Source organism: Erithacus rubecula (genome assembly GCF_903797595.1).
Source record: "Erithacus rubecula genome assembly, chromosome: 1".
NCBI lineage: Eukaryota > Metazoa > Chordata > Aves > Passeriformes > Muscicapidae > Erithacus > Erithacus rubecula.
The window spans coordinates 98,843,881-99,132,238 of NC_136658.1; the positions used below are offsets into that span (position 1 = coordinate 98,843,881).

Below are 288,358 nucleotides of genomic sequence, written 5' to 3' on the forward strand. Positions count from 1 at the left end.
GTAAAGCATGGAAGACACAGGCACCTTTCAAGTCACCTGAAATCAGGCAGATGAATTTCCATATTTATCAACCTAGACAAGCAAAATTAGCTGCCAGCTCAGGAAGATGCTTGGACTGAGAATCAATTGTAGCATTTTGTATCTCGGGTTCTGTAACTGTTGATTGTTTTCTTCTCTGTACTTTTAGGGTGCCAGAACAGAGTTTAAATGCTGATAATGGTAATTCAGTCACATGCAAACACCTGTTAACATATATACATTTTAGCTTATCACTGGATATCTACCCTCTGTCAGATAACTTGGCAGAGTGAGAAAATCTATTACTAATGGAGTAGTAGGCTTCCAAAAAGCATTAACATGGGACCCTAGAAACAGTAAATGTGAAAAATGCCATCTGCATCTAAGAAAGCTTTTGGGGTGTTTTGTAAGAAACTTATTTGATGAAGGGATAAATATAAGGACACAATTATTGCAAATGTAAAATAATTTCCTCACCCACTTTAGGAATATTTTATTCCTCCCTACCCCCTACAAAAAAAGACCCTAAGCCTCTGGAGAGAGAAGCAGAAATGCTAACAACATTACTCTATAAGGCATGCACTCAGAGGGGATCTTTCTTCTCTCTTGCCACAGATAATAAATTATAGAAGTTTTTGGGAACCTAATTATGTCACTGAGCAAACACTAACATGACAATATGAATGTTTTCTTCAAGCTAACATGATTTTGTGAAACCATTATTTTATTTTAAAAGTACTGCAAAACTCAACTCTGGTCTATTTTTAAAATGATAGATTAAACAGAAAATTTGTAATTAAATACTATCCTGGTTGCTTTGCCACAAAAAGACAAAAGACCAAATGTCAATTTGAAATTAAACTCACATGGAAGCTGAGCAAACAGTAAGGGGATGTATCACTAAGCAAATTATAGCAGGGCAGATATATAGCAGATATCCTGATTATCTTTTTATTGTTGTTAAGCCACTAGACAAATGCAACTCCATCATACCATGGTTCATGGCAATACTTTTGGAGAACCTGAAGCAATAGAAGCATGTAAGTTTATGCTCACTATGTATTCATGAAGACTTAATGGCTGCTGATACAGATTTGAGCAGTTGCAAGAGAGGCCTGAGCACTGAGACTCAGCACTGCAAACCTCAACTGGCAGGAGTCAGTGATGCTGTGCCAAACCAGCCAAGGATGTGCTCCCTCCTGCTCAGAGCTCTCATGGCACCCACACCACCCCTTACCAAGCAGGGAGATTCTTAAACCAGGAGATGCTGCTGGAAATTGTGAGACTGATATTCAAACGTGGGCATCGTCCTGGGAAATGTCTCAAACCAGTGTGTGCAGACAGGCTCAGGATCACCACCACAACAGATGGACACACTCCTGTCTCCCAGGCACAGGTGCCTCTCACAGGTGGGACTGAAGGCCAGAAATTGCCTCCTTCATGCTTTCATGCTCTGTTTTCCTGGTCCTCTGCAGCCTAGCTTCCATCCTGAACTTTTTTTACCTGAGAAGGAAGGAGTAGAGTTTCTTTTTCACCACAGAAGCATATCTGTACCAGTATCAAATTAGATACTCCAAATGTAGGTTTCAATTCTTTTCAGAGCCAGGATAAATAAGAATTTGTATCACCTGGTTTCTAAGAAGGTGCATTTGCAGCAAACCTAGCATGAAGTCCATTGTCTGTGAGTCCCACTCTGAGTGAAGGAAGGCTGCCAGTGCTGCTGGCACATCATGGGAGTGCACCCAGTGAGCCAGGCTCTCCAGGAGCCCATGGTGGGGGCACCTGGCAAGTGTGTAGGTGGCCTTTTAGTCAAGTGCACTCTTAGCTAAGATGGTGACATTTTTCAGTGTGTGCAACAGTAAAGCTCCAGGTAAATGAGCTTGCTCTGGAAAACTAGGGGACTACCATTAGGTGCCTTAAGAAGAGTGAGCAGAGCTTTCCTGGACCTGCTGTTGGAGCAAGGTGTGTTAGCTCTAAGTCATGCTTGGTGTGACAATAGTGATTTTATGTCTCACCCTGAAAGTTTTGCTGTAGCAGGGAAAAGAACTGCACCAGAGAGAACCTGAAGATGCTGAGTCTTGAATCATATTCTAAACTGGGACAAAAACCCTTTGCAACTTCCTAGACCATTTTATTTCTAGGTGGTAAAACATACACTAAATATGTAGGGACATACACCTCTGTGTGGAGATTAGGAGAAATAATGGAAAAGACTTAAAGTTCATGTTGAAACTAAGTCTCGTACAGTTAAGGATTTTAATTTTGTCTCACTCTATTTTTAAAATTATGTTTTGTGGACAGTAAAAACCTTAAAATGGAGGTACAATTCTCTGGACAGTATATTTAAGTGTTCATGATATTTTCAATTCTCTTTGTTTCCTTCCAGAGAAATATTGTGCTCCCTCTCCCAGGACTCCAGAGAACACCAGTACCAATCCTTTCAAAGAGCTCCCTGTAGCCTTCCTCCTCAGTTTTTCCAGACTCTCTTAGCCAGAGGTACCTTTTTTTCCTGCATTCATGTTGTTTTTATGACAGATACATTCAGATACATTTTTCATTTTCTCTTACATACAGTTTGTGTTTGAGACCCTAAGGGCTTCCTAGCAAAATGCAAAAATAGCTTGAGAATGAAGCTTCCAGACAGTCTTTCTTCAATCTGAATATAAACAGCAAGACTTTTTGCTCATCAGACTACGTTTTCAAAGTCTCCTCTTTTTTGGAAATGTTTGTGAGACAGAATTTGGATTTTAAAATCAACTTTTCATTCACGTCTTTGAAAAAATCCTGCCCATCAGTGGATTCAAGTGTAAATAGTGGCCTCTATTTGAAGGGGTAGAAAACAAAAAGATTTTTCAAGTTTTGATGTAATTGATGCTTGTTCCCCTGCTTGCTGGTAGATCAGGGACCTGGACTCAGCCCAGCTTCTCTCAGGGTCTCAGCAACTCCCACCCTTTGCAGGCACAGCTGTGCCTCCCTCTCTCCTCATTCCTCTGCAGCTTCCCTGATCCCAGCCCAGGGCTCCCCTCTAACACCTCTCACACTGCATTGTTCAGATGAATCCTTATTTACTATTTTGTCTGGCATCTCTTTCACAAATCCTCCAAAAATCCCTAACTTCAGACTTTGTCTCCTGGGTCTCCTGTCCTTATCTGTGCTGAACACCTTCCCAGCACACCTTCCCAGCTTACAGAGACCTTTCAGGCCTGAATTAATCCTTTCCTCTGTCTGCCTTTGCACTTGCACACTCCTCACACTGAACCTTGGGAAGCTTTTCTGACTTCATTTAATGCAGAGAGATGCAATGTTTAGAAAGGAAGGAGGCCTGTATGAAAGTTTTTAAAGCATTTAATGAAGGTAAACTCTGGGAGACAGAAAGAACAGGAATCAGCAGTCAAACAAACTGAAAAAGCTAAATAAAGTCTTTATAAAGAAAGTATTTTATAAAGTCATACATTGCTGCCTTTCTCTTTAAGCCTTCCTTCTACATAGAACATATAGCCCAACCTCAAAAATAAACATCAGAAACAAAGAGAATTGCAGGAGCTGGGAAGAAAAATCCCTTTTTTTATGAGCTTATACAGAGCCAAGGGTCAGAGAAAGTGAGACAGAAGGAACTGTGGGGGCAGCACAGGCACCATGGTGACAAATGAGGTGGCACTTGCTGGATGCCAAGATGATTCCCCTTGTCAGGATGTTTGCCAGCCTCAGGAGCAGATGTGCCTCACACAGATGTTTCCTGGGGACAGAGAAGGAGACATTTATAAAACATTGGAAGTACCAGAACAAAGGTTTGTCTGGGGGGAATAAAGTCAAAGAGAATGTGCCTCTGTGCTGAATTCCCTTCAGCTGCAGCCCTGACAGATGCTGTGATAGCAGCATTCCCTCCACGTGCCTCCCCAGCACAGACACAGAGGGCAAGGGTTTCTGCTCTAAATTAAACACGGGGCAGCCAGGCTGCTTTTCATCCTTGCATACCACCATAGTGACTACTACCACCACTAAAATAATAATAATAATAAAACAGGTCCATCCCTGTCCGAGCATCATCAGATAATTTTAAACCAGGGAATAAAAACACTCAATAATGATGTGGGATAACTTCCCTGAATATCTGCTGCCAACAAAAATGCAAATGTGATTACTGCCTTGAATTCAAACCTGGAAAACTGCTAAAATGCCAGAAAGAAGTGGCTTTTGCCTAATGACTAAAAGTTTTAGTCCTTCCTCCAAGTAATGAGTTTGGCAGTATTAGTGTAATGTGCTTCATATCCTTTGAAAAATAAACATTTCTGGTTTAGATACAATCTAAATGAGCTTGGAATTAAAATAATTCTTCATTGGCTTCAAATTAGATGGATTGGCCATGTCTGAGAATTACTGCTGCTTAATTTAATATGACATATTGGCCTGGCATTTCCATTTTTAATGTGGGAAGCTGTGTTTATAAATAAGACCTTTCATCTCAGAAACAGCAGTTTAAAATTTTTGAAAAACTAGCAGAGATCTATTTAAATGGTGTCTTGCACACTGCTCAGGCTGGGTACCCTGAGAACATGTAAATTTGTCTTACTTATGATAAATGGACCCATGAATCACTTCAAGAATCTTCCATTTTTTGCCTCCTGCAGCTCTTTCTGCCATGAAGCACTCAAGATAAAGCATTTCTTGAATGCTTTGATAGCACTGAGGAAGGTGTGTATTTGACTGACATCTTTCAAAATATTTCTGGCCTGACATTTTCATTTCATGTCCTGTAAAGGAGGTATATTCCTGCCAACATGCAGGAATTCTTTCCTCCCCAGTTACAAAACCCAAAGTTGTCCTGAACAGTGCAGGAAATGTAGCCTGGAGATATTTCTAGCCCCATCTCTTCCAATTTTCTGATCATATCTCTGAAGCTGCTGCAGCTTTGGCCACCATGAGCTGAAGCAGAGCAGTGGATGGGTTCTATCTGCCTTCCTTGAGGGGTAGTTTGAAGCACATGATAGCATCAAGCCCAGCACAAATGGAGCAACCAGGACCATTTTCATGCCAAAATCCATCCTACACTTTACACACCAGCGTGGAAGTTAGAGCACTAAACTCAGAAAAAATGAACCTTGATTTCAAACCTTCCCCAAGATGAGAGTTCCCCAGAGGATGCTCCTCTGCACCAAGATACAGGCCAAGCTGTGGTGAGGACAGAAGAAATTTTTATTTGGTCAAATCATAGCTGAATCTGATGGAAAGAGACAATCCCAGGCACATGTGCTGCTGAACACGGGGACTTGCTGCAAGGGTGCAGCTGTGCAGGGTGTGACCCAGGAGCAGCAGGTGCCCAGAGCCTCACTGTGCTTCAGAATGGAAGGCAGGGAAGACTTTGCTCACAAAGCAAAAGTGAATTCACACATTTTGTGAGACTCACAATGACACTGACCCCAGCAGCCAATAGTCAGCACCAACATCAGAAGCAAATCGCTTGTTCTGCAGTTCTCAAAGAACACCATTGCATGAAACAGGTGCAGCTGTGGTTCACCAACAACCCAATAGTACACTCAAAGGACACCACTGAAATGTATATTCATTGGTGAGTAGAGTAGAAAGTAATCTTAGACAGGCAGAAAACAGCTATTGTTTTAATTTGATAAGGCCTGTTCTAGCTGCTGGTCAGCAGAGGCAAGCAGGAGTTGTATCCAAATCACAGTTGCAACAAAGCCATTCTGTACACTAAATATTTTCAGCACTTGCTGATGAGAGTTTTGCTTTTTGGGAATAAAATGAACCCCCCTCTAAAATGAAGCATCCCAATTATTCAGCATGGTGGAAATGCATCTGAGTGGGAGCACAGGGCATGGGAGAGCTGGGCTATGGAGCAGAAGATGACTGACCAGAGGATATAATTGTATCCTGTGTACTGGAACTCACAGCAAGTATGCCACATATTGGGACACTGGAGGGCTGCTCTAGATTTGGAGCAAGAACTTTCAAAATCTGAGAATTAGCAGGTAACTGTGACTGGGAAAAGCTGATTGGCAGCTTTGGGTTATATTGTCTTCCAAGGCTGAGGAAAATCTGTTGCAAAGAGGCTGTGTCCAGGTCACTCTTGTTTTGGTGAGGAGAGGAGCTCCCATTTTTCTTCTGCACTTTTATAACCCTCTTGCATGAAACTGTGGCTGCCCTGCAAAGTACTGCAAAGTTCCTAAGGGTTTTAGAGAGCCACTTTCAGCATCCTTCATAAGAGGACCAGAAAAAGCTCAGCTAAAGTCGAGCTGCCATGAAACATCCAATAAAAGCTTCTCCTTCTGCAATGTGCAGGCAACAGCAATGAGCTACTAGTCCAAGGGACCCTACACCAATCTACAGCTGTGCTGAGGAACAAAACTGCTGCTGCCAGTTATCTGCAATTACTGTGCAAGCACTGCCGGGGAAATACCAAATGCTTTTACAGTGCCCTAATGACCATGTGTCAAGGGCATTATTTATTATTAAATTATTTTAAACCCAGCTGAATGCAGCAGGGCAAAGCACTGCCACTGTCACCAGGCACCCCCTGCCTCCCTCTGCTGCCTGCCTGCCCCAAAGCAGAGCCCAGGGGATGAGGCTCCAAGCCTGTCAGCAGCACTGAGCTGCCCTGCTGAGCTCTGGTGCCTCTGCATTCTCAGCTACCAACCCCCTTTCTCTCCTTCCCTGGAGGCACCAAGAAGATGGATATAAAAAACTAGACCAAACACTTTTTAAATTGTTTTTAATTTCCACAAACAGGAACCTGATAAATTAGATTGTTAGATTTTGTTTGTAACAGATAAACAATCTCATAAATGGCTGGAGAGCTAATAAAATGTACTTCAGTCACTGAACTAGACTTGTATATGATTTAATTTTCCCATACATTCAAAATTTACATAATTACCAGGATTTCTCAAAATTTTGTTTTGCAAAAAACATTTTATTTTTCTATTCTCCACAATTATTTTTCCTTTCTAATAGGGTTAGATGTTTCCTTTGACCTTCTAAGTTTTAAATATTTTTGTCTATACATCATATTAATCTAATAATTTAGTTAGAACTTGTTTAATGTCTGCTGCCAATTCATTTATGATTTGTATTCACAGAGTACAGAAAGCAAGTATGCAGCAGATTATTTTAATTTGTTCAGTATACTGAAATGTGGAAGAAATATTAGAATTCACCACACTTGAGCCAGGGATAAGAGTTCCTTCAGGCTTGAAATTTCAGATTGGCTTCCTAATAAGTTATATTCATAATGTAGAGTTTAATTATACTCAATGAGATATTCAGAAGACTTTCTCTTTTATGCAGCTGCTAAAACTGTAGTTACAGTTAATTAATAGTAAAATAATCAACCAGTCTTTATGTCTGAGTCAGATTTCTCTTATATAAACATAGTCCTACAAAATCCTCATCTGAGCTCTGTGTAGTTAGGGATGTCCATCTCCCTGGCTAAGCAGGGAGCAGAGCTGGTTTAGCCCAGCTGCCTCCCTTTTGGGTGGCTGAAGTTAGGTAGGAAGGATTTAAGTCTCCATCTCTTGGGATTATTGCAGCTCTTTTATTTTTTTTTTTTTGGGGGGGTGGGGGGTGGGGAAGAGAATATTCTCTTTAATCTTTGGATCATAAAAATTTAATCAATTAGACTTCCAAGTAAACAATGCTGTTCTGATTTATGCTTCTTAAATTTCCTTGCCCCATCTTGTCTTTCCTGTGGAAGAAAACTTCAATATAGGAAGAAAGGATATCCTAGACTGATGCTACAACTTTTTTCAAAGTTTGTGTCCTGCAGTTAAAGTGTATTTGAAGAGATTTATAAATGATACATATTCCCAATATGTTTATGGTATACCATTGGTTTGAATCCTTATTTATCACTATTAGAAGTTGTATCTCAGTAATGCTACAATCTAAATTTTTCATCCTCAGATAATGATATCTTAAAAGTACCTATCACTTCTTGAAACTGGGTCCCTTGAGACCACAATATAGTGATATGTCCCAGTCTGGGGTTCCTCCTTTGCCCCGAGATCACCCCAGAGGGACACGAAGGTGGTTCAAACCCTGGTTTTCTCCCGAAGCCGCCGAAGAGAGACTGCCGGAGACAGTTTTCTCTTTTTCCAAGGATTGTTTATTATTTCTAATCTCTGGGACCTTTTGCCTGGCCAGCAGGGTCTGCTCAGCCTGGCATCCATGGTGGAATCTGCCTGGTGAAGGCAGGGCTTATCTTAGATAGTTAGTACTACGCATTACATGTTTACAAAATTTTACCAATACAATACAATTTTATTAAATGGTCCAGCCCTGACCCCATCCAATCCAAGAGTGCCAACGTGTCACCCAACATGGATGACATGGAGAAGAAGGAGGAAAAGGTGTCCACCCCTCAAATTCTCCATTTTGGCCACATGTCCCTTATCATAAACATTCAAGAAAACCTATTTATCTACGTTCTAACATTCTAATTTACACTCTACTCATCATTATTTTCTGTGTCTCTTCTCTCAATGTGGGCAGATTCTCCCAAGGAGCCAAATCCAGCCCCTGCAGCTCCTGGGCAGCACTCAGGGGTCTCTGAGGGGTCTGCCAGGGGGGTTTTTGCACCCCCAAAGGAGCCAGGGAAAAACCCTGGACTCCCACATCTTCCCCCTTTGCTTGCACTAAAAAGACTTTCTTTACGTTTTTGTTTAGAGCTTTTTTTATAGCTTTGTTTAAGGCGCTCTGAGTGTACGGGATGATGCATGGCAAAGCAATGAGAATAGTAATAAGCTTTACTAATATATAAAAACTTACTTTCAAAATTTTTTTTTACAAAGGTAAAAGATTAAAAAGGTTAAACAGACTATGTAGGCACAATAACTGTGCTAGAACTTGGAATGATGGTTTGTTTGAGACTACAATATAATTGCTATATACATTTTAATTTGGAGTAACATTTATTGTTTGGGGTTTTTTTACTCCTAAAACATTACATACAATTTTAAAATTTATTGTTGAACTAAAAATTTTTAATTTTTTTGGTTTGAAAACAGCTACAGGGAGAAATTGAACTTACACATGCCATTTATTTACAGGAGCTGTTACAACTTACATCACTCATGAAGGGATGCTTTCTGGAATGGGCTATTTTTTTACTGTTAATTTTACTAGACATGTTGAAAATGGCTTTTTTGCTTGGAATGCCTTAAATTGTTTTTAACTCTACTGTTTATGCTAAATTTTTTCAAACATTTTTTTTTTTGGCTGCATTACTGGTAAATTTTTTTTTTTTACCTAATACAGTTGACAAAAAATAAGATACAACAGCATATAAATAAATAAAAGGAGAGAAGGGGCCATCTGAGAAGGGGAAGATCTTTGGTCACAGGCTTGCTGATCCTGGGGAGAGGCTCAAGCTGGAGCTGCTGGGGAGAAGAAGCCATCCCAATCACACCAGCTTGGTACCAGGGCCAGCAAGAAATGCCCAGAGCCTGGAGAGGATTTACAGGCCAGCAGGAGAGCCCTTGAGGAGCAGCACTGGGGAATTGCAGCCACTCCAGGCAGTGAGTCAGCTTCACTGAGAATCACAGAAGCACACGGTCATTGCCATTGGAAAAGACCCCCAGTGCACTGGGCTCAACCTTTGGGCAAACACCACCTTATCAACTAAACCACAGCCCCAAGTGCTACATCCAGGCATCTCCTGAACGCTTCCAGGGGGTCAAGGTGCTTCCACCACTACCTTGGGCAGCCCACTCCAATGTTTAACCACCCTTTCAGGGAAGAAATTCTTCCTGATGTCCATCTGAACATCCCCTGCTGCAGCCTGTGGCCATTTCCTCTTGTCCTGTCTGGCTGCCTGGATGAACAGCCCCTACCTGGCTACAGCATCCTTTCAGGGGCCTTTACAGAGTGGTAAGGTTCCCCTTGAGCCTCCTTTTCTCCAGGTTTAACCCCCCCAGCTCCCTCAGCCATTCCTCACATGCTCACTCTACAGACCCTTCCCCAACCTTGCTGCCTAGTTGAGATTCCACCTTAAATCTCTATGCAAACACACAAAACACAGGGAATAAACAAGGAGCTGGAGTTGTGCACTCTTCTGCAAGGCTGTGATGCTGCTGGCACCAGAGATGTGTGGGATGGATCCTGGCATGGGATGCTCAAGTGGAAGGATGCAGGCATTTTAGGAAGCACAGGCAGGGAGCCCAGGAGGAGGGGTCTCCATTGTGTAAATGAGCAGCTGCAGGACAGGGAGCTCTGCCTGCAGATGGATGAGGAGCTGACTGAGAGCTCAGGGGTCAGGACCAAAGCGGGGCAGGAACAGGTGACATTATACTGGAGATCTGTCACAGGCTGCCCTAGCAGGAGCTCTCAACAGATTGAGCCCTCAGTCACCTTCTGTAGGTACATCAGTGGTAAAACTAGGGAATGTGAGCCCTCTCTGGAAGGAAACACTCCCGTGGGGAAAACTGAGGTACTTAATGAATTTTTACCTCTTTCCTCATCAGCAAGCTCTTCAGTCACCTCACTTGAGTTGCAGAAGGCAAAGGCAGGGGTTGTGAGAATGAAAAACCACCCAGCATAGGAGATCAGGTTTGAGAGCATCACAGGAAGCTGAAGGTGCATGAGTCCAGGGACCTGGTGAGGGTCCTGAGGAGGCTGGTGGATGAAGCTGCTAAGGCACTGTAAACACACTTGAGAAGTCAGAGCAGTTCAGAGAAGTTCCCAATGACTGGAAAAGGGGAAACAGAACCCCCATTTTTGAAAAGGGAAAAAGGAAAGATCTGGGTAACTACAGGCTGGTCAGTCTCACCTCTGTGCCTGGAATGATCTGTCTGGAAACTGTGCTAAGGCACATCAGAATTATGAAGGGAATTGATTGTGAGGTTAATGACCTCCAGTGCTCTAGGCACCAACTTCATCAGGTTATCTTAAATGAGCAGCAGCTAATAGTTGTTTAAAAGGTTATTTATTACAAAGCACATCTTATTACAAAGCACATCAGTCTCAAAAGCAAGCTGAAAAGCAATGGCAAAAGCAGTTGGCAAAAAGCAAATGGCAAAAGCCCTGGCAAAAGGCAAATGGCAAGATGGAAATAGCTGAAAGTAAATGGCTAAAAGTTTCCAATACATACTCTTACATTACTCATACTTTCTCAACAAGCTGAGACACAAACTCAGACCACCACTTCTTAATCTATTACAATTCTAGCTTCTTAGGACATTAGATTATGTATAAGCTACACATGACCTATCTTGTTCTATCTGAAAAATGTAAGTAATATTCTTACTACAGCTCTATTATGTCTAAGCACTGACTACAGCTACAGTCCTGGAGCCTCTACTGAAAACATCATCATGTTTTTAACCTTCACTAGAACTCACACTTCTACTCTGGCATCTAAACCTTTCACTTACTAAAAGCATTAGAGCACATACTAAAACTTACCAACTTACTTCTACTTAAACATCTACTTTATATGCAAGTGGCTTAATGTATTTCAACCCATCCAAAGACTTTAATTCAATCCCTGCACTCTGATTCCTCTCTGAAGGATTCAGAGAATCCCCCAACTCACTGAATCCAACAATTAGTGACAGCTAACATGGCCTCACTAAGGCATAATTAGGATATGTATCTAATTTCTGTGTAATAAAAAATGTTAGAAAATATTTTTTATTTCAAATAACCACCTTCTATGCAGCTGCAGATGTATCCTTCAGTTCCTAAATTCTGTTCTGTAGCAGAATCATTTTGCCTTATCTTTAAATAAAACTCTATTCAGGGGATATAGCCTGGAAAAACTATGCCTTATTCATGAAATTGTTTCTATAATCTAATCAATTAAGATCTTAATGTGTAGGCTTTTTAGCTAGTTTTGACTAAGAAAAAAACATTTAAAATTCAGATTGTGGTTTTAGTAACTGTAGCATCAACTGTGAAATGAAAATCAGGCTTTTTTTATTTTTATAATATTCAGAAATTCTTTTTTATGAATGAAAGGAATTGCAGTTCTAAAAAAGTCAAAGCATGTAATCAGAACTTGTAAAATATTCCATTCTGTTTTATGACATCTCAACTCCAATCAAATAAACAGAGCCAGAAAGAACTGGAGACTTGATTGACTGTTTAAAGGAAAAGCTGTCAGTTTGATTACAGGCAAGTGAACAGACACATTACTAAATGTAAACTGCTTTTAATTTTATTATGCAAGCAGCTTTAATAACGTCACAAATAAGTTATGCAAACTGAAACACTGGCTGCAACTGCATACAGATTTCTGATACTGAGTGGGGGCTGTGGATCACAGCTATTTTCAATTTAAGTGCTCTAGATTTTTTAGGGAACAAAAGGTAAATAAATATTAGAGGAAAAGAAACCCCACCCCATGTTGTTTCAAACCAAAGTGGCAGAGCTCTCAAATAGGTTTGCGTGAGTAGATTCTTGCAGTGCTGTGAAGAAATGCCCTTATGTTACTTCTATTCAAAAATTTGTAGCATTTTTCTACTCCCTTTTCCTCTTGTTTCATGACCCATGTGTAAATAATTTTGAAATTCAAAATGACTCATTAAGTGTGAAGGATGTTTGACACTCAGTTTGTGCAGGTTTTTTAGTCTACGCACAGGAGGAAGCAAGACATGAACCATTTTACAGAACTGTGGAATCATTCAGAACCAAAAATACCTCAAAGACCATCATGTGGGACTGGAAACAGAGCAGTGCCAAGTGCACCACTAATCCCTGTCCCTAAACACCACATCTGCATGTCTTTTAAATACCTCCAGGGATGGTGATTCCACCAGTTCCCTGGGCAGCCTGTTCCAGGGCTTGGAAACTCCTTTGGTAAAGAAATCTTTGCTGATATCCAATCTTTATCTCCCTTGGAGCAACTTGAGGCATTTTCTATCATCCTCTTTGGTTAGGAGAAGTTTTTCCTTATTTTGCTGCCCAGGGGAGGTGGCTCAACCCAGACTCAGCTGAGGACTTGTGAAAATGCTGGGATATGCAGCTGTTGTAAACCCCAAAGTGGACCTTGCAGCAGTGGCAATAGCTCTGTGCTGCTGTGTGCTGAGGAGAGATCAGATTTCAGTGTGTGCTCCCACAGCCCACGGGACCCTGGTTTGCCAAGCTGGAGAACCCATCCCTGCCTGCTTATTTCTGCCTCCTGACCCAGAGCAGCACAGAGCTACAGACCTGGAGCTGCTCTGGTGATGTAAGCTGAGAGAAATGTGCAATTGCAGCATCTGATGCACTGCAGACAGAACTCAGGAGGGAAACAGAGGGATTCCCAGTAGGAGAGCAGCACAGCTCCCTGTCTGAGCACTTCTTCCAATGCAAAGACAGGAGAAAAGTGTTGGGTTTGCAGGTTATTGTAGTAAAACACACTGTCCTGAAGCAGTAGATGGCAGATTCTCACAGCAACAACATGTCCAACAAAAAGTAATTCAGTATCAGGCTTTGTTGTGTTGGCTTAAAAAAATAAAAAAATCATCACTGAAGAGGAAGCTGGTAAAGCCTGGAGATAGCAATCACAATCTGATTACATTCAGCTTGGAAAAACAAAGAATAAGGGCTAGTTTTGTCAAGCTGAGGGAAATTATGAAAAGTGATTCTTTTCTGACTGGCATTCTCTTTTTTTTTTTTTTTTTTTTCTGGCTCCTCAGAGCACTCTCTAGAAACTTATACTAGATTATTAAAAGCCATGGATGTACAGTTGAAATGATGCAATGTTTTTCTAAAAGCTCCATTTAGTTCACTAGCAAAATGAAGGTGTTGAGTTACAAATACTGCAAAAAAAAAAAAAAAAATAGGAGGAATAGACAGCAGTCAGTGCAAACTCAGGGTAAATTTTGCAGAGAAATGGAACAGACATCAGAAGGTAAGAAGTCCAGAAAAGATACAATTGAGCATCAGTGTGAATGGCGATATAGAATTAAAACAGCTATATTAGGAGAAAAAGAATTCTTAGTATACTAAACATACCTGTCATGAAGAAGAATGATAGCACAGCTAGTGATGAAGGAAAATAACAGAGTTTTCAATTACTACTAATAAAAATGTTTCATTTGGAAGGAAACAGAGTAGCTCACATATTCATGAAGACACAAGATGTATTTATTATTCAAAAGACACTGAAAAATAAGATGATATTTCCAACTGCCAGCAATTTTTAAACTAGCTGAGTAAGAATCAGCATAAAAGGGCTAAGGCAAGGGGATGTGTGACTAAAGCACCTCCCTTCAGTAGTGTTAACTCAGAGTGTTTAACAAAATCCCACACAGTAAATGTCCTGACCTGACCAGCAGCCTGCTGTGGGCAGCTGACTTCACCCCCAAATATAAAAATTAATTCATAATGATCAGACCTATGAAAGTCACTCAACACAATTTGACCTCAACAAGACTTGGTAAAGAAACCTGATTCCATTCTTCAGTGAGTTTACTTCCTGTCTGATTGTTTCCCTATATGTACATAATAGATGTAATGGATGTATTTTTAGTTTTATCATCACACACATACACACACACACTCATCCCAGTTGAGGAAATGGCACTTTACAATATCAATAACCTTACACTAAACTGATTAAAGATCTCAAAAGGCAATCCATGAGAGCAGCTCAAGTGATTCTCACCAAAATTAGTGCCAAGTGATACTCTTCATCATTTCTATTTGTGTTCTAGATATAAATATAAAATCATTCCTAATACAATTTGGCTTAAGCCCATATACAGGAATTTATCTAATGATGTCTACAGCAATGAGGGCAGAGCACCAACAGACAATGCTCTCAATAAATCACAAGTTAAGTCCAGACAAGCTGAGCCCAAATTGTTATAACAGAGCTGAAAGAAATTCTGTATGTGTTGGAACATGGGGTGCAGGTCATGCAAAGAGACTAAGAACCTCTGTCCCAGAACAAAACACTTCTAGAAGGTTTAAGTATCTTAAATGAGAAGCTGGGCATTACTAGAGAAGGTAACAATTCTGCTACCTACATTTTAAAGCAAATTAAAACTATTTGGGATTATTGAAATAATTGAAAATTATTATGTGAAATTAAATTTATTTTAATTAAAAATTATTTAAATTTCCCACAGTGAAAAAACTAAGGAATCTGTTTATCCTGTCAAAGAAAGGACTGTGTAATTGCATCAGTTGATTGCCTTGCTGGTTGAAGATGCAAAAGGACTCAGTTTCAGCAAAGACCAGCACACAGAGAAGCCATGGGGGAATACCGAGGTCATCCACAGCCAGGTGAGAAAGAGCACACTTCAAAAAATGACAGGCCTTGACCACTGGAGCAGGACATTAGAGGAATAAATTTGATAACCACAAGCCAGGATTAAGTGGCTTTCTGGAAGATGTGCTTCAGTAGGAGCAACTGGTCTCTAGGAAGGACAATGGACCAATATTAAGACTTTTCATGCAGATCATCAGGCTGCTTGTGTAAAGGTTCCTCTCTAATCTTAAATACTAAAACCTGGCAAGACAGAAGATAAATGTCACAAGGAAAAATGCTGAAATTATTACAAGGCATTTAAAACATGTAAATTAAAGAGATGATATTGGGGATCACTCTGTCTTTGGTAAATACCAGTATAATTTTGATTCTGCAAAGATTTTAACCATGGTTATGATTTTATGTGGGTGGTTAAGTCCTCAATGTTTCAATAGAATTTAAGCATCTGTTTAGCTCAAAGTTTTGAATATTTGAATATCTATGATTACAACATTTCTTTTTGCAATATTTGAGTGCATCTTCTGCACAGTTCATCATATATCACCAATTATAACTGATTTCCACAGCCTTTAAGGAAAGGGGAAACAGAATCACATGTTTATAGTATTCTAAACCTGTCTCTGGGAAAAAAAAAATAAAAGAGAGGTTTATCTGAGAACCAAATAAGATTAACATAATGGTAAGAGATCACACTTGGAAAAGAGGGTTTGTGAATTTACTTGTACTTCTGTAGCATGAAAGAGCATGAGAAAACCTGAAAAAATTGTACTAAATTTCATGCTGTTTCAATGCCCCACACTATGTTCAATGTACATTTTTACAGAGCCACAAATACTGTCTTTGTGTCTGTATCAGGCACATTTGGTCTTTCATAAAATAATTCCTCCATCCTCATCTTTATCCTCAGTTTCTGCATATTGAAATTCATCTGTAATAAGATATTCTTATTAATGGCAGTGGAGAGCACTGGGTCTACTCTTTTTCTTCCAGAAACACATGATAAAAATTTCAAAAGTTTCTCATTTTGGCCTCCAGAGGTCATCAAGATCTTTACCTTGGAGTGCAGTGAGTGCCGAGTGAGGGTGGCCGGAAAAATCCCACTGATAACTTCAATGACTCATCAGTCTTGTTATGGACCAGAATAAAAAGTGAAAAAGTCTATTCCAAAAATATACTGTGTGGAAAATAAAGAGAAAAAGAAAAACATTAAAGAGGAGGGGGGGAAGAGGAGAAGGAGAAGGAGAAGGAGAAGGAGAAGGAGAAGGAGAAGGAGAAGGAGAAGGAGAAGGAGAAGGAGAAGGAGAAGGAGAAGGAGAAGGAGAAGGAGAAGGAGAAGGAGAAGGAGAAGGAGAAGGAGAAGGAGAAGGAGAAGGGGAAGGAGAAGGAGAAGGAGAAGGAGAAGGGAAGGAGAAGGAGCAGAAGAAGGGGAAGGAGAAGGAGAAGGGGAAGGAGAAGGAGAAGGAGAAGGAGAAGGAGAAGGAGAAGGAGAAGGAGAAGGAGAAGGAGAAGGAGAAGGAGAAGGAGAAGGAGAAGGAGAAGGAGAAGGAGAAGGAGAAGGAGAAGGAGAAGGAGAAGGAGAAGGAGAAGGAGAAGGAGAAGGAGAAGGAGAAGGAGAAGGAGAGAAAGAAGACAGGTGAGGGGAGAAAAAGAAAGGAAAAAAGAAAGCTAACCAATTAATGACAGTCTCTTCAATCTGTGTTAAATATTTGCTTGGTTATTTTATTTCCAAAATGTTCCCCAAATGTGTGTAGAGAATGTCATCTGTTGCCTGGCACAAACAGGGCAATCTTTGACCATGTGGGAATCAAACTGAGATTTCAAGCAGCCAGCCAGAAGAGTCCAGACACCTTGCAGACCAACATTTCTCTCATTTGGAGACAAAATGCCAGGCTGTGCAAGTGAGATAACTCCTCTGCCCCTGTAGTGACAGAGATGTGAGCACACCTGGACCTGCAGAACACAGGTACAGTTGTGCTCACATCTGCAGGTGGCCACATTGCTCCTGCCACCTCCTCCCTGATGAAGCTGACACAGGAAGCTGGGATGTGCTGGAGAGGCTGGGGGATGCCTCCCCTGCAGCAGGAAAGGCAGATTTTGGCAATAAGTTGTTAAGTCAAAGTCTGGAATCAGCAATTACTGGACTCAATTTCTTAGCAGTCCTGTTTGTGAAGTTAATATGTGTGTAAAGTACCAATTTGCCTCTGAGAATTGCTCAATCTCTTTGGAAATTTGGCAGAATAAACTCAGAAAATACATTACATTTATTCTTAATTAAGAAATTCCAAGAAAGCATTTAACCTGTGATCTCCAAACGAAATGTGAAGGTAGTTAGTGAGAATGGAAATCAAGTCTGAATCTGCAAAGAACTCAGAAAAGTTTTTTATGTAAAAGATCCAGTAGGATGTATCTATATCATATGGAAATCTTTGAGGGACTATGCCAAATTACATCCAGGCTATTAGATACTTATAAATGCAATACCTTTGCTTCAATGCTCCTCGCAATATCATTCCTGGTTTTGTTACTTAAATTCTTTCTACATAATCTCTAGGTATCACTCACAAACTGCCTCATACTTCAGCCCTACTAAAAAATCATTCCAAGGATGTCCCTAGTCCATGTTTCCTCTTCATGCAGACATATAGAGACATATAACAAAATGAGAGCTGAAAAAAGTCTCCAGATGTGTGAAAGGATAATGTATAGCAAGGATAACTGCTGGAACTTGAGAGACACAGTAAACTAGAGTGTCCTGGAGAAAGTACAACTTTCATTTTTGTGTAAGTTTCTGCACTTCTAACATCCTATGGTTTCTAGTGCTTCTTAATAAGATGTCTAAGATTTTTTATCAGGTTTTGCAAAACAATGGGCATGATTTCTAGAATAACAGTATCTATTAAACGGTTGAAGGATGTAAAATAGTGTGATATTACCTTGAGATGATTACATATCTCTTTCAACATGTTTGTCACCTTCAATTTTTTTATTCATTTCAAATTTCTGCCATTTAATTATCAAGGGAGACTCACAGAATGGAGAAAAGTCCAGGTTTATGCAAACCACTTAGCTCCTTATGTACCTGAGGAAAAAGTCAGGGCTGTTTAGATGGAAAGAAATCTCAATAACCAAGAGACAACAGTGTCTGATACTTCCATGATGGTGCATTTGTTCTTGTCAAATCTATGAGAACACATTAGCATACTTCAATTTAGATGACAGGTTTTCTTGGTTGCTTTTACGGACAATTTAGTCTGTTCTCAAACTCAAAAGTGCTTTTAATGTCTTGTGTTGAGGTCTTGTGATCCACATTTTTATGGTTTACTGGTAGACTGGGTAGTGCTAGGTTAGCAGTTGGACTTGATGGTCTTGAAAAACTTTTCCAACCTAAATGACTCTATGGTTCTATGATCAGCAATATAAATAAGGATATCCTGGGGAATTTTTCTTTTGTTTGTGCGATATCCAACAGCACAAAGAAAAGCAAGCATGAACACATGACACTATATTTTCTCTCTAAAGAATGGCAGCATAAGTTATGTTTTATCTTGTTCCTTTCCCTAGGTTTCAGTCTTTGGGATATTTTACTTGCTTTGTGTTTAAGAAAATTATGAAAGAAACTAATTCCAGATAAATGGCTCAGAGTACTATTCCTCTTAGGAAAAACATAGAACAGAGATGGGGAAAAGTGTAGAAAACTTAAAGTTGATCTTCAAGCTCAACTATCAACCTCAAGCATAGTAATGGCACTCAATCTGCATATCCAGGGCAATAGAACACAATGGCAGCCAGGGAAACCCACTGAAATATTTAAGAAGTAGAACTTGATTTCACACTATGTCAGTGATATGGTGGCATTCTCTCCTACAAATCAGTAACAAATCAAAATTAACTGCTCCAGGTATAGATGCAGCTATGATGCAATTTTTAAGCACTGTGCATATCCAGTATATGTTATCTGATATGAAACTGAAATTTCTCATTTGCATGCTGTTATGCTTTTGTAACATACTTGAGTGTTGGGTAGCCACAGAAGATGAAACCTATACCTCTCTGTAGAATTAATGCAAGTGGAATATATAATCACTCTAATAATTTAGGAAATGTTGAGACCTATGGTATGAATTTATCCTGAAAGGGGGAGTTCCACCAGAATTCAGATGAGTCACTTTCTTGGGGAAACACAAAGAAACTTTCTTTGTCTGAAGTTTTTTCTTCACATTCAATTTAACCTGTCATCAAGCAGAGAATGTGTAATAAGCTGCCTTTGGTGTTCTGCACCCCATTTTACTGTACTTGCTCATTGACTTTAGGAGATCTGCCATAGCAGCTATCAGAGTGCCTATCTTGTTATGTCATCCCTAAAATGCTCTTGTACAACACACTCTTGTTCCTGACAACTTCTGTAATGTTTGTTGTTTCAATTTATTCATTGAATATAATCTCCCAACAATTTAAGAAGATGACCTCCAAATAAAACTTTGTGTGGTTCTGTTGCTAAGTGTCTGGTCAATTTTTCTAAAATACTAAAATCAAATACAAAAATAGTTTACACTCCTAAAGGGAACACTATGCATAAATGACATCCCTCTGGAACTTATAGATAAGATTTAGAACATCCTGAGGAATTCTGCACTTCTTCTTTTAAAATCTTGGTATCTTTTCATGGCTATTGTACTGACAAGCACATTAGAATTGGGAAGGTGTATTTCATGAACAATAAACCCCATCAGCAAAACTTACTGCCATATCCTGGGCTGATAGTTTAAGAACCCAGTAAAATACTCTGACAGGTTAAATAAGTGGTAATGGCATCATTATAGCTGTGATGGTCCAAGAATGCAAGCAAGGAATGTGTGCAGGGAGCAGTGCAGGCATTACCACAGCCCTTGGAAAAAGCATTTTAATTTCTCAGCTCACAGGAACGTCCTCCCTGCAAGGAGATCCCTTTCCACCAGCAAGGGGGGGACACAAGTGCTGTGCAAGAGCTCCCAGCAGCACCCCAGGGCCTGGCTCTGCACCCCTGACTTTTGGAGACCTGCAGGTTTGTGGAGGTAGTTGTGTCAGCCCATGGAGTTGGTAATTGCTGTGTTATTGCTGCTCATTCTCATTGCAGGGTCTATAGGGATGACTGCTGGTGTAAGAGGGAAGAGTGGTGATTAATGGCTTGATGTGGAAGACAAAGAGTGAAATCAGACTTTCAGTCCTCACAGTTGTGAGGCCACCTGTATGCCCCAGGAATCCAGCAGTTACTAATTAATTGAACAACATAAGCTAAACTTAGAACAAATGTTCTCCACCCTATGTGGTTGAAAGATTTCTGCTTCGGATCAGACTGAAAGGAGATCATTTGTGCTGGAAAGCCTGACCAATATCACTCCTGTTTACAAAATTTTTAACCCATTTTACAGTTATGTTTAAATAGTTCTTTATTATATGTTGGTGAATTTGGCTTGTTTTTCTAGGAATTTGTTTCTTCCTGACAATTTCCACACTCACAGAATTACATACTCCAAAACACAGAGAAAATAACTAAGATAATGAAGAGTTTGTTTAAACTACCACATCAAAGAGGTATGTAGCTAAGACCTCTTAAGGCAAGACATTGATAAAATCCATTCAGCAAGTACAAAACAGTAACTCCATCACTGTGATCAAAGCTTTCCTGTGAAGCCCATAATCAAGTGAACATAACACTGGAAAATAAGAACCCATTTCTTGGAAATAAAGTCACTATTAAAAGGAGAAAATTCATTGTTTGTGTACTTGTAAATGAATGATGCCTTCTTAGGTGCTTACAGAGCCTTCATCTCTAGAAAGGGTAATGTAATTAAAGTTAACCTGTGACCAGAAGCTGAAAATGTACTTTTGGATAGAAAGATAAAACAGTCATCTGCAGTGTACAATATATTGAATTAGATAACAGCATTTGCTTCAAAGCTCAAGGACACCTCAGCATCTATAATTGGAAGGGCTCTCAAAGGGCACAGACAGTCTTTCAATCAAGGTGACACTCCTTTTAAAACAGCCCCACAACATGAAAGTCTGAGTTCCTTTTAACCTTTTAAGGCAAGTAAGTGAAAGACAAATACAGTCAGCTCTGCTTTTGACTTTACCATCTCAAAGCAGATATACCTCAGTAAAAAGTCAAATTGTGCAGTTAATAGATGTATTTGCCTTTTAAATTGTAATTCTGAAGTCTAGTGCTGACTGAAGGAGGTTTCCAACATTAACTTAGTAAGGTGTCTGAGCTTTTATAATCTTCCTGGAATTATGTTCTCTCCATTCTTGAATGCACCAATAAAGATTTATTCTTTCCCTCCTCCCCCCCAAAAAAACCCCTGAGATATAAGCCCCTCATGTCATAAAACAGGGACTATGGCAGAAGCAAATCCTGACCTTGGAAGAGGCATCTTAAAGAAGGAAACACCTATTTCCTTAGAGGAGCCCAAGAGAGGCTTTGCTTCCTTTCCAAACACTAAAGGGTGAGTGATAAACATGAAGTTTTGAAAGCTGTGCATAACAAGCAGTATTGGAATGTCATATATTTTTCTCCTTTCCTTAAGTATTCTGAGCTTCTCCTGCATTTGGATAATTGACATTCTCAAGGCAATATTTCTCTGTATGATTCAGATACTGGAAGTATCCATGAGTCTGTAATGGGAACTGCATCTTCACACAATACAGTGAGATAGCATTACTTCAAAAAGTTCATTATTTTGATTATTGAAGTATCATCCCCATATTATCTTCAGTACAGCTAATGTGGTAGAAGAAATAGATTTATTGGCTCTAAAAGGCATATTATGCTATCAGGTTAATCTGAACCAAATTGCTGCAAAACCACAGAATGTAACCCTACCTCAATTTCTGGAGGCAGACTGATTTTAAAGCAAAAAATAGATAAAGCTGTTTTAATATTAAATTGTTGCTATTATTTTACTAATTAAACTGATGCTATGACCTTAATATAATAATTTGTGTTGACTTTATATATTAGTCCTGTTTGAAGCTTGTACCTTGTGCTGCAGCAGGCTGATGGGACACAGGCAGCTTTGGCTGGCATCCAGGAGACTGCAGTCTTCAGAAAATGGTTTTCTTACAATCAATGTGAAGCAGATTTTGTCTATAATGATAGAAACTCTAAAGGGGCAGTGTTGTATTCCCCATGGTCTGAGTGTGTGTGCAAAGCAAGGCTTCTGGGCAAAGAGCAAACGCAGTTCTTGGGCAGAGCAGGCTTTTGGCACAACAGCCCTTCCTTTGGGAACACTGGCTCCTCTTCAAGTCTGGAACAGAAGCCACAACCCAGCTGCTATTTAAAGATTGAGAGCAATTTCTCTGAATTTAGTTTATTCCATCCATCAACTACACAAATCTGAAAGGAAATGCAATTGGTACCTGGGGAACAGAGCAGGATTTTATCAAGGAAGGAAGTGATAAGGTCGCTGTCTTCCCTGGGACAGAGAGAAAGAGAGAAAGACCACTGATTACCACCTCTGGAATATGCAGATACAGACTGAAATAAATTAAATTCTAGCAATTATCAGATCATGCTAATATTAAACTGTACCAAATAGAAATCACTTGAATCAGCATATGATTAGCAAACAAACTATTTGTTTAATAGATGCTAGTTCTATGATTTGGGGTGGGTGGCTAAATTTCTCCATTCTTTTCAACCAGTTGTGGACAGATGGATTTAGCCTTCATAATCAAAGATATTAGAATTTTTTTTTTTTTTCATCAATGCCCATGCTTTAGGGACAACATTTAATTATCCCCATCAGCTAGCAATCCATCTGGATTTTGGCTACATCAGTACAAATGTCTGCCCAGGTGCAGATGATGCAAAGAAGTGTTGGCTGGGGTTTGGTTTCTTGCTGCCAGGCAATGAGAAGGAATCCCTCAGTCTCAGTCAGATCCAGGGTATCTCATGGGGCAGTTTCTGCCATGCTCAAAGTTGCAAGTGATGGTCTGAGGTGAGATGCAGAAAGTGTGGCCCCTCTGCAGACTCTAAAATAAGGATAACAATCCCTGACAAGCCTTGGGACTCTCACAGAATGGATGTGTGTTGGTAACATACTATGCAGCTGGAGAAAAATTGGCCAGACTTCAGCTTTCTGAACACAGACCTCCAACATTAGGTTGAGATTCACCACAACAGCAATATAAAGGCTGGATGATTTTAAAAATCAGTTTGAAATTATGTTGTAGTAATGAAATAGGTAGGAAAAAAGGTAACAATGCAAAATGATGTTTTTGTCCCAAGACAGCAAAAGTAAAGTAACGATAAAATTACTGTTCAGTTTTGCACTGTTCAGTTGTCATTCACATTAAAGAAAATTCTTTAGAGCAGGAAATTATAAAAAGAAAATTAAAAACACACTAGGCCAGATTTAAAAGTCAATTTTAATTACACTAATATAATCTTTAATTGTAAAAGTAGCCTGAACTCTGAGGGCAGGTAGTATGATCTATCTTTTGCTCAAAGTAATTAGTTAAAATAAAAAAAAGAGGTGATTAAAGGCAGATGTGAATTAGTTCTTAGACTCTAAGAACATTCCTTGGATGTGCTGCCAAGGAACAAAACACTTTCATGGAAGTGAAATGACACCAGATCCCAAGATATCATGTGAAGAGAACTTTAATAGTTTGGATGACTCCTGGTTCAACAAGAAAATTGGCCAGGGTCATTACAGGTGGAGTGGACAAACTATTAAACAGGAGAAACAGATCATGCCTTGCTAGTGATTTACACACTATTTGTTAGCAGACTGAATTCATGGGGGTTTTTCCTTCATCCTGGAAAGGTTAGAAACAACTCCAGTGCAAATACAACCTTGACAAATTTATTCTGAAAGGCAGGAGGCTTAACAAGCTGGCTGTGGCATCAGGTCATATCCCTAACCATGTCAGAGTTGACTCTCTGCAGCATCTTCCATTGTCATCTGTCAGAAAAGTAGGAGCCCTCAGCTTCCTGAGAGATAGATAAAAACTCTCACTTTCATCAGCAGTAGCAATAAGTAGTGGAAGAACTTTCTCTGGATCCTCCCTGAGCTCTTCACTACCTTACTTTGCCTTAACACTGTGCTAAGAAAGAGCAGAGACACAGAGGAACATGCTTGTTTTAGGATGGTTAGGGAAACTGGACCTGAGGATGTTTTTCCAGAGAGTCACCATTAACCAGACGTTTTCCAGCACTGGTTATGTTAGAAGGTCAGAGAAGGGCTAACAATGCTCCCCCATCATCATCCTGGGACCCCATCCAAGGAATGCTCCAAGGGCAGAACAGGAGCCAGGGTGCTCTGGCCTCCAACCTCTGTGTCATCCAGGAAGGCTCTGTGCCAGGAGCAGAGGTCAGGCAAAAACAACCTTTTGCTGCTGAAGGGAGTCCTGCCAGGAATTCCAGCAGCAGCTCTCAAGAAGGATGCCAATGAGCAGGTCTGAATACCAATGAAACCCAGGGCCAGTGACTCACTCCAGATGATGGGCATCCTGCTGTGAAGAGCTGTGGCACCACCCAGGAGAGCAGCACCTGCCTGGGGCACTGCAGGCTGGGGCTGTGTTTATGCAGCAGCTGAAATCACTGTGCTGGGGATACCCACACCATTTATTCTGGTTGACTTGATAAAGTCATTTTCTGCTCTAAAAGCACTCCTGAGTGCTCATGGCAACCCAGTGCCACCATGTGGCACCTGGGCCAGGAAGCCACAGGGCTGGTGTTTTCCCTGGACACAGGGTGGGCAGATGCAGATCCCCACTGCTCTGTCACTGTGTATGGGGGAGGAAGGCAAGCTCTCCCTGGCCTCCCTCCTCTTCTCCTGCCAGCCCCTTTTATCCAAGTAAATCTGAATTTCCAGTGGCAGGTGGGTGCCCACCCTCTGTCGGCTGAGCTGCACCTCTATCCTCACCAGACCCTTCAGATCCTGATGTGCTCTCCAGAGACACAGATCAGTTTCTATGAGTTCTCCTGGCAGAGGGTAATGGATAATGTTTCCCAGCAGACAACACACCCTGAATTTTAGCCCTCTGCTTGTCTTTAGCACACTGCCCAAGAGAAGCAGAAACCACTTACATGTTACTTACTCTTCTTAAACTCAGTCTTGGAAACAGCTGAGGAATTGCAGTTTAAATATTTCAAAAAAACCCTACCCAAGGCAGAGGCAAGCGTGGCAAATTTCAGCTTGAGCAGTTCTGTGTAGTGATAAAGCAAAGAAAACAGAGCTAATGGCAAATACTAAGCAGCCTTAGCCACAGGCAGTATTAGTAGCTCCAGCAGGAATGTGTGGTGTTTTTCCCATAAATTCTGCATTGAAGTGCTGTATCTCTCACTCTGCTTCTGTTCAGCTAACAGCAAAACCCTAAGCAAACTTCTCTGTATGCACAACCCTAATTGAAAACTAAGTAAATTAAATGAATTCTAAGCAGTGCCAATAATAGCTACTAGTTATTTTGCAGTAAAAATACCAATATTTTATCAGTTTTTAATAACTGTGTTTTCCTGCTGCTTGCAATGACAAGAAATTTCTTCCAGTAACAACACAGTTCTTCCCATGAAATTATTCAGGAAGCCTCAAATGAGCAATATATTAGAAACATGCTAAACAAAATTACTGAAATGTAATTGTGCAGCAAAGAAACAGATATAAAGGAGGGTCTATTTCAATTTCCATTTGGTGACTTTGCCTTAATCTCATTTCCAGTGAAACGCTTTTGTAAGGGTTTCCATTCAATAACTTTCACCATCACTGACAAATGGAAAGAAAGATATAGTGCTGGGTAGCATTAAACAATTTCTAGGGAATATGCTATCACATTCATCTTCTTTTATACTTGTAATTTATAAAAATAATTTGTGAATTTTTTTAGCCTCTTCATTACCTGAAAAAAATATTTACAGCTTTTATACAATTATTATTATTGAATATTTCTATTCAAATATTTTTTTTAAAAGCTAATGTTCTACATAAAAAATGAAAGGTTGCTTCTTCAGCTGGCCTATATTCTCACTCCAGTGTCTGGATTTGTGGGACACTTCTCATGACCTTACATTTTATGAAATTTGTCAACCAAGCAAGAGTTAACAACATTTTCCTTATGCAGCTATCCAGTAACAAAACTCTTAGTTTTCATTTGCAATGAAGGCAGGAAAGCAGTGCTATTGTTGAGCCTGCACTGATGTGTTCCCACTGGGGCCATGGAGCCACTTGCTCAGGGCTGTCCCTTCACAGAGCACCAGGAGGGCTCACAGCACAGGACAGGCTTTCAGCACAGTCTGAGGGGGCAGGGAGTCTTCTTCAGTGATTCAGGAGTTTGTAAAATATTGGAATCACCATCCTAAAGGTTATTCAAATCTGTCTTTAACACTGTAGGGAAAAGTTTCTTTGGTTGATACTGAACAGAAAAACTGAGAAAAAACGATCAGGAGTGTTGAAAGGTTTGGTGGTGACAAAGAATTTCCAGAGATTTCAGAGAACTTTAAAGAAAGAATAAATTATTTCTGGTTTATTGAATATTCCTCAGATACTAGTTAAATGTCAATTCAGTCCCAAAATGTCTTTCCCCTTTATGGTACTCTGCCTTATTCAGAGGCCAAATAATCTTATTGCTGAGCCTGGTGAGCCCACATCACACTAGAGAATGGAGACTTATGCAAATCCCATGTGGTAACATGCTGATGGAGAAACAGCTTTTATGCCAAAATCATTCTTACAGAACCTGCCATCCAATTCTAATTAGAAGTTGGAAAATTTTAATGAAAGAAAACCATGAATATTTTACAGACAATAGCCTGCTGGTAAAGTATTTAAATTCAGCTCTTCTGCTTCTCTCTTTTTGCCTACATCCAGCCTTTGCCAGTGCCTCCCTTGGGGGACTCAGAGATGCACAAATTGTAGTCTCTCCTCCAAGCACTGTCTCTGATTTCCTCCCAGCCAGCTGTGGTCAAAAGACTTGCTGGGAGAAAAGCTCCTTCTTGCAGAACAGTATTTGTTAGGTCTTGCCAGAACAACCAGGCTTATCCCTACCACTCCACAGTCACTGGCATGGATTTCTAGTGACTCATTGCTGCCAAAATAATCTGATATGGTAGCTTACATCTAGAGCTATACAAAATATTTTCACTTCAGTGACAATGCCCTTAATTTTATTGGTCATTTCCATGGTAAACACTGTGCAGCATGGCTAGAGTTTGCAGTCATGATTAAACCTTGTTTCCATAGGTGATATGAATGTGCAAGGATGAAACTCTAAGAACATGTTGGACAGCTCAAGGCATAGGTAGCAGCTAGGGAGATTTATTAACTTGGCTCAATGTGGCAGGCACCTAACTTCCACACAAATTACAAAACTTAGGTACTTAGCCTGTTAGGCTGTTTTGATTTACACTCATCAATGCACACCTACACTGGCAGGTCTCTAAATACCTTTAAAACCTCCTCCATTAAATCATAAATCTCCTTACAACCATTTGAACTTTCTTTGTGCTAGGACTGAAGGATATGTAGGCACCTGTCTGACCCCTCACCCTTTGAAAGCCATGTGGAACCATACATATCTCATTCTGTATCCTTGAGAGCCTGGGATCTTACTCACAAATCACATCAGAAATTGGAGCCTCTTTATGAAACTGTATCTGGATTCTTTCAGTTAAAGAAAGCAGACTGAAAAAATTACTCTGCTGTTCTGACATGCTAGCAGAAAATTAGCTTGAATGCACAGAAGTAGATAGTTATACATAAAAGCCAAGAATGAGGATTGCATTAAATACCAAAGTGATCATGAGCAGTAACAGTGAGATTTTTTAGGCTCTTTTAACCACATTTTCCCATTCTAGTTTCCATTTGTTAATTTAAAACAAGTGTGTATTTTCCCCACTTGAGGGGTTTTTCGCTGTAATGGTCACCATGGTTATCACAAAGACAATTTAAATGCTAGGAATGCACAAAATTGACTTTTAGTGCTTCATTCTGGAAAATACTTAAAAGTCTTGAAGCCTGTGGATAAAAAATCTGGTTAAAGAAACCTCTCTGCTCATTTATTTCACAGGTTTGTTCATCTGGATGGTTAAGAGTGGGCACATTCCTGAGAGATAGAAATCTGCATCTGGCCCTTAAACTGGCTATGTTTTACACCAAAGAGTCATTGTGGGCTGCAAACAAGAGGAGCTGTAATCCTGCCAGTGGATCTGGGACTCTCTCCTCCTCAGTTAGCATCTGTACCAGGCAGTTCCTTGCAGAGGGGAGCATTTATTACTTCTGCCCCCTTCAGTTAAGCCTAATTTCCATTCAGTGTATTTTGAAGCTGAAAAAGGTGTTACACATATATCTGGGGAACCAGCCAGGATTTGTCTCCTCTGGCCTCCAAAAGGTGCCCAGCTGTTCCTCTATTTAAATTTGACAGCCTGAATGTTTCCTTTAGGAGAACTCCTTCACAGGACATTGCTTATTAAAGTTTCAAGATTTACTTGCACCTCTTGTAAGACTTACCCTCAGCTGTTGGTCCTAACCCTTGTGCAGACCCTGCTGGCAGTGCTTTCCTCTCCTCCTCCTCCCCTGCCTGCCTCCAGCTCTGCCCCATTGCATCCACACCTGTGTTCTCATGCAGCACAGGCAGCTGCAGGACTTCCAGAGGGGGAAACAAGCCAGCTCAAATCATCCCCACCGTGGGTATTCCCTGCTAGACTCCCTGCAGCTCTCCAAACTCATCCCTGATTGCTGTCTTTGCTTTTATTTTTTGTTAACAAAAACCATTAAGCTAGGAACACTGAAATCCCCACTGAGCCTTTTCCTTTTCCAGAACTGCCATATAGAGCCTGGCACAGATGTAATGGGAGTCTCAGAAACACAAAATCAAGCCAATGTAGTAAATTCCCACTGGAAATGATCATTGACATCTATAAAGTTTATCCTCTGCCTAATATAAAATCCCTTGGCAGAAATGATGCAAACTTGCCTTCACTGAATGTATTAGTGGAGGTGGGGGGATAACTCTTGCTAATAAATAGACTGTAAATATTCCATAGGCTTCCTACATCTGAAATGGACAAAGGAAATGGAAAATTAAAGGAAAAGGAAGAGGAAAAGAAAATGAAGAGAAAGAGGAAAGAACAAAGTGTTCTCCTGTTTTATTCAGGTTTCTAGTCTTTGGGTTGTTTTTTTACTCTCTCAAGACAGAGTAGGAACTGTACAATTACAAAATCTGTAATGAATTATGAACTCCAGCTTTTAGACTCAGCTGAGGATTTGTGCAGGCAAGACCTTTAAGTTATGTGGATTCAATGGCTGCTCTCTTGGCTTTCATGTAATCATGGCCAAGTCATTAAATTCTGGGTTTCAGCCTTGTTTTTGCTCTGGTAGTGATAACTAAAGCCAATTGATTTTTGCAACTCTGCTTATTCATAGCAAAATCTGAAGATTGCTCAAAAATGATTGTTTTTCTGTTTGCTTTTGGAAGCAATAGAGATAAGGCAGAATTTTGCACAAGGAAAAAATCCAACATACAGGCTCAGAGCAGATGACATTAACCAGTCTGCCAGTAGAGCTTTGACTCCATTGATGGGAGCAGACTGCCATGGGTGCTGTTTGGAGTGAACAGCTCTGCAGACACAGCCTGAGGAGCTGGGAATGCACAGCAGTGGCTGAGCACAGGCAGAGGCTCCAGGGAACTGAGGCTACAAAGGCATTCATGTGACCATTTTCATTGCAGGTGTAAAGATGAAATTTTCCAAATTCACGTAATTTTAGTGTCTTCAGAATTTGGCATGCTGATTAGATATTCATGCCCAAACAAAAAGGAACACAGAAACATTTAATTTCCAAAGAGAAGAGAATGATATTTTGCTTTTTCTCCTAATTTTCTCTTTTATAATTTATTTCTTCTTTCCTTGTCCTACACTTGCAACACTAGACTATCTATGGAATGTCCTAATCCTGCAATTTATAGCATAGCAATGTTTCCTCTTGGCTGGAGTTTAGAAAAGTGATGCCAAAAACATAAAAAAAAAAAAAAAAAAAAAAAAAAAAAAAAAAAAAAAAAAAAAAGAAATTACCCAAGTATTGAATTTATCTCAAAAGAGAGAACAAAAGACATTAAAATCGAGAAAATCCAGGTGTATGGAACAAGCATATACTGACTTAATTGAAACCCAGAAATCCTAATTGCTAGAAAATGCTAATAAGCAAAACTACTGGGTCCTTAAGCGAACATTTTACTAAATCACAGGCATTTAATTTCCTCTTGTTCATTTCAATAGAATGCATTGCCTGAAAATAAAGCACCAAAAGAAATGCGAAGATTCTGTTTACAAAAAAAATAATTGTTGTGACAATTAGAGTTTCTTCAAAATGATATTTTAAAATATTATCCATCAGCTAAGCTCAGAGAAAGTACATAATTTAGCACTAATTTGCCTCTAGCTTGAAACAGAGGGCATATTTCAGTGACGTGTCTTGAGTAACTTTAGCAAGGGATTTTAAAGGAGCTCTTCATTTGACTCAGGGGATGGAAAGGTCTGGCACTTTGGAAAGCCCAGTGATGCAATATCCTTATATTTCTAATGAGAGCAACTTCATTAGTGCATTTTTAAAAGAACTTTAAGTGATTAACTGATAATTAACCAGTGGAATTGATTTCAATTTCAGACCATCAGCCCACACATTGTTAGGGAAATTTAGGTACAGAAAACTTTTCTGCAATTTGGAAATGAGACTTGTGGAACAGAATTAAGAGATTTTGTTTAGAATTAATCTGCAAGGTTTATATTAGTTATCTATGTTTGATATGACCTCCATTTTATTCTTCTGACTGGACAATTGGAATATTCCTGGTCTTTCCACTAAAACACCAAGACTGGCCCTCAAGGTAAATTAAATTCCCAGTCAGCCTACGAATTTCTCAGGACAAATTATTCATGCAGAAGAACAGCCTCATTTCTTATCTTTGTTTCCTACTGAAAAAGCTGTGTTAGTAATCCTCTCCCATGCAGCCAGGTATCCCTGGGAGCTGTTGTGACACTGAGTGATCCAGCCCCATTCCATTAAAGCCAAGCATTCAGTATCCACCTGATGGTGTGAGGTTGAGACCTCTGGTGCTCTCGGCACCAACTTCGTCGGGCTATCTTAGATGAGCAAAGCAGCTAATAGTTCTAAAAAGGTTATTTATTGCAGAAGCACATCAGTCTCAAAAGGCAAGCAGAAAAGCGATGGCAAAAAGCAAATGGCAAGAAGCAAAAAAGGCAAATGGCAAAAAGCATCAACTCTAAACATGCTCCTATACAGACTCTTCCTAACAAGCCGAGACACAAACTCAGACCACCACTCCTTAATCTATTACAATTCTAGTTTCTTAGCACGCTAGGTTATGTATAAACTACACATGACCTATCTTGTTCTATCTGAAAAATGTAAGCAATATTCTTACTACAGCTCTTTTATGTCTAAGCACTGACTACAGCTGTGGGCCTGGAGCCTCTACTGAAAACATCATCATGTTTTTAACCTTCACTAGAACTCACACTGCTACTCTGGCATCTAAACCTCTCACTAAAAGCATCAGAGCACATACTAAAACTTACTGACTTACTTACTTATCCTAAAACTTAAACTTACACCTCTACCTTATGTGCGAGTGGCTTAATATACTTCAATCCATCCAAAGGTTTTAATTCAATCCCTGCACTCTGATTTCACTCTTAAGAATTCAGAGACCCCTGAGTCACAGATGGGGCTTTCCAATGAGCTCAGTGCAGCTGTGAGTTGGCATTCACTAAATTTGCTTAGCAGTCTTCCCTCTTCTCTGCCCAACAAACCATGATTGTGCTGGCCCAGCTTTATTAAGAAAATTGGGTTATTAAGGTATGGGGAAATGTATGCCCCAAGAATATTGGTACAGACTACATGGACACTGACAGCTAAAAGGGAAAAGCTTCTGAGGAATCAAGTCTGGTTTTGGGCTGGGACTGAAGGTCCACAGAAATGAATGGACCAATAACTTCAGAAAAAGCACATTTTTCATCTTAGTGGTCACATTTAGTGCTTCAATGTTTTTTTTTTTTAAATTCACTGAAGATACAGAAACTGTTACACATTATTCCCCAATAAATGGACGTTCAGCTCTGAATCTTTTTACAAACCTAATACCAGCAACAACTTTGGTAAAGCTACACCAATAACTGGAAAAAAAAAAACCCAAACAACAATAAAGACAGGTCCTTTGCTTTAACACAGAATGGGTGATAAATACAGCCTTGTGAACTGTGTAAAAGTTTTATTGTGCAGAAACCTGGTAAAAGTCTAGCAAAAGCAAAGGAAAAAATGTGAAACAGCACAGACATCTCAACTGTGCAAGGCTTATAGCACAGTTATATAACTTATATTTCAGCAACATAAAAATATATTTAATCAAATCTACCAAGAACTATTTTAGGAAGGAATTCTGTATTTCTTCTGTTACTCTTCAGCTGAGTATTTTGCTTCCATAAGGCACTTCCATACACAAGAAGCAATTGCTTTTTTACAACCTCCACTCAAAACCTTTTCCATCCATTATAATTATAAAACAAATTCACCTTCTTTCCTTTAGATTTACAGAAGGTTTTTCACATCTCCTGAGTAGGAATTGATCTCATCCACGGTCACAGGCTGCTTCAACGACACTGGCACATGTGACATCCACAGGGACTATGCCCATTTCCAAGGAAAGTTGGCATAATTTTCCTCTATCATACTCATTTTCACTTTACCATTTCCCCACACTTTTATAAAAATGTGGGTATCTCAAACATCTTGCTGAAAGACAAATCTTACAAATCTAGTTTTATCTTAATTTTCTGTAAACAGTCATTCCCACCTTCTCTGTCTGCTCTTCTGCTGGATGATGCCATATCATCTTCACAGGTGAGCCAAAGTGCTTCAGCTCCATTAGAAAAAGTTCAGTCATACACATAATATGAAATCTAAATTCTATTTCATCAGAATGAAATTCTGGCTGAAACCTCTCCTTCACAAAAATAAAAACAAAATAAAACAAAGCAAAACAAAACAACAACAAAAAAGTAAAACACACAAACCCACAAGGATAAAACACAGTGCCTGAGCATCTACTCACACAGCCCTGTCATCAGCTACTTTATGGCAGTGTCATTCACCTGAGATAACTCCAGATCTATTAGGCAAATTTGGCTGCCCAAACATTTCTCTGCATGTCTCTGAATATTTCATCCACATTATAAGTGAAACTCTTTCTTTTAATATTGACCTTTGTTATTTGACTTCTGTTCACTGTAAGTTCAAAACTGCTCCTTAGTTCAGGTAGGGAATTGCTTTTTCAAAGCAACACCTGAGGCACACCAGAGTAACAAGGAAATTCAGCTGGCACCATCCTCTCTGCACTCCCTGCTGCCAACAGGAGTCAACAAAGTGCTGTGCCAGGAGCCACCTGGGATGAGCCACCTCCAGCAGCAATGCCCAAATTTATGGTACTGCTGGTGCCTATGGGTTTCAAACCTTGTCTCTGTGTCCTGGAGCACCCAGAGCTCTGTCCCATCCCTGGCAGTGTCCCAGGACAGGCTGGATGCAGCTCTGAGCATCCTTGGGGAAAGCATCCCTGCCCTTGGCAGGGGGTTGGAAGTACTGGTCTTCAAGGTGCCATCCACCCCAAATTCCTCTGTGGCTCTGTCATTATCCATGGTGGCTGTAAGTCCATCTGACATTCTCCAAGCCTGGTGTTGCTCTCCTGTCCAACTCAGCAAGGAGCCCACACTTCCAAAGCATCAAGGTAGAAGGCTCTTGTACTTGGGAAAGAGGAATAATATTGCTCATCCATCCTGAGAGACAGTGCCAAGAACCTGCCTGAGAATCCTTTTATTATGCCTGGCCCAGAAAGATACAACAGGTGAGAATTTCCCTAAGATATTAATGTCACAAAAAGAATATATTCTTGCACCAAAAATTGATTAAAATTAAATCACAGAAGTTTTATTAATTCTCATTCTATCTACATAAAAGCCCTAAATCTAAACAGACAATAAAAACCACAGAAATCTTTTAGAAATAATTTAATAGATATAAAATATCATACTTGTGCTTAGCAAACACCCAAACACTGAGGAGCAGGTATATTTTACATACTGACCAGGAACCCTATCTCTGTTTAGGGTCCAGAGAGGATCTAACTTCACAGTACTGATGAAAGGGTGAAATAATCTGAGGATAAAATGAACATATATAAAGTAGGAAATGAGATTTATGTGTGAAAGTCAAAGTCAGAGTCTTGCCCTTTCAAGCAAATTGCGTTTGTGAAAAAAAAAAAAAAAATCTCAATATTTAGTTCACACAGAATTCAGTAGGTTTCTATACATACATATGTGGACCTGCTTACATAAAGCCCTGTGTAGAACATGAACACAGAATAATAAGAATACTGGATTTCTATTCTTAGTATTGAATCACTAATAATGAAGGAAATCAGTGCAGTGCAATTTCTTTTCCAAATAAAATTCAATGGTATCCATATACACCATTCCAAACTCATCATGATTTTTTCTGCCCATGGCTGTGTGGGGAGAGACAACATCTATTTTCCTTCCATGTACAGTTCTTAAAAACAACATTGTAATTGAATAATTCAGAAATACTGAGTCTTGGAGCATTTATATGCCAGTGCTCCAGATTAATGCTTCAAAATCCCAATAGAATGCCTCCATAAAAATGTAGAGGTTTCTTCTGAAAAACTACTTCTTCTGGTTCCCCATCCTCTGCTCAGTCTCCCAGCACCGTGCAAGCAGCCATTCCAGTTCCTTGCTGTTCCCCTGGCTCCTCCTGTCTGTCCTGTTAGGATGAGCCACAGGGATGTGCAGGTGCAGATCCTTGGCTTCCCCAGGGAGCTGCCCTCATCACCAGGCTCTCACAAACCCTCAAACTGCACCTCTTGGCAAAGCCCAGCTAGCCCTACAAAAGAGCCCAACAGACAACTTCTTCTGACAGCTTTTGAAGGTATCTGACTTTCTTACTGGCTTTTTTCCCTTCTGTCTTTATTAACTTCACCTTCTAATTAGGTCCCATGAAGATACATCTCCTCATTTATGTTAAAAGGTTCATTGACCCTCTGGCTTACTGCAATAACCCAGTAACCTGTGAGTACAGTAATTAGGACATTATAAAACACTGAGTTGATCTGCACACTTCACATTTAGAGGAAGAGACGTGTGCTGTGTTGCAAAGAGACCTGGCTGAAGCAATGGAAGCCCAAAGTGAAGGAAAAAATTAATAATTTAGGAAAGAAAGTTTGGGTTATTCACGGGAAGAAGAGATTGATTGGAGCAACAAACTTCAAGGAGAGTTGCTAAGGACAGCACTCAATTTGCTTCAAGAAAACTCCAGGAGTAGTAAAGAATAAAAAGAGGCAGGAGAGGGAAGGGCAGCAATCACTCATTGACTTTTGTAACACATTCCTACTGCAGCAGACTCACAGTAACAGAGCACATGATAAGAAACTAGCCAAGAGTCAGTTCAGGTCTCATGCTGCTCCTGGTGTGACCTGTGAGATGCAGATGGTCCCAAATTGTCCTCACTGCATTCATACAACAGTCATGCAGCTTCACAAGGATATTCATGCAAATTCAGGAGGCACAATTCAATCATTAAGGAAATCACAGCACCTTCCCTGAAGTGTTTTTCTTGTGAAGGCAACTGGCTCATTCTATTCTTATTTACTATTAAACTACTTTTCAGCCAATAAAAGTAGAATGTGTCAAAATGCCTGACAGCACCAAACACCAAGAGACAGATGAAACTGCAGCTAGGAGCCGGTGCTATGCATCACTGCGGGCACGATGTAGGATTTCAAGCACTTGTTTCAGACATCCCTGGAAGTAATGGTTTATGGACCACATCCTGAGCTTTTTAATCATCACAGATACACTGCCTTCAACAGGAGTGCACTGCTAAATATATGTGTACTGATGCACAACATGATACTCTAAAACAAGTGTATCGAGCTTAAATCTATGTCAAAATAAAAAACACATTAAGTGTGTACATGGAACTGTACTTGTACCAATGAAGAATGTAGCTCATTAAATTGCTAGATTTAATGACAAGATTGTTAACATTGCAGAGATATCTGCAAAATCCTTTGGATCATCCTGGATTATCTCTTCAGCTACTCCTCTTACATAATTTTTAATTTCCTTGGCAGTTAATCCTGTTATGGAGGAGGTTTTGAACAAACACTTTAATTTTTGCAAATTGATTTCCATGATATCCCTTTTCCATTGTGCCCCTTCACCGTTCAAGCTCTGCAATAATATTATGTAATGGAGCCCACACATCACCCTTCCCTCTTTTATAAAACACTCACATCACACCATGTACTTTTACAGGCACCTCAGAAAAATGATTTGCTGGTTACAAAACCCACACACAATTCTTTTTTTTTTTTTTTCCACAGAGATCCTGATTTGCTTCTTCAACATCAGCTATTTATCCCTGTAGCAACCTGAAAAAATAGGCAACGTTAGTCACTCCTGTAAATCCCGAATAAACGATGTCAACGATTACAGTTTACAAAACTGTTACTGCAGGAGACACCTCAAAGTTCATCAATGAAATAAAGTGTGTCTTAAAGTCTAGTGCTATTCCTATTAATCACAGCTCTCCAACTTTATAGAAGCAGGCACAGTTTGAGAGTATGTGTGTTTGGGGAGCTCAGTTTGCTGTAATTCCATAAGCATTTGTCTTCCCTGCAGAGTCATGAAGCCAAAGGGACTCAATCCAACGTGATCTAACTTGGAGTGAAAATGCAGGGGTGCAGCTCAGTGACTGAGAGACACCTCTTCCACCTGACCAGATGTGTGCCTGTGAAACTGGTCCCTCAAAGTCCTGCATTTCATGTTTGGCCAGGAGAAACAGGAAAGGCCATGGTGATGCACTCACAAGCTTCAATTCTTTCTCAAGAAACCCTGGTTTTGATTTTTTTTTTTTTCCAATTCTCCATTACGTTGGAAGATATAGCACCACTACACCTAAAGGTTTGAAAGGAAGGAGTTTCTGGAAGGAAGAGCTACCGTAGTGTCAAGGTTTGACTTGGGTTTGCCAATTTTAATATATTTAGTTTCTTTTAGAGATAGGATATAGGAGCAAAGACAAGGCAGGTGTAAAACTTAAAAGGGTATAAGAAGAAATTTATTAAGAACACAAAAAAAAAACTTCAGATAGGATTTCCAGATTATTCCCTCCTCCCCCTTCCTTCATCTTCCACATTTCTTAACAACAACATACAGAGAACACCTCAGTCAGTTATCTACTTAAATAATCATTTCAGTTCACTCTAGAGGGAAAAGTTCCTTTTTTGGTTTAGGCTTAGGGGGTGTCTCACTTTCACAATCTGCATCCACCCAGGAAATACTGCAGATTATGACTCTCCTCCCATCTCCACAGTCCTTCCAGAGCTGTACACTTGAGGTATTACTTTTAAAGGCAGGCTGCTGAAAAGCAAAATTCTTTTCATCTCTTTTTCTATTAAATGTCTCTGTCCATATTTCCAGTCCCAAAACAGAGAGAGCCCTATTTCCTCAAGGCAAAAGGTCCTCTTTTCAAGCATTTAAGCCTCCCCAAGTATATTTCACAGTTAAAAGGAATTTCAATGTAGTCACAGTCCACTTATAGCCCACAAAAAACAGTTTTCAGCTACTTATCAGTGGCATCTCTTCAATCTCTTCCCATCTGGAAACTTAATCTTCATTTCACTGACTCCAGTTTGACTTCTTGCTTTACTTTTTTCATTCCAGGGAGCTCACTAGAGTCTCATCCAGGCATTGGTTAAACTTGCATCCAGAGGGTGAAGGAGCTGGGCCAGGCCACGCTGGGAAAAACGTGGCCACAGGGGCCATGTGGGAAAGGCCGGACTTCTTTCTGCTGCGTGGTCAGCTGGGGCCTCTCCTCTCAGAACAGGGGGGAAGGGAGAGGGCTTGGGGGGCTCCCCCATCCCCTGCTCGGCCATGCTGCGTGGAGAGGGAAAACGGGCTGAGCCGAGCCCAGGGCTGAGCAGGGCCGAGCTGAGCCAAGCCTGGAGCTGAGCAGGACCGAGCCAAGCCTGGAGCTGAGCGGGGCCGAGCCGAGCTAAGCTCAGAGCTGAGCAGAGTTGAGCTGAGCCTGGAGCAGAGCTGAGCCTGGAGCTGAGCAGGGCTGGGCTGAGCCGAGCCCGGAGCTGAGCAGGGCCGAGCTAAGCCGAGCCCGGAGCTGACCAGGGCTGAGCTGAGCCCGGAGCTGAGCCGAGCTGAACCGAGCCGAGCCTGGCCACACGGGGCCAGGGCCACGCCAAGCCCAGGCCGCTCAGGGCTGAGGCCCCAGCTGGAGCCTCTTCACTTCCATGAGCCGAAAGTTAAAAGTGGCCAAACCAACGCCCACCAATGTGATTCATGAAAACGAAACAACTCTCTCCTTGGCCTCCTGGGATGCCAACCACCAGATCAGCCTCTGACTGGTCCCTGCATCCCCCAGGGGAAGCTCCCAGAGAGGGAACAGCCCTCCTGTTTCTGGGCGGCGTGCTCTTCCCTCAGGTGGCTCCCCCCCTCCATGTGAAACCAGAACACCGAGTTTTACTTGGTATCTGACCATACTCTTTCTCTCAAGTATCATCTTTATCAACCATGCTTTGTTTCCATATTAGAAGAAACTTTTCCCTTAGATGGTCAGCATGAGATCCAGGTAAGTGTGGGATGATAATTTTGGCATTTGATTGTTTAAAACAGACTTTATGACAATGATAAACAAACCTCAAAGGACACATTCCAGGCAAAGGCAATGTTTGTGTGGGTTTCAGGACTCCATCTCTCTTCAACAGGCTTCTACCCTGCCTTTCCACACTCAGAATAAGAATTCACAAATGCTCCCATTTCGTTTCCAGATTTTTCTTGTTGTGAACCAAAGAGGTTCATGGGAAGCTTTAGAAAAATCTTCCATAAGAGATTATGCAATGAAAGACATTTTCTCTGCTTCGAACACTATCAAAAATTTTGCAAATAATTGGAACTATATGAGCCAACTCTCATCTAAGCTGTCAGAAAAGATTGGGAAGCACTTGCAAAGGACTAAGGGCATTTGGAAGCATGTCAGAGGGATTAAATAAGGAAAAAGAATTGTGTGGGTCTTTGAAGGAGATGGCACAGAGAAGAAAAGAATGGAGAGGAGAAGACAGCATAAATAATATTTCAAAGCTGGAAGTGTCATAATCGGGTCAAAAGGGAAAAAAAAGATGGCTTTAGCAATCTGTGTGCTTATAGCTTGAAGGGAGATCAGAGAGTGTGTGTTATCACAGACAAGGAAGGATGTAAAAGCATCTTGAGAAGGAGATGTAAAATTGTTTCAGTCCAAGTTTTCTCACTGTAGAGCTCAAAACCTCCGTGTCCTAGCCTCACTTGAGAGCATCACTATCAAAATATAAGCATCATTCATAACCATTTCTGCTCCTCCTTTTATCCAATCCCCCATTTCACAGTGTACTAAGTCATCATGGTGGATGAAAAGCCTTTCTTTGGCCATATCTAAGCTGTTGGTCTATTTACACAGCAGGTGCAACAGAAGAACCTGCCCTTGAGTTTCCATGCTCCATTAGCCTTGCCAGCAAAGGAAATCCGTACCAGTTTAGGAAAACCTCATATTTTTTGTGGCTGTGGGAAGAGAAGAAGGAGATTAACAGGTAACAACAACCTTATCTCTCATTTTGGGGTTAATTCCAGCTGCATTGTTTATACTTAAGCTTTGTTTGTGGCATTTTTCCTTTAATCATATATCTCTACTAACTCACACATATTACGATAAGACAATAAGGTTAGCTGCACAAATTCAGCTATTCAACTCCAAAATTTAGGCTGTCTTCAAAAATCAGTATCATGGCAGGTAGAATTGAAGCAGCATCCTACAGAGCCACCTTGATATAAAATCTCCATGGCTAAAAAGTAACCATGTGTCTCTATCCTGTACAAACCAAAAATGTGTTTGCATCATGGCCTTTACAAGTGTTTTCTGGCAACAGAGAAACAAATGTATGTCCTGTCCTCTGGTCCTCTGGGTGGAGGGTGTTCAACATCCTCAGGTCTCAGCCATTCCCTCTCTCACCACTTTCCAGTGGTCTCCTATTTTCTCTTCTTCCTGACCAGGCATCTTACCCTTCTCTGCCCTGCTCCAATTCCCTTCCTTTTATTCTTGGAAACTGCTCTCCCTTTTCTGCTGAAACAGAGAAAAAGTCTTGAAAGGAAAAGGTTTCTTTTAGAGTCAGCCCAGCAGATCCAGTCCAGTCCCATGTTGTTCATAAAATTTTGATATTGTTTAAGTTAGATCAGCAGGGAAAAACATTAAAGGCAGCACACTAATTGAAATTCACCCAGAAAAATTTAGCTCTTTCAGAGCCCCTCTGGTCAAAATAAACTGCACTCATGGACTCTGACCACAGATGAATGTGATGATAGGTGATCCTTTTTTTTATTTTAAAAAATGGGACACATGAACTCTGTTTGTTCAGCATGTCTACAGTCCCACTTCTGGGAGCCAACATTGTCATACCAATATATCACTGTCACTGCTTGAAAAACAGCCCCAGATTTATGGCAGGCACAGGACCCTAAAATAAACATATAACAAACAGTTCTGGGAGCAGTAGAAGAAGCAAAGCCTGATTTATTAAAGATGAATTATAGCAGAATTTGCTATCAAACTAAGCTCTGGCTAATCCTTTTCCCTTGTCTGAAACAGCCAAAACACCTATTTCACAGGTGGCCTGCCTAGTGCAACTGAGGACATGCTCATACTAGTCTGTCCCTTACTGGACTGATGCCCCCTTTTTCTTTCCTAGTCAACTTTTCAACTTCAAACCTGTTAGAAAATAATGTATCTATGTCCTCTATCTCCATGTGAAATTCAGCAAAACAGCTTGAAAGTCATAGGAGAAATTATACATTTATGTGTATTCTCTTCATACAGACATTAGTAAAAACAATAAATCTTAGATCTGTGCAGAAAACTGGTGTTTTTTCTTAGTTATCCAAGCATTGATGCATTTTTTCCTTTATTAAACATGTCTATAATATCCATTGATTCTGTAGATGAAACAGGTCTGTAGGTCATTTTTAAGTCATAAAAATTTGAAATTCAAATTATAATATAAGTGACCTGCAATGACCTAGTAAGAAATAGCTGTTTATAGAGGAATGAGTCAGCCTTTGATGCCTCTGACTGCTGATCCATGTTTATGCAGCAAAGGCACACACACTGTGCTGTGGGGCACCCATGTCAGAAGCTTCTGGGTCAAGCCAATAAAGGTCTTTCAACTTGGCTAACTTTCTTTCTTAAATGCCTTAGTGAGAATATCCAATATAAAAATATCCTAGTTGATTTGATTTGATTTCTCCGTATTATAGGAGGAATGTCCAAAATGATGGTGCACTCCCATAAGTACAGTTTACACTACAGGGAACAAACGATTCCAAAAGTCAATGACAGTGAAGACAAAGACCTCCTAATGTGAAGTATCAGAGACAAAAATTAGTGGGGAAATAAGTAAGGGGAAAATTAAGGACAGATAAGACAGAGGGAATAACCCCAAAACTCTGAACAACCTACAGCAATTTACACATCCTTCAGAAATGCAAAGTTTTTTGAATTAATGCAGTTATATAGAATACATATTGCTCTTCCACCAGCCTTGTGAATACAGATTTCAGCCTTAGGAAGAGTCTGTTCTTTCAGGGCACTAACTGATACCTGTTTGAACAATTGTTCTGTTTATTCTATCCTACCCTTTTCCTGTCTTACCAAATCCTATTCTTACATCACACTTAGTGCATCTTGTCACAATCTTTCAGCTGAATGTTACATAATATTACTCAAAATTGTTACACACAGTATTAAAAAATTTTCAGTAATTGTTTTATTCCTGGGACAATCTTTTCCTAAAAGAAAAAAAACCCAAATAAACAAACAAAAAAATTCATATTACATTGACTAATTTATATATATATTTTTTTTTAATTTAGATAGTCTCACAAAATAAAAAGTAAACCTTGTGTTCCTGAAACTGAAAGGGGATTTAATTAGGCAGAAATTTTTGAAGTTATCCATTGGGCCTTATTGAAATGTCCTTTTTCTTCTTGATTTCAAGAAGATCTGGGTGTAAGCTGCACCTCTGAAATTCCTGGTCCTAAACTTTAGTAACTGTAGGTTAAATATTGAAATTGTTCGGCTTGTTTATGAAAGGTATCTGAAAATTGCTCCCTCAAGAATCAAAATGGCATTGAGTACTTTAAGTGACTTCTGGGGACAAATGCCATCCATTTAAACGTCAATATTTGCTGTTGGTTTTGAGTTTCACAGCTGTGTAGCTCCTGACCCAAGTGTATTTGACCTGCAAGTCCTAATGATCACAGCACAAAGTGGTGTGACCTTGTAGAGTAGAGACCTCAGGGTCCCAGCATTATAACAATGACGCAAAAAGATAGCTATGAAACTAAATAAAGTGCTCAAAGTTAAAATTTCTCTTTTAAGATCAATGGAAAGATTTTATTTGAAGAAGTTATGGCCCATTTCTGTTAATAATGAGGCTGCTGCCAGACAACCTAAGAGATATGTCCCCCCAGGCAATGGTACAGAACTAAAACCAAGTGAAAGAGAATACAGTATATTAATTAATCAGTGGACTTTCAGCTTCTCATTAACAGTCTCCACTGAAATTTCAGTAATTCCTAAGCAGTCCTTAATAAAATAGAACCGACTTCAGGGATTCAAGCAACAACAGATTAATTCAGCAAACTTCTGAACCTAGTGTGGGGATTGAGTTCTAATCCTAAATCTTAGGAGGATTAAGGAGGAAAATACCATGAATACAGAAAGGCCAAGACAAAACCAACCAGCCAACCAAAAAACAATGAGGCAAAGCAAGGCAGATTTTCTATTATAGGTTCTTGCAATAACTAGAGGAGTTGGATTGCCTGATGTTATTAGGAGTTTTTTTCAAAGGAATATGAATATTACCATCTACAAATAAAAGGTTTGGGATGCTTTGGTGTTTTTTTATATTTTGTTTGGGGGTTTTTTTGCTGGTTTTTTTTTTTTTTTTTTTTTTTTTTTTTGGTGGTGGTGGGTTATTTTTATTGTTGGTTGACTGGTTTGGGGTTTTTTTCCATTTTGATTTAATACAAATATAAAGGATTTAGTTAGTGAAGAACCAAAAGCTTTTCTTTTTTGCTGAGAAATTCTGAATACTCCATTTCTCTAGTCAGATATGAGGTTCAATTATTCCAATTATTCAATTATTTTGCATCTTGTGGTAGACAAAGATTTCTGTTGTGTCAAGGTTGAAGTGTAAACTTATTAGACTTGCTACCACTTTTTAGAGACAAGATCTACAAGTGGAGGAGTGGACAAGCGGAGGAGGATCTGACTAAGAACAAATCCTCTGATAAATGCTTTCTATGACACAGTGTTGCTTAGTCATGAGGAAGTGATGCAGGTCAAGGAGTCCTTTTTTGGAGCCACATAAATTCAGTTTTCTAAGAAATTTTACAGAACATTTAACTCCTGTAAATTTTCCTTAAGTGTCCTGTGTTCCTTGAGAGGAAAAAAACACAACAGAGTACCACCCTTCCTTTCCCAAGAGTTCCACTTCTCATGTTCAGCATGCTGTTACAAGTTCACAAGGATAAGAAGAGACAGCAAAAGCAGTAAGTCAGTCCAGCTGATTATAATAAGCAATGTTACTGTTGCAGTCACCATCTAGCTAAATGGTGCCCCACTTCAAATATTAGCATGATAAGTTCCCAAGGAAAAAGAAAGTAATTCTAGCATTTTATAATTTTTCTTTAAAAAAATAAAAAAGTCTACTCAATACAAGTAGGAATGCCATATCCTGGTAACTTTGAATTACATTTGCCATAATTTAGAGGGCTGCAGAAAAATGTATTTCAGGACAGACTGAGTTTCTGCTTAACAAAAGTTACAGCCTTTATTTTTTCTAAATTAAGTCAGAATAACTCTATAAGGGCTCTACATCAGTTACTCTACTGATAAAATGTCTATGCAAGGCAGTGAAGAGCTAAAGAAATCACAAAGCTCAAAGAAGCCTAAAGAAAAAACCCAGTGACTGTGTTAGAGCTGTCCTTTCCCCTCACAATTTAGGTTTGCACATTACTTTTCTGTATCTCAGTCTCAGACCAGGGACTTTTTCAATACATGGAAGTATAAAGATGAACAATGGCATTTTTAACCTTTACAGAAGTCACCTCCACAACTGCAGTGAGCAGATATTTTGCATGATGCAATGACAGCAAGGGAGGCTTGAATTTCAAGTTTAATTCTGCTGTGCAACAAAGAAGTAGCAAAACTTTCTATGGAAAGTGAGGAATTTCTCAGCATGGATGAAACAGGCTTATTTCAGTTTATAATTTTTATATATATTCTTATTTTTGACATATTTGAAAAGATTTTTTAATGATTCTGCTTCAAGTCTGAAAAGAAAATCATGCTAGGAACAGTACAGCAATATTTAAAAGATTATCTGGACTATCTATCTGAAATGGAGCATGATTGCATTATTGCACAGTATACTCTTCAAAGAGATGGTGTCTTAAGCAATAATCACTCTCTGAAGCTGTGGAGCAAAAGGAAGAGATTAGGCTTGATTAATATATGTTTTTGACTGAGTAATTCAACAGAACAAGACATGAAAAGGGAAAAGATCTTAGTATTGTGTTAACAAGTTCAGAAAAATGCAGGGAGGGTAACATCTGTGAGCCAGATAAAGTAGGAGGCAGAGAAATAACAAATGAGACAGATGCTGTCAGAGATGGAAAGACTCACCTGCAGGATAAATTATTCCATCTAACCATCTCCAGTTCAGGGATCTACAGCTTTCCCATGGGCCTTAAACTTTTTTAACTGGTTTAGAATTTTCCATTTCTTTCTGGGGTTGCAGCGCTGTGAATATACCATAACTCATTTATATTGAGGATAATTTGATTTGGGTTTTTTGTTAAATTTGTTTTGTGTCAAATGAAAACCCCAGGGATATTAGCTGCATTAATATACATAATTACTAGCACTTTTTTACCAGTTGAATGTCATTTTGTCAACTTGGTAAAGATCAGTAAGACTAGAATAAAAAGAAAGTATGATTTTCAGACACATCTCTTAACTCTGGGGACTCTCCCACCTTCCTCAATACAGATGATGAAGTACAGCAAATGGGGCTCATTGGTTTCTTCCTGGTAATCCCATTGCACAAAACTATTTTACATCACCTTTGAGATGAGACAATCAAATGCACAAGCAAATACTTCCATAAACTTGGCATTCCTATGGTGAGAAAAGTTTAGAAGTTCAAGATAATTTCCACATTGGAAACACAAAGAAGTATATGCAGTGAATTTTGGGCCATTGCATTCAGAATACTAATTTATGGGGATTTTGTATTAAAAGGAGGTAATCCACATTTTTTCAGTTTTCCTTTTATCAGTGAAATCTCTGTGAAAATCCAGAAGATTTCTCCCACAGTGACTTTGAACCACAAGTATGCTGACCTTTAAAAACCAACCCCACTTTGTGGTTCCATTCTTGTCTTTCCTCTTGGTGACAACCACAACAAAATTGTTGGTAGACTGTCAATATCTTAGACCACAGGCTTCCAGTGGGTCACCAACTTCTTGGCTACCTCATTGTTCACAGTCCAGTTTCCTCCTCAAGCCTCAAGGGACCACTGGTGTGGGAAGGGCAAGATGTTGGTTGTGATTCTGGGTCTGGCACCTTGATGGAAGGGCTGTCCTGCCTGGAGCCCTAAGGCAAGAGCAGCTCTATATCCAATTGCCATTGGGTTTAGAGGGGGTTTGGCATGAATTGCCTGTGCTGCTTTGGGGCCCCATACTCAGGAAGGCTTTTCACAGGACATTATTAAATTTGTTTCACCCAGAGAGGAACAGAAAAGAGAGGAACAGAAAACATTTTGTGGTGCAGTCCCCACGATGAGGCCACGTCCTTTCTCCAGCTGTGGCAGTGCTGCTGCAGGAAATCCACCAGGATGAGCAAAAGGAGCAGGAAAGGCAGAGACTGCAGTGGGAGCAGGGCTGCAGGACCCCAGCAATGAGCTGGGAGAATGGACAGGCTTGGCAGGCTGTGTCTGACAGGAGCAAGGGGGGAAATGTGACAATATGGGAATTTGGTTAGTGAAATGCATGTGGTCACATGTTGGTCAGAGAAAAGAGGTGACAGAAAGAGATATTTTTTTCCAGTATCAGCAAGAAGCTAGGTCTTGAGGCAATATAAATCAAAATATAAATGTAGCTGCTGACCATGACAACCTAATACAGATTCTCAACTCTCTTCTTAACCTCTCTTGACAGTATTATGTCCAACCTCTGTCCAGTCATGGCATGGTGTTACAATGAACTTCATAACTTTTTGGCTTCCTATGGATATCTAGTAATGGGGTTGTTGGTTTTTTTTTATTTCTTTTTTTCTCAATTATCAAACAAAGAACAGCAGTAGATACTTTTGTACAGCTGACTAAAAAGACTCCCCATGTTTTGGCTTTTGACATGAATAAGTGAATGTAACCAGTTATCACCATTGAGAGGAACTGCAGAGAGCATTCACTAGAAAAAATGAAGCAAAACTCTTGTTGAAAATCCACCCTGTGATTTTTGTATTGCATATTTGTTTCCTTATGGTATTTAAACTAAATTTCTTTTTGTGATATTTTATAGAGGCATTTTTATAATCACACATAATTAGCTGACTAAGAAAAGAAACAGACTTCCTAAAGAAATACAATAGATTTTTCAGATATTTGTTTCAAAGGTAAAAGGTGTCACACTTCAAAGTTTCTGACCCAAGTCCAACCACTGCAGCTCAGGACCTTGTAAAATCATCTGCTGAGATGAAAAAAGCAGACCCCTGCCTGTGTGACACTGCCTGAAATAGTAACCCCTGCTCACCATCACAGAGCTGCTTCCAGATGTGCTTGGGTTCCTGGTGCTTCCAGTCCCTCAGTCTTCTTTGTGCTTCTTTGTCTTCTCTGCCTGTAGTTCTCCTTCAGACTGAGAGATAAACACATGGATGGGGGCAGCTCTTCAGAGCAGTAGATCAAGAGTGCCTTTCTAATGGCTTCAGGTGGACTTTGGAGGGGGCCTTGGTGCTAGTGCCTATTATCTAAGCAGATAAAGCTTCATGGGTTTGGAACCTAGCCATATAAAAATCGTGAGACATCCTAGGAGCAGGCTACTATATTGATTCCACAGATTAGAAGGTCTATTCCTTTTTGTTTTTCAGAGGTAGGCATCAAAGCTCTGTGGCATATTAAGCATTGTCCATTAATTATGATATGACAGAAAACTACCACCTGATTCTACTTAAACCTCTAAAAAATGGGGATCTTAAGATCAGAAAAAGCCCTAAAATGCTGAAGCACATCACTGTGTTGAGGGTGCCCAACAACAATAAGGTGGAAGAGCCTAAAAATAGGGCCCACCTGTTTAAGACAGAGATGGCTGAAGACAGGTAGAGATGAGCAAAAGACTTTGTAATTAAACCCTTATGTAAGAAAAACTCATCCAGAGCCTTTAGAGAAACATGTTCCTGATTTACAATCAATTGCTGCTCTCCTTGAGGAAGCTGCTGATAAACCCTGACTGGACTTTTGACCACCCTGAGCTGTGTGACTCATGTGGTTGCCTCCACTCTGCCAGTTCCTCTTTAACAACCCCACACTGCTGATTCTAATTCCCATGATCTCCAGGGGACGTCTAAACTCAGTTTTGAGGGTGTTTCTTCTGTGGTGTGGACTGCCCTCACCCTCTGTGAAGTTCCAACACATCACAGCTCCAGAAAGGCTCTGCCTGGCTGTTTCACCAAAGGCAGGTGGTGACAGTAGGATCCCTACCCCAGAGCAATGAGAGAGAAAGAAGGGATAGAAAAGCTTCAACTTGAGTTAGTTGTGCTGCATGACATAACTGCAGTCACCTTCTTTCAAGATGACTAAGCACATTTTTTTTCTTTAAGTCTATCATCTAAGGGTCTTTTCCTTGTTCCTCTAGTAAATTTGAGATTATTAATGTTTCTATTAATTTTCTATTAAGACATCTTTCATCTTTGTTTTATGATCTCACACTGGCTTTCCCTTGATAAAACATCTCTTCTGTTAAGGCATTTCTCTGTGATATTTGGATACAACAGACTTTGAAACAAATTAGTCCTTGATTAGTCCCTGCCTGTTTCTCCTCTCACTCTTAAACTTGTCCCAAAATTTCAGTGAAAAAACACATTTCAAACTGAATTCTTGAGATGAAAATGTGCAGTGAGACTCTACTTTTTATCAGAAATTAGTTAGACAGCAGGTAGCACTTAGTGCATTCCCTTTTTCTCAAAATTGCTATCTGTATTTTTTTATGCTGTTGTTCTGTACCTTTGCCATATCTATATTGAAGAACACATTAGAAAAAGAGGAAAAGGAGGATAAAATGGATTTTTTGCCTCTCTGGTATCATTTTTTTCCCCCCACTGGTTTCTGTGAAACTATCAAAACCATCTACCAAGATAGCAAGAAAAGGTTTAAAATGTGTTTGTCCTCTAGTTTCCTGCTGCTCTGCCTGAGTCTCGTTTTCTCTTTGCCATTTACAGCATTGGTAGCTTCATTAGCAAGGGCTTACAACAACCAAACCTGCCCTGATTCTCCAGGGAGGGCCCCCCACCCCCTGTCTTCAATCACCTATTTAGCTACTGCTGTGCATTCAAACCAGCCCCTTTTCCAGCTAGTTTGACCTGGCCAAACAAACAAGAGTAGCCCTAACCTGGCAGTATATCCTGGCTGAAGGGATCCCTCCTGGGTGAACACATCCTCACCTGGCAGAGCCTCCCCAGCCATGTCTTTGCTCTTTGCTTATCCCACAGAGTTGCAGGGAGGTGAGTAAAGGCCAGGATCAGGGAGACAATTGCAGCTCCTAATGGCTTGGCCATTTATACCTGTTTCTAAGTCTCTTGGATCTAAGGGTCATGCACCTTAGCCAAAAGTGCTCTCCACATCAGTCAAATATAAGCAGAAGAAACAGTCCAGGTTTGAAAGTGTGTGCACCTTGCTCTTCACACCCTCCTCTTCCTTCTCACCTCCCAGGGACTGAAAGTTTTGTCGCTGCTGACAGGGTCAGACTATCACATCACATCACATCACTTCACACTTACCCAAGGAACTGAAAAATGTCTGTCTTTTCTGCATAGAAACAGGGATTCAGATGCTCTCCCAAAGCACTGAAGGGAAATCTGCAGAGGTAAGTCAGCTCAACAGAGAACCCATGAGAACAATCATTCTCAGCCAGTGAAGGAAGCTGGCAAACAATTCATCAGTGACCTTCAGAAGCTCAGATAATCGGTGGTAAAGTATTCTCTGCCACCACATCATGTAGCTCTCCAGGGGATTTTCATGGAACCAAGATGATGCTGAAAATAGAAGGAGCACTCAACACAGCTTGTTTAGCACCAAGGAGGTACCAGTTCCTTTGGGAATCTGAATAAGAAATACATAACTAGCTTATTGTATAAAGAATACAAGTAATGTAAAAGGTGGTATCATGTCTTCTGCAGGGAGCTTCTACACAGATCAAGTGAATCTGTGATGTAAAACTGATCTGGAGATCTCACAAGCACTGTCATTGCAAGGTCAGCAATTCAAGCCTGCAATGCCAAAAAGCCAGCTCATGATATCTTGAGGGCTGCTCCTGATAGTAAAAAATTAAGATGGATATTAAAAAAAAGCATCTTTAGAGTTAAACAGAAGCAAAATTTCTGCATCTATCATGAAAACAGTGGCCCCCAAAACACAGAGAGATTCAGGAAGTGTCCCACCTGAGAGGAAAACCCTTCAGTTTTCACTCATAGGTTTTTAGATACCAGAGAAATCAGAGAAGTACCAGAGACATGAAAAAATTCTGACAATTTTGTTCACATTTACAAATACAGTCACTGAGGAGACAATAATTCACAAATTCTAATATTTCTGATGAATATTCTGAACATGTTGGAATTTACCCAGCTCTAGCTTTCAAAACTGCCACCTTTTGACTTGGAGATGAAACTGTAAGGAATCCAAATACCAGATAGTACTGCACAAATGTGTGGAAGTATCTCAGTAAATCTTTTGGGAAAAGGGAACAGATACTGTTTGAATTCATTAGGAATAAGAATTGCAAAATATATTAGAGTCCTTTAGAAATTGCTGTCTGTGCTCCAGAGCCTGGTGTTCTAGCTGCTGTTTGTGGAGCCCAGGTGAAAGGAATGTTTATCCTGGGCTTGAGTCACAACCTTAAGTGGTTCCCTCCCTAAGAGAGGTGTCTTAAATGCTGCTTTTTTTCTTTTTGTGACAATTATGCTTTGTATGAAAAGGAACTTGTTTTATACAGGTATCTTATACCCAGAAGGAGAAAGCTCACTAGTTTTGTGATCATTTTCAGAAGCAGTGTCCCTGAAGGTGGCACATTTGGAAATGGCAGTATTTCCTACTGCTGCATAGCAGCAATTGGCACCCCAGCCTATAAAAGATATCACTCAAACAATATAGAATAGCCAACATCCACAAGGAGAAAGAGAGTTCTTTTCTATCCCAAAATATATCTCTGCAGAGTACCTGTTGTATTGCATTTAATCTAATTTACTAAAGGAGAGATGAATCCCCTTGCTGCAATCAAGCTATTTTTAAAAAGAGATTGGTGGTGATTCAGCTGAATGGTGACTAAACCACCGACAAATTTCCCCTGTCAGCTTGTGTGTATAAAAAGATGCTTTGCTGGAATGTATCATCTGCAGATACCTCTACCTTTTTGGACTGATTGGAGGTTTTCCAGTCAAACTATATTACTTTAATTATTATTTAAAATTATATGCACATGAAGTTTTTGGCACATTTCAGAGAGGCATCAGGTCATAGAATTGAGCTGTACTGGGTTTGGAGCCCTTTTTGGAGGGCTGTCTCCCAAAGAAGGGACCCTCATTAGAGCAGGGGGAGAGTGAAGGGCTGTTCCCCAAGGAGGGAGCTAGACAAGCTCTGACCACAGACTCCATTCCCCATCCCCTGACCACTGGATGAGAGGAAGGTAGAGAAATCAGGAGTGAAGGGGAAGGTGTTTCTAAGATTTGGATTTATTTCTCATTATCCTACTCTGATTTAATTGGTAATAAATTAAACTGCCCCAAGCTGAGTCTGTTTTGCCCATGACAGTAAATGGTGAATGATCTCTCTCCATCCTTATCTCGACCCACAAGCCTTTCACTGTATTTTCTCTCCCCTGTCCAGCTGGGAGGGGAGTGACAGAGTGGCTTCAGTGGCTACCTGGTGTCCAGCTATGGCAAACCCACCACACAAGCCACAACAGAGAGAATGTAAAACAGGTATTGCACAAGATCATTACTGGAAACTTGTTTAATTTACTTTATATGAACTGATTGTATCTTCTGAAAGGACAGAGACAGATTCCTGTGAACAGAAAAGCAGAGTCATTCCCCATTCTGAATGTTAGTCTACAACCCAAAAGATGCAGGTTGAGTTGCTTGCTGCCTACAAGCAGCTGCCTTTTGCAGGTATAGGATTACATCTGTGGGCTAGAGAAGACTCTGATGCCTCCTACAGCTGCTCCTGACTGCAAACTTTCAGTTAATACAACACAATAACAGGGCAAGAAGGTGAGTTCTTAATTTACATCAGCAGAGAGAAAGAAATTAAATCCATAAAGTAAACTAAACCAGAAATGGAGTTGAGAAACAGCTACTACAGTCCCTTGAGTAGGGCACTTAATTACTCTGCAGTTCCTTTGGAAAATGCCTTCTAGGAACTATAGCAGAAGCTCCTGCTCATGACATTTATCAGGGTGTAAGTTTGGAATATAATAATCCTGGCAGTTCACTAGTTGGGTTTGCTTGGTCCTGAAAAACTGATTTCCTAGGAAATTACTTTTTAAAATCTACCTGTAGTTCTGTCTGGTTTCTCTGATGATTTGCAAGACTAGATAACCTGTTTTCTTGCCATGGTGAGAGCAAGTCTTAGAGAGCACAGATGAATATTTGTCCTTCTCTTACCTTGAATTTAAAATCTCACCATTCATTTCAGCAAGAATTGCTACACATTTAATTAGCTATTTTGTTGATGCAGAGTTACAGACAGTTTAGTAGTCTGTCTATTATTTCTATCCTTATAAGTCAATAATGAAAATCATGTCACTCACAGGACAGAATATGCAAATAAATGTGCATATGACAGACTGAAAGCAGAATTTGCTGGTATGTAATAGGTGTTTAATTGCTTTGGAGTGTTACTAAAAAAAAGCAGTACTATTAGGATGTTTTTCTTGCAAATAGATTTTAGAAGCATACAGTCAGTGTTGTATAATTGCAGTGTTATAATTAAAACTAAATAGGTTAGAAATTATAAGGTAGAAGAAAATAAAAGCTCAGCAGCAAGTATATGTATGGCTAAACATGGATTAGTGTGTGCTGTGTGGTGCTCCAGCACTACACCTGCCAGGAATCACCATTATGGCTTAGGAGGAACCGTGGCTGTCTAAGGAGACCTGAGGGAAACAAATTCTTAGCTGGGGCTGACGTGAGTACAAATCAACCAATTAAGGCACCTGTATCAGTATAAGCATCCTGACTCATTGTTTAATGGGATAATTGGAATTCTGTGGAGGAAATAAAGTTGATTAGAGGGATCAAACAGAGCGAAAGCTTTCTAAGCATTTGTCTCTTGCTTGTGACAAGTTGTAGCTTATGAGGCTGCTGACATGGAACAAATAGCAGTATGAGGAGTAAAAGGTCAGGTCATTACTTTTTAGTGCTTACAATAAAATTGTGTGCATGCTAAGAAGAAATAGACAAAGCTCTGTGTGTTTAACAATAAACATGAGGTCTATACTAAACATGAAGTCATATTTTTGTATGTATCTGGATTCCCAGAATGTTCTGGTGTTACCTGATAAATTTTCTTGGTATAATGCAATTCAGCAGATTTCCCCAACATCTTACATGCATCTATAAATTAATTTACAATACAATCTACGCGTCCACTCCTTGGTTTTGATGGGTGGACTTTCCCATGAAAGCATATGATGAACAGATGGTGGAAGGGAAAACGTCAAAGAGATGAGGGGCTAGTTGGGTTTGTCAATCCAAAGAAATAAGATGTGGATGATTTACTCTCTATAAACAGAAGACAAACTGATCTCCAGAGAGAAGGGAAAATGGAAATAAATTCACTGTATTCTCAGGAAGCAATCTATCACAAAATATCAGCAGGCCTTTTTGTTTGAAGAGGAAAATGAAAAGGCAGCTGTGGCTTATTATGTCCAAATGTATTACTTCCTTTGAAGTATTCAAAATATTTTTGTCCAATGGAAACTGAGGCCTATGTGACTTTTCTTGCATGTTTCTGAAGAGTAGGCTGATTATTTGGGAGAAAAGAAAGGAAAATCAAGTGCAATGAAAGACCTAGCATTATCTTTTCTTCATGTGTCAGATGAAAGTTTTGGGTGTACAAGACTTGTCATATTTTATCTGGGATATCAACAGAGAAACAATAAAGAACACCTAATGCTTTATTTATTTATTCCCGTTCTCCCCCCTCTTTCTCCCCCTTTTTCATTCCTGCCATTACTCTTTGCAGGGCACAGATCTTTAAAGGACTTCAGCTGTAATGAACTGTATTTCTCAGGATGCAGATTTTCCATTGGTAGAGTAAGAGAATCTTATAGCTCAGTATTGGAACTGCAGGAGCAGCTGGGGACCATGAAATTAGGGCCAGTATTACAGGCTACAAAAATTTGCAAAGCAAAAGTCTTCCATTTAAGGAATTTAAAATAATTTCCTTTCAGTTGAAAATGTACAACCATGCTGTTCCAATTGAATGGAATTCTAGCATTTCAAAATTTTGCCTAATTTTACATCCAAATCCAAGATGAAAAAGGATAAAAATTCTCTATTCAATAACAGAAATTCTTTATTCAATAATGACTGACATTGCCTAGAACACACAGCACACCATAATGTTATTGAAATGAATAAAATAAATGAGTACTCTGTAAGCTCCAGAACACGTAATGAAATGAAAAATAATGAAACACATAATGAAACAGAGAAGTCCATTACATTTATTATTTTCTATAATGAGAGTCTACCCATCTTATCAAGCTTCTGTGATAAACTTTGCCCCTTCTGAGCCTGAAGAGTTTTGCAAATTATACAAATGAAACAATTCTTATCCAGCATTTCACAGACAGAAGAAAGGTGCACACTGACCAAAAACAAGGACATGAAGAAATTCTTTAAATGAAACCAAATTCAATGAGCCATTAGAATCCTAGTGTAGAAAAAAAAAAAAAAAAAAAAAAAAAGTAGAACAATCACATTAGGTCAAAAAGATGACCTAAAATATGCACTTTCTATAAGCTCATGATGGAGTTAGTGTCTCAGCAGATACCAGATTTTGGTTTGAAATCTTTTTGTTGATCTGCAACTTATGCAAGCAAGATGACTCAAAGGTAATTGACAAGAGAGAGAAAGAAGCAATATTGTTGTTGAATGTGCCCTGAGCTCTTTTCTCATCACAAAACTCTCCAGTACATGCATATCTTGTAATTAAATATTATATAAATTCCATATAGTATAAGGTAAAGTATACCCTTAGTTGTCACTTGCAGCAACAAAGCCAACAACTGCAGCATGTGATTAGGACTCTGAAATCTCTCCATCTGAGATTGCTTTCAGGAATCAAATTCAGGCAGAGAAAAAAGAAGAAACAAACAAGTTTACTGCAGCTCTGCAGTAGCAAATAATCAAGACAACTACTTGAGCAATATAAAGTGGAGCACCAGATTCTTCAAATAATATGATAATTGAAGCACAGGTGTTGAATATCCAGTTATGTGCAGATCTCTCTCCTCTCAGAGAATGGAAAGGGCACAGAAGGGTTAGCCTGAGATGAACAATGCAGAGGCAAAAAAAAGTCAGTCTGTGAAGTAGAGGATAAATCTATCTCAACTTAAAATTTGTCATTGGCTGTGTTGTACAGGCAGTCTGTTCAAACACATGACAAATGACACTGCTATTCATAGAACAGGCATAACACAGGTTTCCACAATCTCTTGTTACCAGTACTGTCCCATGCACTAGGAAATGTCATGTATTCAGCTGTAGAATACCACGGGCTGAAGGTGTGCTTAAGAGGAAATTACAGTCAATATAAAAATTATCTAATATGTAGTTATGTGCAACTAACCTTTGTGGTTTGTTAAAAAAAAAAAAAAAAAGAAAGAAAAAACCTAAAAGCTTTTAGCTTGAGGTTTCTAGCACTTCTTTTTGCAGTTGCACTGTATTTCAGGAAATGAGAAATATTTAATCTCTGGTTATAAGGAAGCAATATTTTCTTTTGACATCAGGTCGGGGAAGCAGATTCATCTAAATGTTCCACATCAGTCCTTAATTTGCACAGCTATGAAAAAAAAAGGTGCATCTTCAACTTACTAGTAGCCTCCTCCTGTCATTTTAAATATATTTCAAGAAGGGCACAGACTGTCTAGCCAATGAGTTATACAGCATGCATAAAAATATGTGGATAATAATGCTCTGGCTTCTTCATACAGCTTCATGGAGAATCTTGGCTTCAGGCCAAACAACAGCAAAAGCAAAGCTTTTTCCCCTCAGCATTTTAGCAAAGTGTACATAATACATCTTTAAGTAAATTAGTGTTATAACAGGTTTCCACTGATCCATCTTGAGGAGTCAAATGAGAACCAAAAATAGATCCTGTTTTCAATTTCCCCTGAGCAGCAAAATTATTTCAAATCCTTCTTTGCCACAGGAAACGAACAGATAAAAACCCCAAGTTTGGCAGTGATTCAGTAAATATATGTGCCTGTTCAGTATTTAAATCCAGGAGCCAAGGAAATCTTTATTAGAAAAGGACTTGCAACACATCCAATAAAGTTAGGAAGCAAGTGTGACTCTCCAAGAAAACCCCTTCCTCTGTAGTCAGATGCTTTGTGGCATTTGCAAAGGAAAAATCAGCTCAGAGTATGCAGCAGATGCCAAAGCCACCTCTGGAGAGAGGTGCAGAACATGCAAATAGCCACACACCATAAGCAGATCTATGCTTTGAGGGACTGGCAAAGTATAGGTGAAGATATGATCAGATACTAGTCATGGGAATAAACAATACAGGCTAAAAAATATTGCAACTTCATCTTGAATTATGAAAAGGGAAACCCCCCCCACTTGGAAAATTCTTGCAGAATGGCAAAGTCATTGAATCAGTAACAAATACAGCAAGAATTTTAAAGCAGAAGAGTCCTTGCCTTTAGGGCTGATGGGATTATATGCACTTTTTTGAATAACTACTCCTGGATTTGTCTGAGATAAGTGATTGTATTTTCAAAAATACAAGATGATCTCATTTAAAGGTCTTTAAATATTTATTTTTAAAAGCGGTCCCTGGCAAGGAGATTTGGATGTGTTGAAGAAGAGGACAAAAAGTAGAAAGAGTAGCTCAGCATTCAGCTCAATTTTAGCACACACCTTTTAAAAAAGGATAAAACCATAGTGTTTGATTTCATAGATATAGATCAAATCCCTGAAAGAAGATTTCAGTGAATGTACTTGACTGGCATAAACCAGACCATGCCTAATTTTGCTAAAAACACATGCATGTTAAGTTATTTTTCTTAATGCCTATTAATAGAATTGGCATCAAGTAACAAAAATTAATCATTTTTTGTATCATTGCTTCTAATGTGATGCTCTGTTTGTTTTCCAGCAAGGCAGATGTATAACACTCATCACTAGTGGCAGTGGCAGTGTAAGGAGGTAGCATGATTATCGTGACATCAAACTAATTAAGATTAGCCTGAAGACAGCAAAGGATGCCCTCTTCTCCAGCTCTGTAGAACAAAAGGAAGGGGGGGAACAAGGGAAAATATTAATAACAGTTTATATAAGAAGGGCTTGATTTTGTTCTGCTTATGTGGAATTGCAGCTGAATAAAGCGAAAGGAGAGAAAGAGAAAATATTTCTTGGTCCTAAGAAGAACAACAAATGGGTTGTTAATTGACAAGTGTTTAAAGGGCTGGTTCTAATCAGGGTAAATGGGTTTGTTTTTCCAACACTGGGTCTCACATCAAAACAACAAGAAACAATTGAAAAATCTTTGCTGAAGAAAGCAAGAGGAAGTGGGTTGTCACCAGCTGTTCAAAGACAAAATCTTTCAACAAAAGTGTAGCAGCAGATGCTGTGTGAAGCACAGGGAATGCAAATGCACATGAGTCATCCCACAAGCTTAGGGGGGACAAGCTGCTGGCCAGATCCTGGGGACAAAGATTTTTGTGACTTTAACCATCTCTCCACTTGCTTTGTACTTTGTTCAAACACTCAGTATATTTTTTGGGAAGAAGGTGCTTTTAATCCCCATTAGAGAGCCCTGAGCAGAGGGTATCTTACAGAAATATTATTCTTTGGGCCTATAGCATCAAAAGAGAAGATGGTCCAGCATCATTGTTCATCCAGCAGGGAGAAGAGTTTAAAGCATTTCCCCCTCTCCCCTCTTGTTTTACATTCATGATAATGATAAAAATTGTTAAAAGGATCATTTTTATTATTTCCAGCGTTTCACTGTTTGTTTTACACTTCAGTTTCATGAACTGGCACACTGGGAAAGGATAGAAAACTGGCATAAAGTCAAAAATAGAAGAACTGCTTCTGCTGTGTTTCACAGAGATAACCCCAAGGATCCCATCTCAGCCTGGTTGCCCCTGGGCAGAGGGATAAGACCTTCCAAAAGTTAAAGTACAATGGAACTTGAAATGAAAGTGACAGAAGGATGCTCTCCAGGACTTTTCAACAAAAAATCCTCCTTCTTCAGAAGAAATAGCAAGAAAGAGACAGAGGGAGGAGTCCCAGACTCAGCTCTTGCCTTGGCTGGCCCAGCTGTACAAATTTAGGTACTCTCATAGTCTAGTCATTATAAAAAACACACAGATCTGCACAATTCCATAATCTTATAAGAAAATAGCTCATTGGGGATTATCAAATTCTCATCCATTTAATTTCAAAATTAACTTCTTGGTTTCCCCCCAGCAGTACCAAGATCTCACGTGGAGAGGAAAAAAAAGGCTTTAGCAGAACACTTGGCAGGGAGGTGGATCTACATTTTGAATCCATTTTTATGTTTCATGCCACCATGTTTCACTGTGACAAATCCTGAGAATTCCCTCCTGCTAGTAGCCCTCAAGGCAGTCATCCCCATTTCGCCACTGAATTCATGCTGCTTTTGGAGAGGCTTTTTGTGCTTTAAAGAAGAAATCCAGAGCTGACTGGAAACAGTGATCTAATTTTGTGAAAGTATGATGGTATTTTGATATTAGAACATACTGATATGTGATCTTTCCTGGTTTAAAGAAAACAAAAAAACAACAAAAAGGAGAGAGAGGGAGTGAGTGAGAATGATGTGCCCTCAATAGCCAGTGGTGCAGACATCTGGAAATTCACCTGTGCCAGAAGGGACACTGTAGCAGGACCAAGCCAGTGGGGAAGCAATGACACTTTGAGCTGCACTAGGTGATGATTTTCAGCCTCCACCTGGGGGATGCCATGAACCTGGTGGAACCTGCCACATATACTGCAGCCTCTGGGGAGGTATGTAGGATTATCTTTGGGATATTTTCTCTGCAAAGCTACACTTTAAGCAACAAAAACCCCCAAACACGTTTGTACCTGATTTCAGGAAGGAGGCTTGAGGACTGGGCTTTGTCATGTCTCAGTGCAGAGCACAGGTGGGAGCCAAGCATCACCAAGTCCTTCTTCTGTACCTGGGCAAATTTAGCAAGAAAGGATTAAAGTGAGATGCTGCTGCCCTTTATCCCTTGTTTGCCAGGCATGTGGTTGAAAGAAACTTCATTATATGATGTGTTCACTTCTCCAATTGCATTTCCCACAGCCAGTAATGGGGGTCCCACCATGGGAAGGGATAGGACAGCACACAGGCTTGTTCCTCACACCTGGGAGGCAAACTGTGGCATGAATCTACAGCTCATGGTGGCTGGTTCTTCAGTGATGAGAGTGGATCACAGAGCACTTATTCTATTTCCAAGGGAGGGAAATCCAGCCTGACTTGGTTTTGTCATAAGTGATTAGATTTTATAGTGTGCTTATGTACTTCTCCTAATCAAATTAGCATGTTGGCTCAAAACCAGCCTAGCAGAAAACCTCTCATTTTCTTACCCATTCTGCTTCATTTATCACCTGGAATTACCAAAGTTTTGAGGTTTTCTTTTCTCACTGACTAGGCCCAGTTCTGCTTAGCTTATAAAATTTGAAACATTCATTGCCCAAGGTTGCAAGAGCAATGAATATTTATAATCCCATCTTCCCAGCACTCTCAGAGGTGTCTCACAGTGTGACTTCACATTAGAAATGTCCCACCTGTGGGGAGCACTCAGAAAAACACAGATTACAAGTCTGTACAACATAGAACAAGGTCAATACCCAAATTATTGGAATTATCACCTTAAAAAAGGTTGCATATCTGATGATGCACTGCCCCAACACTGATTTATAGGTGCTGTGCTAGTGACTCTCCCCTGTGAATACAGAATTTCAGCTATTAAGTTATGATATTATTCCCCAGTTCTTTTTCCAAGGCTTCTCATGAATCAGCTGCAAATTGTACAATGCATTCCTCTCACCATTTACAAAGGTAGCCCCTCCAACAGCAAGAAATGAAAAAAGGGTTTCTCACCTGGCTTCAGAGCCCAGGGAAATATTATAGTTTAAAGAACATAGTGACTAGTGACAAAACACAGTTAGGACTACGATGATGAAAACTGCTTAGAAAATACTGCAAATGAAATTTCCTGACCCTACAGTCACCTTCTGTTAATTCACTGCAAATATGGATCTTTTTCTAGGCTGAGGCCACACTCAAAAAATCCCAACCCCCATCCCATTCGTCTCCAAAAATGCAATTAAAGCTTAATGTTAATTCAGATTATTTTCCTATTCAAGATAGAGCTATGAGGATTACAGTCAGTTTTAACACTTGTCAGGGAAATATGGTTCCTTCCACTTTGCAGACAGGCAATTAACGTTCAGCAGCAGCAGCAGCACTGAAATTAGAAACTATCTAGAGGCCATTTTAGGCCAAGAAAATTTTGCCATTGATTTTAATGCATCAAGATATAACATATTCTCCAGTATCCTGCCCTTTCCTATTTTTCCCAAACTTTGGGTGAACCATTAAATTGAAGCCTGCCCTGTAAATCCCATAAGCTATTAATGTAGTTCCCTTAGCTGGAAGATAGATTAATGACCTGAGACTTCTGTAGAATATTTGCTACTTCAGTGCAAATTAATATCATATTTTATCCTCATTTTATACCCACATCCAGCACTTCCTTCTGCAAAGGATACCAGAAGGAGCTGATTATTTAAATGCCAAGATTCTAAATCTTATCTTCAAATTTTTAATCAAACTGTTAAACATGAGTCTTAAATTGCAGCATTTCCATTTTTTATACTTCTCTCACCTCATTTTTCACGATAAGAACAAAGAAAAAATTAAACACTCCGATGTGTTTGGGAGGGGTTTTTTAATACTAATGAAGTTTTTAAAATGCTTTTTGTTTTCCAGGACTCTGTTCCCCTCCATACCCTGGGCTAAATAAAAATGTCTCACTTCATCCAGGTCTAAGTTCTCAGTTTTAAAACAGGTAGTTCAAAATTTTCTAGGTATCATAGGCTATCCTGCCAATAATGATTTTGTCAACAATCCCCTATTTTTTTTTTTTTGTATTTTTAATTAAATTGTCAATTCTTCTTCCACTGCTTAAAATAACACTGTTTACTAAAAACATTTCTCTGATGCTGAATGCAATTTCTTGAGAAAGTAAAATCAGGAAAACATCAAAATTGCTTGAGACACATGTTTAGTTCTAGAAAACTCAGGCCAGGCCTCCTTTTTGTAGGAATTAAAATTCATGGTAAGGTCCCCAGTTCCTCAGGCAAGCACAGCAGGCAATTAGAAGAAATAAAAGAAGTGGCAGTGAGAGAAGAGATGAAATTTTCTCTTACTATTCTTTCCTGCCAGCACTTTAGAAAAGTTTGATTTTTATGAATAAACAGTGGAACTAGGTTGAAACTTCAAACTTACAACAAAACTTCTATACTTCAAACCCTCAATAATAATGCTAGCAAACAGCAGTTTGGAATGACATGATACATTTATTTTCTCTCAATATTTGCTATTATTAAAAAAAATCTATGAAGTAAACATAGTCACTTCACAAAGTTTTTGTTGTTGAATCCTCATGCTGTTTTTGTACCATTTGTATCAAATCATAGGCACATCACAAATTTAAAACAGACTTGCAAACACATTTGCTTACACTTGATCAAGTTGCCTTGTAAACTTCATTAGTTGGTATTGGGGATTGCTGTGGTCAAAAAACTTTTGGGGAGCACATTTCAGGCACTCATCCCTCTCTTGACTAGTAATATCCTTTATATCCAGTTTTAGCATATTTAGAACTCTCTGTAACATTTGGAGGAGACCTACAATGAACATCTCGTTCAACTGGCTGACCAAGAGTTAAAATATGTTGTTAAACATATCCTCTAAATGCCTCTTAAATGCTGACATGCTGGGGACATCCACCATCTCTCCAGGAAGCCTGTTCCAGTGTTTGACCACCCTCTAGGCAAAGTGCCTAGCATTAGGGAATGCTCAGTCCCAACTCCCAGGTGCATGTCACAGTCCCTCCTGAGTGCAGGAGCTCTGTCTGCCAGGTCAGTGTGCTTCCCTCCCCTCCTGCTGCCCCAGTGCCCAGTGGTGCTGATTATCCCTGCTCTTCAGAGCAGCTGCTGCCCTCCCCAGCCCCCCCAGCAGCTCAACTCTCCCTGGTCCCTGTGTGCCTCTGAGGACTGACCTTCCTGTGGACTGACTTCTCTGTGCCTCAGCCTGCCTCGTCCTCCTGTTCCACAAGGGTCTCTGGCTCTTCCTGGCTTCTCCTCTCTCTCACACAGTTTCCTCAGTGGCCATCTCAATGTCACCCTGTGTGACCATGCTGTGATCTTCCTTTCCAGCTGTGAAGGTACACTTGGCAAAAGGTAGGGATGTGCCCTGAGGTTCAGCTCAGTGAACCAACCTTGAGAAATTACTGGACAAGGCAGAAATCTTACTGGCCAAAGTGGGAGGTTTAGATTGGCTATTAGAAAATCTTTCTTTACTAAAAGAGTTACTTAGCATTGGAACAAGTGGCCCAGGGAAGGTATTACCCTGGAAATATTTAAAATATTTTAAAGTGTGCATGTGACGCTCAGGAACATGGTTTAGTAATAAACTTGGCAGTGTTAGGGTAAAGGTTGGACTTAATGGTAATTTCCAACCTAAATGATTCTATTGTGGAATCTCACATGTAACAGAAGGGAGAACAGAGACATTTTGAAGAGTAAACCCTTGCTTGTTCCCTAGGGACTGCTAAATGATTGGATAGGCAACCCTATCAGCAACATCAAGTTTGGATACAGACATAGCAGAAGAAACTTGTGAGGAAAAAGTAACCAGGGTACAAAATTATTTGTTAGCACACACAGAGAGAGAAAGGGAAGTGATCAAGATAAATGAGAGAACAGGCATGGGGAATGGAGAGGAGGGGAAAAAAAGGGAACAGCTGAGTTGCTGTTGCTTGAGGTCTGCACCTGACACCTGATCACCACAATCCATCCTATTTTCTGTGTGGGGTGTCTACCATGAGAATTCTTGCACGGACCCTTTGTTTGAGAAATAGCTTTGAAGTTAGAAAAGAGAGATACCAGGCTCCAGAAGCAAGAGAGGAAGCAATGTAGGGAACATGAAAAAAGTCAGAATGACAAAGTCTGCCTGTCTTGGTTTCAGCTGGGACACAGTTAATTTTCTCCCTAGTAGCTGGTACAGTGCTGTGTTTTAAATTAGTATGACAATAATGTTGGTAGCACACTGATGTTTTGGTTATTGCTAAGTAGTGTTTACCTTAAGTCAGGGACTTTTATATCTATGTTCTGACAGTGAGGAGCTGGACAAAATCTGGAACATAGCTATGACACCTGACCCAAATTGACCAAAGGGATATTCCACACCACAGAGCATCATATTCCCTGTATGAACTGGGGGAGTTACCCAGAAAGGGGCTGATTGCAGCTCAGGGATGGGCTGGGTACCAGTCAGTGGGTGATGAATAACTATGTATTATTTGCCTTTTAGGTTTTTTATCTCTCTCTCTCTCTCTCTTTCTTCTTTTTATTACTATTATTGTTATATATTAGCTAATTTCAATTATGAAATTGTCCTTATCTCAACACATAAGTTTTACTTTTTCCCTCCTGATTCTCTTTTCCATCCCATTTGAGGCAGGGTGGGGAGTAAATGAGCAGCTGTGTGGGACTAAGTGCCAGCTGGGGTTAAACCACAACACCCCCATAAAATCCTATGCAGACACTGTTGTCTATTATTGGTTCACTGGTGTCCAAATTGCTAAGCTTTTTGGCAGGGAAAATCAGAATGTACTTGACTTCACTCTGCTGTAGCCAGCATGCTCCCAGTGCCCAACATAATTATTTTAATGCCAGCTCGAGTATCACTGCACTGCAGCACTGCCATACTTTGGAAGGAGGAGAGCAAGCTAAACAACTACACCTCCACTCAAAGCTTCCTCTTCTTTTGTCCTAGAGGTAACACTACAAGCAGCACCAACAAAAAGAAATAAAATAAATAAATTGGCAATAGTATTGCCTCTGAGATCTTAGAAACTCTAATTGTAATAATCCAAATACATTAGATAATTGGAAGACTCAAAAGAAGCCTTCATAAAAAGACACTGAGACCCAAGCTGTCCTATCTACAATACTGCCAAGGGGAAGAAAAGGGAAACTCACTAAACCCAAATCCAGAGAAAAAAAATACAATCTCTAAGCTTCAACCTTGATTTAATAATAGAAACATCATGTTCCCTAACATTACACGTGACATGCTGTGGCATGACTTCTCTGATGTGCCAAACTCCCAGACAACTGCCTGCTTTAGATGTTATTAGTCTGCTGACACCCTGTCTATCTTAATTCTGCCATTTCCAAGTAGAGATAAAGTCACAGCTCTAAAGCATGGTGTGGATACCCACACATTGCACTTGTCATTCCAGTGGAGCCTTCCCAACAGATCAGCTTACAAAGACCAACCCCATTTGGCTGGAATCGTTCTCTTGAAATCTAAACTGTTTGAGAAGATAAATTATTGTTACTACATGCATAGCACCTGTCATGTTTTACCCACTGAAATGTGTATAAAATACATTTCCAGTGACTGCCAGGGAAGGAAGGATTGGTGTTGGCTGCCACTAGTGACAAGTCCCTTCCTCCAGCCTTTTGCCTGGGTTGTGCAAAGCCCCCATGGAGGCTTATCCACATCCTGCAGCAGACTGCAGGAAAACCTCGAGCTGGGCACAAATTCCTCCAACTTTAACCTGTGAAATAGATGCTGTCCTTTGACTGCTGGCAATTAGCTCTTGTGAGAGGATGACAAGGAGGAGACTCTGGGCTCTTGTTCAGCAATGATACTGCTGCTCTCAGTTTGTCAACCAGCCAGGGACAAACAGTTTGTTGTGCAAGTGTTATCATTTTACTGAGCAGATCCCCAGTGCCACACTACAGCTGGCAAACAGCAGAGGCAGAAGTAGCTCCATTAAAAGCTTGTGCTGCACTCCAGCCTTCTATGGGACACACTTCCCACATCTGTCACCTCTGCTCTGGCTTCCCCACATCACTCCCCCACATTCACTCTAGCTTTTCCACATCCCCACATTGGCCACCACAACCTTAAGGATGCCAAGTTTGAAGGTTTTCAGACTACTGAAGATAAAGCATGTTTAGCATTCACACAGTGAGAAAGCTGTCTTTTCCAAAATGTTACATTTAAGATTGATTCAGAATCATAATGGAATGAGACCTCAGCTGAGAAAAGGAGAAGATGAAGTTAATTAAAGTGCTGTCCAGCTGGAACTTGAAAATTCTTCAATCAAGGAAATATATCATACTCTGACTCTTCCCATGAACATTGAAAAATAGCAACTGCTGTGGATTTAATTAAAACTTAGACTTAGTTTTTTGTTAATACTCTTAACTTGATTCATTATTATTCAGTCAAGATGCAAAGTTATGACCCTCATCAGGAAAAGGAATATTTTCCTACTTTATGATAACCTATGTGATTTTTTGGTTAGTTTTGAATTTCTTATAATACCTGAGGAAAGCTGGAGAACAGAAAGGTTACTAGCTCAGCTGGTTTGACTTGGCCTTTCCATTTAGTTTAAAGGTGGAGGATTTCACTTACTCTTTTTTGGTCAATAAATTTTCATTGTTTCTCAACCAGAAATTTGAAGTTAAAATGTCATATTAAGAGACAGATACTCAAAGATTGAACAAAACTCCTCCTCCAACAAAGCCCATAATCCACTCATTCCTTCACTAGCAGGGAACTGTGCTGCAGCTAAATAAGCCCACCTTGAAGCAGCAAGGTACTTAATTTTAATCTCTCTGTGGTTTCCTCATCACCTACAGAATCCAAATCCCAGCTCACCAGATATACCTGTATATAATTTTAAGAAGATTCAAACACATTTCTTCTCCCAGCTACAAACACAACAACTCAGATGTCTTCTGGCATAAAGAGCAGTAATATTTATCCCAGCATCCCTCAGCTGCAGTGCCACATTATGAATACAGGATGAATTCAAAATCACTGAAAGGTGGATACCTCAACCTGCAGTTGCTCTGTCAGCAGGGCAGGCTGCTCTGAGCTGGTCCCATGCCCCAGTGGCATAGATCCAAGTCTGGTGGGCTTTGCAGATTTCATACAGTCTCACACTAACAAGGTTCTGCTGATTCCAGAGCCCTTTTGGAGAGTTGGGTAAGATGGGATGTTCGTGGCCCAGGCTAATGAGATGCTCCAGACACTTGCTGATCTCATCCTGTATCTGCACTGCCCTCTCAAGCATGGGCATGCTGAGGAGCCAAAAGCAAACCACATCAAACAGTTTTCACCATCTGAATATGCTCCCTTCCACTCTCTGTGCTGATAGAGTGGATTCACTTTGCAAACTGAAAATAAATCCTTATGGCCTAATTGGTAAATCAAATCTATGAGCTAAAGCCACTGCTAGACTGTCTGCCTCAGTGGCTGGGAAAATGCTAAAATAACCACATTACAGACCTCCAGCCTGCCTTCAGTGACCAGCACGCAGCAGCAGAGAATTTTAAACCCTTCTGACATAACTGCCCATCCAAACTCATACAGACATGCTGTGTTTCTTACTGTAGCCTCTGTTAGGGCACTGCAGAGCAGAAGCAGTCACTAAGCCTCCTGAATCAATATAAAAAAACAAGCACAGTCTTTAAAAATATGCACTAAGAAGACTGAACTTAAGATGAAAATGTCCACTTTCACCTGAAGACCCAAATAACATAACAAAATAGGTTTAAGGCTTGTAAGAGTGGATAGATGAAAGAAAACTTGTATCCAGGAGTTGTCTGAGTTCCCACTGGGTGGTTGTGTAAGTACCATTCTTCACAGGTGTAATCTGTAACTGGCAACCCAGTTCTTTTTAAAGGGGACAGAGCTGGAAAATAAGGTCTCCACTCCCCACAGGTTGAGATAACATCACTAAATAGCATAGACTTGGGCAGGGAAACACATCTGGTAGGAAGGAGTCAAGGATAGGCTGAGGAGGCTGCAGAAGGGTCAGGGTCAGGCAGGCGAGAAAAGGAAAATGCTCTCTGATGCCTACACACCTGAAACATGCACCCCTGCTCACTCACAGCATCTGTTTCATTTTAAATCCTTGGATGATTAACCTAAGGGTTTAATAAATTAAAAAGCAGTTATAAAAAGAGGAATAAGAATAAAATAGTCCTGAAAGAGGTTTCCCTCCATAAGTGTTAGGATAGAAATAGGGAAAGATAACAGACAGAGATGCTTCTGCTCTCTGTGACTTCCTGTCCCACTCCCCACTGGAGCAGTTACAATTTTGTCTCATCAAAGATTCACAGAATATGGATTTAGATGTGTGAAAATGCTACCTAGATTTTAGAGAGACTATATTCTTCATATTAACAGGTTTATGTATTTGTGCTTTTTCATTGTTTAATGTCCTTTGCAAAGGGAAAGGAGCAAACCTCGCAATACTTCCTTTAATAAAAACATTTTTGTGATGTTTTCTGTCCTGTAGACAAGCTCACATAATGAAAGAATTTGCAGCACAAATTAGCCCCTCAGTTTAACTTAAAACATGGTGGATAAATCCACAGGAAGACCTACAGAGTATTGATATGCTTCTATGCAACTTTTACAAATGTGTTTCCATGTGTCTAGGATAAAGCAGAAAAATAGATAAAAGACTCAGACACCCATTATTGTGAAAAAAGAGGAAAACTATAAAAATAAAAAAATTAAAAGAAAAAGAAAAAGAAAAAAAGAAAAAAAGGAAAGCAGAAAAAAGAACAACAACAAAATGTATTAAGTGTGGGAACTGAACTGAACAAATTAATATTCCTGGAATTAATTTTTATATTCACAGTAGTGCAGAAAAACTAAATTTAAGGCAATGTGATAGAGATATATCATTTACATACCTCCTTCTAGAGCAGAGAGTAGTGCTGACAAGTACAGATGACAAGGGAAAAGAAAATGTAACACTCATTCAGCAGGACCCCTGGAAGATCCACACAGAAAAATGCAGCTCTCTCTAAATTGTCTACTGCAGCCTTTGAATTTTCAGCACACTTATTTCATGTTAGCCTGTTTTAATCAACAAAAAACAGCTCAGTGCCTGTTGTAGAGACCCCAGAGGCACATTCTGTGGTGGTGAAGCCTCCCCACCAGGCTGCAGAAGCAGAGATCAGGCAGCCTCTGCACCCAGGGATGCACAGAGCAGTCAGGGCATCCACAACCACCGTGGTGTGGATTTCAAGTAGGAACCACCATGCAAACAGCAGCCTGAAAAATTTGTTCCATGACACACACACACTCACTGCTCACACTCAGATGAGACTGAATGTACACCAAAAACATTTGCCAAGTGTCTAGACAAGCACTTCTGGTGGTATTAGCTGAGTAAATTTGCAGTGAGTGAACATTAGTCTAGAGAAGGCCAGATAAGGTAACAGATTCATCACATGGAGTCAATTCCCATCTTTAGGGTAACTCAGGCACATCCACACAAGAAAATACTACAAAAAAAGAACAAGACACAAAAAGATGATAAGATGTCTGTACACAACACCATGCAAGCCAATACATTGGGACAGTAGCAAGCTCAAGTCCTACTTGCTTCAGTTTCCCACTCCTCATTGAATTAAGCTTGAAGGGATGCATGATACCATGTGGAAGAAATAGGCAAATTAAAAGGATAAAATGGGGAAAGTAAGAAGGTGAAGAGAGACAATTAAGAGAAGGGGGGACAATTTTTGCCTATTCACAGACCATAGTGTATTCATTTGTATTTTCAAAGATAATTTTCCCCTTTAGAAATACTCATCATTGACTACATGCCTAGATGAATCAAAAAGAAGACACATGGGCAGTCAACTAACAAGGAGATTTAACATATTGTCATGTTCTCTGGAATTTCAGATAATGAATATTCCAGAACAGAATTTTTTCCTTTGGACCAAATATTACAGAAAATATTTAGCTTAAACCAGCCTGCTAATGTATTCTCATAGCTCTGTATCATTGACAGTTACATTAGCAGCTAAAAATCCATGAAATAAACAATATAGGGAAAACTAGGCCATCAGTCATACTGTGGAATGAAAAATGCAATCAGAGCTACTTTTAATAAATGCTCACACAGCATTTCTGCACTTCTGTGTTTTTTTTACAGAAGATTTGACGTTGCTGAATATTCGATGTTGAATTTTTATTTCCAAAAGAAGTTATAAATTAAGCAGCCTATTGTGCTTAGAGTAAGGTTGTGATCACTGTACAATATGTCAAGTCATTCTTTCAGACTTTGTGCTAAAAATACAACGCTGTGAAAATCCCTGCTACTGCTAACAACCCCAGAAGTTCTTTGAAGTGCAGTGTGGCTGTCAAATATGTCAGTAGCTGAGGCAGCCTCTCCTGGTGCTGAAGAATGAAATATTTGATTTGTGAGTCAGGAGAAGTGGAATAGAGACGTGCTGACACAGAACTGAGCAGGTTCAATTGCCTGATCGCCTGTTCTTTGGCTGGGTACACAGATGTCAGGTGCAGAATAGATCAAAGTGCCCCGGGTGCTGTGAGCTCTGTGTGGCACATTTGGAGCCATTAGAGAGTCGGTCCCAGCACTGCCCTGCAGCCCATGGAACTCAGCACAGAACACAGGCCAAAATGCAGGAGGAGGCATCATGGCAGAAGCACAACGAGATAAGTGTTTGGGAAGATAATTTGAGCAAACCAAATCAGAGGGGCTTGTGACTTGAACCACCCTGCAAGGCCTGAGGTTGATTGCAGCATCTCTGGCTCACCCAGCCACACTTTGTAGTTCTTCTGTTTAGGGAGGATGTCTCACAGCCTATCCCCAGAGATGTGGTCTTTATAGGGTGAAAGGACATGGCCCCAAATGCTGGTTGTCAGGAACAGTTCCTACTGCTATGCACTATTTGCAGCATTTGAACCCTCCAGTTACAACCCTGTTATGTTAACTGCTGCCCAAAATACTGTAAAACTCTCACTCCAAATCCAAAAATACTATTATCACTCACGTATCTTTGATTGTGCTAAGCACTTTCTTAATATATTATAAAAAAAAAAAAAAAAAAAAAAAGAACATGAAGAAGACTTAGTCTTTTTCATTTTTAAATTATAACTAACCAGGGACTGCTAAATAGTCATGTCGTAGGACTTTGAGTTCACTTCTTCTTTTGCAACATGATACAACACATTTTTAGTTTATTCATCTTAAAGTCATAAAAGAAGCTGCTGTCACTCTGCTGACAAAAAAGATTTCTCTTCTTATTCCCACTCTCAAGATACTTCCAGGTTTTTTCAAGCTGATTCTGAGCTAGTTTAGAAATTGTTATTGTTTTAATGTAATGGTTTAGCTCTTACAAATCCAACATATTTATCTGAAGAAAATAGAACAGTTTTACTTCTCTTTCAAATATCTGAATATTAAAAGTATGTCTGTATGCTTTAGTTCTCCAAGGTTCAAATCTCACAGAAAGAGCTTCTCATATTTTTCATTTATTTTTTATATTTATATTTATATATAAATTTGAATCTCTCTAGCCAAATTCCTCCCAGCTTCTGATAGAAAGTAGCCATAAATTAAGACTGGCATGTGCTATTCTCCTCAAAGTCATTTTGCCATGTTATTCCACTGTCTTGGTTTGGAGGACAGGTATCTGCCAAGAAAGGCAGGAACTTCTCTTTGAAATGGAGAATGTAAACCCCCTCCCTTCAAATTATTATAATTTTGAAATGAAGGGGCTCTCAGGCAAAGATATGGGAAATAGGAATAATAGTTCTTTGCTAGGAAAATTAAAATTGAAATACAGTATTAGAAAGAACAATCCCAAAACACTGACAGAGTCAGAATACAGCCTGACAACCCATCAGTCAGTCAGGGTGTTGGTAGCAGTCCCATTCAATGGTGGCTGCATCCTCCTGCAGTGGCAGATGTGGTTCAGCTGGAGCAGTGCTCCTGTAGAAGGTGCAGTTTTCATCTGAAGGTCCAGGGATGATGTGGAAAGGTCTGGTGTTCCTCTGGAATCCAGTGGAAAGAAGGTACCTTGCTGTCCAAAAGCTCTGGTTTTATCTAGGTAGGAAAGGCTTGGCTCCTCCCCATGGCTGGAGCATCTCCCAGTGGGATGATGTAATTTTATCAGTCATGCAGTGGGACTCAGTGGCCCAGCAGCAGATGATATCTTCCTGGAGGGAGGATGGGTTATGGAAAAGATAAAGATGATTGCCCCAGCTGGTTTAAAGATGGCCCATTAACAGATGGTATGTGCCATGGAGATAAGGAATCACTGCCCCACCTGCAGGCTTCAAGAGATGGTGATAGAATACACATTTCTGGCCACATCCTGTATTGCAACCCAAGACATCCACGTACATGTGTTTGCTTCACTAGTTTTGGTATTGACACAGGCTGCTACCCTTGTGAGCAGCTCTGCAATTGAAGATTTAATGAGATTTGCTAAAGATGAAAGATGAAGCACTGAATTTCATGAAATTGTAAATCCTACCACAATTAATTTGGAGATGCACATTCCAAGCGTGTGCCAAGACACAAACCCATGTGATTAAAGGAGAAAGCATCAATCATCTTTTAACACTGCCTAGATTTTACATCACAGCCCCAATGCTGTTTAAATAAAATTTTAATATTTGACTATGGAAAGGGTGAGTTTGCTTTGTTTAAAATTAGATGTACACCCAAGGAAAGTTGAGGGAAATTACTAGCCTGTAGGGTTAGGCAGGAAGAGCATTGGTCACACCATCAGTAATGCCTGGATGTCTGTGAAACTCACAAGAAATACTCAGAGTTTTAGAAAGAAGAATCTCTGCACAGGTGTACAGATTAACTTTATAGTCTTGCAATGAGTTCCATTGATCGTTCAATTCATATGAACAGTAACTTCCAAAGAATATTAGAAATAATTAAGTTATGATGAAGTGCAAATAGGGAATGTATGCCAAACCTCAGCCTGACGTGGCCAGCAAGTCATAGAAATATTTTTATATGCTTAAACTAGTAGGAGAGTTGAATAATTGATTGGAAAATTACAGAGAAAAATAAACTGTCATTGGGAAATATAATTTTGTGCCCAGGGGGTTTCACTCAGAAAGTTCCTTTGGTGTTCAAGCACTCCACTCCAGACAATATGTCCAGGAGCAGGAGTACCACATCTGTGCCCTGTCCAAGCCAGAAGTCCTGTCAGCTCATTAGCTTGAGTTCTGCACCACATGAAAGCAGTCACTGGCCTTCTGATCTGAGCAGCCTTCCCAGCCCAGTGCTCCCAGTCCAGGTATGCTGCCCTCACACCAAGCTGCCTCCCCTTCTCTTGGATCTGCCTTGAGAAAACTGATGAGCCCTCACTGCTGAGTCTTTTAAAGGATTTTCACATTCCCATGTATTATAGATAGTGAGACACAACTTATTAGAGCTCATTTGGAGAATTTCCTCAAAGAGGAATCTTATTGTGCTTCAGTCCTGTTGCAATTCATGGATGTTGATTCGTTTAAACTGGTGCCCACTGTATTTATGTGTTAACTTTTTCCATATTTACAGAGGATGTAATGATCCACTGATAGTTCATTAAGTAGTTCATTTATCTTGTTACAAACCAAACTAGGAAATCTCTAGGAAGCATGGCCAGCAGTCCAAGGAAGATTATTCTCCCCCTCTTACTCCATTTCCATGAGACCCCCCTGGAGTACTGAATGCAGCCCCAATGTCAAGATGTGGACTTGTTAGAGAGAGTCCAGAGGAGGCTGTGAAGATGATCATAGGCTTGGAGAAGCTCTCCTATGCAGACAGGCTGAGAGGTGGGGTTGTTCATCCTGAAGAAGGCTCCAGCAGACCTTGCAGCAGCCTGCCAGGACCTACAGGAAAGGTGGAGAGGAACTTTTCACAAGGGCGTGCAGTGATGTGATATGATATGGGGAAATGATTTTAAGATGAAAGAGGTTTAAGTTAGATGTTAGGAAGAAATGCTTTACTGTGAAGGTGGTGAGGCACTGGAACAAGTTACCCAGAGCAGTGGTGAATCCCTAGAAGTGTTCAAGTCCAGGTTGAACCAGGCAACCTGGACTAAGGAAAGGTGTCCCTGCCCGTAGTGGACGTGTTGAAAGTAGATAATAAAGGTCTCCTCCAACCCAAACCATTCAATGATTCTATGATCTCGAAATTGTTTTACAAGACCTCATAGAGAGATATTTATTACCTGCAAATCAGTATGCAGGACCAGTGATGCCCAAATTCCTCCATTCCATATATTTCCAAGAGAAAATCCCATTTTCCCTCCTCTTATCACCCTCAGTTCGTGCCAGAACAGCCAGGGGTCAGTCCTCCTGAAGGAGGCTGAGAGATACTGCAACACAAACAAACACTGGCAGCAAAACTCTTGAAACCCTCTGGAAGGGGAGCACAGGAAGACTCTGCTCACACCATTGCCCATCTCTGTCCTATCACACAGTGAACCTAAGCTACTGTTCCTCACTTCTTCATCATCCTCCAGGTTTTCTGGGATCAATCTTCAGTTGGGTTGGGCCAGCAGCCCTGGACAAATTCTAACTGACCCCAATAGAATCAGCCACATTTTCCCAGCTTTTCCAGATATTGCAGACAAGATTATAGTAATAGATATATTTGGAACTTCAGAGTAATCATGTTCACATACTGATGAAGGTAATAAATATATTTAGTTTGACTAAAGAGGTCATAAGATTTTTCAGGGAAAAGCTGGAGATAATTAAAATGTTTTGAGATTAATTATTGCTTTTATTTTATGGGTTTTTAACTGGTTTGTAAAGTTGAATGTAATAAAGTAGCTTTAGAACACTAAATTGAGATAGGAAAAGAAAATACATTACTTTTTCAAGGCTCTCTCTTTTCCAGTAATTATTTGTTGAATTCAGCAGAAGTTAATTAGAAATTTCAGGACTTTTCTCTAGGGGGAAAAAAATACTTGTTTTAGGAAATAAAGAAATTTGCTCTAATTCCAAATTTGTTTAGAAATGAAATTTCATACCTCCATTTCTTACTGATTAGAGCATATATAACCAAGAGTAGCCACTCCTATATCAGCTATTAGGGGAAAAAGAATCAAAAATGTCCCACATGTATTAGTATTTGATCTTCTAAAATTCTTATTTCAGATATTTAAAACTGTATTCCACAGACATGTACATTTTACACCATGTAAAGCAGAAATTCTCACCTAGACCCAATTAAGAATTGGATCTGAGTGCACACAGTAATGTTCCCTCAATACCACATCCATCCCAGCTTGGGGATGGATGGAAAGCCCAGGGGATGGATGGTGCCTTTGCTGCTTTCTGCTCCCACCTGCTCAGAGATCAGTGACACTTTTCAGAGTCGACATTAACAAGATTTGGCATCAGAATTATTGATTTTTTCCTTCCTTTTTTGTCTCCAAAACGATTGTGCACTGTGGTACTGTACACACGAATATATGTCCTCATGGTGTGGAGTTTGTCTGTGGAGTCCAGGAAACATTCACTCTGTCTTAAAGAGGGAAAGAGGAGTAAAGAGCTCAGTTTTGTCATCCTCTGCCACACTGGTGTGTACTTTATTCTGCAAGTGCTTCAGCTGGGGCCAACAAATCTGCATGTACAGAGTAGAGCACTAATCAGGTTAAAGAAGATTAAATAAGGGTGGCAGATTCAGGTCATTGCCAAAGGTAAAAATATACATTATTTTCCAGAAACAAAAAAGTTGATACCATAAATTAGAAGAATACACATTTGACCAAATTTTGGAGGAAGAGACAAGCCTTGTAGACCACTAGGAGGTAGGAAGACTATTGGTGCCACAATTTCCACGATTGGAAGCTCTCCATCTCAGTGGGAGCACTGAGACAACCAAAACAACCTGCCACAAAGTCACTACCATCCTCAATGATTTCTCTGATTTAGAAATTATTCCTGTGCTCTAGTCAGCCAGATAATCACTTTACAAAGAGAATTATTAGGATCAGAACTTCTGCAGCTCTGAAATGTCCCTCAGCAAGCAAACAACTAACTCTTCCACCCACTCAGTACGCCCCCACTTGTGAATTGCAATTAGCATTGCAAATGTCTTTCCCTTTTCAGAACTATTGATTGTGCTATTAAAGAGAAGAGAGTTTAAATGCCTGGAAATCTGCTTTAGCTCCCATTCTTTGTTATCTATCTACCTACCAAACTATCTATCAATCATCTGTCTACCTATCTATCTATCTATCCATCAGAAAAAAAAATTCTATACAGGTACTACCATCACACAACCATTGCACAACCTTCTAGTTATGGGCAATATGTAATACTACAGTATTCCTACTCACCTTTCAAAAGCTTTATTTAACATGGTCTAAATTTCTTCTCACTATTTAGGGGAAGTACTCCTACTGTACATCCCCCCTGATCATACCCTAGACCAAAATTTTATGACTAGTTAAAAAAAATAGTATTAGGCCAGTTCATCTTCTTTGTGTGTCTTTGTTTTTTTCTGCTTAATACCTCATTTTATTTAAACCAGGATATACAAATATGTATGGATGTATTGGTTATGGAGGCAGAAAGATTCAATATTCAATATATATTCAATATATATTTGCTTTTTCAATTTTCAATATTCAATATATAGTTGCTTTTACATGCAAACATTGCTTTTAAGGGTGAACAGTATTATGACTGACAGAAGTTCAGAAAATTGCACTGGTGGGCAGTGAGCAAAACATCCCATTAATATGAGTATTCTTAATACGTGTTGTGCAACACTGATATAAACCCAGCAATTTACCACACGCTGCAAGATGATTGCAAACATCCTCTATAATCCTATGTAAGCCTAGTGGTGGAGCTGAGAGGTGAAGCAGAAAGACTAAGTAGTTTGAGGACTCTGAGGAAGAGATTGAACTGTAGCCTTAGTCTGCCACACCCATGCCCCACATCACAACCTCATCAATTAAGAAAAAGAAGGTAAAGTAGTAAATACCTGGAAAAAAACCCTGAAAAATATAGAAGGTGACTCACTTTTGAGAGGAATGGAGGGACCAGTATTCTGACTAGACCCAACCTGCTGCTCATTGTCATCTTTGCAAGGTCATGGGAATCAGGACAGGTGCCTGAGATCTGGAAGAAAGCAAAACTCACCCAAGTCTTCAAAAAGGGCAAGAAGGAGAACTCAGGGAGCTACCAACCAGTCAGGTCAGCCCCACCTCTGTCCCTGGAATGGTGATGGAGCAGAGAGAAAAGTGGTGGATATTGGTTATCTCAACTTCAATAGAGTTTTCAACAGTGTCTCTCTCAATATCTTGATAGACAAACTCAGGAAGTGTGGACTGGATGAGGGAACAGTGATGTGGATTGGGACCTGGCTGAATGACAGATCCCAGAGGATCATGAGGATCATGATCAATGGCACAGGCTCTGGTTGGAGGTCAGTCACTGGTGGTGCCCCCCAAGGTTCAATACTGGGCCCAGGATTGTTTAACTTGTCCATCAGTGCCTTGGAGGAAGGGGCAGGGGCTCCTCAGTGAGTTCAGTGATGGCAGAGCTGGAGGGGAGGCTGAAACCCCCAGAGCTCTGCAGCCCTTCAGAAGGGCCTGGACAGGCTGGAGAGAGGCAGAGGAATGGTCTGGAATGCAGCAAAGGCAAATGCAGGGCCTGCCCTGGGGAAGGACAGCCCCAGGCACAGCACAGGCTGGGGCTGCCCTGCTGGGAAGCAGCTCTGCAGAGAAGGGCCTGGGGGTCCCGGGGGACAAGGAGCTGTCCCTGAGCCAGCAGTGCCCTGGGGCCAGGAGGGCCCCTGGGATCCTGGGGTGAGCAGGGAGAGCACTGCCAGAGGGCAGGGAGGGGATCCTGCCCCTCCACTCTGCCCACTGAGGGGAGCCTGCAGTGCTGGGCCCAGCTCTGGGCTCCTCAGCACAGGACAGACATGGAGACCCTGGAGGGGACCAGCAGAGAGCAACAAATACAATTAGGGGACTGGAGCACCTCTCTTACAAGGAAAGGCTGAGGGAACTGTGCCTGTTCAGCCCCAGGCAGAGACAACTGAGAGGAGACATCATCAGAGCCTACAAGTATTTGAAGGAGGGTATCAAGAGGAGTCAGGCTCTTCCCAGGATTGCCAAACTTAGGACAAGTGGCAACAGGCAGAGACTGATGTACAGCAGGTTCCACCTGAACATGAGGAAGAATCTCTTCCCTGTGCAGTGACTGAGCACTGGCACAGATTGCCCAGAGAAGGTGTGGAGTCTCCCTCACTGGAGATGTTCAAGAACCATCTGGACACAATCCTGTGCCTTGGGCTCTGGGATGGCCCTGCTTGAGCAGGGAGGTGGGACCAGATGACCTTCCAGCCTTACCCATTCATCCACAATTCTGTGAGATTGCTTTTTTGTGCCACCACAATAAGATCACAAGCTCTGTGTCCAGAAAGGGAGGAGACAGCAAACTGCAATTCTAACAACTTCTGACACCAGAGAATGAGCAGGGTATGGAAAATCAACACATCAGAAGGGCTTTGTTTATCTCAGTCACAGGCAAACTCAAACAAGGCTTCATTTGCATTTGCACAAACAGCAAAGTGTGCTACAATAAGCTTTTCTAAATTGATTAGCTGGAGGAGGGGAAAGCAGAGTTCCCAGCAAGCTGCTTTGAAGATTCATTTGCAAGCAGGGGAGGCATGCAATGAGTGATGTATGAAGGGATCCAGAGGATTCACATCCGTGTTGCTCCAGAGGACTCCGCCTCGGGAGAGCCCACAGAGATAATCCTCAGCTGCAGCCACCAAGGCAGTTTGTCAAGAAGTGCTTGGGGAACAGATTAGTTTTTGACACAAGTTTACCATGCTAAATTTGATGCTTTCATAGAAGCAGCTCCATCTCTGTAATCAAGGGCTTTTCTCTTTTCTTTCCTGTTTTGATTTTAAGCTTGTCTAGCTGCAGTATTTTGACAAATTCAGAGTATATCAGTGTTAGGGATGTAATACACTCAAGTGGTGTTGCAGACAAGCTATATGCAAACTGAAACAAATCTGGGAAACCATGGGGTCATGGTGAAGTGCTAGGAACAAAGAGAAAAACTTCATGGGGAGGAACTATTCACTAGTTTCTAACAGAGTTTCAAACTGAGAGATTAAGCTGCTTTGAAAAAGTCTCACATCATCACAGGTGTCTCTTCTGATAAAAACTTCAGGTAACCCTGTGTTCCAGATGTAAAGTGCTCAGCTTGCTTATTGACTGCACAGTGGTACATTCTTCATTAAAGCTGTTTTCTAGCTGTATCTCAGAAACTGAATGTTCATTTAAGTGAAAAGTGACCCAAAACCATTGCTACTGAGCAATATAATTTTATGTGGGAAAATCTGTGCAAGTCATCAGACAGATTGCAATGACGTGTCTGAGAGGTGAAAAATAAAAGCCCAACTACAGGTGGCTTGGCAAAAAGTGTTGTCACAGGAACATATTGCTATGTGAACACTGCCATTCATAGAAACAGACCAGCTTTAGGCATGGTTTCCAAGATTCAGGGGAGTCTGGGGACCAGAAAAACATCCCTTCTTGAAAATAAGAATTTAAATTGTTTGCTGAACTGAGATCAACCTAGGCCAGAAGAATGTAATCCCCCAAGAAAACTGTCCTGCACAGAGCTGGTCTTCATGACAAGAAGGGGAGCTTGAACATGTGCCTCCTGCATGCCAACAAACTTTTGTAAGTAATTAGCTCAAGACCATTAGTTTCTTAATTGGTTAGCTATTCCTTCCTTCTTATAACTGCAAATGAGAGGGTAAATTTTCCTGTGATAGGAAGCTGAGCTATAATGTTATATCCTAAGGAGTGTTTATTTTTCTCTTGAGACCTGATGAGACAGAATCTAATTGGTTTTATCTCTATGAGTTCAGGAACACAATGACCTTTTTGTACATGTATATGAAAGTAAGGCACCAGGCAGGCAGTCCCAAACACATCTCTAAACTACAACTTTTTACTGGACCTATACTTCACTGCTCTAGTTCCAGAACCTCTAGGTGAGCCTCATGCTTCAACCAAGGTAATTTCCAGCTAGTGATAATTTTTATTCCCCTGATTCATTGCTTATAGAAATTTTGATGAAAGATTACGGAAAAAAATGTTAGTGTTAAATTGTTTGGGTTTTTTATAGCAATCTGGTTACATTAAGCAGTAAAGGTAAAGATATTAAACTGCCACTCTGACATTGAACAGCAAGCTGAATTGGATTTGCTTTTTGAAACCAGAATCAACAGAAATTAATTTATATTTCCTTAAATGTTGTATATGTGCAAATATTCTTAGTGTTCGGTGAGCAGAACATTCAGTAAACCTACAGCACAATATAAAACCTCAGCAGCATCTGAATGGGGAAATCACAGAAAAAGGAGTTATGGATGCAAAATATGCTTGGACAGAATTCACCATTTCCCTGTACAATTACGTAGTTTATTACAGCTGATTTTTCATGCAATTAGTAAATTAGATCAGGATGTTCTAAGTTTCTTTTTTCAGCAATCTTCAAAATATTAAAAGCAATAAAACAACAAATTCAGACATTTATACTGAAGTGCCTATGGGGCAAGTTGCCATATTTCAGGCTTACTAAGGACTTTATTGCCAAATCCCAAATTATAGGACTCTGACATAAAATGAATCCTTTTAGTGCAGCTGTGTTTATTTTAATACAGTGTATGCCTACATTTGTGCTTTAGTTCAGATCATGAACACGCTTTTGAAGGCAGATTGTGCAGTTGCTGCCACTTAGTATGCTTTGACTCATATGATGGAAAGGCCTCAGAGGATACTTTTACAATTAACAAGATTCTTTTCAAATTAAATCAAACTTGAGGATTGGGTTGAAGAACACATTTGCTGTCCTCCAGCTGCTATGACCATTTTGTCCTTTGCACCAGAACATAGCTAGTTTGAAGTCAAACTCTCGTGAAATGGGGAAAAAAATTTGTCCTCAATGCATTCTCAGCAGCAGCTGGATCTCTTCCTATGGCACTGCACATGTAGATACAGCCTCCAGAGACCTACAGCAAGCACTGAACCTTCCTTTCTATTCTTCACAAGGAAAAAAATCTCAGCCTCGGTGCACTGTGGGTTTCCCAGGCAAGTACTTTTGAGCCTCTGATGTACAAGTGAGATCATAAATTGCCTAACTACTAAACCACAGAGAAGTTTAATGTGATCTTCCCCAAATAGCAATTAACCTAATATTATCCTACAAAAACACCAATGACATTTCAAACCAGGCTGGTGAATGTCATTAAAACATTGCTCATGTCACATCATGTTCACTGGCTTACATGTAAAACCCCAGAAACAAATATCTCTCTTTTGTCTTTATTTTAGACTGTAAGGGCTTAGGGATCACAGCACTTTGCTATGAGAGTGGAAATCCCCATTCTGTTCATGACTGGTACTTGCTGCTGTTTATCAATTCAGCAACATCACCTCCCTGTGTATGCTCTCCACAACAGCTAAGTGTATTCATCCACACACTTGGCAATTAGGGATTTCCATCTTCAGTTAAGTTATGCACTCTTGCTGAAGTGCCTCACAAGGACAATCTCAGTCATACAAAACTTCCTACAACAGATAATGGCATTACTTCAATATCAAGTACCTTGACTTGTTAAAATATTTTAAATTTAAATTTGAAATCAAACCATAAAAGTTGTAATAGATATTTTAAGTCAAGCAGAAGCTCTGCTTCTATGACCTTAGGTTTACCTATATCATTATTTTATTTATTTGCTTGAGGATAATAAATAACAGGAGTTACAGCAAGTTTCCATGCAGCCAGATAATGATTAGTTATTCCAAGAACAGAGTTCAAGTGAATGTCATCCCTTAACCCTGTATCCAGTTGTTAACAGTCTCAAACAAGTGCAAAGTAGTATGGAGCACATACAAATTGCATAGTTATGTAATTATGCAAATAACACTTGCATGAGATATGTCACCCATAAGAGAAAAAATGCCACTAAGCCTTGTGGAAAAGAGTTTTCTTCCCTTAGAGGAACTAAATTTAGATGCCTAATCTAAACACCACAGCAGCCATTACCTGATTCTGTTTATGATCTAAGCAGAGAATAATTGCACCTGCCTCTGCCGAGGAACAACATAATTTTCATAGTGGGTGGAAGCCAGTGATACACTGGGAGAGATTGGGAAACTCATGAGCTGGATGGCAATCTTTGATTCTGAATGGAAACAGAAGCACATCAGGGTCAGGAGTTTCCTACCAGCCAGGACTTTGGGGACATGCTGTATAGACCATATAATGACCATATAGATCCACTTTTATACCTTGCCAACAGATGTATTTCACAGACTTTTCTGGATTTGATACAGGGTTACAACCAGTCTTGACTTTCCTGAGTTCCCATTGGTGACATTTTTATAAAGCTGAGACCTGTTACTCAATTTTGCCATTGCAAATGTGCAGTTCACCTTGGTTTTGTATGTGTTTGGCATAGCAAGCTTTAAGAGGATGACACCAGAGTGCTCTAGCAAAGCCCACCACACCAATACAATCTTTTATGGTATCTGCAAAGCAGCAGAGTGCATTCCACTTTAATGCTAGGATCAGCTGGCAATACAAGAACCTCTGTGTAAGAGGCATCTCTCACCAGGCAGCAGCACAGGACTGACCCCAGGAAGCTGTAGGAAAGTGAGAAGCAAATGTTAAAATGGAATGTCTGAACACAGAAGGTCCTCCCAGGAGTTCTTAAGAATAACAAAGCTGAGGTAGGACTTCTGTCTGCCTGTCATTTAACTTAAATCATAGCTATTCCCTGACAACACAAGATCAATTTACAATGCTTTGGAGATTCAGTGTGTATTTGCTTTCTTGCTTTCTCTTTATTTGGAGAATATAAATGAGGATAGGAAAAAAGACAGAATTTTCAGAGGAAACCTTGTTCTCAAAGCAGAGACCAAGCAACTGGAATAAAAAAATACTTTTCTTGATAAAGGATAGGTTGATATTACAGAGCCATGAACAAAGCAGCTCTATGTAAATCTAACTTAACAGAGCCTGATGGGCCAGCCAGGTATACAAACATGTAGACATCAGAAATCTGCTTCACAGAAACAGAAGTGATGGCATTGAAAAACTTTTCAGAGAATTCATTATTGCTGAAGGGCAGGTACAGAGTTTAATCCAGACTGGGAAAACTGCCTTCACTTTTGGTTTTCCAATGTAGGAACCTGATGGAAAAGCAGGAGTTATTTCAAGCCTGGACATGCAGATGCAGGGAACAGAAGAAGTTACTTATGGAGGCAGGTGAAATTGCCAAAAGACTGGTTGGGAGTTAAGGCTGAAATAAGTAGCTGTGGGGCAACTGAATGATCATATCTCATGAGGAGAATTGGTCATGCTCATCTTACAGAGAAAACTCATATACTGAGGAATGACTTATCTTTTTTTTGAAAGTGCAAATTTTTCACATGAACAGAAGTTCCCAAGGTTTACATTATCTGCAGCAAGAGAAGACAACTTAGACCTCTTTATCACTACACTACAAGAGAACTTGATATATTCTGTGTAGAGAAACCTCATGATGAATACTTAACATCTTTGACACATGCAGTGTCAAAAACTAGAACTTCAAGTAAAAAAAAAAGGGGGGGGGGGAAGAGAGTTTGTGGAAATGTCTGCAAAACTTTCTAGTTCTGCTAAGTGGATAAAATGTAAGCAGAGCCTTATTTATATGGAGCAACCATAACAGGTGCAAAGCCAGCTTTCAGTAGTAGGGGAGAAAAAATACATGTCAGTGAGGGACCAGAAAAAAAGGCAAGAGGAAATTATTTAGGACTTATCCACAGAGCACAAGAAGAAACTAAATTATGAAGACCTGTGCTGCTAAGTTCCAAAACTCAACAACTTTTGCAATTCTGAAGCTGAAACTAGAACAACAGGTGCTGCAAATCCTGTCAATCTTTGTAGTGGTTTTATGAGGTGGGCAGATGGGCCCATTATAAAATCATCAGCTTGTACACAGCATTTCTGTAGAGCTCAGTTATGACCAGTGTGACTATTCCCGTGTTTCAATTCCCACTTATTTCCTTTGTAGTGAATGGAGCACAAATGCAGAGACACAGCAATTAAATTGTCATTCACAGAGGCTGGAATGGAAGTACATCTTTCCAACAGGGGCATCTATGCCTGCATTCACATTATTTCTAGATCCTTCACTGTTTCCTTTTCAGTGGTTTTACAGTTGCCTAATAATTAGATATTCCGTTAACTGCTCAAAAAACTCCTGGAAACATGATGTGAAAACAAAAAAATAACTGAGAAAGTGATACATCTGTCTGAGGAAATGCAGAGAAAGCCAAACTCCATCTGTCTGCAGTCACCTGCCTGGACATTGGATGTGGATTGTCTGAAAGCCACACACTTGCAGAGTAGGCAGAGCTGCAGAACAATTTGCACACCAGAGCAGAGCACACCAGTTTCAAGAAAATCCGCAGTTCCAGCCTTTTGGACAGCCCTACCTCATGTCCCATTAGCCCTGGTCATGGGAGTCTTGCTGTTCCCAGATGAAATTTATTCCTGAAATCTACCCCAGTAAACCACCAAAAATTATTATCTTAGTTCCTTAAGCTATAATTAGATGTTTCATTCCCCTTCCACTGACCTTCTGCTTTTGAGCAAATTCTGTCTTTGTTGCTAGATAGGAATAGTTTTTCCATATGTAACAGGCTTTCATTAATCATTTTTATTGGTATCCTTTCAAAATTACAGGGCCCAGCATATCTCCAATTAACACCTGGTGACAGTCACTTTAAAATCTGTTTCTACCTGCAAGAATTGACTGGCCAAAGACAACAAAGATACCGGCACTGCCATACAAATAAAGGTGGCAGGTCAGGTCCAGAGTGAAAAACAGCATCCTTCAGGATAGGAAGGGAAGGACAGGGAACACAGGCACAGTGAAATTGAGGGGCAGATAGGGAATAACTGATAGGAACACACGGAGAAAGGACAGATGATCCTGAGGTTCATAATCCCATCTGTATTTCTCAAGGTTTAGCAGCATTCAGACAGAAGCAGGAGCTCATTTTATTTTAAAAGTTGCTATCTTGGCATTACAGAAATTGACTGATCTCTGACTGGCATTACATTAATCACCCTCATTATCATTGCTGTAACAAAACTCATCTCTGTAGCTACATATGGTATGGTTACAGATATGCAGAATATGGCTCCACCAGAGCATGGTTGGGGAGTACTGCAGCAGCTGATTTTCTAACAGCAGTAGAACCATGTAGTAGAACCATATTTATCCACCCTGCTGAGCTCTGTGCCCTGCTCCTCAGAAAAGCAACATTTGCCATATCCCAACAGGACAGATCTATCAAAAGATCTGCTTCTTGGTGCCAGTGCTGCACATAATACCAGGTGCAGAAAAAGAGATTATATCAAGGAGATGCTTAGTTACCTTTGTTTGCTCAAAGTGTGTAAAGTAACAATGAGGAAGCTAATTAATTACAGGCAATTAGTACAGGCATCTGAACAAGGAAGAAAATTTTACAAAATGAAACAGACTGACTTTGGATGTGGTTGTATCTTTTTCTACCTTGTCATGATAATTCATATTGAGTTACACATTTGACATCATAGGAAGAATTCAGTTTGATGTGAAGATATTTGCATGTAGGCATTCACAGACAAATGCTTAAACTCTATTTTTAGTAAGCAAATGCTAAAAAGCTCCTTAGGAAGAGTTCATTTGGATACCTGCCTGGGATTCAGATGCCTAAACACAGACAATTTTTGTGTTCTGTGGAGATCCCTGGACCAGCCCCTAACACATGCTCCTGGACCCCTCTGGTAATGGGCAGACATCTGGGGACCAAGGGGCCCCCAGAACCTCAGGCAACTGAGAACTGCCCATAATGGCCTTGCTGAAATTATTTTGACTGTCTTGTGTTCAAGAAATAACTGGATATAGCACTCAGTGCCACAGTCTAGTTGAGCTTTGTCAAGGGTTGAACTTGATGATACCAGAGGCTTGTTCAACCTAATTGATTCTGTGACCTAAAATAATTTTCTGTATCTGTTTCTATGAATATGTAGCAAGGTTTTATGCTTAAATGTGCATACAAATAATGCTTTTCAAAGGAGATGGTCTCTGTCAGCTGAAGTTCTAGTTGTGTAAATAAGGTAATTGCTTGTATCTTTATTAAATCCATGAATTTTGCTTTGTTAAAAAAAAAAAAAAAAAAAAAAAAAAAGCAGCAAACAAAACCAAACAAAATACCAAAGAAATCTGTCTTTGCACACAATTTATTTGTATTTCTGAGTTTTATAAATGAGCTCTCCCCATGAGTCTCCATGAAGTTTTTAGTTCTGGTCAGGAATGCATTTCCAAAGCCAAATCTCTCAGTTTTTCCCAATTACCATGCCTGGCTTTTCCTCTTGGTCTACACTCTCACTGTATGATTCAGAATCACTAGACTGAAATTTTAGACATGATGAGGGATTAAAAATTCAGTAACTGGAGAAACATTTAACTACTGTTTTTCAAAAGCTATGGTGTAACAAGGAACTAAGAAAGTAGTAAGCAGAGAGACTTTCCAAAGTAGAAAGAATTTTCAGAACAAAATATGAGTTTACCTAATGGTTACTGTAAAGGAAATCACTGGCAAGCACAGCAGGGAATCAAGCAAGTAAACATCCAGATTAATATATTGCATGAATCATGAAATATTAATGAATAATAATGCAATGCACCTTTGTAGCTTTTTTTGGCACAACTGTGAAATACATGGTCAATGGAACAGGATATAAATACAAAACATTGATTTTAATAAGGCATTTGAAACATTTTGAAATATTCTTGCTTTCATTGGTTTGGACATACTGAGGGTACCATGCTTTATCTACCTATAATATCACACTAGATACCTGACATGGTATTTCCACTATCTTCATGTTTGGGAAAATGAAGGGAGCATGTGTTAATTTTACAAAGAATAACAATGTTTTCCCTTGAGGATGGGACAGCAATCTCTTATTTTAAAAACTGACCTAAGAGATCTCCACAATTTATAGTCTCATGTTCAAGGCTGCAGAACCCACTTTTCAAGCATCACTGGAAGTCAACAGATGCTGGAAAAAGTTGTCAGCTAATTTGAGTTCCAAATGAGGAGCATAGCAGGGAAACACATTGAGAATCCACATAGCCTGTCTTCTTGACTAAGGCTCTGGAGAGAGACTAGGGGAAAAAGAGCAGCACACTAAGCCAAAATCTGTAGTGTGGGCATCATTATGTGACTTGATGTCATAAAACCCAGACAATATCCAATGTCTCAGTTCATGGGAGGAGCTCACAGAGGAGAAACACAAATACCTGAGGCAATGCACTAAGGAGCCTCTTGATATTGTCTAGAAACACTGAAGGAGATCCAAACTGGGAAAATGCAGAAGAGCAAATCTGATGAATCATACCCTGCAGAACAGATACTCCATGGGAGAAAGGGAACAGAAAGGCAGCAAGGCTGAAAAAAATCTGAGCAGTACACACAGGAAGAAGGGTCAGAACTTGGATTGCAGTATTATTTCAATAATAACAAAAAAATAAGCCCAAAGTAAGAGCCAGTGCAATTCACAGTTCTTTTATTAGGTGCTCCATTGTGTGCAGTCTGCAATACAGAGTTTAGGAGCAGGAAGGCACCAGGGCCCCACTGGGGATCCCAGGAGTTTACCAAATCCACTGGGAGCTGTCAGGGGTTGGGTGTCCCTTCCTGATGGCATATTCCTGAAAGCACACCCCAAACACTGCCTGGCTGCCTTCATGCCAGGATACATTGGAAGGGATCCAGACAAAAACAAGACAAATGACAAAGAGCTGGAGGGAATGACTTCAAAGGAAAGATTAAATGAGCTAGAATATGCATTGCATGGCTAAGGAACCACTGTAGGTCAGGAGACAGGGAATACAGTAGCTATGAGCCATTCCTAGGCAGAGGTATAAATAGAAAGGTCTATCATTGACAGTAAATAGGCAGGAGGCAGAATTTATCATCTTATTAATATTCTTCTCCTTCAGTTTTGCTCTATACATGGTAGCTTTACCACATCATCATGGAATGCCAGCAGCAGGAAAGACACAAACACTGAAAAAAAACCAACCCAGTCTTTCTTACTAGTGCACTTTGAATTCCATTTTATAACATATTTAATTGCCTCCTTTCTCACTGCTCTGGGCCAGGCTCATCATTACACAGGACTAAGGAACTAGCTCTCTGTGAAACCAAGACTATTTCAACAAGGTATGTTCAAAATAATTTATTAATTATCTAGTACTGTTACAAGATTATTCCTTCTTCTATGCTTTGTTGTTGCAGAATCAGTCTTGGAATTCCTTGGGCTCATATAATTTCAGTGAAATAATAAATGACATAATGATTTTTCATGAGAATTCCTCCTCCCATGTGTTTTGTGCTGTCACTGGTTTTGATTTTGTTTGGGTTTTTTTTTTTTTTCTGTTCTGTCCTTGGAGCACAGGCAGAGACATCTGAAAACCCAAGACATACCTGAGTCTCACCTCTCAGAAGGAGAGTCCTTGTCCTGGCATCAGTTCCCTGTTTAGGTGAATTGTTGCCACTCAGGGAGGGCAGAGAATCCAACTGTGCTTTCTACCTATGGATTTTGTGCCTAAAACAATTATTTTCATGTTATTCTCTCCTATGTCCAAATTCTAATTTTTCAACAGCCACCTTTGTACCGTTTTCCTTACATCAGATCTTCTTTGATTCCTAATGATGGTAAGCTTTTCCCTGTAAGGATTTTTTTCCCTAGTAAATCTCTTGAGGGTGTCACTCCCACTATACCTTTTCTTTCTTCTCACCCTTTACTCACTGGTGTAATTTATACAGCTCCTTTTGTGTTATTTTTCACATCAGAAGGTCAGAACCTTGGCTGCCTATAATCATGTTTAACTCTGAGGAAGGTTTTCTTGGATCATGGAAGACTGATATTCTTCTAGGCAGTAAAATTACTCCCAGTGATATGAAAGAGCAAGACACTTGCTTTGCTAACAAGTCTTTTAAAAGTATGAGTTAAGAGCATCTCATCCTTTATATTAAGCAGCCATTTGACCAAGAACTGAAAGAAACATCACTGAGTTACAGCAAAGCTCACACACTGGGAGTTGCTTTGTCTGCTCTATGCTCCACTCTTTACATTATGGAAGAGCTGTCTACACTACCATCTACTTTCTTTTTCATTTCCATTCATAATGCAAAAATGGAGTAACAAAAATCAGGGCATGGAAAATTACATTTTAAACCAAAATAAGCCTGTGGAACTTATGACAAGTTGGAAATGTTCAAACATTTTTAATTAGAGTTAGCAGCTTCAGCAGTATGAGAAAATTCATGGGAATCTATGGATTTTGATTAATTTCCCCATATAAAATTGGTTTTGAGTAAGCTGTTTATGGGAGTGAAATGGTGCATTTTGGAAAAGAGCCTCTGTATGATACATATTTATACTTCTGTGCAGTATCATGCATACATTACAACCAAAATTATATTTCACATTGCAATATTTTATATTGTCAGAAATAAGATTTTCTGGGGATTTTATTTTATTTTATTTTATTTAGAAGTGAAAATAGATGTAATTCTATTTTTTAAAGGATCTGGTAATGCCTTTTCTTCTCTTCTTGATGCTTTCCTGGTGAGGAAGCAATCAAATTTTAAAAGGATAATCTTTTCCCAACCTTTGGCTATAGTTAACAATGCTACTTAGAGACAGCAGTTTGAAAAGTTACAATATAATTGATGCAGCATGAAGTGAATCAAGAGGGCAAAGTTGATATTAACATAATCCACTCCTCATATTCCAGAGAATTTCACGTTTTTCCCCAGCATGTAAATTCCTTATTAAAAAATACTTCTACCTTTACAGTAGAGTCCCTTCTTGGATGCACAAATGACAGCTTTTACATCCTGAAAGACACTCTGTAATCTAATCTTCCCTGCTGTCATAGCCTGGACACTTGGAAGAGAAAAATGCCCAAGTTTGGGGTTCCAACAGCAGCTGTTTCTCCATACATCAGAGCCAAAGGCATGAATAAACCTTTTAGCTTGCTATTAACATGTAAACGTGCTCAAATCAGTTCTGCATTACATTACTGATTCTCACTTATCCTACTGCCTGAACACATATGAGAGTGGCTGGGAGGAGATGCTTTTTATATTTAAGTTTGCTTAATTGTTTGAATAAGCAAACATAAAAGGGAAAGAGCAGATGAGTTTGTTCTCTGAAGGGATGGATGCACTGCTATCTTTCCAGGGGGCACATTGTTTTCTCTCTACTGCAGACACACTTGTCAAATTCCAAAATTCTAGAATAAAGTCAAAAGTTTAGAAAGCACCTTATTTGGGCTCATGATTAAGCTTTTGGGTGCCTGTTATCAGCATAGCCATTTTCCAAATCTGACCATGTACTTGTGACATGAATCAGTATAGAAATACCTCATTTTTCCATGCTCCACACAGAACCAAGAAGTCACACCTGTGATATCTCACTCTCAAAAACAACACAGCAAATTTCTGCTGCTGCTTCAAATAGTCTCTGCATTCAGCATGGGCACCAGTGTGAAGAGGAAGGGACAGAGGGATGTGAAAAAGGAGTAAAGAAGTCAAGTGTGGTGGGGTTCCTCTATCAGCATCTCTGCTGGATTCCCACCTGGAGATTACTCAGTCAGAGAGCTCAGCAGCAATTCCCATAGCTCCAGCTGTACTCACATGGCACATAGGTGCTGCAGCTGGATGTGGCTGTTTGCAGCTAAGCACGTCACAGGAGATCCTATAGGATCTCCTTGCTGACAGCTGTTTTTAGAAAGAGAACCAATGAATGGCAAAACCAGGCAGATAGATGCAGCAGCTGCTGGCACATCAGAAATTAGGCCACTTGCATTTGAGAGCTTATAAATGGATTTGATTTTCTAATTTCAGGATCTACATTTGAGGCAAAAAAAAATCCTAATTCATCATATGGCTTTCATTTTTAACCTCTCTGTAGATGTGCAGATCTTTAATTTAAGTATTATGCATAGACATTATAATCTAAGTATAAACCAGTCAAATGGTCTTCCTGTATATAAATTTAGTACTCCCTGATCAATGTACCTTTCAAATGCATGAAGGAACTACCCCACATGCTACTGCAGACTCCACATTTCCCTGTTCTTTTATTCAGAGGTATTGGATTTTCTTTTTTTTGAGCAGTCATACTCCTTTGACAGTACATAGCTGTCATGGTTCTGTCTCACAGGTTTCTATACATCAGAGACCAGCTTTAAAACTATTTTGACAGGTTAAAAGCTGGGATTTTTCCAGGGACAGGATGGAGAGAAGCAGGAACGAGAGAAGTGAAAAAGAGTATTCCTTGACACCCCCTAATCTCCTCACTGCAGATGATACTGTCATTTTCAAGTAGTTTCTGTGCACAACAGCCATTGCAAAAGAGTGAAAGTTGGAATGCTGAAAATAGTCTTTTTGGGAGATACATAAATATCTGTATGTGCATCTAGCCAATATGCCCAGCTGTGAATGCATGAGCAGACAAATGAGCAGAGCTTACCTTCCCTCTTCCTCCCCCTGTCCATTCACTAAAATTAATTGTTCCCCATGATGCAGTAGGCCACATTGTTAATTATTGTCTCTCTCTTCTGCACCTGAGGCATCACGCTGGTTTAGAAAACAGCCTGCAAACAGATGGAGAGCTGCTGGAGATGAATCTGAAGGTAAGTGAAAAGAAAAAAAAAAGGATACAGACTTTATGATACTGCAGGCTCAGATGCTCTATTAATTTTCAATAATATTCTGAAAAGGAAGGAGGTCACTACATGTTTTTAGGCTTAATTTGTTTTCAAAAAAGGAGTTACAAGAGCCAATTACTTTTATGATTTCATCACAATCATTTATGTTTAAAGAATATTTATGAGAAAATATTCCAATCACCCCTGCAGCAGCCTTGCTGTTTCTTTGACAGCCCTTCCCCTGGCAGGCAGCTGCACTGTGCCTGACAGGACCAATGCTGGCTGTCTTGCACACCAGACAGAAATGCCAGCTTGAGCTCTCTTGCTGCTGCCTTGGTGCCACTGGCTCATCCCAACCCACCCTGACCACCTGATTCTGCCACTGTGCTGCCACAGAGCCACAGCACCTGGGGCTGTCCCTTCCAGGAAATGTCCTGGTGCAATCCCAACAAAAACACTCCACTCTTTGATCCAGCCTGGCAATTAACAAAAGTCACTGCTTTGTTGACATCAACTGGTTTTTCATCTTCCCATGCTGAGGATCAAAGGTGGCACAAGAATAAGGAGGCAGGGATGTTTCTAATGGAGCTCAAAGCTGTCCTGCCCTGCTGAGCAGGACACTGCAAAGCCACACAAAGCACAGGCACCCAGACCAACCTGATGTGCACCACACCAGTTTCAAAACAGGTAAAAGGATTTCCCTTTCATAAGTACCTCAATGTGATCATTTTCTGTGTAAAAGTGCCCAAGAGACATATCCAAAAACCATAAGCTCTTTTAATAGAGGAATCTTACCCTCTTCAAAGGGAAAACTATTGCTGCACATAAGGAACAGTTGCAATTTCTAAATGGGGAAAAAAGCCTTCCAGACTTGGCTGGAAGTTCAGCACTGTACATTAGCCAAATTACTTCAGAAAGGTACTGGAAAAGGTATTAATAGATTTATAAAATGACTATCCAAAGGAATCCAGATATTTTAGCCAAGAAGCAAGAAAAAGCAAGTTAATTATACCACAACTAAACCTCTGATTCATATAGGAGCACGGAAGAAAAGGTTATACCTAAAATGCAATGGCCACCCTTCCTTTTCCAGTGTTGGCATTGTGCATATTTTGTGGAGCAGAGTCTACTTGGTAGAGATTGGTACACAAATTGTCCTGTGTTATACAGTGTCAGGCTGTTATATGAATGTGTAAAGGAACTCTGGAACTTAAGTGGTGCCATTAAATGGTGCCATTTCCTCCAGTCCTTGAATTCTGCATATAAGTATTTTGCAATCCAGCAGAGATTCTCAACTGCCATCACTTCATGAAATTCTTGGTATGGAAACAACTAAATGCATAATGTACTGTATATGGTCCCATACATTTAGCTTAGATAACTAAATCTACTGTCTCTCACTCTTTTAAAAAGCTCATAAAATACAATAATTGTCACAAGAAACAGTCTGTATCATTATCAGCTGCACAGGTTAATAAACAGTACATTGTTGTATGACCTTGGGATTCCTAGTCAAGGATTCTTAATCTGCCTTTTCACCCATTCTGCAGACAGTGCAGAATGAGAACATTTGAAGCCAGCAGAGCTGAATGCATGTTTAGCTCCCTGTCTCTGTTTAAAAGCAGTATCAAGGCCTCAGGTACTCCATCTGCCCCATGGGTAAGAGGTGGAGGAAAGGTGGTTCCAGCTGAACCATCATCCCCCTCAGTGCTGCAGAGGATGAGATGGGTAACTGGCCAGTGATGTGCTCAGCCAGAGCACTGCAGGCTTCCCTAAAGCAGTGCTGCAAATAATACTAGCATTTGATCTGGAGAGGACAATCTATTCCAACACTATTTTAGATTACTTTCTTTCCTCACTGAACACTTTGTTTTGTTTTGGAAAACAATTCTTTGGTAAAATGCAATTGTCTTTAATGAATTGCTTTTCCCAGCTGTCACTGTCATTGTACCAAAAATTCAGGGTGATTTATTTGACCTGCAGCAGAGATGTATGACTAAGACTTTAGCTCTTCTCCATTCTAACAGGAGTGTTTGCTCTGGTAGGATCAGTTCACTGATGGGGGTTTTTGGCCATGGATAGGCACAAAAGAAAAATGGTATCCAAACATTGGGACACTGAGGTTTGTAGGCTGGGCTGAGAGCAAGCTTGTCCAGTGGTGGTTATATATCACAGACTGTTCCCTGGCTCTCATAGGCCAAGGACACTTCTTCCACTTGTGCCTTTTATGAGGCAAAATGAGAGAAAAGCTATGAAATCAATTCACACTCTCAAAATGGTGCTTTAGTCATGGGTCACACAATTAGCCACATCTGCAAAGCAGTACATTTGCTGATTGCTAAATTCTCACCTCCAAGAACCTGGGCCAAATTTTAGTTCAAACACCTTGGTACATGGAAAAATGTTGCAATTGCACCCCTAAATGCCAGGTATTCCAATGAACATATAAGTAAAGGAGGTTTTTTTCTATGGAGAAACAAAAAGGTTGTGGCTGAAGGTTCTGGTCTGTTCTGTGTCATTTGTATCCCCTCTTCCAATGTATTTCTACCCTTCAGAGCCACAAGGTATTTCTGGTGAGAACTATATTTCAGCCAGACTTTATCTGTTAACTTTTAACTCACACTTGGTACAAAACCTTTTACATCCCCACAAAATAAGATTTTGCCTCTAGCATCGATTATCATTCATCAGGCTTTTGAAGAAGCTGACAGGTGTGTATTGTCCTTGCTCTCCTTTTTCATGCATCTTGAAAGATATTTGCCTTTCTTTCACCTCATGGCACTCAACATCCTCTTCATTTCTCAAAGATATTTGCTCACAAGGCTTTCAGACATCATCACCCCACTTTTAAAAATTCAGCAATGACACTCATATATGCAATCTGATTTAAAATTGTCTTACTTAGCCAGTTCCTGACCCCTTATGCTGCTAAGTAAGGTAACAATTTATCCACAGACTAATTGTGTATGTACCTAAGGCCTGGTGCAGTTACATAAGTAAAATATGGCAAGAATTCTTCTACTTCTGATAACTGACAATAGTCAAGGCTTCAGCTAAAGTGCTGGTATTTACAAAATCTTGGGACATGTCAATAGCCATGAGAGATTTTGTTGTATGCCTCAAACAGATCATACAGGACACTCTTCTGCACAAGCCTGCCAATGACTCCAGTGACCTTGCTGAGCTCACCCAAGAATGATCAGCCCTGTGAAAAAGGACAAAATAGAATACAAAAGCAGAATGAAAAACAAACAAGCAAACAAACAAGTTCCTGTCATAGCAATTAGCAAAGCAATCTTTTGGGGGATGATGTCAGCACAGGCTGGCATCTCCTAGGAGGGAAAAAAACAAAGTGAATGGCAGACAGAATGAAATATTTCAACAGAGAGGGAAAACTTGCTCTAAACTTCAAAGAGGAAACATTGCTAAAAGGAAAGGAGAAAGGAAAAGCATGAGAAATGCCTATGAGGGATGAAAGAATGCTAACATGAAGGAAAAGGAAAGCAAGCAGGGAGGATAAAGAGAGCTCCATGAAGTAGTTCTGCCAGGGGACCATGTCAAAAGCCAGAACCAGTGCAGCATTACAATGGCACTTCAGTAGAGGAGAGAAATCCAACCCAGAGGTAGCCAGGAGAGAACCCAGAGATACATAAAGCCTTCATTGAATGGATGCTTCATGAGCAAAACTGTAAGGAAAAGAACAAAGTTTGCACTAATGTCTCATACATTCTCTCATAAAATCTCCCCCCCAAAAAATTCCCCAAATCAACACAGCCAGAATAGCTAAACTACTTGCAGTACTTACATGTAGTGCCTGCACCTGTCAATAAGAGTGATTATTAATTTTCTGTGCATAGGTCATATAAAAAGTCACGTAGTTTCTCTGTGATTTAGTTTCCCATCTGTAAAGCTGCCACCTCTGCTTAATTAAAGGCAAAGAGGCAATAAATTGACAAGAAAGAATATAAATAAAGAAGGACAAAGCAGATGATTTAATGGCAACATCAGGCTCAGGTCCAGATTAAAATAAAAAGCATATTAAACAGCGAAGCAGTTAACTGATATATTTTATAATTAAACATAAGCTTCTTCCAAAATACATCTGAAAAGAGTACAGGACAATTCAATGTATCAGCATGAAATTAAATTCCTCTCTTTGTTGTAGGCATTCACAGACTCGCTTCCCTGTTGCCTCCCTTCTAGTAAGACTTTTCCCCTTCTTTACTCTTCCTAATTGTCAAGGTTTAAAGGACACTGAAGAGCACAGGATGGGTTCATTAGAATTGCAAAGTATCTCTGCATACCGTTTGCAGCAGGGCACCATTTATCTCTGTTGCCACACCATACTGTGAGGTGGCACCAAAAACCAGACACTGCAGTCCAGAGCTAGGGAATGCTAATCATCCTACATCAGACCCAAACCATGCAGGATTCAAGGTTAACTGTGGTTGAGAACATCTGTTCAAGGCAGTAAATGACTCCCAAAGGCAATCAGGAGTGGGCTGTAGATTTTTGACATGATCAGCTTCTTTTGTTGGCCTGGAAGACCTGGTTGAATTCTTGGCCATTTGTTTCAATCTCTTTTGTCTACATAGCTACTTCTGTCCCCTTTCCTCAATGGAAGGCACAACTACCTCTCCTCAGATCCAAACCATGCAGGATTTAAGTTGCAGCAAAGTAAAAATATAAATTCCAGCTCCTGCACAGACCTCAGCAGAGCAGTCTGTGCATAAATACCATCCTGTAGTTTAGCTAAAGGAATCTGTCCAGCCAGTTGCCCAGGTTCTCCCTAAAGTTGTGTTCAGACTGACACCTGAGTATAGTCTACCTCAGAAATCTCTACCTTTCTCCAAAATTTACTTTAAAAATATTTCTATTTTAATGTCTTTCATATGAAATGCTACACGTGTGTCCTGTCCTACAGCAAAAAATAAGCAGAACTGGAAGAGGTACTCAGTCAGCACTACACTGTGGTGCTAAAGCACAACTAACAAGTAACTATGAAGCTGCCAGATCAGAGACTGCACATTGAGGTCCTTTGCATTTGTTCTAAGTGTGTAGTCCTGCTCTTGTTGAAGTCAGCAGCAAGCCTGCAGTTAATTGCAACAATAGTAAGATGTATTTTAGGGAGCCACCTAAAGAGGTAGGCTGGATTATCTAATGACATATATGTATTCTACTAAATGTGTTACTTGTCAAGCTAATTAGTTACCCTGTAAATGAAAAGGTCAACCCTGCATATTATTTGCATCTCATCTTTCTGAGTCAAATTTCCTGTGCATGGTAGGTGGAAAGAAATAAATTCTACCCAAGTTGTGAACGGCTGATAGGAACACTTTGGCAGGCAGAGAAAAAATTGAAAAAAGCTGTTTAATGCTGATCTGAAGCTAAGAACATGGAATATGTCCATCAGGAAGATACCAATCCCATGGCCACCAGCTCCATATTGTACAATTTGTTTCGAAAAGCTCTGCAGCCAAGCAATACATTGAAACTGTCAGTCACACTTTACACTTTTCCCACTGCTTCTGCTGCTCTTTACTAAGCCACACATGCAAGTTGAGGAGAGACAAGGCTGATGAAACCACTCCACTGCACCAAGGTGCTGCTTTTGTCCCCAAAGTTCCACTCTGTAGAGTTACCTGATAAGCCACACTATCATGTACACACTCCATTGTGTTCATCTTTCCCCCTATTTCTACAGCTGGAGATGAAATCCATCACAGTATAACTCTTCTATACCTGCAGCTCACTGATTTTTGTAGCTCTCAGAGTCTTGCACATCTATAGCAGCCCTTTTCCAACACCTTTGTCATTTACATATATCTGAAGTATGAATATTTGGCACAATAACAAATGATTGAAAGATATTGCAAAGCCATCAGAAAGAGGTTGAAGAAAAAGCATCAGAAGCCTTCTTGGGAAATATCAAACCAAAACAAACAGAATGTTTCAGGGCAGTCAGCAAATTAACCAGGAACTCTGGAATCTTTTTACTTTTCAGTGAAACATTTGGCTTTGTGTTTCAGCCTGTAAACATCCTATGCCAGAGGAGGATCTTCAGAGACTCTCTGTCCTTGCTAAAGGGCTTTACTTAATGGGGTGTTACATGAAAAACCATATCTGTCTTTCAGGAAAATGTGCCCTGCGGGCTCACTGAAACAGTGGCAATATCTAGAGGAAAAGAAAACCAGGATATGAAATATGTCCTGGCTATTGTAGGTTTAAATATATATTAAGTCACTCTGCCAGGACTGAAAACTCTGGTGTCATAAATTTTCCAGCAACCTGTGTGCATTAAGTAGGTGTCAGGGGACCCTGCTCCCTTCAACAAGGAGTCACATTTCCAAGCAGCAAAGCTTGCTGTCAAAGGCTTGAGTTTTGCTTGCAGAAGCTGCCCAAGCCAGCTCTGAGCTCACTCTCCAGGTTGTCCATTGCAGGGAAGCCACGGGATGCTGGGGCCTGGGGCTCACCCCCTGCCCATGGGCTGAGCCTCTGCAGCACTTCCACTGTGACTGACATGAGCTGGGAACTTAAAGCCTTACACCTCTATTGGTTACATCATTCTTCAAATGACAGGTCATTTGAAATACCTGAGTGAGGTCAGACTGTTTCCTTTGGGAGCCAGGATAAGAACTTTGCACCCCACTTAGCTGGCCTACATGGAACAGGAGCAACTGGATTGCTTAAGACACAATAGAAAGAACACTTAGCTTATAACTTGCATTTCAAAACCCTTCATTCCCTATATGTTTGGATCAAAGTTTTAAATTCAGATGTATTTAGAGATGCACCTTTTTTTTTTTTCTGGTGCACATAAAAGCTTATGGATAGATAGCACTAGGAATCAGCTAGCCCATTATAAAGGAAGTGAACACATACTCAGTTCTAGGCTTCAGAGAAGACACACCCCCTCCATCAGGCAGGATTTTCCTGAATCCAAACAGCAATGAATGTGTCACTCATGTTCACCCTCCTCCACTCACAGTTCATCTAAGAAATGCTTCCTTCTGGCTCTGAATTACCCATCTTACCTGTTGGAAGGGATAATAAATCCTCCCTGTTGCATCAACTCAATTATGTAGAAATGAAAAAAACAAAATTTCCTGATTTTACTCATAGACTTGTGCAAGAGAGATTTAGGAGTAGCAGTAAATTTTTAAATCTCTTTCTTGTATGATCCTGGCTAAAAGCTTTCTCTCTTCCCTCATTCAATTTGGACTTGGTTCAAGAGTATCTGTCTTGTATACAACTGTTGAAATCTTCTGGAACTATCAAAAATCCCACAATATGTACAATTGTGGAATTAATCTGAAAAGGTTTTGGTGTTTGGAAGGCAAACATTCTGTGTCAACTTTATCACTATGAGGAATATTGAAATTCCCAGTCTTTACCTCAAGGGCCCTAGCACCTTTAAACCCAAACTACCCTTGAAGCCAGTAACTAACAGCTCATTTGGTACCTCTTCTACTGGTTCAGCTCTGTGCTGTGCTATTTTCACCTCATCAGCCCCAGCTGTCCTATTCTTGAATTGTTTTTGTCCTGCTCTTTAACATACAACTTGCTGTAGAAAGAAAATGTGAGCACCAGTGCAGACTTATTCTTAAAATAAATGCTCCCTTAATCAAAATTGGATAACTAACAAGCATAAAATTATGGCTCTAATACCACATATAATCGTTTATCTCATTGCAAAGAGGCATACATCATTTGCATTGTGTTCCAGGAGTGTTTTATACCCACTTTACTATAATCTAAATGAGCATGCACAGAACAGACAAATGGAGATTCTAGCCCATCTTATGCATTTGCCTGGAGAGCACAATGATGTTTGTTGTGTGTGCTTTTAAAAATCATGTTCCTATAAATAAACACATCAAAATGTAAAGACAAAGCAGTGGGCAATCTCACTGACTGAGCAGTTTTAATTGTGAGATATACCTCTCACCAAAAAAAGTATGTATTTTTAAAATATTTTTAATTACTTTTTTTTCTGGACAGCAATTTTAATAAAGTATATTTGAAACTTATGTGAGCTATGGAATAGGTTTGCTGGAGAGAATTTAAACCTGTGAATACACCAGGTCAGCACTTTGGTACTGCCAACCACACTTAGAGCTCAGACTAGACATTATTCTGCCCATTCCTCATTATCAGAGATACACTTAACAGTCTGAGCCAGGGACTCAGCTTTAAACAACTTTAAATCTTACCAAAATGGTAACTACCAGAGTAGGCATTTCTTTCCTTGAACTTACTTTTGCACAAAGGCTGCAAGAAGCTTCCACTTCTCCATCTGCAGCATCCTGCCCATTGGATAGGAAGATTCCTATTGGAACCACCACAGCTGTGAAGTTCAATTCAGGGAGAGTAAGTATGGCTTCATATGATAATATTTGCAAGAGCTGATTCCAGCTCCCATGTATGACTTTACATCATTTTCTGACCCTGTAGATATGTGAGAAAATGGCACTTGAAACTCTGACATTTTTATAAGAGACAAGCTGATCTTATACCTAATTTTAGAGAGCTGTATAAAGCTCTTTTTCCTGTTCACAAGGATAACTCTCTCAGCACAGCTGATCTTACAGTACAGAAGGATGTGGCTTTACAAGCAAAAAGATATGCATACTAAAATACATGGCAAAATTCTCTTATGTATTGTTAAAATCATTTATCTGTGACATATGTGGCATGAAGATGAAAATATAATATGGTCTAAAGGCTTTATTGTTATTTCACTTGGACTCAACTGCATTGCTTATGCTCAATGCACCATTTGTGCAATACACTTTTCTGATTCTGCCCACAACCTAAGGCTACTATCCAAAAATCAAGGAAGCAGTACAATCTTGACACAGATTAACCTCAAAAATAAAGTGTAGTTATATTAAAGAACTGTGAAATTCTACCTGGGGATTATTTGCTCAAAGTATGGGAACATGACAGAGATGGTAGGAGGATGAATTGAAAATGTCCCTACTCATCACAGGGGTGTTGGTTTAGATGACCTTTAAATGTCCCTTCCAACCCAAATGATTCCATGATTCTATGATTCTGTGATTCTATGAATGATCCCCAGCACATAAAAGAGATAGATAGATACTCTGCACAGCACATTAAACCCTTCAGAGTTCAGCAGAGTATCATCCCTCTTTTTCCATCAGTCTGTCTTGTATGGATTTAGCACTAAAGAGAGTAACTATATTACATATTTTACATATAAATACAGTAACTATATTACATATTGCTATAAGTATGTTATATGTGGAAATTAAGGATTCTATATTATTTATCTTGGCAAGTATTGTGCAGGTAGTTTATCTGTATGTCCAGCTCTAATTATTGATTGACATTCAGTGTTCTGCTGCTAGGGCTGGGTTTAATTGCATTTCTCTAGTACTTTAAACTTTATTACTTCTTTCCTACGAGCATAAAATTAAAAACATTGTTTTGTTTTTACCCACCCTTGTTTTTGCATTCATCCTTTTTTTTTTCCTGGAGAGTTTTTCTCTTTCCAATAACCCCTACCCAGTACATCAGAATAATGTTCAGTTTTGACCACTAGTTCTGCCTCATTTGTTTAATCTCTTCTCAAAAAGTATTCCCCTCTAGCCTACATGCTCTTTTTTTTCTCTAAAATTAATTTAAAATTCATTTCATCAGTCCTCAATGTTTATCTCATCTTAAGTTTTTAGAGAAATCAGTTTTGCATGTGTCTACATATAGCATAGTATCAAGAGACTTACATGCCCAAGTACAACGTGTCTTTAGTTTATTTTTCTTCAGCTATTCAGGACTGTCCACACAGAAATATTGCACATTCATCAAGCCTGATTGCCTGATTGCCTGAACAGCAATTGTTTTTCCATATTACATATCCACAGAACCACAAAATGTTCTGAGTTGGAAGGGATGCACAAAGATCCCCAAATGCAAGTCTCAAGTTAACAGGCAGGCAGGGACCAAACCCCTGGCCTTGGCCTTATCAGCACCACACTCTGAACAATTGAGATAATTCCATTTAATTCTTTCCTCCAACTTTCTCCTAAAAATACGGAAAAACTACTACCTTGTTTCAGTCTTTTGACATTTTCCTAGCTGTTAACAAGAAAAAAAAGATATTATAAAGGCTTTTCTTACTTTACCTTAATGATTTCTCTGGAACTTGTGAATGTCATTCATCTATATCAGTTACCTTGTCAAAATGTAATGGTTCCATATACTTAACAGTGTGCTCTAGCATAATCATAACCCCTTTAATACCTTCTGGGGGAAAATACATTTTCATCTTCCAGATGTGACCTTCAGCTTTTGTCAGAAATGCCTATATTATGGAACAGAAAACACATGAGTTCTCTGAAATACATTCTTGAGCAAAAAGAGCTCTTATTCATGTTGCTTTATGACCTTGCAAGCCAGGTTTAACAGATAACTTTACATATTCTATGCTTATAAAACCATTTCTTTTTACCATACTAATGGCATTAATTAGCATTATTATTACCAACATTAAAGTCTAAATTTTGCTTATCATCCATTTATCAACATTTCAGCCTTCCTTGCAGCTACAAGAACTCTCCATTTTCCATGTGAAGCATTTTCTTCCTCTATAAATAATTTTATTGAGTGTGAGGTAAAGTCTGGGTTATCTGGTCCAAGCAATCTAGCTCACATTTGGCATTCAGAAATTTTTCACATACGTAAGTGAACACTTTGAGAGCCTCTACCTTCTGCATCAGACCGTTGTATGGAACAGAACCATCTGTACCATCTGTAATGACATATACAGAAAGAGGGAAACTCTAAATTTGCTTCACACTACCAGATTTGTGCATGTGATGTTGGGTGTTATAAGAAGAAGGCAAAAGTTTGCAGGCCTAACAGCAGTGGAGAGCACTGGAATAAGAGGATGCACAACATACATGAGCCTGTTCATTCATGTAGTGCAAACTGACAGCTGTGAAACTCTGCACTGTACACAGAGCTTGGCCCAATGTGTATGATGTTACACACATGGCAAAACTTGAATATTCCAATTCAAATTTTTTCTACACTGCTCAGGTATGAAGTACTGAAGCCATTTGATAGATCTTGTGTTATTAGCTTTATATCATTTCACTAAAGGGTCCTTGAAAAATGTTCTGTGGATATGCAGAAAGAGAGAACCTGAGTGTATAAATGTATCAATGCAATGTACATGGTCTGGAGAAACTAATTACACTACCAACAACAATGAAAGCATCAAAGTACACAAGGAGACAATTGTTACTGTGAAATCTTACAATACATCACATCTCCATACAAGACAAGCATTTGACTATCCCAACTACAATTCATACACATTTATATATATATAAATATATGCTAGATAACCAGCTTTGCATGGCTTTCTGCACAATTAGATTGTTACCTGAGCAGTAGCAAGTCCCTGTTTGAGACAACTGCAATCAATGCAATATTTTTCATTCTGAGCAGTGCAATTCCATGAGCCTCTGCCAGTTTGCATTTGCACCTCCATCAGTTCATGCTATCACCCTCACTGTGTGTCTTTTACTGCTATTGTGTCCTTCATCTGCAGACCACTTCTCTTTCATGTACTGTCATCTTCACCTTTTTTCTTAGATAAGTATTTCACTTTACTGATTTTATATTAAAAGCTTGCAGCTCTCCCTGCTTGCTTTGTCTAATTGGCTCTTAAAACCTTTTTCACAATGAAGTAACTAATTAAATTATTTTGATCAGTTTCCAAAATTTTCTGGAGGAAATGAGTAATGTATCAGTTTGCATTACAACTTTCTTAGCTGTTTCATTTAGGTAATTTTGGAGCATTTTTCCATTCCTTGGAACAGGGATAAAGAATCAAGTTTGGCTCCCTAGGGAAGCTGGTTAGGGAAATTGTTTCCAAAGAATCCTATATATCAGCCTCTGTCTAAGTAATACAATATAACTAAATTGTCCTTGAAGCATAGACTAGGGTGTTCTAAACCCATGGAAAATTGGGGTTACACTTACTCCCACTCCCACACTGCAGCTCATTGAATCGTTAAATCTTTTATACAATCTGCCACATCTTCTGGGACAGAGTTTGAAAGTATTCGTCTTCCCCAACCTTCTGTATGCTGGGGAACTTTCCAGGTCAGACTGTGCTTGTAAAAGCAGAAAAAGGGGCTGAAACAAGATGTCCTCTTGAAAAGGCTGAGGAGGAGGTGAGAGGAATCACCACCTACTTCTGCTCTGGTTCCCTTTTAAAAGAAAAGATTGATTCTTCTATGTGTTTTTCTGCGAAGAGGAGGATTAAGTTCCTACTTTCATGGCTGTAAATGATGTGTGGAGAGAAATGCATGCAGAGAAATGCACAGTTAAGCACATAAGCCTCCGAGAGGATGGGGATTTAAAAGTGAGTGAGTCCTCAGGGCTTTGCTTTTGCTGCCTCAGCTGGCTCAGGGCTTAGGGTTGTGCCCCATTAGGGATCATATATCCTTTCTTTGCCATTGTATAGGAATCCTACAACTCCAACCCAAGGCCACGGATTCTGCCATGAGTCTCCAAATATTACATTGTGTCAAAGTCCTTGTTTGCCCAAAACTTAAATCTCTATAACTTACCAATAATTTAATTACTTCTTTTACGTATGTATGCCTTTGATCATTCAGACACATGAATTGTTTCAGCAGCTGGAACAGGGCAGAATATACATGCAGGTATATGAACATCAGCACCACCAGGCAACATACTGATGTACTGTATTTAAATAAATCCTTCTGTACCAATAGGCACCAAACCTGGCAGGTGCTGGAACCATTGATGTGTGCCTCACCTGCCTGCTTTTGTGCCTTACCATCCCTTGCATAACACACCAGCAGCCATGCTTCCACCTGTTTTGAGGCTTTCTGGCCTTGATGCTGCTCTGAATGTCTTTTCCTCTCATCCCCTGCTCCTGTGCCCAGAGCCAGAACACTGCTCCCTGTGATCCCACTGCTGCAGCAGGGGCAGGGGAAGGGAGCAGGGCAGAGCTGGAGATGCAGATCTTGCAAGAAGAGCCCATTGTTTAGGGTCTGTATTCCAGGAGTAAAGAGGAAGGTTTCAATCTTTCTGACATCCTTATGCTCCAAATTGCAGTATGATTTAGAGGTCTTCTCTCCCTGGTCAAATGCACAATCATCCAGCAAGACAGAGCAGGATGTTAACTCTCCTCCTTCCACCACCCCTCTAAACCTCAGAGAAGTTTCATCCCAAGGTCCTGACAGAGCAAATGCCAGCTGGGGTGATTTCCTCATGCACTGAGTCACAGTGTGGGCTGAACACTCATCCTGAAGAGTGATAAAACCACCTACCTCTGAACTTTGACAGCCTGTGCCAATAAAGTTATTGGGTGATCATGACCATCTTCTGTTAACTTTTTTCCCAATGTTTCATTCACTAAAAAGGCAATTTTAGCTCCTGAAGAAGGCATTTTAAGTAAAACTCAGAAATGTGACCTGGAAAGATCATATAAATGGGATTTTTCTCTGTCATCTCTCTATGCTTTTGATTATTCTTGACATTCTATAATGTTAAGTTATAAATAGAAAGCATTTTGAAAATGTCATAATATCCTGAGTCTAATAAGAGAATACCAAAGCTAGAAAATATACTTAAGAAATCAAAATTACATAGATTCCCCTTTCAAGAGGAAGAATTAAACTGGGCTTCACTGCATTGGAACTTAATAGCTACAAAAAAAAAAAGTGAACTGTGAGCTCAAGTTGAAAGCTACAATTGAAATGTAAACATTGCTTATTGAAAGCAAGATACCACATTAATAACAGCAACCACAAAAGCTGAACACTTGTGGCATTACTGGATAGAGCAGTGATGCTTTTTCACCCTTTCAAGTGGATCTAATTCAGATGATGTCCCCCAGCTAACCCAAACATTCAAAATCCTTGTACTAGATCCCTCAGTAGAGCACAAATTTGTTTTAAAATATCCTAGCTGAATTGATTTCCTTTTCTCTTGCCTTTCCATGTCATATATACATTATTCTCATCTCTTTACATGTTTTCTCTGTCTTAACTCTGCACAGGTAAAAGGGCTGGTACTGAGGAATACTTGACAATCTTTTTCAATTCTCATAAATTAAACCAGAATATTTACTAAAGATCAAAATAAATTTTTTCCTTTTCTATGCTTGAACCTAAAGCATAGAGCAATTTCTACTTTGATTAGTACAGAATATTTTGCTGATTATAGCAATAGCCACAAATTCCCCCCAGACCATGTGGAACAGAGTTTGGCTCCTAGAATATGCCTGGGAGTATTTCAGGGGCACAGCACCACTCTGATTCACCCCTCCAGAAGGCACCAACCTCTGCCTCCTCTGGAGTCTGGGGATGGACAAGAAGAGTCTCAAAAAGCTAGAATTGTTTTTGACTAGTAATGCAGCATAACTGAAGTCATAATAATAAAACTAAGGAAATAAGATGATATGTGCTGATGTAACTCCAGTGAAAATTTCAATGAGTGGTCTGCAAGATCAATAAAATGGTTCAGAAGTATTTCAGAAATGGATGTATGAAGCAGAAAAACTGACTAGGACAATTTCTGTGGAGCTTCCAACCTGACATTTTTTCCATTATACCATGCCATTCTAACAGTCCCTTGTTTAGGCATCTAAGGCACCCAATGAAAACTCAATTAAAAATACCTTTTTCACTCTAGAACCCAAGCTTCTTTACTACAAGGAAGTGAAGCTAAGGCTTTGGGCAACCAAATCTGACTGGTCAGAGAAGAAAACACAAACCTAGGATCAATGTAATCTGACAGTCCCAGCTGCAGTGTCACACTACCACTGCCCCAATGTGGAATTAACATCCACAGTAATAAGCAAAACAACAGGCACCTTAAAAACTCTACAGCAGAGAATATGGATTTTTTTTTCATCTGATCCAAGCAAAAATATTTGGCTGTAATTGCATTATGGGATAAAGACCACCCTTTGATGTTTAAGAGTTACTTGCCGACTTAGAAGCTGTTTTCTAAGATAGGTCATTTTTCTTCCAAATGGGACTGATCTGTTCCATGTGAATGCAAATTCTCATTCCTGGTTTGTTATTTGTCAAGAAAATTGCAATCAGTATTATTTTAATCCACCTCATATACAGTGTTGAACCTTTTATTTGTCTCAATAAATAAATAATTTCAATTGAGATGGTGCTCAGTGCTGAATAACTAAAAAAAAAAGAAAAAGCTGGATTCTCCTTTTAACTTTTAAACTTTGAATTATTGCCTGAAAGCAACGGAAGTTCTTTAATTATAAACAGTGAATTATCTTCTTGCTTTTGTTATTGAAACAAAAAAGTAGGCATGTTTGGGAGACACTAAAAATTTAATACAATCAGTAAAAAGTCTACATAAATTGACACTCATATTTTCTTTTGTTGGTTTTGTTTTTGGCTTTTTTTCAGCTTTTAAATTAACATTTCCTGGACTTGATTGCATTGATTTAGTTTTAGGAGAGATTGCCATGTTGGATATACATACATACCAAACATTTACATTAACACAAACTGCAGTCATCAGAAATTATGGGTTTGTGTGTATCTCCCGATGGAGAAGGTGAATTGCCACAATCCCAAAATCCTTAAATGTATATAACAAAGGTAATTTTGGTAATGTTTTGGAAGAATGTAAATAAATATCTTGTTATGGTGCATATTTCTGCACCCAGACTGACATCATTCCTCTTTTGAAGAGTTTTAGCATCTGTAACAAGTAATATTTATAACAAGTGAAAAGTAGGTCTTGAGAAAATCAAGCTGACATTTAGAGAGCTACATTTGGTGCAACTCAAATTCACTGCAGCTGCAGTATAAATAATATGAGCACTGCCAAAGATGAGCTACTTATATCAATATATACACAGAACAATTTAAACTTCTCCACGTTTAATTTCAAATAAAGGACAGTTTTACGGCTGATCAGTGCAATACACAGAATCTCAAGCATGACAAAACCATGAAATCTGAAGGAACTTCCATCACAAAGAGTCTACGAACACACTAATTTCTTCAAAACTGCTTCACAGCCCTCTCCACTAAATCCAGGTGTAGTGTAGAAATTTGGTGTAATTCCTTCTTAATTACAGTGAATACCATTTGCAGATAAAATTTGTAGAAAGTTTGATAGTAGATGCTTTCTACAGTACTTTATATTTTTGATAGTGCTGGATAGAGGAGGCTGAGGGAATACAGGCAAAGATAGAACTGGAATTTTAGGACAAATTCCTGCTTTGGAAAACACGGCTGTGCTAGCTTTCCCCAGGTACTGCTCAGCAGCTGAGCCACAGATGCTCAGCTCCTCTGTGGGTTTGCAAGGGCTACAGCCAGCACTGCATTCCCCTCAGGGGTGGCATGGGAGCCACATCACCCACAGGGACTTACAAATTTCATCCATTAGTTTTGGCTCAATGGGATGGAGGCAAATGAGACATTCAGGATTCAGCTGGGCCAAGTCATTCTCGGAAGATTTGATAGTTAGGGCACATTGGTTTAAGCAGGGATGTCTTCTTAAATTGTCCCCTTGAAGTCCCTTTTTTTACTATCTCAAAATCAGTTTTTACAACAAGTTTATGGACCATGGGCTTTACAGAAACATTTATGGCACTACAAGCTCATAGAAGGGAAAAAACAGTGTGCTGATTCTTTTAAAAAATAGCATTGCATGTAGTGGTGCTTGCCTTATCCACATTTCAATGTTGTCTCACAAACACTATGGGCTGTGGCAAACTGGAAAAACAATAGAATAATGGTGGAAATAAAAACAGAGAACTCTGCTGATAAACATTTATTCAGATGCTGTTTCTCATCATAAAAATCAAGTTCCTATTTCCAGTTTAGAAATTACATAATTCAGATGGTATTTTCAGATGTTTGTCCCTTTTCTTTTTTTCCCTTTTGCATATTTTTTCCTAGGGTGATTTTATGATGCTTGTATCCCCAGTCTCAGTTCTGTCCATGCTGATACAAAGTCCTGCACCTTTAAGACTGGCTCCAGGAGCAAAGTAGGAGAGAAGGAAGGGCGGTGGGATTTTTTCGCGGCTGCATTCAAAAACAGAGAGAAGAGCTTCAGCTCTCCCGGTGTGTCTGCAGCACGGAGAGTGGAGAGAGCTCTCCTTTGCTTTTAATTAGTTTTTTATTTTTTTAGCTAGCTGAAGCCAGATGTGTTTTGGAAGTGTTCAGCTATTGCTCGGTCCGGGAACAGCAGGACCATCGTGCGGAGCCCCCCAAGCTGCCCCGGACACCGAGAGACTGAGAGAGCCGGGACAGCCCCGCGAGGAGGAGCCTCTGCCACCCACAGAAGGACTCTCTGAATCTGCCACCTCTTCAGAACAGAGAGGCGCCCCTGTTTAATATGGCAGCTGCCAGGGCTGGGGTTTTGCCCCAGGCTGCCACAGCAAGCCGGAACAGAGCAGGTCTCCTGCTGCTTCAAGGCAGAATTCAGCTAAGAGTGCTTCATGCAAGCAAGGCCCAGGTTTAGGCTTTCAGCTCTTTGGGGATTTCATCTGCTTGCAGCCAGTGAGGAAGAGATCTGGGACCGCTGCACAGAGATTCCACAGACACCTCTACTTTCACAAAGGGGTCCAACAGCAAATCCAAATACATGGAATATCAAAGGGGTTTTATAGGGTTAAGGCGGATTGAGAAGTGACCAACACAGTTATATTGAAAGCTATCCAATTACTTTAATGTTTTAGGTAAAGAAGTGACCAATTACCTAAAAGAGATAAAGACCAATAAAAACTCTAAAAGATAACACAGGGGTCTACAGGGGGTGAACATTTCTCTAGCATGAGTCATCCTAAGAAAGGATTTCTTATCTTAGGGGATAAATTTCCAAGGGGGTCCTAATGGGGTGTCTGAACAATCCACATAATATTATTCATTTTCTCATGTGATTGAATACTTGCCTCATAAATTAAACGTTTTTTTCCACTTTTCTCAAAGGAGATTTCTGTCTTCTGAACCGATTGGGGCAACCTGAATTTGTTTGCTAGAGGAGACCACTTCAAAAGTTTATTGCCACATTTGCCTGAAACCAGGACAATTCTTAAATTCTTAGAGTTGCCTTATCATTTTAATGACATATGAATAACATCCAGATTGCTGTAACATATTGAGCTTCATTGAGAATTTTTCTGAATATTTAAAGAAATAATGGATATGCTTGAAAGTGTTCCACAGTTAAAAAAAAAAAAAAAAGAAAAAAAAGGCGTGTGTTGATGTTTAATAGAATTTTTGCTGAAATCTGTAATTTTTAATTAACTCCCTTTGAAATCTTTGAGTCATCTCATGAAGAAATAGAGAGTCTATGTTAGATTTAGGAGACTATTCATGCAATCAAAGAACAATTTAATCCATATTCAGTGTGATCTCTACAGAAACAGAGTCAGACTTTAAAGTGTTCATCGTAACCTTTTCATGAACATTTTTACTTTTCAAAATAAATTACTCACTCACCCAGGAACATCACTGATTTTTCAGGAGTGTCATCATCCAAAACCAAGCCACTCAATACCTTGTAAATTTATAGCTGAAGCTACAATTAAGAATAACTTCTGATAGATTTAGGGAAATATATGAAATTACATTGCACAAATGCCCTTAACCTTGTCCTGCAGATATGATAATTTATAATTACATTTAAATATTTCATCATATTAGGATTAATTGAATTTTTAAAAAATGTGTTTCTCCTTTTTTGGCATCCTAGAGAGAAGAGATAAAGTTGCTGAAGTGAACCTATGCATTCCTTCCAGTGGCTCAGAACAACAGCTGCACATACCTGTGGGCACAATTTTGCAGCTAGGACATAAACCAATATATCTGTCAGTCAGGAAGACATATAAATGACTTAGGTTGCATCTGTAATTAAATGTGACTACAAAATGGGATCCAAAGAAAACCACAGACAGCAATTAAAAAATCCATCCCTTCTGGAGGATCTGACATGACCCTGATGCCTCATGTCATATGTGTCAATACTGTCACTAGTGCAATTGCTCTGAAGGGCTTAGTTCTGACTGGCACCACTGGGGAAGTCAGAATCAGGCCCAGAGATGTTCAGATCACCAGATGGATTCCACTAGTGTGATGGCCTTCCCAGTCTCATTCACAAAATCATTTGTTGAACCCACTGCCAGTGGAAGTGTCCTTGCACAATAAGCGTCACTCTTCATGCCAGGTTTTTCAAATCATCCAACATCAAGCCATGGCTGATATCCCATGGCCTGTCCCTTAATTTTATGATTTCTCACAATGAAGCCAAGACATGGGACAAGAGGGAGAAATTTAATGCTTCCCTGTTCTAAGCACTGTCTGAACTGGAAAGAGGAGGGTGTCACAGTCAATATAAACTTACTGGCACAAATGCAAAATCTGCACCTGTCTGAACTTGCACAGGAACACTGATTCCCTGCTGGAAATCAGCTGAGGATGGTTATGTGCTTATAGTGCAGATCATTTCTTCCACCTGGAAAAGGAAGAGCAATTCAGGGTCTGAAGAGGGTCTGTGACTTCAGGGCTGATCCTGTACTGCTTGGTCCATCAGATTTGCTCCTCTTCTGAGTAGGCTGCAGATCTCAACATTAGTCTTGTTAGAAGAATGAGGACTGAAATAGGTGGAGAGAGATCTTTTGCCTGCTTTGTTTTTTTCATTGGTTTGTTTGTAAGACAGTGACTCTCTCATTCTGTTTCTATACCTTTGAAAAAGACTAGAATCATGGAATGGCTTGGGTTGAAAGGGATTTGGTCTGAATTTCCAACAGCTCGAAGCAATGCCTTCCGCTGCTCCAACTTGAGCAAAGTGGAGACAAGGAAACACCAATATTGCATGTGCTCATTCTGCTTCTGATAGAGACTTCCAGATATGCAGATGACTGAAGCAAAGGCTACTGAGCTACTCTGCCCTTCTGGCTTCAGGAAATGTCCAGCTGGTTGATTGCTGCTACATTATGCTGAGCAACCCCAGTAGAGGAGCCCTCTTCTGTCATAATATAACTGTGATATTATCTTCCCTGCTATCTCTAAGGTGCAGGAAATACTAGAAGTCATGTTTTAAAGGTGAGATAATCTTTATGTTGGAGATAGAAAATTACTTTCTTAAGGTAGAAAATTCTGTCTGCATCAAAGTCACAGCTCCTAATTGACTTTTCTACACATTTGCTATATGTAGCTTGGGCAAAAGAGGAATTTTAGGCTCCTGACATCAGCAATAGACTGTACAAACAAGTACACCTTTTAATATAGCATGGCTGAGCCATGTTAGCTCATCTACATCCCTATCAAAGATTCCTAACTGACTTCCTTATCATAAATACTTCTTCATATCACTTCTGTTTGTTGCAACATTATGGCCCACAGGCAAACAACTTAGAATTTTTAGCTCATAATTTCATGCATTTCTAATTTATTGTCTCACTTTAAATCTCCATTAAAATGAAAATAGAGGAAGGGGAAAAAAACAGCCCTTTGCATACCTATTCACCAAGCTGCTTTCTAAGGTTCTTAGAGGTCTAATTATGATATGAAAACATGATTTCCAACTTTGCAGATGATACTAAATTGGAAGAGAATAAAAACAAATGAGGAATAATTAGGTAGTGCAACCAGATATAAAAGAATTTAGATCATTTTATATTTCAGGAATAATAGATGGCAAATGCAGGGCTGTGCAAATAAATTGAGAATAATTAGCCTCACGGTATGGCATAAAAAGTGGGATCCTGTTTAGAAAGAGAAGAGGCTACAACACACTGAGATAAATTCTGAACTTTGAGTGTAAAATTCACATATAAGTTTCCCTTACCTATGTGGCCCTCTAGCAGAGTCAGTGGTATTCCCCTAGATAGAGCTAGAATAAGAAAGAAAAGCACCACTTGGCCCCTGGGATAGGAAGGGCTGCATGGTCTAGTCTAAGAACAGTTTCCTCCACAGTAATTACACAGGACTCTATCAGCTAAATGGACCACAGGCTGTATTCAGTCTGCAGGATGACTCTGCCCAAACCAGTACCTTCCTCTGGGGGAAAAAGGAGAAAGAGTGGGGAGAATACACCAAGGAAACATTTTGTTCTTTGCTCGAGGGCTCCTGCAGAAGAGCCACCTGACTCTGACTGCGGCAGAAATGCAGCACTTGTTTGGAAAGAGCTCTGGGCTGATCAAGAGCAGTCATGTTTTATTCCCTTACTTTATGTTATGTTCCATAATGTATTCAGGCCTGAAGTTAGAAAAAGGTTTCCAACAGTTGAGCTGGGAGGTTCCAGGAGAGCTGTCAGTGGGAACAATGGTGGGAAGATACCTTGCTGGTTTTAGAATGTTGCTTCATGAACCATGACAGATTAAATGCTGAGATAGCAGGGATGGCAAGGGACATCCCCCTAGGAGATCACCATGGTTTCCTAGGCTGCTGCTTTCCGCTCTATATCCTGCTGCCTACTTCTGACTGAAGCACAGCCTGTCAAAAACACACTCCCTCTTCTGCATATATCAGCACATTAACTTCCAGCTACGTGATATGGGATGTTCTTCTGTACCAACTCAAGGAAAAAAAAAAAAAAAAAAGAGCCTGTTTTCTTTCTTGAAGAGATGAAAATTTGTTCAGGAAACTGATTTTTTATTTTATTGAGTTGTCTGTTCATTTTGAAGGTAGGTGAAGATGCAAAATGGACAAGTGCATGAGGGAATTAAGATCACCGCTAGTGACTCAATATTGCAAGGGATTACTAACTACAGAGTATTTTCACTGAAAACAGAATTAAATAAACTTCTCTAGAATAATGATGTCTAAAATCCATCATTGGTTCATGGAATTTGAAAAGTATTAGGTTGGTCTGTTTGCCCATCTAGAGATACCTTTATGGAGGTGAAGATTCACCTTCCTAGGTCCTCTTATAGTAAAGTTTTAGTTTTTTAAACAATAGCAAAATAGTGACAAAAGCTTCATTTTAGGGCATTTATACTTTTTTTTCTAGTCATGTTTTCCACAGAATAGGTCTGAGTTATTATTTCAAAGCATGCAAGTGAAAGGCCATTGAAATTTTCCACATGCAATGAAGTATATTTCAGCATTAAACACCTGCATAATTTATGGCAGAATCCACGTAATTTCTGTGTATGGCTATACTTAACACAGGCTCATTTCACATTTGAAATTCAATTCTTCCAGCTGACTAATTGATTCATTTTCATAAATACTCTAAAATTTGTAATAAGAACAATGCTTTGTTGTAAGATGTTGTTCTGGCCAACACTGAAATTAATTATGAATATTTACTTTCAAGAAAAGCCACTGGGACCAACAGCAAATAACGAAAACATAGTGATTTATAATTTCTTTTTACAATCCTTTTGTTACATGAGATTCAGCAAAATTTCAAATCCTATAAACCATCCCCTTAAAATAGGGCTATTGTTACCCAATCTCATTTTCTGTTCTCTGCCTCCTGCCCATTCCTCCCAGGAGCCCTCCCTCTGCTGGGATCCCTCTGGTTCTGTCCTGGGATGGGAGACAGTGAACAAGTTTCCAACACGAGCTTTGATAGCCACTATGTCCATCATCCTACACCAGCAGAGTTAAATTAGGATGTTTTCAGGGAGGGTGGGAAATAGTTTGATTTCAGAAAAAACAATAAATCATTCCCAAAGCTCTTGAACATACATTCTGAAGTCACCCAGGTTTCCAGAGCAGGCCTGGTTTAGAACATAGAAGCTCAGACCAAGGCAGTGTCCTCAGAAGAGCTGGTGAGGGTTGCACTTCAGTTCCCACAAGTCCCATTAGATGAAGTTGTGCAGATGCAGCAGGAAAGGTGGGATTGACATAAAGCATGGGAGGTGATTCATTAGTCCAGTGCAACTCTTGCATGGTCAGGCTTGGAGAGCAGCACCTGCACTGGTGATGGACACTTCCACCAGCTCTAGACTTTTGGGAGCACAGCCCAGCCCTGTCACATCACCCTTCTGCCCAGCTGCAGTACAGCAGCTCTCCCTCCTGCCTGACCATTAGTCTGTGGAACTGGCACCTGGAATTTGGGGAAACAGGCAGGATGGGCCCCAGTTACTCTTAGGATCAAAGATACTTATTTATAAATAATATCAATTTTAGATTAGCACGATTTTAAGTGTATGAGAGGTAGCTTAAAATGTGTGGCTTTCTATGTCCCAGAGCTCTCTGATAGAGTTCAGAGACAAGCACATCTTCCCCTGAAACCCATCAGCTTCCCATTACTCTTATCTCTGTGCTATTGCCTTGAGCTCTTTTAGCCCCAAATGGGGCAGGAAGAGGCAGCAGAGTCAGATCTGCTCTGTGAAAGGCTTCAGTCATCTTCCACAGCCACAAGGAGAGCCTGCCATAGAAAATGTGCCTTCAAATCCATCAGCTGTGCTACAGATCCCTCTTTGTCATCGTTCCTTAGGAAACCTGCCACTAGGAATCACAGCTGCTGGGAGTAGCAAACACCCTGTGAGCTTGCACTGCAACAGGCAGGCAGCTCCAGGGGGCTGCGCCCGTGGCCACTGCTCCCATTGAACACTTGACCATGGCAGCAGCCAGAGGCCAAGAGCCCAGAGACAGTTTGAGCTTTTTTATTTTTTTTTAATCTCCAGGAAGATTTCTTGGTGCAAGAATTAATCATGACATTTAATTAAAGCAGAATCTTGTTAGTGATATATACATAAGTTTTTAATTTATTTGTTGTTGAGAAAAGCAACTCTGTATAAATAAAAATAAAAGCTATTTTAAAGTTAAAAACAGCCTGATTTGCTCTGCAGAATTTTCAATCCTCCAGGATTCAGCAAAAATAGAATGAAGTACTTACATCTTCAAAAAGCATTAAGCCAAGTACTTCATCAAAGGTTAAAGTGCAGAAATATGAAATAACTGAAAAGTTGGCTCACTGGACTGCAAATTGGCCAAGAAAAGGAAGTGAATCTGAAAAGGAAAAGAATTTAGAAGAGGTTGTGATTGAGATCAGCAGATCTTCAGCCTCTCAATATTATATTATAAATGGCATCAAAAATTTCTGCTGTCAGTTCCTAATAGTAAATTCTGGTTAACAATAAGGAAAGAACAATACAATCAGAAACAGGAAAACGTAAAATATTCATGCATTGCAGTACTCATAAATAACAACACATGAGAGGGAAAAACAGTCAAGAAAGGGATCATTATCTAATGGAAAATTGTTGCAGAATTACAAGGAAAACATTTCTAGTCCAGAAAAAAAGTCTCTACCCAGTTCAACTAAAAATGCAACTCCTGTAAACAAGAAAAGATAAATCACCTTAGAACTAGGCTCAGTTTTCAGGAAAGCTGAGAATGTCTTGGGTATGTATATATATATATATATATATATAGTGTATATATTCATACTGAATTCAATATTTTGTTAAAGAGTGAAAGCATTTGGGTAGGCAGACATTTATACAGTACAAATTTTATTTAATCTACAGAGTCCTATTGTTCAGCTTTACAGAGTCTGTGGTTTGTCTCAAACCACATTCCCAAGCATTTTCCACTCCTGCCAGTTTTGTAATCATCACAGGTGCTCTTTTTTTATCAGCATGAGGTCCACCATCAGTCTGGGATGAACAGACAAGCCATGGCCACCAGCTGCCCTGCATCACTAGAGATGCATCAGTGCAGATTGTATGAGTAGGGAGTTAACCAGGCATCACCATTTCTAGCTCAAGTTTAAAACCAGGGCTTTTTCTTGCACAATTCTTAATTTTTTATTTTAAGATCTATAGTTTCCTACATAATCCACAGTGGTGTTAGATCAGAAAAACTCATATCACACCTTCCTCTAATCAAAGGCCTTCCAGTTGTTCCCTCTCTGCCAATGAAGTCTAAAATGAAACATAAGATTTCAAAGGACTTCCTCACTTCCTTAAGAAAGAAAAGAGAAACAAACCAAAGAAACCTTGTAATTTAAATTTTTACATAGTATTTGCTTTGCATGTTCCTTTGAAATATTCCCTATGGGAGTGTGTCTCTAACTAGGCACTCTGCAAATTTATCACTCAAAACTCCTGAGGAGTAATACTGTGAATGACCATGTAAATATAATTTCCTTCATCCTTTCATGGCATGCTTGTTGTTTCTTTGTTAGATGCCAATGCTATTAAAAGGAATTTCTGAAACTCTTTTTGTCATTCTGAATTTCAAACATTAGGGAAAAAATGTCAAAGAACAGTCTTTTTCAGGTGTGTAACTTTTCCACACTGATCCTGGATAAATTTGGCTGGGACTGCAGAGAAACACTGAGCCAGGAAGCAGGAACTGACTCAAGATTTTGTGTTGGCATTGAACCACTGGACTCACAGAAATTATGGGTTGCTAAAACTTCAATGTGACCAGGGAGGACATGACAAAAGGATTTTGAGAACCTCACAGAGATGTCTGATGATATTAGGATAAGGATAATACTAAGCAGGGGAGAAAACCTGTACAACTTCCTTGGAATAAAAATGCAATCCTGTGCTTCTGATTGGTAAAATAGGCAAATGGCATCATTGAGTCAGCAGATACTGTTCTGCACAAAATCTGATGGATTTCTCCTTTGGGAAAGGAATCTAAGCAAAAAGTCATGACATTTGTTTCTGGGAACTGGTTTTAATAGCACAGGTTACAAAGAGGCAGTGCTGTTTTCAAAAGTAATAAGACAGTCATCTTATTCCTCAGTTTTCTGGTCAAGTTATAGCTATTCTACCCCATAAAATATTATTCATGCCTGAAAAATGGCAATTTTTTAAAATCTATGATACACCACCTCTATTAAATGTTTAGGCATGAAAAAAAAGGATGACAGAAATGTAAAGACACCAATTGTTGAAGAATATATACAGTGGAATAATAACCCTAAAAAGTATCTCTATAATAAATTTTCAAAATTAAAAGGTTTTGATTGCTCTTAGTTCTGAAAATTGTGTTTACCTGAGGAAACATGATTCTCTTTGAAGACCAGACTATCCTTTAGTGTGTATTATTTTCCTGTGAATCAACAATTTCCATAGCTGTGCAATTGCAGTGTGGCCAGAATTCTCGGGATACTTCACTACCAATGGCTTTCATTTGTCCCACTGCCACTCTGTTTTTTAAAACAGAGAACTCTGAGAATTACTAGTTTTCATAACTGAAGATATTGATGAGAAAAAATCAGAGGGAAAATAATGTGTTCCCTAATCTCTTCCCAAAAGGGCACCATCACAGGATATAAGTAAGACAAAGCAAATGCTGAAGATGAATACTTCTATTTCAGCTGGCACATTCATTTTCCAAGCATCAGTCTAAGAACATTCATGCTAAATGCAGTGAGAAACAGCCTGGAAAAACTAAGTGACTTCATCTTTATAGAAGTGTTTTGTAAGAATGAACTTCAGCAAAACCTTTGATACTTCTGTGCCTTAGAATCATGGAATGATAGTTTTGAATGGGCCTAGCTATGGAAGATCCCCAAACAACAAACTTATTGAAAACAAAGCTATTATGCATCCTCTGGTTCACAGCTTACCACACAGGACTGTTCTTTCAAGGATAGTTTTCTTAATCCTTTCTCAAAGGTAGGTTTGCATCTTTCCAGTGAAGGGTTTATAATTTTTCCTTTATTAGATTCATGGTCATCTGCATTCATTGCATTGACTGATTTCTGACTTCCTAGTATTGCAAGCTTTATTTTGGCCAGAACTAGATTCTTGCTTTCCACTGGAAGTTAGGAATCTTTCAGTAAAAGCAAGACACATAAAAATTAAGATGTAAATTTCAAGTGGGTATGTAAAACTGAAAAGGCAGAAAACTGTAAAGACAAACATAAGGCAGCACATCACTGGAGCATCAATTTCTGTTTGTTGTGTCATAATATATCCCATAATGGTATTTAAACATTGTGTCCCATAATGACATGAAACAAACTTTAAAAAGTAGTTTCAATGGGCCAGGCCTTCAGTTACTAAAATGGAAGTCACAGTCATCTAACTGCACTAAATGGATGCCCTTTTTATTCCATATTTAGACCTTCCAAATACTGCAATTTTTAACTATGTTTCCAAAAATCAGTGCTTTTTGTCAAGCTACACATTACTTTCTCTAATTATCATCAGGTATCTCCTTCCATGTTAATTTCTTTTTCACTAAAGACATCACTAATAATCCAAATCAAAATTTGGTACAATCACTTATAAACTGCTTTCCATTACAGAAAAATAACAAAGTTGAATAAAGTCTACCATGCATCTATGTAAATTATGAAAATATAATTAAAAGAAGCCAAAGATTGAACATGATGAGTGGAAAAAACTCATGAAAGTAACTTCCAACACACTTGAGGCACATGGTTAACCATAAAGTCAGGAAGTACTAATCCAGGAAAGAACATAGCTTTGGGCAGAATCTCTCCCTCTTTCCAAATGCTGACATATATATCCAAAAACAGTGACCATTTTTATGACATAGCATAACAGATGAAATTAATCTTCAATGCTAAGCAAAAAAAACCCATCAATGCACGCTGATCTGAACACAGACTTTCTGTTCTACTGGAAAACACCAGATTTGTTTTCATTATGGTAAGAACAAAAGGAAAAGCTGAATTTTATTTGTAAGGAAAATAATTGGATAAATTAATATGTTCCACTTCAAATTCAGTATTTTTGTTCTGATTTTGATTTAATATTATGTTCAAACTATAGTTTGTAAAAATAAGAAGTGTTTTGAAATAAGAAAACACAGAATTTCATTATGGAAAAGACTGAAAACTACATTTTCATCATTTTTTCTTTACTGAGTTTTATTGAAAGTGAAGCTTAACACAAAATTTTACTATTTATAAATAAAATTATTTTACCAATGAGAAACTAGCATTTATGAAACATCTCCAGTTTTTACTTTTACAACTGAGAAAATAATGGGCCCGCATCAGTACAACTTAAGTGGCCAAGAATTTCAGAACCAAAACAAACCAAAACTCACCTAGATAAAAACCAACTTGTTGGAGCTAACAGAGTGTTAAAAGTGTAGACACTAGAGACAGTGCAGGGATTCAGTGCAAACTGAGCACCAGTGAGCAGAGAGTGAAGAGCATTAAATGTCAAGGGCAGCAGACACAGCAAGAGGAAGGCAAAGAATGCACTTAAGAAGTCACCCAGAAGTGGAAGCATTGAAGAAATGTTCACACAAATATGCTGCAATGTGAACAAAAATGATGCTCTTAGAGGCTGTTGCAGCAACACATTAGGGGAAGGAAAATGTCAGAGTATGCACCAAGACTTTAAGTGTAATCACTACAAACCAGGCAAAACAGGAAGAACTGCTGTCAAAGTATTTTATATTTTCCAGACAAGTCTTTATTCAGAAATCAGTTTGGGGAACTAAAATTCTGCTAAGTCCCAAATTACACTCAGTTTTGTATCAACCAGCAAAAAATGGGGAAAAAATCACTTTCAGCAAGAGATTAAAATGAGTAATGGTTCAAAACATAAAGACCATGCACTTAGCCTTTATTCATAGATGAAAAATTAGTTGAAACTCTAAGAAGTCTAAAAAATATGAGCCATGAAGCTGATTAATCTCAAAATTAGAATATTTATTATGTGCTGAATTATATGCACTTAGCCACCCAATTTTAAAAATTACAATCCAGTAAAATGAAGGAAATGGCTCTACTTCAGACTGTCATAAAATGTCGCTTGGAGAAGAGATTACTGAAAAACAGAATGTTTATTATTTAGTATCCTGATAAAGGAGATCACAGGTGAGGAAGCCAGAGAGTAGACTGGGAATTTTACAGGAGCAGAGGTGGGAAAGGGGGTCACTTCAAAGGATTTGCTACAAGCAATTTTGTTTTTTCTTTAGCAGCTGTGGGACAAACCCTGACAACCTCACTGCTTTAGAGGATGGATGGAAAACCTGCTTCATGCCTACTGGATAGCAGGATGCCTCCTTTCCTCTAGGAGGCAAAGAATGCTAAGGTGAAAGATAAAGTTTTCCCAAGCCAAGTTGCAGCATGAGAAAATATAACTAGAGGCACTCAGCCCCAGGGACCTGGAGTGCTCAAGCAAAGAAACACTCTTACCTCAGGTTTTAATTTTTATTTGATTTATATCAGAAAGAATATTTAATAGCTCCCCTATTCACCTACCTGCTCTGTAATGCTCACACAAACAGGGTATGAGGATTATGAGACAGACTAATGCCTCTCTCCACTGAAATTACTGTAATAGCAAAGCCATTTTGCAAATGACAGTGTAAGTATCAGCTCAGATAATTCTGGAAAATTAATGCCTCAAATTAAATGCTGCCTCAGAGCTCAGGAAATACATTTTATTCTTTGGTCTTTTTACTCTTGCTTTATATCTATTGTTTACTGCTCTGGAGTATAGTTTTGGGGTTTTTTTCACCCCCACTCTTCAGCATGAGGCCAGTGCAGTCATTTAGGAGACTTTAAAACCAAAAAGTATCTCAGAATCAGCTGACAGGAATGCTGGTTGCTACTAAACAGAGAAAGGTGAACAGCTTGCAGGATGAGGTGGAGAACACAGGCATGCACTCAGTCTCAACCTGGAAAAGGGGATGGGAAAGCCACACACAACTCCAGCAGCAATTTATTCATCTTATGGGCCCTAAAATTGCTCTGCAGAGGTGCCACCTCTCTCCACGCTGATGAATGGAGGCCAAATCATTAGCATGGACTAAAACACCTGATTCCTGAGCCTTCGAATACATGGAAGATATTTTGCACTAAAGACTATCTGACTCTGCAGGACAATGACAAGGAAAAAAATATACAGAGAACATTATCAGAAGAACAGTAAGTGTGGAAAACAAAGAGACTGGAACAGCAATACAAATTTGCTGGTTGCTTGCTTGTCAATTGGTTGATATATTTCTATTTTAGAGAACTACCTCATTCTATTTGTGTTACTAGTAACTTGGTATTTACTTCTAACAATAGTAATTTTTCTTAAACTGAGTTTGTATGCCTCTCATTCTATCAGATTGTACAAATATCAAACTAAAAAGGGCAAATTCTTTCCTTGGCCAGATCCTTGGAGGTTCTTAGCCCACAGAGCACTAAACACAGGCCTTACCCATTATGTGAAAAATATCCATAATGCATTAAGCACACAAGAATCCTCTAAGAGAATTGACTATAAAACAAAATCAAGAAGGGGAAGAGTATGGAGCCTATATGCCTCAAAGATGCTCTGAACTGCAGCATATTTGGATCTGTGTCATACAATGAAGATAAAGAAAATTCATTCTTTCTCAAGATACTATTTACTCAGTATTCAGTTCTTCAATTACAATAATTTTAATTTATTATCTCTTTTCTGAGCCACTTGATCTTTTCAGTGTTTCAAGGCTGAAATTTTATGTTTGAGTCATCATAGGGTTTTAATTGTCATACTAATTGTGGTAATTCATTTTTTGAGTTGTCTTTCTAGTGAATCCAGGTTCCAAGTCAATCTCATGAATGGATGGCATTAACTCTGTTACTGAATTTACCTGGTTGCACAATATAAAAAAGTACTTTGCAGAAACTCAAGTTCCCAATCTGCAAAAGCCATCATGATAATGGACCAGCCAGTGGATAAGAAATTTGCTGAATGATGACACTCCAAGGGCTGTGTCAATGTCTCAGTGTCCAAGTGGAGACAGTGACAAGTGGTGCCCTTCAGGGGACAGTTTTGGGATCAGCACTCTAACTTCTTTCTCAGTAACATGGACAGTGGGGTTGAATGTGACCTCAGCAAGTCTGCCAACAATCCCAAGCTGTGTGGTGTGGTCAGGATGCTTAGGGAACGGATGTCATCCAGAGGGATCCTGACAGGCTTAAAAGATGGGCCCATGTGGACCTCATGAAGTTCAGCACGGCCAAGTGCAAGGTCCTGCACCTGGGTCAGGACAATTCCAAGCACAAACACAGGCTGGGCAGAGAACACCCTTGGGGAGAAGCTGGATATGAGGTGTCAGTGTGCACTGGCAGCCCAGAAAACCAGCCATGGCCTGGGCTGCATCCAAAGTCCTGTGGGCAGTGGGTCCAGGGAAGGGGCTCTGCTCCTCTGCTCCATTCTGATGAGACCCACCTGGAGTGCTGCATCCAGCCCTGGGGACCCCAGCATCAGAGGGATGGAGACCTGCTGGAGTGAGTCCAGAGGAGGCCATGAAGATGATCAGAAGACAGGCTGAGGGAGCTGGGGTGGTTCAGCCTAGAGAAAAGAAGGCTCCAGTGACATCTTCCATCAGCCTCCTGGTACCTAAGGGGGCCACAAGAGAGGCAGGAAGGGACTTTTCACAGGAACAGGTAGGGATAGCACAGGGGGGAATGGTTTTAAACTGAAAGAGAGCAGATCAAGGTTAGACATTAGGAAAAAATTCTTTGCTGTGAGGCACTGGAATGGGCTGCCCAGAGAAGCTGTGGGTGCCCCATCTCTGGAAGCATCCAAGGCCAGGTTGGATGGAGCTCTGAGCAACCTGATCTAGTGGAAGGTGCCCACAGCAGGGGGTTGGAACCAATCTATGATTCTGTGATTTGAAGATTTGAGGATTTCATTCAGGGCTTGTCAATTATTAGTCCAAAGTTAGAGCTGGGAAAGATTTTGCTGGTTTTGGAACCCAAAAGTCTGTCAGTTCATTTAGACTGAACTGTTTGATAGGAAACATACAACATTATACTCAGAAGCACAAAATTAAAAGCAAATTAAGAAATTATAGAAGAAAATCACAATCTATTTTGCTGCTAAAACTACTGTAAAGTACATACATCTTACCACTTAGACAATAATTTTCAGATTTTTCTTCTGTCCTTCCCTTTATTACAGTTTTTCTTGTATGCAATTACACTATTGCTTTAACTGGGATCAAAAGTGAATCTTCTCTCTCCAGTTGGGTTCAGAGAGGTCTCACAGCAAGTGAATTAGTTTCATAGTAGGGTTACTCAGTGGTAAGTAATAATGAAGCCTTGTACACTTAAAACTTTCTTGATAACCCAATCATAACAGAGGTCATGGTTTGTTTGATAATGGGATGTGCAGGACTGAAAATGCTGGGGGACATTAAATGCAAGATGTTCTTGAGAAACTGGAGAAATGGTCCGGAAAAATGCAATTCACTAAGTGTAAATTCTAGCTCTAGATTAGTGTACACAAACACAACATGGGAAAAAGCTAACCATGGCATTGGCCATGTTGGAAAAGATCTGGAGGAGGCAAACAGAAAATGACTCAGCACTGATCTACTGCTGTGGAAATTATTGCCCCTTATGGTAGGAGCTTATACTCTTTATACAAACATGAGTTTAATCTCTGAGTGGTACAAAATAATCCTCTTTCCTACTTTCTTCACCAGCCCTGGAGTCTCAGCAGATCTGATGTGTCAGGTGTTGAGTATCCTTTCAAGAAAGATGTAGACAATGAAAAGAAAACACAAAGGAGAATGCTGAATAAGGTGAAAGAGATTTGATCTCTGAAAAACAAAATTGAAATTTGGAATTGTTTTATCTGGGGACAGTGCTTGCAAGGCACAAAAGAAAAAATGTTCTTTGTGAATCACAAGAAATATGAAAAGTCTGGATTGTAGCAAAGAGCTTTGAGAAGTTTTTTATATTGGTTAAACCAGTAGATAAATTTTTCTGGAAGTTGTGGAAACTTGAACAGCATGGTTTTAAGCATGGTTTGAAACTATCAGAAATGTCACAGGTAGAGGGATCTTGGCTTGAAGCAAGAACCTCCAGTCCAGATGGCAGACACAGCTCTACAGAATAGCCTGCAGTCTGCCTCTTACACTTCATACTTTTGCTCTGCAGATGACAAAAAGATATGCTAGGATTTAATACTTCACAAGTGCCACAAGAAGATAAACAGAGGTTTGGCTGGTTCAAAACTTGCACAAGGCATCACACCTACTGTGTATGCAGAGGCAATGTTATTGGGAGAGACTCCCTACACAGCACTGTGATCACCAGCCAGCCCTGGCAGCACTGCTGCTCACCCTGCACTAACACACTGCACATGGGGGTGCTAATGGCAGGAACAGTGTCCTGCTGACCATACCAAACCTCCTCATGACCCCAGAGTCCCCCATCTGACTTTTATGTTGTTTTTGAGGGATAGTAAATTAGATAATTGCTTTTTTCTGTTCCTCTTTCTCATTGTTTCACCTGAACCCCTTCTCTACTTTATTTTTCTTTTGTTTTTCTGTCCCATGCATGTCCTTTGTTTCTTCTGCTTGTAGCAATTTTTCAGAGCCATTTCTCCTTTTTTTTTTCAACTTGATTTACATCCATTTAGAATGTGAAAATATAGGGTTTGTCCCTGTGGCCTTGTCAGAGATCATCCCTTTAAGTGCCAAACATGGAAGGGGTTCACAATCAGCATGGAGATGCAAACAGCTCAGACAATCACACTTACCAAAACAACCCTGCACCATGTCAGCCAGCCTGCTTCACTTTCTGTTGTCAGATTCTTGGAGGTTATTAGCAAACCTCTCCAACAGGAGCAATGGGGATAACCCAAAAGCATATCAAACCTCCTATAACTAAATACTGCTGGAAGAGTTGAGACTGGATTCTTTGACTCCTAGTGTCTTATATAAAAAAAAAAAATCCTTAAATATTATTTTGTTTGAAAGACACCAATTAATTCTGCATAATGTACACTATTAGCAATTGATACACTTGCTTTGTTTAGGAAAATTTGAAGAATAAAACAGATTGCTGTTTCCATCAAAACACTTCAAGCTGGATTTAATAGTGCTGAAATGCTAATTGTGAATTGTATTTCACATCATACACTGCAGACTAATTTAAAAAGAGGAAAACATATTATGGTAAATACCACAATGCATTCACTATGAGTCATCTAAGCATATGATGAACTGGAACAATACCAGCAGCACAACACAAAGAAGCTGAATTAAAGCTAGAGGGAGTACAATGCCTTTTGATCAGGCCTAGTATATACTGGGAATATATACAGCTGCTCATACAGCATTAGGTTTCTGGCAAATAAAACAATGTGAACATTTTTTTGTCTCTCCCTCTTCTTTCTCCAGTGCAACACTTCCAAATACATTTGTATTAAGTCAATAAGAAGCAAAATAAGTGGTCTTGCTTGTAGGAAGAACAGGCAGCTTCAGCACCAGTTCCCCATGCTCCACTGTGATGCTGACTGTGCTTATATTACACAGATGCTTGCTTTTAGCATCCTAATGAGAACTTTCAAGAATTCAATTACTATTAAATTAGCTTTACTGAATGTTATCAGAATGCTTCTGAGGGTTTTGTATTAACCTATCAGCACAGGAAGGAAGGAATACCATACTGTCAATCCAATTATTTTTTCTTGTACTTTTATAAGGAGGGGAAGGGTGAAGCATATGACTTGTTTTTCTCAGGGGAAAAAGAAGAAGGGAGCTGACATCTCTGGGAATTCAGTACCAGTTCCCTGGAACTTGAAGAAAGCCACTTTTGTCAAAGTCTCTCAATCCTCTCAGTTCCTACCAGTTTTTAGTAGTCACTGTAGCATTTCCAGAGACACTGGCTCCCTCTGAAACAGCTATCAAGTAGTCAGGATCCTCATTATCCACAACACAGCACTGGAATTCGAAAGACATTAGTGGATTCTCTGCCTCATAAAACTGCAGATCTTTTCTGAGGTGAAAGAAGCACTGAAAAAGCCCAAATGGCTTCCTCCAGCTGGGTTCTGAAGCTCTCTTAAAAGTGCTATGACTATGATTGTATGATTCTGAGATACCTGGGTGTGCAGGTGGGATTGCTCCCAGGGATATCTCTGCTTTCAGAAGAAAGGTCAGAACACTGGTCCCTAGCCCTTCCATCCAATAACTCTTTATGTGTTGCCCAGTACCCTGAAGCATTGCCAAAGCAATATTACAGAGGGTAGTGTATTTCAGTTATAGTTCCATGGTAACATGTGAATGTTAGATATTTGTAAATAGGCATTACACAGACACATTACATTTCTCTCAGCTTTCCTTCTTCACATCCCTAGATATCCATATTTTTTCTCTAAAATATGCACTAGAAAGCTCTTTGGTACTTTACTCCTTTGATTTCCCTTCTGGTAGTTGTGTTTCCTCAATGTTTTTTCTGAGGATCAAGCATTAACAGGCCTCCATTGGTTCAAAATTGTGTTCTGTTTCTGAGATGTGTAACAACCCTGCTAAGAACTGAGTCAGAAACTAGAGTAGGGATTTGATGTATAAATCCTCAGATGTCCCACTGTGCCCATCATTCATCAATAGCTCACTCAACTGCCCTCCTATTAGAACCAGAGGATGCCAGCAGGGATCGAAGCACAAGGGACTCTGAGTGCATATTAACTGAATTAAATTGTCAATGTATTAAACTTCCATGAATTCACAGGCTGATTTTAGCTTGTTTAGAATCTAAACTTCTACCGGGTGATATAAAAATACCCACATACAAATACATACCCACAAAAAGAGGGAATCAATACTCTCAATTCATTGCAAAATTTAAAAAATCAAACACAATTAAAACCTGCTTAGCTTAGCTGTAATGCAGAAGAATATAATTATTTCTCCCAGTGCTTAGATTACCTTCTCTGTTAAAACCTTTTCTTCTGGAAAACTTTAGCTGTTCAGAGAGCATAAAGAACAGTAAATAAATATGTGGCAATAGTAATTTAGTTATTCATATTACTGGAAAAAATGGTTGTATTTATCTCTTTAGTATACACAGTACCATAAGATTGCCTTTTCTAATTTATTGAACTGAGCCAGAAAACAATCACCATCTAAAAATGCTACATTCCTGGGCACACATACACCCAGATATCATGTTGTGACTTCAGTCTGAGCATCCCTGTGCCACAGGGGACCTCAGTGACATTGTAAGGTGCCAAAACACATCCCTGTGCTCTTGGAACAGAAGCACAGCATGTTCTGGGCAGGAGGCAGCATCCAGAGGGTGCAGCATTCTTCCAGCACCAGCCACTTTTGAGGCAGGCAGGTCCCATCCCTGGGGAGGGCAGCAGATGTGCTCCCATCTCCCGTCCATCAGAGCCCAGGCAGGATCCCTTGCACTCTGTTTCCATGAGCCACCAGCTGTCACAGCAGCAGCAGCTGCTGCTGATGGAGGGCAGCACACAGCAAAGGGGCTCAGGCCCAGGCAGCTCCCAGAGGTTTTATATTCTGTGCTGTACAGAGGCCAGGAAGCACAGAGGTGGGAGGGAGGGGACAGGCATCCAGCCTGGCTCACCTTGTTCTTACACTTCCCTGAGAGGAGAGCATCTCCCTGCTCCATCATGGCCTGGCTGCCTCCTCCACAAACACATAGCTTGAAGAGCCTGGAGATTCACATTGTGTTTTTTATTTCAAATGAACCAAGGGGTGCTGACCAGCATGGACCACACAAGCCATGCATCAGCAGCCTTTATAAAGCCAGAAGAGCAACCCACTTCAGCTGAACCACTGCAGAGAAGTCTCCCCACTGCCAGTAAATTGGAGAATTGGACAAGACTCCAAATTTTTAAAGCTGTGCAAAACCAGGACAGTTTTCCAGATACCTTCCTTCACGCTTCTTGTACATTCATTTTTATATGAGGTTTTAGACTAAACTTTGAAGGCTTTTTCAAAGTCAGAGCTATGGCTTTTCCCTGTGTTTATTTTTACCCAGCTGAACTTCCACTGAATTAAATTTTAACCCAGTAAACTTGATCAAGAAGAGCTTTGGGGAAACCTTGATATGTCTGAGAATAGGGGCTTCCAGCTTTCCTTCCTCCTCCTCCTCCTCCTCCTCCTCTACTCCAGGATAACTGGCACCAGCACCACAAGCTACTTTACCTCTTGTCACCTCACAGCAATAATCAATACAAACTAAAAAAGCTAACAGTGCAGCTATTATTTGAGAAAGAAGCTGCAAAGACACCCATGGTCTATGGTCTGTGGAGATGACTCATTCCACAGCACAATCTAATTCCAAAACAATTACAGCAAAATCAAAATCCTCACACAAAGGAGAGACAAAACACAAAGTCTGGACCTCTGCTGAGCACATGACTATATAAAGCTGACATGACTGCAGAGATTGCACTGCCTTCTAACCATAAAGCACAACTGTCCATTTTCTTTAAACTCTTCCATGGAGAATTAAATGGTAAAATAAACAAACTACAGGGCAGTATGGTTCAAATGTGAGTGCTTGTGCATCAAATTTGCTACTGCAGTTTAATTCAAAAAAAGAATTAGCATTCTTTTCCTCCACTGTAATTTAAAACAAATTACCCACTGACCAAAACCAATAGATTATCATATTAATTGGTAACTTTTATGTTCATTATATTGTAAGAGAAAACCACAATTTCTCTAAATATGTTCATTACTCAGATAATTATCCAAAACAATTATGCAATACAATTACCCAGACAATTACTCAGGAGGGAAATTATCTCCAGATGCACCACAAGCTATTCTATGAAGTGCTCAGTATTTATCGTTTCAGTTGTATTGGCTGTGATTGATCAAATGAGTCATACATTGTTCTGTCAATTCTCCATTGTGAGCAAATACTTCTAGAGCAAATATCCACTAATTCTAACTTCAGGTGGTGTAAATATCACACATGGGAGCTCACACTTCACATTCATACTCTGTGGCAGAAAAAGTCTGAGCTAACTGAAATCTAATCCAGGCAAAATGCCACTTGACTATGCATTGCACTGTCTGTACTTGCCCTTGAAGCAACATTTTCTACCTGTTAAAAGCAAACTAGGCCAAGTTCTGTGAAACAAGATGAATAGTCAGATTCCTTCTCTTGATCTGAAACCAGACACTAATTTGGTAGCAAGATTATTTTAGAAATCACAGTTTTCCATGTCAATGCAGAAAATTAAGTGCTAACTACTGTGATCTCATATAGTATTGCAAATTCTTAATCATGCAAAACAACTTAAGCATTTATTCTAGATCTGAGTTTATGATCTTCTTGATTTGAACTTAAGATAGATTATCTTTTGCTTAATAGCTTTTCTTGAGGTTTGGAACCTAAGAATTCAAAGCACAACCACAGCCAAAGCAGGCAAATTTTGCCTGTGTTCATGAGCAAAAATAATGGAAATAACAAACCAGGCTCCAGCATCTAATAACTCTGAGTAAAAAATTTAACAGATTAGCTGTTTTATAATTAAAGTTTCAGGCTATGCTACGAAAGCCTTAAGAAAGTGTAGGGCTGAATCAACAAATTCTTGGGCTAGTTTACCACCAACTCATTAGTATTTCTGCATCATTGCATTTCTGCATTTTTGGAAGTTTCAAGGGTCATAGTGCCAAGGATCACTGAGGTCCAGTGTGGTTTTTGAATCACCTTAAGCAGAAGGTTTAAAAAGCCCAGCAAGTACACCTCATTTTCCTGTTTTAAAATATTGCACATAAAGATATTCCAGTTTGATGATTGCAAAGACTTGCTACAGCTCACCCTGACACCACATTCTTCAAAATATTCTTAGGCCTTATTTTCAGATGTTTTTGTCCTACTTGGACAGATTTGACAGTGCAGATAGGCAACTAAGCCCTAGGGCTAGGCATGAGTTTCACTTCTTAACAATATTTTATCTACAAAGAGCAGAATATGAACAGACAAGTTGCTCTGTGCTCTGCAGCTTCTATTGACTTTAAAACGCAAACTCATACTTCCTCCTCTGCTTTCAGAGAATTTAATTGGTGCCAAAGTGAAAGATCCCAGCATGACCTGTCTCCTCTCTAAGCCACTCCAGCTGTGATTGTGAGCAAATTTGTACATTCAGACACTGCTGCAAGAGAGACCTTCCTAATAAGCTGAGGTTTTGCACTGATGGAGGAAAAAAAGAAGTGCTTGGTTGGAAACAGGGAGAGCTGAGACATGGCTTACCCCACCCTTAGAGTTAAACAAAGCTTTAAAGCCTCAATAAGGACTAAATGAAAACAGAATAAGGACTTGACTATTTACTCCACACAGAAGAGTTAGTACAGGTAATAGTGCCAACAACTTGTGTAGGGTAAGTGAGCAAGTCTAGTTCATTAACTTATATTGTGTAGGCATTAGGGTTGCAGTTCCTTACACATTTTTTCTACTTTTCTGACCAGAATCTCACTAGGGATGAGACTCCTTTGCAGTCTCTAGGTTTTTCACTGCACTGTGAGCAAGTCTGAGTTAGCTTCAAACTACCTGCTGCTGCTTGTAGTGAAAAGTGAATCAGTCTCAGCATAGTATGTTCACTACCCACCAGTGCAAGGTGAGCTGGCTTTATCACAGAATCATGGAATGGCTTGGGTTGAAAGGCACCTTAAACATGGCTCCAATCTCCCTGCCATGGACAGGGACACTTTCCACTAGAGTGCTCTGAAGGGAATGGGCTGATGCAAATGTGCTGTACACACCCTCACTAAGATGGCAATATCCACAGCCAACACACATGTGGCAGCCTGTTCCTCTTTCTGATTTTGACCTTACAAAACTTAATCCTTAAAAGAAGAATTTAACCATGAATAAATTTAAGCAGTAGTTTTTCTGAGTGTGTTGAGCTAGATATTAGAAAAAGAAGTTTTTGACTGTCTTTCAGTACTGTCAATTTAGAACCATAGCATGCAGGTAAAGAGCAACAGAGTGAAGAAATTATTGGAAAAATAATGTCAGCCTTTTAAAACTGTGCTTCAAATTGGGACAAATGTGAACACAGGCTAAATGCTCCCAGTGTCCCACTAGTCTTGTAAGGAAAAACTGAAGCCTACTGAAAACAGTCCTGTTCTAGAAGAATTTTCCAAACTCAGAGACTTTTCTATTTATCTTTTATGTATCACAGACATATAAAAATATATCATACACATATCTGGACTGAAAAAGGATTTCATCCAATTAAATGCAGTATTGTAAAGTTTAGGAAATTATGATGAAGAGAAATACTCAATAGAAACTCCTTTAAAATTCTGTGTCTTCACAAATAAAAAGATAAAAACACTAGGTTTCCCATCACTTCAGCTTGAAACAATTGAGCATCCTCCACATGAGTAGAGGAGGGCTTTCTGCAACCAGTAAAACTAGAAAGGACAGACAAAACCAAAGGTGAAAGGCAGAGCTGGCACATGGGTAGTATTATTCTTTTCTTGCTGTTTCGTGCAACTGAATTAATCCATATCCTGAGTTTGCCACATTCACTCCTTTCCATCTCAGTCATAAACAGGGTACCTCAAAAATCTCCTCTTCTGGTTTTGATACTGAAAGGATGGATAAAACAAAAATTTTATTCTTTAGTAGAAGTCCTTCCTCCTTTTGTTTGAAAGAAGGTTCAGCTTGGCACACTGGTTCATTGTTAAGAAAGAAACAAGATCTGATTGAGCTGCTGTGCCATATGAGAAGGTAAGGGAAAACAACCTGCAGGATGAGTTCAGGACAACATCACTCAAATACAAATAATGGACAGAAGATTTAATGGCCTTTGGGGAACATTATGGCTGAAATTTGTGATCCAATGGAGTATTTATTTGCCACTGACTGTAATGGGACTATGATTTAATTGTTTTTGTGTTCTCCCAAAGTGTGGAGGACTCAGTTTTTGAAACTTCAGGCACGAACTGGGAAAGAATGAGAGAAATAAACTAGTCATAAATCAGAAAATGTAAACAGTAATTACAAAATTAGTATTCTCTTTATCAGGATTTTTGAACAAAGAAATAGCCACGTAGATTAAAGTCAATCAGACTATTTTTTGTAAGTCTAAAATGTTTTGCAGAGAAGCATTTATTTCAATGACATTTCAAAGAGGGCCCATGCCAATTTCAAAAGGAAAACAAGGAAGAGAAAAAGGAATCAAAACCACTTCCTTTCTCAGTTTGAAAACTGACATTTTGATTCAAGCATTTTTATCTAACAGAATTATAACACTGTGACTTTGTGCCAGTTTGGAACAAAAATAGACGTATAACCTTCAAAAAATCATCACAAAATCAATCTCTTTCCTTTGACCTGCTCTCTAATTATCTGGGATTATCATATACCTTAAGAAGCTGCCAAGAAATGTCCAAATTCAAAGATATTACAAAAGTAAGCATAAAATAAGGGTTTCTTTTTAATGTAAGCTCACTGATTTCATAAAAACCTTGGCTTGATGGCCTCTTTAAATTGCTTTTTCCTCTATATGTGAAGCTATAAATCCCTTCTTGCTACCAGATGTTTTTGTATCTCGAGTGATATCAGATCCAACTGCCTCACTTTTTATTAGCAAAAACAAAAGAGTTGTTATTTGCCATACCACCAAAATCTGAAAATATTTTCAGTTCTTATCTATAATTCTTTAGGTGAGAATTGTAGCTGCTGTTGGTTGAGCTTTAACTGGAAGCTCAATTTTGCATTCAAAAATATGCATTAATGGCAGGATGGGCACAGATGAGGCAAATCTCTTTCTTCCTGGCAGCCTCAATGTGTGATGCTGGCAGGTAGGAAATCAATGCTACAAAACTTAAGACGGGCCAGAGCGTTTTTCAGTGTCTCTACACAGCCAAACCTCATCTTAGGGACTCCCAGAGTCAGAGCCAGGTCTTTGCCCTGCACTGCTGTGCTACCCCTGCCTGGATGTGTGGAAATCCAGCAGAAACAACACCTGGCACCACTGGGAAAGGTGATGTGGAGACGAGCTGGTCGGGAGGCAGTCACTAGAGGGCAATGCAGCTCTTCAGCTCTCCCATCCCATCCCATCCCTGCCCCAGTGTCCAGCCTGAGCTCTCCAGGAGCCCCGGGTGCTCCTGGCCCTGCCAGGAACAGAGCATCCAGCCTGGAGGAGGACACTGCTGAAACACAACCCATCTGATCAGGCATGTGGGATTTTGCAAAACCTGGGATGCTTGGTGTGTAACTGGCAGGTGGTTAATCAGGTCAGGGGGTATCTGCAGGTAACCTCCTGGCAAGGTGATACTGCAGGAGACAACAGCAGAAGAGAGGCAAGACCTTGAGAGAAAATTGAGTCATCATATAAGCAAGCAAGAATCCCATTTAAGACCAAGAGTCACAGCAGTTGTTGGCATCCAAAACAGCATTTATTCACTATCAGTTTTGTGCAGAGAGAGAGAGAGAGAGCAAACAAACAAGTTTTGAATGGGAGAGTGCAGAGGATATGGCAAATTTTGAACTCAGTGTTGAGGTGCAGTAAGTTTGGTGCCGCTGTTACATGACAAGAGTTTGGTCTAAGATTCCCAGTATTTAAAGAATATGCTTATTTTCACAGAAATGGAAAAATTTCTCCTTTTAATGCAGATTAAAATTCTCTACCCAGTTATAAATCAAAAATTAACAGCTTTATCTAGGTCAGGGCATTGAAGATACATTAAAGATTTATCCTCATTCACTAAATTTTAATTTTAATGTGGCACATCTGACAAGTCTTGTGGAACTACTTAGATTCCATTGACATCCTTCTGTCACTAGTATCAAAGCCTCATCTTTGAGACTCTTGTTTCCAGATACCTAGCTGTCACTGGATTATTTTGTCTCTGCAATGGTGTCACAATCAATGCCTGTGCAGGCATTCACATGCATGTCCCACATATGTCAGCTAGAGCTCACACACCACAGAAATAAACAGCTTTACTTCTAGAAACACAGATTTCTATGTAATCACTTAAAGGGGAAGCTATAAATTTTTTTTTTATCCCTTCTAGCCTTTTAAAAGTTACTGGAACTGGTTGCCTGGAAATTAAAGCTCCACAACAACCCCACAGTTTAATTTGCAAACAATATTTAATTACAGGAATGGCTATGAGAAGAAAAAAATATTTTCCATATCCCTGCCTTCATTTTTATGAATATTTATGGCAGAAATGTTGATGCACCATTTGACAAAACTGTCTGTGGACCTGGAAGACATCTAATTCTGGAGTAGAAACAGTGCCACATGATTAATCTAGTCAGTCAGTCCAGAATTATGGCAGAAATTTAGTGCTTCAGCTATTGTGGCCTTTAACATCTGTGCAATTACCAGGCTTAAATACAGGCCTCTTAGAGAATAATAGTTATGACACATTCATGGAATGTCAAAGTACATTTACAGATCCTTCTCTGGCCAAAAATTCAGTGCCAATATTTCAGAAATACAAACGGTGAAGTGCATATCTATAAGGTAGGTGTAAATGGATACATATGAACTTCTTGGAAATTAATTTGGCCCAGGAAAGAATCCCCAAACTTTTTTTTTTTTTTTTTTGTATTCCCAAGCAGCTGCCAAGGTTTGTTCTCAGATCCGGGACCTGCTGTTATCTTGGCTGTGATGCCATAGAGGAAATACCCTGTCAGTCAGGGCAGCTGGCTAATCCTGGGTTTGTGTGCAAGAGAGGGGAAAGATGTAGGACAGAGACATTCCTAACATGGGCAAAATGACAACACAAGGCAGAATTACAAAGAGATTTTCTTTTCATTTGCAGTTGTGTCCCATAGCTTATTCCTACTGCTGCTGCCTTCTTACAGGTTCAGGGGAAACACCACTGTCCTTGTGATTCCCAGCATGGAAGGTGTTACAATAGGCCTGAACTCACCAAAGTATTGCATCACCCTGCATTTCTCACCACAGTCCTGAAGCTTTTCCTACTGGAGAGCTTTTAAGTCTACTTCTTCCTTCTGGGATTCTGCACATGGACCAACTTTCAGGCATCAGAGGCTTCTAACAAACACAGGGCTGGGATGAAGGAAAGGAAGGATAAAACACATACAGTAAAATGTGTTGTATCTAATTAACATAAGATGGCAGTGGTCTCACTGCATCTTTGACTTTGAATGGAGCATGCATTCCATTCTGTCCCAACCTGTCCACATCATGATGCACCAATCTCTTAACCTGACTTTACAGACAATGTTAAATGTTTTCCCTGTCTCACAGTCACTTGAAGCTTCCTGCATTATTTCCTCACTTACCTCCTTCAGAATCTCTGCTTCATGTGGGGAAGATATGTTTTACTTATTTTCTTCTGTAAGAATAAAAATGTGAACATAAAACTTAAAGAGTGCTAAGAAATGTTACTGCCCATTAGAAACACTGCCCTGGTTCTACCTGGTCTGGCCTGGTCTTCAGGTGGGGAGACTAAGTAATGTACCTCACAGAAATGAGACAATTTTTCTTAAGAGAAAAATATTTTATTTACACTTGCCTAGTATTGATAATTGACCTTCTAGTTCAAAGCTGAAGTTCTACTCCTTAATCCAGCTACAACTAAGTCCCTAGAATTTGTTGCACTAGACATATTAGGATTACATTTATTGAACTTCAGCTTTGTTTTTAATTAAATGCTGATGCATACTCTTACCACTTATTAGCCTTATTTCTCTTTCCTGTTGCAGATCCTTAGGTGTTCCAAGCACCATTCCTCCTTAAAAATAAAGCTCCTGCTTGTTTGCTTTTTCATGTCCTTAGCCAGACTTCAGATTGCATTTTCCTGAACACCACAGCTATTTATCCAGGGGAAGGACTAAAGGACAGATTCCTTCTGACATCTCAGCATGCTGCTGTGAAGACTTCCGGCTTCAAGGGCCCATAATAATGGAAGATGAAAGCTTTTTAACAGTTCACCTTGTTGAGTAAATTACCAACACAAAGTTCAAAATAGGTTCAAAATTCATATTCCCCTACTCAGGAACTGACATCAACAAAAGCAAAGTAAATGTATCAAGACCACTGAACACACTTTTTTTTTGTTTACATATAGCAGAGAAAAAAATTGCTTTTTTTCCAAAGGAGAAAAAAAAGTAAATAAAAAGGCCTTTTTATAAAGCCTAATTTCAAGCATATTTCAGTATCCATTCTCCATTATTTGTGCCTGGATTTATATCTTCCAGCACACAAATCAGCCAATTCTGCAACTTGGCTTCATTAAATTACTTTATACATAATTCAAGATGGAAAAGCAAATTCTTTTCTTCTTACTTTCACCCTTCCTCTTTACACCTTACATTTTGATAGAGGGACTCAGTGACTGCTACACCTTCTGACAGCAGCCAACTGGGAAACAAGTTTTAAGCATGGCCATTCCTGTGGCTGTGGGCAGAGTGAATTACAATTTCCATCAGTAAAACATCCACAAGGAGTAGACTGAGCATTGGTACCACAGAGCCCCTGAAGCCAGGAAACCACCCAAAGCACTCAGAACAGCTCAGGCACTTTGTCCCACTGACCCACATTCACCACCAGTCCCTGCCATCCAACTTGCTGTTCATACTCCCCTAAACCCCTGTATCAGCTGATGCTTGTCACTGCTCAACATTCTCAAAAAAAACACAAAGGGTATTTCCTAATTCCAAACAGGTAAGGACCCTAGATGTTATAGCAAGGAAGCACTTTGATTAATGTTGACCAATATATGCCAAAAATGAAGGAAAGATTCACCACTTTCTTTTAGATATCACATACAGCACTTTGCACCAAGGAAAACCCCCCACTGAGTTTGTAATTGCCTAGTAGAGAAGAATAAAAAAGAAATTCAAATAGTTTAAAACTTTGCTGATCTGTCATAACATTAACAATTTTCCAACTTTAACACAGCCCTGAATAGAACCTAGGCCTAAAAGCAAAAAAAAAATTTAAAAGATTCCCCAAACACCTTCTTCTTTACATTAAGATGGATTTTTGCAATGAATGAATAACCTCTTTCACTTTTAATTTAGACCTACCCATCAACATGGCTGTTATTATTCACAGCAGCAAAGTCCTTGCCACACTACAGCAGAAATAATAGCTGCATCTCTGGGTTCTATTTTCCCCAGGAATCCACAATGTTATTTAAATAAGTCTACTATGCCGTAAGTACAGCAGACAAGGCTGCTTCTAATGAAGGGCTATTTTTATTTCTGTCCCAACTTTATATAATATGACTGGAATTTGCTTGTGGAAGAAAGGATCATTAATTGCATGTCATCTCTCCCTTGCATGCAAGGACTCGTGACACCCTTGGACATTTTCAATAGTCATGTTGACATCTATATTCTACCAAGAAGCACTATGTCATTTACTAAACAGCACAGGCAAGACAGTATCCTTGATGTTTCCACAATACATGATGCAGTGTTTTCCTGAGAGAAGCAAAGTAAGAAATAAATCTACTGCCAAGTCAGGAACTGTGGAAAAGCCATCCTCATCCTCACGTATGTGGCATCACAATGGGGTGCCACAGCCTGGCTAGTGACTGGGACTCTGATCCCACTGCCACACAGGAACATTGGCTCCTCTCTCCTGCATGGCAGGGAAGTGAATTGCAGCACTGAGTAAAGCTTTCCCTGGTCTAATTCCACAGTTCAGTCTTTCAAAGGGATGTTAGTGAGATGCCCAGTGCTGTTATGGGAAGTGCTGGGTGTTCATGCCCCCAGAGCTGACCCAGCTGCTCCCACCACACTTTCCTTAGGGATATTTTCATTCAGGATACAGAGGAGGTTCCTCTGCAAAACTATCTGAAACTAACTTGTATGTGTGCTTTCCAGGTTACTTTTTGAAAACAAATGCAGATATCTGCAGTCTTATTATTCACACATAAAATGGTAGTAAAAAATTAATTACAAGTGATACAAGTGGCTAAGTTAATATAATAACTTAGAATCTTCATGCTTTTAGTGGACAGTTTCCAAGTATACTTAGGTTTCTTTAAGTGAAGCTCTGTAGCATATTCAGTATTTCTACCAAAGAGATAATTTGGGATGCAACAACTAATGCAATTATTAACATATAGCCTTTCAAGAGAGTTGATAGCCAATTGTGGTGGAAGATGTAAGTAGAGGCATCTTATTGCCATTCAGATGTGCTGAAAACCAAACAGAAAATTGAGGAATGAACAGGACCTTGATGTGACAATTTCTGTTTAACCACCTCAAAAATAACTGTTCCTCTGGTTTCAGGGATATTTTTTATGTCAGGCTGATTATTTCAGGCTCATTTTTTCCCAGTCTTTGGAGTTCATCTTAGTGCCACAACTTAGAGTTGTTGTATTTAAGGGTAAGTGATCACTAATCAGAGAGGAAGACAAGAAATGTTACATAACTCAGGGAAAGGATCTCTACAGTAGAGGCAATTTTGGAACTAGCCAGGACTTGCAAGGAGAGGCTAAAATAAAAATAGGACCTAGATGGACAGGCTTTTATTGATATAGATGTTTTACCCTTTCACTGTCTATTTGTGAAGAGATACAAAATACACCAGGTCCTGAAGGAAAGGCTGTCTTGAAGTGTGTAATGAGCACTGCCAGGAGGCACAAAGTTTCTTCCAGGACCTGGTTCCCAGCACCTTAAAGGCTGCAATCCACTGAGCCAGGAGAGGCTCTGCCTCCAGGTGCACTGCAGAGGTGACAGAACTGAAACATCATTTAAGAGGCAGAGCACCTGAAGCTTTTTGCTCCTAACTTGCTGAGAAAACACAAAGGATCTTTAGACTGCCTTTCATGGTTTATGTGCAGGTATTCTATATAGCCAAAATGAAGAACACATTCTGAATACCTACCAACCTCAAAATAATGTCCAAAATAATAGACACATCCCTAAATTCTATTGAATGTCATTTTTCAGTTTGAATTTTGAACATTAAGAACTTTTATGGTTGCTGAACTCAGAATTATATAGTGGCCCAATTTATTCCATTTAGAAAATATTTCAGCCTGAAGTGCTGTAAAGATAGGATCTTCTTTGAGTAATATTGTTTTAAAATAAAAATCTATACCCAGAAGTCCATAATATTACAAGAACTCCAAATGCAAAAGTCTTTCTAAAATCAAGCATGTGTTTAAAATTGTGCAACTTATGTCAAAGGTAGGGCTTAAAAACTAAACTACTTATTCAACAAAAAGTAGGTTTATGTCACAGTTGGAACACAATAGAGAACCTGTAGTTTATTCAGAACAACCACAAGTGATTTTTCTTCAGGAATATCTTGTTTCTATCAGTATAACTATGTTATGAATCACTTACATGTGTGTGTAACAGCAATTCCCAAACTGGGATCATTTTACTCATTTCTACTACAGTGCAGATAAGTGATTAGCTCCTCATTTCTCTGATTACTGTAGGTAGCAAGAAAAGAGGTGTGAACAGTATGCTGCTAATGAAAAAATGTGGGTGCCAGGAATGAATTGCAATAATTGTAATATTTGATATCAAGAAGATGAGAGAAAGAAATTACTGACACACTTTCTCAGCTGCTCACTCAGTCACCATACTGATAGGTAAGCTGCTTGAGATTTATGTATGAGAGACTTAATACAGCTAATAATAAATTATAATGAAGTCTGAACAAGGATATATGAAAATGACTGTGTCCACATGACATTTCGTACTGCAGGAGGAAAGGCTGAGTCAGCAGGAGGCTGGAGAGCTGTAGTAATGAAATGAAAATGAGCTTTCCAACTCAAGGAACATCAGAGAGATGGAGTTCTAACCCCCAGTGAAAGCCAGCAGGCAGGACACATAACCCACCTGGGCCTATACAAAGTGATAAAGTAAGAAAAATGTAAACTCTCTTCCAGTACCATGTCTGGACTGGAACAGTGTGCAGAAAACACATTTATTGCAGCTTTGTGCCACATTATCTCCAGGGCTTCAAGCCTCTACTGCAGGGTAGGAGAGTTAGCTTTCCTATTAAACATGGCAGGATATGGCTGGAAGCTGAAGCAGAAGAGATTGTGTTTAATGAAACTTCCCAGGGTCTTACACTTCAGTGGTGTATTAAGACCTAAAAGCATTTTAACCAAAACCTTGGACTCTGTAGAATTCAAAATACAGACCTTGTGTTCCAGCTGTGCAGCAGTCTGTCACTAGTGAGAAATACCTTTTCCAGGTGTCTGAGTACAGCCCTTGGTGTGAATAATGATCTGCCTCAGTTTGAAAATCCCAGCTCCACTGGTATTTCAGCTAGGGACAGGACTGTGCTTTTGAGGAGACTCTCCTGAGCATTCCCCATTACATCATTTTGCTTTTCACTGCAGGGCAATCTCAGGGCACACAGGCTGTGCTCTTTTGGGATGATACTAAACTGGGGGCCCTGAGTGTCTCCACTGCTCATGGGCATTCACTCAGCAGGGTGGAAGTGCATCTGCAAGGGGTGCTGGTGTGGATGCTGAGTCTCCTGCAGTCTCTGCTCACCTCTGCAGGATCATCCCCCTGTGACAGTGCACCACTCATTCACCACTACTGCCAACATGGTACATCCCAGCAGGAAGTAAGGAAAACAAAATTCTGAGATAGGAATTATCTCTTTAACTGAACAAATGAGTACTTGCAAAGCTACCAATACAAACCCCTTCGTGCAACTTTACAGGGACAGGGAATATAAGAGTAACCAAGTGCATTTAGACAGACTAGACAAGCATATTGTACCTGTGAAATGCTCCTCATCATTACTGTCCTTGCATACAAGGCATATAATTCTTGTCATGTTGTCTGCATCATCATGATAGAGCTTACAGTTTCAGGAGGGGCATGGGCTGAAGATTAATTAATTTCATATGAGTTCAGATATTTTCATATTTTCATATTTTCATTTTCTCACATATAGGAGAGGCAAAAGGACAGGCAGCTTTGAAGGAAAATCCTTGTCATTTTAAAGATTCTTTCCTAAAATTTAGCATTTTCTCTGGAACAGCATATTAGTTTTCCTTAAAAGAAGGTTTGAATAGTGAATAATAAATAAAATAAAAATATTTATTTCTTTAATAATGAAATGTTGGAGCACCATAAAAATTTCTTTCCTTTGTTGTTGTTGTTGTTGTTGTTGCTTGATTTTCCACATCAATGAAAAACTGTTTGATACTTGGAGCCAACAAAGAGGCATGCATCTGTTGAATAATGCTAATTCATATTCAAGCTGTGCTACTTAATTACAATGCATTTTTCATGGTACCATCACAGATTACCATAGATGATTCTTGGTCAGTCACGACTTACTTAATTATCAAGAACTTCACTATTATATTTTTTGATTTTCATGGATTGAATAGGGCATGCCTTCCAGCTCTCATGATCAAACATACTCCCTCCCCAAAGTATAGGATTAAAGCCATTATATTGATCAAATCACAAGCAGGCATCTTTTTCCTTTGCTCCACAAATGTAGAAAATAATGTAATATTCACAAACCAAATGTGTTACAGTGAATAAAAAACTGACTCAGTCCTGGAAAAGCAAAACACAATGTATCTGAGGAATTTCACCCTAAAAAGCTTCCTTCTTGAATAATTTAAAGAGTATTTTTAGATATTAGTGTAGGTGTTGGGGAAAAGCCCACACTGCTTTAAAGTCTGCCTTTTGTTTAAAACACCATTTCAAGAGATGATGTTATGCAATTAGAAAGAAGAAAAGAGTCTAAACCAAGTGATTCAACCCAGTTATAGTAATAGAATTTCACACAGTCTGTAGAAGGTTCTGTCTTAGAAAGATTTAGAAATATTCAGGTATATAGTTTAGTAGATCAATGAGATTTATGTTCATATTAGATGGAAATAACAATATAAATCCTTCTTTCCAAACAGGTTTATACCAAATTATTCTCTTTACAAGTAAGTCTCAATCCATATGCCTATATGAGAGCCTTAAAAATCAAGACCTAAAATACAGGAATCTTAAATGGATGTTTTTGCTACCTGCCTTAGATTAGCTGCAGTCCTTGGGTCATGCAGTGGGCACTGAATCAAAGAAAAATTCCATCTGTGTCTAGTAAAGAGGCAGAGCTGGTACTGAAAGGATACTCTCTGCAAAAGAGGAATAATACAGCAAAGAAAACTCAACATTTTTTTCCACAGACCTTAAAGACAGAGACAGCTTCTGAGGGAGAAAAGACCATTTACTTTCAGTGCTGCTTGCACTCCTTATCCCTCTGCTTAGGACTGCTAAAATACTTATACATACAAGGTCACATCAATAGGACTTTCCAAAACATTATCTTTTTTCTGAGGATAGTCAGAAATAGCAGTTACTGGGTGGCAGTGGAAGGAGAGAGAAGGCACACAATCATACTCTGTTCTCAATGCCCTCTTCATTTCTGGGAGTTTGGAGATCACCCAATGAGGAGGTTACAGCCTCAACATGGGGATTAATAGGCTGTGAGCCATGTTCTTCCCATTAATCCCCTGGACTGCTTTTAACCCTGTTATATTTTGTACACTGACAAACTCAGGCTTCAGTTTCTGGATGTATTCTTGGCATGGTTTAAACAGCTTTCATGGGGTATCCCTTATCTCCAGACATGTGAGAAACAGTTAAGGGAGAAAGGGGAAGAGGGAGGACAGGATTGAAGGAGATCAAATCTCTGTCCCAATGGACTTCAAATCACAGAGGCTTTCTGACTATATTAGAAAATTTGTTCACTCTTCCCTGTGAGTGCTTACCTGAATACCATCATCTATGTTTTTTAAAGTCTGTGTAAAACAAGACTGTGTAAACTGTTGCCCTATTGGGCCTCCATTGCCATATATCAAAACATGACCTTTATCTCTCAGGAAGGCATGACTTGGCAAAATTTTTGCTTTGTAGCAAAGGACTGTTAAGAAAAAAAAATTCCACAACTAAACCACAGGCCACTGGGAGCTTGGGGCTACTCACTACACATGGCAAACAGGCTACAAGTCAGATTTATTTCAGAGGAGCCTGCATAACCTGGTGTCACCAGCCAAACAAAATTTTTAATGTCTTCTCATGTATCCAGCCCAGAAATATTTACACTACACCACAGATACTCCTAAGAAGGAGGTCTTTTAGGACAGCAGAACCTTAACAATGAGAAAAATAAGGCTTTTGAATTGTACTCTTTTTTTTTTTTAATTATTTTTTAATCTGTCTGAAGAAGCTCAGTGTCTGCTTTTTAGTTCCATTCCTCTGCAGCTCAGTAGAGGTAACAAAAATGACAGGGTGGCAGGCAGGTAGGTTGACCACATTCTAAACAAATAGAAAAGGCCTTTCCTTTCAGCAATTTATGCATTCACAGGCCACTCCAGCAGCTGGCACATCTCTACTGAAGCCCAGAGTGCCACCTATAAAGAATACTTTATCATTAAGGATACAAAGGTCCAAAGCTCAAAATGAAAGATTAAAATACTTTAGGTAATGACAACACCATACATATTTAAACTTAGTTCCAAATGCAACAGGGTAATTATTTACCTATGAAGTCCTAAGGCCAGATAGTTTTTTTCTTTTGCTAGGAATACTAGAAATTATGGGAACATGTCCAAGTATTTTAATGCTATTGGCTCGCCATATATATTCACCTCTCAGGTGCTGTACCATATTTAGCAATTCCTGTCAGCTCCATGATGACATTTGTCACTGGATTGCCATTTTTGCCTATTCCTGAATACCCTGCAGCTGCTTCTCTGAAAGAATGAGTCATCCAAAACTTAAATCTGAGCCAGTCTCAGTTTGGCTCCCAGAAAAATCAACACATATGACAAATCTTCTACACTTGTGTGGAGGTGTTCAAGGGACTTTCAGTGAAACCCTAAAGTGCTGTGGGGAGGCAAAGATTCTAGCACCTGCACACTTAGTGTGGTGTGGAAGCTCAATAACTCCCTGTAGTCTCCTGGGGCTAACCAGGAAAGTCATTTGGCACCACGTCATGAGCTGCAATTCAGCTGTGGTGAGGCACCTGTCCCTTAAAATAGGCTTGATGAGCAAGAAGAATCTCATGCCCTCACCCACTGCAAACTTGATGGGATCAGTGCTCAATCCGATGACTGAGCTTTGCCAGGGTCACCATTCTCCTGTACACAGACTTCACAGAATCATAGAATATGCCAAGCTGGAAGGGACCCACAAAGATGACTGAATGCTGAGCCCTCACAGGACCACCCCAGGAATCCCAATATGTGCCTGAGAGCATAGTCTAAATGCTTCTTGAACCCTGTCAGGCTTGGTGCTCTGCTCAGTTCCCCAGGCAACCTGTGCCCACGCACCCTCTGGGTGAAGAGCCTTTTCCTAATATCAAACTAAACCTCCCCTAACATAACATCAGGCTATTCCCTCAGGTCCTGTCGCTGTTTATTACAGAGAAGAAATCAGTGTCTGAGCTTCCTTTTTCCCTCAAGAGGAAGTTGTAACTGCAGTGAGGTCTCCCCTCAGTCTTCTCCAGGCTGAGCAGCCCAAGTGGTCTCAGCTACTCCTCCTGTGTCCTCCCATGGCCTCCTTTGGACACTCTCTAAGAGCTTAACATCTCTTTTATATTGTAGGAACCAAAACAGCCCCCAGAACTCAAGATGAGACTGCCTCAGAGCTGAGCAGAGCAGAGCAGGACAATCTCTTCCCTTGCCTGGCTGGTGATGCTGTGCCTGACGCCCCCCAGGAAACAACTGGCCCTCGTGGCTGCCAGGACACTGCTGGCTCATGTTCAACTTTCCTTCAGCCAGGATGCCCAGATCCCTTTCCAGGCACTGCTTTCCAGCATCTCATTCCCCAGTCTGTCCATACATCCAGGGTTGTCCTGTCCTGTGTGCAGAATCCAGCACATTTCCCTTGTTGAATTTCACATGGTTCGGGATTGCCCAGCTCTCTAAATTTATCAAGGTCTCTCTGCAGGGCCTTCCTGCCTTCCAGGGAGTAAACATCTTCTCCCAGTTTCATAGAGTTGCTCAGTATCCCTTCCAGTCCTGCCTTCCAGGTCATTTATGGAGATGTTGAAGAGCACAGGACCAAGGACAGAGCCCTGTGGAACCACACTAGTGGCAGGTCCCCAGTTTGATGTCACCCCACTCATTATAACCCTTTGTGCCTGACCCATGAGCCAGCTGCTGACCCATCTCATGATGTGTTTATCCAGCTGTGTGCTGGACATCTTGTCCAGAAGGATCCTGGGAGAGACAGCATTGAAAGTAATACTGAAATCCAAAAAAGATTACGTCAATTGACTTCCCTTGATCAACTAGGAGAATTACCTTGTCATGTAGCTGTATTGAGCCAGAATCAAGGCCAAATTTAAGATCAAATCTCACCAAACTAGGACAAAACACTAAGTAGTTATGAATGTTACATACTTAAAATACTACATATGAAGACATATACATATATATGAAATCACATATTTGTGCATATGAAGCTTCTAAGGAAGGTGTCTTCTGATCAATAAGAATATTAAGAATTATGTAAATTAATTTCCAATTGATCAATCTTTATGTCATTGAGAAAATACTAAATGGAGTTCAGCTGGACATAAATTGTTCACATTAGGCAGTCTCTTAAATGCTAACAGCAAAAAAGTAATATTTGGCTGCAGGAATTCTTTCAAACAGCAACAAGAAATAAACAGTAGCAATACATTTAGCTATACACATATGGGAGCAAAATAGCAAAGTTATACACTGACATTTTGTCAATCGTTTGCTGTAAATGGTGCATTTTTAAGATTGCCAGAACACAAATTGCCTGATGTTCAGTGCCTTCCCGTACAATGATGTTCTCAGAGGCTATTTGAATTTTGCTTGGGGAGATCCCAGGAGGTAATTTTATTTGGTTTCAAACTTTTCTCTCCTGTAGAAAATCTGATAGGGTATTTTGAGTGGTAAATGTGGCTGTTCTATTATTACTTTATATATTTCAGGTTTATAACTGAACTACTGAGTGGCATAAGATTATTTTGTATGTTTCCAGCTATTCCAATTCTTTGCTTCATAAACTTCTGAAAATAATAAAATCTTGTTTTGATGAAGCAGCTTCTAAACACGACCACAAGATAAAATACCTAAAGCAAAACTTCAGGTTGTTTATGTAAGCACTAGGAGAGTGATCACAAAGTAAAACGAAGAAGTGTCAGAAGTATATCAATCAGTGGCAACATTTCTTATATATTTATTTATTTACTTATCTATTTTATTTTAAATTAAAATTAAATACTTAGAATATATATTTCAAGTCACCCTGTGGACACCACACTTTTCTTTCTCCCCTACACAGACTTCATCTCTTCCCCCCCTCAAAATTCTGATTTCAAAATGATTTTGTCATTTAGGCTTACTTTTTATTGTACAGGAATAGAGCTAGTCGGCCAAAGATAAGCTCAACATTTCTGCATTCAGATCTGCATTTTGCAGGCATTTCTGCTCTTTGGCATTGTTACTGCTCCTCAGTTCCTGTTCCTTCTAAGATGAATTGTAGAGCCTTGCTGCAGCCTGGCACTGGTCAGGCCTGATGAATGTGCCTATTAAGTCTGCACGTGGTCAGAGGAGACACATTCTCTCCAATGAGATTTTTGCTGCAGAATTGGGGAATATAATTCACCACAGTATTGAAAATCTAGAATTACCAAGATGATTAGGGGTCTGCAGCATGTCTTTTACTAGGAAAGACTGAGGGAGTTGGGTTTGCTTACTCTGAAGAAAGCTGAGAGGGGATCTCATTAATGCATATAAATATCTCAAAGGTGGACACCAAGAGAATGGTGCCAAACTCTTTTCAGTGGTGCCCAGAAACAGGATGAGGAGCAATGGCCATAAACTAAAACTCAGGAAGTTCCACCTCAACATGAGGAAGAACTTGTTTACTCTGCCAGTGGACGGTGGCAGAACACTGGAACAGGCTGCCCAAGGAGGTTGTGGAGTCTCACTCTCCGGAGATATTCTAAACCCCCTTAACACATTCCTGTGTCACCTGCTGCAGGTGACCCTGCCTTGGTAGAGATTTGGACAGGATTATCTCCAGAGGTCCCTGCCAACCCAAACAATTCTGCCACTCTGTGAAGAAACGTGTGAAAAAACTCACAGTATCTCAACATTCACCAGAGGTAGAGCTGTGTCAGTGGCATCTGTCAGAGACCGCGGGCTCCAAACGACCAGGACCATGGAGAGCTCCTCCTGCTGGGATAGGAGCGGGACCTGGGCAGGGGATGGGAGCCCTGGGGAGAGGATGGGAGCCCTGGGCAGGGGATGGGGAGCCCTGGGGAGAGGATGGGAGCCCTGGGGAGAGGATGGGAGCCCTGGGGAGAGGATGGGAGCCCTGGGGAGAGGATGGGGAGCCCTGGGCAGGGGATGGGGAGCCCTGGGCAGGGGATGGGGAGCCCTGGGGAGAGGATGGGGAGCCCTGGGGAGAGGATAGGGAGCCCTGAGGGGGCTGTGTTGGCACAGGCAAGACTGGGGGTGTCCTCAGGGCCCTGGCAGCACAGGGTATTATTTATATAGCTCCAGTCAGCAAAACACATGTCCTTGTAGGATGGCTGGTGAGTCTGAGGAAGATACATGTAGGCAAGCAGGTATTACTGCGGAAGAGTAGGTAGAAAGGCAGAGAAAATCTTCCTAAGAGCAGCAGTCCCAAGACGTCCAGGAATGCTCTTTCCCTGACAGCACATAAGCAAAGCCCAGTCTGCCAGGGCTTTTCCTCCTTGCTCCCCAGACAAGATCACAGAATCAAAGATTCAGGGGCTGGATTGGGTTGGAAGGGACCTTTGATGATCCCATAGTGCAACTCCCCTACCATGGCCAGGGACAAGTACCACTAGAAGAGGTTTCTCAAAGCCCCATCCAACCTGGCCTTGAGCACCAGCAGTTCTAGGTTCCTGTAAACAGTAGTGCTGCCTGGCACAGATTCAGTTCTGGCTCTGGCTTGGTCTATTCATGACTGCAAAGTTTACTTATTAACTCAGTGGTGAAGAGGAGAGGTATTGGAATTGCTCCAAATTCATATTCTCCTATAGATCATTAAAATGCTCACCTTAGTAAGCAGTGTGATGCAACAACAGTGGTTATACAAAGAGAAACAGATTGGTTTCACCATGAGACAGAACATTATCCAACTGAATAGATTCTGAATAAACTACTGAGTTTGGACTTTTATAGAAACAGTAACCTGAAAATATACAGGGAAAAAACAAATAAACACTGATGTCTCAAGAAAATTTAATGCTAATTTTGGATTCATTTTTCAGCAAGACTCCTACTGGTCTTGAACATATCCTCTATCCTTATCTCTTTTGAAATGATGTTTACAAGTGTTGAATCCAATAGAGTAACAGTGTCAAGTAAAGAATGCAGCATTTCCTTACATGCTGTATGATCATTTACATGCAGCTCAAAGAGGGAAGATATCCTCCCATTGTTCAATTAAATTTTTATTCTGGTGTTAAAAGTTCAAGAAGTCTAGCCCACTTATAAAAACAGTTAAGCTCCCTTCAATTCACTCTTCCTCTCAATTTATACTAAATAATATGTTTTTATATTAAGCCTGATGGAATTTCAAAGCACCCAGGATTGGGTTTTTTGCTAAAATAAATGAAAGTGTTAAGCTGTGGGCACATTTTTTCAGATAGGTGTGTCACCTTGTGGTTCTGCCAGACACCAGAGCTATAGAATAATGTAGATCAATAACAGTGTAGAAAACAGAAGTGGAGGACAGCACTTTTACAATTTGGTTTGGTTTGTTACAGTCATTTTATATTAAAGTCACTGAAATAGAAAAGAAGCAAGTGGCTATTTTAAGAACCTTTTCTAATTGCTAAAGATCTGCATGGATTTTACAGAGACAAAAATTTTTTCCACAGATATGCACCCAAATTTTCACATACTTTTGCTGAACTACAGCAGCACACCATGATAGTTTTCACAGACCTCTCTCCTTCTGAGGTTCCTAGCAAGGTTCCCAGGCACAGTTCCATAATGGTTGTGACTTTATGCACAAAATTAGGCATCTGTTAATTAATGTGGAGTTGCCTTTATCACAGAAGGTTACCAGGAATTTCCTAACATGATAAATTGAAGGCAAAACAGAACAAAGAAATAACTGAGAATATCAAGAAAGAAATCTGCTGATTGAGACTGCTTGTGCTGCAACAAACTTATTTTGCTTCCTGCAGAAATAAGATTACCATCATTCAGCCACAAAACAAATGCCTGCATTGACAATCTGCCTTAGTTTTCCCCAGTGTAACCTTTAGCATATTATCATTTTCAACTTAAAATCACCTGAATCAAAGAGACCCCAAATGCAGGCACCCTCCTGAACACTTCTATCAGAGAACAGGTTAGAGGCTAAAATACTTATAGCAATCTTAATTTTCCCCAAAATACTCTGAGCAAATTTTTAATCTGCTCCCACTTTTCCTAAAGAGAAATAGGTTACTGCATGCAAGAACTTCCCCCCCAACTTCTATGCACATTAAGTAAAAGCCAATGTTCCCCATTTTAAAATTTTGCATAGTGGAACACGAACTCCAAAAAGTCTACAGTCTAATCAAAAAGACAGAGAAGATTATTTTCAGAAGAATACTTCAAAATATTAATAACTAACTAGAGCTCATGGCTTTTCAAAGTCCTTGGCTGAAAGAGACAGTTTCTGTATATTTTATATAGATACAAAAAGGAAAGGGAATTCTAATGTAAGAAGAGAGTCTGCTGAGAGGAAGGGACAGGTTGTTCTCAGCAGGCTTGAATATGAACAAACTCACAGGCAAGCTTTGAACCTTACCTTGTAATTGGTGTTGATATAAGAAGAGTGGCTGTGTGCAAGAAAGGAAGATGATGCCCCCATCCCTGAGGCATGCACTTCAAGCCTGATTGAGAGAAATTTTTCCCTTGGTACAATCACTTCTACTTCAGTGAAACTCCAGCATAACGAGCATTCTATATGCACTGCAGAGGGACCAGAATACTAATTTCTAAATGGAAAATGATAAACATCTTCCTCTATTTAGGCTTATGGCTATGACAGGGAAGGCAGGCATGGATGGAACTCCAAATAGAAATGCCTCTGCACAGATGAAGGCATTCAATATCCAGTAAATACACAAGTTCTTTACAACAAATAAATGCCAAACAACTTTTTTTTTTTGTTACCAGAACATTAATTCACAGAAAGATCGTTTGAAAGGCATCACATTTGATTTTGCTTTTGGATAGTTGAAAAGTTATTATATCCCAAAAGGCAGAACATATTTGAATAATAAACTCCTTAATACAACAATATGATTATGTATAAATATTTGCCTATCACAACAGTGTGCTTGAACTATTGCATCTTTAAAACTGTATTAGCTAACCACATATGTCAAACTGGAAGTGAGATTAATATAAGGAAGTGTCTCATTAACTTCTCTTCCTGCACTGGGAAAATGAGCCATGAACAAATTTCAGAAGTTATGAGGGTTAATTTGGATAAGCAGATGAAGTGTTGATGCTTGCCTGATTTATCTCTTGAGTCTGAACCATAAACCTCATAAGCCTGAAACTCTACTTAATTTAGCAAGGTTTTTGTGATTTTTTAGCTCAGACATAAATGAATGGCATTCTTGTGCCTCAGGCAGGGGATGTACAGGTCTTGCAAGTCTGGATTTTTTGTAAAAGATGTTTTTTATCATCAGAAGTCACTTTTCTGCCTTGCCAGTGTTCAGGATACAAAATCACATTTTTAGTGAGCCTTTTTTTAATTTTTAGAATGGTGGTAACATGAACAATATCTCTTTTGCCTGACTATTTTGAAAGCCACAATCAAGGGACAAAGAGCTGCTAGCCTCATCTTTTATGTATTATAAAATGATTGTTCCCCATTGTCTCAAAAAGTTAATCTTACCTCAGGTAATTAACAGACACAAGTTTCTTCTCCTCCTCACCACTAGCATAGGCATGTTGACCATGGGACACGTTGGTAATTCTGGAGTGAGCGTGCTGTCCTTGCTCTCATTTAGTGTGGGCCAAAAGATGGTTGGGCAAACAGCTGCAGGAACCAATCCCTTCAGGCTGGGGAGGTAAAAGGGTGGCTTTTATCTCTGATCCTGAGAGAGGGAAGAAGGAAGAGCTGCCTTTTGGGACATGTGCTAGAGGGAGGGAGGATGGCAGCAGCAGGACATAAAACAAGAGCTGGGACTGCAGCACAGCTCAGCACAGGGGGCAATGGAGGAGACACAGCTCAGGAGCTGGCTGTGCATTCAGAATGTGAAACCAGACTGTCTGACCCCCTCAGTGTTCCAACAACCACAGAAACCTTTCTCTGTGTTTGTTTCCAGAGATGCTCAAGACTGTTTCTGTTATATTGTGTATGATCCCTGCAGACTGTGAACAGTTCTGAGCACTAATAAAATCACTGACAATTTAAAGACACCCCAGTTTTATCAGCTGCAGAAAAAATACTGTCCAGCTAAGTCTGTAAGGTTATGTTAGTGCTAAAATAGATTGCAAACTTATAGACTATGAAATTAAATGGGTTTGTCTTGAGGATACTGTTTTTTCCTCAGAAGGAGCTCTTCACTGTACAACCACATCTGCTGGCAAAGGACAACTGGGAAGCTGTTACTTCTGATTGATTTACCTGAATTTATATGAGTAATAACAGTCCTTCACAGAATGAGATTTGCATCTGTCATTCACTTCTGCCCTGGTAGCACCCTCAACTCTGTTCTAGGTTCAGTAATTTTTTTGAAAATTATGTAAAGTGTATTTGACAGAAACCACTACTTCTATTTAAAGCCAGCAGCAGTACATCCACTTCATGCCCATAGATACAAGGACTGTTAGCACATAAGTGACAGAGCAAATAAAATTATCCTATAAAATTCAGTCTTAAATGGATGGTAATTATTTAAGATGTCCCAGGGCACTCTGTGGGCAATAAGCAAAAAATGAAAATATCACTGCTTCCTAAGGCATATATTTAAATTCCAGTATCTTGTCTTAAAACAAATAAACTAACCAAGCAACCAACCAGAGAACAAATCTGCTGAAAGGCAAATACAGATTCCTCTGCCTTCCTATCAGGATGATAGCAAGCCTTAGATGAAGAAGGTTCATCTCTTTTTGAGTGGAATTTAGTGTTCTTCCACCAGGTTATACATATAAGCTTGCACTTGAATGAATACACACTTTTCATCTTCATGATGAGTTATGCAGAAATAAAAGACAGCTTGTGCATATGTCTTTCCTTACGAAAATTTTATATTTACACTAATCTGTTCATGGCTTAAGCCATTTCTTTCAGATACCTTCAGTCAAACAGTCCTGTTGTCTCTTCATTCCTTTTGCAAATTAGGCTGTCACTAGGTCATGCCTTGCTGTTTAGTTATTTTTAGCCTTTCCATTACACCTGGAGATGTTTGCAGCTAAAGTGCTGCCATCTGGAGTTGTTAATGGCATGCTGGTGGAAGTGTAATCACTGCATGACTGTTCTGCACTTCCCCAGGGTGCAGAAAAATGTGATACACATTTAATTTATGTTAGTTTGGGCTTACAGCTGCTCATCATCAAGTGTGATAATATATACAATTTGGTATTATCCTTCAATATCTTGCCATCAAAAACTATCTTTGAAATATATCAACAGTTCCTACCATAACCAAAATATACCTGTACACACTAAAAATAGCTGAGGTGAGACTTGTTTAATTTTTCCAGGAAATACAGATCTACGAGTCTTAGAAATCCAGACACAATTATATTCATCTTAGTAGGAGGTTCCTCTCTTGTTTCTTTAGCCACTGATTTGGGGATGGCAATTTATCTCTGTTTTTCATTCACTTTAAGCTGCAGAAAGGAGATTTTATCTGCATTATCTGATTTGTCTCAGCTATGTGATAGCAGAAAATGATGTATTGTTGTCTTAGCTATAGCAATTTATAACCAAGAACCTAAATTCTGCCTTCCAGCCAGGGGCTGTTTAGGCTTGGGAAAGAACATTATCATGTAGGTACTTTGCTGTTTGATTTGTGGTTGTTTGTGTTTTTTTTAACTAAAGCATTTTACTGGGGAACAATCAAAACCATGCTCATTTTCAAAACAAATGGAGTTTTTTCCATATTAACATGTTATTCTGATTTAAAGGAGACTTGGCCTCCTAACTGGAAAAAAATGAAGTCTGAATTACAGAAGAGGAAACAAGAAGAGCTTTAATAGGTATGCAAGTGCATAATTCATAGAAGATGAAACAGCACATGCAGCATGGAACCTGTTGTACAGAATATCTGTACTTTGAGCTGCTGAGCAGCATTCCCAGCCACAGCTCTTGGCATTGCTCAGATGTATTCTGCCTAAGCTTCTCACTTTGGGAAAAAATCCTTGATTTTCATGTAGAGGCTTGACTTAATTCCACAGACTACTCCATTAAAGATGTACCCCAGTCCTAGGGTCCTTGCTCATGAGCTCTCTTCCTGGGCACTAAGCACCCCAAAATGCAACTCAAGCCAGAGGCAAGACTCACTCATTGTCACTCCTAAGTGTGAGGTCTGCAGTGACTCTTGTCTCATGGCAGTCCTGCACAGAGCCCAGAGGTGGGAGGATTTGCTTGAGTGTAAATAAATGCCAGGTATGGGGAAAGCTGATGTTTTATAGAATGGAAGGAGGCTTCTCATCCCAGATAGGGAGCAGGAGGATTTTTCTGAGTTAACACAGTCACACAGATCCTCTCTCCCATTGGTGGCTCCCAAGGATGAGGCTGGGGGCTCCCTTTCAGTGATTTCAGCCTCTGCCTTAGGAGGCAATGCTCCCCAGAGGGTTACAAGACCTCTTTTTTCTCCACCCAACATAGAGTATATTCATTTATAAAGCACTACAGTGTAAAGGCAGCACTGAGATGAAATCCCAATGCTTCAGTGTCAGGGCAAACAATAAAAAAACTCGGCTGAAATTAGACAGTTTTGAAAAGCAGGGCACATGGTTAGGCAGCCAAACTGGAAAATTTTGAGTTCTGACTTTTATATTAAATGTACACATTTGACAAATGACAATTTGAAAATTTTACTTCATGTATAACCTACGTGTTTGAGTCACATAAAACTCTAAATATCAGCCAATCTGAGAAACAGATAGTGGCCATGTGTGGATGAAGGGGTATGGAAATTTTTCTAGATCCTACATTGATGCAGTTGCCAATTTCCATATTGCATTACAGCAAAAAGGCTATAATTTGTCACAGTCACACAAAACAAATTTGCAAAGCTGTCTTGGCAGTATTTTTCCTAAACAAACTTCTAGTATCTCTCAAATCCACTCTATATTTTCCAAATTTGCCCAAATGCACTAAGATTTTGTTTCTAGTTCTATGTTCCTTACATATTTTTTAATTACATGCTATATACAAGTAAGGTGAGAATACACTTGAAGAAAACAGAAAAAAACATTAATGTTAAAACAACACAAAGGTATTTTATTCAGATTGGTGGTAGGATAAAGACTACTCTGAAGATCTGGTTGTCCATTGAGATGAAAGTGTTGAAAATGCAAGTGAAAATATAAGTGTTAATGTAAATATTAATAATCTACCAAGAGATAAACAAAGAAATTGATTTTTATATTAGAGGGTCTTACATCAGGAGAATGCCTGAAATGCACATGTGGAGGGAACCTTTATATTTGGTTCAATATTTACATACCATAGTTTTAAAAAGGAAAAAATAAAAAAGAAGGGAAGACAGAAAAAAACAGAAGAGAAATTTGGAGGCTGTTCCTGTTACTAGAGTAGCAAGTTCTGAGGTAATGGAAAGAAACATCTCTGGCTGAACTTCATTTTCCACATTTGCAAAACACACATCTGTAAGTCTACTATCTTTGGACCACAGCTGCTGTGCTTTGCATTCCAGGCTTAGCTGAAAGAAAAGAAATGAAATGCTTCTTTCTGGGAAAAAAGCAGGTACAGCCTCTTAACAGAACATGACAGGGTAAGAAGATTGTGTTATATGATCAGTCACAAACTTTGGCTTTTCAAGTTCAATATGAAAACTTCTAGTTTGTTTTTACTGTATTCTTAGGTTTGTATTCTTGAAAGAGGGAAACCTGTAGATTCCCTTCTAGGCATGATTTTGGGCCAGCTGCAGAATCTGTCATAGGTGAATTGTCAGCAGGATTATTCTCAAGTGTGCTCATATTATTCACATGAACATGAGGACACTGTGACTTGTGCAAGAAGGCACTGTAAGACAGCAAATTGCTTCTACCATTCCTTAAAAAAAAAGGAGAATTTTTTTATATGCCAGGTGGAAACAATTACCTTCTGAGAACTATTTGCTAATGTAAGGCATCAGAGGATAGAATACTCATAATAATAAGGAATTAATTAGATATCTGACAGTGCTTAAACAATTAATTTATTAAAAAAAAAAAAAAAAAGCCAGAACAACCAGGGTAACCCCTCCAATTAAACGTGATAGCAATCATTTCCTTAATGTGCATTCAAAACTAAAGTCTTTAAGTATCATTTCATTTTAAAAGAATATTTTGACAGAGAAAAGTATTTTCTTTTGGGCTAATTTATTTCCAGATTTCAACTATTGTTGATTCTAAAGAAAATAAAGGAATTTCTCCATAAAAAGTCTGCAGAAAAGAAAAAGGCAAATTGCTGAAGATACATTTTAAGCTTCCTTAAAAAAAACAAAACAAAACACTAATATATCTAATATAAAAGAATATATAAGTTATATAAAAAATATAAAAGACCATTATATCTCAGGGTGTGGGGTGCAGGTGTCCAGGTACTGTCAGGGAGGATATTTTTGAGGAGCATCCAGGCCTTTCCCATGCCAGGCATACCAGCTTCCAGACAGGAATGAAGGACTAAATTTGAGCCTGGAAAAGGCTGGGGATAGGGCAAGTGTTTTAATTTTTTATTTGCTTTTCATTACCCAAATCTGCTTTAAATTGTAAATAAATCAAATCAATTTCCCTGCAGTCGAGTGAGTTTTGGCTGTGATGATAACTGGAGAAATCTTCCTGTCTTTGTATCCACTCAGAAGCTCTTTCATCTGATTTTCTACCCCTGTCCTGTTGAGCAAGGGAGGGATGCAGTGGCTGGGTGTGCATCCAGGTGCTGGCCAAGGCAGTGTAACCACCTCACTGTGGGTGGAGGAGCCAGAGAACACCTCCTCTGTCACCTCCAGCTCCATCCTGTCACTGCCCACCACAGCTATGTCTGATCCTGCCAATGCAGGCTGAGGTCACAAGCAGCAAAAGCCAGTCCCACAGCCTGACACCTCCAAGGAAAGCAAATTCCACACTATTATCAAGAAACAGCTAGTTTTTATTCCAGCACCATGAGTACAACTGATAAAACAAACTTTTTTAAACCATACAGAGGTCAGTATAGCAGAAGTTAAAATTCAATGCTTGTTTTACAAAGTTAGTGAGATGTAAAAAAAAAATCACTACTATGATACAATAGAAGCAGCTTTTTCTACAAATAATTATAATTTGAAATTCTATAAAGCACCAAATGGGAAACACAAAGCCTTCTACTTCCAGGCATGTGAGCTAACCTTAGTAAATAGACAAAAGGGCAAAATTTCATTTGGGTCTAAGATATGTGTACGTGCTGCTACTACATAGTAGCAAATTAAAACTAAAATTACATCAAAAACCTTTGCAACCCACAATCCTTTTGAGTTACTTTACATACCTTGGGGGAGCCCTAAGCTTTAACAGCAGAAGGACATCCAAATTCATTGAAACATGAGCAGAAACTGTGCAAGGTCAGCAAGCCAAGGTGGAAGGGACATCCCTTAATTAGTAGGGGAAAAATGTATTTTCTTCAGAAGAGGTTCTGTTTATATCTTGGTTGTTTTATCCCAGTGCTTGCATTCTTCTTCACCTGAAACTATGTTCCTTCTCTTGTTAAGGTTGCTTAATCCAATTTCCTCTTGAAATAATTTCTCTTTATTGCTAATGCATACAGTTTGCTGCAGTATTCCCTTACATGAACTCAAATGCTTCACTTCAATGCTCTGTCTACATTTGTCTCTGTTTCCAAGTCTACTTGTCAACTTCATGGTATGTGACCTCACATTTTTGAAGCAACTAGTCTTAAACCATGGAGAGGTATCAATCTATAGCATTCCTTCAGTGTATTTCACCCCACTGTGAGATGCCCTCATAGCCTCAATTTATCTATGCTGTCTAATATACTACAGCCTGTAGCTAGGTCTGTCTAATCTGTCTTCATAACTCATATCCTCACAGTCCTAAGCACTTATAAAATTCTTTGCAGCAGCCTCTTCAATCTTGACAGCAGGTTTTTTTAATATGGGAAAGAATTTGCTCACAGCATTTAGAAGATGGGTGAAACTCAAATTACATTATTATAGATTTTATCATAAACTACAGACTCATTGGAAATTGTTTGAATTACTCAATTTTTTTGCACATTGTTACAAAATTTAATAAAGATAAAACTATTAGAGTTCAGTTGATAGCATCTTTCAAACATTTAAAGCAAAGTAAGGGACTTATAACTACTGCAAACAATGATTTCTTCAGTAAGAACAATCAAATGGATTCTTTTCAAGTAGATTTTACTTTGTGTAGTATCCATTTGGGAATTAGCTCCAAAATGTCTTGCAAAATATACACATATATGACAGTAGGAAACTTTTAGAAAATGGATTAATTTGTATTTCCAAGGACAGTAATGTCAGTTTTCCTATACATTTATAACCACTGTAGTATTTCATACAAGTGTATACTTGTAAGGACAGACACAGAAAAGTTTAGGCTTTATTTGTGGGGATCAAACAGCACTGAAAACACACTTGCACCCAGAAATGCAGCAAAGCACTGGACTGGTATTGATATGGCATCAGCCTGTGGGGGGATCCAGTGAGGCAAAATCCCAGATCCAAGATATAATCCCAGATCCAGGGTAAAACTACTCTAAAGGAATCCAGCAGCATCTGCTCTGAAGTCATTAACAGAAACACCTGCCCTACATTTGTCTGAAGATTTCTGGAGACTGGGACACCTGAGTTGTAGGTAAGGTGAAGTCATTTTATCTTGCATTCTTTAACTGGTAGCTCATTTGCATCAAGAGAGAATCAAACAAAAGCAGACTCCTCCATCTTTCTATCACCAAAGAAATGCTTCCACTCAAGTGGAAGAAAACTCCAGCACCATTCCTTTGGAATCCCTATTGCCAGCACTGCTTTCAGCTATTTTTGCACATACCATTGCACACATATAAAAAGGTGAACAATCACAAAGGTTCATGTGCAAGAAAATAATGCAGAATGGTCAAGTAAATCACAAGACCCAAACCTGCATTTTATAGGTCGCAACAATATTTTGTGTGAAAAATCTGCTGTCACCCTTCTTTAGTACTTTGGGCTCTGTTATACTGAGATAGAAAAAAAAATCTAGAAATTACTGCAAAATGCAGTAACTGCAAAAAGAAGTTTATAAAAGTTCATAATTAAAATAAAGTATTTTAGTATTTAATCATATTTCATTGCTACTGTATTTATTTTTTTATAGAAACTCCCAGAAGGACAGGATCTGAACTGATTGCTTGACTGGATTCCCAACAAAATCAAAAACATAAGCAGAAAGGGATTAATTAATGGAGGAAAAATCACAAACAGAAAGAAGCAGAGCACTTTGGTTACATGCATAAAACTGATGTTACCTGAAGCACCACTGGACAGTCCCATATATCACAGAAATCTTACATCTATTTCAGACAGTGGGCTATTATTCCTACAGAACAGAATGCTGTCTTGCCTGTACTTCACAGCCTTGTGGATGTTCTTTTCAGTGACAATGAAATTGCATGTAATCTCTTCTGATTACACCAAAATTGGTAGGATTTGCAAAGAACACATTTGAATTCATATATCCAAAAAGTAAATCAAGCTTATAATTTAGGCAACATAACTTTTGTAGATCTGACATCAGACCATTCTGAATGAAAGATTTAAGTCTGACTGAAAGGTTTAAGGAGGCTATTTTTGGATCCACCAATAAAAGGCAGTTTCCCAAGGAATTGTGATATTTATGTGGAGGGGGAAAATCGGTTCTGCCTGCATAGATAGGAATATTCACTCTTTATCTGCAAATGTGACATTTTCTACTATGCATTTTGAAATAAAGATTGTTCAGCAGTGTCAGATTTCCATGTGTTGCCATCACAGCCATGATGTGCTGCATGAACATAACTGAGCAAGGGACTGTGCATCCAGTCAGAGCTTTGTTGAACCACAGCAGTACAATACAGCAGTAATCACCAGACAGCTCAGAAAGAGACCTAAATAGGTAACTACTGTCATCATTGGAAGGGTTGGAGATACTGAAAAGATACTGAAAGCAGTGGCAAATCTACTGCTTGCATTTTCAGCATAATGCAATTTTTCAGTGCTGCATTATCATCCAAAAAATGTAGAACTGCCCTTCTTCCATTCTGCATAAAGTCTGCTTCTGCAACACCTCCTTTTGACTTCAGAGGATTCACTAGGATTTCCAGACTTGGATGGTTAAACAATCCAAAAAATCCCTTGGGTTTGGGGTTTTTTTCATTAAGTATTATTAAACAAAATACTAATTTAATTAATTTTCTTGGGAGATACAAAATCAAATAGCAATCAGAATACCTTTAATTCCCTCTTTGCTGATCCACAGTGCTAAATGAAATGAGAGAATGGCTTTTGTTTCCAATATTACTACAGCATAGCAGTTTCTTTGTGTCATTTTACACAGGTTTGGAGCTGTATTCAAGCAAAACTCAGATCTAACCTTGCAGAGATGGGAGGAGAAGGGGGCTTTTAGGATTCAAATAGAGATAAAAGTTCTCATGGAAGGCAAGAGATTTGTATTCCTAATTCTCCACAAGAGCGTTAAATTTATGCCTTCTCACCATCAGGACACCCTTTTAAATTCCCACCCTTTAACAAAAAGATGAGGTCAGTGGCAGTAAGTAAAAACAAACTAGAGAGAATCAAACAAACAGAACCAGAAATCAATTTGCAGAATCTTGTCTGACAGCAAATAACTGTACATCTCTCCTGAGGTTTCTAGTTTCAATTCTCTGTCATTGTATCACACACAAAGTCCTGCAGCAGCTGACTTCACAAGTCTCCCTGTCCTCCCCAGAGCACTAAGGACCAAACCCCAGGCAGGGGAGGGCTGGAGTGGAAGAACATTTGCTCTTCTCTGTTTCCCCATTCAGAGGGGGAAGTTCAGTCCAATCCCTTCTGGCTATGAAGAATTTTGCTTTATCTGAATGGATTTTCTGATTCAGTCGCATCAATGACAGAGACTTTAAAAGAAAAAGACTTCATTCTCTAATAACTTCTGCACCTTCACTGTAATTTCAAACTTGAGATTTTCTACATAATCAATCCATTTGTTAGCAAGATCTGGAATTAGTTTTCACCCCAAAATTGGAACAGCAGCAGCAGTAAAAGAAAAAAAAAATTTACTCTTATATTCCATGGTGTGGATCTTCTTATCCTAAAATAACATAGATGTAGTGCTCTTCATCACAAAACAAAGGAAAGAAATGAATGAAACAGTTCTACTAGCTTCTTGACCTTCAGTGCAGTATCAAAGCACTGCATTGCAACTTTTGTAAGTTACTACCTAGTCTGCTTGATTTTGACATATAAAACTTTAAACTTTACATATTGTAAATTTTTGTTTATTTTAAACTTCATTCTTTCAGGGGTTTTGTGGGTTTTTTTTGCTGTCTTTCTTTTTGCTGTCCTTTTTTTTCCTTTCCAACATAATCTTTCAAATAGTCTAGCAAGCTTTTTTTTCTGATATTTATTGTGTATCTGTATTGTCTACAACAAAGACCCACAAATATACTTCCCATAGAAATAAGTGGGCAAAGGCATTTAAATGTCTTTTTGATTTTGGTCCTCAAGGCTTAGTGGCTCCACCTAAAAACTGGGTTCTGAACACACTTAAGTAATAGTCTTGTTCCCAGAACTTATAATCTGATTAGAAAAAACAGCAGGAGAACAAGGCAATGCTTATTCCCATTAGCAGATGAGAATAGAGACATAGTTTCATTATCTAAGGTGATCCCAAAAATCCATGTTATAAGCATAAGTTAAGATCATTTCTTCAGACTGGCATCCAAGCTATGTCCAACCTCCATACAAGATGTTTTTCTCCTCAGTTGCAGTAATCCCTACTCTAGCTCAAGTTTTGTTTATCTTAAATATGCACAGTGCACAAGTCATTCTGATCACAGGTGGAGTTACAACCTCTTCTAAGCTGGACCAACGCATGCAAATATGGAGAGAGGAGGGGGCACCAGTCCTTCTCCTGGACACAAGGTCAGCAGGACAGATGTCCTGTGCATGGGAGCATGACTCTTGATGCCCATGGCTGGAACTGTTAATTACAGCTCACATGTCCAGCAGATGTTTATAAGTTCAATCAAACTGTTCCACAAGTCCTGCATGATGGAGTTATAAGGTGACATTTTCTGCCTTAGTATCTGCAAAGCTCATAAAGGATTCTATTTGCATGACAATTTCAAGATAAAACAGGGGTTACTGGAAGCTCTTACCACTTCTTTTGTTCCTCTTTACTCCATCTCTTTGCACAGAAGACTTTGCAAGTGTCACTGTCCCACATTTGGATAGTGAGATTAATGAGAGCACAGCTCCAGGAAGTTCTTTATTAGGCATTTTTGTAATGAACTGTAATAAGTACAATGCTTTTTGTGACCTACAACTGCCATTTCTTTGTGAGACAGGCTGTAAAAAGATGTATCACCTGACCAACACTGTGGCAGCAGAAATACCTGGAATATAGTTGTATATGACAATTCTTTTACCAACATAAATCATCTTTGTTCTATTATACTTATTTACAGTTTTGCCCCTGAATCTGAATTGGGAGCATTGCAGTTACAGTATATCAGTATTCTTTCACTGATGTAGCCCAAAAAACAATTCTGGAAGCTTTAATTAATTCTAAACAATCAGCCAGGAACCTTTCTTCTTCAGTACACAAGCAAATTCCCACTGACAGAACAGTGCAACCAGCATATTTACGTAAGGATTACTTCCTCCCAGAAGATGTAAAATGTGTTTTTGACCAGACAAGAGTGTTATTGTTCTGCAGTATACACAGAATCTTATTAACCTGGCTGAGAAGATAAAAGAAATGGCAATAGCACAGTTAGTGAATTTTAATAGAAAGTCTATATATACACTGACTTAAAATGAAGAAAAAGCAAGACTTTTTTTTACCATGATGAAACAGAAGACAATTAGTGGAGTCATTCCAAAACAAGATACAATTTTATCAAATGAGTGTCACATTTTGGGCTCTTGATAGGCCTTTACTTCCTTTCTGATTTTGCCCTTATACACAGAGAGTGAGCTTATGACTGATTCAAATGAGACAAAAAACATCAGGAACCTCACTACTGCACAGTCATTTTGTCCTCCCTACTGAGATCACAACCTTCATCCCTATGTCAGTAGCTTCCTCAGATCCCATTTAAAAATCCTCTTAACATAGTGATGTTTCTTATTTCTCCTGTATGCTTTTTTTGCTCTTCCTTAAACAGTTTTTGTCTGATCTTGGTTGAGCAGGACTTTTCTGCTCAAGGTAAGAGAAGTTAAAGCCCACATACATTGACATGACTCAGTCTCAGATTATATACTGAAAACAAAGAGGGACAGCAATTGCTATTACTGAGAGATAGCATGTTTTCTTAAAAGCCCTACAAGGAGTTCTGTATCAGCATATTACTATTTGGGAAGGGAGGACAAGAAACACCATTTTTCAGGTCATACTTGTGAGAAAGAAGATTCTGTGATTTGTTCTTCAATAGCACATGACTCCAAACAATTCGAATATTGCTTCATTTTCAGCCTCACTTAATATTTTGTCACTTTTTGCTGATGTGAGCATTCACTTTAGATCTTTTGCATTTACTTGTAACTCAGTGTCCATGCTGATGTAAACCTCTCACCTTCTTTTGTCCCTTCAGATTGCACTAAGCTCCTTTTGTTCTTCTCATGCCATACCTTCAAGAGTTTATGATTCACAGGATGCTTCTCCTACAACCTTCTAGGCTACTCTTTTCCTAGGAAATATTTACACAACCTGACTGAACACAGGAACATCCATGGCAGCACTTTCCCTGATTTCTCTGATTCATTACTGGGGATAATCATCTAATTTTACTTCCATTAAAAATTAGATATTACATATAAGCAACTTATTTCAGAAAGTAAAACTACTAATAGACTTGGGTTAACTTACAGAGAAAAGTATATACCTGTAGCACAGCAGTAATCAAATGAGGATTTACAGTAATTCAAATGATTTTTATAGCAGAAATTTCATTTGCATTTGTTATAATTCTTAATCAGGTCTCAGAAATACAAACTTAATCCCAGCCTTTTGAATCTTCAGGTTAATGAGCTTCAAAATAAGGAGAATATGCTGATCAGAAAAAGACTTCCCAACTACAGAAAAGCCTAGCCTTGAAAACTATTCATGCCACATCAGCAGTTGTTACATTCTCTATATTTGTAACATAACATAAAGTTGCTAAAGCAGTAAGAGTGTAGAAGTGTTTCAATTGTAGTAAAAGCTTGGGCAGGCCAAGGTAACCAATACTTGAAACAACACTCTCAAAAAGGGGTTCAAGTACAGCTCAGGTTGATTTTTTTATTTAACAATAATATTAAATGAAGTTTCCTGGAAAGTAAACAAAAGTTTCAAGCCTTGAGAACTCAAGAGGATGCTTGTTTATTACTTGTGCTCTGTGAACTGAAGCAAGCACTCTTAGACCTGCAATGCATGGCCATGCTACATGTTTTGAGGCAGGGCAGGTTTAGAGCAGAAAGGAGGGCTGGAAAAAGGGACTGGTGATCTGTTTGTGGGACATCATTAAAAAACACACTCTGAACCAGCAATGCATGGCCAAATTACTCCTACTCTATTGTCACACAGCAATCACAGAATAATTTAATGAACAATATCTGCCAAACAGATTAAAACAGGAAATCCTATTTTCTCATAATGAGGAGATGATTTCTTATTTCTGGTCACAAACAAAGAAAATGCAAAGAATAAAGCCACATTAGATGACTTCCCTCAAAATTTATTGAGGAGAAACAGAGAAAGAAAACTGTCATCTGAGGTGGGTGAAACCTAAACCAAGAGAAACCCTTGGAGGGGGGTGTAGAACCACCCACCAAAGATACTGAGCTTTTCTTCAGAGATGAAAAATGAAAAGCCACCCACTCCTGCCTTAGGCTGAGGATTACTCTGAGCACCATGATAGTAGAAAGCAGTGATAAAATATGGTGACTTGGAATAGAACAAACAAGGACAATTAATGCTCTACTGAGGCCTGAGACTGCAGAGTGATCAGAATCTTTGCTGGGAAATGGCTTTCCATGGTCAGGCACTTTTCACAGCAAGGTGCAAATAGCCTTCAGACATAAAAATAGAATAGCTTCTGGGAACCTGAATTTTCATCAGGGAGTCAGGGGATGGAAAATTAATGTCAGCAAGCAACAAAAGAAAATATGGAACTGTGTACCTTCTCAAGAAGGGGGTTAGAAATGGTCCAATAATCCCCTTGAGAAGCACCCTAGGGCCATCATCCCACCAGCTTCCCAGAGAAAAGGGAATGTGTTGGGCAATTCATGCCAAATCCTCACACTGGGAGGGGGTCACAGACAATGCTCCCTGCAGTTGCCACATGCCCTAACAGCAGAAGGGCACAGCTCAGGCCAGGCTCTGGGACATGAGGAACTTCGATGCCGTTCTGTAAGCTGAAGCACTTGTCAAAGGATTCATTGCATCTGCAACTTCCATTCATCTCAGCTGGTCTTTTGGCTAAAGAACACAGACAAAGAGGTCAAAGGATAATTTGTGAGCTACACAGATATACCTCCAAATGAAGGAGACCGATGTCTGATGACTGCTACGTTGTAAAATCTTTTACAGTAAATTCTATCTATTCTGGTAGCAGAGGCTCTGAGGGGTTTTCTGTTGATTTTTCTTATTTGCTTGTTTGGGGAATGGCAAATTGCAATTTCATAGACTGGTAAGAAATCATTTTGCTATATATCACAACGAGTGAAGGATCTGTACAAAACTGAAACCAACCAAAAAAAGCTACTTAGAGATACCTTCTTAAGGTAATGAAGTTGAGAAGCTGCTGCAGTCAGCAGTTGACAGGTGTGTAACTCTGGAAAAGAGTTAATTAATATAGTCAAATATCTGTACCTTCTCTTCCTTATTACATCTTGTTGTGGACAACACTTCTAGGAATATCTCATTTCCTTTGTCATGCAAGATGAAGGGGGAAAATGAGCTCTGATTTAAGATCCTATTTCCAAACATCTACTTCACAAGCTAGCTACTATACTTAATCAACAAGGAGACTATAAATATGCACACCTTGTTATTTCAATGTTTCACTTGATGAAACATAAGAGGCCACTAGTGGACAGCTAGAATAAGAATGAAGGATTACTGCAGCAGCTCCTAGATGACCTGATATAACTTGATGACAGGGCCAAAACTGGGGGGAGGGCCATATTTCACTCTGCCAGGTTTCAGTGACATAGACCACATCAGAGCTATTATCCATGATGGAAATTTAAATATGTTGCAATTTATTTGGGAAAGACAGGCTGTTTAGTATAGAAACAAAAGAAATGATAGATTGAAACAGCAGAGTCCACTGCTTGTGACTAGGTGGATTGTCCCAGAAAAGAATAGCTGATAGACTTTTAATGAAGATACACCACCCCTTTTCCTCTGCCTGGTTTGATGCATTCCAATCTAAAGGGACATTTTACACCTGAAATATTACTGAGAGGCATGTGAAAACAGAAAATAAGACCAGGCTGCACATAGGTGAAAATGTTATGATAAATATGTCACCTATGGGTAAGATATATAGAGAAGGATACATTGAGAAGGAGGATGTATATATATAAGGAGATATACAGGGAGTAGGTTACAAAAGTGACAATCCATTTTCTACAGGAAATAAGGACCGATTAAGCTTAAGTTAAGGTCCAGATCATCTCTTCAACATGTTAGGGCATCGACACTCAGCACTGTTGCTATAGAAAACCAAGGGTGAAAACGAAATAGAGACAAAAAGATCAGTGAAAATGATCCACTTCCTCCCACACATGCCTTTATTGCAGAATTTTGCTTCTGAATGAGGTTGCCCTTCTGTACACATCCACATGAATTGAGGAGACAAGGTTTCAAGGGACAGAGCAAATAATGAGGCTCTGTGAAAACAACTTGCAGAGACTTAAATTTCTGAAAATTTCTATATGAAAAAACAGCAACTACTTAGAAAGCCCCACCTCTAACAGGGAAACATCAAGTTCAATGAAGTGATTTCTCCTCAAATAATACATTCTTTTCTTGTGAACCTAAAGAAAGAGAGAAAAAGATTTCACAGTAGCCAGTTGCAGGGTACTGATTCAGAACAGGGGCTGGAACACAGATCTCTCCAAACACTCCCAAATGTTCTAGCCACTGAATTTCTGGCATTTCACTTCTCATTCATGCTGGGAAGAAAATATATTTCTAACTATTACAAAAATTTGGGTTATTTCAAATAACAGGAGCTATCATCTAGTAAACCCTAATCTCCAGTCCCAGAGACACAGTTAAAGGACCAAAGCTATTCCAAAATCTACTGTTGGCTATGTAGCTTCACATCATTTATTTGCAATACTTGCATGGACATTCTCTAGAAAATCAGCTGTAACCCCTTTGGAAATTAATTCTTCTCTCTTTGTACCACAAAAGAGCACAATACATTTTAATCCATTTTCAGTGTATGAAAATCTTTCCCTGTTGGGATTTAAAAGAGACATTAATCCCAAAACAGTGATTCCAGTACGACTCACAACCCTCCCATAAACTCCTCAGCACTGTTTCAGGACTAATTGACAATGCAGTTACATTGTGGGTGATATAAAAAGAACTCTATTGCAGTATTTCTTCAGTGTCTTAAGACTTAAGTGCAGCAGGTATTTTCTGAAGCAAATAAAACTATCCAGTAAATCCTCTGTAACATTCTGGGGTAGGGAAAAGAGAGAATATTTTCACAAGGCTGCTTCTGTAGACTTGTTTTCATGACCCACCTGGGAAAAAAAGGCTATAGCTAAACTGAGTAAGACAACTTCACTTAGTTTCCCTGCAATAAAGAGGAAATCATCCCTGGGCAACAACACACTGAATTTTAAACTCAGTGCATGGAAAGGATATTTTGAGGGGCATATATATTTTTCCTTTCATGCTGATCAATAAGTCAATCACTCCATCATCAGAGTTCATGATTATAAATATAAAGTGGTTGAAGCCCCAGAATTCACAAGAAGTCACAGAAAATTTTGCTTTCTTACCATTACATTTTAATAGATTGGCAGCGTGGCAGAGCCTCAATGCTGAATTGCAAACATCAGATTTAAAAATTCCTGCCTGTGCAGCACAGAGCTATGGTGCAAAGGAGCTGGGCAGGGGCTGTTCTGCAGTGATCTGGTATCTGGGCCAATACCTAGTTCATCTGCAGACTTCTGCGTCTATTAATAAATATTTAAAAGCTCCACCACCAGCTCCAATGGCAATGAAGACAGAGATCTGATGATCTGATCTATTTTCCTATTTAGACAGTCTTGAATAATTCCACAGCAGTTGCAGCCAACTGCACTGATATTCTCTGTCATTAAATTAGCTGAAAATGTTCTCTCTGGTGACCAGCACCAGAATATCTATAACACTGCATTTGTACCCCTAGAGACCAGAAGGCTCAAACACTGTGTTTAATGGATGCAGTGGTCTTTTCTTCAATGGGATCAGGATACCCTTTCATACTTTTTTTTTTTAACTTAAACATGAAGAGTCCTGTAAATGTGTGTTGAAGTGAACCTGTCCTTATCACATTCAATTTAAGAAACCTTCATATTTGTTACACTTCTTTTGGTGTTTAAGACAGAAGCAAATAGTTACTTTTTCCAGTCTTAGTGATATTTAATTCAGTTTTGTTTGCATCCTGCTGAGATCATCCCATACTCTTGCAGACAGGATGCAGTTAACTATTAGAATCTGCCAGAGTGAATCAGCAGGATCTATACAACTTCTTACTGCAGACTTCCATGTGTTGCAAATCAAGCAAGGCAAGGGAAAAACGCCTGGTTATATCCCTGATTTAGAAAAAGTCCAAGATACTAAAAACAAGCTGTTTCTGGCTATTTTTTTTTCTTGAGAGTAAAAAAAAAAATCAAACAAAAATAACCAACCAACTAAACCAAAAACAAACAGGATAATTAGCATAAGACAGAGATAGCACAAGTATATTGCTTCCTCCCAATAAATCAGAGACACCAGCAAAGCCCAGTAACAGCAATAAAAATCTTTTCTATAATGCCTTTGGAAGATTGGGACTTTTGATTGGTTGGTTCGTGTGTATGTGTTTTTCCAGTGGAATTTTTATGAGCACTAAGAATTAAGATTTTATAAGAACTAAAGATGACTCAGAATTTTTATGAAGAGAATTGGGATAAATATTTGTGATAAGACAGAAGGGACAAGTATACTGCAGAGTCCCACAGTTTTACAAAAAATGCTAAAGCAGGAGCTTGTTGAACTCTGGACACTGTATTAGCAGGCAGAAGCTGGGAATACTAATCACAGAAAACTTGCTCTAAATCTGAGAGATAGACAACAGGGTCAGGGACTTAAAATTTCTGGCAGATAAGCTTTGTGCCAGAAATGTTTTAAAGATGGTAAAAAAATACTGCAAAGCTGCCATGAAATAGTGGAAGAGGGTATTGCTTTCTTCCCTGAGAAATCTGTTCTCATTTGGGTATGAATCACCCCATAGCTGAATGTGAGACCCTCTTCTCCCAAACTGTAAATTGCTCAAGTACAGTACCATTCCTACTAGCAGCAACAGCAGCCAACAAGTCCTCCATGGAATTGCTTCCTATCCTGGTCATATGCTGAATATACATATACTCTTAATCAGGAGAGCTGATTATAAAGGAGCTGTTGCACATACATGAGCTTTTCCCCATTATTTACTTTTAAAAGTATATCCCCACCACCTTATTGGAAAACCAGAGCAGAATGGCAAGGAACTAATGGGAAATTTTTAATGCATCTGAATGGTTTGAAAATAGAAAGGTGATGTCTATTACACTTTCAGTGAAAACCATGGAAATTAAATCACTTTGGTAAACTAAATTATTACAATCTTCTGCACAGAGTCACTACATTCAAAACAAATGAGAAACATTTAGATTTGCAATCAACAGAGAAAAAGAAATTACATAACTGTATTAGCTTTAAATTAATTCCATTGTTGGACAGTTGAGATATGTGCAAGATGCCTGAATAATTAATTTGCACTTTTTTTATTAAGCATATGAACTAATCGAGAAGAGAGCATGACTCTTTGCATCATTAATTTCAAGGTAATAGGCAGGAAAATAGGAACTGTAGTGTTTCCCCTTAGAAAATTGGGGGAAAAAAAAAAGAGTATTAGGATGAGAACTGTTGGAGGATTTCATAATTAAAGCTGGAGTTCTAAAGTCTCTACTATGAAAACACATGATATTTTTAAACAATCAATAAGTTGTTTCTCCAGCCCTCACTACTAGAAGCTTGCACTTCAGTCTGCAATTCCCAAGCTTCAACTTCCAGTTGTCCATTCCTGGTGTATCTCATGGTTTAACCCCAGCCAACAGCAAGCCCCATGCAGCCACTGGCTCATCCCCCTCCACCAGGAGGCTTGGGCAGACAGCTGGAAGGCTGAAAGTGAGAAAACCTGTGGGCTGAGATGAAGACAGTTTAATAGGAAAAACAAAAGCCATGCATTCCAGCAAAGCCAGGAATTAATCCACTGCTTCCCATGTTTGGGCAGGGCTTCATTGCACGTAACAGTGACTTGGGAAGACAAACATCATCACTCCAAATATTCTCCCTTCTTCTACTTCCCCTTATGATTACACATGGTCTGGAATATTCCTTTGGGCAGTTTAGGTCACCTGTTCCAGCTGTGTCTCCTCCCAACTCTGATGCACTCACAGCCCTCTCGCCAGCATGGCTCTAGGAAAAGTAGAAAAAGCCTTGGTTCTGTGTAAGTCCTGCTCATCAGTAACAAAAATATCTCTGTATTGTCAACCCTGTATTCAGTACTAACCCAATACACAGCCCCATACCAGCCACGGTGAAGAAAATTAACTCTACCACAGCCAAAAGCAGCTCACTCCTAAATTCATCAGACTTCTAATGTGAGACAACTTCTTGCTACGCAGGCACTGTGTCTACTTGCAAATACCTTCAGCAGTGAACTGGATTTCTTTTTCCTCTCTCTTGCAAGAAAAACTATGATGAAGTGTCAGAAAATAGCCCTGTACTTGCCTTTTGAGCTCTTCCCAGGTAGCCAATGTACCTGTATGTAAGTATGAGGACAGCACAATTGCACTGAGTATCCTGGCACTGCCTTCTTTAATGCCAAAACATGGCTATATTTTCATGGCTATAATTTCACTCACTATGCAGCCCACTGACATTTGCTAGGACCTACTTGTCATTTCTGGCAGCACCCTGTACCAGGAGCTCAGTTCAGGCTCTGGGGCCCTGAGCCCCTGCCCTATGTGTGCCCAGAGAGCCCAGGCAAGCAGGAGCTGTCACTGCTGGCTGCCCCTCTGCCTGTGGTTCTGTCATGCTGGAAAGCCCATCTTCTCCTGTGATAACCCTGGTACTCCTAAATGACTCTTCTGCCTTTACTTCACACTTCATTAGCCTCTTGTTCTCCGAAACTTCGTCAGCAACTATTTTGTTCGACACTGGTAAAAGTTTTTTAAAAAACATTTTTAGAGAAGGGTGTGGGCTTTTTCACCCTACCTTCTTGATCTCCTACTCTTTTTAAGGACAAGCATAGCCATTTCAAACAGAGCACTTGAACTTGCCCATTGAAACATCTTAATTATTACATTTTAATTCACTTAATATATGCTATATTGATTTCACTTGGCAGTAATTATTTTTCTAATCAGAATGTTTCTCTGCCAAAAGTCAGTTGTTTTACTGGAGTCTGTGACAACAGTGTTGCCTTTATCTCACAGATTTATAATTTAATTAAAACTGATACCAAAGAAATAAATGAACTGTTTATTACAAAACCATGTTGAATAACACTCATTAGAATGAAGGGATTACAGCTTACATTGATTTTTATCATTCTTTTCATGATTTGTTTAGAACCGATAAAAGGCTGGCCAATTTAAAAATACCTAGCACAGCCCGTTAATTTATAAACATACAGACAGAACATTAATTTTTATTGTGTCCCCCATATCTTCTGTAACACTCCCAGAGATGCTGAAGTGGTTTGGAGAACTCAGCCAGTTCTTTCAGCACTCCTGGCTGCACTGCAAGATTGCAGTGTTCAGTGGGAGCAGCGGCTGCTCACCAGCAATGCTGCTCACATACACCACCACATTTCCAGGCACTTGCTCTTCCCTCTGCATACTGACAGTTGAATTTGTGCATTTGCTGACATAGGTGAAGGAATGAAACAACAGCACAACACTCCTGTTCTTATGAGAGAAACAAAAGGCAACATATTTCAAATTTTTCCAGTGGAACCCATCTCCCAACATTTAAATCAGGGAGCATTGTCTTTTTTCTCTCGAAAATACTTGGAGACTAGTGAGCTGTTCTGAAAGGAGAAAACAAACAACAAACAAACAAAACCAACAAACACACAACAAAGCCCAAATCCAAGAGGGCAAACACAAGAGAGAGCAAGCAGCACAGGAAGAGAGAGGTCAGTAACAAAGAGCAGCTGGGCAGTCCCCCAGGAAATCCTGTGATTGAATCACAGTGACTGACCTCCCAGCCAGGGCTGAAGCACACAGCAAGGCAGGGCATCCTCTGGGAAACAGAAGCCTTTGCTGTGCTGCCAGCCTGAAACCTTTCTGATTGCTCTGTTGGTCCTTTCCAGCAGCTCCGTACAGCTCCATATTTCACCCTCACAGAGGAATGTAATACTTGTCTAAAAACTTTCCAAGGATGACAACAAGCACATACTTATTCCTAAGAGCACAAAAATCACACTGAAGAGTAAATGCATTAAATGTGCCTTCTCTAATCTTGGGATTATGGGACCCAGCCAAGAACTGGAGTTCCCATCAGCACTGATGAAAGACATGTTTTTTGCAGTATGAGCAGGACATGAGGAGAGCAGACACCACATAAAATGCAATATTCATAGGCAAAGGTCAAAGAAATCAAAATTCTAGTAAGAAATAAGCTAATAAATGACGAGACTATCTTTACTAATCAATAGAAATTTAGGCTCTCAGTGTGCAGTTATAGCACACCAATTTAAGTAGCTGGACTGATAACTATCTCTCCAGATTGAGAGAGAATAATAACTAACACCTTTAAATGCTAGCATAACTTTTAGAAGAAGATTTCAAAATATTCCAAACAAAAAATATAGACATAATGGTCCAAATATATAGTCTAAAACTGAATCACAGTACACAGGCATTACATCTCTATGACCTTAAAGTGTACCTTTTTTAAAATTAATGTCAAAGTAATACCAGCACAGAGAGCTAACCATAGCTTTCAATGCACAAACAGACACACATAGCCCATTTTGCCAGAAGGATGTGGTCAAGTCTAAGGTGGCCCAGAGTACAAACCAGCAGCCTATGTAGAGCAGGAATCACAAGGCAGCTTTCATCTGACTTCTGCCTTGAAAAGGATAGGACCACACAGCTTCAGTATCCATATTATCAGACCTTTCTTCAGATTAGAGCAGAGTACTACATTTGCCAGACCTCAAGGTAGTAAGAAAATAACTATCCATGCCCAAAATATTTAAATGCTGGTATGGCCTCTCAGTAAGGTGACTTATTATTGATCACCCCACTTCTTCCAGGATCTAGGAGCACAAACATGTTTCTCATCTCCCATGGTTTTGAGTCACCCCCACAGTCATATGGAAAATAAATGTTCTTCTGACTCTTTGAGGAGTCAGTCCTAGTTCCTACCAAATAAAGACCCAGACTGCTGTGGCAACACAAGAGAAAGAGAACTTCTTCTTGAGTCCAGAGAAGGACCACCAAGATGATTGGAGGGATTGAGCATCCCTCCTTTGAGGAAGTGCTGAGAGAATTGGATTGGTCATCCTGGAGAAGAGAAGGCTTTGGTGTGACCTAATTGCAGCCTTTGAGTATCTGAAGGAAGCCTGCAAGAAAGATGGAGAGGGACTTTTCACAAGGGCATGTATTGACAGGACAGGGGGGATGGCTTCAAATTGGAGGACAGTAGGTTTAGATTGGATACTAGGAAGATCTTTACTGTGAGGGTGGTGAGGCACTTGAACAGTGTGGACACTGCTAAAGGCTCGTGGAGAAACCTAATCTGTTTTTTTTCCCAGGCTGTTGAATTTTCTCAGCTCCAGCTTGGATCTTTCCCAACCTGGGGATCTTTCTCAGAGACAAACAAGGGAAGGAAGAAAGAGAACACAGATCAATACCTGGTGTTGACCACCAAGTCATGTGAGTGTCTCGTGATATTTTGTAGAAAGCATTTTTTCAAAAAAGTGTTGCTTTCTTTGACCAATGAGTCTTTCTACTTTGTTTTTCACAATCTCCTTTATATAAATGCCATGGCTTTTCAATAAATCACTCTTTCTTGCTACCTGGAAGAGTTTTGTTACTGTGTTCTTCACCACTTCCTAGCCTTACAGCAACAGCACAGGTTGTCCAGAGAAGCTGTGGATCCCCATCCCTGGAGGTGTTCAAGGCCAGGCTGGATGGAGTTCTGAGCAACTTGGTCTAGAAAAAGGTCTCCCTGTCCATGGCACCAAGGCTGGAATCAGATAATGCCCTTACAACCCAAAGTATTCTTTGATTCTGTGATTCTCTTCATGTCCTTACAATCACAGTCTGGTATTTCAAAACTTCACAAGAAGTCGCTCATGTACACAACAGGACCTTTACCATTGTCAGTGTGTGGTTTCACCTACATGCCACCTACCATCAAAACAGAACAGTGAGACTGAAGCTGTGAAGAAGAACACTGGGGGATAAATCTATTGAGAGAGAGCTGAAGACAAATCTGTCTCCCTGCATTGCTAAGAACCTAATTCTACCATCTGATCTGTGTTACTCTCAGTGCTTCCTGAAAATAAACAGGCTTCACTTGATTTTGAGATCACCTAAATGATCTTTGTATCCCAAAACAAGAGTTATTGTCTCTGCTGGAAATAGAAAAAGCCTGACTAACACACCACTTTTTGTCCATTTTAAGCCTCCAAAGGAATTTTGCATGGCAACCTGCATGAGCACCCAGGGGAGTCCTGTGCTTGTCTTATCAGCCATGAAATCCTGAGCTGAACAAAGTAAGGTCAAACATGTTCTGTACAGATACTGATGTCACCTTTTCGCAAAAATCAGTCTTGACACTTTTTTTCTATTGTTCTCCCTTACAAGGATGCTGTATTTCAACTGTTCCAAGGAAAAAGAACAGCCTGAAGGCCAGAACAGAACTACAATGGAATTGCAACCTGACACACTGGAGATAGATGTGCATACACTAAAATAAACCCTTCTCCTCCTGGTCAGCTGGCACTGAGTAGAGCAGCATTCCCAGGAATTACATCCTGTTTTACATCACATGTAACCTCTGCACACAAAAGCAAGGCAGGGGTGGTTCAAGAGATTGTGGGTATGTTTTGGATCAGTCTCATGCCAAAATCAACAGCAGCAATGCAAGAAGGTGACAGAGAAGGCAGAACTGTAAATCTGCAGTCAAGACTGGGAGGGATATGCAAGATCCTAGTTAGTTATTCTACCTTGTGGGTGACTGCATCTGGAAATGAAAGAGATGATGAACACCTTTTGAAGTTCAGTGAGGGTACCATTATAAGACAGGAATAATAGAAAACCAGCCTTAGCTCACATTCCCCAATATCACCCTTACAGCATTCATGCTAGACAGAGATGTTTCCTTCTTTTTCTTCCCAGCACCTTAACACTGGACCAAATGAACTTGCTCAGGTGTACAGACTAGTGCCCATATAATCAATCCAGATTTGAACTTGCAATTATCATCATTAGTGCTTGTTCTGAGTAGTGTGAATGTTTTTTCTCACAAAGTCTTTGCATCTGCCAAGCAATCAAATGCTACAAAAACAGCTTTGAAAAACTAGAGTAGTTTGCACTTTATTCTTCCAATAAATACTCCTGTCAATATTGATAATAGTGAATAGTTAATACTACACCAATTTAAGAACTATTGTGGAAATTACATAGCATACAGAAAAAAAAACAACTTCTCACTGTTGCTGATTGCAGATGTTATTGGTTCCTATTGTCTCATTGGAGGACTTCACAAAAAACTTGTTGCATGTATATTTTCTTACTCTATAAAACACAGAGTCAATTATACACTGTATTAAACTTAAGGTATTGTCTCCAAAATATTCAAATGGGGTTTTCCTGTTGTACAGACATTATTGTATTAAAATCATTTTGAATTAATTTCATGGTAAAACATAAAAACAGGAGGAAAAGTTATCTAAGGCAATTGTCGGCAGATAGACAGTTTGTAGCAGACCATACTTTTCTTTTCAATCCATAGGTCAGATCTCAGGTTCAGTATTTTGCTCCCTTCTGAAAACCCCCACAGACTATCAAGAGTACAGTGCATATCCAAGGGCTCTAAAGAAGGGCATCCAGTGAAATGTTGCTGGGTCAGGGAGGGAAACAGGAGGACAGCCTAAGTAAACAAACCCAGTCTTCCTCCTAAAGCTATATGCAGCTCAGAACAGCATCCGTGATTTTCTTCCAGTTCCATCTGCACTAGAGTGAAAAGGAATTATTCTTTGTGTGGCAAAACCATACAAGAGAAAGTAATCTTATATTTATTCATACTCAATTTTCATATTTCCATGTTTACTAAGACAATTTATTGTGTTCTGTAAGCCAACCACTAGATGAATTTTTATTGCATTTAAGCTTCATGATAAATATAGAACCTAGCATACCTAATTATGACAGCCTTTGCTCATTACCACAGGAAGCTATATTCCAAAGTTGTTTAGGGTAGACAACTCCCCCAGTCCCAGGTCCTTCCTCATTAAGCCACAATTAGTATGATAAATGGGAATGGTTATTTGGTTACAGGCAATAATAGCACTGCTTGCTCATCAAAAAATGGGGAAAAATAATTAAATATCACAAGAAATGGCCTAATAATTAATAATGGTACCTCAGTCCCCTGCAAATAAAGCAGAACTCTATCCAGGTGTTCATTACAGGCTGCAGTTCAAAGCCAACATGGCCTAAACCTCAGAATAGCTATCTGCATTAATGTAGGCAGAGGGATGAAATTGTGCTTGTCCTTGACAGGAGTGCTGCAAGGTGCTTGAGTGTGTACAGCCAGGCTGAAGCTGGAGTTGCTAATCATTTTGGCTAAAGCTGCAGCCTGAGGAGTCTGTGAGTGCATCCTTGGTGGCTTCCTAATTTGTACACACCATCTAGGCCAGGGTTTCCCTGTCCATAAAGTGACCTAAAGAGCACTTAAGGATCCAATTTCTTAATATACATTGAATTAAGGAAGACTATTCTGAGGCACATGGTCAGTACAAGGTTAAATGAAAAAGGATTCACTTTTCTGGCACTTAGTTACAAATACAACATTATATAATCTCATTTAATTGCACTCTTCACCTCTTTAACATCCTCAGCCTTCTGTCTCAACCCTTCTCTCCTCAGGAAACACCTCCTGCTGACTGAAACTGCCTTCCGATAATTAAGCTCAGTATCCTCCTTTCTCCCAGAGGTACCAAAACCATGTCCATGTCATAGAAATCAAATGCAGCAGAGCTCAGAAGCACCTCAAGAGGGTCACCTAATGTGCCTTTCGTCTCAAAGGCAGGATCAACTTCTTCTAAATTGTTCTTGACAGAAGTTCATTTAATCTGCTCTTGAATCCTCCAGCGACTCCACAGCCTCCCTCAGCAATCCAGGCTGTGATCAGCCTCCTTTACCATTAGAAAACTCCAAATGCTCAAGGTACATTTCCTTTACTGTAATTTAGCCCATCACTTCTTGTATCAGTCTGTCAAAGTTACAACTGCATCAAGTCAGAGAATTTTACTTGACTTAATTTACTGCCAACCAACACAAACACACAATCACTGGTTTACAGTGAGGGGAAAAAAAAAACCAAACAGAAATCACTGTGCAAAAAGCTGCTTAAATTCCTGCCCTTCTCCTTCCTGCTCTCAAGTACTCTTACTATTGCCTTTTTAAAATCTCAGTGCATCAAAACTCCTCCAGTGAGGCATGGTTGCATGGGAGGCTGAAGTAGTGCAGCTCATTCTAGCCCTCGATGGTTAAGGTTTCCTGCCACGTTCCTTGGTTTCCCGTTCCCAATGTGGGTTACCCACGAGCCCCAGTCCCTCATCAATGTCTCATTCTAGGTGAACCACGGCCACAGCCCCCCTGCTGTGTCCTTTTCTCAAGCATGTTCAAGCATGCAGGTTTGTTGACTCCTCCAGGCAAACAGGTGCCCACAGCTTTGCATGAGTGATGGGCGGTTCAGGGAGGGGGGCTGGCAGCAGTGCAGTGCTGGGCAGCTTCCTCCAGCCTGGGGACACTCACCTCCAGGCTCCTAGGACAACTGGGGGTCAATACCTGCAGGCAGGTCCCTGGGTTTGGTTTTGTCTTTCCTTCCCTCTGTTCCCAGTGCTGCTCCACAAACAAGCACAGTGTGCTGCTGGTCTCAGGCTGCACAGGCAGGATTTTGTGACATTTGCACAGGTATCCCTGGGGGGAGCTACATCCAGCTCACCCCCATCACTGATGGAGCCCTGATCTGCTCAGCTGCTCAGAACTGCTCTTCTTATCAGCCCTGATACTTCTGAAGTTAGGCTTTCTTACTTCACATTTCAGTTTCATTGCTTCACTGCTGAACAGAACTTACATATGCAGTTAAGTACTTTCCCCTGCTTAATCAAAGCCTGTGTACTTGTATGCAAACACACTAATTGCAGGCAAAATTGCTCTTATGTAAGCCACTACCTGATGTTTTTCACGGAGTTGGAAATGCACAACAAAGACCTTTGCACCCATTAAACATTTTAGGAAAAGATTTTCACTTTAGGTGAGGAAATGTGTCATGAGGAATTTGAGTGCATTATCATCAATATCATCAGAAGAGAAGAATAATTTATTCCTGACAGTTGTCTTTTACAGCATGTCATTAGAATGATCCCTTTATAGCACCCATTCATATACATGACATCTTAAGTCATACCAATCCATCTTCCTCAGCAGATAAAAGACTACCATCTTTCTAATATCTCATTTTTTTTCATTTGAAAGCCTGAGTCAAAAATCATTTCACAAGCATTAACAAGTCCAGTCTACCAATTTCCTGGAATCCTCAAGCACTTTCTACACCCATCCCTTCTTCCTTCCTTTCTGCCCCCACCCTGATCTTGTAAAAGAAAAGTACAAGAATGCAAGAATGAAGGACTAAGTGAAACAGATCATTTTTACCAACCCAGATTACAGATTACTGATAAACATACGATTTTGCCATCAAGAAGCCTGTCTAACCAGATGGAATATACACCTCAGCTGTTGGGTTTTCAAAGACACCCCCCAGAAAAATGATCTCTGAGTTGGACAAGGCTAACAGCCCATATGAGGACAGCTGTCTCTCTGAGATGCTTGGAATAGACAACAAACCAGGTGCTATGTAAAATTCTCATAATAGTTAACATCTGACCTCGAGTTGTCCTCAGTCCTGTCTTAGATCCCAACAGTCCATTTGATCATATCTCTCACTAGAGGCAAAATATCTCTCACTAGAGAGACAAATATGTACACCACACTTCATGCTTTCCTCCCTTAAAGCTGTCAGGGAAACTGAGGTAACTTCTACACATATTCACATAACATGGAACCATCATCCTGCAGCCAATCAGCTTGTTCTAAATTCATCTCCTTTTACATTTTTGGGGTAAATCTCAGTCAACAAATATGTTTCCTCCCCTCTCCAAGTAAATATTTTTCCATATGTAGGTTCTTGGTTTCACACCTACCTTCTTCAAGGACTGTAGCAGGGTGACTTTTTATTCCATAAACTGCATTTAGATGGGTAAGGTCCAATCTAACATCCACTCACAGTAATGGTGTGATACTAAATCAGACTCTCAGAATGTGTTCCCTTCATACACAGATTATTTCACAGGGTAACTGTATTCAGTCTATGGAAAGGCTTCATGTACTCACTCACAAAGTGCTTCTTTACATATCCTAAGGCTTAGGTGCCCAGTCTCATACCAATTGTTTGCATTGCTAGCACTTGATGTCAATATGCTGTCATTGAAGAAATATGGTATTATGATAGGGTTTTTAGCACAAAGATTACTTATCAATGGAGGACAAAAATTAAAGCAAGAGTAGAATTCAAGCTCTTGTAATATAATTAGCACAGCATAATAGATAAGAGTTTTAATATATAAATTACTTCCTTGATTGTGGAGGGAAACATTACCGTTTTCTGCTGCAATATTAAAGAACTGAAGTTTATTCCTCATGTAGCTGAAGGTATCCCTCATAGTGAAGTCAGTACCATCCAGAAAAGAGACAAAAAAGTAAAACCTGGACACTTCTGTAAAGGCAAACCATCAGACTGGTAGGTTTTTCAATGACAGATAATGAAATGCACATTTATTTCTCATTACTTCCTGCTCCAATAGGAAAATGGCAGTGCAAGCCACAATCCTCTCTGTCAGAACATACAAACAATAAAAAAAATATATGCAGAACTCACCTCACTGTGTCTAGTACATGGCATTGAATCTGAACTTTCAGTCATCTCAAAAGCAATCCTCTCCCTGAATTCACAGGAAAATCTTCTCCCTGTATTTTGTGCACATAGAAGTCAGATTTACTGGTAGGCCATCGTATATATTTCTGAAGTCCATGGTCTAGTGATTTTGATTGTAAGTATTTAATATTATGTAGAATTCTTTGGACTTATATGGAACAAAAGATATTTTCTCCTAATTTTTAATGCTTGCACGTAATGGTGTTGCATGTTGGAAATGTCCATTTTTCATGCTGGATAACGTAAGGGAGTGAGGCTGATAAATGGACAGAATCAGGACATATAGGATTCAGGACAACTGCAAGTTACCCAACACATAATAATTCTGGATTTCTATCAAAATACACAATAAAAGATTGACAGCTCATCACAAGAAGAGACATTTTCTCTTTTTGCTCACATCAGTAGCAAGTAAATACATCTGTTTGATCAAATCTTTGTCCACGTAATGCACAGAGTACAGTTTGCTGCTAAAGCTGAAGTATGTCTGAAAAGGTAAAAATACAATCCTTTGACTACTCAAGGACTCTGGGTACTTATATATTTTTAAAAGAAGATCCTACCTGTTACCCTCCCTATTTCAGCCAAAATCCACTTTGAATAGATACATTTTCCAGTCTGCATGCTCTCTAGGTTTAATGGATGCTTTGGTTGGGACTCAGTTGTAACTGGAACACAGGGCTGTGGTTGTGGCAGGAATCTCTGCTCCTGCTGTACTCAGTGACCTCTTCAGAGGGACTCAGCTCACTGCCCCATGGGCTTCTACCCTGCAGAAGCCTGAATCACTCCTGGCCTATCAATCCACCCTGTTGCCTTTATGCTGGCCATGCCAACTAGCATTAAATATTTTCTTTCATAATCTGAAAACTAAATCTCGCTACACATGGTCAAGCAAATTCTCCACCTTCTTTTCTAAAACCCAGCAAACAATAATGCTGACATTCCCACTTACACACACCCACACATTTCCAAATTTCAGTTTGAAGTGAAATAAAAGAAGTTTTAACAGCCTTTTTTTTCAGTGTTACAGAAACACAGAATCACAGAATTGCTGAGGTAGGAAGGGACCTCTTGGGGTTATCTTGTCCAATCTTCTCTGCTCAAGCAGGGCCACCCAGGGCTGGCTGCCAAGGAACTTTTCCAGATGACTTTAGATTATCTCCAAGAATACATGGATGGAGAATCAAACACCTTCCTGAGCAATCTGTGTTAGTGCTTGGTCACCCTTGTGGTGAAAAACTTCACGTGCTGTCTGAAGCAGGGAATTTTAATGGGAACTTTTATTGGCAACAAGGTTCCTTGACCATGTATTGGTGAGCAGAACACTGCCATTTGTGGATGAAGATTAACAATTGCTGATTGGTACAGCACTGCTACTCTTGCCCCTTGTGACTTGAAGAATAAAGATCCTTGTACTCATCAATATCCTCACACTGTGAAGAAATTATCTCCATAGATCTTTATAAATCTACGAAGAGAATTGAGCAAACCACAGGAAAGACTAATGTCTGTAGCATAAAAGCAGAACTGGCTTATGCAACCAGCTTCATGTGTATTTTAGTACTATTTCTTTTAGGCACACCAGCCAATAGATTAAACCTGAACTTGAAAGGTCATTTAACAAAAGTAGGAAATAAATGCTATCTTCTAATGTTCACATTTTTACATAGGAAAAAAAATTATTTTTCAAGATCAAGCTGCTTTATCCAGCTTCTTGCCGGTGGTAGAGGAGCATAGCTATATTCACTTCAGTAAGACCCACCAGATGGTAATAGCATAAAATAACCTGTGTTATTAAGTTGCATAGTTTTCAAATCATATATATATATACACACACACATATGTTTGAATTCTGATACATTCTAAGAAGCTAGAAGGCCATTAATTAAAAAAAAACAAAACAAAACAAAAAACAAAACAAAAAAAAACAAAACAAAAAACCCAACCAATCAAAAAAATCTAATCAAACAAATAAATAAAAAGACCTAAAATAATATACAAAACCAACCTAAAAGCATTCAAAAAGCAATACCTGCTCCTGGTGCTTAGCATGTACCACAACAACTATTCTGGTCAGCCCCAGTTATTTACATTTTGATTGTTTAAGGCCTTTGACTTTTTCCAACCTACATTGATTAGCTTGCAGGGAGAGGGACAGCACAGGCAACATGGCTTCCATTTGATGTACCATTTCACAAAACCCTTATATTAATCAGTGAAAAACATGCCAGAAGAGGAGATGCTGCAATGAATGTTGTACTACATTGCAATAAAAATCTTACTTTCTACACCAAAGTTGCTGCATGTCATGCAAATATACATGCAAAGATGTATATAAATTTTTTTCTCTGGTGAAAAACGATTTACCTTTAATGAGAGAAGGATACACTTGAAAGCTGAGTCATATTTCTCAGCCAAAACAACAATAGAGTACATCTTCAATAGTTTTCATGCTCTTATGTTGTTATTATTAAGCAACTGCCTATGGCCTTATCACATACACCAAGAAAACAAGATGTTTTGCCAGCATATTTCTAATTTGATGGATCATGACTTTTATCTCCCAGCAAGAATTTGATCTTTGCATGTCCTTTTTTTATGGCTACTATTTAAGGCACTGAGCCATGGCAGTATCTTCCATGAACCATTTATAGAATACAAAAAATAGTTTAAAAATTCAAGAGAGGGCACCAGTCATTTTTGCAGTGACTGGGGAGTGTGGCTGAGGGGTATATGACCCATGACACCCATGATGACTGACCCATGACACCCACTTACAACAGGCTTCACTAGTGCTTGACTGTCAGTTTTCTTTTGGCACTCACTGTACTTCAGTGCCACACTTGAAATTTAGCTTTTTTTGGCAGTGAGTTATCTTCATATACTGTTGTAAATATACAAATAAGTGTAAAAGAGAGCCACCTTTACCTTCCCTATTATCCAGTGCCTCTTCACACACCATATGGAGGAAAGGAATGAGCACACAGAGCACTTGTGATCAGAATTTACAGTTTTCTTGGGAGGATGAAGTGGGCCACATTATCCTCCAAACATTCTGTGGACAAGTAGGTACCAACATTTTACATAGTGCCTGCATACCTAAAGCAGCAAGCAACTTCTGCTAAGTACATACCCACCTAGACCCCTGCCATTCCCCACAAGAACTCATCAGGCCCTGCTGACTTCTTGCAAAAACTCAGGTGAGAGCCAGCAGCATTTCTGTGTTGGTCTCAGCAATAAAGTATTTAAGTGGAATCAAATCACTTAAGAGAGAAACAAAGCCTGAAGTCTGCAAAGGCAGCAGCTCCTGTTTCCTGTGTGGTCAGTGCCATTCAAATGCACCAGTAGAAGACTATGATTCTACCATCCCAGAATATTACTCACATCAAAGAACATTGCATGATGACAGCATTAGAACAGATTAATTCAGTGAGATCAAAGCTTAGCAGTCTGTTTCTAACATTGGATGCTTCATGATGAGTGGGCCATGATGACTGAGCAGGCAAAGTATTTAAAAAGCCACACAAGTGCAGAATTATCTTTCCCTCCTCTACCACTGGGGACTCTGTGATTTTTCTGAGGTGGGCCTATAGATGTATCTTTTATTTTTGTAATATTTTTTAAGCTACTTAGATTTTTGGTTTACAGAACATCCTGACAAAAACTTCCAAATTCAGCTTTGAAAAGTCACTGACAGATCATCCACTAATTGATGGCAGCTATCAAAAGCCAAGGAATGCCTGAGCAAGCCACAGTCTTTGGTCTTTGCAAAGTTTTTCAAAGGACACGGTCTCTGATTTTCTTCCTCTACTTTTCAGATTTGAAAATAACATTAACAATGAGCTGCCCTCAGAGGATGCAAATTGTGGTATCTGTCAGCCTCACTCACAGGGATTTGGAGGGAAGTGCTGCCACAATTGTGTCCTGTTGGGATGTACTATGATGTTCTCTAGTCCTATGTCAGGAAGGAGCAAGAGGGAGCTGTTCCACGAGGAAGAGGAAGCTGTGAGCCAAGCATGGTGACAAAGCTGGCAAAGGCAATGGTGTTAGCAGCAAGAGCCATCTCACCACACTGTGTGAGGTAAGATCCCAGAGCAGGCAAGTCCATAATCACAGAATCATATAATACTTTGAGTTGGAATGGATCTTTTAAAAATCAAGTCCTGCTCACCTGCAAACTGATCATGAATATTTCCATGGATGGAGTATCTCTGGGGAATCTGTTCCAGTGTTTTGTCACTCTCATTACAAAAGGCTTCTTCCTTATAGCTAATCTAAATCAACCACCCTTCATTTTAAAAGCATTACCACTTGTCCTATCAGCACGTGGCCATGTAAAACATTCCTCTCCCTTTTTTTTCATAAGTTCTCTTTAGGCACTGGAAGGCTGCTATAAGGTTCCCCTCCAGGCTGAACAACTCTAAATAAGTCATAAGGCATCAGGCCTGAGGTCAAGAAATCATTTCACAAGTCAGGGCCAGGATCTGGGGTGTGAACAGGCACGAGTAACAGGCTGCAACATCTACTGCAGAGTGTCCCAAGCAGGAGCCAATCTCATTCCCAAGCAGCTGGGGGAGGCCTCTACCATGGGAAGCCTTCTTCCAGCTTTCAGTCAAAAAAGGCCCCAAGGCAAAAAAGGCAACAAACATCTCTGTCTGACCAGAGACCTGGCCTTGAGTGCAGAGGGCCAAACTGCTGGGAAGGGTAAGGAATCATGTTCCAGGCTCTGCCACTGCTATTCCAGAGGAAAGGGGGCTTTCCCTGCTGTCTGCATTGCTCCATACATTGCAGTTGCTTCAGTGGAAAATGCTTTACAGCTGGATGACTGACATTACTTCCTTGCTTAAGTCTCTCCTCTCTGATGTGCCCCTTTATTTACTCTTTAAAAGAGCTGTTGAGTGAATTTCAATTTAGATTATTTGAAATAACAAGATTTAAAAAGCAGGTCAGGTAGAGGAAATCACTGTTAGAAGGCCATAGCTGAACCACCAATTTCATCTGCAATATGGATTTATATCCCATCCTCTCAAAACTCCTATTAAAAAAAAAAGCTTCAATCCACAAGAGCTGACATCAGGTCAACAGTAAGACGTCTTCTTAAGAATCACATTGATGGTACAAGTGTGTTTTCAGTGACATTTTAACCAATGAAAAATTCAAGTGTTGCTATAATTCAAAACCTAGCTGAAAGTTACACAAATATCTCAACAATTTTCATCACTTAGAATAGTACTTTGTAAGTTAAGGGCAGATAATTTCAAGAAAAAATATGTGCATCAAAGGTACCTCAAGGAACTGGTAAATGACCTCAAATGACTACTCACAGGATTAAATACTGTATATAGGAGCCAGCAATTTTAACCTCATTGACTGCAGAGTAACCTCAGTTCACTAACTCAATTACTTAAATAATTTGCACAATCATTATTCCTTAATTGCTAGCACAACTTTAATAGCAAAGGTGTAAAACTGTGGAGACATCATTAAAAAATAAAATTGCTAAAGAATATTTACTAGGGTCTCCTCCAGTGCTTTAAATTAATTCTGCCAGAAAATGGAGCTTGGAAGAACACTGACTGTTAAAGCTACGGTCCTTCCAAATGTGTCTGTTACTTTGGAAGAATTTGAGATACAGTCTGTGAAAATGGAGAGTGATTTAACAGACTCTGAATCTGATATAGGGAGGTCAGATTCATGATGGTTTTCTTGGCAGTCTTGCATATAAATTTAAGAGGGATGGGAATGGGTTCTGGATCAGTTTTTCATTTTGATTGATGTGGGTGGTATGGTGGTGGTGTTTGATCATTTAAGAAAGCAGTAGAAAAGTTTGTAGACAAGTAAGTGAACTGTCTTGAACTTGGCACCCACTGAAAATCAGAGGTGGGAGAAAATATCCTGGAAAGAAGAAGACAAGGCAGCAATAGAGACAGCTGCAAGTTGTCAGGGTAAGGATCACTGTTGAGCACAGAAAAACAAAGGGATAGAGGAAGAAGTTCCAGGACATCTCTTGGAAAACTAGCAGGGAATGGAAGGGGAGAGAGAAGGAGAAAGGATTTCTCTGAGGAGACCACTGAAGAAGAAAAATCAGAGTGAAGAAGAGAAGCAGTACCACAGTCACAGCTGAAAGCAGCAGAGGAGTCAAGCAGACCCTTTCTTTCCTCATAGTGCTGAAAAAAACTGTCATGTAATTGGAAGTCAGATGCCAATGTTGAGCTTAGGTGCATAAGGAGACCTTGGGAATATTTTAAATAGAACAGACTGTGACACCAGACTTGCTTCAGATTTAGTGCAAGAACGAAGTTTGTATGAATTGGTTCATTACAAGACTTTCATATGTTGTTTTCCCCCTGCTTTCTACAGCTGTATGGTAGCAATAAAACTGTCCCCATTAGATCTATTCATTCCACAACAATAATACATACAGTCCAACAAAGGAATATGAATGAGCCACAAAATAATGAACTTGTAAAATCTATGGAGGAAAGAAGTCCATTTTTTTTTAACCTGCTGAGAAATAGACTACAGAAGCATTTAAGCAATTATCTGTATACTGTGCCCTTTTCTCAGCATATCTGGAAGCACAGGCTCTTCCCTGACACCTCAGGAGAGAAGCTGCCAAGCATGGCTCTGCCTCTGCTGCTGCAGCTACACCCACTCCTGTACTCTGTGGCAGCATCAGGGAGCAGGAGTCTCCTTTTTCTTCCTGGGAATGTGAATGAATGTCCACCAGTCCTAGAACTGAGAATCCAGACACATTGCTGCCAGTGACTTACCCAGCCTTCATCACCCTGAAACCTGGAGGGAACACAATGAATTCCTCCATAAGGCATCACCACTTTTTTTTGACTGCCACATTTGTGGGGTTCCTTCTTAACACAATGCACTTTGAAAACTGTCATTGTTGTTCCACACCAGATATGTGCACACATATGCAATTTTTACCTCCCTTTCTAGAGATGAAAGTTATCCACCTCTGATGTCCTTCTCTTCTGGGTTTTGGATCCTTAGTGATGTTCCCATACAGGAACTCTGTTTATCTCCCTGTAACTGCCAGTCTGGATTGATTTCCTTTCCTCAGCAAATTCCAGTCACTCCCTCCAGAACAATTTCCAAATCTTCCTGTGATCTCTCTCTGGCCTTTGGTTGCAGTCCAGGCTTCTGGAACCTGACATTGCACTAAGGTCACTTTCTTAACTGTAGGTTTGTGACTCAGTTGGGACAAAAGGAGAAATAATTTTACTTTCTGCTTTCCCCCTTTACTTAACAACGTTCTGTATATATATATAGATAGATTTCTGTCTCTATACCAGCTCCTGAAATGTTTTCATGCTCTTTCACATTTAGCAGTAATATAAAATAGCAGCAGCTCAGTTCAATGCTTTAGCAGTATTTCTATTACTTCCAATGCCTGATCCAGCTATTCTAAAGTTAGCTTGTGGATCTCAGCATTGTGCCTCTGTGTGCCTTTAGACCATAGGCTTCTCAGTGCCTGCTGTGTTTGTACAGTCCAGATCAAAGATCCTCCCTCACCCACTGCAACTCTTCTGAGACCTGCAGTATTGTCTGCAATTAAACTAAATGTGGGGTTTTTCCTGTGTCCCACAGTGTGTGTCAGGCTTAGAAATGTTCATTATAGTGTCCTAGGAGAAAAGTTAAATGTCTCGAGCTCTCTTAAGTTTTGCAGGGTCAGTTTCCAAATCCAGGGAGGCACATGCCCAGCACAGGCACTCAAACAGATGCAACAACCACTGCTCCAAATTTTGGCTTCACTTCATCTCATTACAAAAAGCAGCTCATGTCCTGCTGTGGAGAAGGTGCAGGATTATGCAGGAGGTCAGACTCCATCATTCTGCTGATCACTTCTGTCCTTTACTGTCTAAAAATAAATTTTCAAAGCCCTTCTTAGGTGTAATAGAGGTTTCATAAGAAATCCTTGAGCTGAGATCCATTTCTGGATTCATGCAAACAGCTGAATGGATCCATTTACAAGTAAAGGCTCTGATCCAGCACAGAGATCTATTATTATTCCCTTTAATCACAGTTTTCAAAATTCTAAATGTTGATGCTTCGTTCTGCTCTTTCTGTAATTTCTTTTAAGTGACTTTCACTTAAAGGACAGTTGGCTAACATTCAGCTCTGTACAGGAGCTGGTGGTCACAAAAAGTGCAAAGCAACATTCAAGCAAATTTCCTTGTCTGCATTTCAGTGGGGTTGTTTGCTGTTGCTCATGAACATTTTATTTGCAGCAGCAGCACAGGTGATATTACCAGCTTCTTATATCGTCAAGCTGATAACTCATTCTATGATAGGAAGCCAGTACAAGAAGATTGAAAATGGCAAAAAAAAAAAAAAAAAAAAAAAAAAAAAAGTTCTGGGAAATATCTAATTCCTGAAATTATAGAGGTTGGATCAACTTTTCTCTTTTTTTCTAACCAAAAATCACAAATTACTATTTTCACTTTATTTTTACAGAAGCTGCAGAATATGCTTATGGCAATTTCCACTTAAAAGACTAACCATGATTTTTGAAGACTTGCCCTGCATTAAAATGTTTGGTCCAAGAATTATCTGGTATCTGTGCAACACAATATTACATAAAATTCTTGGATTTTAATAAAATTTGTGGATATGGATCAGTTAATAAACTTTGTTTCACCAACCACCCAGCAGATACCCAACTATGACTGCTTAATGAATGTTTCCCTGAAATGAAATCTGGAACATTTCAAACTACCAGACTGATGGAAAAAATAATTCTCTGTAAGGAAAACCCTGTTGCAGATTCAGTTCCATATAGCCAAAGCTCACTTTATTTCAATTGGCAGAATTTTCACCTTTCAAAATCTTTTCATATAGCATTGTGGCAGACTTTTATGCTCACAGTGACTATTTACTGAACAACATACTAAAATAGGGTGCTGGGAATGCAAGGCCAACTGTTCCCACACAGTCCAGCTTTGGTAAGTGCTGTATCCCATCTAGACCTACAGGTTCTGCAGAGAAAGGCAGGCACAGAGCCCTCCCCAGGGGCAGGCTTGTAATGCTTGAACATCACATTAGGACTAAAAGCTTGCACACTTTGAAGGAAAGTTACACAAATGCAAGTGACCCAACTGCAAATGTTTAGCCCTCTCCCTGCTCCATGGCACAAAGTGCAGAGCTGCATCTGCAATGGGAGCTGCACCTGGTGATGGGAGCTGCACCTGGTGATGGGAGCTGCACCTGCAATAGGAGCTGCACCTGCAATGGGAGCTGCATCTGCAAGGGAAGCTGCAGCTGCAATGGGAGCTGCACCTGGTGATGGAAACTGCACCTAGTGATGGGAGCTGCACCTGCAGTGGGAGCTGCACCTGGTGATGGGAGCTGCACCTGCAGTGGGAGCTGCACCTGCAAGGGAAGCTGCAGCTGCAATGGGAGCTGCACCTGGTGATGGAAACTGCACCTGGTGATGGGAGCTGCACCTGCAGTGGGAGCTGCACCTGGTGATGGGAGCTGCACCTGCAGTGGGAGCTGCACCTGCAAGGGAAGCTGCATCTGCAATGGGAGCTGCACAGTCCATGCCAGCTGCCTCCTGCTGGCCTGACTGCAGGTGACAAGCACATGAGGCCACAAGTCAGGTATCACCTATGCACTGTCTGGAGGGTGTGAAACATGCCTGCAGAAGACTGTGACTGCCATACTTCCATCTTTCTTTTTATGGGAAGGGAGGACTGGAGACTGGGAACAAGCCCCAGTGCTTGAGTTTACATTCCAAACCTGACACAGAAGGATGACAGCCAGCCTTAGCAGGAATCCAAACTGGACCAGCACAGGCTTGCTTTGTAGTCCTGTTGTACAACCCTGAGCTCAAGGCAATAAATCAGCTTCCTTGTTCCCATCTTAACACTTTTATAGCCCCTGATACAGACACTGCCTCATAATATTATCACAAAAATAATATTTGTGATGATGGTGGAGTTGAATCAGCAGTGAGTGCAACTTAGGCACTAGGCTGATGATAAACAGTGCATCTGACTGTGGAGGGGCAGCCACAGCTACAGTAATGAAACACTGGGGACTGTGGTTCCTGTGACAAACAATATGCCACTTCCTTGCTGCTTCCACCAAAGCATTGTATAAAACACTACTGATCAGCTGCATGTAGGTGACATAGCAATTGCCAAATTGCTAATTTATTGGGGTTTGTCAAGGAAACAGCAGCAGTGGCTGTGGAAGAATTATTAGCAGAAGGGAAAATGGATTTTGCTCCATAAATGCCAGGATGTTGTAATCCGTTGGTAATGAGGCAGGTTTAGGCAACTCCACCTTTTTTCCAAAATTATTAGTTAGAACAGTTCAGCTAAGCCAATGGTGTATTTTCTCTTGAGTTCATGAACTGGCTTTTGAAAGAAAAACACACAGACAGGAAAACGGGAAGAAAAGACACAAAGCTGGAGCTAAGTCATCCTAGTTAGGCACTGGCTTTATTTTTATGGCATAAGTGAAAAAATACCAAAAATGACCTTTTCACTAAACAAATACCTTTCAATCTTGTCAGCTTAATATGATTGTGTGTATATCAGCTGCTAGACTGAACTACAAAATGTCATGAACAGCAACTGCACATGAATTCTCTCTAGCACCAATACAGGGGTTGCAGCATCATTTTTGCAAAAGTAACAAAACGAAACAGAGCTAACTGTACCTGCTGAGAAAGGAAGGTAGCACAGGAGAACATCTGCTCTAAGGACAGAGATTTCACAACCTCTCTGGGCAACCTGTGCCAGTGTTTAACCAGCCTTTGAGAAAACGTTTAAGTGGAACTTCCTCTGTTTCAAACTGTGACAATTACCTCTTGTCCTGACACTGGGCACTAGAGTCTGACTCTGTCATCTTACTTCACTCATCCCAACCCAATCAGGTATTTACACCAGCGACTACGAGCCCCTGACTCTTCTCCTGCCTGTACAGCCCCAGCTCTCTCAGGCCCTCCTTACATGAAAAATGCTCCAGTCCTTTAACCTTTGTGGCCTTTCAGTGGACTTGTTTCAGTACATTAATGTCTCTCTTGTGCTGGGGAGCCCAGCACTGCGCCCAGAACTCCAGAAATGTCTCACAAGTGCTGGGTGGAGGGGAGGATCACCATCCTCAGTCTGGTGACACCCTGCCTGCTGCAGTACATGGGCAGAGCCAATCAGGTCCCAGGTGCCAAATGACTTGTCATAGAATGATAGAACCATTTAGATTGGAAAACACCTGCAGGGTGACTGAATCCAATTGTTAATTTTGCACTGCCAAAAATCCTGACCCAAAGTGCCACATCTACACATCTTGTACATAGCACCAGATGTGACTCCACCACATCCCTAGCAACCTCATTCCAACATTTGACAACCTCTTCTTTGAAGAAATCTTTAATTTGTAGAACTTGCTATTCAGTCAACCAGCTAGGAATGTGAAGGTGACATCAGACAGTTTGTTGGGGGAGAACTTTTTCAAATATATTCTGGGACATTATGCTGAGGGATTTATTTTACTCCTATACTTAATCTACCTAATCTTTTGCCATTTTCAGACAACACTAGCAAATTTTTACATAAAATACCTATTCAGCTATTCATGTGGAAGCCATTCTCTAGCCCTTCTCATTGTGCAGAGACTACAGTTGTCAAATGTTCACACATTTTTTTGGCCTGTTTAAGAGACAATCAATCTATAGAACAATTTCAGAAGTCTATGTAGTTTATCTTCACAAGCCTTTTTAGTTTAGCTTCTGGATTGAAACACTTCAAGCATTTCAAACAAGTATCACATGGCTTTCTGCTTTCTGCTTTCTGGAGCCTGCTACAGAAATCATAATAGAAGGCCAATTGCAGAAGAAGTATAGCTAAACACACAAGGAAGACATGATTCATCGAGACTGGGAAAATTCAATGTCTTCTGCAGACAATATTTACTTCTTCCTGATTCACAATCACCTGAGGTATTTCTCCAAGCAGCAGCAAAGTGTCAAAGGCAAGAAGAATTTCAACAGCTCAGCATATGAATAAGAGACACAGCCAACTGAAGCTGTCATAAGGAAGATGAGACAGACAGGTTTGCTCAGGGATTGAACACTATATGCAGCTCAGCAGTGCTGGCTGCAGATGTGCCCTGTGCACACACACACTGGAGAAAGGCAATGAAAGCCCATAAAAATGGATATGAGAGGAACTTTTACAGATGTACTGCAGCATGGAAAGGGTTGTGGAACTATGACCAAAATGAGCCTCCTACTCTGTTCAGAAAAATGGAATTTTGTAGGTGTTTGAAATAACAGATTTGTAGTGGGGGAAAATGCAGACTCTGTATTAATTCATTTTTTAATGAAAAAGCTTGTAAGACCCTGACTAACAATTAAATCATCAGGTCAAAGGTACACCTAACTGAACAGGAGAGAAATTGAGATGCTATTCTTGTTGAGTCAAAGTGGAAAGAGGATATTAATTGAGATCAATTGAAAAGCTAACTGAAAGTATTTCAACACACCTGGCAGAAGAGCTAGAGGCTTTAATGCAGGAGTCTGGGAAGAGTGAGAATGTCGCCAAAGGGCTCAACATCCACAGCTGCAACTTCTGCTGTGTTAAAACATCCAAAGTAAGGCTGAAACCTGGCTTCTGAATTGATTTAGGTGGTTTCAAGAGGTTTGATCATATGTTTGCTACTTATAAGAAAGGAGCCAGAGTAAACACATTTCTAAACTAAAATCTCTATAACTATAAAAAGCCAAGACAGATCATTTCTAAATATGCATTTTAAGTATCAAGTAGATACTTGATAGTAGATACTCACACAAGAAAGGAGTTCAACTATTGATTTACACAACAAATCTTTGTTCTGGGCAAAAGGACAAAATCCTTGCTATTTTGCACCAAATGACCCTTGGAGCATATGAACTAGCTTCATTTTTCTTTGCAAGTCTCTCAATACCTTGTATTTCATGGGTGATGGATAGCTGTCTATATTTCACAGGAAGAGCTGCCATGCAGGAAGGCATTTTTCAGACAAGAATCACAGAATAGCTGTTTGCAATAATGGTTTACAGCACACTTGGAGCACATATGAAATCCCTTCAGAACTAAAGATGATCTTTATAAAACAGATAAAACCAGAACTGGATTCTGGGGACAATCACACATTCGTTCCATGTGTTTGTGGAAGAATTATAAATCAGGCAAAGATCTGCCCAACAGTGTAACCCACTTGCCAGCAGAGTTATCTGAAACATTCAAGTCTCTGGCAGCAATTTTAACTAAAGAATCCACTGTAATTAACTCATTAGCAGTTGTTCCAATGAGTTTAGCACTGTAAGCCTCTGAGGCTCCAGAAAGCTGGATATTTCAGAGGCTGTAAATTTTGCTAGAATATGGCAGATGTTTGCACAAGGCTTTCCCCAGCAAACAGAAGGGAGTTCAACCATCTTCCACTTTGTGGGAAAATGTAACCATTGTGGCAACCCTTCCTGGCAGAACACATCCTACGGTGCTTTTCCATGGCTGCTCAGGCTAATAGCAAGGCCAGCAATAAACACACATCTTTTTATGCTTAACAGTCAGGTCTTTCTTTACTTTTGGGGCTAAAACAAAACCTCCTACAGCTACAGCTCCATTAGGGACTACAGCAGCTGGCAGTACTGTGTGCAGCAAAGAACAATAGATGTATAACACACAAAGGTCATTTTTGTGATGGAGTGGGACCTGCTCTAACAAGTTATGAATATGTAAGGGAAAATGGAGTTTGACAGGTGTTTTCTGTTCTCCAGGCTGAAGTCCTGCACAATGTGGAAAACTCTTCCCTTTACTGGGTCTTGCAAAAGATACTGAAACCCACTACAGCATCACACTGAGCCCCATGTCAGCCAATGCTGCTCCTTGACCAGGAGTGCATGATCCTTAGCTGCCTTGCAAATCATCCCAGGCAGGAGCACCTTACCCAAGTTCCACATTGCACAGCTTCGGGCACTGAGCCAGCACAGGCCACTGGGGAGCCAACTATGCAGCCACCAAGTGTACCCTCACTTAGATCTTCCCCAAATTCTCTGTACATGCCTTGCACAAGCCCAGAATGCTGGCTAGACAGCAGTAATCCCAGTGTGCAGGTAGGACCAGAGGGTCTTACCAATCTAGGCAGCCCTCAGCATCCTCTGTCCCTTTTCATCTAGGACACAGCTTTCCAGTAAAAACATATTGCAGGGAAAGAAGGAGAAAAGCCACTCCACACCAGGACAGCTATGCTTTCCACACTTACCTGTTCAGAATTCATTCTTGCCAGTATGCCCAAGGATAACACATGCAATCTTGGCCTTCCCTAGGCTGGACCCCTTGAAGATCCCTGTTCCATGAGGTGTATTCTGCTCCAAGTCTTTCTGGCATGTGTGTTTCACCACCAACCCTGTCAACTCTGCTTCTACCAGCTATGCCACAATCCTCCCCATGGAGAAGCAGGGAGTCACAGAGACACTGTGTCATGTATTCCTGTGGGGTTGGCTCACATTCACAATAGAAAAGCCTACCCTGCCCTCAGTTCATATGCCTAGTACAATCCTTTATACTCTAAGGCAGAGGATCTGGACAGACTTGCTGCTTTGAAAATAACAACACGTGTTTCAGAACTTAAGTTGTTTCTTGTATCAGATGCTCAATGCAGAATCATTTGCATTTTATTTTTAAATATTGAGAGAAACATTTTATGAACTGTCATTATTTAGTTTGGCAGATAACATATGTAGCTAGGTCATAGTTTAGTTTCATCACAGTTCGGTGATAGTTAAGCATTTTCTAATAAAAGCTAGAATTTGTAGACACTGACAACATACCAGAACTGCAGGGGGTACAAAAACACAAAAACAGACAATTCTGAAAGATTTCAGTGAAGATCAGAAGAATTTGCAGTCCAGCCTATGCCTTTTCTAGTCTGGGTACAGCTAAAAACAAGCACCCTGGGGTGCTCCTCTACTTCTTTTAGATCTGGACCCTGCTGGCACTATAAGAGAACTGGGGGAGGAAAGGACAGCTCTGTTATGGAGACTGGAATGAACAGGACAGCCCTGGGTGCTGGTCTGACTTTGTTTAGCTCTGCCTGCAGCCAAACTCTGCCTTGCAGTAGTGGTTACACAGCTCCTAGTGCACCAAAAACATGGTTCCTCCAAAGCCATGAGGGGATGTGAGATCTGGGGCCAAACATTCCCAGACAGCATCCAGGACAGCTGACAGCTCAGCCACAGACCAAACACACTTAGGAGAGGCACCAAATCTCTCTCCCCTGATGTGCTGGCAGAGCAGGAGCCCTGTGTGGATGGGCTTGAGCCCTTCAGACAGACAACCTTCCACACTCCTGTGCTGGCACTAGGTGACAGGGCAGACAGGACAGATGGCCCCAGAACTAAGTAAAAAGCAGCAGCAAGTGCCAGGCAAGACAGGACCTCACTTCAGCTCCATCAGTGTAACAGACAGCCCCTTAAGCAGCAATCTCAAACCCTGGTGTGGTTAGTCATCCTCACATCTTTAGCTGATTTTAATATGTAAATAGGGCCTCATCAAATAGGACATTGTTGATGAATAACCTTTGTAGAAGATGTTACCCCCTAAAAACAGCTACAAACCTTTACTACTGCTACTGATGTCCTCTTCAGCACAGACTGTGCACTTGCCACAATCAACTGTTACAAACCTAGTCTTTCTCGGTCTGCTGCATCCCTGTTTTTGGAGGAGGAAAAGACTAAATTTGAAGCTCAATTATTTAAAATAAATTAGTTTCCCCACTTAAGAGTTAGAGATGTGATTTAACAAGTTGGGGACTGACATTTAAAAGTTTAGTGGTGAGTCAGACTGTGCCAAAAGGGTGCAATTGAGAACAGAGAGAAAAGTGAATGTAAACTCTCTGGAGCTTTAATCTTGATTGCAATATTACTGACAAAACTCAGCCCAGAATTGACCCAGATTCATCTTGCCTAGCTTTTTAAACATAGATGTGACACCTTATTTAGAAGCTGTTGTCCTACACACCATCTGTAGTTTATGGAGAAAAATCAAGGCCTCTGGGGGAAATCAGCCTGATCTGAAATCCAGATTTCAACAGCCTGTTAGCAATATTCCCTTCCCTTTTAAAAGAAGTCTCCTGATTGCATCACCCCTTGCATCTGTGAGATGTAGGAGTCAGGCTGCTCATAAAAATCTGCTTTAGACACCAGAACATCTAGAACTTACCCTCTCTACTCAAGCTATCTACTTCCTAGCTGGCTGTCTTGCTTGCTCAGTCACTGTCCAGCAATGACCACTGAGAACTGCTGTGGTGTAGGGGCACACCCCAGCAGGTCCATTGTGCACACTCAGCAGGTGTTGCTCACACCCCCCTGCTGTGTGAAAGCACAGAGTTTACACAGCCATCTGGAACACATCTCCAGCTGATTCTGAGCACCCACAGGCACAGGACTCCAGGTGAAGCCTCATAGCCTTTAGCAGCTGCCAGTTTGCAGTGGCCCCCTTGGCCACCAGGGCCAGCAGGACCCACACTCCTCTTTCAAAGGGTTGCCCTGCCCTATACTGGTATTTGGGGTTATCCTGCCCCTGCTGTTGGTCATTTTGGCCAGACTGCTGGGGTGCTTCTGCATAGCACCCCTGTTCTCCAGCCTATCAACCTCATGTCATACAGGGAGGGCTCTGCTTCCCTTTACAATCCTCCAATATATTCTTCCAGGTATTTCAAAAGGTAAAAGCATCCCATCTTTGTTTTCTTTTGCCTCTCTTTGAATCCCCCCATACATGGGGGATCATTTCAAAGTGAAATAAGAAACAATGTGTGAGAGGCCAATTATATGAGACTGCATTAATGAAGCTCAGGAGAAGGAATTGAATGGGAAAATTTTCACTTTCTTGTGTTTTAAGTGCACACAGACAATACAAGATTCCTATTTGCCTTAAAAGTACATAAATTTTTACTGGATTTATTTGCTGGAAACAAAGCAAAATGTTCAGTATCATAGCAGTGAAAGGGGTCTGCAAGTTCTATAGATCAATAAAATCAAAATGCAGTTTCAAATCAACCAAATATAAAATAACTTCTCTGAAGGCAAAGAACCAGAACAGTCTACAAGGTTGATGGACCACTGAAGAAAAAAATCAAGAGTTCTTTCAGTAAAGTTCTTCAATATGTTGAGGTGTAATAAACTGGTATTTAAAATTACCTTTGAATTTAAAAGTACCATTGTACTATGCTTAGCCTGGAAATCAAGAGACCATACCACTAATATAACTAAATAAATAAATAAATTGATTGTGCTATCAAAACACTGTGATCATTTTGCTTTTTCTTCAATAGGAAAAAAGTGTAATTTCCTGAAGTGAACTCAAGGTGAAGAGGGATTAAAGTGATAACATTCAAAAGAAGTGCATTTGTTTATATAATCTAAAAGGTGGAGAATACTGACACAGAAAAAAATACCAAGATGACAATGCAATGGAAGATTCTAAGGTGCCCTTTCATGCTGATAATCAGTGTTTAAAAGAGCACTTTCCAGTTCCATGTATCTATATTTTCCCTAATTTTTCTTCAAGATTCTCCAGGTTTGTAAGTGGTTACTTTTTCAAAGCAATCAGACTTGCAACACATCTTATTTTATAACTGTGATACGGCTCAGTTTCAGAATTCTAACAGGAAATTAAGACACTGCAATCAGATTTCGTATTTAGATATAAAGAAAATATAAGTATTCCCTTTCCTATAAACCAGCTCCTTGGTTAGGGAAAACTGAGACCCTAAGAAGATCTTTTTGTTTCCCCAGTAAAAAACAATAGGCTAGTATTTAAAGCATACCCCCATCACATATAGAAAATTGAATTCCAGGTGTTTCGTTGGTACTGATCACAGCAGGGATTCAAACACAGATGTCACAGGGCAGAGTCCCAAGTGGAATCATACAGGGCTATTAGGAACATTTTGCAAATGGTCTGTGAGCTGGGACACCCAGCACATCCCCATATTGTACAGATGCCTTGGGAGCTCATGGGGAGAGAAGCACAGCAGGGCTGGAACAGGACACTGGGTCAGGCTCCAGATTGTGAGGATTGAACTCCATAGGAGGAGATTGCTTTCCTTAGAGTAAAGAGAAGAAAGCCACAGGGATACTGGTTGGAAGACACCACCAGTGGTCACCCAGAGCAGCCTCCTGTCCAAAGCAGGAGTTCTGCCAGCACAGCTCAATTTTGCCATGGCTTTGTCTTGCTCAGTCTTGGATCCTCTGACAGGCAGAGAGGGCACCACGCACCCAGAGATTTGGCTTCTCCTCACATCTAATCTGAGCCCTGCAAGCTTCAGTGCAGCCATTTAACCCTTGCCATGTTTTGACTCCACCAGGAAGACTTTGGCTCTGTCATCTCTATCCCTGTTCTTTAAATAGCTATACATTGCTTTATCCTACACCTGCCCTTTGAGTTCTTCACCAATTCCCTCTGTCTCTCACTGTAGTCCCTGTTGACCCACTGAACCCTCTTCTGTATGTAAAGGGCTGCTACTGCTCCTCTGAGGGGTATCCAAACAAATCAGAAAGCACAACATTAGGTCACTTCAATATCTTCCCCCTTTTCTTTCTCTTCCCTGGACTTCTTTTGCAAAACAAGCATATTACCACAAATAGTTGCAATGATACAAATCAACCTTATCTGATAAAAATTAGCATGACCCAAAAGCTGTTCCATTGATCCATAACAAAATATGGGGTTATCTTTTTTATGTAAGGTGCCTAACAATGACAAAGAATGAAACAAAGAAAGATTTAAACCTAGGCTATTCTTTTTTTTTCCTAGCTGATAATTGAAAAAAGCACCTGAAAAGAGCAATTAATCTTCCTTATCTGAGCTGACTTATCATAAGAGGCATCGCCTTCTGGAGTTGTCTGTTCACTTCATTGCCTACAACTAGAAGGTGATAGACTTAGGCTCAGACATCAAGCTTAGTGTAGATGGCTCCCATGTTACTAGAAATGTTTGCTAATAATATGCAAGCTAAACAGACAAGCTAAGTTCCTCTCCTAAATTCAAGCTGGTTTGATAAAGCAAGCAGGAATAAAAATGTGGTTATGTTTTGATAGAACAAGAAGCAGTTACAAATCTAAATGCAAAGATGGGATTAATGGTGCAATTTGCATCCTTCTCCAAAGCTAATGTGCAGCCATCACACTTTATTTAAGTGCAGTTTAAAATGTACAGCACATACTTAATTCAAGAGTTTGCATACTCTTGGAAGTTTCACTGTGTTCTTACCACAGTGAACACCTTAACTCTGTTCTCTTACTTCATTCATCTCCTCTATGGAATACATATAATACATTATTATAAAAGGACCACATGACATCTCCTAATTTTAATCTCAGTTGCACAATGTTATTTTATACAATTTGTCAATATTACACTCATGAAATGTAGAAAGATAAGCCCTTCTCTAACAAAAAAGCTGCTCCAAAACCTAAGTTCTGGCATTATTCATATCCCTGCAATATCATGGCAGATTTAATTTATCAGCACCACTCTTTGTTTCAAAGCTGACAGCAAGGAGTAAGAGCATTGTGAGGGGTCATCACATCTCACAAATATTTTGGCTGAGAGAGATGGATCAAAAGGCATTTTGGCAGGGAAAGAGGACCCCTAGGAACAGAAATGTAAGAAAAGTACTGTAGTTAGGAATTCCTCTGCCTCCTCACTCTGGACTAGAAGCAGTGAGGAAGTGAACTGGAACCTGGTTTGCCCTCAAGACTCCAGGAGGTGTGATGGACTGGACTAGACCAAGACAACCAGGAACACACCAAGCAAGTGGGCCAGGCAGGAAAGGTGAAGAGTGCTCCCTTCACTCCTGTGCAGGAGCAGCCCTTCCTGGTGACACGATGCAGTGTCATCTGAAAGTCATTGTGCAAAAGGTCTGATTTTAAGACAAGGTGTTTTTCAAAACCCTTCAATTGTGCAGATCAGTGTTGGATGACTGATATTGCCATTCCGTCAAAAAGAAATCGTTGGGACCAGTGAAAAACTTAAATCTTAACTACTATAGGATTTTGCTTCTATAAAATCTTAAATTCATTTATTTATGGGAACATCTCTGAAACAAAGTAGACATTATAGAAATGTAACTCTGTGCTTTTTAATAGAAACACTGTAGTTCTGCCTAAACCAAAGTTATTCAAAGGAGAAGCATATTTAACTGAAGGGATGAGAAATTCAGTGTGGCAGAGATCTTATTCAGCCTCGATAAAGTCTGAGCAAGAAAGAGAATTGAAAGAGTGATAAATTCACATGAACACTGGCTCTAAAGATTCAGAGGTGGGGGAAAGGGCCAGGGAGACATGGACATCTAATACCATAGTTTTGGCAAAGACTTATATCCTACAATTTCAGCTATCAACAGAGCATCCTCCAGAGAGTGGTGCAAACAAATTCAAATTCCTCCCAATCTGAGAAGCAAAGACAAACTAGATTGCTAACACAAGGATCTGTATTTGTTGACTGGAGTTAAAGGAAAGTATTAATTTCTTTATGTCAAAATTAAATGGATTTATATTTAGCTTACTAAAGGTTTTCTGGTCGACAATGATGCAAAGAAAAACAAAAATTATAAAAAATCCAGCAGAGAATCAGTAGCAAAAGCAAAATACCTCAGAGTTAAGCCCTGTGCCACACTTTGCAGTCACGACCTTCAGCTCCTGCAGGTTCTGCTTCTCCAGCTCCCTTATCTACCTTTCTATATAACGAGTCCAGCTCACAGAAAGTGAATTCACTGAGCACATTTTCAGATCAAAAACCTTATTAAAGGAACAAAATGTGAGGTAGATAGGAGCAAGTGATTGACAGTAATTGTATTGGAAATGGGAAAGGCTGCATAGCCTTTTTTGAAATGCAGATTTCCCAGGACTGTGAGAGGTTGAGATCCAATGCTGCATTGGGCCCATTAAACCAGGTCAGAAGGGATATCTTTAGAGTCTCACTTCACAGACCACAACATTCCACTGTTTAATTCCTTCATTAAAGCAGTAAGAGTTCGTTGTGCAGTATCATATCTAGATTTAAAAGGATTTTCAAGGAAAAGAATAATCTATAAAACTCCTAGATAAAGTTATTCCAGCAGTTATTTAGCCTTGCTGTAAAAAGTCCTCTTTTTAGTCACCTGAAATAATCTGGTTTTAGAGATTGAGTAGCATCATGCTTTCATTCACTAGATTAAATTGTCATCCTGTATCAAAAAATGTCACTGTGTAGCAACTCTTAAACCACGATAAAATAGCGTGCCAACCTTCTCTTTATCAAAATAAAGATTCTGCTTCTTCACTTCTCACAGGCAGCATGTCCAGACCTCTGACTGTGCTGGGAGGATTTCAGAGGAATTTAAAACATCAGCATCACAAATGGACTCAGACCCCAGCATCAGTTTCACCAGGACAGAAGTGACATCATACCTTAACTCCTACAGGATTTCTCTTCACCAGATATATTCAGGAATCCCTGGTTTCCTTAGTGCCACACTGTACACTGGGTGGTTCCAGAGTTCCCTGGCAGCACAATGGCCTTGTTTCCACAGCAGCTGTGGAACAACAAGAGCCTTGAACACCTGAGTGAATGATGGCTAACAGAAGATTATGTTGTGGTGATGCCTAAAGACTTGAAGCCTTTTCATATATTTGTAGCTTTGTAGATTTTTAATATATAGTTGCATAGTTGCTAGTACTTTTCCTGCCCTTTCTCACGTTTTAGAATAATAAGCTAACCCTTTCTAACACATCCTTGAAATCCTGTTTAGTCTTATTTTCAAGAAGAGAATTTCTGACAAGGACATCTTGTTTTTCACCAGAATTTGAGAGACATAACAAGATATAGAGCAAAGAACCCCCTGGACCTTCTCTAAAGGCAGACACAAGGATGGGTTCTTGGGGAAACTGATCTCTTCTCATATGTTCCTGCTAGATATAGTAATTAACTAACTTTTTAGAACTGCAGAGATCCTGTATCACATGTGCACATAGCCATATTTGTGCACCTGAAAGCTTCCATTAAAAATCTGCTTTTTAGCTCACCCCTCTCAATATTGTTTGGAAAGTTTTTCTTGATTCTTGGCAACAGTGGATTCAGAAATACCTGAGCTAGCTTTTAAAAACTTCACTGTGACAGCACGAAGCTCTATACAGCTATATATATCTTGTTTCTTGGCAGTCTACAGCATAAGCATACTGGGTAAGATTCATCTGGCCAAGTGTAGACATTCACATCTGAGCCAGACACCCTTGGCTCCTATATGGACATCTTCTCTCAGAGTAGGTGTTTGAAATAGATTACATGAGTCACCCCTTAGAAGAGCCTACTTTTCTCCACAGATCACACAGGAACCTAGAATAGCTCAGAGGTAGGCACCTCCAGGCTGTAGTAAAGTTTGCCAAATTGAACCCCATCCACTTCAAAGAGAGAGGATAGACTTGAAAAAAACACATCAGAAAATTTCAGAAGTCCTGGTTTTGCCTTTTTCTTTTTCCCCTTTCCATTAGGCTCAGTATGAAAACATGGAGTGTTTAAGGGAAAATTGAAGAGAGTCTTGTCAAACTTCTACATTCAAAATTAATCTTTCCAAGTACCATAGGATACTATTAGTACTGCTTCATTTCAAACCTAAATGTATTAAAAATTTCAAATTATTTTATTTAAATAATCTCTAGTGGGAACTTATACTTTTACATATAACTTTCCACCTTGTTTGCAACTAGCAACCTTGTTGTCATTTCAACATATGAGTAGTTTCTTCCCTTTTTTCTGTATGATGACAGATAAGTCTGGAAAAAAGTGAGTGAACGCTTCAGTGTTTGCATTATGGCATTAATGTATATCAGTGTACTGTACCAATTGCAGCTTGGTTATTTTGGAGACTTTTCTGTTTCTCATTTGATTTTGGCAGGCAACAATAGTTGTGTGCAATGTGTTGCTTAGGAACTACATACCAGATAATGCATGAACTCAGTAATTATTACTGCAGCTGGCCTTCATTTCTCTGTAGACCTTATTATTAGAGTATACATTTTCATTAGTATTTGGGAAAGAAACCAAACAACTTAAAACACACAAATCAATATAAACTATTTCTTTCTGCACTACTGTCCTGTCTCATAGTGATCAAAAATGGCAGTAGAGAATAAGTCATGCTCACAACTTGAGATTCCTAGGGGTCCACATTCCTTCTTCATTTCTTTGATTTATATTGTGAGAACAAAGTGACTGGGAATGTTGAGCCCATGGTGTTGGAGATAAGGTATTTAAAGATTCAGTTCAAGAGATTTTAATTAGGTCCTCTGCTAGACATTGCTTCAGTAAAAATAGAAGAAAATATTTTTAGCTGAAAAAAGTTCCTTATTTTTATTTTTTCTTCCTTTGAATAGCAAAAATTACTATTTTATATTAAAAATGGTTATTTTAACCCCTCTTCTGTGCTGTTCTCCTGAGATGCAATAGTTTAAGAGAATCAGGAAGACATGGTTACAGAAATGCCATTCATTTGTCAGCATCAATTACCCAATGTGCTACTGACCTTAGAAGTTGTGCTAGGTGAATGAGCTGGAAGAGACAAATACAACATTGCTGTGTCCTCTTTGGTTATTCTGATTTATTCATCTTGCATGTGCAAAGTTTTCTCTTACTGACCTATCAAGCACATACATTTGAAAGAATTAATACTTTTTCCTGTACTAGACTATTATTTCTCTTTTTTCTTATATGAAGAAGACAATCATAGATGTTCCTATTTTAAATGATGACTGAAAATACAATAAATTCTCAATATTACTCTAAAGCAAGTTAAATTAAAGTTTTGCTTTGAAGTGGGATGTAACATTATAAGTCAAATTTTCATTTACTTTGGGGTATACTTGAAGTTTTTGGGTGTTCTTTTGGTCTTTCTCAGCAGTTTTTTTAAGTTTCAGTAATGAAAAAGGTTAGCATGCAAAATCTTAAAAGTGCAGTATTCCTGAGTACACTAAATGAAATGCACAATTTACATCATACCATAAAATTAATTATGCCAGAGAGAAAGCAAACTTGCTTTATACAAACTCACAAAGACTTTTCCATTAAAAGAATTCAGACTGATAATCAACACAGACATTGGAAACTGCATTGTTACAAAAGTTTCCTCCTCAGAATTTATGATTAATGTAAATTTGAATTCCACACTACAAGATAATGCTGAATGCCCAAACAATAAATTATGGCAAGGTAGATTTCAAGTAGAAGAAACTAGGAAGTATTTAAGAAACAAGATTATACAAACAGTGCAACATTATAAGCATCTAACTTGTTTGGTAGAGTCCATTTTTATTTAATAACAACATGATGCAGGCTCATTAACACATAAAAGAGCAAGAACCCCATTTTGAGACAGAAACCAAACAGTCCTTTGAATAAGACATTTATCCTCATGTATTTATATGAGGTAAAAATTACATAAAATCTTATCTGAAGAAACTATTGTTTGACTATGAACCATTACTTATATCTTTTACTCGCCCAGTTTTCAAACTTTTTATGAATGATATCTGACTTTCCTCAGTCATTCTGTGATTGGTATACAAGCACAGAGCAGTATTTAACTTTTTGACCATGTAATTGCACTTGTTGGCTGGCTTGATTATTTCTGTAGTGGATAGGACAAATTACATTGCACTGGGCTTTGTTGTGGTACAAGCTTTGTGCAATACCTTTTCATTGTTTAACTTTTTTTTATTTTCCAATAGACTCACACTGTAGCTACATTAATTATAATGAAAATTACTAATTACAGTAGTAATACTCATTATGTTGTGCATATATTAACAACACAAACAGCACTTGATTCCTGGTGTACAGCACACTGGAAATTCAGCTTGATTTCTGTGGCTCTCACTGCATCCCAAAACTGGTCTTGCCCCCAGACAGACAAGGTCCTTGTGTTACTGCATAAGTTTGTTTCAGAATCTTGTACATTCATTTTATATACTTTGAAGCTTAAGCATTTTCTCTTCACTTCCAGATTTCCTCACCCCTTGGCACTGGTCAGCTCTTCAAAGCACTGCCTGAGAAGGAGACAGAACAACAGCCTGAACAGAGGCATCCTGCTGGGAAACAGCAGCACCCCCTCGACACACATCTGCCACCAGTTTCTTCTAGCCCATCATTAAGACCAGTAGTCACAGACCACAATTATTTTTTAACCTCATCTAATTTCACACAACAATATTCCACCTATTCTATTCATTCAAGAGGCCTAGTGCTGTGATTTAGGAGTGTGTTTTTAGGATCTACACAGAAAACATTTTCCCAGGATATGAATTCTTTTATGGGTCAACATAGAGAAGCCAAAAAAAAAAATCCAGGATTATATGTTTCCACCTTGGAATAGTTTTGTGTTTCTATCTGGGAAAACAACCAGAGTTTAATATTTGTAGCTTCTGCAAAGATTTTCCTCACAGGATCAAGTTTGAGAGCTTGTTCTGGGGATGCCCAACAGCCAACAGCCCTAAGTGCTGTCACACATGCTGAGTCTCTCACCAGGCATGGCTCTGCAGCTCAGAGTCCACAGAGAGGGGCAGGGAGGCAACTGGAGAACAGGAATTGCTCAAAAATTGAAAGAAATACAACTCAATAGGGCAAGACATCAAGATGAGCAGAGCTCATGTAATAGTCTCCTCTACTCTTCAAAATATTTCCTTGTAAAGTCACAGTTTTTCCAAACTCCTAACAGCTTTCTCTGTAAGAACAGAAAACCAAAAAACAACCTTAAACAAAAAAAAACAAAAAAAAAAAAAGATACAGTAACATGTATATTTATAGTCTGAATACTCAGTAGCAGCTTTAAATGGACTGGATAAATCCCCTAAACAATAAATCAATGACCATAACATGAGCACAGATCTGTCTCTTGTGTGCTACCTGGTATATATGAATACATTTCCATTAAAAAATTCATAAGGATTCACTTCTATCTCAACAGGGACAAGGCAAAGAAAGGGAAGAGATGATGGTTTAATGCAAGAAGGTAAGGTTGACTGTCTAGAGCTGTCCTGTTATTTACTGGGCTCTCACCCCAGCTGAAGTGGGCTTTGCAGGGTGCTCACTGCTGTAGGGCTGTCCAAGACCCTCACTTAGCTGCACTATTTGGCATAATTGTTGCAGCAATCCTGCACAACGCCTGTGTGCTTCTCAAAGCCCTTTTCCAAGTCTCTGCATGATTTAACTGAGAGCCAATATTCTATTTCCACAATATTTTAAGTTAACAGCAAAAAAATTCTGGACATGTCTTATTACTCTGCTCGTTGCTTCCCCAGGGCTTTCTGCTGCCTCTGACAGTTTTCTGATTGCAGCTTTTCCTCACCCAGCAATGCCTCAAGTTTCATCATCCAAATTACTGTACTTTAAGTCCCCTGCAGTAACTGTGTTTATTTCCAATATCCCAACAGGAAGACCCCCATCAAGATGAGTCATTCTTATTTCCAAGGGTGTTGTGCTGAGGCCACTCAGAGGAAGATGCAGCAGCAGCTGCTTTGTATTAGCCTAGAGGGGGGAAAAGGCACAAGACCCTGCTTTCAGCTAAATTTCTTTCCAGCAATACCGACATTTTTTCCAGAAATGATGAAAATGACAAACACTTACTCTAACAAAAACCCTGTTGGAAGCACCAGAGTCCTGAAAACCTCTGGAATTGTGCCGTGATGTGCGGAAAAGGGAATTGGCTATTTTAAACTTGCTGCTGTCTGGACAAAAAGGGATGTTTGCTGTGAACTGCTGGGCCTCTGAACTGTTCATTCATGCATTATTTTCTGGCAGCCTTCACCATTTCCACAGAAGTACTGGCAGCAGCCTCACCAGAGAGCAGGTAATTCTGACCCTGCAACTTCTCTACCACTATTAATCACAAACAGGTTTTTAGCTGCCTCATAGCAGTGGCTATTCAGAGCTGGTTTAGAATGGTGTAACACTGCCATGAAATCTCACACACACAGATTCTCTGAAGCTTCAGAATAATCCTTGCTTTCCACTCAAAGAGTACAAGAAAAACCTTTCAGCATGTTACTGCTGTGGCACAGATAGAGCCAGCTCACGCAGACCTTCAAACAATGGAGCTAGAATTGGGTCAAGATGCAGCAGAAGTCTGAAAAGTTGTGATTTTAAATCAAAGATGGATTTCCAGCTCTAATTCTGTTATCTTTGAAAAGAATCCTTGCATGCTATACACAGGTAGCACATACTTGTTGCTGGAATATCTTATAATTTATTCCTCGGTTCCAGAGAGGCAGTCAATAATAAAAAATGCTTGTATGCATCAGCATAAGAACCCCACAAAAACTTCAAACATCAATTGAAAATTTGTCACCATATACATGCATTGCTTAGGTGTGATATGATGTGGCCTGGAGCCTCTGCAATCAGTCAGTGATATACAAAAAGAGGAGTCATGGTCAATGCACAGAAAACACAAGCAAGGCAAACCAACAAGTATCTGGATTTTCAAAGTGCTGCTGAAACTCTGGTACAGGCAGTTGTGTGAGCAATGGGACAGCCCGGGGTCAGAAACACAGGGACACAGAGACACCATTTCAGGGATGTGATGAGGAAACATCATCTCTTAGAGTCCATCTCACATATGTAACTTTGAAAGATGTCATTTTAATTGCAGACATTTGTTACATTTGCTCTTCCTAGCTACTATTCCAAAGTGGAATGGAAGTGGTGCCTGACAGGCTGTTTGGAAGATTAGGGATTTCTTTGTTTTTTGGTCTTAATGTTCTTGCTGAATTTATTTATAGCTTGGCTGGTTATTAGAACTTGTTCCATATGGTAATCTGGCAATGCCAAGCAAAGGATTTAAAATTCAAAAATAGATTATTGCAGCAAGAATATATATTTTTGTGATTTGGAAATTCACTTGAAAGTATTGGAACACAATTTAACCTAGCTTTTCAGGGGAGAAGTGAGGGAGGAAAGTAGCCAGAGGGTAAATAGGAGACTATATGAAAGTAGAAATTTTCTTTCACGTTGTTGGAGAGTGGCCCAAAAGCTCATTGTGTTAAAACCTACTTCAACAAGAAAAAAGAACACAGCTTTTCTGGATTAGAGGGTTTTCCAGTCTTCTGCTTCTGAAGGAAATGCAGCTATGAACCCCTGGGAGGAAAGCAAAAAGAAAACAACCCAGGAAGCAAACAATTTGGACCCCAACTAAGACAAACCTGTAAAACTAGAACACAAAATACTAAAAAACTACACATTTTGGGGGTTAAGCATATAGAGAAAAGGCTGTTCTATGATGCCAAGGGGACAATAAGAAATTATATACATCTAGGTTATATTGAAAATTATGCTGTAATGTTTCAAATGGCATAGTAATACCACAATGCAGGTTTTTGACCCCAGCTTCAAATGTGTCTAGACTAGAGCTGACCAAAAAATCTCAGATACAGATTTGATGAGGGACCTTTGACTAGAAAAGAAAATTTCCTGGTTTGTGACTGGTTAGAATAGAGATTTGGTTTGCAGCCTATCTTCAGCACATATTTATGAAAAAAGGAAACACACAAGTAAAACCTAACAAAACAGAAAAAAGATTTCCAAGTCCCATATGCTTTTGAACAAGTATGTCACAATTTCCCCAGAGTATTCAGACCAGGATGGCAAAAGCACTGGAAAAATATATTGCACAGACAGCATCAGTAAGTGAAAATTGCATTTTTATTACCAATAAAGTAAAAAGTTTGATCTCACAGAAAAAGTACTTCTTCCACTGACAAATTATTTTTAAAAATTGTTTAAAGTGAAGACAACATTCTTTATTCCTCCAATCACAACAATGGAGACCTATGATCAGAACAATCTTTGCCAAATTCTGACCAAAACTTTACAGGACTCAATATTATCACTAGCAGTAAGGTCAATGTGACATTCAAGCAAGACTAATTGCAGCCATTAGGTTTGATTTTTGATTTTATAGTCTTTTGTAAACCCAAGTAAAAATACATAGAAATCAGGTGTGCTGTGGATTTTTTTTCTATCTTGGCCATTTGGCAAAATACAGTAGCCAGTAGCATCAGGCAAAAAATACAGATACTAGTGTACTGATAAGTACATCAAACTTCAGGTTTCATTTCCTCACCTTGCACTTAAGGAACAAAGGAGTTTGTCACAAAACAAGTCCTAAGAGGAGTGCTGACGCATACTGCTCTCAGTTTCAAGACTTTTTTAAGACATTCAGTTATTGTGTTAGACAGAGATTTGAAGAAAGGCCAAGATTTGTGATCTTTTACAGAAGCCTGAGAGAGCTGGTTGGCTTATGGGATTCAGGAAGAAAACAGAACTGTTCCAGGGAAGGGGGCCTGACACACAGAAATGGGACATCATCTGGCTTGATTGTTGTGTTGCTGATATTACCAACATCCAGCCAAGGGTCCCCAGACCCACCAGAGAGGTGGGATCTGTCCCAGTGCATGGGGATCCCCTCCAAGCCAAGCAGCAAGGGTGCTGGTGTTCCCTGCCCAGTACACAGAGGAAGTGGCACAACACACTGAGGGACAGCACTATGGTGGGCCAAATCATCCTGTTGCTGTCTGCACTGCACAATGGCAGAGCCCTGAGGCACACATCCTCCTGTCCACCAGGAACACATCCATCACCCTCCAGTGAGCCACAGAGATGAGTGAGTGCAGGGAGGGACAGAAATGCTACGCACTTCTCAGACAACAAGAAACCCTGCTGCAGGAAATGACACAATCTCAAGTGGTGGTTTAAACCACCTCAATACACCTGAAGAGAAAGTAGACAATATATCAATAAAACCATGGACATTAGCAGTGCTCAGGCAGGTTTTTAGTCCATATATGAGGGGAGAAGAAGCCCTCTGCTCATCCCCTACTCCAGCAAAATCCATGTGATTTTTCATGCCATATTAACTTGGTCAATAGTTTGCTCTTCAACACATCTCAACTGTCATCAAGGTTACACTAATTACAAGGAAAAGTTCATGCTTGTATGAAAATGTATCTTTATATTTTCAACTGTTTGTACTTTAAGACTGCCTGGCAAACCAAGGCACAATGAGTTTAACAATTATAGGTTTGTTTCCTGCAACAATTGAAGGTAAATGATCCTTTTCTGTTCCAGTCTTTCATGCTAAGGCCAAACTGGGAAGTGTTCTAGGCAGGTGGGACCACAAACCCCAAGACAAGATTCCTCTTTGCCCTAATCAGTGGGAAGGTCAGGATCAAAGGTTACTGCAACATAGAATGGGCAGTCAACTAAATTCTAGTATTTTCTTTTTTCTCCACATGAAATTTCTTACTGAGACATACTTTCACACATTTTATAAATGTGTAAAGGTAAAAGACATACTAAGGACATAACAGGGAATAACAGCACATCTGTGAAAATTCAATTTCTGTAGTATATGTAAGTATATGCTGCATTTTCTAGTGTCTATTCCAGTGTCTTTCCTGAACCTGCACAAGTCAGTATCCAATGTGTGCCATCTCATGTATGCACCAGTTTTCCATCTGCCACATCCTTTTACAGTGAATGCAGTACTAATAGTGGTTTTTTCCCATCCAATAGAGCACATTGCAGCAGTAAGAGTACTTCAGGCAAAATAGGATTATCATAGCTTACATCCACAGCACAGGACATGTAAGGTCAAAAGTTTTCCTTGATTATGGATATCCCAGTAGGGATACCACCCACCTCCTTTTTTGAGACTACTTATCATTCTCTCTGTTATTGTGCTGACAGCAATAACTTTATGGACTGCAGTTATGGCCATGAGAGCTCTCTATTGTCTAAAATAAGATCCCAAGAACATTTAGTCTAACAAAAAATTAATGACAAGCTTGAGTCGATGAGACTGCAGTTAGTGGGTGTACTGGTGTTGTAAGAAACTCAGAAACACCAGCAGAGACATTGCCAAGATCTCCTTAAATGTGCTCACCTCTCCCCAGAAGGAAACCACTTGTCCTCTCCTCATCCAGTTCCCTGTATCATTCAGACTACCCAGACCCTTTGGTGTCAGGACCACCCCTCCAACTAACCATTCCTTGATGCAATTCACAAATAAGCACAGTTTCCCTGCAGAGAGAGGTGCCATGGTGCTTGGCCATGCATTGCTGCAGAAGGATTTATGTTATTTCCAGTTCATACCACTGAACAGGGAGGTTTCCTGCCAGCAGCAGACACAGTGCCAGGGTGAGATCTATAGGGTGGATTGTGGGCCCTGCTCAAGTGCCTGTATGATTCTCTCAAGCAGAAGCACAGAACTTTTTCCCACCAGTTGACAAAGGATGATCAAGTGAGAATGAGAGCAGCTCTTTCCAGTTCCTCTGCACACAGCCTGTCAAAGCCATGAACAAATAGGTCTGTGGGACAGCAGTGCTTTCCTTCCTCCACAGAAAAACAGGCAGGACTTGGAGCTTCATGGAGGATGACTGAAGAAAAAGGGAAGAGGCTCAAGTATAATGCAGTCCATGAAATTAAAAAGTATTTGAGATGACAGATGCAGGATAAGCAAGCAGTGCCCACAGCTGTGTGCTGTCTGGGGAAAAGGCCTGAGAGGAACCAATTTTATTACCCCAGGACTTATCTAAGCCAGGGGAAATGCAGGGACACTTTGACATGGATCATTATCAATGAAACTGCATAGCTTCAACCACAGCATGTTCATACCACATCCCTGAGAGACATAACTCTGCTTCTCAGAGGTCTGCATATGAATGAATTATAGGAAAAACTATATTCTGCTCAGTCTTGTTCCAATCCACAGTTACTAAATCCTTGCTGCCTGGCCTGGAAAAAGAGATTAAGTTTAGCACTCTGTAGCTGCCAGGGCTGGGGTTTTGCCCCAGGCTGCCACAGTAAGCCTGGATAAAACATTCCAAATGGAACAGATTTTCCTAGCTGCTTCAGGCAGACGTCAGCCACAAGGTCCTTAGATGCAAGCAAGGCCTAACGTTTAGGCTATCAGCTCTTTTGTGATTTCATTTTGCTTGCAGGACCTTCTTAGCCAGCAGAGAAATAGAGATCTGGGAAAGCTGCACAGAAGTTCCACGGGCAACTTTATTTCTATGAAGGGTCCAGCAGCAAATCCAAGTACATAGAGTATCAAGGGGGTTTTATAGGGTTGAGGTGCCTTAGAAGATTGATCAATAATGTTACAAGGTGAAAACTATCCAATTACTTAAAGGTTTTAGGTAAAGAGGTGGCCAATTACTTAGAAGAAAAAGGGGCCAATTACAGCAGTAAAAGATAACATGGGGGTCTATGGAGGGGGGTGAACATTCCTCTAGCATGACTCATCCTAAGGAAGGATTTCTTATCTAAGGGATAATTTTCCAGGGATGCCTTGAAAGGGTATCTGAATCATCCACAGCACTCCTCTCTGGAAAAAACTTCAGTAGTGAGGTATCAGCATTCCATGAAGCCCAGAGGAAACACTTTCAAAAATGCCAGCAGAAAACATCTAGAATCCAGTTGTAATCTGCTGCCTGCTGTTTTCATCATGTCTTCTCAGTCCTGGAACAGCTTAGCTTTCCTGCAGAAAATGGGTGCTGAGATGAGAGGATGTAAAGTGGTAAACAGTGGACAAGACGGATACATCAACCACTCAAAGCTATAGATTCCATATGCTAACACTAGAAAAGAAAAAGCTATCAAGGTAGCATCAACATGTAATCCTGATGACAGAGGATTACACTTTAACCAAATTCCTTCCAAGAAGGCTACAGGAGTAGGAATTCTATGCTGCAGGACTGCAGATAAACCTCAAAGAGCATTTCTTTATTCATGGCAGGGTTTAAAAGACAGTGCCTATTGGCTCTAGCACAGCTAGTATTTGTGCACACACACAGGGACAGGCAGCAGACTCAGCCCTTCTGTGCTGTAGTATCAAAACAATGTTTGTGTAAGCCTAGAAAACCCTCGGCTCCTGTCCCACAGGGGACACTCAGACAAACCACAAAAGTGTGTCTGAACGTATTTCTGACTTCCCACATTTCTGTGCTGCTCAGCATTCTTCTTGAATCTACTCCAGATCTGCAAGTCCATACATACACTCTCTGGAGGCCTGCAAAACACTCTAGCAAGCATTAAAACACATGGGTTTAATCTTCTGAAATTATTACAACTTAAAACATAGGAGCAAAACAAATGGAAAGGGACTGCTGTCTGGATAGCCTGAAACCCATGCATGCAAAGTTTCCAGCAATGGAAGGGGGCTCTCCAGAGCAAAATTAAATTCAGCCCTCACCTCATCTTGAACTTCATTGAAACCCTTTGCCATTTGATGATCAGTAAAGTTTCAGAAAGCTGCTCTGTCTGTGAGCCACAGTGGCTGTTCAGACATGCATGTATGTGTGCGGGACAACACAGTGCACCACGGGACACTGCAATCACAGGGAATATGAGTAACATGCTGTTGGAGGTTGGTTTTTTCTTTCCTCTTTGCCTGTGGAATTTTTTTCCATTGACATGCTAGGAGGCACTGATGGCTAGGTCCTTGAGATGGGTGGAGGGGGAATCTCCCTGGTTTTTTGGGAGTTTTGGGGGGGGAGATGACACCACAAGATTAGAAGCAGGTACAGGAGGGTGGGGGGCAGTTGCTGGCTCTCGCTCGCTCTTGGCTGAGGAGGAGGAGGGTCGCTGCCAGCAGCACATCCCAACACCAGGAGCTGTTCTTGTGTTTGACCCTGCATCCCTTCCTGCTAGGATGCCCTCCCACTTTCAGCTCACTGTTTCCAAGCGTCCTGCCTCTCCTCCATCCCTTCCCATGTGGGACACAGCTGCCATCACCCCGGCACCCCTGCAGCCACAGGGATCATTGTCCCTGCCCTGCCCACCAGGAGCAGCCGGCACTCACTGCCAGCAGTGATGGGAGCTATACCACAGGGGAAAGTGCCTGCAGCAGCTGAGACAACTGTTAGCAGGTTCCTGTTGTGTTTGTTGTTGATTCTATAGTTGTTGTTTTGTTTGCATTGTTACATATACTAGTAAAGAACTGTTATTCCTATCACCATATCTTTGCCTGAGAGCCCCTTAATTTCAAAATTGTACTAATTCAGAGGGAGATGACTTACTTTCTCCATTTCAAGGGAAGGCCCTGCTTTCCCTAGCAAACATCTGTGTTTCAAACTGGGACAGATTTATAGGCATCACAGAGCTGCAGCATGAAACAGCTCAGCAGCAACCTTACAGCTCTCAGTAATACCTAAAGAGCTGCTGTTTTCTACAGCAAGAACCACTTAGAGAAGTCTGGAGCCAATCATTGTCTTCAAGGAAGAAAACTTCATATCATGCTGTGTGTCCAGTGAAAACATGGACACACATATATTATAGCATCACTATATAGCATCACTAGCCTGAAAGGATTTGAAAAGAATTCCCATAATATGAAATATTTTAAGTTTATAAGATAGGTGTAACCAGGCTTATCTATTGACAAATTTATTTCTCAAATATTTCTCTTGGTTCCTAGAAGATGCTCAAGGTGTTTGGCACCAGACACAGCTGTGCTGGACACCATACTAAGAAGTGAAGAAAATACATGGTCATGGTGCAGTGTATACTTTTTGGTCAGCCTAGAGAGATCACATGAATGATAGATAGCTTGCAACCACTGCCCATGACACCAATCGATACCAGCAGCCCAGACAGGTAACAGATAATGCTTTGTAGGTGTCCTGGGGCAGCTCTCAGGTCTCTATTTTCCATTCATCAAGGCTCAACCCAGAACTCTTCCAGCACTGTTGTCACACTTTCTCCCCCAGCACAGATGAAGCTGCTGCTCCCCTGATGAGTCTGCACTGCTTTTTACCAAAATATAGACTAACACACTGCCATCACCCCCCACTTAACCACTGTCAGTGGGAAAGAACTGCAAGTAGAGACAGTCACTCTATGATATAAAAGAAGACAGAAGTGTGGAACTATCAACAATTTAAAAATTAACTGCATATCTCTCGGGCTAGGGGAACCAAGAGATGAGGCACTTGCATTAACAGCAACATTAGAGTCCCCAGAAACCAAGTTGAATTTGATGCCAAGCCCTGTATGCCTGATCTTTTGCTGCAGATGATCCCACTGGACCCCCACCATTCCCTACAAGGCCTTGGGGCATTCTTGTACTCTGCTGTGCAATGGAAAGTGGCAGCTGCTCTTCCCCAGGACAGCCTGATCTTGAATCCTTTTAGTCACAACTTCATGTTCTTACAATCAGGCATTGTGTCAAAACAATGTATTTTGGTTTATTTTGGTTTTCTTATTTATAAAAGATAAACACCTCATGGGAAAGACATGCTGGCAAAACACAGGTCTATATCCTTTCTCCATTTATTAAGGATTGTGAAAAGAAAGTAAATGTTTTGCTGGGAAAAGTAAATGTTCCAGCAGTCACATATGATCTCATTCTGGTACTGTGTTCATATTCTAGTGAAATCTCACAATACAGTTTCAGACACCTGCATGCTGTGTATATCTGTATTTCTCTCCCATATTTATGCATAACACATTTAAGATCGGTACAATGCTGTCAGGACAGAGAGCAGAAACTGCTCTTATAAACACATCAGTAGTCATGGAATTTCGGAGCCTAAAGAGAGAGTTGATAATTTCAATACCATAAACCAGCACATCCCCCAGTGGCAATATATTTCTAGCATCACTAGGAACTACATGTTCTTCCCACAGTTATTTTCTTCTGCATCTGTAACACCTTGTTTTCTGTAGTCATTTCATTGTGAATGGAGAGAAGTCAGGCAGCAGCTGTAGATGGAGAGGGAAACAATCCTTGAAAACCTTGTGTCACTCCCTGATCTTGTTGCTGCAGTTTCAGGAACAGTGGTGGCCAGTTTGATTGCTTTATAACTGGCAGAAAAAGACTACAATTATGAGACACAGCCTGCTAGATTTTCTGCAACATCCCCACACCAGAAAGAAATTAGCAATACAAATAAATATATAGAATATCTTCCTCATTATAGATATTAAGTGTGCTGAGGGCTATTAGCTGGTCAAAAATCAATAACCTAAAGAACTGGCTGACTAAGACACTTACTTGAAAATTTCACAGAAGTGTCAGGATATGTTAGAGAGCATTGCAGTGCAGAATGTTTGATCAGCTCCAGAGTTAGTGGAAAATGCCACTCATGTTTGTATAAATGTATGACCAGAAAGCCCACTCAAGATGCTGTAATATCTAGTGCAGCTCTGATACTGTACTCTAGGTAAGTTATAATAGCATTGGTTCAAAGTGATTACCAGCAGTTATCCATACAGCTAAAGAGGGAAACTTTTGATTGTGTGTCCTTAGAGAACAGTTACAACAACTTCATGCAAATATAAGTGCCTTTGCTTCTCTCCCTTTACAAGGCCACCCTCCACAGCACTCCATCTTTTCCCTTACATTCCAGTGAAAGATGGCCCTAAGCCTCTTTAGTTTGTTCCAATACTTGAGGAAACATCTTTCTTTTGATCTTAGGGATGCCTCTCTTTGTGAACTGTGCTAACTGCACATCTCATTAAACCAGTCCATTAGTCCTTCCTGAAGCACACCCCCCTGTACACACAACTTTGTCATAGCTGCACAGAGCCTACAGCCCCAGTCCCCAGCTGAGGGACTCTGGCTGACCTCCTCACCATTAAGTATGTTTTGCAACACCACTAAATTGTTCACACCAGGTATTAAGGGGCTCTCAGCATAACTTCTCAGTGTGACTTCTCACAGTAACACCCTGTCTCTTGAAGATGACTACTGCTGCACTATTTACTTTCTGGATAGGAAATAAAACTATTTGAATTACAAGGAGAAAGAATTGAACTAAACCTAATAAAATTATTTTCCTTAAACTAAGACCAATTGTGTGAGGGTTTTTGCATGCATACAGTCTAATACACACACACACACAGTTTGAAGCTGCAGTAAGTTAAAGAAAAAAATGAACTGCTAAAGAAACTGTAGTCCTAAAAAGTCCTAAAAAGTGCAGAGTCCTATTGGGGTTTTTCTCTCCTTTTTTTCAGTCATAGGTCCTATACCAATTTTGTCCCTACTTCCAGTTGCTATAGATGGTGGGTGATTAAGATTTAATTCACAACCATTTATGTTAGCATGTCTTGAGACAAATCTGTAAAGGTAAATTGCATGCATTCATCTAAGTCTCAGACTTCAAAGAAACTAAGATGAACCTTAAGCAGACTGCTTTTCAAAAACTAATTTTAAAGCCAGTCTCATTTTTTTGGTCATTCTGAGCTGGAGGTAACTCAAATAATTTTCTCTCCATCTAACCTTCAGCATTGCTCACTGTTCTTCCCATGAGCTGAATGAGAAAGGTGATCAGCAGATCAATTACTTAAAGTCTGTTGTAAAATGGCTGCATGCATTTTGTAAGATTCATATTTGCAATGGAGGATGATCAGTACAGATATTTATCGTGTAGTGAGGATGCAGCAGAAAGATTAATTCTTAGAAGTAATTCAGCCTGACAAATAAGGTACTATGAAGATACTGTCCATAAATCAAACCATATCCTACCCAGTGAGACTGACAAGGCTGTTCACATACAGCAGCAATATCTAGGCCTGACCTGGCTGGAAGAGTGAAGGCACTGCATCCAAATAATGTTGTAATTCCTATTATAAGTCCTACCTTTCTTCAGAGACAAGCAAATTACAGTTCAAAGATGATCTGTGGTCTAAACAGTGTTTTCATCCCTTCCAGCAAAATTGTTGCCAGTTTCACTTTGTCAAAGATCTCTCATCAAAATGTGCTCTTCTGAACTGATATGCTACCCGTAAATAAGTTTGAGAATCCTTTGAAATTCAGAAATGACACAATAAAAAAGTCACTGAAACAAATCTTTTTAAGTCCTTTCCTTTTTTCAAAAATTTAGGATGCTTAATGTCTTTGCTGTCCCAACAGACAGGTAGTTAAAAGGAAGGCACATTGTTTAAAAAGAAAAAGGGCAATGTGTGGAAACCACACAACAAAGTAACTACAAATGGGGCACTGCTGTAGAACTCCATTTTTGAGACACAGGAGCAAGGGAATAAATCAAATAACTCAGACTTTCCAAGGCAATATGATGGAGCGTGGAATTTTTGGCACATAATAGTCTCATGATTAATGAAAACACAAATAAAAATCAATGGCTGAGTTGTTCAAAGAACAAATTTTCCCTAGCAGTAAAAAGACTTGAATACTGGCTGCCAGCCTAATTTCATTAGGAAATGCATTCCAATTAATGGAAGCTCTGCAAACAAGAGATAATTACTAAGGCGAGACAGAGGAAAGGCCTTTCAGCTTCTCTTTGGCTGCAGCTTGCCCTTTTCTCCATCCAATTCATTTAAGATGGGGTTCATTGGAATTCTGCAAGTGTATTTTCCAACCTCCTCACCATTCCTGCTGCACAGGAGTCTCCTGGCCTGCTTCTGTCATTGGCCTCATCCCCCATACACACTATGTACTGTGAAGTTTCCCATGCTGGGGAGGGATGTGTTCTCACATCTCAGTATCTCAATGCCAGTTGTGCCATTATTTCTGTGCTACTTGCTCATATTCATTTTGATGCTACGTTTCCTGTGCCAAATTAAATACTGGCACAGACAGGTGCCTGAAATCAAAGTTGTGCCTGCTTATGCTCTGGCAAATTTAGTTTTTTCGCTTCCATGATTTCATTCCCAGGAAAACAGCAATTATGTAACCTTGGTAGAAACAGACGCCAACAATATTAAGCTCACAACTGCACTCCTTTCACCCCAAGGGCCTCTTTCAATGGGAGGATGGAAAGTTTCTTAAAACCAAACAAGCAACCCAGACCTTTTGTTTTAACAGACATGCTTCCCTATTCTATCTGCACGTAGGCAGACACTTGAGGTACTTTGCCTCCCTCCCATTGTCCCCTTGAGTGCTGTGCTCTTACAAAGTGTCTCTGCCACATCTCTCTCACAATCAGTACTGGCCTTGACCCAGAGGATACTGGACAGCCCATCATGAAAGTGTGCAAAGTAGTGCCTTCTGCAGAGCTTAGCAGTGAGGAGGAACCATCCTTGAAGTCCCTCCACTGCACACCAGAAGATGCTGCTGCCAGGGACAAGGATGCTTGGCAGGAGCTGCACCCCACTTGGGTTTTTTCATCCACAGCTCTGCAGAAAAGGTTCAGTTACATTCATCTACAGAGCAAATAAAGCTTAAGTGGCTGCAACTCCATTCTCTTTCTCTGTCTTTGGTGTCCAGCACAAGCTGAGTGTCCATGGACCCAGGGACTGCACGGTTAGCTCACATGGGCCAGCAAGGCACCCCAGGGCTCAGCACTAAGTGCTGTGCAGGGAGAGTGCTGCCATTCTCTCAGCTGCTGCCTGGTATGGAAATGCGTGGGTCAAATCTACAAAAACCAAACTTGAGCATAGAGGCAACCCACTGTTTTTGGGAGACCTAAATCTCAGAGAGACACCCACTTCATAACCTGTTCACATTTAACTTACTTATCTGAAAACTCAAGTGTCTGTCCACAGCCACCACACATGGCATTACATACTTCCAGCATCTTCCCTAACAGGCAAAAATAAAGGGCATGCACAGAAAAAGCACTGGGTTTCACAGAATCATAGAATTGTTATGGTTGGGAAAGACCTATAAAATCAATTCCAATCATCAATCTAGCACCATCACCATCTTCATCATTAAATCATGTTGTCATGTGACATACCCTCATGTTATTTGAACACTTCCAGGGGTGGTGACTCACCCACCTCCCTTTTACAATATTTTACAAGCCTGTCTTGGAAAAAGTGTTTCCTAATATCAAAGCTAAACCACCTCTGGTGCAAGTAAAGGCCACTTTCACTCATCCTGTCACTTGTTACCACAAGACATCAAGCCCCACTTGGCTTCTGGGAGAAATAAGGTCTCCCCTGAGCCCCCTTTTCTCCAGGCCAAACAACCCCAGCTCCCACTGCAGCTCCTCATAGGACTTCCACTTCTGCCCCTCCACCAGCTTTGTTGCCCTTCTCTGGACTCACTCCAGGGTTTGTGGCAAAGGGATACAGGCCTAATTCACCTAATTCTAATAATTTGAGTCACTAATTTAAAAAAGTAATAACAAGACAAAAATTAGACAAAAAAAATCAGCCTATATCACAGACAGCAGTAGAACTATGGTGGTGTCATGCAATGCCAGTTTCCAGAGGCTGATCAGCTCACTGCATGCATTTTAGCCCTGGCTCTGCAGTTCTGAAGTGTTGGGTCAGACATGCAATATACCTTTCTCTCCCACTGTGGCGATACGAGATCATCATTTTAAAGGTCTTCCCTGGCACGGCTGCCAGGCTGCTTGTCTGAGCTGCAGTGGTATTTTTGGAGACAAAGACTTGGATGCAGTGCAGGACAGGTGGCCTGGCAGCAGTGGTAGGAAGCTACCAAACCGTGCAGCGTACATTTCAAAACACAAACCAGAGGGAGAGGAGATAAATCATTTACTGTATTTAACTTAGCATATTGCTACTTTTTGTGACTCATATAGTCTTGCGGAAGAATCTCCAGACAGGTTAAGCCAAGTTTGAAGGAAAGACGATGTAAAGCTTCCAGATTGCCAGGCATCTGTGAAGTTAGTGTGCATAAATGCATGGAGGCAGCAGTGAAAACAACAAAATTGAAAATGGGAAGGAATCTGTATCAGCCCATCTTCCTTCATTCTCCCTGGGTTTCAAGGACCTTTATATGCTTCATTGGTCAAAAATAAACCTGTACCATCCTCTGAAGGCCAGTGCAAAGAGGCATCAGCCAGAGAAAAGCATCAGTACCTTGCACTGCACCTGAAGAGTCTGTCCACAGGACTGCTGTGGTTGTACCAGGCCAAGCAAACCCCATCTCCTTCCAGTGGCAGGGCTGGACACCTGCCATCATGTCACCAGGTCACTTGGCCAGAGCTGGTGTGCACCCAGAGCACAGTCAAGATACAGGTGGCCACAACCTGCAGCTGAGGCACAGACAGGAACCACCTGGAACCACATCCACAGCAGGACCAAGGGTGGGGCAAAGCTGGGGCTCAGTGCAAAATGTCTCACACAGCCCCTCTCGTGTTGTGCCAAAGCCTTGAGACACTTGTGCATCCCACAGTCTTACTGAAGATCTTCTCAGCAGCAAACAGCAGAAATGCTTCTGACTGAACTGAAAAGGCATCCTTCTCTTCCTGGGGTACTCCAACTCAGCATGTCACTAGAAATGTATTTGCAGTGTACAGGAGGCTGTCAGGTACATCTGACTGGACTACACATGATGTGAGATTTGCAAACCCTGGAACAGAGCACATGCTTTTTCCTCTCGGCCCAATTCAAACAAAAAAATTCCAAACTAGGGGCTTCCTTGGGAAGACTCCATTGCATAGCAACTCTTTTGAAGAGTAGTTTTAATGCAGTTACCAAGAGCTACACTCATTCTGTGTTCTTAATTTTAAGCTGAATTCCTTGAAAAACAAGATTTTCTGCAAACTGGCACTTTTAAATGTGCAGGTTGTTCTCAACTAAATATGACAAAGGGGAGGCATCACCAACCTACTCAAATCCAACAAGATTCAAGACAGATGTTGCCAGACAAGGGAAGCCCAAACTGGAGTCCCTGCACAAGAAAAACAATCCCATTAAAACAATGCCAGATACTAGAGTGCTCACGGGGCAGAGAGATTTTATTGCAGCTCAGCAGTGCATAAAGCTTCAAGCAGACTTCATTGCTAGTTAGTCACAGGGTAATGCAAATACAAGACACAACACTATGAAAACAATCTTGTGCAGAGCTGCCCCCATCTCACAGAACAATTTATGAAAAAATTAGGATGTCACACAATGCTGCATGCCCTACAGCATGTGAAATTATCTTTACCAGACAGACTTATAAGAAAAGTCATCAGCTATACTTGGCTACGCATTTTCCCTGCATCCTCCAATAATTTATATTGCATTCATAAATTTACTGACTGCTCTGTCTCTCTCTCTCCCTGACCCATCTCAGCCTGGCCCAGAATGGACACCAGAATAAGCTGCTATTATTTCCAGGGTCATCACAACAAGTGTGGCTCTGCAATCTCTCAGTCTTTTATTGCAAATGCACACTATTCCCATGCCTGGATCTTTCTCCCATCTGAGTCAGGAGAATGAATCATCAAAAATGCTATTGTCAGATGCTTTCTATGAATTACGTTCTGCACTGCAGTGGCTTGCTCTGCTCAGAATTCTCTAGTTTATTGGTATTTCTCCATGGGATTGCTTTTTGAAATCGCTGAACCAAAGTCTGATTATCCCCAAAAGAGGGCAGCCCATTTTAAGCCATTTTTAATGGGCATGAAATTGAAAGCACAAGCCAGTTTGTTACACGACTAGCTTTTTGACTTACATCAAAAAGTAACATCACCATAGGTGTCCAGAAAATATTATTCAAAAAGAAATAGAAGATGTGTTATATATAGACATTATATAACTCAGCAACATCTGATTAACAGGATACTAGTAAGTTCCAGGAGCACACATACCAATATACCATACATACCTACTGCTGTATTTCTCAGTCTCACTTTGTTTCAAGGGCATTTGCTCAGATCAGGTATCTGGGGTACAGAAGAGAAGGAAGTGTTGCTGATTTTGTTGTTCAAGTTTATCCTATTAATATTCTTTAGCAAGAATTAAGACAATTAAGAATTCTGTGTGGGTTTTGATGCCTCTGACCCTGAGTGGGGTAGGAACCGAAGGTGCCGAATGACCTGAGTGAACCAAAATCTGCACCTCCTATAAACCACACAAGCACCAAAATTAGACATCCTTGCTCATTATCTTGATGTTGAATGAATAATATAAAAGACAAAAATATTGTAAAATAAGCAGAGTATAGAAATTAAAGCTAGATAGTTCTAGTCTAGAAATAAGGCATATGGTTTGAACAATGAGAGCTTATTAAATGAGAAGTCCAGTACAGCAGAAGCCAAACAACAACAGTGTATCAATTTTTCTTTGAAGCTACTACCTCTTTCTCAAGACTTTTAATTTTTAAGACTTTTATTTTCAAGGTTGCATGCCTGTGACAGGCAATTCATGCCACAAATAGAAAGTTGTTTCAGTTACTTTCAATTCCATTGCTTTTCACCTGAATAAGTAGCCCTCCAAAATTGCTCTGCAGAAGCTTGTATTAGATCCTCCATCATTTGCCCCTGGCAGATCAAAGCTAGGTCACTTCTAGCAATATAGTCAGATGCAAGAATCCCTGTCTTTCATGCTGGAAGTCAGACTAGAGAAATACAGCTCTTTTCCTTCTTAGTGTCTATGACATGAAAGTCCTGATCACCACTTTTTCTTCTGTTTAACCAGGTATTTAAGCTAGTTCCTAATGAAAATAACATTCTATGACAATTAATTACTTCTTTAAACAATAACGAATGTAGAGTGTGAGAAAAAAAAATAGAATTTCTTTCCAAACTCCACCCATGCTACTTTTTTTATAAAGACATAGAAACAGAATATATTATGAGAAAATAATTACATCGGGCCTCAGGAATGTAAAAATTAAAAAAAACAGAAGTGATAACACTTTCAGAGTAATGACTGTAAGGAGACCAGAAAAATGGCATAAAGTATATCCATTTTCATGACAAAGGCTGTAATGAGAAAAAGTGAAAAACTACTCTGCTTCAGAAGTCTGCACGATCTGATCCTCCATCAATTAGCCATTCCAATCATGTAGGAACGAGTTTCTGTCTACAGAGCAAATCCACTCTGATGGTTAATCCTGTTGTCTTGTAGTTCCCCCTGGAGACCTGAGGATACAAAGTATTATGTCTGGGGTAGCACTGCTCAGATACAGTTTAACAATTCCACTCGTCAAATCCTGGCAGCCTGTATCTCCTGGAAGAACACGGACCACGACAATCCCATCTCAGCCACACACCGATTTCATTCCAAGCTGATGAGGCAGGAGCCCAACTTCCAGGTTTGTCTTACACCTTTGCAGCTGCTTCTACCAACACCCTCCCTGCCCAGCAGGAGGCTGAAGCCACGGCTTTGGCTCTTCCTCACACCATCAGCTGTGAAATGTTCTAGGTCATGAATATTTGCAAATTAAACATCATTATGGCATCTCTGAATTACCAGATAATCAGATTGAATCTCTTTTTCTGAAAATTAAATACCTCAACTGATACAGACATTAAAATGCAATAAATAGGATACAACCTTTCCCATCTGTGCAGTGCTGTTGAACTATGGAATTCCCTTCACTGTTTGAAGTACCTCGTTTCTAAAGGCCAGTAACTCTCCAACACATTTTGGTTTTACTTGTAGTCTGGTAAAGGCCTCTTTATTTTTTTCTTGCAAGCATACCACTTTTGTGATCTCATTTTTTCTTTCATCTGCCTCTTGTCACACAGACCTTTTAAGTGTGACAGTGGTTGTAATTCCTTTCCAATTTTTTGTAGTTTTTTCTTTGAAATTAGCATTCCATATTGTAGAAATAAAAAGCACCTCCTATACTAAGTTCAGCATGTCCATTTATTTATAGCTTATGTATTTTATTCCTCTCCTATTAGGCATCTTCTTCATTTGAGCTTTCAATTACACAGAATTTCATCTCAGCAGAACTTTTTATTACATGGTGCTTAGATCAAACAGTAAGCCACAGAAGATCTTTATAGACAGAGTACACTGCATTTAATATATGTGGGATATGAAAGATTTTGCATATAAACAGTTTTTTAGCCCTAAGTAATATATTTCTGTTTTGTTTTGGTTTGGTTTTTTACTGAACTAATATCTTCTCAATTATCTACAGATTAACACAGTATTTCCTTAAAATAATATATATATAATTTAATATTGTAATAACCTTCAAATGTAAAGCCTTTTCAATGTAACTATTTAGCTTCTCATGTCTTATATTTATCAGAGAACATGATTGCAAAACAGATTTCAGACTACAGTATTCCTTTGTGCAGAATACATCTTCATATACTCACAGAAACACCACTTAAAGAATTTAAGAGACATTAGGAAACATTTTCCACCCAGAGGAAATTGCATTTAAGAAAACAGAAGAAAAATGTTTCACTGATTTTGATTCACTTACATGGAATCACAAAACAGCAGTAGATTTTTAGTTACAGATGGAAAAGGTTCTTTATCATATCATTATTGCCTTTATCAGTGTATCCTCAATTACCATCATCAACAACCTCACCACTGCACTTTTTTAATGTTCTTCTTCCTCTGTATCTTCCCTTCATATTTTAAGAAATAAGGTTTTGGCAACAAGAAAATCCTTAGTAATTCTTTGACTTTGTAAGCTTTTCTATCCTTGGCCATGGAAGACCTTCAGTCCTAGACAACTTCTCCAGGAATTACCTTTTCCTTAGTTAATTATATTCATGTTAATACAACATTTAGCTATAAACATACACATGAACACACGTGGACCCATCTGTATTTGCCTCTCTGTAAACCAGCCTCCAGCTAGCCACATGTGCCTCCCCAAACTAAGAGAGTGGGTTGGGGTTAAAGCTATGACAACACGTTATCAGATGTGAATTTGCATCAAATGAAGACACAGCTCAGCCTCTTCAAAAAAAAGCACACAAAATGCACTTTATTTGATACATTTCTTCAAATAAAGCACTCAAGCAGCTGAGGAGCAGCTGGGACTGAAGCTCCAACATGCTGCAGTGTGCCCCAGCTGCTGGGGCTCTGCTCTGGTACATTGTACCTGACGCACAAGGCTTGTCCAGCACAGATACACTGACGGTGCTGGGGCCACCCATGCCCCATGGCATGCACAAGCCTATTGTTCTCAGGCAGCTGCTTACAATCACTCATAAGTCTGTCAAGATTCATGAGCACTTCTTAAATACAATTGTGGGAACAGAAGTTCAACTTCCATGCCATTTTGCTCCATGACAAACAGTGCTGATCTTTAAAGCTTGGAAAAAAAGAAGCATATTTTTATGACCTCATTGCAGTTCTTTCTAGATGTGACCCTGATGTTTGTGGAAAGGGCAAAGAATCACATACCGTACATCTTGCTAATTCTTTCAGATCTTGTGTTTAGGAATCATCTATAAATATCTACTGGTAATAGAAAATTATTACCTAAGGCTGGGTGCTAGATTGCAACCAGATACCTCCTAACCAGTATTGCTCTTGGCATATCTGCCTATGACATTGGTACATGTTTCTTTTCCACCAAGGTTGGTCAGTATCTTTCACACACATGATTTAATAATCAAAATGTTCTGAACAGAGGTATCAGACAGGTGAACAGAAGTTCTCTCAGATAAGTTTGCAATGTCTGCTGGTGAGCAGATTATTGGAATATAGACATGTACAGCAGCAGCACTCTTGTCTTCTCAGTAAGGACACTGATAGTCCTGCCTACACATGAGATAGCCACAGCCAAGTTCATTCTTCTGCCTAGATAGACAAGACAGACAGAGATAAGGACAGTAAGTTGTAGACTGTAACACTAATAGACCAAGACACAAGAGTAAGGGAACATTACACTAAACTCCAGTTGAACAACACAGTTCTTTATCAGAGACACCTTCAATCCAGCTGTAAAACAAGAAGGCACAGTTCAGCACAAATTGGGGGGAGCAAAAGAAAACAACTGGATCTTCTTTTTAAGCCTGATGGGAAATTATCAGTTCTCATAAGAAATTGAGTATGTGGCAAAAATTGGAAAGAAAGGATCATTTTAAGGCATGACTTCACAGAGAAGAAAGAGAGTTCTACCAATTATACAAACAGTTCCAATGTGTAAGTGTTGCTGCAGCTGCTGGAGAATGTAGACTGTGTATGTTGTAGGCTGCTACCACTGGTAAACTGAAATAGGAATTAACATAAGCACAAAGTAGGCTTCTAATGCAGTAACTGGAATGGGGATAGGGTGGGGAAGGAAGTATTTTTTTGGTCACAGGAAAAAAATGTAAACTTGCTCTTGAGAACAAACATGGAGGGACACATTTTCTTTTTATATTTTTATAAAGTAAAAAAAGAAAACTATCTGAAAAAGAACTTATCATCACAGTTCTTAAAAAATTCTCACTATATTCCTGGAGAAAGACCTGAAATTTGGTAATGCATTTGCTCTTGGGTACTTACCAAGTTTTGTATTTAGTGGTGTCATCAGCATGGTTCAATGGATAAAAGAGCAGTTTGAGACTCATTGATACTACCCCTGGCTCTGTTTCTAGGTGATCTGGGCATGTAATTTCTGAGTCCTCTGCAAAGCAAGCCAGCTTCATTATTTCCAATTTTAGTAGGATGGAAGGATAAATTGCTCCAGTGGGCAAAAGCAGGAGAGAAATGGCATGTACATTTACTAACTGTACTAATTGTATATGAAATACCTGGATTCAACTGAGGAGCATTTTTCATTGCTTTAGTAAAAAAGGTGAAAAACATGCAGGTGAACACTAACTGTTCTAGATGCAAACCATTTTCATGCATTACTCTCAGAGCCCTGTCAGTAGTGAACATCATTAACAAAAACTGAACAGATACTCATGGCTGCACTTAAATGCAAAGGACTTTCTAAAGATCAGACTTCTAGTTCTTGAGAATCAGGAGCAGAACTTCATTAAGATCCCTTGGGCTCATCATGATGTCTAAGTTGTAACTCTGAAACTGGTTTTTCTTTCTGTCACCAAATATTTCAACATTAAGAAATTTCAATGTAGTCTTAAACAATCAGAGCTCTGAAGAGAGACACAAAATTCTTTCACATGTAAGCAACATAAAAACAGTCACAGGAAAACTCTACCAAGATTTTCATTCAACTTCTGTCAAGCACAGTGCAGAATCTCATCTAGCCCAATACTAAAAGTTCATCTTTGTCCTCTACTGCATTTAGCCAGTTCAGAAACCTTGCCTGAGTTGGGCACTGCATTCATCTGCTCTGCTTACAGGCCACAAACAGCTGCATCAGAGAACAGAAGGTCTCTTGTGTTCTGGCTATTTGTCCTGCCTATTTAGGAAAGTTCAGGAAACTTTAGGAAGATTCAAGGAACATAGTAAGAGAGCAAGAGGAGAGGGGAGTACAGACATCTCTTAAGTTCTAAAGCATACACATGACTTTCCCTGCTTTCATTCCTACCAGTAAAAACTTTAACGTAAAACCAATTCTTTGATATAATATCTGAGTAGAGCAAGAGACTACATTAAGTTTCATCAATACTCAGAAGCCTGAATAAAGCTCCAAAATTCTCTAAACAAATAGAAAACCATTATCCACTTGGAAATGGCCATAAACTGCACCAAAAAACCACCAGGGATTGAAGTAATATTTTTTATACAACCGGAATTTCTAAGAGTTCACATCTGAAAAATACAAGTCTTCGAAAATCACAGTCCTTTTAAACTGGAATTTATTTTTATGCAATGTTTCTACCATTACTAACATTCCAGTGGTGAATTTACCTCACTGTTACAAAGACAAACCTTGCTTGCTCAGTTTCACCTTCTAGACAGTGCATTTTATTAGGCTGGTGTTGGCTACACCAAAGAATTCTTTCCCCTATGATGAACCAGTACAGGTACTAAAAACAGAGCAAGTGAAACTGGACCATGCCTCTTTGGTGAATCAAGGAGATAGTGACCTTGGGGGTCCATTTTTCCAAATCATTTACTGTTATGACATTATCTAACCCCTTTTCTCCCTCTAAATAGCAATGCAATCTACATGTGCAAAATACTTCTCTACCCTTACTCAGATGTGTCCTTACACATCTAAGATCCACAGCAGCTCACCAAAATCTCACTCATGGCACACCACATCTTGCACCCACTTTACTAAAACTGACATTCCCTTTGCATCAGATAGCTTTCCTCTTTCTTACACTTACTGTGGAGAATTTATATTGTTACCATCCAGGTCATCAATAAAGTGCTAAATAGTCACTGCTAATAACCAGTTCTTATAGGATCCAACAGAAAGGTACACACTCAGTGAGGATTCCCCACTTACAGCCATGTTTCATAGCCTGTCTGCCAGCTTTTAGTCCATTTAAGAAGCATCAAATTGATTTCATTTCAGTCTAGTCACTTGATCAAAAAATCATGCCTCACAGAAGCATATTATATATTACTTCAACGCAATGGCATTGATCAAACTGCATTTGTTATCTCTCAAAAAAGAGAATAAAGAAAGGAATAAAAAGGCATGTTGATAAAAATCTATTTTCCCAAAGTCATGGGTGACTAGACTTAAAGAATAATAGGAAGCTTAAATGTAGTCCAGTTAAAGAATTTCTTTCATTTTTTCCAGGACCAGAGCCAAATTGATAGGCTTCCAATTATCCAGAAGATTCCTTTTGAAAGCATTGGTGACAAATTTCCAAGTTCACTGTAATTTTTCTATGTTTCAAAGCATATTGAAAAATTCAAGCTTCATAACCCAAAGAATTCTACAGTGAATGCTGCAAAAACTCCTGGGTATTAGTGTCAGGTCCAGATGTTTAAAGAAGCTAAACACAACAGCAGCTCACATAGTAGAGGTGGAGGAGGCTGTTATGTGCTTCCCCATCACCACCAGCTGAGATAGTGTCTTGGTACTTTACCCTTTACTGACACCTGAAGAAGAGAAGTAATTCAATGAATACTTCTTTCTAATTCTAATAGACACTTTTCAATCAACAACCTACTCTTTTGTTCAGACTCCCTTTGTTCTTACTAGGCTTCTTTAAAAAAAAATTTAAAAAAAAAGACAAGAAAAAAGTATTTCATCCATTATTCCATTCACCATTGAGATTTTTGTGTGCCTTTATCAATTTTCTAAACTTTCCCACTGAACTTTTATTTTATAGAACTTTCGTACTCCCAGCTTCTCACTTGGGGATTTCCATAGTAATAATTTTTTTTTAGGGTTTCCTTTGTCTTTTTGGTCATCAAGTCTAACATTCCTAGACAGGAAAAAAAAAATGTTTTGTCATTTTTATTTCTCTTGAAACTTATTTTCAGTACTATGAAATTAGCCATTTTCATAAATCAGCAAGAACAGGAACCTGAATATATTTATTACAGGAAAACAGAATAAAATCATGATCACTTATGCCTAATTAACTATTCATTAGTGATTTGCTTGCCACATAGAGAAGCACTGTAGGAGAGGAGAAGCTGTGGTACTGCTGACTCCAGCTACCATGACACTCAGTACAGAACCTCTCAGTCAAATCCTTATGTGCATCCCCCAGTTCTGTTCTGTGCTGCAGAAAAAATCACCTGAGAGAAGCTGCTGGTCAAAGGCTCGTGGCACAGATGGGGGCTCCTTGCAGGTCACACCACTCAGCTCCTCCAGGGGCAGCAGCACAGACCAGATGGCTCCTGGCTCACCCTGCAGCACCCCTGCACAGGCTCCCTCAGAACTGGCTTGAAAACGTCCCTCTGATACAGAGCAACTCTGCCTGCAGCCCCCTGTCCAGGGAAAGTTAAGGACATTCCCGTTGGATCCAAGGACATTTATTTGGCTCTGGCCAGCTGAGATACAAACTAGATAGCAACTTGAATGGCATTTTCAAGATAAGATCCCAAAACACAAATTCAAGAACAGGATACAAAATTCAATTAATATCACATGCAGATCAAGTGAGGAAAAGAGATTCTTAACCAGTGTGTATAAGACTTTACAGTGGAAAGATTATATTTATTAATAGTAATTTATTATTTATACTATGTCCCAGGAGTATTCTTTCTGCTGTGCAAAGATAAAAAAAAAAAAAAAAAAAAAAAAAAAAAAAGCCTTTTTACTTTAGCAAGAAAACAGTAATTTGCTACATATCAATGGACTGTTTTCTGTTCTTCTGCAAGAGCTATTCTCTGAAGGCTTAAACGGATTGTTCTTTAACCATAATGTTGTTAAAGAAATGCCAGGAAGTTTATTCATGGTTTATTAATACTGCAGAGGGCCCAATGCAGCAAGATGTCCAGACTTCCAAAAAACAGGCTTGCCAACCATCCCCTTGGCCAGTTTCCAATCAAAGGAAGAACATGATAGCCAAACTGCAGCTACAGTGACTTCAGAAATTGTTGAAAAAATAAAAAGTAGAATGATCCCAGACACAGAGCCCTATTCCAGTTTTATACATACACACAAAGAAAGTCCCAAAATGCCACTCACATTTTATTTGCACCATCACATAAAGTCCAGACAGAGCCTTCAACAAAATTTTATCCCCAAATGCTTTTTCAGGTTAGTGCTCTGACACCTAAAGACAAAGCCCCTAACCAACAGCAGTACATTTCTTCATCCTACCATATGCTTTCCTTCCCTGCAGAATATTGATAATTCTGTCATCTGGGCTCCTCTTATCTCTTTGATAAATGAGGCTATTGCCTTCCTAACTTATTAAGGTATTTAGCCTCTCCTTTACATTTGAAACACATATCTGATATACAAAATAATTATGAAGCCCTTCACTAGAAAACTATTTTGGTGATCACCAACTAGACTTAGGTTTGCAGTTCCTGAGACATTTTAAGATTGCTGAATCTCTAGCAAAATCACTGGCATTTCCTCCATTAGGGCCAAACATGTTTCCTTTCCAAGGTTAATCCTTGCAGATTTTTGTTCATCTCTGGAATGTTACAGGATGAAAAAGGGGTTTTAAAGTGACAGCTTTCCCATGAAAAGTAGTTCAGCTTCTTCTGAAGGTACATTCTACTGTTGATCAGTTATTTTGCTCTCTATGAAAATTAATGACTGTACAATACATAGAAATGTGCTATTGCACTCCTGAACAGATAGAGGTTCCCAGCACAAAGTCCAGAAACAGGCTCCAGAGGCATTGCAAAGCTGTCCCTCCCCATGGCTTGGGGAGGCAGAGGGCAGGGCATGGTACCTTCAACACAACAGAACGGACTCCACATCCATTCCCAAGCATTCAGCTCCAGCCACCAGGCAATGCCTTCTCACTTCTTACTCCTCCATATTCCAGAGATGAAAGCAGAGACATTTCAGATGTGATTGCCTGTCCCAGTTGTTTCAACCCTTCATAAAGGAAAGGAATTCATTTATTATAAAAGCTCCCCACAAAAGTGGGGCTGTTCAGTATTTCTGCAGGACAAAAACATCTGTTATTATATGACATTCAGGCATCCTCTTTTCTTTTTCATTACATATGCAAAGTTAGGAACAATGAGTTTACCAGGGCTCCAAGTCCTGCAAACACAAAGTGTTGATTTTTTTTAGAGCATTCTCAAATGCAGAACTACTTCGATAATACGTTTTAAATCCAAGGATTATGTATCAGTGTTTCTTCTGTAATCTTTTTCCTTCAAAGAAATAAAAATTGACTCTATCAAACTGCACAATCACAAAGAAAAATCTGGGAGCCTGACAGACAGAAGCCACTTACTTTTCATGGTGAACTGTTTCTCACCATCTCAGTGCCAAAACATTTCTGCAGACTGTCACAGGGGAACTTGAGGGAAAATTTCTAAGATTTATATTAAGCAAGAGTTTGGGTATCAGGTGACAGTTATTTTTAAATCCTCCTAATGAGGTCATCAAGGATTTTGTTTTCAAACACAGTATTTCTGATTCCAAAACTGTAACTTTTGAAGAATCTGATGGGTTTTAGACTTCATTTTAACATGTATCTCTAGATATTTTAAGGTCCTTTTAAGGTGGCAACTACATTTGAATATGTACCCAGTTCTCCTGAGATGTAAGATGAGACAATTGTTCAGTATATCTTGTCATTTAGCTCATTGGAATTGTGATCTCATTTCAGGTTTTGGCTTAACAAAACCAGTGCTAGCATCCTAAGAGTGGACCTAGTACTTAGAAAGGACAAAAATCTGGAGAATTACAATAAAAAAAGCATGGGCAGCAGGTTGAGGGAGGGGATTCTGCCCCTCTACTTTGCTCTCATGTAACCCCACCTGGAGCACAGGAAGAATAGGGACCTGTTGGAGCAAGTCCAGAGAAAGGCCACAAAGAGGCCTGGAGCATTTCTATGAAGACAGGCTGAGAAGAGTTGGGGTTCCAGTACCTAAGGGGCTACAACAGAGCTGGAGAAGGATTTTTTACAAGGGCTTGCAGTGATAGGACAAGCAAGAATGACTATAAACTACTTTTTTAAGTTCAAAGAGGGCAGCATTAGATCAGTTCTTATGAAGAAATTCCTTAGTGTGAGAGCAGTGAGGCACTGGCACAGGTTGCTCAAAGAACCTGTGGATGACCCAACCCTGGAACTGCTCAAGGCCAGGTTCAATGGGACTCTGAGCAACCAGGTCTAGAAGAAGGTTCCTTGCTTGACAGGGAGTTGAAATGAGATGATCTTTAAGGTCCCTTCCAACCCAAATCATTCTATGACTCTATAACTTTACAACATTTATTTATTTAGTGGTGCCAAGGCGACAGCCTCAGCATTTTTAGCATGTTTCTCCTATAATGCACAGGAACTTTGTTTGAGGGGTTTTTTAAAAGCTCAAGTAAATAGCAGTCCTAAACAATGCAATATTACTTCACACTGTTAAACACCAGTTCAGGTTTTCTCCATTCTACTCTAGGCTGTTATGACAACATAAACAAACTTAAAACATTTGTTGCTATTTGTGCTATGTATTGCTTTACTCAGCCCAGAGTCCTTTTCTCTTTTTCATTATTTCTACCTGGAACTGGGAAACTTTTCTTGAAGCAGTATTGTTTTTCATTTGGAGAAAAAAAAATAAAAAGAAGGCAAGAGAAAATGAAGTATTTAAAAGTCTCACAACTTACAGAGCACATACACCCAGTTATAAATATGCTACAATCAGCACATTGCACATTTTTTGCAGAAAGAACCAGATGATGATGGAATTCAGTTCGTGCTAAGAAAGCAGGAACAGGGCTTATAAGAATGCTTACATCTGCCCCTAATTTGCTTGCACATAAACCCACAGTAATCTGCTTCATTGCCAAAGTCATATAAAGAAATTGGGCACCAAGCAGCATAGGTAATCTCAAACTGGAGGCCCTCCAGCCTAATTAGACACAAACGCCCAGAAGGCCAGAGACTGAAATATGGCATGTAGATTTTGAAATATACAGAGAGACAGAACAGTCTCATTAGCAGCCATCCCAGTGTATGCTTAAGCCTCTGAAGTTCTTTTTTTGACTGAGGGAAGGAGTAAACCATGTCTATGCCCGAGGCTAAGCACAAGGAAAAGCATCCTGCTCCATCTGGAACTGGCCTGATCTCCCAGCCCCCACCCCAGCACGCTCCTCCTGGGCTTTGTGCAACTCTTGGCCACTCTGTTTGTAAAGACAGACCCGCAGTCAGCCAGCTGATTCAGTATCAATAACACTGGAAAGCCAAAACATTATAAGTCATTGAAAAATAAGACAAAGAAGCAATTCTGTGGATAGTTTATAGAGGTATTGCTTTGTTATTCACTACTTAGTAGATACATTTCTTAAGAAAGTTAGTCATGGAGTTTTGCCAGAAGCAATTTTAAAAGAGATAATTTTCCTTATTTCAAACCACTGGAAGTTTTTTTTTATTTTTATTGCATCGAGCAACTATTGTTGGCTACTTTCTGACAACAACCTTGTCTGTCTTTGATTTCATATATGCATCTATTTTATACAACAATGAAAAACTACAAGTGAATTACAGAAATAGACAGAGGAGAAGTCCATGTCAATTTTAAGGCAGAATGGCTGTTGCAAAAAAGGTTGTGTGCAGAACTGACCTCCATGTTGCAATTTCAGGCACTCTCAGGGCCTATTTTTGGAAACATAATGGCTGCACTTAACTAACCAGAGGGTGTGATAGAAATGTTTTTATCAAGTTATCTCCCTCTAAGTTATTTGGAGGAACAATGCAAGGCAACACATTATTTCCTTTTTCAATTGAATTCTTTACATTATCAGGAAATATCACGCCGGCCACAAAACTATAAACAACTTTTGGTTTTAGTAAAGTAAAAGGAGCCTTGTGCTTCTTTCTCTGCAAACACAACACAAAGGAAACACAAGGACACAGAAGAATCCAGAAATCTTGTTTGCAATAAATATTGTGGATAAAACCATCTGTTAATCGACATTCAAGATCAATTTGTACCTTCATTTGTGATACTGTTATTGTATCAGTGCCTGAGATCACCATTCAGCCCCATTTTCTTGATAAATTTTATGGGGAGACGACATCTAACCTTAGCAGCAAGTACCACTGAAGCATTACTATTACAAAACTAATAGGCAAATGTTAAGTGGGGATAATTTTTTAAAGAACTTTTCCTAAAGAATATTTTAATGGTTTTTTGCATTTGTAAAGCTCTTGTTTGGGCTTTTTTTTAAAAATATGTACCAGGATATGCACTGTACTCTTTCGCCCTTCGCTGTGCCTTGGGTTTGAGTTTCAAGGAAAGAAAACAAAGCAGTAGGAAAGGAGTTACTTGGCCACAATGTGGCAAGGCTTTTACAGTCCTGCCCAAGGCTGTGTGACCTCACCCAGCAGCGAAAATCGGGGATGCCCCTCTGCCAGGGGCCCGCCACCGCCGAGGGAGCAGCGCCTTGGCCCGGCGGCCTCCGGGGGCGGACAGACATGAGCTCACCGCCCCCGCCGAGCCAGCTCTGCCCGAGCCACGGCCGAGCGCAGAAAGCAAAGCCGGGCCCGGCCCGTGCTCTGTGCCCGGCGCAGGGAGCCGAGCGGCAGCACCCGCCCCGACGGGCCCGGCGCACCGCCCGCAGCCACCCCGCGGAGCGGCGGGGCCGGCCAGCCGCCAGCCCGAGCCAAGGACAGTGCAAACGGGAAAAAATAAACGGGGAGCGGGCACGCCCCGGCCGGTTGAAGCGCTGGGAAGGGCACACGGCACCCCTGAGGGCCCAGGCCCAGGATGCAGCCCGAGGGCTCCCAGGGGCGGTGCCTGGGACGGGCTGGGAGCGGGGACGGGAAAACCCGCCCAGCACGAGGAGGCCGTCGGCGAAGCCGAGCGGCGGCAGAGCTGCGAAGGGAGATGGCCGGGCGGGCAAAGCAGGGCGGCGGAGGGCACTGAGGGGGAAGCCTGCGAGCCCCGGCCGCGGGGAAACAGGGCTCAGCTCTGTGCTGGGGCGGTGCGCCATGCCCGGCCCGGCCGAGCCCCGGTGCCTGACCCAGAGCTGTCCCGGGCCCCTGCATCGCCCCGACCCCGCACGGGCAGCACCCCCTTACCTTTGGCTGCGGGCGGGGCCGCTGCTCGCCCGGCCCGGCTGCTCCTGCCCGGGCTCCCCGCGGGGCAGAGCGCCCGGCACGGCACGGCACGGCACGGCACGGCACGGCACGGCACGGCACGGCACGGCACGGCACGGCACGGCACGGCACGGCCCGGCTCGGAGCTCCCGGGGCGGCGGCGGCGCGGAGCCGAGCGGGGAAGCCCCGGGCTCTCCCGGCTCCCCCGGCTCCCCGGCCGCCGCCGCACCTGTTGCCAGGGAAACCCAGGTGTCTCCTCAGCCGCGGCCATCCCCGGCGGAGGGGGCGAGGGGCGCCCGCGGCGCGGCGGAGGCGGCGGAATTTTAACGATTTAGCCAGCAGCTTTTCCTACGAGGGGCTGCGAGCGTGGCTTTGGGCAGGTTTCCCCCAGTTTTGGGCACAATAAGCCAGCTCGTCTGTTAAGCTAGGGCCTGTTTCAGAAAGAGTAATTGTGATTTGGGCAGGAACTGCCGGTCCCTGCGAGCCCAGAGAGGCTCCTGTGTCCTGGCGTTGCTATGCGGGACTCCGTGGAACAGGTGGAGAAATCATGAGCGGGTTTCCTTTGGCTTTCTGACAGTGCAGAGCGATGTCATTGCCTTGACTGCTTCAGCAGCAGTTCTGTCTGCAGCATAAGGGCAAGCCAGTGTGCAGGAAAAAAATCACAGAAATTACACCACTTAAAAACTGCCTCCCTTTTGGTGCACGACTATTTTCCTTGCAGTTAACAGTTCCAGGAATTTGAGGGAGGCTGTGCATTAAGGTAACTCTGCCAGCACCCACTCACCATTAAGGCTGACCCTTTGTGCCACTTCTGGCTCTCTCTGACTGAAGATTTCTCCTTTGCATCTTTCTTTTGCAGCAGAAAGGGTGGGTCTCTCCATTTGAATCCTTGTGGTATTCCTTTATTTCCAAAATCCTGTAGTACTCTGCCTGTGCAATAAAAGTAAAAATTAATTTGACAATTTCGGATCATATATTCATTACAACTGATTTTCTTATAAACACTTGAAATTAACTTTTCCTGCCCAAGCGGTTGTTCTATATATTTGAAGTTGTTTTACATATTTTCTACTTCAAAAAATAAAAATGAGGCATGACTGTATATATTTTGGATATGTTAATAAGCAAGAAATGTATATGATTTTATTCAATTTAATATGGTGAGACCTGACAGACAGATGGATAGCCTCTGCATAGGCCATGTCCTGGCACTGAGGGCCCAGAAATAGACATTACTATCCCATATTCTTCTGCCAATAGTACTGGGGAGAACCTGACACTGGGCAACAGTGGTTTCTGCCCCATAGACCTTTTAATCCAATAAAAAATCACCAGACAGTGGCTGGCACTCCCTGATCCCAGGGAAAATCACATCTGGTTTCAGCATGTGTGCCCTCCCTCCCACATGGCTGGGCTGGAGTCTCTTCTGAAACTCCAAACCAATGCTATCCTAACAAAAAGCTTTTAGAGGTACTGCTGCTGTTGTCAAGGAAGGGAAGAAATGTGGTCAAATTAGAGAGATGAGGATATTTTGTTTCCAGATACATCCTCCTGCAGCAGTTGCTATGGTTTTGCACATTCTGAAGTTGTTTTGCTGCATCAGCACTAAAAACTGTCTCACAACATCAAAGGCATCAGCTGAACAGGAGGCAACTCAGTACCTGTGCTGTGCTCATTCCATTTTCTGTGTCAAGATATGCCACAGGTAGTTTTCAGAGTCCATCAGATCTTCAGACCCCCTGCACGCTGACCCACAAGGCAAGGTCATGTACTTTTCCCTTGTTTGAGCAAGATTAAAAGCTCTCTTGGGAATTAGGACAAATGTTATGTGTAGCATGTGAACTAATAAATGATCAGTAATTCCTTCTTCCTCACTTCTTTGCATAATTATTTCACCTTTCTCACGTACAGTGTGAGAGATGAATCTTCAGTTTAATAAATGCCCCTGTGAACATGAAGTGCCTTTCAGTGACCTTAGGGGCAGTTACAACCCATTTTCTTTAAGCATTCAAGTACTGAGCTAAAAAAGAGGAACTTTATAAACTGTTGTGGCAATCATCTTTCCAGAATATAAGATTGCTTCTCTTCTCTCTGTCGTTGTATCCTGACAGGCTTAAAAAAAATCACATATGAGGGAAATAAAAGCAAACTCAAAGTTTCCTCTCAGTGCAGTGAAAATGCAAAGGGTGTTGTTGATTTGCAGAACTACCTGACATAACTTTATTCTGAAAAATACAAAAAACAAGAGTAACTTTAGAGATTTTTTTTCTAATGCTTTTTTGGCTATCACTGTTGTAAAGTTCATGAAACTTGTGTATATGTAACAGCAGAGAAATGGTGCATTTTTAACGTCCCAGTTTGTCACCTTGCATGAACTCACAGTCCATGACATGAATAAGGCCAAGAGTAAAATTAAGATTAAAAGGGGTATGGAAAGAGCTAATAGTAGTTTTTTAATATGTTGATTCTTTGTGCCTGGTGTTCCGATGACAGCTGACCTTATATAACCTACCAGTAATACAGATTTTTACCTGCCATTTTGTCTCACATACAACAACAGCACCAAGTCTGAAGTATTTTTAATCAGGGTACCTGCAGAATTTCACAAGATTTAGATATTTTGGTATTTTATCACATGCACTCTTTCATTTTTCTCATACAAGAAGGATTCAAATAACTGAGTCACAGCAAAGAAACCATGCAGAATTTTATCAGAAGGGTTATATGCAAAAACTATGTGCTACTTCACTGCAAAGCATTGGCACCAGTCCAGTAACTAACATATGTTATGGCGAGGGTGACACCACATGGGAGGGATGGGCTGGGCTGCAGGGTGAAAGGAAGTGCTAAGCACAGTACACGGTAGACGGAGGGAGCTATTCCAGGTTTGTCTCCCCTGTGCTATTTTTAAGTTTTGAGATTAAATCTGATCTCAGTACAGTCCTTCTTTCACACATTTGGGAGTCAGCGCAGCACAGGCACATGGAAAACACTTTCCAGTTACAGCATGAACAAGCTGAGCAGGAGGGACTCGCTGCAAGATTACCATCCAAATCGCCATCTGCCCAAGGGAAGGGACAGCATGTAGTTGCACTATTCCTGGAGCAAAGAAAGGACCAGGTAGTTACCAAGTCTTCCTTGCTCTCTGCAGAAGGTTGGTACAGCCCAGCTCAAGAGGTTTGTCTGCATTGGCTCGTTCATGCTGCCAGTGGCTTTAGCAAGACACAGGCTAACTTCTTCTTGTGTCACTGCCTCAAAGTTTCTTTATTGCAAGTCCACATGTTTTGGGGTGTGAAGGAGAGAAGCAACAACCAGAACAGGACAAATAATGTGGTACCCTGAAACAGGAGAAAGTATGATGAGAATGCATTTCTCCTTTTACACCTATGGCTTTGTCCTAGCCTACATCTGAGGATGTTCAGCCAGCCCTATTTTTTGCTGTTTACCATGACACAGCTTCAAGTAACGGAATACTTAGTATAAATGTCAGACCTGAATTATGGAAAATGTAGTCTGAACATCTATTCTTTACATAAACAAAGGCTTTTGTAAAAATTATTTGGCCACTTAACAGTGGAATTGGACCATCAAAGAAGAGGAAATTCCTGCAGCCTATTTTCTGAAATGAATGATCTGTCCCCAAAGAGCAGTTCTCAGAGCAAGCCCCTAAGACTGCAAAAGGGAAAGGCTGTTTAGTTACTCAGTGTAATCTCTACCATAAGCTTTATCTTATCCCACAGGTGTAAAATAACAACATCTGATCTGAAACCATCCATAGAGCTGCTAAGTAAACATATAAAAACCTAAATCTGTAACTAAAACTGCTGCCAATTGTAACCTGTTGCCAGTGGAAATGAAGGTGTAGGAAAAGTCAGGAAAAGGTCATTTAATTCCTCACTTTGCCTCCTGGCTCTCAGCTGCTTTTACTCCAGAACTGAGACCCCAGAAGTTGTTTCATTTCTTATCATGTTAAGAAGCTGGCCTAAAAGGCATAGACAGATAGCTTATTCCAGAGAAGCCCCTTCCTCTCCATGTCCATGACACTCCCTAGCTTTCATGGGGACATAGAGAATCGCTCCTGCAGACCCACCCAGATCAGCAGGATTCCACTTTGCCTTGGCACAGAAACTGGGGAGCAGCCAGTTACACCAGCAATGCTCTCTTTCCCTGCTGTCAAAGAAGCATGAAGAGCTCATGGATAAGCTGAGCACTGAGTCTGACATTTACAAACTAAGAGCAAGGCTAGGTGCAATGTCTACAAGCATAGAACTTTCATTCACAGTTTCCAAATGTTCTGCTTCACAGAAGACAAAAACTCCCACTGGTCCTTCAGGAGCCTACCTGGGATTAGAAAATAATTTTACCCAGCACAGAAGACAGCTGGATGTTACTGTGATCGGGTTTGGCATGTTCCTGGAGGATGGTAGCTCACTGGACAATATCACCATTATGTTGGGTTTCTTTCTCTGCCACATGGATGCATAATTTATGACAGTGAGATGAAACTTAGCACACAGAATTCTACTTGCTTTATTTCTAATTCAACAATTGCAGTCAGTCAGTCATTTTATATCTGTATATAGCACTCAATTCATATTGCAATAACTCATGTACCATGTTATATTTCTACACTCAGCCTCTGCCAGGTTCAGATCAATCACCTCTGTCAAATCCCATAGGATAAGAGGGTCTGTAAGACGTATTCAAAATATTTTTTTTACCCTGGATGGCCACACATGATCTAACTTCCATCACCAGCCAGGTGCCAGGGGAAGAGCAACTGATGTGGAGAAGGCTGTTGGAAGTGCTATTCCTGCCTGTGTCATACCAGCTGCTGAACTTCTGTTCCTTTGTTATCTGAATCTGCACTTGCAGTGCCTGCCTGGACAGCTTCTTATTCTAATTGCTATTACTTTCAATGACATTAATCTGGGGGAGGAACTTAGAGTTAAAGCAGCATATTTTGTGTTTATGGAAATGATAATCAAGTTCAGAGAGGAGATTAAAAGGGTTCTCTTAATGATGTCAGTGAAGACATAAGATAGAGCTTTCATTTCCATAAAGCATTAAGCAAACCCTACTTTACTGCCAGCACAATCTGCTGCTGGCTCTAACTATTTATGTTTATTTTTATGTATTTATTATGTGTTTGTCCCCTGCTGTCAAGGAGACAGGCTTCTGCTCCTTACCTTTCAGGAATGCATTAATCCTGGTGATTGGTTAATATATGGGGAGGGAGCAGAGCAAGGGGAATATGAACTGCAGCAACCTAGTGCAGTGTAAATCCTGGGAACAAGCTGAACTAGATAGAGATGGAACCTCAAAACCATTCTTAATCCTGACAATTACAAGCAATGAGAACACACAGATCCCAAAATAACACTCCTGGGTAACAGCAGACTTTTTTGGTTTTGCTCCAGCTGGAAATATTATCAATGCATCCCAGGATGAAGTTTTGAGACAACAAAATACAAGTTGATGCAGAGTTAATTCTCCTTTCTGTTGCTGTCCCCAAAAAGCAGGTGTCATCATGGGCTGTTGGCTGCCTCCTGCCGTGCACAGGGCACAGTGATTAGAACAGCATGAAAAGCCTGGTGAAGCCACCAGAGCTGGCACAGGGCAGTGTGCCTAACAGAAAAGCAGTGGGAGAAGTAGTTTCTTGATGGGTGATGTCGCTGTAAATAAGCCTTAGGTTCGCCCAGAAAAATTCAGTTAAAATCTTGCTTTTTTTTCTTTTTTGCTGGGTTCCAAATTTGCTGGAACTCCACTGGCTCTATGACTAATCATGCCTGTTAGTATTTCCCCCCCTGTGGTGAATCTAAGTAAAGTTACATTCAGAACACTCATTACAAACCCAAAAACATTGAAGGAAAAGACCAGGAAAGAAATCCTAAATTCTGAAATTCCCCATTCCTGCCCAACTGAACATCTGTCATCTTCCAAACCCTATTAATGCCTTAACTTTTAAAATCTTTTTAATGATGTGATATTTTAATCTTTTCCTTGCTGGTTCATCATAGGGACATCAGTGATCCAATCAGATGTTGTGGGAGGTGAATGGATCAGGTACACAAATGAGTTATAGTAACAGAAATTTAAATGTCTCCCCCACTCCCTACCTCCTCTCCACAGCCTCCATAGCAACCATGTTTTTCAAAATCTTTGCAAAGATTCTCACAAATTCAGTCTCCGGGGGAAAGTAAATCCCTAAAATTACATTAAAAATCTGAAGCAGGAAAACCAGAGAATTCTTGCACAAAGCACAAGAGGGAAACATCACAAAATCTGAACCTCCAAGTCACACATCAATTCCAATTTTACAGTTTTCAATTCCATCAGTGCCAGTTTTCAGCATCATTATAGCCTTGTGATGCTTTTAAAGACTAGGAGAGAGGGAGGGCTTTTCAGTGCAGCTCTACTGAAACCTGTGTCAAATGATTATTTAAAGTAATTTATAACCTATAAAGCACTCACTGCTAGACCAGTATCACAGTATCTAGTGATATTTATGAGTTTTCAGGTCCCAGATATATTAATATGAATAATATGCAGATTATTAATGAGATAAAAAAGTGTTTATTGTTCATCTTTCATTAAAAACACTAGGTGAGCAGTCTGTAACCTACTGTTTTGTGGAATTATGGTTTGTATTATCTGCAGATTTTGCTTTGTTTGCAGAGAATGGGTCAGATCATAAGTGGTTTATGGTGCTCTTTAACATACAGCTATGGCATGAATAGACTGAGAAGTCAGATGCTAGGCAAGTCAGCAGTTTACTGATCTGACATTCACTGCATTTGCAAGGTTAACACAACTTCTGTCCTGAACAGAAAGAAATCAGGGACTTCTATATTTCCACTGAACCAGAAGAGTGCTGGTGGTTGCAAGGAATAAGGGCAGTGCTGTCACACAAGAACCTGCATTATGGCAGAAAAAAAGCCCAGAGGGTAACTATAAAATTCTCTGCTTTCTGAGGCAGCATTTGTTCAAAATGTATGTATGTATAAATACTTCTAAACATTGTTTATTGCCTTTCATTTGGGGAAAAATGTGGTGGTTACAGAAAGGCAAGCATCAAACTTCCTTTAAAAATAAATTATCGTATCAAGCTTAAATTAGCAAATCTGCAACTGCTCTGTAATATCCTCCTGAACCTAAATGTGTGTTATATAGAAAGCATGCCATGAATTAACACAAAAAGCAAGGAATCTGATATGGAGTGAGGTACTTGAGCCATACAGAGGGGAGATTTAAAACCAAGTCTCTCTATACCAGGTAAATAATAACAAATACATCACTAGAGAGTGAGGCAAAGCCAGTGTGAAAGCACAATTCCTGCATTTATCTCCTCTCTTTTTACGAAGCACAGCAGCAACACTTTGATTCTATTTTGCTAGAATGTAATTTCTGGCATTGTATGTTCTGCTTCTGCTGGCATTTTGGTTTGGATCTCTCTAGATCCACACCACAGTAGCAGCAGCATTACCCTCATGACATAGTGCTGCAATCCCTACAACTGTGTATCATTAGTGGGAAATCATTTTAATACTCTTGTAAACACCATCAGAGAGCCAGGAGACTATTTGTATTTGTTTTACTGTCACAGAATAAGCTGCCTTATTCCAACCCTGTCCATCAAATTAGTGTTGGACCAGGTTCAAAGCACTCTAAACCTGCCAACTCCAGTCTGGCTTGAACTTTAATAGAGCCAGGCAACCATTCTCCAGTGCAGACACTGCAAACACATCAGTTGCAAATACATGTATTGATAAGGTGCCCTTGCTCCATCACACAGAAGGCTGCAATTCCCGTATTGGAGGCACAATACTTTGCTCCAAAGGTTTTATTACAGGTTTTATACTTCACAGTGGCAGAACTTTTCATTTTCCCCACATGGAGAAAATGTAAGTGTATAAAATATTGGATAATCTTCTTACATAAAATATCTTACATTTTTATGTAAGAATACAGTCTATATTTAGTCCAAAGTCTTCCCCTCTGAGGTAACTCTTGGTTTTAACCCAAGGAGAAGGAGAAATCTTGGCAGAGTATAGAAAGAGAGGTTTTCTGACCTAGTCACTGGAAGAGATGGTATGATTTTTAGATAAAAATTACACTTTTATTTCAAAAAGACCAAATATTCAGTTCAGCCCAACACAGTTAACTACAAAACACAAAACTGTTCACCAAAGCATTTTGCTGAGAAGGGTTTTAAAGCCTTAGCTGGGTGGGTGGAACAGCAGGTGACCCGGGAGCACAGCTAGCCAGGGAGCTGGAACACCATGGCACAGAGCCCCAGGATGAAGTTTCCTTGGCAAAAAGGGGTGGCACTAATTGCTGCAGAGCACCTGTGAGGGTGTGCTGCAGTGGTGGTGAACCTCAATCTGCACTTCAGCTCTTCTTGCAGCCACTGCTGCTGGAAGTTCAGAAAGAAACCTCATCTGCCCAGTCAAAGGCCAAGTCCATATTAAAAATATTTGTCAGAAAGAACTGCAGTCACAGGGAACAAGAAGACACAAAGGTGATTAATGCATTGTTTTCAATACTGAAAAAAGGGTCTGTGGAGAGTTACCAGAAGAAATGCTGGTAACAAGAGAAATTCTGAGTGACTGCACACTCAACCACATTTCTTGAAGCCTTCATTTTTGATCTTTTTTGTTCACTTTCTGTCAACAACAAAGTGTTCAAAACTAAGCTCCACTGCTTGTGGAAATCAAGATGTTAGCTTGCCTCTCAGCTGCAATCAAAATTTGAATTGTATGTTTAATAAATTGGGGTTGCAATGGTTAGTTACAAGAGCTAACAAAAGTATCTCTTAGGATTTGCATAGCAATCCTATGCAGGGGCAGCTTCCAAGTACAACTATCAAATATTCACAAGTGCTTGTAACCTTTCCACTTACGTCCAGATGCTCTCCCCTGTACCATGCTGTGCAGGAGCTGCCACTAAAATCAGCACAATTCCCAGCAGAAAATGCTACTCAGCTTGAGTAAAGGTGACAGAATCAAACCCTTGGAGGGGGAAGATGAGAAAGCTCAGTATTAGTTTGAATAATTAATGTATCTGAGAATATCCTAATCTCCTTATGAAGAGAGAGGCAAAATCTAAATACATTATTCATGATGAATTATTCAGTCAGCTGTGTATGAATTATCCTGGGAATATTTCACTGGCTTTTAAAACTTCTTTCTTAGAACAAATAAATCTAGCTTGGGAAAAACATCCCCTTTAGTGGCCAACCACACTTTCAAACCAGTCTGTCAGCCAAAGATAAATTTTAAATGTTTCCTTGCATTTATATCTACTGTAGCATCATCTAGGAATCCAAGCAATACATTTGCATCATAGTAGCATCATGTAGAAATCCCAGTAATAGCTTCTCATTATCTTCAGTGCAGTACAGACAAAGATGTGACTATAATGCTGTCAGACTCAAATAAAAGAGTAAAAGTATTCTAACACCATGAGATTTTATAAGACCTAATCTAAAATTCTGGAAAGAAGGACTAATTGTTGAGTAAACATACAATTGTATATGCACACCTTCAAGACCATCTCCATGAAAAGCAGTGTGTTTTCAATGTCACACCTGCCCCATGAAGTGCGACAGAATTTTTCCTAGGAGTCCTTCACTAAGCCCTACTGCCAAAACCTCAGAAGCTCAAGAGAAGGATGCACCCATGAATAAAGAAGATAGCTGGATTTCACTTTCTTTGCTCTGAAATCCCTTAGGTGCAATATATTTACCTTTTTTTTTTTTTTTTTCTCAGAGATTTGTACAGTTAAAATTATTAAGGTGGGAGAGATTTAATATATTCATGCATAACAAGACAAGCCCACTACAAAATCAGAGAAGACATCAGATCAGGCAACTTAAGTTTCTCCATTCTTTGCATCACTCTATTTTTTTATTTGATAGGACAGTTGGCAGAAAACCTTATGTCCCCAGTAGAATATAAAAGGGTAACACAGCAGATGTAGCAGCTTCTTCTTTGTTTTTTCTAATGCAATGAAAGACCAACTAGTGGGAATGTCAGGTGTTTAAAACTCTTACAAAAAATACCCCAGAGCAAAACCTTAGTACCACAATGCCACAAAAAAAAGTGTCATCAAGCTCAAAAAGAGAAACAAGCTGGAAAAAACTTCTTGGCCTTTTAAGCCAAGAGAGAACAAGGCAAAAGAGAGGATAAGAACTGACATCACAGATGGAAAATGGAAAACTACTATGACAGATCTCAAGCTTCAGTGAGAAACTCCGCTCTGTCTCAGCAGGGGGACCTTTTGAATCACATTTGTGATTCTTACTTCACTTATTTGAGGTCTATTTTTCTTCAAAGCCTGTGTTCATTCCTGGGTATTTTCTCTCTCTTAATTAAACCTTCATATCAGACTTTTATTAAGATAGAGGCAAAGCCTGTATCTTCCTCATTTTCTCAAGGTTATCTTCTGAAATAGGATTGAATTATTTTAATGGAAAGAGACAGGGGAGAGAACTGCTAAACCTATGGGAAAGTTGTAATTCCACAATTATTCCTAAGAATACAAAAGATTGTTGTATCTGGTATCTGGACAATCCAATTAGCTTAATATCTGGGTATTAAGCAGACTGCTGATCATGTTGGAGAACTGACCTATTTCAATGGAAAACTGTTGTATTTGCACAGCAGTCTCACTTTGGCTCAGTAGCCATGTCTCCAGAATCATCCTGAAATTAACCATGGGCCATCACTGCTCAAAGAAGGAATGGAAACTTGTTCTTCAAAATCACAGGCACTATAATACCTGTTCACTGACTGGCACGCACCACAAAAGTCAGTATGGTCAGATTTTCATATGGGTATCCCCAGCTGCAGAATTCTCAGGTTTGTTTTCTAAACAAGTAATTAGCTGATGGCCTCCGGATCCATAAAATATTTATAAAGTTTGTACATTTCAGATTATGAAGTCTCACTGATTTGAAAATTTTCAATAAATACCTATCTGAAAAGCAAATTCACCTTCCCTTTCCCTTTTTTTTTTTCATCCTTGAATGACATTGAGTAATACAGTGTTACTGAGTTGTTATCACAACTTAGAAACTGTGTTTTGAAGGGGCCTTTTTGTCCTGTGTTTAGTTTGCTTCACTAGTTCACACTTTGGAGTGTTTCCAGCTGCAACCCAAAGCAGAACCATGCAAAGCTGGTTCCCCTCTGCCACCCACTGTGAGTGCTTTTCCTGTCAGCCAAGGTGCCAGGGCTCAGGACTCCCCATGGATGGCCACAGCCTCAGCCACAGCTCATCCCCCTCACAGAAGGGATAAAGAGCCAAACAGAATTATTGGCCATGCTGGGACAGCACCATACACAGCAGAGGGGCTCTCTCATGAGAAACACTGCTCTCTCTTTCTTTCTAAGTCTAGTTTATGATGTTTAAAACATCTGCATTTACCTTCACAAGCCCACCTGATACTCTGTTAATCAGGGACAAAAGAAGTGGAAATTACAGGGAAGTAAATCTTCATCAACAAGAATTAGTTAAGTGCTTGGTAAAAAAAGTTTCACAGCTTCAGTGGTAGGAATTTTTGTGTCACCTTTACATTTTATTTTCATTCTAAAACTTTGTGTTGATCTCCTTCTAGACAAGATAATTGTTGTATAGAAGACCTTTTTAAATCTCAGAGATCTGCATGCTTTAAAAAGAAAATAAAAAGAGGAAGCGAATTTTAAAAATCAGAAAACATAAACAAAATTAAGTGCTGTTTGGAAAATAAGTCCTACAGCAACACATCACACAAAGCATTTGATACTCAGGTATGACATCTTTGTCTATAAACTGGAGAGACATGGATTTGACAGACTGACCACTTGGTGAATAAAAAATTGACTGGATGGTCCCACTCGAAGAGTTGTGTCAATGCTTCAGTGTCCAGGTGGAGGCCAGTGTGTCCCTCAGAAGTCAGTATTGGTATCAGCATTGTTTAAACCTCTGTCAGTAACAAGAGCATTGATAGCAAGTTGCTGACAATGCCAAGCTGTGTGGTGGTCAACACAATGCAGGGATAAGATGTCATCCAGAAGGATCTTGGCAGGCTTCAGAGACCTCAAGAAGTTCAGCATGGCCAAGTACAAGGTGCTGCACCTGGGTCAGGACAATTCCAAGCACAAACACAGGCTGGGCAGAGAATGGATTAAGAACAGCCTGGGGAGAAGGACTTGTGGTTACTGGTTGATGAAAAGCTCAGCTTGACCCAGCAATGTGTCCTTGCAGCCCAGAAACCAACCATGTCCTGGGCTGCTTGAAAAGGGCAGCAGAGCCAGGGAGGGGATTCTGCCCCTCTGCTCTGCTCTGCTCTGCTCTGCTCTGCTCTCAGTAAACTGCCCTTGTAGTGCTGCATCCAGCTCCAGGCTCCCCAGAACAGGAAGGATACAGACCTGGAGTGAATCCAGAGGAGTCCAGGGAGATGATCAGAGGGCTGAGTCCTCTTCTACAAAGACAGGCTGAGAGAGTTGGGATGGTTCATCCTGGAGAGAAAAAGGCTCTCAGGAGAACTTCTAGCAGATTCCCAGTACCTAAGGGGCTTACAAGAAAGCTGGAGAGAAATGTTTCACAGGTACATGCAGGGATAGGACATGGGGAAATGGCTTTAAGATGAAAGAGGGTAGGTTTAGGTTAGATACTAGCAATAAATTCTTCACTGATAGGGTGGTGAGGCACTGGCACAGGTTGTCCAGAGAAGCTGTGAATGCCCCATCCCTGGAAATGTTCAAGGTCAGGTTGGATGGAGCTCTGAGCAACCTGGTCTAGTGGAAGGTGCCCCTGGCAGGGAGATTGGAATTAGATGATTTTCAAGGTCCCTTTCACTCCAAACTATTCTGTGATTCCATGATATTGAGAGATCTAGTCATTCAATCTAAAGGTAATAAAATATGTAACTGCCAGAAATACATAAAGTTAATAAATAAGAACCAAGATCGCTTTTTTATGCAGCACTCTTCATAAACAGACCTCAAAGAACTTTGTATGGGAGATCACTCTCACTCTCATAAAGAGAAAAAACACTTATGTTCCATTTTATTAAAAGTACCATTTAGAATTTCAGTCCAGAAGGTGACACATATCCTTGAAAAGGACTTATTTTCTGAAATTTCCTCTACAGCTTGAGTATATATATGGTCATGTATATAAGTTGGATGAGGAACAGTCAGGCAAGGAAAGAAATTGACTCATATGGGAAAGAACTGACCTTCTATGAGGCACCAGAACTATTTCTCTTCTTGACCATTTTAGCAGTTCTGAGCACAAGGCAGTTTAATTGCTCATGTCTTTCATGATATAAAATGTCTTAAGGCATAGAAGGTCATCTCTCATTTCCTCCATAAAATAGTTTACCATCGAGTTTTTGCAGGAAGGGATATACCAGAAGATTTTTGGATTACTCATCAGGGTCTGATATGTTTAAAATAATTATGAGAAATTTAAAAATAATGTCCACGGTTACTAGCAAGAAAAATAAGTTGGGACTGTAAAATGTGATGTTTCCTGCTAAAAGATCCCCAAACTCTTTTATTCATCCAGTGGAAACTGCTCAGTGCCTGAACCTTCTCGTGCAGCAGTAGGCAATAAAACTCTCATAGATGGAGAATTAGCCCTGCCATCAGAGCAGTGGGCTCCTTACCTCTCTCAGCTGGCCCTATCTCTGCTTTGAACAGTTCACTTGACAGCTAATTCAGCAAATCAGCATGCGACCTGCTCAGTGATTTTCTCACTCTGAGTCAGAGCTGTGCTGCAGGATAAAGCAGAGCCTGGGGAAGGCAGCAGAGCCAGCAGGGCAGGGCTGGTGCCATCAGTGCACCTCCCACCAAACACCAGCCTCTGTCACCTTACTGAGAAGGGACAGGGCTCAGAACCAGGGCTATAGAGGGAAGCCAATAGCAGCCCATGAATGCCACTCACATAACACAGAATTGTGTTACAGCCAGTGGCTAACCCGCCAGTGCCCACACACTCCAGCTTTGAAGGAAGCCTTATAATTAGCAGAACAGCATTTATTGAGGTGGGTGGTATCTGTATCAGGCTTCAGTCCTAAGGGTAGACATGTCATCTTAAATGTTGCCTGTATATCTAGGAAGGTGTGAGATCTTTGGAAGCTTTTAATCATTTTGGAGTTCTTTTTAGGCTGAACTTACTGTCTCTGCCTTCTGCTTTGCTTTTCTCCTCAAATTCTTTGATTTATCAGATCCACTTTTTGCTCCAGCTGAAGTCAGCTGCAGTTTCACCTTTGATTTCACAGAGCTTTGGCCTCGCCATTAGAAAGGAATTAGCCTGTTTTGATGAGGGTAGTTGAGTGTTAATGACATAAGACAAGGGAAAGGCAAAGGTCATGGACAGGAGGACTTGTATCTCCTGTACACAGATAGATAAAGCAGAAGAGGAGAACAAGTTGACACTGACAAAAGCCAGCACTACAAAACTATCATGTAAGGCTAGATGTTGAGGGGGGAAAGGATAGGATCCCAGATCAAACAAAACAAAACAAAACAAAACAAAACAAAAAATAAACAAAAAACCCACATTTCATGTCAGTGCCATCACAGGAGACATTACACTGCTACATGTCAATGGGCTCTGGTGTGGATGGAGGTGCTGCTGGCCCAACTCAAATCCTCTCCATCTCCTAGGAGGGGAAAGACTGCCTACATCTTTGAATCTGTTGGGTTTGTGCCACAATATCCACAGTATCTATGTGATTTACTTCTGCCCTATGTACAGTACTTGTCACAACTACAAGGAGCTCCATTTTCAACTACTCACAAGACCAATCTGGCCTCATAAAACACAATTTTCATGCTAGAGTTTGTGTTTTCCACTGAGGCCCACCCTGTTCACCTGGCCATTTTGCAAACGTGTCCAAGAGCTGGATGCAGCACCCTTATGTTAACATCCTATCTGCACCTCCATTCTTTCACTGCAGCACCTGCCACCTTTGCTGGGAAGGATGTCAAAAAAGAGAGAGATGATTTACAAAATAGAAAAGGATTCATAAACAATGAGTCATTCATATTCCCTCTGAGACAGAGGCAAATCTCATCAGTTGCTGAAAGGAACATAAATGCCAATGGAGAGGGTTTGAAGGGAACCATAATGTGCATGTTTGAGCCTCCAAACATGACCCTTTGGGGCAGTTCCCTGTCTACCAAGGATTTTAGGTCCCAAGCCTTAAGCTCATATTCCAACAAAGTTAGGAAATAAGACAGCCCTGTAGTTAAAGCTAGAAACAGTGTAGCCCACAATGCATTTTTTGAATGAAGCTCAATTTCATATTATACTGAGACTTTTATTATTTTCTGCTAAGTGTTTTCTGATATACTTTGTGAGAAAATTATGATACTGTCGCAAATAGATAGCTCAAGTTCTTGTCTTGTATTTGGACATTTATTAGGGAGTGAATTCCCTTTTGGGGGGTATTAGTTGTCACAGGTGGATACAGATCAGTGAGGTATAAGACCATTTATTTGTTTGATAGTCTGTAAAAACGTCAGGTAAATTTATCCTAGTCTTTTAATGCTGAGAGATACAAAATGCAGAAGACACAAGGAAAAGAGAGAGGAAGCAGTACAGGAAGAGTTTGAACCAGGGAATACAGAGGGTATCTTCCCATCCTTAAACTGATCCAAGTCAGTGAGGACCACATACAGGTGCTTTGATCCAGACGCTCCTTCTGTTTGGAATGCAAAACAAACCTGTGCATGGCTGTACTCTAATCTGTAGCAAATACAAACTACTGAACCACTACTAAGTGGCAGAAGCATTTACTTAGCAGTTTCTCAGACAAATCTTCGCTTTGCATGTTGACAGATTCCCTTGTAACAAGAGTCTAGAGATTTGCTTGGTTGACTTATTGATTATTGAAAGCAGTGCTTTAATGCTGACTTTCCCAGAAGACCATGCAGTGTGTTTGATTTTAACTATCCCTTGCCATTAGTAAGTGTAAATATTCATTTTCAGAATTTAAGCTAATTAGGCACGTATCTACAAAAGAATAATGGTTCATGCTTGATGAAAGCAACCAGGGACTTTGTCAGATGAGATCCAATAAAAAAATTAATGTTATAAGCTCTTTGTCTCCATCTGCCATCAAGAAAATGAGCTTAAAATATTGGCAATGATTAGCCTGGGACCATTTAAGCAATATGTTCTCCATGGAACAAGGTCCACTTCCTGTATATATATATATACACACATATATATATGTACACACACACACCTATTCTGACATCCCTGAAAATGGATCCCTTGTATCATACTCATATGTGTTAAGTGTCTATGAAATCAAGGCTCAAAGGTACCACAAGCCCAAAGAGCTGCTGCCTGTACAGTGGCTAAACTAATGGTTACAAATATGATTTTTCTCTCCATTTTGACTGAGAATTATTTTTACAGTGAAAAGGGAAATAAAATCAGTTGTGAGGGTTTTTGTATACAGCTGCCATGGCTGCTTTTTCACACTAGCAATGCCTTAGCTACAGGGAGGAAGGGTCTGGCCACAGCACTGCCAGGGCAGGTGGCAGGGGGCAGGAGGGCAAGTCAGAGCAGGGACCTCTCCCCACAGCCCCATCCCACTGCCCAGAGGTGGCAAGTGGAGCTGGACTGAGGACTGTGGCCCCAGATATGGGAATGGAGCAGCTCCAAGGCCAAGCAGGGATTCAGAATCAGTGAAAGATGTGGGCAGAGCTGCAGAGAGCTCAGGCAGTGACCAGGGCTGAGGCTGAAATGCAGCTGGAGCTCCTGAAGGCGTCCCAGCCCCAGCAAGGTTTCCTGCAGCCTTTCTCACACAGCTCTGCCCCTGAGCTCACACAGGGGGTCTGCAGTGCACCCTGCAGCACTGGCCTTGGGCACACATCTCAAAACTCTCTGGGTCTGTGCATTTCTTCAGGACCCCATAAGAAAAGCACAATACTTTCTATGTTTTAGAACACATTTTTTTTCTCTGTGTAAAAAAACCAACAGTGATCATGAACAATAGTTCATGGTTTTGGTGATGATGAGTTATATTTTTCTTTTTGTTTTTTGTGGCTGTTGGGTTTTTTTCTGAACTAAAGGTGTGATTTCTGTTATGCTTTTTTGCCTGTTTTGTAGAAAAGGCTTTTAACATCTTCAACTATTGTCTTTCTTTTAACTTCAAATAGTGAACAGTATTGAATTGCTGCCATAAAACAGGAGTTCCCTAAGGAGACAGACATGATTACCATATTAATATTCCATGTAGTAACAAAGATATGAAGTGGTAACTCATTGCTCTGGGAAGAAACACACTCTGATGATTAAAGAAACACATTTGGGAGAAAGGCTGCTATTAACACCAGTGTAAGTGACTGGACATAGAGCAAGCAGCAAACCACTTGAGGAAAAATTTTATGGATGGGTGGAGACAACAAATATGAAATTAGGCAACCCCCATCCTTCCAGAGTAATGACCACAAATGTCCTTCATCTGATATTTGTATTCACAAATGCTATAAAAACCATAACGTAATGCCTCAAGCAGAAATAAATTTTTTAACATCTTTCTCCTTGAGAAGAAACTTCTTGAACAACTTCATATCCCACTTCATGAATGATGGGATTTTGTGAAAAGATGTAATACTTTGTTCATTTTGTCTCTTAACCCACACACTTCACGTTTCTGCCATTCTTGGTATTCCTTTACTCATCCTATACATGCACTCAGCAATCCCTTATCACAGCCTTAGAGCTATTTATTAACAAGGATTTTGATCTTGTTCTGACAAGTTGATGTTACGCAGCCAGTGAAAGCACATCTGCCCTCTCTCACCCCACAGCAGTGTTGCCTAAGCCCATCTTTCCACCCTGGCATTGCCCTTTTCCACTCCTGTAAGGCTTCCACACCCCACCCTGAGATCAGACAAACTGCAGTGCACTCCCTCTCACAGCACAGGGCTGTGAACAACCCTCTGAACTGCTGACAGTGCCCTGGCACAGTAGGCACAAGGGAAGCACTGCTAAGGCACTCCTTATCTTTTAGCAATCTCCTAAAGAACATGTTTCAAAAAGCTTTAGATTCAAAAAACAGAGGCACAAAACACCATTAGCAGACCTCAATGGAGAGAAGTGTGTGTGACAGCCCTCCATCTTCTATCTTAATTATTAGTTTAAACGTACCCAGGATTATTTCATATTAAGCTTCTAAGTTTGGTGCCCACAAAGGGAAGCTATTACAGTGAAGGAATGATGCTTCTCTCTGTCTATATCTTGACATAAGTATATGAAATATATATGAAATATTTTTCAAAATTACTATAAGCCAGCATCTCTGATAACAGCAGTCACACACTTTGCAGAAAGATGGTCTACCTATGGAATTTTTACCTGCTACATTTCTAGAGTAACAATTTTAAACCCTAAAAGATTAAAGATACTTGGAAAAAGCCACCATCTCCTGACAAAGCAGCATCTGAGCTAAAAACACTTTTCTTCTGAAGTTGTTAGAGTTATTCCATTGACTTCAGGGCTTCCCACAACTTTTGTCACACTAACTAGCAGTTTGCTTTGTTGCAAAGAGGGTGAATCCATCTTTTCTCCATGGTCATAGTGCCTGGGAGAAGGTGCCTAGGCCCAAATCACAGCAAGTAAGATTTAGACTGCATAATAGTGGGAAAACTTGTCTAACAGTAGAGCTTCTAAGACACTGCACTGATACTTCAGGAGGATATGGACCCTCTCATTTTGGAGATTTGGAAGAACTGCTAAACATTTCCCAATAATTGTGTAAACATATCTATGAGGGGACAGACTAAGGGAGGCTTCTGGTTGTCTATGAATCTCTGAGACAGAACATGTCTTAAAGCATTAGACTGATACAGAAGAGCAGTTTTCCTTTTAGGCCAGCCCAGAAGAAAAGCAATATTCCTGTGCCTCACGGTACTGCAATGAACTCAGCTGTGAAAGCTGTCAAAACAACGTTCATCCAACTGTGCATACAAAATGCACACTCAGTTACCAGCACCAGTGTAGGACTAAATGTGTGTTTACCCACAGCCATTCCCCACCCAGCCTTGCCTTTTTCTGCAGGCATTGACTGATAGGTACAATTACAGTGGCTGCATGCATAATTCAGTGCACAAAGACCGGACTAAGTTCATAATTTTTTTTTCCCAAGGAAACATCAATCTTCTCCTTAGGAAGAGAAAAAGCAGGGGAAGACTGGTTAATAAAAACAGCTAGCAAGCAAGCTAGCTAGCACCACTAGCCCAAGTGTTTAAATTATAATTCACTCCATTTCAACTGCAACGTTCAAGGCACATCTTGAGCACCACGCAGTGATGTGCATACTCCCACACCCTCTGAAAGTGGATCATACATCAATATACCATATACTATAGTCACTACCTGTATTTTGAGTCTCCATTCCTTCATAAAGGCTTAACAATTTCACCAGATTCTGTGGAGTTTATCTAGATTTACTTTGGCAGAAAAGTAAAGGAATGTGCTGCAGAGATGTCTGTTTCACTCAGAAGTAATTTAGTTCTTAGAGAGAAAGGTTTGCTGAAAACAGCACAGCAATCCAAAGATTTAAAGTGTGTTGGAAAAAAAAACAGAGCAACCCATCATAACCAAGCAAGAGATTTTTAGTGACTAATGCCATAATTTGATGGTAGTCATGAATTTATCAGAGAGCTTGGGAGTGTATCAGAACAAGTTGCTTGACTCACAAATAGACCTCTTTAAGTGATGTCATATTCACAAGCCAAGATGCATAGCCTGCATTCATTCTTGCTAAATGCCAGGTACTTGGTGAGTAAAAAATAATTTGAATTACAAATTTTTATTTTACTTTTTTTCCTTTTTTTTTTAATTAGGCTTCTGGATTGGCCAATCATGCTATATTGTGGAATCTTGAATATCTGCTTCATTGGTGTCTCCTTCCCATGATGCTTCCAAAAAACACATTTTTCTAATCTTATTTAAACATAAAGCTTTCTAGAAAATGGTGAAATTATAAGCATTTGTTCCTGGATGGTCTTACTGATGTTACAGAATCTTAGCTGAAAGTTTTCTTCAGTCTTCTCCAGATGATTCATAATCAGCTTTTTAAAAAAAGAGCTTTTAGTCTTAGGACTAAATTACCCATCCCAGTCCCAGTGGGCTGAGCCCCACCCAACACCTCATAGGATTGTTCCTTCCCAATGTCTTGGGTTGCAATACAGGATGTGGCCAGAAATGTGTATTCTATCACCATCTGTTGAAGCCTGCAGGTGGGGCAGTGATTCCTTATCTCCATGACACATATTCTCTGCTAATGGGCCATCTTTAAACCAGCTGGGACAATCATCTTTATCTTTTCCACAACCCATCCTCCCTCCAGGAAGATATTATCTGCTGCTGGGCCACTGAGTCCCACTGCATGACTGACAAAATTAAATCATCCCACTGGGAGATGTCCCAGTCAGGGGGTGGAACCAAGCATTTCCTACCTAGATAAAAGCAGAGCTTTTGGACAGCAAGATACAATCTTTCTGCTGGATTCCAGAGGAACACTGGACCTTTCCACATCATCCCTGGACCTTCAGACGAAAACTGCACCTTCAACAGGAGCACTGCTCCAGCTGAACCACACCTGCCACTGCAGGAGGATGCAGCCACCATTGAATGGGACTGCTGTCAACACCCTGACTGACTGACAGGGTGTCAGGCTGTATTCTGACTCTGTCAAGTTTTGGGATTGTTCTTTGTAATACTGTACTGCTATTTTAATTTTCCTAGTAAGGAGCTGTTATTTCTATTTCCCATATCTTTGCCTGAGAGCCCCTTAATTTCAAAATTATAATAATAATTTGGAGGAAGGGGGTTTACATTCTCCATTTCAAAGAGAATCTTCTGCCTTTATTAGCAGACACATGTACTTCAAACCAGGACACCCAAAGAAGCTGTAAACATCAAAGCAGTCTGATGGCAACAGTCTGGCAAAGCCCAGAATGACATGGAAGATTTGCATTCACATGCTCTGGGTTTAGTGTTGGGTCCCTCGATGTACAGAATCTTGTGCTGATCCTTGACAATGATCAATGATCATCCTACAGAGTGTACTATTGATAATCTCCTTGTTGTTGCTGCAAATGCCAGCAGAAGCTCTGCTGCTTTTACAGACTGTCCATGCTCTTGAAGTTGTCTTTGGAGGCTGTACTTACACCAGAGCTTGGCTGAATGACTTGGAGTCTGCCACCCACACTCATGACTCTGCAGATCAGCTTCATCAGCTGGTGTTCCTTCCAGTCCTCATCTGGCTGAACCTGCTGATTGATTATTGTATGGATACAGACTTGAGGAGATGTGCAATGCAACATTTGTGAACCTGCAATTCTACTTTAGAACTGGAAATTTTATTTTCACAAAGCAATGCATTTAATTTGGCAAAGCTTACTTCAACAATATACATGCATTTTCCAGAGCAACCAAAAATGAATCTTCTGTGTCCCTGTGCCAGAATGGGAACTATGTATGTGTTCACTTGAGGCAAACAGTGAGGATGTGTGCATGTGTGTGTGTGTCTAAGTTCCAAATGTATAGTATTTATCAGCCATGTAATGATAATGTATTGTCCATACATTATCAATGGACATCAGAATTCCCAACCATATTCTAAACACTTTTCACAGTTGACGTTTTATGGGCTAAATTCTCCTCTCCACAAAGATTTCTAGAAGGAATTAGAAGTGAAGAGTCTTTAGCACTGTTTTCACCTCCCAGTGTCATGTTGTCACATGAACATGAATTTTAATTGCATATTTTTGTTCTATCACCTCTATCAAGAAGCAGCTTTGAAAAGAGAATACAGCTGTTTTAAGGCATATTGAGGGTTTTAGTGCCCACTGGTGACAGCACAACAAATACCTGTCTGAAAGTGATATCCACTGACTGTTGCTTGGCCACTCATCTTACCCTTTGTCTCTGATGAGTTTCAGTGACTACTTTTTGACCCCAGGGTGAGAAAGGACAGCCAAAATCCCCAGAGCAGCTGGTTGAGGGATACTGAGGACTGAGGAAGCCACTGGCAGGAGCCCAGCATACCCACACTAGGTATTTTCTCACTGTAAGGTTGGAAACTGGTGATTGCCAACATGGTAATGAAGGGAAAAAAGTGTGATTTTGCGTATGAAGAGAATCAAAGTTATTTCTTTATTCTCAGGGCCACTCTTTCCTGCTGTGCATCATGGCATCACAACTCTTGCACAAACATATGTGCATATATATATATAAATACTATATATGACTGAAAATACATCCAGACAGAGCTAATTTCAAGACCCATAATCAATTGTTTGTAAGGGTAAAGGAGTGGAAAAAATTCCCAGACATGACTAAAACTGCTTAAACCCTCAAGTAAAAACTCTCATTAGTATACAATACTCATATTCCACATAGCTCTTGAATACTTCAACTCAAAAATTATCTACACAATTTATTTCATACTTCCCCACAGGCTGAGCCTGGCTCCACCAAACAAGGCACTTTCCTGGAGCTTGAAAGCTGTTTAATCTTCTTTTCTGGCCCCTCTGAGATAACTTCTGAATGGATTCTCTAAGCTCCTTATATTAAAGGTGATCATAGTGTAAGGCCAGAAGTTCCAGGCTCCCTTCAGAGGGTGGACACATGCTGGGCCTGACCAGTTATCTGTAAACACAGATAGATTTCAACCTGTTCTACAAAAGGGTTTGTGTATGCTGGAACAAATATATATATTAGAAATTTCCTCATGACAGTAAGAAATCACTAGGAAATTACCAGAAGGGAGAAGAAGACAAATATTTTTAAACGAGTGGTCTGAACCTGTCCCTTTGTGATTGATTGAAATGAGAATTATGAGGTCTGGATTCAGCCTTTTATTATGAGACACTGAGGTTCTGCAGTATATTTTTCCCTTTCTTTAATTTAGATCTGTGCAAAAAAATTGGCATGAAATACAAATAAATGACAAAGCAGTGAGAATTAGGCCATTTGTCTGTAGAACCAGACATAATCCCCAAAATAGCAAAATACAGAAAAGTGCATCAAAATGTATTAGTGATGACAGGCCATATATTACAGAGGCTGTTAATGCAAGTGTAGGACACTTATCAGCACCAGTGAGTCACAGAAGCCTAACATTAAATGTAAGAGGCAACATACAGACAAATATTAATTAAAATAACAATTACTGCAAAGTGCAGCCTTTTGCTAGATACAATGACAGCTAAAAGACTGGTGAGATGCTTACAATAATGAGTAAATATTTCCACCCTCAATTATATACATATATACTCATATGTATATATTGCTTGTAGAAAAGAGCTGAAGAAATATGTAAATCTCTATGAATACATCGTTTTAAATGCTACAATAAACTTCCTCATTTCAAAATCCCCCTAAAGTGAGATTTAAAAGCCCCATAGCTGTTGCCTTACACAGACACCCACAGGTCTGAAGAGCCAGTGGAGTTGCCCAGTTCATGTGGGTTTTGTTTCACTGTGTCTCAGCCCAGCTTTGCCTGTGTCACTTGCCCCCAGATGCCTGTTGTGAGCCCAGTGGGGCAGTGGGGAGCCTGCAGCAGGGACCTCCCCAGCAGCCCTGTCCCCCCCACTCAGAGGTGACCAGCAGAAATACTAATACTGGATAACCTAAATACTAAATACTAACCTAAATGATCTAAATATTGGATAACCAGGCTCTTCTCTCAGGAGCTTTCCTAGGAGTCACTCTGGTGAGCACTGATCCTCTTGGAGCCCCAAATCTGTGGAATAGTGTTTCTAGGTCTCCCCTGGCCTGGACAACTATGTCAGTGCAACAGATCCAGATGTTTTAGACACTCACACTCTATTCACACATGCAATGGAACTTCTGGACAGCCCTACTCAAACTCAGGTAGTATGTGAAAGAGTTCACTATGATCAAGTCCATTATAATACAACCACGAGATGATTAAAATAACTTCCTACAATCTGCCATCATCTTTGGTTAAAATCAGGAATATCTTACTCTTTGCTGAGTTTCTAATGCTGCCTCCTCAGAGTATGTCAAAACTGATAATCATGGCAGACATTTACACTTGATATCAAGGGGGTGGCCATGGGCACAGGGCACCTCTGGGAGTCAGGGAGGCAACTCTGGGGTCAGCAGATGGGATCATAGGGCTGGGTACAGCTGTAGCACAGCATGAGGGCTGGAGCTGAAATGCAGCCCCAAAGCCTGAGGATGGTTCCTCTCACAGCTGCTTCTGGCCATGCTGCCGCTCTCCCAGCACTGAGTCTGCATGGAGTGCCAGCATCAGAGCAGCCAAGCCACTCATGTTAGAGCACGTGGCAGAGCCTGTCCATGCAACCAGGGTACCTCATATTTTTTTCTGGAAAGTCTCCAGATCCCAAATTTTACTTGGACAACACAAAACATGAAGGGCTGATGGATGTGACCCTCAAACTCAGTGTCAGAATGCCACTGAACAGAGAAGCCATGTTCCAAACTTAGCACAGTGACACTTTTCTGTCCAATTCCCCTTTGGCATGTTTTCATGAGGCACAGCTTTTTTTAGACACAGATTTACAACAATGCATCCTCTTCACCCTTAAGCCCATATGTGGGAAGGATATTGGCATGCTCACAGTGATTCTGCACTGAGTTCCTGTTAATGTACCTTAGCATGAGAGGTGAGTCAGACCTACTCTTCACACCACTTCCATCTAGAAGGCAGTGACTGTGTTTCTGTGCAGGCCAAAACGTGGGATCTTACTGGCATAACTCTGCCACAATGACTGTACACCTGCAGGAAAGCATGGATGTGGCAGGAGGAAGTGCTGAGTGTGCTGCTCCCATCAGTGAGGATGTGAACTAAAGTATTTCCTAATGAAGGTTCAAGGGGATTTTTATATCACCAGAATTATCACCAGTTTTTACCTGCTGATACATGTAGGCAGGGCCATAGGTCAGAGCACAGACCTGGTGGAGGATGTACATACAGCTCCTGTGCCCCAAGGCATGTCAGGAATGTCTGTGGAATCACCTAGACTGAGTCAAGGTGGAGCTTGCAAAAAAACCATCATCATCCCATGTCTGTCAGACAGGCCATCCACTTGGCCTATGGAATTTCAGATCAATATGGTAACTGAGTAATTATGGCACTGTTTGCTGAGGTGCTACTAAATTCCCATTACAAGATTTCTGTTCTGATAGATTAGAGGTATTCTGGTCTGTCATGGAGCTGAAAGGGTTGTACCCTTTCCGAGTAACATTTGTAGCAAGAAGAGAAAAAGGTCATTCATAATTATTTTTCAGGTATACTGGCTTAGCTACTCATTTGATTTGTCACGTGTCCTTTCTGACACAACATGAAATAATAAGAGTTAGATAATCTTTAGAGGAAACAGGCATCCAGCTCATAGAATATATCAGTTTCAATAGCACAGTTCAAAGGAATACAGCTCCTTTCAATATATTCAGGGATTTGTTCACCAGTTTAGGTTCAGCTGCTTTCAAAATAGATAGAAGAAACCTCCTTGTGTGATATAACCAGATGCCATTTGTGGAGACTGTGACATATGGTCCTTCAGACGTGGAGATAATCACAGAGGATAATTCTTGAGAGCCTGTTAGGATTCCAGAGTAGCTGTCTCTGCCATGTGGTGCTTGCTGATGTCTAAATATGATAAATTCACTCACTTTATTTTCAAAAACACAGCTGAAAGAATTTTAAAAGGAGTAGCATGAAAGGAAAAAAGTATCAACCCTAATTACTCGATCAAAGTGAGAAATATATTCCTGATTCCATCCAACTTCAAGGCAAGTTAATGAACTAAATAGAAATCTGCAGCTGAAACTCAGTGATATGAGAATAATCTAATTTTCCACAATGAATGCAATAAGGATTTCAAGGGAGCCTACCCAAGATTTTGTTCGATACGTGGATTGGGCAGGCAGTGGGTATACCTTGTTATTTAACCCATTTGTGTCCAAAAGAAGAAAAAAAAAATTAAAAAATTAAAAAAAAAAATTTAAAAAGGAGAACCCTTGTATTCAGGGTAAGAAGCAAAAAATTTAAAGTTTATGTTGTTACCACAAGAAGTATTTTAAAAATAAGCCTTAACACAGAGGCTGTAAACTACTGGCTTCCCCAGGCACAGGGGTTCCAGGCTGGTATTTGATCATATGCCTCTTCCAGTCTGGTATTCGTCCATCAGCATCAACAAAAATAATTCTCTGGAAGAAAAGAATCATAGTAGATGGTTGTGAGCATTTGAAACTGCAGCAGTGGCTACACTGTGCACCTTTACCCTGCATAGAAAAGGACCAGGGCTGAAGAACTAAACCCTTCTCTAGCCCAGTCCTGCCACCATGCCTGGGTGGGGACTGTGCCAAGGACTGGGGCCAAAGGGAGCGTGGGAAGAGCCCACCAGCTCAGCTTGGCATGGAACCACCACGTCAGTGGGCACATACAGCCACACTTTGTGCCATGAGACTGCTGTGGCACAAACCTTCCAGAGCACACCAGGTCTCAGGCACTGTGAAATAAAGCACATGCAGTAGCACCCATGGTTTAGGCTGTAGGATTGTTTGAAAGTCAGAGGCTGTGCAATGTAGGTGCAAACAGTCTGCTCTGGAGTGAACCTGCCTTACACACTGTGGTGCAAGACACTTTGTGCTCCCCAGTCCTGAATTTGATTCCTTAACCTGTTGGGCATAATCTGTAAATCACTCTACCAGACTGAGATACGTAATGAAAAAATCAGCTCCACTCACCAGGATCAGCAGAGTTAGATTTTTCTTTGGGCATCAGATTACTCACAAAGCAATCTAGAAAAGCACAAAAGGGCATGGTGCCTTCACTTGAAACACTGAAATAAAGACTTTAGTGAATGTTGCCACTGTATGCTGAAGGTAGCTGAGGCATGTTAAAGGCAGGAAGATGTCGCAATAGGAAGACACACTGACTCTATGTCAGCTGATGAATCTCTATCTCCCATAATATATTTACTGTCCTATTATTTGGTCTTTCTCCTGACACAAAGAATCCTTTTGGTGGTGTTTTTTTCTCAGTGCAATGCAAGACACACTGGATGAAATAACAGACAGAAGGTGAAAGTCCTTCTGGCCTTACACACCCATGAAAGCAACACGTGGAAAAATGGTGCCAAAGCATCCCATCAGTATTTTTAAACCTATACACTTAGAAAACTGCAAACTCAGCTTACCTGGACTAAGGAGACTAGAATACCCCTTCTGAAGCTAGAATGGGGTCAGCTGCTGACAAACACGCCTCTCTGTGGAGGCACATTCTTTGCATAGTGTGTGACTATTCAGTTTTATTGAGTGTCATTGCTCAGCTCCTCTGGGGGAGAGTGCTCAGGAGATCTCTTCATGTCTTTTAGATCCAGCACATCCCACTGCAACTAAGGAGTCCAAGAAAATTGCTCAAGTCAATCTCTTATAAGCCTTTCAAGCATAGGAATGGGCTGCCCAAGGAGATGTTGGAGTCAACAGTCAAAGACTGCACGTGGCACTTGTAGTTGACAAGGTGGCATTGGTCAAAGGTGAGACTCCATGATTTTGAAGGTCTTTTCTGTTTTAATGATTCTGGGATTCTGTATTGCCTGAGAGACCAATCAGTTATTCTGTGTGGATTGTATAAAGCTTGGTGTGCAGGCTCTGGAAATCTGTGCTTCAAGACATCAGCAGATCAATGAGGGAAAAAAGACTGTTTGTGATTTACCTGTGAAGTTTTAACTGCTCACAAGCTCATCTGTGCCACAGGGCAGCAGCAAATTGGCATTATCAGCCTTGGGAATATGAATTTTGTGCATCCCAGAGTAACAGAACATCCTCTGTCTGGAGAAAGAAACTAATATGAGCAGTTAGCTTTTCATATTTGTCATTCCTTCCATTTTATTAAGAAATAAAAATTCTTCAAGTGCTTTCATCAAACTCATTTAACAGAGGAACTAGAACAAAGACATAAGATTTCCATGCTGCAGGAGATGCTAACCACCCTGGATTTCTTTCCCACAAAAATGACACAGAAAAATAGGATGTATGAATGAAAGGAACAGAAATTTTGGACACCCACGATTAAGGAATTTTTTGAACTTCTGGATTAAAAAGCATTTCTTGGCATTCCAAAACCAAAGCTTTCATCTTTAATTCACTGGCCAGAAATGAAACTTTTTGTTCTCACAGAAACAATTCACAATTCACAGGATAGTGTGTGTTGCAAGAGACCCACAGGGATCATTGAGTAATCAAAGTCAACATGAATCTGTGTGTCCAATCCAGCAGCCAAAAAGCCTTTGGGGAGCTGACTCCCCATGCCTTCCTGTTCTTCAGATGGGCACTCTTCCCCAGCCAAAATGTATTTTCCATGGCCTCACCACACAGCAGAGGACTAGGACAATCCTGTGATGTATCACACTGACTCAGTCACAAGGAGAAACAGCCATTGTTTCTCATTTTTCACAGGCACAGTTTCATCAACTGTGGCAACATTTTCCTGTGGCAACTTTCTATTTTGATGAAACACACTGTTTCTCATGGAAAAATATGTGATGTTTTCTATAGGCTATTAAATGCCTCTCAGAAAACAGATTTGAAGAAACAATGAATGAAGAACTATACCAGTAAAGGCAGATTTTATCCTGTCAGGAAAACAAAAGTAATATTTGAATTAATTTGGCAGGTAATTCTTCTAAAATAATAGAAGTTTATCCAGCATTTATTTGTATATGTTACACTCAAAGATGGAGTAACACATTTTGAATCTAATGAACAAGTGTGTTTATATAGCACCAATGACTTCTTCAATTTTACATGGCATGGCTTTTATTTTTAAGAATTATTTATTAGTTTAGGAAAAAACGTACAGTCTGAGTGCTAAACTCTGTAATCAGTTCTGTTGTGCTACTTGTTTCTAAGGGGAAAATTCGATAGAACTCATGTATTTTCCAGTGTAGACATATAGAGGAAATCACTTCTAATACCATGGCAGAATTAATTATTTAAATCTTCACATTCCTCACAAATTCCAGTTCTCTTTTTGACTAGTAACTACACAGTTATAAATCATAATTATCATGAAATATTGCATTGTTAATAACGTGCTGTCCAAAAAGTCAACAATAATACTGAGAACTTCTGCAAATTTGCTCATTTCTGCTCATATGATGGCTTATAAATGGTCATCTGAGTCATATGAGGTTGATTTTGTTACCTGTTTGGCTGACATCCAAATTGAATGAGAGAAAAAAACAGCTAAGGAATGATGGAGAATTAGAAATTCCTAGTTTATTTATTTTTGTTATCACATATAATTTCAAATACTCCCTTCAGCCATTCTGGCATGAGAGCAGATCAAACAATGTGGCCTCAGAACCACAGCTCAATGTCTCAGTTCTATATACAGGCATTCCAGGGTATTCCTGTCTTCTGTGAACTTCTGTGTGTGGGCACTGTGCTAGAGCCTAGAAAGTGGAGGTCACATTTACCTGACTGTAGAAAGAAACCCTAGAGACAAACTGAGCTTTGACAAATGTGGGAAGGTGGTTTGTGAGGATAGTTCAGAAGGCAATTTTCCTCAATGAATTACAGCTGTACTGATTGCTGAGAAGTGGAGACAGCCTTACCTGTGCAACAAGGATGGGGGTTATAAAAGAGTGGAAAGAATAGGTTAGCTGCTGAAGAGTTAATGGGAGTTTGGGATGGAGTCTGCTGGCTATGAGGAGGAAGGGACATGCAGTTGTGCAAGGGACAGATAAGGTGAGAGGATGCTGTGTGAGGGACTGACAGGGTTAGGTGGCTGGGTAAGGGACAGGTTGGGCTTAGCCAGTTATACAGAAGGAAACTTGCAGAGAGAAGGAGTTAGAGCTGTGTAGAGTTGCCTGAGAGAAGGCATGAAAAGTCTTTATTGAGGGACTGGTGATGGTACCAGTCATTTCCATCTCGACATAATTACTACAGATACAGGTACAAGTGTAGGTATAGGCATATACTGTCCCAGACACATAAAGCCATTTTAGAAATTGAGATTTCCTTTGTACCCTCCCAGAAGAGAAGGACAAGTCTCCTGCTCGCTGCCTACAGAGTTTCTCCAGCACTGCATTGACAGGGAGGGGGGAAAGGAGAAGTTCCATGCTGAAAGACACAGAGCTTTAAAGCGAAACAGCAAAGAGCTGTTTATGCAAGGGAAAAACGTACTTGAGGCTCCGCTGGGCTGTCGGGGTGGATGCTGGAGGTTCTGATGGCAGGGCTGCTGGGGACAGGGACCACACAGACACACAGACACACACGCGGCTCCCAGCGGGGCGGGAGCGGGCAGCGCCAGCGCTGCGCTCCCGGCGCAGGGAACACTCCCAGCCAGGGGGAATCTCCTCTCTCCGGCTCCAGCAGCTCTGATCCCTCGGCACCACGCTGGGAGCTGCCGAGGAGGACGGCCTGTGCCAGGGCTGTCGCTCCCGATGTAAATTAAACACTTACCACCGCAGGGTGACTCTCTGCTCTTTTCCCTGAGCAGACAGCTGCTCCAGAAAACACATGCTCGGGCTGAAAGGAAGAACCGCAGAGATTTTATTTATAGATGCAATAGGCAGGTGTTCTGCATTTAATGTCTGCCCAGAGCTGGAATTGCCTCTTTGCCCACAATGACTGCATATTTGATTACCTTCTGTGTACATAATGCATTATATATACTCTTTACATCTCCCTTCCCATTTGGATTCAGTGCATAACCTCTGTACAGCTGTGTTGCCCTCTCCTGCAGCAAAACATTTACTGATCTTATCAAGACAGAAAGATAAAGAGCTGCAGACTGTGGAAAACTAAACTTTAATGGAGGAGCTCACACCAAGGTGTGCCTGCTGTGTTTCTGGATGGCAGAAGGGTGTTGTGCAAGGAACGTCCCTCATTTCAGTACAAAACATTTCATCAAGGCTTGGGAAGCCATGTATGAAATATTAATTAATTACTGCTAAGTCTCACTATACCATTGTGAAACTGGCACAGTGCAGCTTTATGCAGGTTGTTTTCAGAAACTGTTGCCTTTTATTTCAGCTACTTGATCATAGCGTGCTGCATAATTTATACATCTAAGAGCCTTTTGTAGGGCATGTTGGTAGAAAAGCTCATAAGTGCCAGAGAAGCTGGGATCTTGTCAATATTAACAAGGAATTTTGAGGCTGGCAAACAAGCACAACAAAAGCAGTTCCTGTGCTTGTTGCCATCCACGATTTTGGTAACTGCAGGTTTGCTACAATGACTTGTGACAAAGCAGTAAGAAAGCAAAACTAAGCTCTCCCAAATCCAAAAGAAACAAAAAAGGCACCTTGCTGTTAATGCAGGATTGCAGCCATACCATAGCACAAATACATTTTGAAAATATATGAAAATGAGCTTAAAAATTGTCTCCGTTTGAGCAGAGGGAGAAGACAGATACTTTTGGGATTGCAGTGCTATGCACCAGTCAGTCACCAGGAACACAGAGCATAGGAGCAACAAAACTGAGAAATGTTTTTTCCACATCTCTTAATCAGAATAAATATTCTGGTATGCTGTTTTTACATTAGAGAAAGGCATCATGAGATTGAGCATAACTTAAAAACTCCCACTTTGGAAACACCTTTTTTGTGTTTGGAAAAATATCCACAGGAAAGAGGAGAGAGGGATAGGGAGTTCTGGGGGTGTCCTCAGAGGCTACTGAAGAGGCCATTAGTGAGCAGACCTCAGCTGGAAAACATCAGGAAGCACCATCACAAGGCACAAGCAGGTAAGCAGCAGTGGTGAAAAAGGCACAGCTCCAACCCATGAGTGTGAGGGGGACATTTATACCACCAGAGCTGCCTACCTAAAAGCTCAGTGTCTACCCCAAGCCAGATATCCAAACTCTCTTGATCCATAGTGCAGAGGGCACCTTCCTCTCCTCCTAGGCTGCAGAGGGAACCTCCATGGTGAGCTTGGGTTGGGCCCCCTAAACTACATCTACAGCTGGGTGAGGGGATGCAAGGGATGTGCCAGGACTAAGAATAAAGCCCACAAGTCTTTGCTTTCCAGCTCTACAATTAAACTGCTAAAACATGTTGACAATATGCCTGAATCTGTTGGAACATCTATGGCAGAAAAACAGCTTATGCCTGCGCCTGTAATTACTTATAATTAGAATGTGTAATTGGGATGTGGACAAACAACTAGGCTCAACTGCATACAGAGGCCTGTCCCTGCTGCAACAAGATTTTTTAAAAGATCAAACAGTAATCACATTCTATAGGTGCTAATTTTCATAGCTTAGTAAAGAAGCACATACAATAACCAGCTAAACAGTTCTCATTGTTTACAGTTCTGCACCCTTAAAAGACAAACTGTAATCAAGATATTTTGAGAAAACCAGTGTGTTCTTTCACCTTCTTGACAATGTCTATGCAGCACAGAGCATCAGCCTGGTCTGCACTGTGCACAGGGCTATGCCACACATCCTTAAAAAAGTGTTGGTGACCTGAGTAAGCAATGGCCCCTAGAGCCAGAGCACAGATAAGCAAAAGGAGATCTAGCTCGGGTATCTGGTTGGAGAAGGGTGCAAAGAGGTGTGCTTGGTGCCATTTCCACTGCTGTGGCTGCCCAGGAAAAGGGATTCAGCAGCAGAGGTTGGGGAGACCCAGGACACTGGTAGAGGACAGTCCCTCAGTCAACATTGGGAGAACAAAACAAAGCAGGTCACACAACAGACAGCACTTTTGTCCTAAGCCTTATGGCAGTGTTGAAGGGCTGAAAAAATGTGCAGGAAGAGTGTTAAATAATGTTTTTAACAAGTCACAATATCCCTGAAGGTATTCAGTAGGTATTTCTGGCTAGTACATAATGAAGCTACTTCTCTATCATTGATGGGTTTTATTCTCCACAGGTTCCCTACAGAAGTGTAGGCAAGTACCAAGCCTGATCAGCATCCAGAAAATAGCAACTGGTGACTAGCAAGTAGAGCCAAAGACTAAGTCAAAAATAGGCTGGATATCAGGATTCAGTCCAATAGGAAGAGGAGGCAAAGACCTGGAACTTACAGGTGAGTTTCCAGGGAATTGGAAATGCATCTGAGAAAGTGCAACCCACCTGACAGGCAGCATTCTCTGTGCTCTGCATCAAAATGTTTGCAGGGAGGCTAAAGGAAGGGGAGAGGAGAAGGCAAAATATGGCCAGGGAGCATCCTTTGCTGCACAGGAGACCTGAGGCTGTGCAAATATTTCTAGTCAAAAACATGAACTGCAACCCAAAATCCAAATATGTGCTCAGAGACACTTATTTCTCCTTATCTTTACTTTTCAGATGTATATTATCAGATGGCAAATAAAAATTATTTCAGATCCCTCCAGGCACCTTCACGCTGACAAGAAGTCAGTGGATGGGCTAATTGTTTAACTTCTCAGTTTTCAATGGTGGCAGGCTATTAAATCAGCTTGGAGCTGACTCGGTACGATGCCCTCCAGTTGCAGAGCTGAAGATTTGTTCCTGTTCTCCCTAATTACTTTGGCATAATTAGTTTCTACATTGCAACTGATTTGGCCTCTCTTCTGCCAGCACAGCATTTTGTCAGTGGCTACTCCAAAGTTCAGATGTGCCATTTCACCCTTACCCACCACATACTCTATTCCCCTAAGTAATTTGGAAGAAGACACATTTTGCCTGTGGTAATTATTTAAGCATTGTACATGTCCCTAATTATTTTCTTTACTAATTTATCTAATAGTGAAGTAAAGTTTTGTAATAAGGGAACTATAATTCTTGCAAAATTCCAATCCTCCTTTAAGGTAGATGGCTTTAGTGATAGTTAATGTACTTTTTCTTACAGATTAACCACACAAATGCTTTCAGATTTCATGAGTGAGTAATATCATTATTAAATTGCTCCTTATTTTAATTATCTGTAAAAAATAAAGAAGCTCTAGGGCAGATTTTTTCCCCTTGACCACTGTGATGAAGATAAATCAAGAAATTTGTTTCATTTTGCTGCAATTTCCTTATTATCCCAAACTGTTCCTTTTCAAAATGACAATATAATCTGATGGGCACATTGGATGGAATGCATTTGTTTCTCTCACTGTATAGTTTATGGAATAAATCTTATTTTACTTTTCCAACAAGTTCTGTGGTTGGTAAGCTATCCTATGACTACCAAAGTACTAGTGAGCAATAATTGGATTTTTCCCTCCAATGATGGGGGTTTTTCCCTTTTTTTCCCAAGCAATTGCTACTGGTAACCTACTGAAACTGCCTTTCCCTTCACAGACTCCTGATCCTGAGGTTCTTTAGATGATTTTCACTTTCTCCCTCCTACTAATTACAGTGTATGCTCCTTCCCATTGACTTCACACAAGCTTAGAATTCAGTTTTTTCTTCCTTTTCTGGCTTAAGAAGATGAATCATTAAAAAAAAAATAACCGACATATAGCACCTTGCAAGTGCTTTAGCACCTTTATATCACAAATTTTTAAAAATTCCACTTCCAGGAGATTCTTGCACTGCAAGCTCCTGTTACTTTTCTTCACTAAGCCTGCAGGTCCCAGGCCATCCACAAGAAGCTGCAGACACAGACAAGACAGAGAGCACCAGCCCCAACCAGCAATGGAAATACAAGCACACACTATGCAGCAACTTTGCAAGGCTTAAACACTCAGCAGACTCTATCACACTTCACATAGCACAAGATCATCTAATTTATATTAATACTTCCACAAACTAAACCAATAAATATATCTTCAGTCTGCACAGCCACATTTGGAGAAGTGTCATTGTGGGCACAGTAGGAGCAATGTGTAATAAATGTTTCATTGGCTCCCACAGGTAATATTTTTGCCAAGGCAGCTGGAGAAACTGCAAGTTTACTGGCTCTCATATTCAAGCTCAGCATCTATTTGGGGAAAACAGCTGAGGACTATACACAAATTTATATCATAAAAATAATAGAAAGACTCAATTGCAGTGACATATTTACCTCAGACAGTATCAGTCTTTATTATTTTGTTGTTATTGCTAATAATAACACCAGTATCACAATACCCAAAGCATGGAAATTTTCAAAGTTTTATGTACAGAATAAAACAGCTCTTACCTGATGAGGGTAAGAATTGACCAGAGTTGGGAACCCCACAATTGCATTCATTCAAAATTAGTCCAAAGCTTTCTTTTATGACAAAGCTTTTCCTAAGTGCTGTAGACAGGATGTGCATAACACTGGGATGAAGGAAGGTAGTAAAAGACAGTGTATCCTCTTAGAGTCAGCATCTAATTGTAATGCTGACTTCAGAATGATGTTTAATTGGCTTGTCCATGCCAAAAGTACTTGAAACCATTACTTCCAATAACTCCAAAGAGTTGAAATATTCTCCAGAAAGCCCAAGACTTCTGGAAAGTCAGGAAATTTAATTACTGTCATGCTCTCTCATTGCTCTCATGCTTCCCCTTTGCCATGCTCACCTCCAAGGGATATTTGATGGAAGGATAAGTGTCCAAGACACCATCCCATCTCTGACCTTGCATTTTCTAAGGTGGTCCCCTGAAAAGAGGATCTCCCTTCAGGAGAGAAGGAATCAGATTTTTTTTGTTTTTTAAGTGGCCTGAACAGACCAATTAACCATGTACTTGGGAATCACTCTTTTTTAAAGTCAGTGCAGGCAGGAGAAAGTGCAGATATCAACTCCTCCAGGAGCCTGACTTTGTTGATGTCTTTCATCTTCACCAAGAAGTGGAAACCAGAGCTGGAGCTGAAACCTTCACATTTCTGCTGTGAGCCTTTTACAGAATGCAATGCCAACTCCAGAGCATCACACTGCCTCTCAGAGAACACAGGGTGAAGTTTCTCAAGAAGCCAAAAGACTGTGGAGTGTTCTCCCACTTGGAGGAAAGACCATGTACTGAGAAGGATTTTTCAGCCTTTTCATTATAGGCACCTCACTCCAGCATTTATCTTGAAAAAATATACCCACAGATCACAGTAGCCACAGAAAGAAAACATCTTGAACATTCACCCTTTCATCTTCAAGGCACATATAAGCCAGAATGATCTGTAACAAGATTGGACTATTTCTGTTTGTCTTGTTGTTGTCATAGAAATATTAATAAGATAGATATTGAGTTATAGTGTTCCCTTTTCCTGCATTAGTAATTCTGATGGAAAACAACATGGACACCTTACACTGTCCCTGGGCAAAAATTAAATAAACAAAAGGCTCAAATACAATAAACATTAATATTTCATGAAGTTGGGCAGACCATCAAGAAAGCTTTTCTTGATCACTTTACCTAGCATTCTCCCTGTGGGATTGAAAATGGCATTAATGAGAAGCAGAAAGAAATATCTCAAGCAGCAAAAGTACACACCGAGTACGAAAATGAACTCCTTTTTGGATGTCTCAGAGGAGCAGGGCTGTGTGAGAGACAATATTTCAGATGTCTTAGCAGTATATTTTGAAAAGTCAGGCAGCCAAGTTCTGTTTTGCTTGTTATTTTATTTGCTGTTGCCCACAGAACTTTTCAAAACCCTGCTCCATCAAAACACTTTACAGATGCTGTTTCAGGATGGTGACAGCTACTCAATATGGGGCAATTTGGACCAGTGGATAACTCTGAAAATTGCAACCCACAGGTATTGTGCAGTACCCACAATGGCTTAACCATTGCCTGAAGGGGGGCTGGAAGTCCCTTCTTCTTCCACTGCAGGCTGGAAGGGATCCAGACCCAGGATCCCTGGAAGGGAATGCCTCAGGAGGGGGCTGGGCCTCCTCAAGTCAGCAATCTAATGGTCATTGGTGTCCAAGGGGGTCTGCATTTGAAACCTGCTTGGGAGAGTGAGGGAACTCAGCCAGCAGTGTCAGGAGAAGCTGAGACCCAGCTGCCTCTGCAAACACCTGTGCTGTAGCTGCAGGCAAGAGGCTTTGGGTGTGTGCCATGGCCAGGGTGCACATGGGGTTAATTTGTGCCCCCTCAATGGGATTTGTTTTGCTTGGTCTTAGACAATTATAGCACAGACATATCTGGGCTGGTCGTCTAACTCAAAGAGGAATAGGTGCTTCCAGGGAATAATTCATGTCCTCCTCAGATGGATGTCTGAAATAGAGCAGATGAATCATTTTCTAGAAGCATCTTCAGACTCTCCACTGTCTCCAGAGTCATAAAGGAGGCCAGACAACCAGATCAGATGTAGACCTGCTTTTGGGGCTTATCAAATTAAGTGAGAAGAGTGTCACCTTATGTGACTGAGTTGCATTAGACTTGTACATGATTCAGTGTGAATGCAGCAAAGAATACAACCCCTTCATGTAAAACAAAGGACACCATAACTATAATTTTCATCAGCCTATGTTTTATTGAGCTGAGCCACATACATTTCCAAATCAATTTACAAGGAAAATGCCAAATATCCACTCTTCCTGAAAAAACTCATAGAATAATGTATAAGTTCTTGAAGCACCTCTTTATGTCTCCTCTGGCATTTCTAGTTTCTCAGAGCATGCGTTGGTCCCTATTTGCAGTTTCCAATGCCCTAGTTTGCACATCTAATATTCAGAGGGTATGTACTCTGTAGCCATTTTATTTCTTTTTCTATCTGAAATTCCGTCTTTTAACAGATGTGGAGAGTTTATTCTGGCCATGACCATTTACAATTATAATAAAATCACAGTTTTATTGTGACCTTATATTCTTCAACTATGTGTACTCCCTACAGATTTTCTTGATTTCTAGAACACAAAATGTGCTGCATGCTCTAAACAGTTGTTGATGACTACTGCTCTATTCCAGTAGCATTCCAGGCATAAAAATATCTTCAGTCTGCAGCAGAAATGATATTCTGTAGTGCTCTTTTATTTTAATTCAGTTCAGCATTGCACAGTGATCTGTTCCCGGAAAAGGAAGAGCTGGCAGTCAATATGTTTAGACTATCTGTAGACTCTACCCTGAATTAATTACCAATTAACGTATTTAGCACATTTGTAAAGCCCACAATGGACATGCTACATATTTATTTATGGTTATAGACGTCTGTTTCTTACCCAAAACGGATCTTCTAATCCTTATGTAAAATACAATTATTTTTTTATTCTTCTGAGGAAATGTGAAATGGTGTCCATAGTAGCCTTTATTAAATGTGTTAAATACTTGCTGCTAATTGACTGCTAATAATTCAGAGAACTAGAAGCCAACAGTAGAAGCATCTGCTCTGATTTCTCTGGCAAAAGCATTTCCTCATTAATCATCAATCAGCATTGTGGTTAACTCCAGACACTGCTCTTCAACCAAGAACAGCACACAAGTATAGAGCTCTTATTCTTGTGCACCAGGGATTTTAGTGGCAGAGACCAGGAGTTCACAATGCTGGGCTGGCTGAGAGTACCTGCAGTGTCACATGAACTCCAGACACATCTCAGCTTTCCTGCATTTTCTGGGCCATCCTTTAGCATTTAGAAACAAGGAGCATTTGAAGATCGCTGTGAAGCAAAATGGACAGATTTCAAAAAATGAAATTAAAGTTAAGATGCTCTGACATAACATAACAATTCACAGAACTTACAGGTAATTCAGTAAGTGATTGCAAGAACACGTTTCCCACTTGCTACTCATATATATCAGCTCCCAGGGAAGGCTTCATTGCTCACCTTTCACCACAGAAACATTTTCAAATTAATTCAATTTCCTCTGCATTTTATCCTAGAAATAGAGTTTCTCAGAATTTAGAACAGAGTACTGAGCAAGCTTTAAGACACTCATTACCCCATAACTTGGCCTTTCCTTGATTTTAGCATTTTAAATTCATATTGTCTTACAAGAACACCTTACCCAAGGAGAGAAAGAAATTTTAGGGAAAACATCTGAAAAGAAATAAATGAGTTTAATTAAATAGCCATTTTCAGGTTTTGTGGTTTATATTTGAGGAGCAGGTTCTTTCCTAAGTACTAAAAGTGTACATTGTTACATTAATTTAACTAATAGGCATTAGTTATGACAGCCTGCTTGGTAAAGGTTCTGAGCCAGTGTCGTTTCTATAGATTTATACACTTGGAAATGTGCACTTTAAATGAGAATCTTGCTGGTGTCAAAATTAAATTAAACTGAATTAAATCATATGCCTGATCACAAAGACCTAAGATTCTATTCAGAATCAGGTCCAAATGATAATCGTAACTCTAACCCGACTACTGAAGAAAATTAAAAGGCAGTTCCAACTTCATTATACCCTGCTGAAGTTGCTGGCTATACAAACAGGGCAGAGTCCTTATCTGTGCCTGGTGAGTGGTACTGGAGCACTTCCAGGACAATTACTGCCACACTCAGTCTGAAAAGCTCTGAGAGCCACGACGTCCTGTGGAGAATGGCTCCTCCAGGAGCTGTGATCACTGTGGGGTCAAATGCTCACAACAAGATGAGCATCTAAGACTAAAACTGAGTCCCCAGCTCAAGTCCCCACTCCCTGACTCTCAGTTTCAGCCCAGAAGGATCTGGTAGTGAAGTGCTCTCAGGATTTGTTGGCCAATGTTGGCCCACAAATGTCTCAACAGGTTGATGTCCACTTCATCTGAAGTACTGCAGTCAGTCACAGTCAGTCCTGTCTTGCCTCAGAGCACAGCAGCCAGAGCAGCCTCCACAGAAAGCAGAGTGAGTGGTGCTTTCCCAGCTTTACTCCAGTAATCCAGTGGTTTGTGGCACTTAGGTGTGGCACAGTCATAGTAAATAGTATAGGAGCTAGGAAGAGCTTTTCCTCAAAGATGGAAGGTGCTGCTACAAACTCAGGGATGGAGTAAGGCTCAAAGTAAACTAGTATCCATCCTGCTAAATTAGGACTCCTGTAGAAATCAGGAGCTGAAAAATGGTGTCTCCCAAAAATATTTCATTTTGTATTTATGTGGTTCCCATATGTGCTGGCCAAGAGCAGCCACCTGCTGCTTCTGTATCCATGCCAAAAGGCTCTTACCCTACCTTAAGCTACTTGAAACATCAATGCATGAGCAAGCAAATGAAGCATCTGCAAGGCAATGTATACTGGGAGCTTTCCCAGCAAGAAGCCTCTCTCAGCTGTGCCATGCAGATTCTCAGACCTTCCTGCTACAAGCAAATGTCCCAAGAATCCTCAACAGAATCACAGAATCATCCACATTGAAGGAGACCTTCAAGATCATCTATTCCAACCCAGCACCACCATAATTAGCCCTAAACCCCAAGTGCCACATCCAGATGCCTTTTGAACCCTTTCTGAGATTGTGAGTCCACAACTCTGGGCAGCTTACTGCAATGCCTGACCTCCTTCAGTGAAAAACAAATTTCAGATATCTAATCTGAACCTCCCCTAGTGAAACAGAAAGTAATTTTCTCTCATTCTTTCACCTGAGACGTGGCAGGAGAGAGCAACCCTCACCTGGCTGGATCAGTTGATCCAATCTCCCTCCAGGTTATTGCAGAGAGCAGTGAGGTCTCCCCTGAACCTCCTTTTTTCCAGACTATACAGCCCCAACTCCTTCAGCTGCTCCTCACAGGACATGTTTTCTAGACCCTTCACTAGCTCCATTGCCCTTCTCTGGACATGCTCCAGCACTCCAATGTCCTTTTTTGAATTGAGGGGTCCAGAACTGAACACATGAATTGAGGTGCAGCCTCACCCATGCCAAATACAGGTGAACAATCACTGCCCTGGTCCACTGGTCACAGGATGCCATTGACCTTCCTGGGAAGCTGGGCACACACTGGCTCATGCTCAGCTGAGCCAACCAGCACCTCCAGGTCACCTCTTCTGGCAGACCTCAAGTCCCTGCTCCTCAAGCCTGGAGGGTGGCATGGGCTGTTGTGACCCAAATACAGGACCTGACACACATCCTCATTGAACTTCAGTCCTCAGCTGATCAACCCAGCTTGTCCAGATCCCTCTGCAACCTGCAGCAGATCTACACTCCCACCCAACTTAGTGTCATCTGTGAACTTACTGAGGGGGCACTCAATCTTTTCATCCAAATCAACAGCCAGTTGCTCCAGAAGAACTCTGTGGCTTTGCTGAAGTCTAGACAGCCAACATCCACATCTTTTTCCTCATTCATTCAGTGGATCACTTAGTCATAGAAGGAGATCAGGTTGGTCACACAGGACCTGCTTTCCATAAACCCATATTGGCCTGATCCCCTAGTTGGCAAGCACATGCCATGTGATGGCACTCAGGGTGATCTGCTCCCTGAGAGGGTCTGGCACAAGCCATAGCACAAATACTCATACAGACTCACCATGTCCTGATACACATTGTAAATGTAGGCTTAGGCAGGCCCCACATCTGTCAGGCTCCTATTAATCAGAAATGGGACCATGGTAAGAAAACTTTGGATATCATTACTGATAACAATTGATCTCCAGCCTTCAATCAATGTGGCATTTAAGTGGGGTATGGAAGGTTTGAAGTACATGAATGTCAAAGTTGTACCATGAAGCATCAATTCATTTGTGTTTCTTTGCTGGTCCCACCAAACACAGTCCTGTAGCACCCATGAACTGGTAAGAAATGGTGTTAGAAACTAGTGTGGGTGAGATGAAGGTTCATATTTTGATGAAAGGAAATTCTATCATGTGTATCTCTTCCTTAAAGACATGTGGCTCATCTTAGGGTGAGATTTAGGGACTCTCTCATCATACAGCTGGATCACAGCCAATTTAGGAACCTGCCAAGTATCTGTCATTAAAAGTGATCAAGAAACAGCCCTTCCCCTTTGATGTCACAATACCAAAAGAGAGCAGATACAAACAAAAGGAGACACAATGCACAAATCCCCAGATATCACTCTTTCCACCCTCAGGGGCTGTTGGGGCTGGGGTGATAGATGTGCTGTGCTGGTGGCAGAACACCCTCTACAAACCCACATCTGCCCTGGGAGAGGGAACTGTGCCCTGCAGCTGTTGCAAGCTGTAATTCTGAGAGATACTCAAAATGTGCCAGACACCAAGCTTGTACCTAGCTTCCTCCAACTTCTCAAACCCTGCATAGCTCATCACTCCCAATCATCTAGATGGTTTTCCACTCATCTTTCTTTCCTGCACAGAAAGAAAAGGATCTTTTTCCAACAGGTATCTGCTACAACCAGGAGCCAGCTTTGTGTAGCTACTGTGCCCAAAGGCAGCCCCTTGTCAGTCAGCCACAGAAGTCTCTTTGAAGGTTGCTTTACTGGCTGACTATGAGAAGACTGGGGAAGAGTGAGGTTTTTTCCTTTTTTTCTTTGTATTTTCTTTTAAAGATCTTTTCTTTCAAAGTGATGTTCAAAGGAATGCCTACTGCTCCTTGCAATTTTCTCTATGGGACATGGAAAATATTACAGTTAAGCCTACTGTAGAAAAACATAATTTTTTTTAATAGAAAGACATAAATTATTTTTACAGAATGCAACTTGTACTACTGAGCCTCCCAAATACATGCAAGAAATACATGTACATATAGCACAGTTTTATTTGGAAATTAATCTGATGCTGCATTTTCCCCAGATACTGAGCGCTTCCTCACCTATTTTAGTGCAACCAAGGTATGTCAGTATGACAGCTATCCTGTCTCACTTCTCATTTTCCTGGATAACTTTGAAAACTATTGTTCCTGGCAATACTTCCATGCACATCTGCATTCAAAACAAACTCATCTGTGCCCTTCTTCAGGGAAGGGATGGGGTGAAGGGAGTGAAGGGTGATACAATAGCTGTCCTGCCAGCACTCAGCAGGACAGCACAAACAAAATCAGCAGCCCACTTAATTTTCTGAAATGAAAAAGCAGATTATCTGGCAGAGCACCTTATAAGTACTATCCAGCAGGGATCTCTCCCATCTGTGCACACTGAAGGGCCACAGATTGAATACCAGAAGTATTGTCATACCAGCAGTATTACAATGATGATTGCATGGCATGAGCTCCCTACCAAGTCAGGATCAAGCTGCAGAAGTAGCTGTAGTGGTTTGCTGAAGTGACCTAGATCTTGAAAATGAGCTGCATCATCCATGTAGAAAGTAGCAGCAGCCATGGAGGGCAGCCACAGGCCTCACACCCTCACCTAAAATCCCTTACCACATCACCCAAAATCACAGGACAATTCAAATCTTGTCATTTCCACCAGGACACTGGTAAAAAGGTAAAATCTCAGCTACTTCTGCCAAAAGTAACAGAACAATCCTTCAAGCTTTCTTGGTCCCTAATGAGTGATCATTAATCACGGGCATTTTCTAAGCAGTTTAGAGTTTTAATAAATGCCAAATAAAGAATTAACAAGGCCATAATCAAGCAAATATGTTCCTTGATCAGTGCAGCAGGAAGGCTCAGAGCCAAACAAACAGGGTGCTGTAGCTCCAAGCCTTTCCTGTCTTCCTGCACATTCCCCACTAGCTGCACATAGGCAGGAAGGTAGAACCATGTTTTCACGTGTCTGTTGTCATGGGAGAAATCTGACTTCTCACTGCTGCCCCAGAGGGACAATGGAAATGAGGGGAGAGGGGCTCCTGATCCAGTTCAGTGCAGTGTGTGCAAGACCTTCAGCTCACCCACACACAGCTGTGGTGTCCAGAAGAGATTGCTTCAGAGGAAGGGAGCCCCAGGACATGGAATGGTTAGGTTAAATCCACAAGGCACAAGCCTTTTCCAAAACTGAAATGAAACAGTCCCTTCCTCCTCCACCTCAGCTGCAGGTACTTTCTTCTCTCCCAGCCACCTCCAGCTTGACCTGGGTGTCCCTGCTCCTCGAGGAGGGGGCAGAGCAGCAAATCAAGACTGACTTGCTCCCTGTCCTGCCTCTCCCACCAGCTTTAATTTATGGACAAACAGCTGTAGGCAGAAACAGAGCAATTTCAATGCCCCATTCAAGTGCTCAGGGAAAAACCCTAAGAAATGTGCAATCTAACTTGGGACAAACACAGCCATCCCTTGTGCCAGGCAGAGGAAGGCAGTGACAGGAACTGTGCCCAGTCACAACAGTTGGCTGCTGCACGGACTGAAGGCATTATAAATGCACACTAGGAAAAACCATCAAGCTGAGATGAAACCATCTGGACCCAGTTAGGCAACAGCAGCTGGCTGGGGAGTGTGGAGGATGGTTTGAAGGGGAATAATGCAATCATTGGTTCCTTTATAGATGGCAACTCTCTAAAACCCTCTAGCCCCTCTTCTCAGCAGGATTCAGTGCTAATCTATGATACCCAGGGCAAAGTGCAGTTGAAGAAGCAGCCTTTTGCTATGTAAACTACAGCCTGCCTAGGAAATAAGATTATAATGATTGAATCTATCAAATCAATGGGAGAAGGTGAGGGTGACACAAAATGCTGAGCAGAGCCAGACACCACTCAAGCAGTGCCCAAGAAACACCCACAGCACACTGATGGGGCTTCACAGCTTTGGGTACTTAGAGTCTGCTGAGTCTTTAGTGATCCCAAAACCTAAAATGAACTTTCTCCTTATTGTGGACCTTGCTAACCTCAACCCAACTGAGAGCACACAAGCCTGGCCAGAGAAGGACTGGATTTGTCAGTCTGCTTCCCACTGCATTCTGACACAGCATCAGACAAGTCTTCAAACCTGGTTGCATTGTCCCTGACGGTGTTTTTTCTCACCCCTTGCTGGTGTGACACGACACCCCCAGGCCTGGCAGCTGAGAGTGTCACAGCTGAAGCCACGGGCAGTGATTCATGGAGCATGTGATGGCAGCTAAGTGTTCATGACAGCCATGCTTTTGCCACACTGAATTCATGGAGATTTGTGATTTATTTTCTGCCTCCAGGCTCTGACTCTCTCCCTGCATTTAAGCCTGCCCTGCTTTCAGCCTCCTGTCCCCTGCCCTATCCCATCCCTCCTTTCCCATTGTTTGCCATACCCACATGCAGCTCAGGCCCTGGGAGCCCTCTTCAATCTTCTTTCTTAGGTTCTGTCCCCTCCTGAGCCCCACCAAAGCCCCAGGCCCACCAAAAGCCTTGCAGAAGCCATTTGAGGCTGAAGCCCCTCTGCTTGCCTGGGGAATGTCTGTGTCTCCTCACCTCAATGGACATTCCCACTGCCTCACCCAGCCCAAGCTGCAGTTTTCCATCCTCTGGAAAGCTAATGTTTGGGGTTTTTTAAACTTTTCTTTTCCCCTTCCCTTTCCTTCTGCCTTTTTCTGCTCCCAGTCTCTTTCCCTCCCCTTTGCCATTTCATTTTCTTCAGACTCAAACCTAAGATAGCCCTTTTTCCCTCCCTGGACAGGGCACTGGGAGATGTCCTCTGCCCCCATCATGTCCCCAGAACCTGTCTACCCTCCTTTAGGAGACCTGTGCCTTCAAAGCAACCTTTCATACCACACTATGTATTCAGTTGCACAAACTTCCTTTGTTTACTGTAAAAGAAATCTTATCAAGTGATGTGGATGTCTATTTACAATCCAACCCTGCAAATAGTTGCAATTGAAAATGGAAAAAACTTTAGAAGTATAAAATTGCATTAGCATTTTTTAAACAAAACTGTTTGCTTCAGAAAATTTAATGGCCATCCCGAAAGAGTTTCTTTTAATACATGTTTCCAAAAGGAAAAATCCACATATTTTGTGTTGGACAAGAAGAATTTCTCCATGTTTTTTGGCTGGTTACAAAAGCAAAGTACTCATTAGCATTGTTCTGATGTGCTGTTTCAAGTCATACAAATGTACTATTTGTTTCAGATCCATGAGTGGAAAACTTACTTTTAAATTACCTAATGCATAAAAAGCTACACTTCTGATTTTTCTTCCATGCAGTAGTTACCATAAAATCAGTCCAAAATATACAAATTGTGTAGTATGTACTTATGTATGACTCTCCCCCCACTATATATCCCATCATGCCTGCAAAGTCTTTAAAATGCATTTTGAAAACGCAGAAACCTCAGAAAAGAACTGCAAAATTATTCCAGGGCTGGAGATAACATTGCACCACAAGGCATTTTAAAAGCTTGCCAGGAAAAGGACTCAGACATTACTGGATTACAGTATCTAAGAACCTCTGGGGGAAGCTTTTCCAGGTGGGAGAGGACTGTTTAATCCACCAGAAAAAAGCATGTAAAGGAATAATGGTTGGAAGCTGAGGCTGATCAGGAATTAGGGATATGGTTTTAAAAGTGAAGATATTAACCAGTAGAATGAGCAGTGGGAGATGTTCTTGGTGTCTTGAGGTCTTTAAATGCAGAGCAGACACTTTTTTAGAGACCTGATTTATCAAAAATACTTCACTGGGATCTCTGTAGGAGTGTTATAGGGGTGAGATGCATAGATAGACCTGCAAGCCCCAGTCATTTTAGCAGATTATGTCAAGACCCCTCTTAAATAACATCACATTAATGTACTCCTTCTTCCTTGGAACTGAAAACACCATGGATGGACTTCATTTTCCAGGATGTGTGTACATGTGTTGAGATGTGGAAGGGTTGTGAGATCTCCCACACTTTTCAGAACAAGCTGTGGGATGTCTGATAACTCCAGCTGGTCTGAGAGCAGCTTTACACCTTGTCCAGCAGCACTGGATCCTGATGCCATAATGAGGAACAAGCATTCCACTGTCTCTAACTGGAATACCATTTACTGAATTCCTAACATAATTTACAGCAGCATCAGAGATGTTCAAGGAGCAGTTTGATCCAGCATACACCAGTTACGTCAGGCATCTGAACACCTTGTGAGGTTTTGATGGAGTCATGGAGAAGGTATGGTGGAATTTGCTTTATTCTTTTTTATTATTCTATCCATACTGCAGGAAATGGAGATAATCCCCTCCTGACTGGAGAGCATAAAGAGAAGATGTACTGAGGGGAAAAAAATTTGTATTTTTCATCATTATTCTCATTTTAACTCCTCTGTGGCCCATCCAGCCTGTCAGCTGCAGACCTCACTAGCCCATGGATGTGGTGCTTCCAGATCAACTCAGCCATTAGGTAAGGACAGTAAAGGACATCCTACAGCACAACTCCACAACAGCTGGCAGAGCCTCTTCCATTTGACCCTCCAGCCCAAAGTTCAGGGAAAAGGAGCTGCTGACAGCTGAAGTGGACAAAAGGAGAGAGCTCCACCTTCAAGGGGTTTTTTCCCCAAACAGTGTCTGTTTTCAGAAGCTAATGAAGGAGTTCATAATGTTAAAAAGTATTGTTTGTATGTTTTATGCTGCCAGTTTTCCCTGATTACTCCTGATGTGCAATTCATAAATATTTACCCACTTTTTTATTGGCCAGATCAATTACCACCCAAGTTGGTGGTACTATTCTTGTCAGTAATTTTATTTAAGAAAAAAACCCATATTGTTTTATTAAAAGGTCATTAATTTAGCTACAAATACCATTTTCTACAGGAGATCTTCCCTCCTGTGATTCAGTAACACAGAAATAAACACTCTCTAATTGCCCAGAGACAAACTGCCTTCTAGAAATTAACTTCCCCACAACATTTCATTCAGGCAGTTGGTAGTTTAATACTAAACCAATTAAAAGCAATATAGAGCTACATGAATAGGATATTAATTTCCTCACCAGAAGTGGAAATGAGTGGGTGCTTTGATTCCCACAGGGAAGGCAACTCCACCAACCAGCAGCTTAATCTACAAAGGCTGCAGCCTCAAAGGAGGGATTCACCGTGCACAGCCGGATCGTTACGCTGGGTGGGTATTATTGCTACAGCCAAAGCCTCCTCCAGCCTGCAGCAGCCCCAGGAAACACTGAAAAATTAAAGCAAGGTGATCTTCTTACCCAAAAAAAAAAAAAAAAAAAAAAAGCTCCACACTTTCCCCTTGTGGCTTATCAGATTGTATGAATGTGAACATTACTGTGCCAAAATCTCTCCTGCGCAAATTGTCGTTCCAAATCAATTCTAAGTATAAAAGTGCTTACATTGAACTGATCTGTTCAATCTCTTATTTCCAATTGCAGACAATAGTGAAAAAGAACATTTAATCCACTTTCAGCATCTTCTTTTACTGAGGATTAGCCACAGGAAACAATATTATTCTCTCTCTGTGTGTTGGGGTAGCAGGTGATGCTATCCAGGCAGGTGCCGAAGCAAATTCAGATGAATTCTGCTGATAAAGCTTCTGCAGTCTAAAGACAGACTTATCATCCATGGATAAAAACCAGCAGTCCAGAAGCCATTTTCTCTTCCTCACTGGTACTCCTGGTGTAGTAGCCAGCCCAGAAGAGTAGGATGTAGCAGGATCATTGTTCCATCAGCCCACCAGCAAACACACAAATAAAAACTTCCACACATTGAGAGCTAAATCTGCTTTAATTAACATAAGAAACAGATGTATAAAAGATAAAGTGTGAGGGAAGATGCAAAATACAAGGTAACAAATGAAGAAGCAGTAATGATGATGGGAAACTTTGCCAGAGTTCTATGTTAATTGATTCTTCAAATATTGTGCATCCCAGGCAGCCAAGACTCCTATTTAGAGGCTTGTTTATCAAAATTGAGCAGGACACCCAGAGAGGGACTTTAATTTATTCTTAAGTTACAATCATCTAGTTCTTATAGAACAATATTTTATATGTCATCAAATAAATAACATTTCAGGGCATTTAAGTTTCTTAAAATCACAGCAGCTCCTTTTCCAAGTGCTCCTAGATCTGTGTACATCATTAGAGGGGTCTCCAACATGTTCAATGGGGTTTAATGTAATTTTTATATTCATATAATATGAAGTATTATCAACCTCAATATGACAACAATTTACCATTAGACATTCCACTCATGCAAGGTCAGACCAGATCGGGAGTTCAGGGGATTTGCAGAGGGGAAAGGGAGAGAGAAATTCAACCCAGCAAAGTATCTCCGAGCTTCCCCACCTATCATGTCCTGCTTTTCCCCAGAACTCACCACAAAAATCAGCTTTGCCACTGGTAGTAGTACATTACTTTGTTCCTAGTGGATTAAATACTAACCTAAATTTTTGCCTTCAGACACCTAAAATGAACTCTCTCCTCCCATTTCCCTCATACCTGTTCACACCGCAGCATGACAGGAGGGCCAAAATGGCTTAAACCTTTATCTGTAAACCCAAAACCTCTCTCATTTGGCTTACAGGAGGGTCCCCTGTCTTCACAGATCCACCAAGTGTTTCTTTTAATACCCAATAAAGCAAAAAGGATCTTTATATCCCTCAGAAGGTCTGCTACACAGTTCAGTACAAACATACGGTTCAATAACCAAACACCACATAATAATTTTTTTTCTCTTTTCAAACTGCCCAGCAGCATACCACAATATCTGCAGCATGAGGTAGTCACAATAGCCTTTATGTAGGATTTTTATCTATCTGATCAGCAAAATATATCTTGCCAGTTTTGAGCCTCTTCAGCTAAAAGCATTTTGGTTTAGAGAATAATAAAGCAATACATTTTTGTTCCGTGACTCTGAATGTAGTACATGGCTTTCCTTGCAAGCCTTGCTGTGCATCTGAAAAAAAGAGAAATCTATCATCATTTGCAGTATTTGCTATAATTTTCAATTTCCATGAATACTGTTGTCAGCAAACTACTTTACAGAAACATTTGAGTAAACAAGAAAGGGGATAAGAGTGAGTACAGTCAAGGAGAAGTTCCTTAAAGGTGTGAATGAATATTCACCCTGTTCTCTAGTTGTTTGCAGGCTCCTATCAGTTGGAAGTACTATTCTGAAAGCTGCTTGCTGGCTAGAGCCAGATATTGATTCAAGCCAGTGCACTTTCACATTGTCATCTTATTACACCAGCTGGTGGAATCTCTCTCACTGCAATGACAGGAGGAAAGCAGAGAAAATCCAAAGTGGATAGAAGCATCCTTAAATGCTTTATCTGTAGGGACTTAACCTAACATCTTCCCCAAACAAGCACACAGGTTTTTTTATGTTCATTTTCCCATTCATTTTCTAGCTATCTCAGTGTAGAAGCCTCTGGAAGTGCCAAGTGCTTTTTAACTCCCTCTATCATCCTGCAGTAGTTCACACTGTCACCCATCTACCTGCCACTGAAAATACCCCCAGCATCAGTTTTCACAATGAATCTGTGAAGGCAGGGTCTTGCTCAACTATCTTAGTTAATGAAAAGCTATTAGTTTGATTGCAAGTTGGTAATTGTCCTAGCCCTGCAGAAAATGCCATTAAAATAATTTTTACAGAATTCTTTTAATAACTAGCTATTTTTGTAGCACAATTGCTTTTAAATCTCATGAGGCCAATGTGTAATACATGACTGTTCCACCTCACAGCTCTCAGCACTCAAAGGGTATTTATCAGGTTTCAAGTTGTTAATTTGTTATGGTAATCAATACCTTCTTCTTTTTAACCACAGAGGCAAACTCATTTGCTCTTTTCAGTTTGATATTGGATTATGAATGATCTACATCCTTAATGACTGCAAATGCCACATGACACTTAACAGCATCAGCTAGGGATTTATAACTTGCTTTTCATGAAGTTTTCAACGGAAGTTGTCTGCAAGTTGCCACATGACAGCATCAGCAGTATTTGATGGCTTGGGACCCTTGTTCAAAGATGAATGCATAGATAATTATATATTCATAAGTATTTACATTTTTAAAAAATTGAAAAAATCAGATCTGATAATCCACCAGTCAGTCCTTTCCATTCAGCCAGCTACCATCCATGCCTGCTGCAGTAGCAAAAAGCAGCACTTGGAGCTTACCAGCTCTGCTACATCTATCAACACCCTTGAGTTGTGCAGGAACATAAGTAAATCTGATAAACACGCCTGCTAAACAGATTTGTGTCAGCTGTAAAGAGGCTTTTCAGAGAACAATTTCTTGAAGCATTTCCCAGGTGTCATCCTAGGTTATAAATTATATGTAATCCAAAGTGTAATCCAGAAGGAAAAGAGGATATGGAAATTTCAGCATTCTTTTCCCTGTGGTTGTAACTTCATCTCATATCCTCTCTTAGGTCCTTCTTAGGCCACCACAGTGATTCTTTGCACTTTTAAAGAACATTGTGAAGACAGACATGAAGGCCCATAAATAGATTTGTTTACAGCATGGGGGGTTGATGATATTTCAAATTATTAATTTTTAAATATTTTTAAAGGTTAGAATGACATTTCTTTCCTCAGTTATTTCCCTGAATTTCCCTGTCATTCATTGGAAGCCTTATTCTTTCTTTTGATTCCTCTTTTATATATCGTTTTTAATTACTTTCTCAGCACCACATATTTCCCTACCTATTCTTTTAAAATTAGTTTATTACCAAGTGCCATGGTCACATTCCAATATTTCATCTGGGTGACACTAAACTGAAGTGGCTTAGTTTATAGGCCATGTAATTTTGATGAGTCTTAATTTTGCATGAAGATCAAGAAGCCAGGGCAGCAAAAGTCATTCATGGAAAGTGCCTTCTCTCTGGAAGAACACTCATATGATGAACTCGTTCCTTGATTGAAACTATTTCTAATTACATTAACCATACTCTCCCTCTAATCTCCCACCATTACTAAGCTTGTTATTTCATTTCCTGAAGCCCTTGCACTTTCTAACTGGCATATCCCATATGAAAATATTATGGCTGTATCTAACTCCAGCATATTTCAGCCTGATGTCTTTAGCCAGACCATAGGTATTAAAACACACGAATCTTTTATTTTGCTAATAGTCCAAAAGAGAGTGCTTTGGCATAAGATCAGTCAGTGCTTGTCTAATGCAAATAGCCCTCATAAAGCACTGATTCTGTCATTTATTTTAAAAATTCTCATTGCTGTTTTGTTTGTGATAAGTATGTACTCGGAGCATTTCCAGAACAACTTGACATACAGCAAAATATGGGAAGCAATTGCAGGAGTTCAATCAGCTGACACTCAGAACATGAAAAACCTCAGGGGACAGGAGGTTGCCTTATGCCTTAAGTGAGAGCTGTGCTCTGCCACAGCACAGCAAGAAGAACCTTCTGCAGTGAGAGCTGTATAGCTCTGACACTTCAAATGCTGGATGCCTCTTCAAACCTCAGCTGAAATGTCCCTTATTTCAACTGTGAAAGTGGGAGAAAGGGGGATCTACAAGTACCATTACATTAATCACATTCAGCATCAAACCCCTACCTTGAACTGCACCTTAAAGTCATCTGGAAGGTAGGTCTCTCTAGGCAGAATCAATGCTAGATGTTCCTGCCTCACTCAGCTCTTGAGTACAACCAGTTGCTATTTTTAGGTCTTGCCAAACATCAGCTTTCTCAAATACAGTAGAAATTCAGAGTCATTTTTACTATATTCCTTCCCCACTATCTTTGCATCAGTAGCTGTATCTTACTACCACCCAGTCTGAGATACCAGTTTTATTTTCCACTTAGTTTTTCAGCTAAGCACCTTTTATTGATGCTAGGACTGGGGAAAAAAAGCAACAAATGACAAGCTTATATGCCTTCTTGAAGAACTCTCTTGCCTGATGTCTACAAAATACATCAACATTGGTCTCTGTGTGTGTTGAAGTCACTGTACCATGCTGAACCACTTTTCCTGCCTGTTTCCCTGGGCTCCTCATTATGCTGTCAACATCAGTTGTCTCACACCTTAGCCTGGGCTTGCAAGGTCCTTCTCCCAACCCAAACTCTTCACAAGCCTGTGCAATAGCTCCTAGAGTGGGTCATGGTCTGTGAGACAGTGTCAGTAGCAGCATCACTAACTAAACCCCCAGGGGTTTCACAGGCTCAGCTACAAATCAATAGTTAACTAAAAATTCATACAGACAATTCAGTGTTTCAACAGAAAAACTATGGCTAAGAAAAGGAGAAAACACA

At 40.2% G+C, this 288,358-nt stretch overlaps 1 protein-coding gene and 1 long non-coding RNA gene across 8 annotated transcripts; one reads left to right on the forward strand and one right to left on the reverse strand.

Moving 5' to 3' along the window:
• Positions 1–3,439: 3,439 nt before the first annotated feature.
• LOC306809084 (uncharacterized protein) lies at positions 3,440–236,693 on the reverse strand. Of its 7 annotated transcripts, none has more exons than XR_013776161.1 (5): positions 235,611–236,693; positions 179,369–179,457; positions 58,999–59,093; positions 18,160–18,305; positions 3,440–3,754 (listed from the first exon to the last, which is right to left on the reverse strand). XR_013776161.1 is itself a non-coding variant. In XM_079320220.1 (4 exons), the coding sequence occupies exons 1-4, from the start codon at positions 235,897–235,899 to the stop codon at positions 3,592–3,594; spliced, it is 636 nt and encodes a 211-aa protein (XP_079176346.1). In that variant the 5' UTR covers positions 235,900–236,687; the 3' UTR covers positions 3,440–3,591. The 7 variants fall into 7 exon arrangements, 3 of the variants coding, with proteins under 3 accessions (XP_079176346.1, XP_079176347.1, XP_079176348.1); XR_013776162.1 differs by lacking the exon at positions 18,160–18,305 and adding an exon at positions 90,653–90,776; XR_013776163.1 differs by lacking the exon at positions 18,160–18,305 and adding an exon at positions 121,948–122,118.
• Positions 81,692–108,097, forward strand: LOC306809141. The gene is made up of 4 exons (XR_013776176.1): positions 81,692–81,795; positions 87,270–87,330; positions 90,752–90,815; positions 108,018–108,097. It is a non-coding gene; the product is annotated as an uncharacterized lncRNA (long non-coding RNA).
• Positions 236,694–288,358: the final 51,665 nt, after the last annotated feature.

Coding starts and splice junctions, on each gene's coding strand:
- LOC306809084 (XM_079320220.1), bottom strand. CDS start 235,899: ATGGCCGCGGCTGAGGAGACACCTGGGTTTCCCTGGCAACAGGTGCGG. Junction 179,458..235,610: donor GGCCCCGCCCGCAGCCAAAG/GTAAGGGGGTGC, acceptor CACAAAATACAG/GGAGAAGATTTTCCTGTGAA. Junction 59,094..179,368: donor CATGTACTAGACACAGTGAG/GTGAGTTCTGCA, acceptor AAATTTGCCCAG/GTACAGAAGAAGGACTTGGT.